Source organism: Sander lucioperca, chromosome 8, assembly GCF_008315115.2.
Source record: "Sander lucioperca isolate FBNREF2018 chromosome 8, SLUC_FBN_1.2, whole genome shotgun sequence".
NCBI classification, from domain to species: Eukaryota; Metazoa; Chordata; class Actinopteri; order Perciformes; family Percidae; genus Sander; species Sander lucioperca.
The window spans coordinates 16,189,422-16,405,976 of NC_050180.1; the positions used below are offsets into that span (position 1 = coordinate 16,189,422).

The 216,555-nt window shown below is 40.0% G+C and overlaps 14 protein-coding genes and 1 long non-coding RNA gene across 49 annotated transcripts; 10 read left to right on the forward strand and 5 right to left on the reverse strand.

Moving 5' to 3' along the window:
• The first annotated feature begins 18,434 nt into the window (after window positions 1-18,434).
• Window positions 18,435-45,860, forward strand: acod1 (aconitate decarboxylase 1). Of its 2 annotated transcripts, none has more exons than XM_031289722.2 (5): window positions 18,435-18,666; window positions 43,105-43,266; window positions 43,738-43,827; window positions 43,932-44,131; window positions 44,854-45,860. In XM_031289722.2, exons 2-5 carry the CDS (start codon window positions 43,189-43,191, stop codon window positions 45,812-45,814), a joined length of 1,329 nt encoding a protein of 442 aa, XP_031145582.1. In that variant the 5' UTR covers window positions 18,435-18,666; window positions 43,105-43,188; the 3' UTR covers window positions 45,815-45,860. The 2 variants fall into 2 exon arrangements, with proteins under 2 accessions (XP_031145582.1, XP_031145503.1); XM_031289643.2 differs by lacking the exon at window positions 18,435-18,666 and adding an exon at window positions 42,838-42,911.
• Window positions 38,082-39,642, reverse strand: kctd12.1 (potassium channel tetramerisation domain containing 12.1). The gene has a single exon (XM_031289841.2). It carries the CDS (start codon window positions 39,519-39,521, stop codon window positions 38,655-38,657), a length of 867 nt encoding a protein of 288 aa, XP_031145701.1. The 5' UTR covers window positions 39,522-39,642; the 3' UTR covers window positions 38,082-38,654.
• Window positions 45,861-45,947: 87 nt separating the features above from the next.
• zgc:162944 (uncharacterized protein LOC569993 homolog) lies at window positions 45,948-48,546 on the reverse strand. Its single transcript, XM_031289962.2, has 4 exons — window positions 48,283-48,546; window positions 47,228-47,399; window positions 46,798-46,996; window positions 45,948-46,469 (listed from the first exon to the last, which is right to left on the reverse strand). Exons 1-4 carry the CDS (start codon window positions 48,475-48,477, stop codon window positions 46,274-46,276), a joined length of 762 nt encoding a protein of 253 aa, XP_031145822.1. The 5' UTR covers window positions 48,478-48,546; the 3' UTR covers window positions 45,948-46,273.
• A 502-nt stretch (window positions 48,547-49,048) lies between these two features.
• Window positions 49,049-54,093, forward strand: cln5 (CLN5 intracellular trafficking protein). Its single transcript, XM_031290072.2, has 4 exons — window positions 49,049-49,279; window positions 49,982-50,156; window positions 50,755-50,980; window positions 53,468-54,093. Exons 1-4 carry the CDS (start codon window positions 49,176-49,178, stop codon window positions 53,953-53,955), a joined length of 993 nt encoding a protein of 330 aa, XP_031145932.1. The 5' UTR covers window positions 49,049-49,175; the 3' UTR covers window positions 53,956-54,093.
• Window positions 54,094-60,334: 6,241 nt separating this feature from the next.
• fbxl3a (F-box and leucine-rich repeat protein 3a) lies at window positions 60,335-65,203 on the reverse strand. Of its 2 annotated transcripts, none has more exons than XM_031290190.2 (5): window positions 65,089-65,203; window positions 63,465-63,846; window positions 63,186-63,308; window positions 62,289-62,460; window positions 60,335-61,356 (listed from the first exon to the last, which is right to left on the reverse strand). In XM_031290190.2, exons 1-5 carry the CDS (start codon window positions 65,166-65,168, stop codon window positions 60,716-60,718), a joined length of 1,398 nt encoding a protein of 465 aa, XP_031146050.1. In that variant the 5' UTR covers window positions 65,169-65,203; the 3' UTR covers window positions 60,335-60,715. The 2 variants fall into 2 exon arrangements, with proteins under 2 accessions (XP_031146050.1, XP_031146137.1); XM_031290277.2 differs by having other exon boundaries at window positions 64,865-65,163.
• Window positions 65,204-65,663: 460 nt separating this feature from the next.
• Window positions 65,664-131,782, reverse strand: mycbp2 (MYC binding protein 2). 21 transcript variants are annotated; one of them, XM_036004590.1, is made up of 85 exons: window positions 131,052-131,782; window positions 128,734-128,809; window positions 123,348-123,563; window positions 121,636-121,789; window positions 121,171-121,367; window positions 119,950-120,192; window positions 119,197-119,268; window positions 118,669-118,765; window positions 118,450-118,523; window positions 115,185-115,323; window positions 114,911-114,987; window positions 113,123-113,327; window positions 112,833-112,997; window positions 112,475-112,633; window positions 112,082-112,286; window positions 111,814-111,959; window positions 110,564-110,650; window positions 110,108-110,212; window positions 107,795-107,914; window positions 107,566-107,647; window positions 107,070-107,187; window positions 106,531-106,889; window positions 106,144-106,316; window positions 105,608-105,733; window positions 104,956-105,083; window positions 104,481-104,572; window positions 104,244-104,378; window positions 104,005-104,088; window positions 103,802-103,898; window positions 103,486-103,678; window positions 102,330-102,613; window positions 101,568-101,789; window positions 101,172-101,363; window positions 98,664-98,870; window positions 98,406-98,543; window positions 98,064-98,242; window positions 97,828-97,970; window positions 97,607-97,707; window positions 97,289-97,507; window positions 96,945-97,167; window positions 95,895-96,013; window positions 95,636-95,723; window positions 95,419-95,468; window positions 95,126-95,298; window positions 94,760-94,904; window positions 94,431-94,637; window positions 93,883-93,938; window positions 93,674-93,789; window positions 93,354-93,451; window positions 92,009-92,125; window positions 91,199-91,339; window positions 89,806-89,883; window positions 86,525-86,749; window positions 85,346-85,478; window positions 85,137-85,262; window positions 81,556-81,753; window positions 79,938-80,042; window positions 77,582-79,216; window positions 77,295-77,464; window positions 76,202-76,449; window positions 75,927-76,094; window positions 75,186-75,343; window positions 74,894-75,093; window positions 74,526-74,675; window positions 74,265-74,425; window positions 73,895-74,051; window positions 73,528-73,752; window positions 73,352-73,417; window positions 72,810-73,049; window positions 72,622-72,711; window positions 72,441-72,521; window positions 72,089-72,355; window positions 71,302-71,585; window positions 71,074-71,170; window positions 70,317-70,436; window positions 70,122-70,223; window positions 69,907-70,035; window positions 69,637-69,769; window positions 69,427-69,530; window positions 68,432-68,620; window positions 68,233-68,340; window positions 67,818-68,027; window positions 67,629-67,736; window positions 67,179-67,344; window positions 65,664-67,053 (listed from the first exon to the last, which is right to left on the reverse strand). In XM_036004590.1, the coding sequence occupies exons 1-85, from the start codon at window positions 131,321-131,323 to the stop codon at window positions 66,938-66,940; spliced, it is 14,361 nt and encodes a 4,786-aa protein (XP_035860483.1). In that variant the 5' UTR covers window positions 131,324-131,782; the 3' UTR covers window positions 65,664-66,937. The 21 variants fall into 21 exon arrangements, with proteins under 21 accessions (XP_035860483.1, XP_035860487.1, XP_035860481.1 ...); XM_036004594.1 differs by having other exon boundaries at window positions 86,633-86,749; window positions 110,564-110,674; XM_036004588.1 differs by having other exon boundaries at window positions 110,564-110,674.
• A 2,805-nt stretch (window positions 131,783-134,587) lies between these two features.
• Window positions 134,588-144,574, forward strand: scel (sciellin). Of its 9 annotated transcripts, none has more exons than XM_031290518.2 (25): window positions 134,588-134,793; window positions 136,094-136,125; window positions 137,007-137,079; window positions 137,402-137,464; window positions 137,610-137,681; window positions 137,773-137,805; window positions 137,965-138,012; window positions 138,309-138,344; window positions 138,531-138,602; window positions 138,688-138,756; window positions 139,559-139,627; window positions 139,734-139,787; window positions 140,549-140,617; window positions 140,720-140,773; window positions 140,864-140,905; window positions 140,997-141,071; window positions 141,162-141,224; window positions 141,321-141,371; window positions 142,260-142,328; window positions 142,418-142,468; window positions 142,565-142,627; window positions 142,723-142,794; window positions 143,155-143,263; window positions 143,746-143,848; window positions 143,974-144,574. In XM_031290518.2, the coding sequence occupies exons 2-25, from the start codon at window positions 136,107-136,109 to the stop codon at window positions 143,988-143,990; spliced, it is 1,446 nt and encodes a 481-aa protein (XP_031146378.1). In that variant the 5' UTR covers window positions 134,588-134,793; window positions 136,094-136,106; the 3' UTR covers window positions 143,991-144,574. The 9 variants fall into 9 exon arrangements, with proteins under 9 accessions (XP_031146378.1, XP_035860463.1, XP_031146457.1 ...); XM_036004570.1 differs by having other exon boundaries at window positions 141,321-141,357; window positions 142,258-142,328; XM_031290597.2 differs by having other exon boundaries at window positions 141,165-141,224.
• A 601-nt stretch (window positions 144,575-145,175) lies between these two features.
• Window positions 145,176-158,028, forward strand: slain1a (SLAIN motif family, member 1a). 3 transcript variants are annotated; one of them, XM_031291073.2, is made up of 9 exons: window positions 145,178-145,795; window positions 147,527-147,663; window positions 150,832-150,939; window positions 152,339-152,449; window positions 152,659-152,808; window positions 154,282-154,626; window positions 155,521-155,709; window positions 155,875-156,208; window positions 157,138-158,028. In XM_031291073.2, exons 1-9 carry the CDS (start codon window positions 145,344-145,346, stop codon window positions 157,211-157,213), a joined length of 1,902 nt encoding a protein of 633 aa, XP_031146933.1. In that variant the 5' UTR covers window positions 145,178-145,343; the 3' UTR covers window positions 157,214-158,028. The 3 variants fall into 3 exon arrangements, with proteins under 3 accessions (XP_031147043.1, XP_031146998.1, XP_031146933.1); XM_031291183.2 differs by lacking the exon at window positions 155,521-155,709 and having other exon boundaries at window positions 145,176-145,795; XM_031291138.2 differs by lacking the exon at window positions 150,832-150,939 and having other exon boundaries at window positions 145,177-145,795.
• An 806-nt stretch (window positions 158,029-158,834) lies between these two features.
• On the forward strand, window positions 158,835-159,676 carry wu:fc50b12 (uncharacterized protein LOC103911624 homolog). Its single transcript, XM_031307193.2, has 3 exons — window positions 158,835-158,855; window positions 158,989-159,152; window positions 159,424-159,676. Exons 1-3 carry the CDS (start codon window positions 158,835-158,837, stop codon window positions 159,656-159,658), a joined length of 420 nt encoding a protein of 139 aa, XP_031163053.1. The 3' UTR covers window positions 159,659-159,676.
• Window positions 159,677-160,944: 1,268 nt separating this feature from the next.
• kbtbd7 (kelch repeat and BTB (POZ) domain containing 7) lies at window positions 160,945-165,431 on the forward strand. The gene has a single exon (XM_031291293.2). The coding sequence runs from the start codon at window positions 161,347-161,349 to the stop codon at window positions 163,216-163,218; it is 1,872 nt and encodes a 623-aa protein (XP_031147153.1). The 5' UTR covers window positions 160,945-161,346; the 3' UTR covers window positions 163,219-165,431.
• A 1,004-nt stretch (window positions 165,432-166,435) lies between these two features.
• Window positions 166,436-169,365, forward strand: zgc:101559 (uncharacterized protein LOC492776 homolog). Of its 2 annotated transcripts, none has more exons than XM_031291702.2 (2): window positions 166,436-166,735; window positions 168,063-169,365. In XM_031291702.2, exons 1-2 carry the CDS (start codon window positions 166,478-166,480, stop codon window positions 168,501-168,503), a joined length of 699 nt encoding a protein of 232 aa, XP_031147562.1. In that variant the 5' UTR covers window positions 166,436-166,477; the 3' UTR covers window positions 168,504-169,365. The 2 variants fall into 2 exon arrangements, with proteins under 2 accessions (XP_031147562.1, XP_031147470.1); XM_031291610.2 differs by having other exon boundaries at window positions 166,438-166,735; window positions 168,057-169,365.
• A 1,785-nt stretch (window positions 169,366-171,150) lies between these two features.
• On the forward strand, window positions 171,151-184,592 carry katnal1 (katanin p60 subunit A-like 1). Of its 2 annotated transcripts, none has more exons than XM_031291424.2 (11): window positions 171,151-171,299; window positions 171,842-172,015; window positions 172,514-172,674; window positions 173,304-173,472; window positions 173,609-173,730; window positions 173,838-173,943; window positions 178,029-178,187; window positions 178,306-178,432; window positions 178,707-178,841; window positions 180,647-180,773; window positions 183,017-184,592. In XM_031291424.2, exons 1-11 carry the CDS (start codon window positions 171,294-171,296, stop codon window positions 183,213-183,215), a joined length of 1,485 nt encoding a protein of 494 aa, XP_031147284.1. In that variant the 5' UTR covers window positions 171,151-171,293; the 3' UTR covers window positions 183,216-184,592. The 2 variants fall into 2 exon arrangements, with proteins under 2 accessions (XP_031147284.1, XP_031147353.1); XM_031291493.2 differs by lacking the exon at window positions 183,017-184,592 and adding an exon at window positions 180,870-181,549.
• Window positions 184,593-187,869: 3,277 nt separating this feature from the next.
• tspan7b (tetraspanin 7b) lies at window positions 187,870-205,675 on the forward strand. Its single transcript, XM_031292346.2, has 8 exons — window positions 187,870-188,096; window positions 194,650-194,838; window positions 195,221-195,295; window positions 195,409-195,504; window positions 195,772-195,927; window positions 196,186-196,269; window positions 200,672-200,757; window positions 202,840-205,675. Exons 1-7 carry the CDS (start codon window positions 188,031-188,033, stop codon window positions 200,738-200,740), a joined length of 735 nt encoding a protein of 244 aa, XP_031148206.1. The 5' UTR covers window positions 187,870-188,030; the 3' UTR covers window positions 200,741-200,757; window positions 202,840-205,675.
• On the reverse strand, window positions 197,410-216,061 carry LOC116044975. Its single transcript, XR_004103830.2, has 3 exons — window positions 216,051-216,061; window positions 215,612-215,614; window positions 197,410-197,682 (listed from the first exon to the last, which is right to left on the reverse strand). It is a non-coding gene; the product is annotated as an uncharacterized LOC116044975 (long non-coding RNA).
• Window positions 212,691-214,461, forward strand: LOC116044883 (mid1-interacting protein 1-B-like). The gene has a single exon (XM_031292443.2). The coding sequence runs from the start codon at window positions 213,101-213,103 to the stop codon at window positions 213,590-213,592; it is 492 nt and encodes a 163-aa protein (XP_031148303.1). The 5' UTR covers window positions 212,691-213,100; the 3' UTR covers window positions 213,593-214,461.
• Window positions 216,062-216,555: the final 494 nt, after the last annotated feature.

Sequence of the window (216,555 nt, forward strand, 5' to 3'; positions counted from 1 at the left end):
CACATATTCACTCAGTTTTGACCTACAAGTAGAGAGTCGATTTTTTGTTTTAAAGACATCCTACACTAGTAGCACCTCCTGCTATTTGCTACTTAGAGGGAATGCTTTTCACACCTTAGAGAAGCCATCAGGCACTAATTCACCTGCAGCTTGAACTGATGCTATAATTAGTCATGTAATTGCAGATGTCTCACTAGACCTGTTGCCATGGCTTGCAGGCACCATGCGTACGTTTTCAAGCACAGTCGAAGTTCAATTAACTACAGGGATTAAAGAAAATGGAGTAAACATAAATTCCCAGCACCTCGAGATGAATCATAGTATTTAATTCTCAATGTAGAATCTTTAACCTGAAAAAGGTGCAGAAATGTTGTAAATGATGACTGCACTGGATTGATTACATTTTGCACATATTGTGACAAACATCTCCACCCTGTCTGCATGTTACTTGATTTGTGTGGCTGCTGTCTTTGCAGGTACTGAAAGTGTGCAAAGCAGAGGGTCATCTGCAAAATGGCTACGCCTGGGCCCTGTGTGCCAGTGCCCCTTAAAAAAAACCTGGGAGCTCAGTTGCTGGCTGTGCTCTGTCTCCTCCCTGAGACGCACATTTTGGTTTTTGGTTGCTGTTTTGGCTCGTGTTGCTGCACCATACAACATTGCACTTACACTTTGTTCCACTCATGCACTGCTTAACTCACTGCTTACACATGCCACTGTTAGTTTAAGTTTTCCTCTTATGCATTTCTTTAAATTAATAAATGATTTGTTAATTGGCTTGGTTGTGTGCATCTCCTTCTTTTGTCATGGCATGTAGCCCGGCTTGTGACAAAATCTGCAGCCCAAATAATAATACAAATGTTATTTTTGCTCAGCAGCATGTAATCTATATGCATTTTCACAGTTTGCACAGGCATTTATTTCAATTCTGTATTTTAGAGCCAATCTTAAAACTAAAAGGTTTTCCATAAAAAAGGTCTCATCTTGCAGGTGTCCTGTTTATGCATGTGCCCTGTGTACTTCAGTGGATGCACAATGACAAAAAAAATCAGGTTGATCTGCTTTATTTCTGTTGGTGCTACCTGTAGTAAATATGTTGAAATAGTAGTGTTCATCACGGTTGGGTGTCCTTCACGGTTGGCACAGGTGGCTAGCAATTGTTGATTATCAACAGATAATCACCTCTCATCCGCAGACATGAAATCTTTTTTTTCAAACTTGTAAAGAGATATTGATCTGCGACCTTTTGTTTAATGAGGAAATGATCAGCCTAGATCCGTACTCATTACGAATGCTGACTCTAATCCCTGACTCACAAAAGGGCAAAGCCCAAGGGATTCAACTTTAGGGCAGAGGTGTGTGTTTTTTTCTTTTATAGGATGAGATTAATTTAATGATTAAAGGTTTAGTGTAGTAGTTCTCTGTAGATGATCATTAAACATGACTCATCATGAACAATGCTGTATTCTACTCGAATGTTACCGTTTTGACAAAGGAAGAATTTTTTTTTTCTGTTTTCAAAAGAGCTGGGTCTGCAGGGAAACAGTCCAACAACCAAGATAATTATTCATCCTAATGCAGAAAAGAAAAGAAACTAAGAAAAGCTTTTCTTTATCTTTCTTTCTTCCTATGCGTGCAAGAAGACTCCATGCAGCCATGTTACAATCAGGAACAAGAACATCTGTGATTTCTCTCCCTGACCTTAAAGAGAACTCCGATTTATTTCCGTTCCTCTACTTAGTGTCTAAGAAAGGAAAAGTATCACTGGCAACAAGATGCATTGGATTTTATTTTCCAGTTGGCAGGAAGAGCAGAGGAGTGTAGAAAGTGTTACATGGCTTTCAGATGATAAGACTGCATGGTCACAGCTGGGACACCCTGATATGCTTGAGACCGCATTATACCAAGGGTGACAGGGGACCACATTTTCTGTCCTCATATTAATTCATCCTGCTTCACTTGTATAGCAGAGCATGAGCTGGAATACTGATTGTCAGTTAAGCATTCTCCACTCTTTATCTGGTGTTGTTGCGTTTCAACCGGTGGAAGATGAATGGAGGAGAGCAGTAATTTGATGAGACTGAATACCATAAAATGTATCAACATGCCTGAAATTATACACTTATTTTCTATTTGCAGCACTACCCATTCATTAACCCATTAACTCATCCCGTGCTGTTTCTTCTGATACTTTCTCAACTGTCAAATGCATATGAATATGAATATTGCATTCTTGCAATATGAAGAATATGCGTCATTATTTAACAACAAAAAAGCCACAATACCCCAATTACTAACTTGACTGCTAACAATTTAGTTTTAGTTTAGTGTATTTGTTTCACAGAACATAAAAAAAAACAAATATTACATTGAAGAAATACAAAAATACATGTGAGGGTGTGGTAGAAACCTGTAACGGCTTATGTAAAAACCACAACCAAAGTACATACACAAATGTAGACATACAAAATCAAAAATACAACTGTGACATACCTCCACCACTGCGTGCTGACAGTCTCAAGCATTTCTCCACTGTAGACTCCAGAGATATCACTGATGCTATAAATCCTTGAACCACTTCCAGCATCCTTTTTTAGATCTGTTCTTCATTTTTTTAACAAATGACATCTTGTTAAAAGTAAACTGTTCTCTCCAGACTGGTTTCTTTCCCTGTTGCATGAAAACTGCTGCTATTAGAACACTTCTGAAAAAGAACAACCTGGACACAAATGCACTTAGCAACTATACGCCAATCTCCAACCTCACTTTCCTGAGTAAGATATTCAATAAGGTTGTGTATCAGGAAATGAACTGCTATCTTACAGATTATAACATTTATGATTAATTCCAGTCTGGTTCCCGCACATCTCATTACACAGAAACTGCTCTTTTAAAAGTTGTTAATGACATGAGGATCCATGATGATGATAAAAAAAAACCTCAGTCCTAGACCTAAGCTATGCATTCGACACAGTGGATTGTGGGATCCTGCTGGGTGGGTCTGTCTGGCATGGTTCTCCAGTGGTTTGAATTCTACCTGCATAATCAAAACTTCATTGTCACACTTGGGGACTTCCACTCCATAATCACAAATTAGTGTGTGGGGTCCTGCAGGACTCCATCCTGGTCCTCTTCTATTTAAAGCTTTAGTGCGTAACTTTTTGATATTAATGAACATCCGTTACATTCAAGCCATTGCCAAATGAGTTGCTACAAAGCTAATTAAGACTATCAGCTCCTCACAACTCTCTCTGTATTTCTCAGTATGGCTATGTTCAGAAGATTGTGTCGTCCGGTGACTTTCCCGTGCAGAAATTCGAGTGAAGATAATTACCTCTTCTGAAGAGTCCATCATTTTTTTTTTAATCCTCCGTGTCCTCCTTGCATACTAGCAACTGCGTGGAGGAGGGGTGGGGGCGCATGCGCGGTCACTGTAGGTTTGTATCATGTAGACGAGAGTGTTGTTGTCATTACTTAGAATTCCTCATGGGGGAGACAAAAACTACGCACTATAGCTTTAACCTAATATATGCTTCCTTGGCTACATTATCAGCAAACGTAACATCAGCTACCATAATTATGCTGATGACACGCAGTTTCTCATCTCACTATCCCCTGATTGGAAGAAATCAATGACAGGATGGCAGCAAACTTCCTTCAGCTGAACAAGGAGAAAACTGAGATTTTGGTTGTGGGTGCTAAAGCCCAGTCTGCAAGTACCAGGAGTCCAGATCACTTAAAACAAGTGACCAGGTCATGAGGTGGAAATCATCTCCATGTGATAGAGCACTCTCAAAGTCCGGTGAGATGGCATTCAGTATTTATGCACCTAAAGAATGGAACAGTTTGCCTGCTGATCTTTGTGTGTGTGTGTGTGTGTGTGTGTGTGTGTGTGTGTGCGCGCATGCGTGTATGCGTGCGTGTGCGTACGTGCGTGCGTGTGTGCATGTATGCATTGATGTTTCTGATTGTTTGCAGATTTTTGCTGTTTTTTTTGTTTTTATGTACAGCACTCTGGACTGCTTTTGTATGACATGGTGCTATACAAATACATTAGAAAGTGAAGGTAAATAGAAACTAAAGCAGCAGTAGCCTACCTCACACTCCATATGCATCTGTTCAAACATCCTGACAGAAGACAGATGTGTGATAGAAGAAAATGCAGTCTATATGGTTTCATGTCACTTCCAGTCCAACTCAATCACACTAAGCAAAGTACAATGTACTTTATGAGTTTCAGCAGCAAGCACACTGTTGGCTTGGAAAGGTAAATTCCAATTCCTCCATTACCCCCGCCTCTTCTCTCAACCCCTTTTTCTCACTCATTACCCAGGATTGAAGTTAATTAGAATTTTATCTAACATTTAAAAGAGAGGGTAACCCTATCTTAAATCTGCCCTTCATTTGATGTCAGGGGATTCACTTTGACGTTTCACTGTCTGTCTTAGAAGCAATGTATGCAGTACATTGCTTCTAAGACAGACAGGGTGGCATAATGGAGGTCCTACTTGTACCTGCCACTCACAACATCCACCGTTGTACTCACATTAGCTGACATTATATAGCTGTCATTTGGCTTTACAAAATTTACACCAGCTGCACTGACAACTTATTGATATCAAGTGACATAACCAAAATCAGATCGCTACCATGCACCCCAACTGTCTCTATTGTACATCACCTCTATTTTTCACCCACCACCTACAGTATATCACAATACCTAATAGTACACTGGTAATTATCTTACAGCACATATAAACCATAAACATAATCTGCCAGAAGTTCTGTTCCAGAATTAAATAGTGACCATCCAGGATTGAAAGACATCCAGGCTTTTCAGAAGATAATTCTCTTTCTAATATATAGTACTATTCACTAAACCGCTCCTCCAAACAGCTTGCTTTGCTTCTATGCTTCCAAGGCCAAATTAGCATTAATTCTAACAACAATGTTGTGTTTCTTTTACAGGTTATGTTTAACTTGTTGAAGAAGTCCCGCACACTGTCCATTACGCATGCAAATATTTAATGAAAAATATTTACATGCGTAATGGACAGTGTGCTCTTAATGCTACGTCATCTTCTCATTGACTTTACATTGGCATTGTGTTCCGTGGTGGCCACACGGAATTTTCACACATTCCGTGCCACCACCATGCACACTGTCCATTACGCATGCAAATATTTTATTTCACCAGAAATAAAATATTTGCATGCGTAATGGACAGTGTTCGGGACTTCTTCAACAAGCGTTATTGGTAACCTTTACCTTTTCCAACGCACATGCCCCAAAAAAGAAGTGTGCAAAAGCGCTTTTGAACAGGTTTTAAAAAAAAAAAAAGGTTTGACAGGTATATGTGAAAATAATACTAGGGCTAACTAGCTCTGCTCTTCAATACACGACCAATGCTGCTCCTTTATTTCTATGTCTTCTACATGGATCATCAATAGGTGAGCATGCTAACATTTTGCCTCCTATTTGGATTTTGCATCACAAAATAAAAATAAATAGAGCAATGGAAACATATGCTGTATTTATTCCAAACATTCTCTAAAACTGCAGATGGAAATTGGAAATGTTCTTCATGAATGAGAAGAGACCTTCAGAGAGCACCCAATTCGCAACGGGTACAGAGAGACCTTGAAATTTTGTGAATTAAATACTTTAACAATGACGACCATGTTGCAGCCAGCAGCCTTTAGAGTTAAGTGTACAGTAACTGTGAACACAGCAAATCGGATGTGCAAATCCCAGCCTGGTCTCACAAACTGTTAACACCGCATTACATGGTGGTGACACGGAATGTGTGAAAATTCCATGTGACCACCACAGAAAACAATGCCAATGTAAAGTCAATGAGAAGATGACGTAGCATTAAGAGCGACTAGCGAATAGTATGAAAGGCCAAAAATCTGCATAGGGAGGTTGGTTGGGGTGGTGGATGGGTCACACAACACAGGACTTTCACCCAGGAGACCGGGGATCGTGTCCCGCATGTCACGTTTCCTAAACCCAACCGTCACTTTCTTCTTTTACTAAACCCAACTGTTCCGTTCTTCTTTTCCTAAACACAACCGTCCCATTGTTCTTTTCCTAAAGCCAACCGTCCTGTTGTTGTTCCACGTGTCATGGAAACGTAAGCCCACCCACGACCTTTTCCTTAACTTAAGGGGCCGTGCTCATTTCACGGAAGTCTTCCGTAGCCCCATCATGGAATTTTCTGCGATACTGTGAAACTACCACAGATTTTGAATTAAGGGGCCATGTTCATTTCACGGAATTCTGTGAGATCAGGGTGCAGCAACGCAAATCCACATTTTCTCTGTTTGGAAATTGTATGTCTTCTTGGTGTATGAGGTGAATTGCAAAACTGTTCGTATTTTTACATTTCTGGTCAAAGTTAGATTACAGAGGGTACCCAGATATCTCAGTTGGTAGAGCGGGCGTCCATATATAGAGGTTTACTCCTCGACGCAGGGGGCCCAAGTTCGACTCCGACCTGCGGCCCTTTGCTGCATGTCATTCCCCCTCTCTCTCCCCTTTCATGTCTTCAGCTGTCCTGTCAATAAATGCCCAAAAATAATCTTTTAAAAAAAAGGTTAGATTATAATGATTATTGAGCTGTGGTTAGTATATACATCATATGTGTGATAGATAGATAGATAGATAGATAGATAGATAGATAGATAGATAGATAGATAGATAGATAGATAGATAGATAGATAGATTTTTTTTATTGATCCCAAAAAAATGGGAAATAACATTGTTGCAGCAGCAACAATTTCAGACACACAGCACACGTACAGAGTAAACATTAAATAATAGGAAAAAAAAATAATAGAATAATACATTAGCAATATTTTAAAATATATACAATTTGGAAATGAAATGTAAAATGTACAACTGTTTTGATATATAGATAAACTTAATGTGCAAGTTGGGGAGTAAAAATGTACAACTGTTTCACTGGTAATGATTGTGCAAGGCTGTGCAAGGTGCATTCAGTGCAGTTGTGATGTATATGAGTCTTATCTATGTGTGTGTGTGGTAATATGCAGAGGAGCAGAGTAGACAAAAGAGAATCAGAGCTGTTAAATTAATCTCTGGCAGGACCGTGTCAGGACTCTATGTGCCTTAGGGAGCTGGAAAGTGTTTGTGACTGTGCATGAGTGCTGCTCATTCACCAGTGGATGTAGTAATGCCAGGACCCAGCTTTGCTCCACTCTCTCTGTCTCTCTCTCTGTCTTTGAGTAGCCATATGGGCAACTCAGTAATCCTCTGGATAGCCTAAAGCCAACCTGAGGATGAAACAGCCTGATTAACACACACTGACAGCAAAACCATTGACTTTGGTTTCAAATGATTATGTAACACATGAGAATGAATCATCACAGAGACTAAAGTGTGTGTATATATATTAGGGCTGTCAATCGATTAAAAAATGTAATCTAATTAATTACATACTCTGATTAATTAATCAAAATTAATCGCATACATAATTAACGGGGCCTGAACCGTTTTTTACTTTTTAAGAAAGTAAAAAAAGACGTCACAAAAGTCGTGACATTAAAGAACGGCTTTAATAATAATGTATAACAATAACAAATTTCACTAGTAAATTGCTGTTGAACGACAAAAACAACCACCAGATGGGAAAAGGACATTTACAATAACTTCAAATGCACCACGAGGCTGTAGTTTACCAGTTTCATTGAACGCACCGTCTGTGTTGTTTTTCCGATGGCAGCTGCAGATTGTTACATACCGGTGTTGAATCCTCTACAGTAAAACACAGTCAAACTTTACACCGTTTAGCGTTAGCTGTCAGCATTTTAACCGTGTTTAATCCATAGACAGTGTGGTATATTAGATCGAGCACTCGGTGCTCGACTATGTTGCACTGTCAATGTTGTTATTTGGTGTTCAGGAAGTGATTACTGCCCCCGGTGGTTGGGATGTGTCTACAAGTAAAAGACGTGCTCATATCGCAGCCTTGCCTCCGTGTGTATTATTAAATAAATTAATAGAAGCCTAACCCACAAACAGTAACACTAAAGTAGTATACATTACACAAAGCTACAACATGGTGTCAGAAGTTGGCATTACGGAGTAAGCCGAGGATGGTACTGTGAGTAAGCTAATTGAAGATTAGCAAGCTAACTGAAGATTAGCTGACAGCCAACAGACGGCGCAAACATGGAGCAATTCAAACCACTGTCACCACTGATAATCACTGGCAACATAGCTGAAAACTGGCGCAGATGGGAGCAACGATTTTGGCTGTATATGGTCGCTTCAGGTGCGTTGACCTCAGAAGAGATGGTCAAAGTAGCCATTCTCCTTCACACTGCTGGCGAAGAGGCACTAGAAGTGTACAACACACTCACAATTACCGCAGCTGGGGACGGTAGAAGAAGAGAGAAGGCAGAGAAGGAAGGTGATAACACCTGTCAATGAGCCAACAGAATGGGTGAACAGTCTTGTTGCTACAAAGAAGAAAAATGGTGCGCTAAGGGTGTGTTTGGACTCTTGCAACCTGAATCAGGCAGTTAAGCGCCAGCACTACACCATCCCTACTCCTGAAGATGTACGCAGCAGACTAGCTGGGAAATCGATCTGCTCCATCCTGGACGAAAAGGATGGATACTGGCAGATCAAACTAGACGAGCCATCGTCAAGGCTATGCACCTTCAACATGCCGTGGGGCCGGTTCCGCTTCCTCAGACTCCCATTTGGGATCAAGTCTGCCAGCGAGGTGTTTTAACAAAAGAACTGAGAGACCTTTGGTGATATCCCTGGTGTGTATGTCATAGCAGATGACATGATAATCGCAGCGTCATCAGAGCAGGAGCATGATGAAATCCTGCAGAAAGTGATGGAGAGAGCAAAGGCGGCAAAGGTGAAGTTTAACAGAGATAAAATCCAGTTCAAAGTCGACACAGTGAGATATATGGGGCACGTCATCACGGCAGCAGGACAGAGGGCTGACGACACAAAGATTAAGGGGATTGTCGACATGCCACCCCCAGAAGACAAACAAAGTCTCCAACGTCTCCTGGGAATGACAAAATTCCTGGCGCAATACATACCAAATGAAGCCTCACTCACGGCACCCCTCAGACAGCTGCTTAAGAAGGATGTAGCATGGCAGTGGTGCTCACACCCCAGCTCAGCGCTACAGACACTGAAATCTACCCTCACACAAGCCCCAGTGCCAAGGTATTATGATCACAAGAAGCCACTAACGTTACAAGCGGACTCCTCAAAAGATTGACTTGGGGCCTGTCTGATGCAGGAAGGTCACCCAGTATGCTATGCTTCACGAGTGCTCACCGACATCGAGAAAAGGTACGCACAAATAGAAAAATAGTTGCTAGCCATAGTGTTTGTCGCCAAGAGATTTCACCAATATGTCTATGGTAGACCAGTAACTGTGCAGTAACAGTCTACACCGCAGCATATCAACGACAGAATACAGGACCTGCAGTCACGCCAAAAGCAACACTACGACCAGCATGCAAAGCCACTGCCGGTGTTGACCTCAGGTGACACATGCAGACCTGGCGCGGTTGGGAGCCTGCAGTTGTTATATGACAGAGAGATGAACCACGCTCCTACACCGTGCAGACACCGGCAGGAAGGATGCTCAGGAGGAACAGACGACATCTGAGGAAGATACACCCCAGTCTCTTCAGGGACACTCGCTTTGATGAACATTTGGACTCAGAGGTACAAACTTCTCAGACACGCGAGTCAGTTGACACACCACCACAAGACCCACCACCGCAAGACCTGCCACCACAAGATCCTTCCCCTGTCGGTGTGGACAGCAGATCTACATGCTACACCGCCAGACCTGCCAGGTACAGAGACTGATCTCATGGACAATTCATGTTGTTATTCCATAACTGTGCTTTGAGGGATTTAAGAAAAAAAAAAAAAGATAAAATATATATATAAAACATAACACACTTTTACATTACATTACATGTCATTTAGCTGACGCTTTTATCCAAAGCGACTTACAATTAAGTGCTTTCAACTGTGAAGGTTCAAACTCCAGACCACAAGTAGTAAGTGCAAATACAGTAGCTTTAAATAGGCAAAGCTACAAAGAGACAAATGAAAGTGCAGGTTCGAAAGTGCAAGAATTTTTTTTTTTTTTTTTTTTTTTAATCCGAGGTGTAGTCGGAAGAGATGCGTTTTTAGCCTTCGGCGGAAGATGTGTCGGCTTTCGGCCATCCTGATATCGATGGGGAGCTCGTTCCACCATTTGGGAGCCAGGACAGTGAACAGTCGGGATTTCTTTGAGTGATTAGTTCTCCCTCGCTGTGAGGGGGCAGCCAGCAGTTTGGCTGATGCAGAACGAAGTGGGCGGGTTGGGGTATATGGTTTGACCATGTTCTGGATGTAAGCGGGTGCTGATCCGTTCGTGGCCCTGTACGTAAGTACTAGTGTCTTGAAGCGGATGCGGGCCACAATTGGTAACCAGTGAAGAGAGCGGAGGAGCGGTGTAGTGTGAGAGAACTTGGGGAGGTTGAAGACAAGTCGAGCCGCTGCATTCTGAATGAGCTGCAGGGGTTGGATGGCACATGCAGGCAGGCCAATCAGGAGGGAGTTGCAGTAGTCTAGACGTGAGATGACTAGAGCCTGAACCAGAACCTGAGCCGCCTTCTGCGTTAGAAGGGGACGTTTTCCTTCTGATGTTATGCAGCATGTATCTACACGATCTGGTGGTTGCAGCAATGTTAGCAGTGAAGGAGAGTTGGTCGTCAAGTGTTACACCCAGGTTTCTAGCAGTCTTGGTGGGGACTACTATAGAGTTGTCAATTGTTATAGTCATGTCTTGGGTAGGAGAGCCCTTCCCTGGAAGGAAAAGGAGCTCAGTCTTGTCGAGGTTGAGTTTCAGATGGTGTGTGGACATCCAAGAAGAGATGTCAGTCAGACAGGCCGAGATACGTGCTGCTACCTGAGTTTCAGACTCAGGAAAGGAGAGAATTAGTTGGGTGTCATCTGCGTAGCTGTGATAAGAAAAGCCGTGCGACTGAATGACAGACCCGAGAGAGTTGGTGTACAGAGAGAAGAGGAGGGGACCCAGGACTGATCCCTGAGGAACCCCAGTTTTAAGTGGGCAAGGTTCTGAGCTAGACCCTCTCCAGGTTACCCGGTAGGTTCGGTCTGCCAGGTAAGATGTGAGTAATGAGAGCGCAGAGCCTGAGACACCCAGATTTCGGAGTGTCGAAATGAGGATCTGGTGGTTCACTGTGTCAAAGGCAGCAGAAAGATCCAGAAGGATGATAATGGAAGAGAGAGAGGTTGTTCTAGCGATGTGAAGCTGCTCAGTGACAGCAAGGAGGGCAGTTTCTGTTGAGTGGCCAGCCTTGAAGCCAGACTGGTGGGGATCAAGAAGGTTGTTCTGGTGGAGATAGGTAGAGAGTTGATTATAAATGGCACGCTCAAGAGTTTTAGATAGAAATGGAAGAAGGGAGACGGGTCTATAGTTATTTACATCAGAGGAGTCGAGTGTTGGTTTTTTGAACAGTGGGGTCACTCTTGCCTCTTTGAGAGCATCGGGGAAACAGCCAGTTGACAAGGAGATGTTAATGAGATGGGTGAGGAAAGGAAGGAGGTCCGGAGCAATGGACTGGAGAAGGTGAGAAGGGATAGGATCCAGGGGGCAGGTGGTTGGGCGGGCAGAGGTAATCAAAGTAAGAATTTGGTTTGGAGATAAAGGGGTGAAAGAGGAAAGAGTACTGGAAGTGATGGATGGTAAGGTGATTTCAGGAGGTGTGGTTGAGAATGAAGAGCGTATGTCATCTATCTTTTTTACAAAGTAGTTGACAAAGTGGGTTGGTAGGAGGGAGGAGGGAGGAGGTGGACTGGGGGAATCTAGGAGGTTAGAGAAGATGGAAAAAAGTTTTTTGGGGTTCGAGAAAGAGGATTCAATTTTGGTTTGATAAAAAGAGCTTTTGGCTACAGAAATAGAGGCAGTGAAGGAGGAAAGAAGAGACTGATAGGTAAGCAGATCATCTGGGTGTTTAGATTTCTGCCATTTCCTTTCCGCTGCCCGTATAGTTGATCTTTCAGCACGTACTGAGTCAGATAACCACGGAGCTGGGGAGGATTTGCGAGCCTGTCGTGAAGTAAGAGGGCAGAGAGAGTCGAGAGAGGAGGATAGAGTAGAGAAGAGAGTGTCTGTGGCATCATTGGGAGACATGAGTAAGAAAGAGTCGGATGGAGGGAGGGTTGATAAAGTACATGCCGCCAGAGAAGAAGGAGAGAGTGAACGAATATTACGGCGGACAGGTATGGTGTCTCTTGAGATATGGTTGTGAGCTTGGGAGAGAGTAAGAGATGAAGAAATGGTCTGAGGTATGGAGTGGAGTAACAGTGAGGTTGGCTGTAGAGCAGTTTCTGGTGAATATGAGATCTAAGTGGTTGCCAGCTTTGTGAGTGGGTGGTGAAGGAGAGAGTGAGAGGGCAAAAGAAGAGAGAAGGTGAGAAAAGGCAGCTAACTTCTCTGTCTGGATGTTGAAGTCGCCCAGAAGTACCAGCAGAGGGCCAGTTTCAGGGATGTTTGAAAGAAGGACATCCAGCTCCTCCAAAAACTCTCCCAGAGGACCTGGTGGGCGGTAGATAACAATGATGACTAGTTGTACCGGATGGGTTATGGTGACAGCATGAAGTTCAAAAGATTGTGGAGTGAACTGTGGCAATGGGTAGAGAGAAAATCTCCACTTGGGGTTAATGAGTAGGCCTGTCCCCCCACCTCTACCAGTGGGTCTTGGTGTGTGGGTGAAAGAGTAGGCAGAAGAAAGGGCAGCAGGGGTGGATGTGTTGGTCGGTGTAATCCAGGTCTCAGTGAGAGCAAGGAAGTCAAGGGATTTCAGGCTGGCAAAGCCAGAGATGAACTCAGTCTTGCGAGTGGCAGACTGGCAGTTCCACAGGCCACCTGCAACAAGGTGTTGAATGTGTGTGGAACGGGTGGGATAGGTAAGAGAGGTGGGGTTGCGGAAATGTTGCGAGCTAATGCGTGGTTTGTAGTATCTCCGAGAGGAAACACAGACAGGAATGGAGAAGCAGCACATTTCCAGATGAAGACACCGAGCAGTTAAGTGAGATAAAGATAAGATAAAGATAAGGTTAAGCCCACTTAGCCTCCCACGAAGACTCCTTTGTCTTTGTCCTCCGAGTCTTCGTCCGATGAGGCTGCCGCTGAGGCTGCCGCTTCACGCAATTGCCAACATTAAATACAAGGAGGTGATTGGTGTTGGCTACAAGTGGGGAGGCCACACCCTGGCTAATCAGTCAAAAGCACCCGAGAGTCGTTAACCTCCACTCCCCAAATTCACACTTTACACTAACTAGTTTCACTTTAAGAAAATCCTCTAAATTATGCCTAACAACACAACCAATCCAGCAAAGAACACACAGCAGCAGTAGAAAGTAGAAAAGTACAAGAAGCAGCAAAAACCCAAATAAAGTCTGTACTTAACTTAATATCTAGCAGTCCAGTAGTCAGTTCCTTCAGAAATCAAATGCACTCTGTCATTTGGTCTGATTCTAGCTTACTTTTGTAGTCAGAATCAACTTAAAGTTGAAAGTAGGGGGTAAAGGAGTGTTTAACTTGAAATGTTTGATGAATGTTCAAAATGTTTGTATGCTTTACCCAACAGGATGCAGAACAGAAAAGTGGTTTGTGGTGATTTATTGGAAGCCATTGGTTCATTGAAAACATGCTTTATCGATCATTGAAATATGCATGTTGAAAAGAGGTATGTTTAATGTTGATAGACCTGAGTTAATGGCTAAAGTTTAGGTAGCTGATTTCATGGACCACTTCTCAGTTGTGGAAAAGAGGGATGTGGTATATTAGATCGAGCACTCGGTGCTCGACTATGTTGCACTGTCAATGTTGTTATTTGGTGTTCAGGAAGTGATTACTGCCCCCGGTGGTTGGGATGTGTCTACAAGTAAAAGACGTGCTCATACCGCAGCCTTGCCTCTGTGTGTATTATTAAATAAATTAATAGGAGCCTAACCCACAAACAGTAATACTAAAGTAATATACATTACACAAAGCTAAAACAGACAGTATATAAGAATGGACCAACAGATCCCGTTGCTCTGGACGGAGACCAGTGAAGGCCATTAGAAGCACTTTTCCGGTGAGCGCTGAGCGTTACTGCGCAGCCTCCAACTGAGAGAGACGACATAGATGTGCCATGAGCAACGTGTCTGAAAGTTGTAAGTCTTCTGGTAGCTGTGCCAAGAGAAATCTCAATCATTCCCAATCTTACAGAGACGGAGAGCGTAGGTATATGTAAGGAGATAACATAGGCACAGGCTAATTATTGCTAACTAAAATGCTAGTTAACATTAGTAATTACACTTAAACAGCTAATGTGAGACGAAACTGCATGCGCGCTTCTCCTGTACTATATGGTAATTCCTCTACTATGCGACAGTAAGTCGCGTGGTTATGACACAATCGTTAGCCTATTTTTACAAAAACATCTGCTACGGAGCCATAACGTGAGGTACAAGGTAATGGAGCCTTTTATACATTTTCGTGTTTCTTTAGAAATAAACAATGGACAAATAGAGTCTTTAAACACTTCAGATGTAAAGTTATTCGCTGTCAAAGTGGCGCCAAAATGAATGGCAGTCAATGGAATGCTAACGGGGGGTGATCGCTTTGTAGCATTAAAATGGCGCCATAGGAGGTTTGCGGTCCGAGGAGAGGCTTACCCCCTTGGTTTAATCCAGCTACTAGCTAGCGGTAGGCTAACGTTAGCTGCTGTCGAGTATAGTGTTAACTAGCGTCACATGCAGCGGTGTCTGTGTTGCCTGTATCGTCTGTTTCAGAGCATCAGAGAGAAGTGCAGACATATCAGTGGCACCAGATTTCGGTAGCCAGGGTTGGCAGGAAGAAGATTTTTACAAGTAAATGTTCCAGTTAATGATCCAGGCAGCACATTCTCGTCTCCCTCCTTCATTTTACAGTCAAATGGTGGCTAGAACGGCTCCGGGTCAAACGTCAATATGGAATGGATTAATCTGCGTTATTTTTTTTAACGCGTTATTTTTTCTCAGATTAATTAATCGAAATTAACGCGTTATTTTGACAGCCCTAATACATATATACAGTTGTGTTCAAAATAATAGCAGTCCAATGTCACTAACCTCATAAATCAAATCTTTTGGTAGAAGTGATATTTCTACATGGCAAATAATTTACTAGTAAGTGTTGTAGAGTCATAGAAAACCAACAGACCGAACAGTCATGACATGCATGCTGCTCATTCTGTGTAAATTGAATCTGTAATTGAAAGGGGCATGTTCAAAATAATAGCAGTGTTGTGTTCAATTAGTGAGTTGATTGATTCTGTGAAGAAAGAGGTGTCAATTATGGCCCATATTTAAGGAAGGAAGGAAGCAAATGTTGTGCATGCTGGTTATAGTGCATTTCACACTGAAATACTCAGCAAAATGGGTCGTTCCAGACGTTGCTCTGAGGAACAGCGGACTTTGATTAAAAAGTTGATTGGAGAGGGGAAAACATATAAAGAAGTGCAGAAAAGTATAGGTTGCTCAGTCAAAATGATTTCAAATGCCTTGAAATGGCATCCAAAGCCTGAACGACGTGGGAAAAAACGGTCAACTACCATTCGAATGGATTGAAGAATAGCCAAAATGGCAAAGGCTCAACCAATGATCAACTCCAGGAAAATCAAAGAAGACTTAAAGTTATCTGTGAGTACTGTTACGATCAGAAGAAGGCTATGTGAAGCAAAGCTGTCAGCTAGAAGCCCCCGCAAAGTCCCATTGCTGAAAAAAAGACATGTACTGAATAGGTTGAAATTTGCCGAAGGACACATTGACTGGCCAAAGGAGAAATGGGGCAACATTCTGTGGACTGATGAGAGCAAAATTGTTCTTTTTGGGTCTAGGGGCCGCAGACAGTTTGTCTGACGACCCCCATGCACTGAATTCAAGCCACAGTACACTGTGAAGAGCGTGGTGGTGCAAAAATCATGTTATGGGGATGTTTCTTATACTGTGGTGTTGGGCCTATTTATCGCATACCAGGGATCATGGATCAGTTTCAATACATCAAAATACTTGAAAAGGTCATGTTGCCTTATGCTGAAGATATATATATATATATATATATATATATATATATGTGTGTTTTGCTAATTTAGGATGTGTTATATGTTTAATGATATGTACTTTTTGAATAACTTCCAAAAAAAAACAAGCTGTTAAAAATGTTCCCTGAACAGTTATTTTGTGGATTCACCTACCTTGTTTTAACCCTAACTTTTATTTGACCTAAAATAGGACCGTGTTGTGGAACCACTTTAGGCAGAACAGTCTGTTACGCGGATCATTTAATGGCAAATGTTGAGTTCAGTGTAACAGACAATTTGGTTGCCAAGTTTTGATAGCCCAGAAAATGCAGTAAGTCATGTTACTGCAACTGACTGCAACTTATGGAAACTGAGAGAGAGTCTGCCTTTAAAGATCCACACCTTAAAGCAGCTACAATTTATATTTTCAGCTTTACACAGCTTTATAGCCAGTTTCAGCTCATTGTTTGGCTGTTGTTTGCCCACAACTTTACTATTTTAGTTTACTCTCCCCACTGTCCTTTTCAGCAGCAGCAGGCAGCTGTTTTCAGCAAAATAAAGCTCTAAAAACTCACAGTACACCTGCTCAGCACCTAACAGCAAACACAGAGACTAGCTTATACCTGTCAACATTTGAAAACAAGGGAAATTTTCCAGCGCCCTGCCACCACTACCACTGTCCACATACCCCTTACATTTACTTTACAAGCATGACTTTAACCAAATATGCTTGTCGTCATATACATATTTGGTGAGATACTTGCTCAAACTTTTAGCATTTTTGGCAGGTACTCCTCCATCCCTCTCATGTTCATCTATCCTTGAATCCTTGCACTTCTTCTTCTTCTTCTTCTTCTTCTTCTTTAATTGGCAGTTGCCATTTGATTGAATGGCTTCTTGTCACTAGATGTTCTACATACTGCCACCTGCTTTACCCAAGGGAATTGTATAAAACTTCAAATGGGAGGGTTGACCAGAATCGACTATAGCTGGTGAACACAGTGGAGCATTTAGCAGCTAAAGAGCCAGATACAGTATTTCCCTCAGGAGTTGGTAGAGACCAAAAACAGAGCTAAAATAGAGAGAATATCGGACTTAGCTAGAAACACAACTCCAAATTAACATAACATTACCATAACATTGCTTCCTAAGTGCTAGATGTGTAAATAACTGTTTGCAAACGAGCCATATCAGCTTAAAATAGTGGCCGAAAAAATCATTTATCGCAGGTTCAATATACAGTAGCCACATTCATTCACACAAGCACAACCCACACTCCTGCCTCACTGTTTCTTTTATACTGCCTTAAAAAATATATTAAATGGAGTTGGCTGCCAATTCCACCTAAGAAGAAAAGTCTCAATAGTGAGTCAGATGCCTTTTTTTGACAGCTCAGTTAGACTAGCTTTCAGGATTATCCCTACAGCTACACTCAGTGAAAGATATTGCAGTACAATAGATGACATAAAACAAAATAGAGAGATTATTTTTTGGGGATTTGCTTTTGAAGTAGGAAATATATCAGATTGTATTTCTTCCTTTCTCTGGCCCAAAAAGCTCTTAAAAAGCAAGTTTCTTTTGCTATTTTTCAAGATTCTGGTTTGTGTGGAACATCCCTTTGATTATGTGGAAAGACCAAACTGATGACATCAGTTTGAAGCTTATTTTTGTCAGTGCATCTTTTCAGAGCTGCAGACACTTAACACAAAGCACCACTTTATGTGCCTGACAATGACTGCTGCCCGAATAGTTGTCTTGCATGTGTGTACATTTTTAGACAGCAGTATGTGTACGTAATTGTGTTCTTCCCCTACACTAGTGTGCAACACAAAGTATGTAAGGTTTTGACTTTGAATGATGTCAGGCATCTGCCCTTTTATCTCAGACATTTGTATGACAGACATTGATGCTTTCAAAGTGTATTTTTCTAACCAATGGTTGGTCATGCTGTATGTCAGTTTTACTTTTTGAAGCTATATCTGCTGCTGCCCCTCGGGGCAAAGACTTTTCTTGCTCTGACAAATAACAGTTTATTTTTTATGCTGGCTGTCTATCTTGTGGGAAGATCCGACCACCAAAACAGGAAGCATGTAAAGCTAAATTCTTGTAAATAGCAATTATGAGTTCCTGTTTATTGTCTGTGTCCTTGTGACGAATGGTCTACTGCCTACACAGTTTATGTGCATGGGAATCAGGGATTTCTGACCTTGTTAATTGTAAGAAATCAAGAGGGAGAAAAAATAATTGCTGTAATAAGTGCTGTGTGACCTACGAACAGTCTGTTATGTCATTATATGAAGAAAACAAGTTGTATTGCCATTTATCAAATTCAGTACAAATTTCACAGTGTAGATAAAAGCACAGATTCTTCTGACGTGCTGAATTTACCTCCCGTTGCCCTGACCATGAAGAAACATGACACTGTGGAGTAAATAGATTCCTGAAAAGGCGGCAGGCCAATCGAAATGGGACTTTATTGTTGCCACTGCAGCGGGCATATTTCATCTGAAAAGCATGACTAGAACGTGAAGCTGTAAGTCCAGTCTTTTGTTTGTGGTCCATTCAACATCATTATCTCCCTTGCAGAGCTGTAATTACTGTATGGTGAATAGCTTTCTAGAACCCATCATTTCCTGCACTGTAAGCTTCTTGTTTTGTTCGTGCTACAACAGAGGAGCTGAGCTATTGTCAATAAAATGATGTTAACAATTTTCATGACAGCAACACTGGAGAAGGTTTTGTCCCTGTGCCATAAAGAATGAAATGGAAATCAATAAGAACTTTGGGGATGTAATAGTCCTGACATTCGCTGATGTATCAGAGAATTGACATCAGCTGCACTTATTGTGAAGGAGAGAGTGTAAAAGAGCATGATCTCATCAGTACGCTGTACACCTATGGGGTTGATGTAAGTCTTAACAGTAAGGAAAACACTTGAAACAACCTATTCTTTAAGGCTGCAAATGGGTGGGTTCAACTTTTGCTCTGAAGTCCCAGGGGTACGGGACATTGATACGCCAGCTGCTATCTTCTTCATACTTGACTGCAGGTCCGGGGGGGGAATAAAGCTGGAGCTGGAACAGGGCGCCCCTCAGGGATTCCTTCCAGAGCCCTTGCTCCTAAATCACTGTTGAACAATTTGTTTTGTTTTGGTTGAATGCTCATCATTTATATTCACATTCTGAAGGCTCTCTGTGGAGATAAAAAAAACATTCAATTTCTTCTCATATCCTTGTTAATTTAATATAAATACAAAACCTTTTCCATTCCTCCAGTGTACGCAAAGCTAAATAAAATACTTTCCACCTTAGGGGCAAAGGTACATTTAGTGCTCTCTGTTGTATTTTATTAACCAAATGTAATTTTTTTTAAAACTATATACTCTAATGAATTCATGTCTCTTAGATTATGTTGTCCTAATTAAACTCTGCAGCAATGCAGACATTGATTAACGTACAAACCTTTCTACCAGGTTTGCTTTACTGTTTATAGACTTGAGCACAAATTCCACGGTTGGGAAACAGTGATATACTCAGACCCCCAGTGGCCCCCTGGCTGTATCCTTGTTTGTTTGCAATCCAGCCATTACCTCTCTTCATCATTAAACACTGTAAGTGCTCCGGAGTCATACACATGGCAAAGAGAAAAGCTGAGCTTATTAGAGTGTTTGGCTTGTTAACTTGCTAATGGCCTGGGTGTTTGCTCTAGGTTGTCATGAAAAACATCACTTGCGCACATTTGTCTTTAAACTCAATTTCATGCTCTCCTGAGCCGATAGTTTATGTCCTTAGGAGAAGATATGAAGCGGTCTGAGCAGAGTGGATCATCCCTGTCTTGTGCACCATACATGTGCCGATCCTGTCTGTTCAGGAAAAACTATTTCAGGAAAAAAAACTAAACGAATGAAAATGTCATTGTCTGGGTTTTAAGATCCTTTAAAACTTATCTAAGAGTTCTGCTGCTGTGGTACAGATTTCTCTTCTTCCACTTGTAACTTGAGCAATTCAAACAGAATATAGTGTACCAGGGGTAGGCTATACGTAGGAAAGATGTCAGAATTGTGCACATCATGTGCTGTACTAACTACCTCTTGCCCACTTAAATGAATGGGCGTTTATGTGGAGATCAATACAAATATGTTTCAGTGACTTTTTATTTCTTTATTTTGTATTCAGTTGAAGCTCTTGTTTAATTACACTATTTGTTGATTTATTAAGCTGATCTCTCTATAAAGGCTCCGATAGATTACATTAGACAATTAATACACAATAATGCCTGCTTGCATTTTGGAACAAATGTCATACATTTTATACAAACATGATGATTGATGTACTGATGCATGTATTGATTTTAACAACCACTGGTGACACATTCTTCATTCTTTTTTTCTTTGACACTTAGTGACCTTAGTGTTCTGCTTTTCTGCTCGTCATTAAATGTATGGTGGTACAAAATAGTTTCCAACCACATTGTTGCCATTACTATAGATGCAATGTTTCAGTCTTGGAAGCCTCATTGATTTTCCATATTTTGTAAGATATTAACAGATCTTTTCTGACTCTTTACAGATAACCATTATCTGTAAAGATGAGTATAGTATAGATGTAATAGATGAGAAAATTGGTTCCACCTTCATATCTGTGGGTGAAAGTCTGACAAAATCTGACTACAAGCACCTCTAAAGCTCACTAATTAACATGTTATATATTGCTTGTTTATTCAGAACAATAAGGTGTAAAAACAAAAATGTGTGGTTTTACAGGAAGGTTGTGTGCCTGACTGTTTTTTGGCTGGGTGCAGTAACTTCCTGAATTATTCAGTGGTTAACTGGAGTAGCAACCTCATGGTGACAACAAGTTCCAGGAATTTACCTCTCCTGGCCATTTATAGTGATTATTAAGCCAAGTAATAACAGTAAAGGGACTTAATTAGGCAGAGCAGGAAACATGTGAGGTGGTTGACTGAAAGATAGTGTATTGTTGTGTGTGTATGCTCATCTCACCACTTTTGTTTGTGCATTTGTTCTCCTGTGCCCTTTTGTAATCTCTCCCAGCCAGCCTGATATTTCTTGACTGAGGAGTGGCAGCTGTTGACCTCTAGTATGGAAATAGATTTAACTTTGATATGAGACAGTAGATTTTTTTTAACTGATAGGCCATGCCAAAGCAGCTATTTGCCGAGGATTCACCAGCTGGAACACAGCTGCTGCAGGCTGTATTTCCTCCAGAAACACCACCCTCTGTCTTCCTGACAAACACTCCCCAATCTAATAAGTAATCAATACCACTAATATGCTATCCCATCTGACCTTATCCTGCCTACTGAATGTCTTGCATTGGGTCAATGGCTACCTAGGTAGGGGGAGATTAGCTGGCTAAGTGAGCAGGATGAGGCAGAAGATCATCCCTGGGTGAATTGTGTTGCTTACCTCAGTCCTGTAAGGAGCTGGTGGGAGGCTGATAGGAAAACGTGCTGCCCTGCTCTTCTTCTAGCCTTGAAGATCAGACCACAGCTGGGGTTTGAATGTACAGACACATCTGCGCTCTGGTTAGAGTGAAAAAGAGGGAATAAAATTCCAGACAGAATAGATATTTTAACCACAAGTAGGTTTTCTTTTATTCAGCTGCACCAGCAAAATGTTTTCTTCTTTCATCTTTTAAAAGGTTTCGTCACTCAATTAAATCCATCAATATCCAGATCATTCATGTTCAAAACAGGCTACATAAATCAATCTACAATATTCAGTATGCATAGATAACACAGTTTGACTGCTCTTAAGCGCTGATTAGAGTGCCAATTTCCTTCCTCATTTGCTGGCACTACCATTAGGCCATTACATAATGTCTTTATTATATAATCGTTCTTTTTCCATAATGGCATCACAGAAGAGGAGCCAAGCTGACAGCCAAGTATCAGTCAGCTCTTATTACCTTTAATTTAAATCAGCATACGTAAATGTCCCCACATCCAATGAAAAGCTCATGAAGCTGTAGCAGGATTTGGTCCTGGATGACCACTTCACTGTAATGAATCTTAAGCCACATCTGCATTTCAAAGTCAAATCTGTGTCTTATCACTGCTGTTTTTAATCAATATTTAATGGCTGAAAGTACGAAGGATCAAGATTTCCTCCAGTTGAAACGATTCCTTGTAACATCCTGTATCCTGGGAGACATGAAAGGGATTTCCCCTCCCATAATACAAGTGCTCTTGCAACTTGCTGAGTTTCATAAAATGACTTACAGATTCACTTACCTATTTTAAGAAGAAAAAAAAGGCATGTGCAGGACTGCTAAACTGACCTTGAATTAACAATGCTAACAAAACATGGCTGTAATATTTGAAATAAAGCTACTAGGACAGCACTCCAATTTGATAGAATGTATTGCCACACAACTGACGTTTCGGGCAGCGCCCTTCCTCAGCGTGTGCACAGGCAATTACAAACAATAGAAGGCCACTAGTAATATTTTAAGACAGAAATATGACTGAATATAGCAATTTGAAAAAGGAGGAAATTCAACATTGCCTAAAACACCCTGAGAGAATTGTACGCGGAAACAGAGGCCGGTAATTAGGTCCCTGTAAATTCAATTGACTTCCTTGCCAATTTAAGCAAGCATTAATAAGGGTGGGTAATAAGCACATGGGTAAGTTAGAAGTGAATATTAATTTGAGTTGAATCACCAACTGTCTCCTGTAGTTGAGCTGTTGTCAGCATTTAAACAGTGCCATGGTGCAGACAGTACCTCGTACTAAGGAGAGCTAATTCCTTTAGGAGCTTCATACACATTCCAGTGCCAATCAGACTGACAACAACAAAAGAGGTTGACAGAGTGCTTAGCATCATCAAAGCAGGTTGGGCTACACAATTCATGGATATACACACAAGTGCACAAAAATGAAAGCCTGAATGCAACACATGTTAGAGGGGACATCACAACAGAATAAATACTTAACCATGAGAGTTTGTCTCTAAACACATTAAAACATCTACTTAAAATGTAATTTCACCTTTTCCTGGAATAAAATATTAATAATTTTATGTACATTATTATTATTATTATTATTATTATTATTGTTGTTGTTGTTGTTGTTGTTGTTGTTATTATTATCATTATTATTATATTTTAAGAAATCCGCTTATCTGCTTTTTTGGCAAGAGTTTGATTTGAGAAGATTGATACCGCCGCTCTCTGCTATGGTCACGTGCGGTATACTAGCCGCAGCCGAGGTGGCGCGCGCCAATGTGACGTCAAAATGACGTAGATCAGAGGTCGCACCATAGACTGTATATAGAATGGACCAACAGATCCCGTTGCTCTGGACGGAGACCAGTGAAGGCCATTAGAAGCACTTCTCCGGTGATCGCCGAGTGTTACTGCGCAGCCTCCAACTGAGAGAGACGACGTAAATGTGCCGTGAGCAACGTGTCTGAAAGTTGTAAGTCTTCTGGTAGCTGTGCCAAGAGAAATCTCAATCATTCCGAATATTGCAGAGACGGAGAGCGTAGGTATATATAAGGAGATAACATAGGCACAGGCTAATTATTGATCACTAAAATGCTAGTTAACATTAGTAATTAAACTTAAACAGCTAATGTAAGTCGAAACTGCCTGCGAGCTTCTCCTGTACTATACAGTAATTCCTCTACTATGCGACAGTAAGTCCCGTGGTTATGACACAATCGTTAGCCTATTTTTACAAAAACGTCTGCTATGGAGCCATAACGTGAGATACAAGGTAATGGAGCCTTTTATACATTGTCGTGTTTCTTTAGAAATAAACAATGGACAAATAAAGTCTTTAAACGCTTCAGATGTAAAGTTATTCGCTGTCAAAGTGACGTCAAAATGAATGGCAGTCAATGGGATGCTAACGGGGGGTGAGTGCTTAGCATCAAAATGGCGCCATAGGAGGTACGCGTTGTGAGGAGAAGCTTACCCCCTTGGGTCGCACACCACTTTATTTTTTTCAGTGGGGCACGACAAAGCGGAAACAGGAAGCCTGAACGAGCTTGAGGGTAACCGGATGTCAGGACTCTCAGAGTGACTGCAAGTCTCTCTTGTAAACTTATTGGGTTAAGATGAGTTATTTTATGGTGAATGAAAGGCTTGATCCGACGAAGTAGGTCATCGAATCAAATCGAAGCATTGATGGCAATGCTGCTGCCAGTTTAGAAGACAGATTCAGCAACTGTATGGCCTATTTCTTGCTTAAAATGTTTTCAGAAACACGTTTCGGTGAACTATTTAAGTAAAATACTAGATCTATTTCTCAACGCACTGCCATGACACTCGGTTGAAATTCTCGAGTAGCCAGACCCACGTCACGCGTTCGTCCAATCAGCTCAAGGGCGTGGAGCATCAACCATGAATGTATGACGTCGCAACACCACGCTTCAGTCGTGTCACACTAATGGATCTGTACCCTAAAAACTGTTTATACTCGCACGTGGTGGTCGCGACAGTAGTCAAGAGAATAGTGGCAGTGCCACACCAGTTACAGAACAACATACATCTCAGTGTCAGTCCAAATTACTCACAATAAGCAGTTTGACCTCACTGATGTAATGCCATTTGCCATGTGTCAGTACGCTCAGTGAAACTGAGTCCAGCGCGAGGGAGATCCAACTCAGAGGAGAGGTTAGTGAGGCCAGCGTCTCCACGGCAGGTGACAGTGCACACGGATCCGCTGCACCACGCATGGATGAAATAATGAATTAGTAAACAGGACTACAGTAACAGAAATATGTGCAGAATTAAGACAGTCAAGACGGCCCAGTGTTTGGTGGACTGGGTACACCTTGTTCACTTAGTAGCCTACAAATCATCCGTGGGATCAATTACGCACAGCGTTTGTTCCTGGGGAGATGGAGCCGTGTGTCCCGCCTCCTGTGCGCCATTGATGTCTGAGCCTCAGCAACTACTAACTATAAAGATACAATTTGCCTGTTCCCAGTATTAGCACAACACTTGCTAATACTTACTTGCTGTACACTTGCTTGATGCCTGATGAAGTTCGACGTTGTTGATCCGGTGCCACACACCTTGCATTTAGCTGTTCGCTTACTGCCACTGTTTACGAAGTTATTGAAAGCAAAACTAATGACAAAAGGCACAACTCTGAGTGCGCGCACATAAGGCATATGCGTTACGTTACACATTATGGCAAAGGGCAGGGGACATGCAGCTCGTCATACGTTTCCCCAACGTGTATATGCGCCAATAAAAGAAAATAGAAAGACATGAATAAATTTAGATTTAAAAAGCAATAATTGCATGAAAACAGGTTGTTGACAAGTCTGAAAGCTCGAGTCCGAGTCAAGTCTGAAGTCTTTTGGGTCGAGTCTTTTTTCTATGATTTTATGGATGTATGGACGTACTGTATATTCACGACGGGGTATCAGAGATAATGATACCATCGGCAAGTGTAAGTCACTCTCTGAATCTAAAAATGTCTGTGTTTAGATTTGAGTTATGAATTTTAATGCAAACTGCGCACACAGGCGCTAGGGTTTATGTCCACAATTTAGGCTACTTGGAGAACAGTGTGTTACTGGATGTATTGGCCCTAAAAATGTATTTCAACAGGTAAAAAGTTCTGGGTGGGCTATAATCTGTCAGATATAAACTTAATGAATGAATTCAAGTCATTTTGAGGCAGAAATAACTTTTCAGTGACAAGGTAGGGGCTACAAAGTCCAATGACTGAACTGAAAAAGTGACTGTTCAGTTCAGAACAATCACTTTTTGGCAAGTGAAAAAAATAAAACTAAAAGGATAGATTGGTTATCTAGGGCACAGGGCGCTTCTTCAGACAGCAATCACTTTTTGGCACAACACAACACCTGACATAGTACAATAAGTAACTTCTGTTGTTCCTGTGTACCTGTCTCCTTTACCCAATGCTCCCCTTAACTCACAGAGCTGTCTGTCTTTCATGAAGGGTAACATGTACAATAGCTCTGTCTGTATCTCTCCCACAGGACAATGATGATGCTTTTCTATGTAAGCAGTCATGGTTCCCAGCTGTCGATGGACCTTTCTGTCCATCGTTGACTAGAACAACAAAGGCAAGACCATAGGCCAGTTGTAAGTAATTAAGAAAAGAACATCCATGGTGATGTCTTATTAGTAATTCATTGTATGGTTGTGTATATTATAAAAACCTGGTCCAGCATTGACCTAATGGACCTGAAAAACAGTGGCAGCTGATAGACACAATCAATACCCAGTAGGGGTTAAAGCACAGAGAGAAGAGCTGGTCTAGGACAGTGGATCCCAATCTTTGTGGCTTAAGTGAGCTTTTAAAGTGAAGATGTACATGTGTCTACTCACAGGTTGCATATTATGGGGCCACGAAACTAACAAAAGGCAATGAGGCACACGTATAACAAATTAATCTAATACAATTGGATAAAGAAGAAAAAAACAAGCACCTGGCATATTCTTGGTATATAATCTCCTGGCACCCTGGTATCATAACCTTTACATTTCCAGAATAAGGTCCCTGAAGGACTGCAGGTCGCTTAAATGTCACCTGTCTCAGTGTGATCTGTGTGTGATCTGTGTAAAAAAGGACTCTTTAGACCATCTGTCGCACTCTCGTCATCTGCAACAGTGTGATCTGTGTGCAGTAGTGAGAGACAATTATTTACAGCTAGGCAACGTCTTCATGGGCCATCTAATGCTCATGCCATTAAACCTGGACTCGAGATAATTGGTGCACTGAGCAAAATAATCTGTACCAAAAAAGGTTTGTCAAAAAGGAAACCCTCGGAAGTATTATCTGAGTGGCAGTGCTTTCTTACAGTTTTAACAGGTAGCACATGACAATTTAACTATTTTCCAAATGCTGTGATTTGCATTCAGTATAATTAGATTTTGGAATACTTACTAATTTAAAAAATAATTCTAAATATTACATGAAGGGATGGCTGAACCCAAAGGTGTTTAATCTCTTTAATTAAAATTATTTAAAAGAATTTGTCTGCTTTTATTTTATTAAGTTAACATTTCAAACAAATATCACACAAGACAACATCTACGGCAACAGTAAATCGTTGTTGAGCAAATAACACAACAAACAGGACCAATCTGGACAATGTCTAAAATCACAAAACCTACTTTATGAGCTCCAGTCTGGCTTTTCTGGCTTTTCTTTCTGCTATATATAAATGACCTAAAGTCTGCTTGTTCATGCAGTCTTTTTTATATGCAGATGATTCTGTGCTGGTTGTTTCTCACAAGGATAAAAATGTTGAAAGCACACTTAGCGCAGAACTTCTAAATGTTAGCATGTGGATGCCTGATAACAGATTATCACTTAATTTAGGGAAAACTGAATCTATATTGTTTGGAACAAAGATAAAGTTTAAGAAAGCCTCATGTTTTAAGGTCCTAGCTGGAGATATTGTAATTACTGCCAAGGAATCAATCAGTTACCTTGGATGTATGTTAGATTGCCTCTTATCTGGAGTAGGTCAGGCCCAAAAGGTAATCACCAAAGTAAATCAGAGAGTCCACTTTATGGCCAGAATATCAAGGTTTTTGGATGAAAAAACAAAGCTAATTCTGGCAGGAGCTTTAATTCAGCCTTATTTTGATTATGCGTGTGGCTCATGGTACAATGGTGTCACAGGGAACCTGAAACATAGGCTTCAGACGTCTCAAAATAAATTAATAAGGCTTATTTTAGACCTCCCCATAAGAACTCATCTGGAATCTTCCCACTTTAAAAGGGTGGGATGGTTGAAAGTTGAGGATCAAGTATCTCAGTTGCAGCTGGGTATGGTACATAAAATTGTTTATGGAAATGTTCCCAAATATTTTAGAAATTATTTTAATAGAGTAAATGACGTTCACAGTTACTCCACTAGGGGTAGCTCAACAGATTTTATACCCCCCAGAGCTAAGACTAATCTGGGTAAACAGTCTTTTCTTTATGCTGGAACTACCCCATAATGACTCCTTGACCTTGACCTTGGAACTGGTTACCTGGTACACTCAAGACAGTCAGAAGCATAGGCAGTTTTAAACAAGGTTTGAAAGTATGGCTTAGGTGCCAATGATAGTCATTATCTATTTGTATTGTTGTTGTTTTTTTGGACATGGATGAATTTGTTTAATGTATGATGAATGATTGATGTGTGACCTGCTGTCACTTGTCCTCTCCACCTGCCCTTATAGGGACCACAATGGAAATAAGTCTTTGGGCTTTATTGTGTCATCCCTGACTATTTATGTATTTTAATGTATGACACAGAGTACTGTTTCATATTTTATATTTAAGTGGTCAAATAAAATCAATCAATCAATCAGTTGGCAAATAAAAAAGGAGCTTATAGATAAAATGTATCAAATATTTAAATAAAAAACATACACATATTAAGAAAATGAGGCAGCACATTCTAATCATGACAGTAGTAGAGACCAAATCTCATATATTTCACAGAAATTCAAACTATAAAATTAGGATCTAAAAATGCCATTGTCTAATCTTAGTGTTTCAGCAACAGCTGGAGGCTTTTTTTGGTCTAAATATAACATATTCAGCAAAATCAGGCTTTGATGGACTGCTGATGCATGTTCATTTGTCTGTTTAATTTATGGGAGATGTCATTCACCGTGTTATACCACAACCAATACTTTTAAACATTTAATGTTGATATAGAAACTGAAAAGGTGGAAATACATGTGCACACACACGCAGGATTGTGGCAGCAGTTACATGTAACATGCCATCCAAATATATTAAAAACAAATTGTTCACTGGTACAATGCCTTCTTGCATCAAAATAACTCCACTGATGCTTGCCAGAACATGCAGTCTAAGCTTTGCCTCGAGGTTGAAGCTCCAGTGGCAGAACATTTGATTTGGATTTTCAAACAGAAACTCGTCTCTCTGCGTCTCTATCAAAAACTACTGTCTGGCTGATGAGTTGATGGATTTGAATTTCTGTTTGAGCGTGTCTATGAAAATGTTTTAAGGCATATGATAAGCTTTTACATCTTCATCAGTATCCTTGGTAACCACTATAAGCTGTGCCATATATGTTAATTGCCCAGACAAAAGAAGACTCTTATGTGCCCTTGCTTGTACGTCATGTGAAAATCAAAAGCTGTCTGCGGTAAAGGAAGTTTATTCGACCTAATTATCCAATCAAGCTGTAACCTGTAAACATGTCCTGCAGAGGAGGCGGACAGCTGTCGGAAAAGAGTCAAGCAGATGTTAGATATTTCGTGTTTACCAAGCCAGTACTTTATAGCTCTCGACACTACATACATGTAATCACTTCACTGTGCTCATTCCTCAACATGGGAACAACAGTCATTGCTGTGATCACACATATTACCCTATGGACTTCCTGCTGCTGACAACATTATTCCCTGTTTGAATGCTGGCTTTGATGGATATCGCCTGCTTGTCTGTCAGACTGTTGGCCTGATTTAGCTCCCTTGAGGAAAGTGTTCTTTCTCTCGTAATATAACTGCAAAAATGAAAGAGAAATACCACCCAAAAGATGCATACTGTAATGCACCTGTATTGGTTCCCTGCCGGGTGGTATTGATTTAGCGTGTGTTACATAATATCTGTAGGGACTTACATCAACTCCTCCGGTGTATATTCTCCTGCTACAAATAGAGGATTGTCAGACAGCCCAGTGTGCAGATGAGCCATGCAGCAAAGCTCAAGCTGGATGAAATCACCTGTAAAATGCTGTGTACAGAATGTTTTTCTTTCTGCCAGTTCTTGCTTTGAATCTAATATGACAGATACAGACATTGTTTTTCTTTTTTATCTGATCACCACAACAGTCTCAGTGGTTGTATCAGCTTTTGAGAGTGCTGTTGTAATTTGTAGCCTTGAGACTCATATCCTCTTAATGTTTTCTTATTTTTATGTAGTTTGCAGAACACACAAAACCAGTGCCTTTTGGTTTAGAGTCTTTACTAATGCAAATTATTGTTGATGTTAGCGCATTATAAGTGAAAGAAATTGATAAGATGTTCTTAATTGGTTTACCCCTTCAACTATACATTTCATGTTTTCTTGTTTTTATTTAGAAGTACAAGGGAGAATGGGCAATTAATAAAAAACAAAAGAGAGAAGAGCACAAAGGTTTGTTCAGAAATGTAAGGGATGCACTGAGAGAAAAGTGCGACAAGTTGTCCCTTTCTGACAGATTTGAATTGTTCACTGGGTTTGGGATGTAACTTCACAATGCATGGTTTTCTATGAATGACAACTCTTTTGCATCTATGTGGTTTCAGTATTTTTATTGGAAAGGTCACTGATCACAGTATTCCTCAAAAGAAAAAAAATTGAACTTCTAGGAAAAATGGAAAAAGTACCTTATAATCTTCTTATAGATAGAGACATGATGGTGTGCTTTTCTTTAAAGGGTAGACATTACATGTGCAAATACAAATATTTCATATGTCCTCAGGGTATTTTAAACTAAATTATTGTTGGACTGCATTCATTTTAGACCGCAAAAAAAACATTTTCAATCTGTTGGCTTTTTAGTAAATTTCCATCCTCCGCATTTTGCCCAAAAGAAATGTGCAAACTCAAACAAAATCAGCAAAATGGTTGTTCTTAATCACTTAATAATAATATGCATGAGAACCAAACCAGCTTTTCAAAGTAAATTGTAGCCTACTATCGGATGAATTCAGAAGACTTTGGCAGCATAACATGACAAAGTATTTGTAATCCATGCCAAAAGAATAACATAACATCAGTGGGTAATTTTTTTGTATTTTCCAGAACACTCCTACTGCATGAAATGATCTCTAAATGTTCTTATATACTGTATATCCTTGGATCCAAGTTATTGTAAAAAACTGCAGTATAGTGTATAAGAGTGTGAGCTCAACATGAATCAAGTGACTAGCGTAGCTACTGTTGGTCTAATTTATTCCAATAACTTTGATTTAAAGGAATTGTTTTTTTTGGAAGAGAGGGATACAGCTCAATCAGCAAAATCCACCTACCAGGATCTCTAAAGCTCACTAATTAACACGTTACATCTTGTTTATTTAATCTGTACTAAAAAATATTCTTGACCAGGAGCAGTTGCCAGGCAACCAGCGGAGTCTCCAGGTTTCAAATTGTTAAGATAAACTAAGCTAAGCTAACTGCTGCTGGCTCCAGATACATATTTACTGTACAGACATACGAGTGGTATTGATCTCATCTAACTCTCGTCAAGAAAAAGAATTAAAAAATAAAAATAAAACTCCTTTAAATAGCAAAAACCCAGTCAACGTTCAGTCCAGTGACATGCAGAGTTGCTTGTGGTTTCATTATAAAGCCATTATTCTGCACTAGAACTGGGAAGTGGTCATTCTAAACGTTTAGCATATAGAATGAACAATGTGAGGGTTCATAAGTTGAGATCACGCCGCTTTAACTAAAGTTCACTTACGTAAGTCCCTGGTGCACTGTGAATGCTGTTTAGCAAGGCAACTTTAATGGCTAAAGAGGAGACTGTAAGGAAAACCCAAGATGCTGGGGTTTATGCACAAGCCTATAATTTACATTATTCCTGACATGTTTCACACAAGTACAGCTGTTCTTTAATTGGGCCCAGAGAATTGTTAAAAGTACATTTGAATGAATCTGTTTAAGGCTACGTTGGACTTCCTGAGGTAAAAAAAAAAAAAAGAACTGTCAGGATGGCCTTTTACCTGGTAGTATAGTAATTACCATGTCTCATATAGAGCTGTTGCTGCAGTTATCCCCAGACCTCCACTTGATTATGCTTCCCACCTCTGTCCAGAGTAATACATCAATACATTAATCAAGCCTCTTTCTAAACTCAGACGTAAGCATCAGACTCCTTTTATCATTTTTGTTACTGCACCCTGTAATTCTCTCTTCTAAACACAGACTGGCTTATTCTCAAAACCAAGCCAGATGTGGAAAACCTGAAACTACAGCAATGGCTACCAAAACCAAATCCTCTGAATTTATGTAAATACCACTTGAATGGGAACCACATTCGTGCAGACGTAACCCTGTCATTGTGGACTAATTCTACTCTCATAGGGTGACTCAGACAACTTCTACAAACTCCCAGAGTTGGTGAGAGAAAAAGAAACATTTCTTACATTATATTATATGACATTATATACATCATTGAAAGTATGTGGTCCAACATATAAGCACTTTTTGTTGTTCCTAAAACAGAGAAAACAACATATGATGCTTCCCCATGAAAAAGAAAAGAGACATTTTAGTCCACGAGTTGTTTTTGGTGCAGGGATCAAATGGAAAAAGCCATCAAGGGTATCTGCAATCATGTACAGACACACAAATTAAAACTCTGCAGAGCATCAAGCAGATAGCAAATCTCTTGCTTGCTTTAAAAGGACACCTGATTTGCAATAACACTGGGAATGCGGAGAAACATTCAAATGAAAGGCCTCCATGTGAGAAGAGTTGCCTCAGTATATAAAGCAGCTGTGGAAAGGGCATTTTCTATTGATGACTGTAATTTTCGAAAGAACTCAGCTGGCATTAAAGGTGGGAGGTTTAATGGCTACATGAATGGATAGAGCAGCATCTTATCTCAGATGATCAAGGTACATTGCATTAGTCTGGAAGCTGCTGACCACAAATGGTGACATTTGCAATCGTCAAGCAGAAGTCTAAAGTAAGCCTGCAATGCACATTAGAAAATTAAACTCTCAAGAACATGGAATGCACTCTCAGCAACATCATTTGCTGTATTTGAGGTGTGTTCAGATTGATGTTACTGGTGTGGTAAAACAATATCCGCAGTGACATCACACTTAAGGCTCAGCAGGACATAGTGTTTTTCTTTCTCATTTCATGTGTGATATTTTGTCTCTGTAATTGAATGCAATGCACATGCACACATAGTGGCTACAGTGACTCAAGCTGCTGCCCCTTTGCTTTCTTTGGCTGTCCCTCTAGTCTGGACCAGATAAATAATGATTGCTTTCACTGATATAATATTTCTGGTGATATTATTGTTGTTCTTGCTGCTGTTATTCTCATGATAGCGAGAAAGCTCCTATTCATGCCAAAGAACAGCATTCATTTCTTCAGTGTTGTTGAGTAAGAACATTTTCTTTTGTGCCCTCTCTTTGCAGTTATTGTATGTTCAACTGAAGCTGAGGTTGTATCTCCATTACATTCTTACTTGGTTCTTCTTTACCTTTTTATGATCCATTCATAAGTTAATTTTTTAGTTAGTTTTTATTAGACTACATTCATTTGCCAAAAACAGTGATTGGGCGACTGCAGAAACTGGTGCTGCTATCTTAACGTGATACCACAATAACTAGGGCTGAACATCAGGGCCAGTGAAACTTAACCCAGCCAAAATAATGAAATTATTTATGCTGACAAATTGCAGGCCACATACCACAGTTATATCATATTCATATTTGGGCTACTTTAGCCTACATTTAAGGGAAACTACGCCCATTTTCAAAATTCATACATGTTATTCCTATTGTCTAAGACAATCCAAAAATGTTAGTAAACATGAACAACTCTTTCCCAAATTAAAAATAGAGTGCCAAAACTCAAATTTGTGATGGCATTAAGCATAAAGACGGGAACTGTGTGGCCGGGTTAGCTCAGTTGGTAGAGCAGGCGCACATATATAGAGGTTTACTCCTCGATGCAGCAGCCGCGTGTTGGACTCCGACCTGCGGCCCTTTGATGCATTGCATGTCATTCCCCCTCTCCCTCCCCGTTCATGTCTTCATCTGTCCTGTGGAAATAAAGGCCTAAAAATGCCCCAAAAAAATCTTTAAAAAAAAAAGATGGGAACTGCTCGATAGACCATGAATTAAGAAAGATGGTATAGATGACACTGAGAGCACCCAGGCGAATGTTCTGAGTATATGGGTACATTTTCTGTTTCAGAACTACACTACAATAGAATGAAGCTCAATTGGGTATAAAAAAGAAAAGAAAACATTCTGTGGTTCCACAAAATCAGTCTCCCATCTCTCTATGGAGCAGGTCCAACTTTATACTTGATGACATCACACATTTGACACTTACTTTTCTGGTTTCTGGCTTTTAGAGAGAGTAGCTTATGTTCACAAATATTGATTGAACTTTACTAGGCCATGGAAATAACATAATGAAATTCTTAATTTAGGTCCCCTTTAAAGCCTGCACATGTTGTATAATATATACTCTATTCTATTATTTGAGCATAAAATGCATCTTCAGTCATACACTGTCAGACGTCAGTTAATTTTTATAAGGTACACAGCATGCCATTTGCAGGGCGTCGTGACTTGGTCGGGGTGCATACGGTGTAACTGCAATGTGAGGGATAAAGGTACAGTGAGTGATGATGAATTAGTTTTGTAATATGATGTCAATGTTCTTTTATTACAAAAATCTAATTTTATTGTAAAAGAAAATTATGGTTAAAACTAAATGGACAATATTTTTGATAGATCCTCTTATACCACCCTCACTGATAGATTTTCTTGTTGCTCCTGGGCTCTGTTAACACCATGAGCCTTTTTACCCCATGAAACACTATGATGTTATGCTTTCACATAATAGCAGGAACTACCCTCATATGAGGACTGACTGGTGCATATCCCCTGTTGTGAAGTCAAGTTTAAAATGTATTTCTGACTCAGAATTTCATTGGAATAATAATGAAGCCTTTGGTCCGGAGTTACTGTTGTGATGTGCTAATGAAAGTGACTTTGATCTAAAATAGGCTGAAACGCATCCTGGACCCATGCGTGGAACTCAAACAGTCCTGATCTGCTGAGGTTCATGTCGGGGAGCTCAACATGGAGCATGTGCACATTAGAGGGGTAAAAGAGAGAAACATTACAATAAGTGATAAGCATATGAGGAAAGAACAGTCACAATCGTTGACAATCAAAAGTATTTTTTTCTCTCAATCTTGCTATTTCCTCCAGTCCTTGACTCACTTTGTCTCACAGCTTCCTTCTTTTGTTCTTTGTTATCCCATCATCACTCGCACTGAAAAACCTGACAACCCATTATTGCATTTCCATTTTACTGAAAGGTTGCAGAGGCATGGGAATTTTAAGTAATTGTCAGTCACTCGTTCGTGTTTACTATATCCCACTGTGTGCTGCATATTGTTATAACAGTTCTCATTAGTTCTCACAATTCAACACCAGCTAGAATCATATCGGTTGTCCTGTTCTGTTTTCTTTCTATTTTTCCGCTCTTTGTATTCGTCAAACAGTACTTCTCAAAACAAATGGTGGCAAGTCAATCAGAAATGATATTCAAATTACAGTCAGATACTGTGACTAGTATATAAATGTCTGTGACTAAACCCAAAAAAGTAGACTGAAGTCTAGCCTAAATGAAGTGTTACCGAAATGTAAAGATACATATAAATCACATTACAGTGAAGGCCATCAAAACAAAATGTCTCTATATCCAAATGGACTAATTTGTGGTTTCTTATCATTTAATTCAAATTACAGATAATAAGCATCCCTGGGGGAGGTATGAAGTCCTGCTCTCTCTTAACTGGCTGTGTTCATTTCTACAAGTGCCCAACAGGATTGCATCTGCATGTGTTGCAACAGCTTGAATGATTTTGTTCAGCAATAAATTACTGCCTTTTCTGCACATGTTTGAGTGAGTTTCCTCCCACAGTCCAGAGGCAAGTGTTGTGGAGACACTCATACTGTACTGAGTGTAAATGTGGGTGTGAGTCAATTATTGTTTGTCGGCTGATGTCTGTGACGGACTGGTGTACGATCCAGGGTATTTCCCTGGATTTGGCCCAATGAAAGCTGGTACAGAGTAATTATTACTGTCTCGTGTTTTTTTTTTCTTCTACATTTACAAAAAAATAAAACATCAAAGAGATTTAATATAAGCTCTTGGGCCTCTTATCAAATTTTAATATTATCAAAGTCTGGAGAGAACTGGACCATGCAAGGTTTGGCATGATGGTTATTCAAATTCAAATCTCAAGATCACTACATGTATTAACTAATTTAAAATCTATTAAAAATCGGGATTTTTTTTTGGACATATTCTATGAGACATCATTGTCTTAGCTGTCTGAGAATAATTTGTTTTCAAGGATCTAACACATTTATTTAAAGCAAAAGATCAGCTTGTTGAAAAAAACACCAGTTTGACAAAGAATAATTAACATATATGTGGGCATGTGACAATATCTTGGTTATTGATTTACAGTGCCAGATACATTTGAGTCTATCACAGTTAATATTACTGCAAATGTGTGTGAAGAATCATGTCAGTTACTGCAGCTGCTACTTCTGCGGTGTGTCATCGATCTGGATTATGTACAGTAAACCTGCGTCATTTAGACTGCCACGTGTTTTTGTGGGAAGCCACCAGTAAATGTAGACCTTTGTTAAAATAATGAAGAAAATGATCGAGCCAATTAAGGTCTTCAAATAAAGCATGCTTCCCCCAACACCTCACGCTTGACTCGAGATGAGTATCAGGAAATCCAAACTAGTATTAGGCAAGTATCAAGACATTACAAAATTGCAGTGCAAAACACATGTTTGTACTAATTGATCTGGATTTTTTTTCTTCTCTGTACACTTTATTATGTTTAAATGAACTTGTCAGAGAGGCTTGCTCTAGCCAAAATGTACAGTGATTTTCCTTGGCTATAATTGGACTATATTTCTAGACTCAAAGCTCTATTGTGTCCATTTTGTATTTACTTGTTGACTTACTGTTAATGTACATGTCAAGGGAGACAAACTGTTCTTCACACTTAATTTGAATGTATTTTTATGGAGTAGAAGCTCACCCTTTAGGCTTTTTTTCCACCAGATATTTGGAATTCACTGTAGGGAAAGCTGTAGGTGTTACTACTGTAATAACATTAATAATGGCTCTGTACAATTTAACTGTCTTAGTAAGCCATGACAGTTTGACAGTGTGACAGTGAGCTAACATGCACAATACCAGGACCCTGAAACTGAGGCAGCTCAATAGATTTCAGCCATCACTGAATTTTTCTTTTTCACTGTTCCCACTGTGACGTGTCAAAATTATCTTCAATGAAAAATACCTATCTAAGATAATTTAGTTACAGCAAACCTATGTTGAGTTGTTTATGTATCCACAATGATCCCTAACAGATCACTATCCCAAAGATATTTGTTGTTCCTCTCCAAACAGAACAGTTCCCCCTTTTTAAGGCCAAATTGAATCAGACCGATGTATTTAGCACATGAACCCGAAGATGTTCACTCTGAGAGGATGTCCCCGGACCCCTACAGGGGTTACATCACTGCCTCTGGCAGGTCTATAAGCCCTTGGTGTTTTGTCATCCCACCCATGGCTCTAAATGTAAGGCCATTTATTTCATGTATGTTTGAATGAAACACATTAATCCAGAGCTGGTTGTACACTGCATAATCCTGCTCTTGCAGCTGAGGTGCACCAGCCCACTCTCCATTCATTCTCCCTGGCAGACTGGACCTTCCTATTTGTGTGCAGCTGGACCCTTTTATTATTTACACTTGAAATGATAATGACATCATGTGTGCGCAGCTGCACTATTTGCATCCACATGGCATGCAGCTGAATTTGTGTGACAAAATGAATAGGTGGACACGAATCATGAGATGTGGAGGTTATCTGCTTGTGTGATTTAATAACAGGGCGATGTTGAATAGAAAATAGATACCATGTGATAGACTAAGTCAGAGCCAACGAAAATTCATGGTCGGAGTTTTGTAGGTAAAACTGTAACCAATTTTGTTGAGCTGGCAGCTTCAGTGCCATGATCGGCTGACATTCCTGGCAAGGACATCTCACTTTGGCTGACCCTTTGTTTCTCCACTGAGTAAAGTTGAAAAGGTTGGAGAGAGATGAATGCCAGTATGTTGTTATTCTGTACACTTTGTGCAGACGTTAAGAAGAAAAGATGATTGGCAAAGGGTCTGAGAATAGCTGAGCATACGATTTTATTTCATCTGAACAGGTTTAACAAATACAGCTATACCAAGCAAGCACATACACTTACAATCATGTCAGTGATTTAACTGCTATGTATAAGAGCCTTTTAGATAATACAAAACTTGGCCAAACATACGATCAAGTTACAATGACACTGAATTCTAATTGCTGCTTGTCTGTTCTTGGATGCCGCTCAATTCACACAGCACTGAGTCAGATATGACTGAAACATTGATATGCAGTTTTATGAGGTGGAGATGATGGCATTTTGTTGGTGTTTTCTACAAAATGGGGCTTTTGATGGGTGCGTCAACTCAAGCGATGCTCTGCTCACTTTAAACCTCTAAATTCCATTTCCACTAATTTGTGTAGAATCTATCTAGAGGCATTTGGTGTCTCTTGTTAATAAGATATAATAGAATAATGGAGCAGTATTTTGCAGTCACTGGCTCTTGACCAAAGTTACCATTCAACACAGCAAATGCAATTCTATTTAAAGACATTCCCCTCTAGATTATGAAATGTCTATTTACATCAACTCGACATGTTTACTGTTAGTTAATCCCGACAAAAGACATATTCAGTGTAGCTTGTCCAGATTTTGTCCTCGTTTGGATCATTGCTGGTGTATGCGCAGGTGCCTGTGGAGCTGCAGGCCACCATGTGGAAGCCCACCTCTGTCAGCTTGTCAAATGCCTGCTCTAGAAAGTTATACTTGAGATAGTACCGGGATGTGTATCTCTCCGGGGGCCTGTCCGGGTCTCTGCTCTCATTCAGCGTGTCCCCAAACACTTCTTTGGCCAGGGCAGTCTTCCCGCAAACCGTGATGCGCGCCACTCTCCTGAATTTGGCATCGGTTTGGATGTCTCTGCCAATGGTGTACGAGCCGCGGTATCCTATTGTGATATAGCCCGACTTTCTGGAGTCCAGGGATGGGGAGCGCATGGCCCCGCTGACCGACATGGCGCGTAAAGTCTCCATACCGCCGGAGGAGCCGCACTGCTGCGCACCTTCCTCCGTGTCACTCTGGCTGATCTCCTCGTTGATTGAATTGTCCTTACTCAACCGGGGGCTGAGGCGTTTGGCAAGGTCCCGCAGCTGGAAAAAGTCAGCCTCTCTCTGCAGGCGACTTTTCTCGGGGAAGTAGTCCGGGAGGACCAAGTTCAGGTCTCGGAGATAATCTAGGATGTAGCGGAACAAGAACCCGTCCCTGTCCAAGAAAAAGCGCCCTTTGCTGTCTCTCGCCAACTCCTTGGGTGACTTCTTGCTGAACATGTTCCACAGCAGCGAGTCTGGGACGGCGATGAGGGTTGTATGTCTGGTAACATAAACCTGTCCGCCGACATTCAGCTCAATAATCTCTGAAAACGGGGAACCCGAGTCGCCGCAGTTGGACACTCCGCGCTCTGTGTCGGCCAGTGCCATCTTCTCTGAGCCTCTGCACTGATGTGGGATCAGTGGAAACACTGACCAACTAAGTAGCAGCGGCTTGTTTATGAAGCCTGGGCTCACCACGTGCGTGGTTGCGCGTGCGTGATGGGGGTAGACTGTAAAATTAACATTTAACTATAACATGACTGTCTTGTCAAAATATAAGCAAGCGGCCCCGTGTGTCAGTGCACGTGCAGCTCTATCTGTGTGTGTGTGTGTGTGTGTGTGTGTGTGTGTGTGTGTGTGTGTGTGTGTGTGTGTGTGTGTGTGAGAGAGAGAGAGAGAGAGTGTGTGTGTGTGTGTGTGTGTGTGTGTGTGTGTGCGCGAGAGAGAGAGAGAGAGAGAGAGAGAGAGAGAGAGAGAGAGAGCATCACTTAAAGCAAGCACCCACATCTGATTGTGTCATTTGTTTTTCCTGCCCTGTCTGGCATAAATATAGGCTAAATGTATCACATCTTCTGATGATTATTTAAGTAATTAAATACATTATTTTTTACAAATCAGTTGGCCCAGTGGTGTAGTGGTCCCCTTTTTTTTTTTTTTTTTTTAAAGTAGTCCAGAAAAAAGCCCTGTTTTAGAAACAGTGACATGTAAGACTATGATTTAGTTTACCCAAAAATCTGTCATTTCTACTTGCTCACTATTATAAAATGATCATGACTTGATTAGGAGCAGTTTGTAGTTACTACTGGTCACACAAGCAGCCTGGATGAATGTAAAATGTATTTATCATGAGGCAAACATGGTGTTATCTCTTCTCCTCTAAATGTGCAGTCATATTGCCACTGGCAATTTGCCAGTAGTTAAAGTAGTAGTAAAATAATAATTAATTTGGAAACCACCTTAAAACTTACCTCAGAATTATGTCTTCCATCAACTGGGGTGGCACACCGCCGCTTGTGTTATTTCTTCAGCTGTTGTTTGGTCTGCTGCCGTTATCGTAGTCAAGTGGCACCGGCACCTGAGGTTTTTTTTTGTTTTTTTTTCACTGGCACCTGAGCATGGATGTATTAGGTATTAGCGATATTTTCCTCGGCATGACCCGCCCTACTCTGCCTCTGATTGGCTCATCAGTCCTCATGCCTAAAGTTAACCAATCTAATCAGTGAAAGCAGCGAGTACCAGCCAATTAGAGGCAGAGGAGGGTGGGTCATGGCTTCACTATCCTTGAGCTCAAAGATATTACTGAATGGTGCGCATCAGGGGGGATTTAGAAGTGGGTATACGCAATGCTGACTGAAAAATAAGTAGGTATACGCCGTATACCAGCGTATACCCTGGACTACACCACTGAGTTGGCCTTAGTTATTACAGCTTTAAAATCAAGAAATGGTTGGACAATAGGGAAAGAGTGACACCCAATGCAAATCTAATGGAAATGCAGCCTTAACCCTCAAACAGCCCTTTGAAGAACTTGCAAAAAATACTACTATCAAGGTTTAACATTCAAATTGGTACGTACAAAAGCAGAAACACTCAGACAAACTCTTTTATGGCTAAGACATTGCATCGACTGATGCATGATATTCATTTCCTGAAGACTTAATTAAGACAAAACATAACCACTACATGCCTAACCCCTACCCTCACCTTTGTCTTCACTTACCTATAACCTTTTGTTGAAGATAGCTTCTCATTATGTGACTGTGTGAACAGATAATTATTCTTGAAAAATGGGACAAAAAACTGAGACAAAAAGTTTTTTTTACAATTTTTTGATTATGTGTATTTACATTTATTTGAAATACACATATCAGTCATTATGTCCCCACACTGTGATTATTACATATTATACACAGACACACCATCTCTGCTATCCAGTGTCATTCATCCAGTGAAATCTTCATTTAAGTGATGGACGTACTGCACATGTATTTGGTTTATCATTGTGTTTCAATACATATTTAATAAACCTTGATAACATGTTCAATTGGCTAAAGGGAAGAAATGTAAAAGTAAAACAATGGGATTGGCACACATGTTTTATGAGTGGCTTGAAGGAGTGAAAATCAACACAAAGACCACTGGACAGGAAGCATAATGACAATATTTACTGAAGCTTCTGACGCACATAAATTAGAAGGAAAAAAATCACAAAAACAAAAGGCATCTGTATTCTTGGAAGGCCTGATTTTCCACTAAATTTGACATGGATAGTGAACAAGAATCAATAAATACTACTTTTAAATAACTTTTTTTTACAATAACTGCCCATAAACTAGTCACAACTGTCACCACATGTTGCCGTTTACAGTGAAATCTAGTTAGCAGCACGCGAGCAGAGAAGAAGAAAGTAATGGATAAATTATTGAAATTGTTGAAGTGATGAAAAACAGTTGAAATACTTTATTTAGAGTAAATGATGATAAAGGTCCAGCAATGGTCACATCAAGTGGTGGTAGTATGAATGCAAACTTGACCAAACCAACCTAAACACTGTTTTCAATTGTATGGAGAAAAAAAATATTGTTACAATACATACTTTTAGTGTTAAGTAACATCCAGTTTATAATCAATTCATAAAAGCATATTTGAACATGACGGGTGGTGTCGATGAAGGGCTACTTGAGTTCATCTGATAGGAATGTGGGGTTACGTCAGACTAAAAAGCTTAGCAGTGGTAGGATGCAACTAAGTACATTTACTCAAGTGCTGTAACTTTATTATTCTACTCCACTACATTTCAGAGGGAAATATTGTACCTTTTACTCCACTTCATTTATTTGACACTTATGGTTACTAATTACTTTAGAAAAACATTTGCGTATATGATATGATGCAGCACTGTACTACTAATCGACCCACTAGTAGTGTCTAAAATTGGCTCCACATTGAAAAACTACAACATTAAAATACGCTTGTATTTGTTAGTGATGAAAAACAGAATATGTTTTATAATAATATAACTCAATGAAAGGTGCCATTCTGCATGTAATTATTATGTCCCCAGCTGTTTGAAATTACACATCAGCTTGTCATGTGCTTGTCTGAGTGTTGGTGGAGATTCATTTCCCTGTTCAAAACTTCCCGTTGTGGAGAGCTGAATTTCCACCGTCTGTCATCTCAAATCTGGTTGTGCAAGACAGCCGATCAGTTATTTGACCCTTCTATACCACTTCTATATTCTCACGGCAAAAATACAGCATGGGTGTGCTGTGATGCTTTTTATTTTAATTATGAGATTTGGCAATACCAAAAAAACAGACAAATCAAAGACGACGTTCACTCATTGTGAAATTTCCAACTTCTCATCATGGTGTGTTTTACCCACTTTAGAAATTTGGAAGACCAACCTTCAGATAGTGTCACTACCTATAAAATGCAGCTGCCCTTAGATGTTTTGTCACTTGAAGACATTGTTGAGCTACAACAATGCTGCGCAAGGTATTGCTGTTTTCTTTTATATTTACATATTTTCAGCGTTTCACTGTATGAGATTAAATTCCGGCACTTTTTGGGAGAGTATGTTTGGGTTAGATGTAGCATATTTTAACTTCTTTAGCCTGAATAGGTCCTCAACAACTGTTCTCTCTCTGGGGAGGTTTTGCATCTGACTGGCCCTGTTTCACCTTTCCAGGGTATTACGGAGAGCTTTGGAGCTGCTATCCATGCCCTCAACACCACCCAGCTGACAGATGGTGTGATTAACAGGAGCAAAAGGATGATGCTGGACACCCTGGGTGTTGGGCTGTTAGGAACTAGGACAGCTGTCTTTAACAAGGCTCTCACATACAGCCAGGTACAATAAACTGCTTAACTGAAGTAGAGGTATACTACTCTTCACCTGCTAAAAAAATATGGCATATAATTACAATCTAAATATTTATTAGTTATATCTGTCAACCCTCTGTATACTATAATTCTGTTTTTATTAGTGTCAACCTGTGATCATCATCAAATCTGTCCTTATTTGGCCTCATCAGAAGTTGTCTTTGTTAATCAGAAACTAAAACACTAAGCTACTGATTGTCAAATACAGCTGACAAATACACTAATTGAACTATTGTGCACTAATTTCCTTTTGGATGAGATGTTGACATTATAAGTCTGCTTCCTGGGCTTCCTTAATCGGCCAATTAGTTGATATAATCCCTTTCATGCTGCTATTTGTTTATAATTTTGTTTGTTGGAAATTAGGAATGTCACTACTGAGCTCAGTTACATCCATATTTAATTGCACGCTTATCCTCATGTTATTGTCTGATTGCAGTTGTTCACGTCTCACGAGAGGAGCAGCGTTTGGGGTAAATCGGAGATAACTCTTCCTCCTCATTTCGCTGCATTTGTCAATGGCATCGCGGTAAGCACAGTCAAATAAATGCATCATATTATGTATAGAAAACATAAACATGGTATGGCAGTTTGAGCTCTGATTATCTTTTGTAACACATTGTTTTGTAACAGGTTCACTCCATGGACTTTGATGACACTTGGCACCCTGCTACTCATCCCTCAGGAGCTGTGCTACCTGCACTGCTGGCCCTCGTAGAGACACTGCCCAGCCAGCCCTCGGGTCTAGACCTGCTGCTGGCCTTCAATGTTGGTATCGAGGTGCAGGGCAGACTCATGAGGTTCTCCAGAGAGGCCTACAACATCCCTGAGAGGTGAGATATTTAATAACATGAACCAACATCAGACTGTTTGAGTCTGCTGTCCACTGGAAATATTTGACTATTTGAGGTTTTAAACGGTTAATTCACCCAAATCACTAAAAGTACAACACCTACCTCTAGTGGTGTCTAGCCATGCAGATAGTTTTAGGTTTATTTATGGTTTTAGTGATGGAGGTGGTGCATGGATTTTAGTTTGTGGTACTCACAGCATTGAAAAATGATAATCAATAGAGACCTCTCTCTTTTCAGAAACTCTCCCCCACCTTGATAATCCATACACCTTGCTGTCTAAAGTTTTCATGAAAAATATTTCTTCAGTAGAAATTACTTCCAAGAAACAGCTAGTTCTGTAGATTATTCACAAAAAGACAAGTTGCTGTCAAGTTTTTCAAATGTTATTTTTTTTAATACGATTATGATGTGAACACCACAAACAGTACCAGCAGAAATCTCAGAGACAAATGTCTCAAAACCTAGGCAAAAAAAACACAAGTAAAAAGTTTATTTATTTATACTTACCAGAATTATCAGATAGGGCTGTACGGTTATTTTCACTGTTTGGTTATTTTCACAATTACTCTGACAATTATTTGTCAACTAATCGACGAATCGACTATATAATATTTAGCTCTAATCGTCAGCTTTTATCTTAATCAATTCATTATTAAATTCAAATAGATCCTAATGTTTTGGTCACCTTTTCCAACACTCAGATTCCACCCTCCCAGTGTTGTCGGGGTGATGGGTAGCGCTGCAGCCTCAGCTAAGCTCCTGGGTCTGTCCCCTGCGCAGTGTGCTAATGCTCTGGCTATCGCAGCCTCCTCTGCTGGGGCTCCTTTGGCCAATGCTGCCACGCAAACCAAACCTCTCCATATTGGAAATGCTGCTCGGAGAGGCCTGGAGGCCGCACAGCTGGCCCAGATGGGACTGGAGGGGAATCCAGCCATCCTGGATATGAACTGCGGGTTTGGGGTTTACTACAAGGACTACAGTCCTTCAGCAATGGCAGTTCCTGCTTCTAGTGACTTTAAATGGATTCTGGAAGATCAGGATGTGGCCTTCAAGCGCATCCCTGCTCACCTGGGGATGCACTGGGTTGTGGATGCAGCCTTGGCAGCCCGCGCAAAGCTTGAAAACACAGTCAGGAACTTTGACCTCAGCCAGATCAGGCACGTCACACTTCGAGTGCCTCCATCCAAGTACGTTGACTGCCCCTTCCCTGCCACAGAGCACCAAGCCAGGCACTCATTTCAGTTCAACGCCTCTTCCGCCCTGCTGGATAACAAAGTGACAGTGTCTTCCTTCAGTGAAGCTCAGATTAACCGGCCTGCTCTGAAGGAGCTCTTGTCCAAAGTCGAGGTGGAGACCCCTAAAGATAACCAACCCAGCTTTGACAAGATGTACTGTGAGGTTGAGATGGAGACAGATCAGGGGCAGAGATATGTAGCCAGATGTGATACCTTTTATGGCCACTGGAGGAAGCCACTGAGTCAGAAGGACCTGGTGGAGAAGTTCAGTGTTAATGCTTCTTCAGTGTTGTGCACAGAGGGAGTGGAGGGTGTGATTGATGTGACAGGAAACATTGAGAGAGTGAGAGAATGCTCAATTTTGGGTTCATATCTGAGAATGACAAGTAGTCAACACGAGCGGTTATACGGCACAAGGCGTTTGTGATTATTCAGGTTTTGATAAAGCCAGTGCAAGGGAGTGTTATATCAGTGTGAAGTCATTTTAACACAAGAATCATAATGTCAAATTTTTATATTCATCTTTTTCTTCCATGAAGTAAGAAATAAAGTGAACTAAAAAAAGTGAACAGTTTCATTTTATCATTTTATTGCATTTTTTTTGTACAATAGTTGCTGTTGATTTTCTAAAATGTGATTAGCATTGCCATCATTATATGGATCCACTGCATTAGAATATAATCCAATAAGATTTAGTCAAAATAAATCAGACCATGTATTACTTTTACAAACGTATATTTTAAGAGTATCTGGAAGTGCTTTTAAATCGAAGAGTTACTGTAACATTATTCTATCTCAGTTCAGCAGGCTGCAGCAACTATTAAGCTCTTTTAAACAACAGCACCCCGTTCTTTTCTTTCCGTTTCCACCATCTTTCTAGTACACTTCAAGCAAGTTTCAACACATCCTGCACCATCGCTCCGATTCCATCAAATATCTCGTGGATTGGAGCTTTGCACATGAACGCAGAGGTGGTGACCAGCTTGTTCTTCTCGTCCACGTGGCTCTCGCTGACGCTCTTACTCACGTGCTTGCAGCCCAACTGGTTGATGGCCGCTGCGGTGTCAGTAGTGTCGGGATACCTGAGAAAGATAAAAGAGGCACCACACAATGTTAAGCTGCTTATAAGGATTCATAGGTTTATTTGTCGTCACATACACAAACAATTTGTGTAGTGAAAAGACACGTGGCATGCTCTTGGACTGTACAAGACTAGTGTGAAAATAACTAAGAATAAAAAAAAAGAAGTAAAGATAAAAATTCAAGGGGAAAAACTTGCAAGGGTTTTTGTTGCTCTCAATGCATTTACACAGAAATGGATATACAGCCAAATTAAGACAAACTTTGATGTATCAAATCAGTGGAGTTCCCCTTTACGACATTTGGGGTGCTCAGGCAAGTTGGACTCACTTGTCATCCTTCTCGATACCAACGGTGACCTCACAGCCAGGAAACACCTTGGCAGCCAGGACAGGTGAGATGCAGCAGAGGCCGATGGGTTTACCCTCGCCGTGGAACGCCTGCAGCGTGGCCTTAACCTCGTCATTAACGGAACAGTCCTTCCCCTGCACAGCCCACGTACAGAGGTTCTTCGCTGCACCAAAACCGCCTGCGAGATGTTGCAAAAATTTGATTATTCAAGTCATTCAAGCACTCGTTGGTAGAGCAAGGTTTAAGGGATATTAATGGTAACAAAATGGACATAATATTTTATCAAACCTAGCGAAGAGTGCCTCAAAAACATGTTTCTGTGTATTTGACTGAATCAACAAATCATGTCACAAGAACAAAGGATGGGATCCTCCCTGTAAAACAGCAGGCTATTGTGTTGTGTGCGAACCTGGGAAGATAACAGCATCATGGTCTTTAACACTGAGTTTAGACAGGTCCTGGATGTCTCCACGGGCCAGTCTTGCGCTCTCCACCAACACATTTCTCTTCTCTTCAGACGGTTCGCCTTTCAGGTGATTCACCACATGCATCTGGTCAATGTTTGGGGCAAACATGTTTACCTGCAGTGGATGAAGCAAAGGTGAGGACTATTAATCACTAATTAATTCTTCAGCCTACAAAATGTGAATAAATATAAGAAAATATCCATCACAAGGTCCTGAACTTTAACATTACGTTAGTCTATTGCTTGTTTTGTCAGACCAACATTTAATTTTCATATAAAAAAAGATTTTCAAATTTACAATCATATAAAACTGAAAAAGCAGCCAGGCCTCTCATTGGGGAAGCTGTAACTAGAGAGTATTTAGCATTTGTGCTTGATAAATGACTTAGTCAGTTTTCAAAAGTGTTGATCATTATTTGATTTACAATAAACTCTCTCCTTATGTTTCCTTGCCGAGCTGTGGCAGAAGGATAGTAACACAGAGAGGTATTTCATACTAAAAAGAACACTTAATTTGTCTAGCCTCATTACTTTTTTCATGTAACAAGGACTGTGGATTTGGTCATCCCATCACTGGAATCATGTAGAAGGGTGCTCTTTACAGGCAGAATGGTCAGTTACTAAGGAGAAACACTTAACAGTGACCAATAACTGATATGGGCATGTTAGTATCAAAAAAAGTGGACCTATCATTTAAAAGTCATGCACAATATGTGTAACTTAGTTTACCAGAGTCAGAGTGCATCAAACAATGTGGATGGCAATTTGGCCTATCTGACCAGACCCCAAAGCCTGCAGCAGTGTATTCAACCTTCCATTGTCACACACACACAATTAAAACAACAATGTAAGAGCAAATTTACCACGTGTTACACTGCATCAGGCCATATTTTAGGCTACTGATACTAAGGTTATGTATGTATGTATGTAATGTATACGTATGTAACTACACGACATACAGCAACACTTGCAGATCAAAGCTGACTTAACAAACTTACACTTGCACCTCCTCTGCTCAGGTGGACCAAAACAGCGGAGGCCTCGTGGATCTCACTGCCATCATAAACTCCGCAGCCTGCCAACACCACAGCCACGCGCTTACCCATCTGTGTCGTGTAGTAACTTCTATGAACTGTCTGAATTGTGCTGAATGTCAAGAAGTTACGACTACAGTGGTGCAGCAGGGTGAGCATGGCGGACTGTCAGCGGAGAGGACGCCCCCTTCTTCTATTTCTTATTCTTCTGCACTAACCGGCGGTTTCTAGGTGCTTCAGCGCCATCTTGTGTCTAAACCTGAGCACTGCTGTCATGAATACTATGCAGCTGCAGTATTTCATCTTTTTTTTTTATTATTATTTTATGTTTCCTCTGAACTTCAATTTAATTTTCTCCTAGGACATCATTTGTAAAACCAAATAGTTTAAATGTAGATTCTTATTTTTATTTTCAGTTGCTATAGTTATCTGGGCCCAAAAGTAGCACAGCAATTAAATAAGTAAATACCGGTAAATGAGCATGATAGGTTAAGAATAGATAAATCAATACTAACTTTGAGGAAAATAAATGTTTTTTCTCATTATTAATTGTATTTCTTTATATATTTCTTTCTATATTAATTATTGTTTTTTCCTTATTATATATAAATCATATCCACATTTATTAATTTATTTCCACGAATTAATAATTGTATTTATTTAATTTGATTTATTTCCAGATTTTGTACAACGTTACTTTCACGAGAATAACTACTGTCATGTGATTTCGTTTCATCAACAAAACCATGTGACCATGAGGAAGTTCGTTATAAGGGGAAGGATCCGGAAGGATCATATCGATCATGGGAACGCTATCGTAACTTCTTCATTTTTTGTCTGCTTTTTGCGTGTTTACCATGACCCACACAGAGGCTGTTCTGTGTTTAAACCTGCTCCTGTTTCTTCAAGTTGTTGCTCAGTTCAGAAATAATGGACAGCAGCAGTGGCCCGTTCCATATAGGTATGAAGACAGTAAACCTTCTTCTGCTGGTACTGCTCCGTAGCAGTAAAGTCACGAGACAGCTAGCTAGAAAATAAAGCATCTGTTCAGAGGAAGTTTAAACGGTAAAGTTTATGAGCTAACTTCCGATTGACTAAGTCTTAAAATACGATTGTTTGTTATTCGGTGTCGGATTTTAGCAGATTTGAAGCCAGTTTACCAATTTACATTTGGTGCGTCCACATGACTTTAAAAACGTTGGATTTTGGAGCACCCCCCTCTATGTGCACGTGATAAATCTAATTTAAGGTATGTGTGATACAACAAGGTTTGAATTTGATCAGAGGTGGAAAGTGGTAGTAACTAAGTTCATTTACTCAAGTACTGTAATTTAGTAAAAAAATGTGAGGTACTTGTAGTTTACCTGAGTACTTCCATTTTATGCTACTTACTTCTACTCCGCTACATCTGAGAGGCAGATATTATACTATATTAGCTACATTTCTTTGATAACTTAACTTGCTAGTTACTTTCCAGATTCAGATTAATAATTTAAAATATAATCAACAAATACATGATATTATGATATCAAAAGAAAATGTTGATCCCCAGGCATAAATAATAAATATATCATATAATATAAATTAAAATTAGCCCCACCCTTTACCAGTTGCAATATTAAAGTGATGTACATATTAATGCATCAATAATCGACATCAACAGGCGGTTTGATCGTCGCCCTGATGTGGACTCCTACTGTGAAGCTCTCTACCCGTTCTGTCCCACTGGGGATCGGGATGGAAGGATTCCCTACATGAGAGACAGCGATGTCATCTCAGTTTATCGACTGCAAACACCTGTGTGGGAATTCAAGTATGGAGATTTGCTGGGGAAAATTGTAAGTACATGAATCGTCTTGTTTTCATGTTACTGATATTTCTTCCTACATCACCACAGTGAGGGTTTACAGAGTTTGTAGAAATGCATCAAACAACATGGTGATGCTGTTGTAGATGCATCATCTTTCTGTTCACTTATAGTTTATTTTGGACTCATTGAGAGTTGGACTCTGTACATTTTTACTGTCTACTTTGATGAAATGTATTGCTATTATTAATTGCTTTGTGGTAGTTTTGATTATACTCCAAAAAATCTAAACAATTAAAATAAAAAAGTGCCACTGTGAGAATTTTTTTGTTTCAATTTGTTACGATTACATACAGTTATTCCTCCTGTGTAGTTAGAATAACTGATTAAAATTTTGATAAAAGTTAGTTTTTTGTGTTGTTGATGATTATATTCTCTGAAATTGAGATGAAGATACTACTGTGGCGCTGTAGATGTTAAAACGGGTTATATCTGACACAGACATGTAATTAAAGATAGCAGGGCTGTTAAAATGGAAGTGCAACTTGTGATATATTTATAGAAACACAACTTTCCCCATGTCTACCCACAAGCGGAGAGCCAATGTAATGTTTCTGTTTGGTTCACAGCATATCATGCATGATGCCATTGGGTTCAGCAGTTCAGATACGGGGGCAAACTACACCATGGAGTGGTATGAGCTGTTTCAGCTTGGTAACTGCACCTTCCCTCACATCAGGCCCGAGGTGTACGCGCCTTTCTGGTGCAACCAGGGAGCTGCCTGCTTCTTCGAAGGCATCGATGACTTACACTGGTCACAAAACGGCACCTTGGAGAAAATAGGAGAACTCACAGGTAAGACTCCACATGTGTAATCTTATACATTTTGATCATAGAAGCCAAAAGAAAAATATGAATACAGTATGAGGGAATTTGTTTAGGAACTTATGCTCAGACATCTAACAACATTAAACTAGAAAATGCATTTCCTTGCTAAAGCTCAATTCGATTGCTGGCATAATTGCGTAAGAAGAAGGTGAAGTAGTGAGAATAGTTGAAATGGTTTTAATTAGTAGGCTTCGAATTTCATTGAAATGCTGAATAATACCAATAATGTATAAACAATAGTGGAATATTTTAAGGTTTTTTTTTTTTTTTAAAAGAAAAGTCATCAGAACAGTCATAGTATAGTATGTTGAAAAAAATTGTAAAAAAAATCATAGTATAGTATGTCTAAAAAGTCATAGTATAGCATATTGGAGAAAAAAAATTAAGTTATAGTATGTCGAAAAGTGATAAAAAACGTCATAGTTTGGTATGTCTAAAAGAAAAGTCAGTATAGCATATCGAAAAAAGTGATAAATTCATTGTATAGTATGTCAAAGAAAGTCTGGAAGAACAAGCAAAATCCACACAAAAAGGCCAAGTCCGGACTGGGAATCAAACCAAGGGTCAGAGTCTGCAATCCCTTATTACTGTTGGAGCAGGGCTAACCACTAAACCACCATGCCACTGAAAAAATAGGTGGAAAACAGTCATATTATTGTTTGTCGAAAAAAAGCCATTAAAAGCTCATAGTATAGTACAGGGGCAATTCTTGAAACACAGCTTTAGGGGTGCCTGGCACCCTATTAATGTATTTCTTTTAAATGTTATTCTACTGTGCTAAATTTTTACATCATTTGGACCATCATGGTAGGGGAAACACTGAATTATGTAACTAGAAAGACAATTCTGAGAAAACTTGCTTTAATGCTGAGCCACATGGCCATTACTACAAAGGTGAGGTGGTATTACATATAAAATGGTATTATGCAAATATTGAATAAATGGAAAAATCTAAAAGTCACAGCATCAAATTAAAATATAAGGTATAAACAATAAATTAATAATATATAGGCTAAATTTGGGCTAAATAAAGATTATTTTTACATACATAAAAAAAATAATGCTGTCAACACATTGAAAATGGTTACAGTGCACATGAATGTAAATGGGCTCTTAGGATCTTTAGTCACATACAATTTCTACAATGCCAAGACTTATAGGTAGGCTACCACAGTAGGCAGAAAAAAGGAAGGGAAAAAGGTGATAATAATATTAACATATTGTCACTATTTCACTTATTGTTTTCTGAACCTAACTTAGCTAGGCTATAGCTAGCTGAGATGTGTCAGACAAGGCTGTAAATGACTCTCACCCAAGCCGAATACAGCTCATTCAGATATCTTGATGTGAGAGTTTAATGGACTTGTTAATAATCAGTTATAATCAGTATAGTATAGTATAGTATGTCGAAAAAAAAGTCATAGGACAGTATGTCGAAAAAAGTCATAAAAAATAAATTTAAAAAAGTTTTTAAAAAGTAATAATATATTATGTCGAATAGTATGCCGTAAAAAAGTCTTAGTATAGTATGCCGTAAAAAAGTCATAGTATAGTATGCCGTAAAAAAGTCATAGTATAGTATGTCGAAAAAAGTCATAGTATAGTATGCCGTAAAAAAGTCATAGTATAGTATGTCGAAAAAAGTCATAGGATAGTATGTTGACAAATGTCATAAAAAAGTCATATTAAAGTACGTCGTAAAAAGGTCATAGTATAGTATGTCGTAAAAAAGTAATAGTATAGTATGTTGAGAAAAGTAATAAAAAGTCAAAGTATAGTATGTCGAAAAAAGTCATAGTATAGTATGTTGAAAAAAGTCATAGTATAGTATGTCGGAAAAAAGTCATAGTATAGTACGTCCTAACAAAGTAATAGTATAGTATGTTGAGAAAAGTAATAAAAAGTCATACTATAGTATGTCATAAAAAGTCGTAGTATAGTATGTCATAAAACAGTCATAGTATAGTATGTTGAAAAAAGTTATCAAAAGTAATAGTATAGTATGTCGTAAAAGTCATAAAAAGTCATACTATAGTATGTCATAAAAAGTCGTAGTATAGTATGTCGGGGAAAAAAGTAATTGGATAGTATGTCGAAAAAAGTGAAAGTATAATATGTCGAAAAAAGTGATAAAAAAGTCATAGTATAGTATGTAAAAAAAAAAAAAAAAAAAGTCATAGTATAGTATGTCGAAAAAGGTCAAAGTATAGCATGTCGTAAAAAATGTCAAAAAAAGTCATAATATAGTGTATAGTGTAGCATTCTGGGAACGACTACAACACCTCTTGAGCCAGAAATAAACTGCATAGATGTAGAAAACTGCTGTATGAAATATCAACATGATTAAAACAGTTTTGTTAAACTATTCAAGCCCCTTTGGTAATATTATTTTACACCCTCCCTTTGTTGGACTTCCTGCTTCCTGACACTTCTGGTTTCTTTTTCTTTGTCCAGGGAGCCAGTTCAATGACATGGCTCAGTGGGTCCAGGACGACAATGAGACTGGGATCTACTATGAGACGTGGACAGTTCGCTCAGACCCCAGCCCCAATGGCACAGTGTGGTTTGAGTCTTACGACTGCTCCCAGTTTGTCCACCGCACGTACAGGAAACTGACTGAGCTCGGAGCCAAACTATCCAGCAGATCACAAACCAACTACACCAAGATCTACCTGTACAGTGGAGAGCCAACCTATCTCGGCAACGACAGCGCTATATTCGGACAGCCTGCTCTGAAGAATCTGGCAGTGGACATCCGTAAATTTTACCACACATTTAGACCACACCAGTCATTTATAGACTTTGCCATAAGTCTGTTGGAGGCTTATAAAAAGGTTGTGTTGGACAAGAGCTTCTACCTCTACTACAACTTTGAGTACTGGCATCTGCCAATGAAGCCTCCTTATGTACAGATTACATATGAAGAGGTGCCTTTGCCTTAACATAAAACTTTTACTAGTGTTTTCATTAAGGGCTGCAAATCATTTTTCATTAATGGTTAATCTGTTAAGATTAAGATTTTCATTGCCAACAATCACTACTGTTATTGCACATGACAAATAAAGAGCCTTGAACCTTAAGAAGAAACAAGCAGCATATTTTTACGTTTAAGAATTTGAAACCAGCTAATGTTTGCCATTTAGGATTGTTTAATGACTTAAAGGTCCAATGTGGAGGAATTTCTCCCATCTAGCATTGAGATCATATATCACAATCAACTCTCTCGCACCACGCAGTTCAAAGTACGTATTACAGCTACGGTAGCCTTCACGCTTTTTTCTGATGACGCCGGTCTCTCTCCTTTTCAATATCCTTTTTTCTTTTGCTGGACGAAGAAGAAGACTCCTGTTCCTGAAATTTGGATTTTTAATAAGTTTGGTCCTCCACGTTTCCTTCTTCAAACTTGCCGGGGCCAGGAAGCTACGATACCCATTAGCAGCATTAGCAGCACCTGTGAGTTTATCATGTGACAGGGAAAACGCGATAGGTGGAGCAGTATGTCCTGTATGTCCCTTACTGGCTAACATATTTCAAGATGGCGCATGAATATGGAGCGTCTATCCCAGTTCATGAAAACGCAAATGTAAAGAATCCCGCATCACTAGAAGACATTGATTGACAGCCGGGGCCCCCTATCGCATTTTCATTACTCACACAATCCCAGCATCCCACGTGCAGCCACTGACCAAGCGGAAGTGAGAACGGGTCAAATTAATTTCCTAGTTTCTGATATGAAGACGAGACGTGTATGTGACTCGAACATCTCACATTTACCAACAAAACGTACAGCGAAAGACCGTGCAAAACATTTCAGACCGTCCTGCCAACATGTAGACATTTTAACATCAATGTACGCTGGAACAATTTTATACTCTAAAGTCAGCGCTGCTGTTTCAAATTGTCGGCTGCAGCGGGCGGGACTGCTCCGTTTCCCCCGCGACTGACGCGCACACACAAACACATACACAGACACACAAACACACGCACGCACAGACACACACACAAACGCACATGGTGGATGCAGGAAAAAACGCAGATGAGACGTAAAGGATGACCTAAATTGAGGACAGCTACGTTATTGTAAGTGCAATGATAAGTTAAAGTCCAATAAGTACTTTATCAAACCATATGAATGTGTGTCCCAGGCCAGGATAGGAAATTAACTAACAATGTAAAGATTAACAAGCCACTGACAATGACAGATATGTTCATATTTGATTCATCCAATAAATTATTTTGTGTCTTAAATCCACCAGCCTTTTTCATATTTTACCAACATTTGCAGCATCCTGAGCCTTTTTGGTAAAGTTCCTAGAAAATCTCAGCCTAGAGTAATTAATTAATAGTAATAAGTATTATTCTCCCCAAAACAAGTTTCCTTTTTATTTATTTTTTTATTTTTAAGAACTATACAAAAAACATTCATGTGTTATGGTGCGCATTCACCAGTGTTTGGTTGTTGTTGTGGTGCGCGTAGGCTACTCCTGATTTTGTCAGTCATCTCATCTCTTATATGCAGTGGCATAACGAGCCAACACCGGGCCCCTATGCAGGATTATCAAGGCGGGCTACCATCAATAGGACAGGACAGGATCATAGAGTCACAGCAATTCCTGTTTTTCACCTTTATGACGCAAAAAAAAAGTGGCTGGTAAAAAGTCCCTGTGGCAGGTGGATTTAAAAATCCACCTGCCACAGTGGCTGGTGGTCAAAAAAGTTAACTTCATGCCCTATATATATATATATATATATATATATATATATATATATATATATATATATATATTGATTACTCTTGTCTGTACTGTTTATCAGGGATGTGATCAGGTTCTATACAGATGTCAGATGTCTCAGAGTAGAACATCTGTACAAAGTTATTCTTTATATGTATGAGATGGAATGAGAGGCACTTTATCATCTGTGTTATAAGTATTTTTTCTCAAATACCTCCTAACCCCTTGCAGGTGCTTATATACTACACAGTAAATATACTACACAGGTTCTGGAAGACGTGGGAATATTTAGCCTAGACACAATAGAGCTTTTAAAAGAAATAATTATTCTGTGAATTGTTCCATACAGTATACTAAAAAAGTATCTTCAACTAAAGGAAAGAAAACTATATCTGTAGTTTCTCTAGATTTTTCACAAGTGCCATAAATACCATAATCATCCCATATCATACACTGAGACCATTTCAAGTTGAACTTTGAGCACATTTCTTAGCAGACTCTGAGATAATACAAAGTATTGCAAAGCACGGGAAGTGATTAGAACCAACATGACAAAGACTGTATTACATACATTTTAATCATTTAGCTTAAACAGATTGTTGCTGTTTTTACACTTTCATTTCAAATGTAAGAGCTTAAATACCTTTTAATAATTGTAAATCTACATTGATGTGCCATATATATATATATATATATATATTTTACCGGTCAAAAGTTTGAGGTCACTTAGAAATTTCCATTCCATTCCATTCCAGACAGAATACCAGCTGAGATCAGTTGCATTGTTTTTTTAATCAGGGCAGCAGTTTTCAGATTACATTATGTGCTTACATAATTGCAAAAGAGTTCTCACTGTTGTAGACAGAAGTGGCTGAAGAAACGCTTGAAATCCATGCTTTTTGGTCTAAACGTCATACCCAAATTAAAAGTGGTACAGCTCCCATATACTTTGACACTCAGGGGTGTCTGATATCATTGGAAAGGTAATTGATGTGGGTGTGTTTGTGTATTTGAGAAGTGTTGTATTTTGTAGTTTTTTGGCTTTTTTCTTTGCACTTTTCAAATGGAAATAAAAACACGCACAGACATATCTGTAGAAAAAAAATCTAAAATCCATTTTTGAGTCTTTTGGCTTTTTTCTGTAGTACGCTGAGACATGTGGCTAATGCCCTGTGTTGTCTGTATCTTACCAGATGTGTTTACAGCAGTGTATTCTAATCATTTTACAGTTGTATGACTTGGACGGAAATAAAAACCCTCCATTCTAGCCTCTGTAACTCTGTCAGTAAGGCCTAGAATCACTCTGACACTTGTAACAAAAACTTGAGTGTTTCCTTTCCAATGATATCAGGCACACCCCAGAGTGTCAAAGTATATGGGAGCTGTACCACTTTTAATTTGGGTATGATGTTTAGACCAAAAAGCATGGATTTCAAGTTTTCTTCAGCCACTTCTGTCTACAACAGTCGAGAACCCTTTTGCAATTATGTAAGCACATAATGTAATCTGAAAACTGCTGCCCTGATTAAAACAACAATGCAACTGATCTCAGCTGGTATTCTGTCTGGAATGGAATGGAAATATATAAGTGACCCCAAACTTTTGACCGGTTGTGTGTGTGTGTGTGTGTATATATATATATATATATTATATACACACACACAACCAGTCAAAAGTTTGGGGTTACTTTATATATATTTTTTTTTTTTTTTTTTTTTTATTTCCTTCTTTTTACTGTTAAATATCTGTTTACCAATTATTTTTGTTTTAATAATTGCTTTTGCTAATTGCAATTTCATGAAGCCTACTTGTGCATTTTTTTTAACTGACTGCCATGACTAGTGTTTAAAAAATAAAATGACAGATGCAAAGAATACATTCATAAATCTTTATTACTGGTATAAGATCACATGTCCAAAACAATTTTAATTTCAAGACAGGTGACCAGTTAAGCAAAGTAGACAAAGCACTTGCCATACAGAAGCAAAACTAAAAAGACAGCATTGTCAACACCAGTATACTCCTAATAAAATGTACTGGATGAGGTTAAAACAATTACTGACATATTAATGATGTATTGTATCTGCATTTAACTGAAACATGTTTTACTCTACTGAAATTCCCAATGAAAGCCAATAAGAACAACAGGAAAATGGTTACGAGACACAGCCGTCACTTTAAAACTGCTGACACGGCAACCCTTTAACGTACTGCACAAATCATTACAAATAAAGAAATCAGGATATGTTACTGTACCATGGAGATGCTAATGCACAAGAGCACAGACAATCAGCACAGGTATCTAACGTCAGTGATAAGAGAGACCAATACTAATCAATAGACTTAGTTCAATCCAAATGTTTGCACTTACTGCAACATGTGTCTCAGTTTTAGTCTACAGCACTGCTTGGTTACATGAAATGTCTAATAGGGCATGAAAAAAAGGAATGAAGTCTGGCAGAAAAAAAAAATATATATATCTGGGTTATCTACAGATCCTATTATCATGCAGTGTTGTCCAAACATTTGTCCACTACTGATAACTTTTTTGAAAACATCTTTTGTCAAATTATATCTCTTCTAATGTCCTATTGTAATAGCACTTTTAATGGTTTGATTGTGACTTTGCTAACAATTTCTTATTATTTGAGTGCCCTCCCCATTTCTGCAGATTTTTTATAATCTAAAGTAAAAGTAAGTGTATTCCGCTGATAAACTAACTTTCACATTTTCCTTTTTTTCATCATGAAGATAAGTAGGATTCAGATCTGGTGACTGTGGTGAGAAAGTAAAGCAAAGCAAGTACTTTCTTTTCCTGAAATTCAAGCAGGTGTAGAGCAACTGTTTTCATCAGGGGTTGATTTACTAACTGAAGTGTAACTTTCAGTTTTGCTTTGGAATAAATTACTTGTTACAATCTCTCCTCTGTGTTCATGAATAATTAAAAGCTTGTGGCAGTGGACCACCGACATGCAACAAAATCATAGTGACAGAGGTGGAAGTGTCAAAACCCCAAAAAAAGAACTAATCTTGCTGCTGGTTGGCTTGCTGGTTATGATGATCGCTTCTTTTGTATGAATGAAAATCACAAATTAATTACAAAAGCAGTATCCATATCAATAGATTACACAGCTCATCTTCTCTAGTGTATGTTCTACAGTATGAAAAAGATCCATCTAGTAAGTGATAACTCGCACTCTGATTTTATAAAAGACACGAGCCGTTGGTTAAGGAAACTCCAAACCCTGACAGAGGGCGAAATAAAGAAATGGGTACATTTCTATTCATAATAAAAACACACAGCGTTTTATATACAGATGCATTCGACTTCCTTCTTAAAGGAAAAAAAAAATTGTTTCACTCATCTGACTTGCCAAATCTCTTTCGACTGAAATGAATGGATGTTTTGGACAGGAGCACTAGCGATATCTGCAGAGACAGTGTTTGTAATAACAAGATGAATACTGCTTCCTCTCCTGTATGTATGATGTGGTAACACGATACAGAGCAAACGTGGGCTAATAGAGGGGCAGATATTCACAACATGTTAAAGTTTAGAGCTTGAACAGGCTAATAGCAGAAGATACAAATGAAACCTATTAATAGAAATATATTCATTAAATGCACCTGAGACACACAATCTGTATTTACATAGAACTATTTCGTGTTTCTTTTTATTAGTAATGATAGCTTTATTACTTCATATACTGTCCTCGGCATCTGATTCAACAGAACCCCAGTACAGTGTTAATAATCATTAGAATCTGGGTCCAACCAATAATAAATAAACTACAATTGGAACATTATAAAGATTGTTTCCTTGCATTCATCAGGGCAAAATGACTTGTTTTGTCCTAGCTATCATTTGGTAGGTGCTTAGGAAATCTATGACTGTACAGAAACCTTCTTTAAAACAAAACGGAGAAATCAATTTGTCAAGCCAATTGATACAGGATGCAGAAAAGAAAGAATCTGCATAATCTGGAGAAAATAAAATGACTAGTATCAATAGACACTGCACACCTTCACGTCACATAGATAGAGACCTACAGTCCATACACATTTCACTTCCTCTCCTGGCCAACTTTTAACATTTTCAACAATCATGTTTGCTTTTTTGATTGAGCTCGGGCGAGAAGGAAAAGCAAGATGTTGTCAACACTACCGCTGCTCTTTATGAATAAATTAGTTTAAAATGGAGGTGTAGGACACAATGACTTCTGCAAAATTAAGTGAGTCCTCCACCTCGACTACCCCTTACACAACACCTTCTGTCACATACTATGTCCAAATAACATTGCAGCCATTTGGAAATCTCCGATGCCATATTCTTTTAGAGTGCAGAGCTGCTATCTCAGGCTGGATTTAAGTAGGTCAAGTGATAGTGTTACAACATGCAATTGTGCACCTAATTGTCCCAAATTACTCATGTTAAAAAACATTAAAACACACACACACACACACACACACACACACACACACACACACACACACACACACACACACACACACACACACACACACACACACACCTCATAATATATAGATTATCATACCAGGCTACAACGTCCGTATAACTCAATTTGCAGTTTCAAAAACATTGTTTGTTTTTTTTAGTAAAATATTTCCACCTGTGCTGAGTGTTTAATTTGTGACGAAGCAGGCTTAGCATGATCTGTCTCCAGACTAGGCAAAGCAGGATTCTACAGTCTACTTTGAAGCTATCAGGCAGAGATTTTTGTGGTGTTTGCATGACCTGGTAACTTTGTGTAGCAGTCAGCCGCCACATTACATCCCTGTCCTGGACTCCACACAGGAGTTCAGCAGGTTCATGCTCCCCATGTTAGCAGCAAACATTTCACTACAGTTGAGCATTTAAAAAGGCTTTTCTATGCAAACATGGAGGCCATGAATATTCCACGCCACAAACTAGACGTACTTAAATTATGTGTGCCTCTTTGGCTTCACTTTACCAAGTCGGCATCATGTCTGGGAACCAGACCCGGCCCAGGTGCTTAGAAACCTCCCAGTGGATCTCATCCAGGGAGTATTTGTGATCTGGAATCAGCACCTCCTCCATGATGGACAGCTGGGAAAGCCTCCGGCCACACATCTTGACAAACTCCACAAATGCGCTGCAGGAAACCTCGCACTCGCCCAGGCCGATGGCCGACAGCTGGGTGCAGTGCTTGGCGATGCGGATCAGCTCCTCATCCAGAGGGCGCAGGCCGTTGGCGCACACCACCAGCTCCACCAGACGAGGGCAGTGGAGGCCAACGCGGCCCAAGACCTCCTTACTGACTGAGCGACCAAAGTAGAGGTGCGTGACCGGGACCTCCTCATTAAAGAAAGGGCCAAACTCGTCCTCATAAAGGAAGAAGTACATGACTAGGTTGAATTTGGGCGAGTGTCGCACCATGGCGTCCCAGCTGCTCTTCTTGATGGTGTGGAAGTGCTGGCCAGGGTTCTCACTCACCACGTCGATCCGTAAGTGTTCCAGGTGGACGTGTTTCTCAGAGGAGAGGGCCAGCAGGAGTTCATCACTCAATAGATGGTAGTTTAGTGCTAGCTCTCTCAGGCCGTGACACTGGTCTGCCACACACAGGATCCCTGCAAACAGAAAATATAAACAAATATATATATTTTTTAATTCAACTCATTAGTTATTAGGGCTGGGTACCAAATTCAATACTTTTTAGGCACTGACCGAATTGCCTTTAAAGAATTGAGGATCGAAAAATGCCTCGTCATTCAATACCCAATTTCAATACCTTAGGAGTAAATTTTATCAGAGTCAGTGAGCCAATAAGCATGCAGCATGCTTCTACCAAGATTAGACAGAGATGGGGCTCAAGTAGTAGGAGCTGAAAAATAAATAAAAAGATTTGTGCCGTAATGTGTAATGTTGTAATTTCTTTTTGTTTTATAAAACTGGTATCAAAAAAGTATCGCTTAGGAACCGGTATCAAAGTCACAATATTGGTATCGGTCCCGATATCAAATTTCTTTTTGAACGATACCCAGCCCTATTAGTTGTTCATTTTCTAAAAAGGATAAAAAATTCCTGAAAACATAGGAATTAACAGGGGTTAAAAATATTGCTCCAAAGCAATACAAAGTCCTAGCACATTTGCCAGACAAGTCATTATCATAGCTGACAATTAAAATCAGGAAAGTGTATGCAACAGGGAGAAACAGAATACAGATCATTAATGATATATCATGCAAAGTCTGCTAGTCTACCAAAAAAAAAGGGCTGACAAGAAAATGACAGTCTTCAAATAAGCCACTGGATTGGAAACAACAGTCTCCTGACTCCAAAAATGAAATCAAAAACATATGACTAAAAGTGTCTATGACATAGACATGGCTAGAAAATATTTTGCTTTATATATATATATATATATATATATATATATATATATATAATCCAACAACCACAATACAAAACAAAACAAAGCAAGCTGACAAAAACATGACGAGGCTGCTTTCTCTCAGCTTATGCACTGAAACAACAACTGGAGTATTTGTGCTCACTATACCTGCTGGGGAGACGTGAGGGCAGCTGCTCATCTTCAGCAGTTTGAGGGTGTCGCTGTTGTTGGCCACCAGCACCTTCAGAGACGGATCGTCCACCGGCGTGTCGTCAATCTTCAGCGAAGACAACGATTTGGAGTTGACAAACACCACAGTCAGAGCTGAGATGAAATGAGACTGTGGAGGGACAAATAATTATAATGAATTATATGTTCAGAGCCTGACAGCACCTTTTATAAAAGAGCAACCAAGGTGGCAGGTCTCAGCTCTTGGTGGGCATATTTGAATCAATTATATTTGGATTGACGGTGGCCCATATGTACTGCGCATATTAAATTTAATTTGTGGTCAGTCACACAGAGACATGCACAGTTTAGTAACATGGATTTTAAAATCAAGTGGCTCAGATTCACTAATAATACAAAGTATAGTTCATAATATACTAACATTAAGTAATTTAGAACATTTCCAAGTTAATATTTAGAGGTTTAGGATACAAAAGGCAAACTATTTTTTTGCTAAAAGGTTTTGTGTCCATTGTGTGAGTGGACCTGCTGTAGCACTCTCTGCCTCCTCAGGCTTTGGGCAACAACTACTAACAGGACAAACATTACAACGTGATACTGTGTCCTAAGGCCTTGAAAGTAATTATGTCCTTGGCCATGCATGAGAACAGACACTGCTTTTCAGCCCTATCCGCAGATGAGAAGAAAAGAAATGCAAAAACTATCCTGTTAACCGACTACTAACACGGCTCAGCCACAGCTTTAAAGATACCACCATGTAAAGGCCTTATCAATGTAGCCTATAATGAAAAGAAATGGTAAACTATAATGACAATAGTTCATTTGATTTTTCTTGTAAATCTGACCCTGACCCCTTGTGTTTATGATGATATATACCTTGGGAACCTCCATGAAACTGGGCCTGGCTGTAGAGATGAGCCCCAAGGTCTTAAGTGAGCAATTCACCAACTGTGAAAGGATGTCACATGCTGCTTCTGCAGATTCTGTACTACTGTCAACCTGGCAAGTACAAACAAAGAGTGAATGTCAGTTCAGGAACATAAAAACTACATTTTTTAAATCAGGCGGTGCTAGCAAATTGTATTGTAAACACTTAAGCCCTGAATCAGGAGGACACATATTTCAACACAGACACAACAGCTTTTTCACCCTTACCTTGAAGCTGACATACTGCAGGTGGTTGGAGTGCCTCTTTATGATCTGCTTGATGAGGTCTGGATGTGTGGCTTTTAGGTAAGAGCTTGCTGGCTGGTTAAGCTCAAACTCAAAGCATCTCCACAACTCAGGCATGTGGAAGGCCTGGTTCCACGTGCGACACACCTGAGAGGCATAAGCCCGATCCAGCAGTGGAAGGTACTGAAAGATGTGTAGCAGGAGCTCCTGAGGCAGTCGTGCCCAGTCACTCTCTGTTGACTCACTGGCCACCACTGCCACTGACTCATCGCTCGTCTGCTTCCGAACCTTCTTGCAAACCTCTGGTGGGCTCTTACTGGAGGAGCTGTTGCTGTCCTCCTCTACTCCTTTGATCCGCTTCATCCTGAAAAATGGAAGTAACAAGCTTGTTATAGTCCAGCATTGAAAAACAGAGACATGTTTAGCTACACAGCAAACATATACAGATTAATAACTAATAAGTCTATTCAGTTAACCCCCAACTGATGTGAAAGCAGACCCAAACAGTCACTTTGTTTTGGGCTGCCAGTTCCAATCACCAATCCTCTGTACACTACATTTATACAATCAATGTGGATATTGCTGAATTTGCAAATGATCTATTCCCACTTTCCACAATGGACACACAAACTCTTATGGCGTAGATCTAGCACTACACCAGTTAAAACGTCTTGTTTACAATGGGTTTCACAGACTTCATGTCGTAAAATGACTATACGGTCGACCACTTCAGATCAAATAATTATATCCAGCTAAACAATAATCTCACTGGTGCACCACTCTTTGGTGGACTACGGTACTTCATCGTTAACAATTGTTTTTATAAATCCCGGAAGGCCTTAATCGGAGCATTTCAAATTTAAAAACATCAAGGTCACCCTTGTAAAAAGAGATTATTGATCTCAAAGGCTCTTACCTGGTTAAATAAAATCTTTATAAAAAGGTTAAATCACTACATTGGATTTTATTATATATCCTATAATCTAGATGTGTGCTTTCACTTGTAAATTTGAATGTAGGAGAATGAATGCTCACTTTCTTAATTATATTATACTACTGTATCAAGTGTATGACAATGCACTAATATGTAGCTACAGTGACACAAGTGTCTGTGTATATATGTTGAGCCTATTAGCCGGAGGCCATGCTTAAAGCAAGTAACGTTAGCCGTCAATATGTTGATATTATATACGCAGGGCAAAACACTTAACTAGCTAAGTATCAAATAGCTGATTGTGCAACTTGCCTAAATGCATCAATGAACTGGTTAAATGTTATACTTTATACTTATACGTTTTAACAGAATGACGTACAGCTCATTTCATAGTGAGTTATTTAACTACAACACAGCTAGCATGCTTCGCCACCCATCATAACGTTACCTTTTTGTTTACACCCAACTAGCTTACTAGCTAGCTAGCTGTTAGCAGGAAAATCCGACAACAGACACTTGACACTTCAGCCCGGGCCCACGCTGGAAAAGCTCATTCGCACCAACCAAATAACATGCATTGGGCCACAATAACCAAGCCGTTTGACGATAGAGAGGAGGTAAGATATGTTGTCAATGAAGGAACGGACACTGTGACACCTAAGCTCGTTTTACCTAAATCCTTCGCGGGAGTTTAGGCCCCCCTGAACCTGAAATGGCGAAATGTTGTTGTTGTGACAGCAGCGGTGCACCATGGGAAATGCAATGCGAAATGGCTGTTGGTAAAGATCGTCTTTGTTCGTACGATGACTCACCCGATAGTCAAAAAATATACACACATATCTTGTCTTGTTTTTCCTAAAATGAAAGAGACTCACTTTTTCACAGATACACAACCAGTTGCTAATTTGTCTGATCAAAACATTTATTTCTGTGATCTGTTTTAATGATTTACGCATATCATTTTGTTATATATATATTTGATATATAGGCTAAGGCTTAAAGTTTCAGATTGTCAATGTAATATTGCAAATGCAAAGAGACCTGACTATGAGTTTTGCAGTTTGGCACCACGAAATAAAGGGTATTCATCTTTATATTTTCCTAGTCTCTGCTTAGTTGCACGAGTTATAGCCTTTTAATTTAGAAAAAAAAAGTATATATGATGTATACATGATCCATTTAAGTCCAGTCTCTAGCTAGATTTTGCACCATTATGTCGTTAATATAAAACAACCAAAGGCCAACAGTGACTGTAGGTCATTTAATGGAAATGTCACCACTCATTAATGACACAGTATATACTTTGCGAAACAGAGAACCTGGTTTATTACCATTCAACTCCATCCACCACAGAGATTACAGAGCAGATTCACAAGTATTAAGCTTTTTTTATATAACAGCAGCTTTTTTTTCCCACACTCTGTTCCCCTGACCCCCGATCCCCCTGCCTCCTACTAGGGAAAAGCATTACAGGTGCACAATTTTATTTGGTGTGAAGACTGGCTCCTCAAATCATTCAGCTGTAATCGGTCTCTCTGTGAGGTGTTTTGTTTGTTTTTGTATTTCTGTAGGATTTTGGTACTTTTTTGTTGACAGAGCTGCAAATAGGATTTATATCCACCATCATTCACTGCAGGCGCCAGGCTTCTTCTTCTCATTTCCAGACAACAGAAAAGATCTGACATTTACAAGAGGGGGAATTACGACTGTCTACTGTATAAAAATGTACAGTGGCTTTATTGACATACATTCCATAGGTTAAACAGCTGCAAAATAGGAGGCACACCCAGTATTGCACTTCATTAAAAGTTCTGGCTCAAAACATAACCCAGAATATCAAACAAAACTGAAGTGAAGAGTAGCAACTTCGGAATACAGCTATTTTGAATAGTATCATTATATACAAGATTAGATAAATCGTACACTATTTTCCTCCCAAACATAATATTCTTAACAGTCTTATCCACCTTCTTTTTTTGTCCGTCAACCCATGATGCACTTGACAGTGGAGAATACTGTACAAGATTACGAAAAAAGTTTACATACAACAATATTTTAAATTTATAGTTAGGAAGCTGGAAATACGGCCTGTTCCTGTTTTGTTTTTTAACCCACGCTGATCCACGGTTTCCTTTAAGCAAATGTATTTCATATTCAATGTTTAATCTTGTATTGTTCCACTTCAGTGATCAGGAGACGTGCAACGTCTATAGAAGCCGAGGGAATACAACGGCCGCATGCAAACACGTCACAAGATATTTCTTTTTTTCTTCTTTTTTTAAAATTCTATTGTTCTTTTTTTCATTCAGGTTACTCAGAATGTGAAGGAGCCCATGGCTTGTGTTGTAGCAGAGCCCGGTACTGATGTTAGTAGAAGAGCAGACCTGAGGACTCTTGGCGTAGAGTAGAAACCTGGTCCAGTGTCCAGGAGACTTGACAATGCAAGAGCCAAGCTTCACGGCTGAGCTTCAGCAGCAGCCAGAAATCACAGTAGACAAACTGGTTTTATTAATAGCCTTGTTTAGAAGGTGTGAGCATTTCTGCACACCCCACAGCCCAGGGCGAACTCCTCCCCCGTTGGTGGGTGAACCACATGCAAAGGGCACTCAGTACCCTCCAACTGCTTGCCTTTGGGACCTGTGATAGAAAGGACAAGGGTGACATCTCACATGGTTTTTCTTATAGTTATTTCTGTCTGGTCTTTGTTGTCTAAATAATTTAACATTTTCCAAAAGAGTGTAGTCAATAAAATCGTTAAGCACCTGCAGGACAATGGGGCAGTTCTTCCTTGGGGACACTGGTCATCCTCTGGAAGTCATCATGGCAGGCGTTGCAGAAGTGGGTGGTGCCAAAGCAGAAGAAAACGGCCACCGAGCAGCAGTACCGGCATTTATACTCCAGAAAGTCTGTGCCATGCTTGGAGCACATCTAGTGACAAGTCAACAAGAATAATCAGGGGAAGAGTACATACATATAAGCATCATTTTGAAAAAGGAACAGTCACACATTTTTGGAAATATGCTTATTTCGCCTTCTTGCTGAAAGTGAGACGCAAAGATTGATAACCGTCTCAGACATAAGAGTGGTATCAATCTTCTCATCTACTGTAACTCTTGGCAAGAAATAGAATTAGCGTATGTCCCAAAATGTCAAGCTATTATTTTAAATTGGCTATTGTAAAGACAGGATGCTCCCAGGCATCATTTACCCACCTGAGCCCGGGAGACATCTGAGCATGCTCCACAGATCAGCTCACTGGGATCGTAGTCATCTCCCTGTCCGGCCTCCGCATCGCAGCGAGCCTCTCCCCCAAAATACGCCTGGAAATAAGGGCAAACATCAATTTTCAAACCCTAAACTATATTTAAATTAAAAATGACTTTAGGTTCTTGCACTTGTACCTTCTTGCACTTGTAGCAGACATAGTATGCATATCTGTTCATGGCAAAGCCTGCAGGGTCATTGTGGAAACGTGCTCCTGGTGTCGTTATAGCCTCACTCTTATGTAGACCCTCATACTCCAGCCTCATCAGAGCCTTTCTCCTCACATCCTCATAGAGCTCCTTAATGGGGTCCAGCAGGTCCTTGATCACAGAGTGATTGATTTTGTTCTGGAGGCGAACAATGAAACAAACCAGCCCACTGTATTAAAAGGTAGTTCTGTAGAGTTTACTGTATGTGTCAACGGCATTTCGAAAGTAAACGATGGCAGTGAACAAAGCAGTCAGACTAACAGAGCTGAATCAACTTCAAGGTGTGGTGAAAAAAGTTTGCAACCTCTTTGTTGCCGAGTTAATCTCTCAGGTAACACCTCACCTTGCAGATGGGACACAACATGAACCCAAACGTGATTCGGGGTCCGAGCCAGCGATTTTCCAGAACACGACGAGTACACTGAAGGTGGAACACGTGAGTGCAGTCCAGCTGAGAACAGAACAAAAAATTTAACATTAAATGAGGAAAATAAATTGAGGTGAAACTCTTCCGCCTAATGGACACTAATATTTAGAGCTACCTGTACTGCAGGAGCAGCAGAGAGGGCCTCTGTGAAGCAGATCATACACATGTCGTCTGCATCCTGTTTCAGACAGCCAGTGTTCTTGTCACAGCCATGCAGACATGGAAGGCAGGCTTCCTCATTCTTGACTCCTCCACAGGGGTGTCCACAAGGATGAGTTTTACTGCAGGCCAATTTAGCGTACTCCTGAGGGAGACAAAATCAGAGAAACTGGTGAGGCTTGGGAACTACAGTACTTAGAAATTATACAATTTACTACATACTGTACATTACTTAATAGGTGTCTTGTGTGTAAATTGGTTCTCTCTGAAGTGGGTGGACAACGCAATAAACATCCATTATTTGTAAGACTCATCACAGACTATTCTTTTTGAGGTAATCAAGGAAGTTTAGGGCCTCAAAGGAGGGGATGCATCAGCTCCCTCAGACTGTGCATGAATCCATACTCATCTTCTCTCTCAGCAAAACCTCAAATTCTTCTCCTCAGGAATTACAATCTAGTCACTCAACACCAAAATCCTTAGGTTCGGGAATAGGATCTGTATTTTGAATTAGGTACGGTGTTTCAGCAAAACTGGTTTAGGTTATTTTTCTGTTTTGATAAAATATATGTATAACTAATTAATATAATTATATTATTTAATATAATTGCATAGAAGGAACAAAGAAAAAGGCACCTTTATTTATACAGGTAATCTCATTGAGACACAGGGTCTCATTCTCAAGAGAGACCTGTTTTTATAGAATGGATAGATGTTGGTTAAAATAACATCATAATAATTTAGGCTTTTTGTTTCTTTTCTTTATACTGCTTTTATTGTTTTTGTATAAATGTGTATACTGTAGTATGTTACACTGTAGTATTTTTAGAGCTTTAACTTCTCTATCAAAACAAAAAGGAGATGGTTATAGTTTTAACAGATGACCAGAAATTACAAGACATCTAGATAATAAATGGTTAAGTTGTCTTGTTAACAGTTGATGTTCAGTACCTGGCAGTCTGGGTCTGAGCAGACACTGCCCACTGCAGAAAGCTCAGTGCCATTCCTCGTACCACAGAACCTGCAGGCATCTGAGCTGCTGGAAGCTGGTTTACCTGCGAAAAAAATTAATTACACAACTTAAGCAGTTTTATCAATTACAAATTTGCAGCAAGTCATACTCAACAAAAAGCACAGAGGTATGCTCTGTTGCTATGTTACCTGTGTGCTCTCTGAACTCCACCATAGCCTTCATAGTCTTGGAGTCGGCCAGAGCCATGAGCCAGAAGAGCTTGGTCCTCCCACAGCCTTCATGAAGGTCCACTTTTATGGCCTCCTCTTCCTCCTTGAACACCTGAAAGCAACCATGAATACAGGATTAAACACCTACTCATTCTGCTCCAAATTCCTTATATAGATTGTTTCATATTATCCAACTAATCAGCAGTTAACACTACTGGAAGAAACATCATGCTAACGACCAACACTAACCTGTCTCTGATGAGAGCGCGTGCGTCGGTGCAGGTGGAGGAAGCGGTCACAGTCGGTGCAGAGGTTGCCGCACACGTTACACAGGATGATGGCTGCTGTCTCACCGTCATCATGATTGTCACACATGGGCTGTGGATAGAAGGAGGAGTAAGTCAATTTGTTACCGTCAATTATTTTCACACAGTGTAGCTCTTGGCCTTTTACATCGTTCTCACCATCTGCTTCTGCTGTCCATCTTTGCCCATCCAGCGACCAGAGGACAGCCTGTCGACATGGTCCTGGTCCAGCACACACAGAGAAGCTAAGGCCAGCCACAGCTATGAGACAGAACAGGATATGATATATGAATAACTAATACCCAGTATTTGTAAACATAGATACATGCTTTGCATATGATGACATATAAGTACCCTTGTGGTGGCGATACAGCGTACGGGAGACCGATGCTCCTCCTCCATTTTGGTCAGGGCTATGATGGTCTCAGCAATCGCATTTTTGGTGACTCTGGACCAACCATCTGAAAGGTGACCCTAAAAACAGCAAGAGGTACTTTTCCAAGTGTAATACAATACATGAAAACATGATATTTATAACAAAGATGGCGAATATGGTTCTACATCAAATTAGGCTTGTGTTGTGGAATTTCCAGCTTATGAACTCATGTTATGTAAATTGAGATGGTGGTACCCCAGGTCTCATTCAGGTCAGTGACCAACATAACCTCACAACCTTTCCAGGCAGAGGAGCAGTTCAACTCTGTGTCTCCATGGAAGATGGGAGACACAGCAGCTGTATGATAAGACAGTGCTGCTCACCCTGCCAAGGCCATAGAGAAAGTAAACACACAACACATTTTGTCTGTGCTGAGATATTTGGGCGCCCGCAATATCATTGTTTACTTAGATGGTTCAGTTAAACTTAACGCTCTGGCACGAGTTTAAATACACCTTCAGGAAGACAGGAACTTCAGAAGTTGGGATGGCACTACACTGTACTGTATAATCCTAAATTCTCCTCAATTGGGAATTCATTAAATGCTCCTGTGTAATTCATCAAAGTCTCCCGAACCTTCTTCACGTATGTGAAATGAGTTGTGCTGCTCCTGAGTTTTTCAGCTTGCAGAGAGTTAAAGGGAACGATTTGCAGATTTAAACAACGAAAACTTACAGCTGCCATGTCTTTAACCAGCTTTATGATGATCTCTGCTATCTGGGGAGGAGTTGAGCCTTTCATCCACCAGTGGCTCTCCCCTCTGCGGATGTAGCTGAGCATGACAGAAAGGGGCAACAAGTATGAAAATTTGCCACAAATGGTATCTAATTAGATTTGAGTTGTTTAAAGTCTCATATAATAACATCTCCAAATTTGTATTAGGCCTAGCAGAAAATAACTTACCTGGAGTTGAAGATCATGGGCAGCGTGACAGTGGTGACTCCTTTGCCTGCAGCCATGCCGGCTGTGCCAGAGATGGTGGTGCCTTTGGCTTTCAGCTGCACAGTGAGGGCTTTTGCGATGCAGCCCAGGAACATGTCGAGGATGCAGAGCTTGTTCCAGTCACCCTTTTCTGTGGAGTGGATGATGTCACTGATGTCTGCTGGTGGCAGAGCCTTCACCCCAATGATGCTGGCAAGTCGCACTGGCGTAACCTCGGGAAGGACGCGTCTAAGCAATGATGTGACCTGAGATGAGGTAAGATCAGATGGCAAACAAGAACATAATTTGCATAGTGTCGCAAGGTATTTACTTTAAAGCAACACTATGTAACTTTTCCCGCTTCAGTCCCCCTACAGGTTGTCTCATTGGAACTACAGCTGCAGCTAAAAGTTACATAGTGTTGCTTTAACATGTATACACAGAAGAAATGCTTATAAAAAACATTATTTTAAAGTATGCGTTACACCTTAACTGAACACTAACTCCAAACCACGTCTTGGTCGGCAATAATGTGGCAAGACACATAGCAATAGGCCAGGAAATGCAGGAAAGAAGGAGACTAACAGCTATCAAACAACCCATGCTTTAAAATATCTTTAGAAAAAAAAAATATGCTTTGCAAATGTTTTACAATGACGGAAATGCACTCAATGTGTTTGTTAGACCTCCAGGATACACACAAGGCATTTTGTTGAGAAACTGTTGCACATGACTAAACCTCTAGTTCAATGTGTGAACACTCGCCCACCTGTCTCTGTACTCTCGGGGAAGCCGTGTGAAGCAGAGAAAAGAGGTCTTGCATGAGTGTTAGTTGCTGAGCTAGGTACTGGCGGCCAACATTGGAGCCACTCAGAGCCAGGACCATGGACAGGAGCTCAAAGCAGTAGGCGTCTGAGGAGGCATCATCGTCACTGGGCTGAGAGTTTGCGTTCTCTTTGCTGGAGATGGCGTGCTCCCACTCCTCCCTTACACGTGTGGCCTCCATACGAATGGCCTGGACGATGTGCGCACACACCTGGGAATGAAAACACACATTAAGTTAGAGGGCTGAGATAATAATAACTCATCCTGTTGAATGGTTTGAAGATCTGACTATTTACCTGTTTCTGGAGGTTGGTAAGTTTGCTCCTGCTGAAAATGATTCCAACCATGTGCTCTTTAAGGTCTGCGTCAGATGTTACCTTTTTATAAAAATGTAAAAAAGTTTAAAAAATGTCAGGTTGAAGGTCACTAAATATTTTAGCAAGTTAAACAGTACAGGTAAACTGTCACAGTGCAGACCTTGTCTTCTCCCTCGGGTGATGAAAGAAGGTTTTTCTCCTCTTGCTCTGGAGTGGGCTCTGCATCTCCACAGATAAGTTTTCCAAAGACCTAAATGTACACAACAAAGTCAACCGTAAAGTTTCCAAGAGAGTCCAGATACTTGTCAGGTGATTTATAAGGCCTGTGGATGAAGAATTTAGACAGACCTGCGAGGTGATGAGGCGAAACACTCGGAGAGTCTCAGCCTCACAGTTCTTTTGCTGGGCCATGCTTGCTGAGATCTGTCCTAAAATCTTGATGCTCTCGCCCTCTTTCCAACCGAGAACCTTCACCTGGCGCACCCTCAGTGTGTTCTCCGGACCTTTCAGTTCCACCTTGATCACATGATGATCCCCTCCAGGAAGCTCACTTGTCACCCAGCCCATGTGACGCGAGTCAAGGTCAACCTGGGATGCAAAGGCATGGGGATGTTCACAGTGTATTGGCACATGTGCATGTACATCTGTAGTCTAATGTAATGCTAGATCAACCAAAGTGTACCTTATAAGAACAACCCACTAATTTCATTCTTTATTGTTTCTGCACTTTAAAAAAGGAGTCATTGTGATTTGAAGAAGAGACAAGGGAATTAATCTACAGCTTTATATAACACACCACAGGTGTTCAGACTCAACATTTAACAGCATTCATATAAGCATATGCTGGTTACACTGTATTCCCACCTTACTACCAAATAAACTGACCATACCTGTTTGATTCTGCAGAGGTCCTCTATTGCTTTCCCACAGAGGAATGTAACTGATGTGACTTTGTTCTGTGGATATGACAGGGGAAAATTCAACCTTTATGAATATATTGTCATCAATTCCACCTTGGTCTTAACTTTGCATTTGTACAATAACAATGCTGCAGTTTCCCCCTTACCCCGATGTCTCTGGAGTTGTCCACATGAACAGTCACATTGGTGGCGTTTATGCCTTTCACACAACTGATGCTAATGCTCTTGGTTTTGTTCTTGTCCTCATCTCCAGATTCCCAGAAGGTCTCTGTGGAGCCGTCTGTTAGGCTGCCAATCATGGCAGGGCGACTGGACGTCTTGATGTCTACTACACTGGTCAGATCCTTCAGACAGGTCACCAGGCAGAGATCCTATTATCACACACAGTGAGGTTGGTGGATGTCATAAACACAGATGCATAACAAACAATAAGACTCTTACTGTTGGTTTAATCCGTATTGACCAACAGAAGACCGATCTGATGTTTAAGTTAGTAAGTGGTTGGTTTCTTGCCTGGTTCATTGCTTCATAGCCTGACTGCACGCTGATGTTGAAGCTCTCCTCGCTGTCTCCATCATCTGACTTGGACAAAATATTGTTGATGTGATGGAAAACGTTGCTCTGGTGGAGGAACTGATGGTCGGACTGCTTGAACTTGAGACTCCAGCACCTGAAGGAAAAACCAATAATAGTTATCACCAGGTCATCTCCTCTCTTACCTCTACGGCAGTTAAATTAAGTACAAAATGTCAAACCTATTTCCTAAAATTACAACAAAAAAAAGCAGAAATCTTGGAACCTGAGTTACCGTAGTGTAATTTGAAATCAATCCATTTAAAAAATGTTGGCTGGTATCATTTTGTAAATCATTCAGAAACTGTACCTAAGCGCCATCTGCTGAAGTGAGCTGCCACTAGGAAGTGACATCATGAGGTCAGAGATGGTCTGAAGGAGGCGGTGGAAGGTGTGGGGGAGAGGATGAGCTGCCTCCCCAGCAATAACAATGTCTGACAGAGGGTGTTCACAGACGCCAAGGTCTCTCTCCTATAGGACGCAGAGTAGAGATGTTCACAGATCACAGCAAAAACAAAGCAAAAGTAATGCTGTTGGCTTTTTGCTTTTTTGACGTTTAATCACTCATTACCTGTTCTATGTTTTCTTTGTTCCCCTTGTTCTCATCATCTTCCTCGTCCTCAGGTTCAAAGGGTGATGGGGTGAGAGATGCTACAAAATGCCAAAGGATGTCGTGAAGGGAGGTGGTTTGGATCACATTGCACAGCAGCCAGTTGAATGCCTGACAGGGACACCAATAGGAAACAATACCAATTAGTCTTCTTACGAAGTACAAACGAGTACAACAAGTCTATGAGCTAATTAAGCATACAAATCTAATTGATTAACTAACAATATCCAGCCAACTAATTGCCTATGACCCTGAGTCACTGCTGGATAAATAGCAACAATTAAAGCAAGACTAAGCTCTGAGATTCAGAGAGATATTGCAGCCTGTACCTCCATGGCAAACACCCTGCAGGCAGACTTTCTCAGTGCATGCCTCATGGCCACTTCCAGGCCCTCCAGGTCATGGTGCTGAATAACAAAAGCCAGAACAGGCCACTGGAAGTTCCTCTCTCCCTTACTGAGGGAGCCATGGGCCGAGATTAGCCTGGATAGCTCAGGAGACGGGTGCCGTAACAGGGAAGATCCCACCTCTGTATGGGGAACAGAGCAGGTTGATGTTACAGATGATGTTGGAGCTCACTAATCCTTAAGTATCACTTCTCAAATGATCACGTGTGATTACCTGCATCGCCACTATGGACCCTGCGTCGGGGCACGGCTTTGACCCGGGCTGGAGAAGGTGAGTGTTGCTTGTCATACTCTGATGCTACGACTGAGTAAGACCTCTGAAACACTGTACGCTTAGCGGTATCGCTGTCTGTGATTGGACTGGTCTCAAGACTAAAAGAGAGCATAAATAGACAGAAACAGACACAGTTAAGCCTATAACACAAAGACCATTAAGACATCAACCCTTCACAGTTTAAATATAGCACTAAAAGGTGCAAAGGAGATATTGTTGACCACTTAGAAAGGCTAATTTCATATCACAATTTCATATCACAGTTTTCACTGCTCCACAAATTAACCAGAGAACAGAGCAGCCAGGCTCTTTTGTACAGTATACGATGAGGCTGGTCATTGTTATGATAAGGAGGCATAATTAAGGCACACATTCTGAACAAAATGCCTTCTGTCAAACTATGTACAGTAGAGTGCAGGGAAAAGAGTGGGAGTCACAGAACTACCTATTTGTACGGTGTACTGTATATCTGCAATGACAAAATGACATTACCTGCTGGTCTGCTCTGAACATGGGAAAAAAAACTTCAATCTCTTAAAAAGTAACAGCAACCTGATCTGCCATGACTTCATTATCATGCATACACAGTAGAAGATGCTGTATGAATAGAGTCTGTAATAATAACTCATTTTGTAAACATGCTAATAAGTGTAAGAAAAACATCGTACTAAGATGTGTTACCTGGGGGGCATTGACTTCATGTTGTTCTCTGGTTCCTCAAATACATTGGGACAGGCATCAGGGGTGACTGAAATGTAAGGTGCAGGAACAGATGTTGAGCGCAAATACCTCATCTCATCTTGGAAAAGGTTATCGTCTTGGTAGGCCCCAAAGTTCTCAGTGTGTTGCCTGAGGGATGAGAGCAGAGTGAAAGAGACTCAAATCATTATGCAAGCACGTGTTACTGTAGGGTTTTCATATCGATATAAAAAACTATTAACTGAGCTGTCAGCTACCTAGCTAGTGTCTGAAGGTAGAGGCAGCCAATTTTATTGGGGAGTTCGTCCGACACGCCCTCCTTGAGGCTGGGAAGCAGCTGGGAGTGCAGGGGCCGGGGAGGGTGGTGGCAAAGCATGCTGGGCTCGGCAGCACTGCTGAGAGACAGCAGGAACAAGGCATTTGCCCGAATCACCTGGTGGGCCTCCATAGTGGGCAGCGCCCTTGGAGTCTTCACCTGCAGGGGTTTCTTCCTGGATTGTTTCACCTGGTAAAAAAAAACGCAGAAAGAATAGCAGATTAGTTTTGATTCAAGTCTAAAAAGTCAGTATGATGTATGGCAGTGGTTCCCAACCTTTTTCCTTGGCGCCCCCCCTACTTATGTCTAAGAAAAGCTGAGCCCCCCCCTCCGAAACCGAAGTTGAGGTAACTCTCGAGATAGAGCCTTATTTTCTTTTTTGATACAGAGGAGGTATCAGCACTTTTACGTTTCTCCGCCATGTTTCATTCATAAAATAGTGATGCCGTGGCGGCAGGAAAAACGAGGATGATAGCAGCTAGCAGCTGACCTGATGACAGCAAGGGTCACAGATTAAGAGGTCCCGGAGGTTTGGCCTACTAAGTAACCTGCCTACAAGTTTAAGCGAGAATAAAAATACATAGTTTTTATAGACTTTTGTATACATTATATATTCTAGTGTATTATAATAATTTGTTTAACATGTGCAAATATTTTTTTTTTTTACCTCAACCTCAAACCAGATAAAGACTTGCGCACCCCCTGTGATCTTTGCCGCCCCCCTGAGGGGTCCCCGGACCCCAGGTTGGGAACCACTGATGTATGGGATGGCGCAGTGGATATGACACATGCCTTTGGTGTGGGAGATCTGGTTTCAATTCCCACTGTGATAAATCAACCAATGTGTCCCTGAGCAAGACACTTAACCCATAGTTGCTCCAGAGGTGTGCGGCCTCTGACATATACAGTATAGCAATTGTAAGTCGCTTTGGATAAAAGCGTCAGCTAATTGACATGTAATGTAAGAAGCTGACCTGGCTTCATTAAAAGACGGAGACACATTTAAGCACTGAAGCCTTGCAAAAGTAGGCTACCTTTTCTCTGGCGGCAGTCTGTTTCTCTCTCAGGTATTTTTCCCGACAGCGATCACACACCAGGTACCAGGTGCTGCCTCCTATGCCTCCATCTCCACAGTTTCCAGCCCAACCACCACAGAAGTGGCCAATGCTGTTGTAGCCCTGGCCTCCAGCATAGCGGCCACAACCTGCCACAGAAATACCAAGTAGTGATGTTTAATATGCACAGAGTACATTACCCAGTAATATACAGTACCCTTATTTAAAATTACAAAACTTCTAACCAGAACTTTCTGAATTCCTACCTGGGTGAGCCTGTCTCATATGGTAGGTGACAGGGTAAGGGTGAGATTCCCCGCACAGCTCACAGATGGTGTCTTTCTCCGGACCACCCATGGCAAGCTGTGCCATCTCTCCAAACAGATTCCCTCTTGGACGCACGTCTGCCTTTTCCCTCTTCTTCTTCTCCTTCTTTGCCTTTTTACCGTCTTTCTCATGTTCCTTCCTTTTCAGGATGGCACTGGACCCCGGGCTGGGGAAGATCATGTTCTGAGTGGCTGCCTTGATGGTGGCCATAGAAATGTCCTCCCAGAATGCCACCAGATGTTGTAACGTTAATGGTAAGATTGACTTTGCCCTCATAGTGGGATGAGAAGTCATCTCATAGGAAGTGGCCTCTCCTTTCCCCTCCTCACATTTCTCTGGCAGTGGAGGCTCTTTCAGCATGGACAGCACCTTATTTTTGTTGATGCTTCCCATTTTAGAGATGTCCGGGCCATGTGGAGCAATATTAAACATGTTCAGTGCAGAGGAAATCTCTAAGGAGTGGCGGTTCTTTAACTTGCTCTCCTTCTCCTCAGCACCCTGTCCTCCCAGGGAGCTGCGGATGGGGGCGTGCTCTTTGGTTAAATCTGGGTTGAACTTGAGAAAGGAGGAGCAGGCCATGGCATCGTGGACAATACCTTCATGCCACAGGAATGCCGCGAAGACTGCTCGTGCACATTCAGCCACAGAAGGTGACATGGCCTGTTTGGCAGGCTCTGTGGCCCTTGATATACTCTCACCTTTAAACAGAGGCCCTGATTTGTCCTTCTTAGGGCGCGTGTGCCGACTGGAGCTTTTGCGGCTGACTTTGGGTGAGGCGCGGCTCTCTAGTTCCTCTTTGACAGGGGCTTTGCCAATACTAAAGTGCACCTTGCATGATCCGTCTTCAGCATTATGAGCCTCCGCGTTCTCATCATTGCCATCCTCGGACAGGAGAGCACTAGAGGTGCACACCTCCACCACTTCACTGTGGAGGTTCTCCTGGGTCACATGTGGAGAAGGAACACGGTTCTCTGCATTACTGATAACTCCTTGATTTGGATCTTTGGGAGACAGTTTAGGTTTGGGAGAGGTAGACCTGCCTCTAAGTGGCTCTGTAAGGGGAACCTTCTTCTTTCTAAGTGTGTCTGGGTCCAGAGTGTATGAATCTGATTTGGACCTCTCTCTGGGAGGGTCCAACTGGGCTTTGGAGGAAGGGCTAACTTTGGGTGGAAGGTTCTTGTCATGGTGGGCTGAAGAGGAGTGCTGAGATGAGGTGCTGGAGGGACTAGACCTGCCTGAAGAGGATACGCCTTTCTGTTTGGGAGAGGAGGAGCGAGAGCCAGGGTTTGGGGACTCAGCCCGAAGTCCCGGGGTTCTACCATCAGCCTTTAGGGCCTGCAGAGTGTTGTGATTGGGCGAGTGGGAGCGGCTATGAGAGTCAGACCTCAGTTTTGCTGTGTCTGACCGCAGGATGAGGGCTTCGCTGGCTGAGAGTCCACCCTCCCCTGTCTTGCTCCTGTTCTGTTCGAATGAGCGGCTTCCCCGACTCTCCTGTTTGGGCGAGCGATTCTCCTGACGGTGTTTGGAGGCTGGGGACATGGGCCGTGCACCAGGCATCAGGTTCCCTCGCTCACCTAAACATTAATTATTCAAACACAGTTACACCAGAAAAAAAGACTTAATCAGTGGTAAGGGTGTAACCATTTAACTCTAAGCATAACACTCAAATCCTGAGTGGAAAAAAATGTAATGTTGAAAATATAAGGGAGAATGCAATGAAGGGCCAAAAGACGTGTAAGTCCAGAAGGTGAAAGATGTTATACCTTGTAAAACACATGACAACAATGAGTGATATATTTTCTACTTACTAGATGGGTGTTTCTCTCACAGCTTTGTCTGTCTATTACTGTACCAGACAAACTCTGATATGGATGAAGATAACTAGTGGACCATGGAAGAACTGATGAAAGATGAATTCCAGCCCAGTCCTGGGACCTCTCATACTAATACAGATCTAGCATTAGTGGAAACTTTATATCCATTAGTCTAGTGATCACAAACATCAGATTCAACTGAATTTAAGGTCCACCTATTTTTAAACAGAACTTTAAATGAAAACTCATGTGTGTTTATTATGCACCTTCAGTTTTTCCTCTTTATTATAGTAGTGTGTTTGGCCACGTCCTACTTTAGGGCCACAGATGTTAAGGTTGGCACTCAAACAAGATGCCCAAAATCATTTTCACACGCTAACATACAAAGCCCTTTGTTCATCACAGAACAGTCTGTTTTTTCTTGGGTTACTACCCACCCTCTGTTCAGTCTGAGGGAGGCATGCATGCTGTGATTACCCACCCTTTTGCCTTAGAGCGAGAGATGAGAGAGCAGTACCATGCCCAGCCACCGACACATTGCTTTTGTGCACACGCTCGCGAGAAGCAAGGCGGCGTGATGAACCATCTACAGCGGAAAACAGTGGAGCAGGTAAACAAACAAGGCATGGAACGCAAGGGGGCCACCACAGAGAGAAAGAAAGAAAGCACAAAGAGGCAATGGGGTCACGTCGAGAAGGTGAAAATAGAAAGAGGCAAAAGGACAAGTTAAAGTGATGGGAAGATCAACAGATAAGTAGAGAAACATGAGGAGAGAAACACATAGAAGAGGAAAAGAGAAATTACAGAGCCCTAGAGGTGTCATGGAAAAAAACTATGCTGTGCACACAATATAGTAATTTGTGCTCTCAATTTAATATCATATATATATATATAGCCCTTTTTTCAGCATTCATTCAGCTGTTAGTTTAAAGAAGACGACAAAGAAAACATTTACGAAGTGCTCCACAACGTTGTAGATGAGTTTCTATGAAGATCCTCAGTAGATCAAGTTTTTACAGCAAAAGAGTCCGTTATCCTATAAAATAGGTTTAAAAAGCCAAGTTCCTACGTTTTTCCACATATCTCCAAGATCAAATTAAAACCATAAATCCACTGAAGTGATCCATAGTGAATGTGAAGGGTAAATGCACCACAAGACTGAGGGCATGAAGGTGATAAGTTACCTGTATGCTAAATTAAGAGCACAATTTATTAATTTATGCACAATGTTTTTCCAAGACACCTCCCGGGCTCCGTGAGAAATGGACAACCAGGTTAAAAAAATTAAATAAAGATTACCACAAGTAGAGAGAAAGTAGCAATACAGAAGAAAGAGAGCTACACAGGCTGAAAAAGTTAAACAGATATCGGACCCTGTTCTAAGATAATCTCAGTTAAATTGTGGTATTGTGGTATGGTATTTGAATTATCCATAGAAAGTACAAGCTACTATATTAGTATGGGTTTTATGTAATATTACTTACTGTGTATTAATAACTTGGCTGTTTTTTTTTGTTGCTGTTTTAGGAGATTATTGTAGACTGTAAACAACTATTAAGACTACGGTTGTTTACATTTGCAGTGAAGCCCTGGGCTGGTTGAAGCAGAAAATGAAACAAGTTGTTAATCAAGGATGAAAGATGCAGATCGGAAATTAAAGCAGCACGGCAAATGATGAGGAAAAGAAGAAAAAGCTGACTTAACAAGAGAGCAAGCAGAAAAATAAGCAACTTGGCCTATTACTTCAGCAAATGGCAAAAATATCCTTTTTAACAAACGTTAGTCCAGTATTTAAGTTTGAAATCTGTTTTCAAAAACAAGTGAAAATACCTGTCAATGCATGAAGGCAGTGTCACCTTATTTGTTTTTTTATAAACAAGATTTAAACATTAAATAATAGACATGTTGGCTTGTTGGGGATATTTCTGCACTGTAGAACATAACTGCACTATTGTGTGTCACACATCACTGCTGCCCTCTCCAGAAAATACATAAAATAGAATGAACGAATCAGGAACAAATCAGGAAAACTAAAAGCTGGGAGGAAAAGGATCAACACCTGTGCAAGCAAGTGCTGTCAGAAAGCAGGACAGACTTACTCAGAAGCTGTGGTTGTGGCTGAGACAGTTGGGAGGGGGATTGTCCAAACACAAATGGGCTGTGGACAAGAGAGGAGGAGGAGGAGGAGGAGGAGGAGGGAGGAGGTTGGGCGGCTTGCTCAAATACGGAGGAGGAGGGAGCTGCTGAGAGGAGGGGCCCAGACTGAATGGAATTCAGTATGCCACTCAACCGGTCACCTGCAAACATGGAGACAGAGGATGGGGAAAAACTACAGCTTATACTATGGTTTGAGGTTTCCAAAGGGGGGTGAGGATCATTCAGAGTTTATATACTATCAGTCATTAAGCCATGTCCCACGACGACGCATGTGCGAAATGGGAGGAGCTGCCAGGGTCCCAGAAGCAAAAAGTCCTATTCGTTTTCTGTAAAGACAATGCAAGAGGATTGGCAGGAGCAATTCCAAGGCTTGGACGGGCATCCAAAAGGTGAGCAACTGGGTCAAGAAGCGTCTGGTCCTACTGTATGATTAAAAAGTCGAAAAGGTACGAGCCCAGGCAGATAAAACATAAGGAGAGAAGTGAACTACAACTCCCAAGAAACATTTGCAAATTACATTTGCAGCCAAGTTCAAATGCTGTTTAATGTGCTGCAGCTGAGCAGCTAATTAGCTATCTAGCCTGAGCAGTGCACTTTTCCGCAGTGAATGTTTGTTTGGTGGCTCGTTCGAGAAGCTAAGGCGCAGAACAAGACGTGTGTTTGTAAATTAGAAAAAAAGGAAAATTTTGCAACTTTAGTCCGTCATACTAACGTTACTGCTTCATGCAAGATTTGATTGGTTGTATTGAAATAAGGTCTCCACTTATGTAGACTAATACTTAATGGTATTTTGTCAAATTAATGTAAATCTAGGGGGCGCAATCATGAAACCAAAAAATATATCTAAATGTCTCCCTTTTTCTCAAATGAGAACGCAGGAGGTGATTCACAGAGCAGATATGTATGCTGTAGCAGCCAAAAAAAGCAATTAACATAAACCTATACTATTGATATTATCCAGAGAACTCTTGTGTTTCTATATTGCAGAGCATTTATGCATTAAGTATATTTATATCATTAACAGAAAACTTTCAAACAGTGTTCTACAAAAACTGCTTCCAGAACCAGCAGCTCCTTCCATTTCGCAACTGTATTTGGGGAAAGGATATATTGAGGGAGGGGCAGAAATGGTTCTCTTCTCATGTATTCATTTCAAGCGTCACTCTTCGAAAAGAAAGCCTGTGTGTCTTCATCAGAAGTTCCAAAAAAAACGTGCTGGGAGAAATTGGACCTTTCTCCATATAATGTATATAGAGCTGACACTGCATCAGTAATCATTCAAAAACTCTTGACACAACTGACTAGTTGTCAACCAGATATAAAACCCAGTCACTGTCTCGTTTTTGAGCATAGACTCTAACAAATACTGACAGAGTCTGAAATGTAGGTTTCTGAAGAGACATTTTGAAGTCTGGAGTTTAAATCCATTGCCATTTCATCAATTGTTGTAGCCAGAAATGAGAAGCTGCCTGGGTGAAGCCAAGATGGTGAAATCTGCCACCATGGCTGAATATTAAAAGCCTGAGAGACCTATCAGTAAGGTTGCTCTCCAACTTGCTCAAAGAGCTTTGCCAGAGGCTGGTCCATCAAGTGGACCAGTCTGAAGGTGATCCATCTATAATGCTGCCTCACAGCATGATGGATCCATCACACAGGTGTCTAGTAATTCAAACCTTCCATCAGATGGTTCAGCAGGAGCGATCACCTTAACCTAGAATTGCAAAGGCCTGCAGCCTCCTAAGGGCTTGCACAAACATTCAACTTGTTGTGGTAGCTCTCTGTTTAGAGGGCGTTCCTATTCAGGATACATGTGCTGGCCCACAAACTTTGTGAGGTTTCAAAATGGCACAGCACTATTTTTGGCTAATTCTGTATTGAGTGTGGGGTTTACACTCAAAAGACAGCTTGTCTCTAAAATGGAATAGAATGGAGTCTATTCCATTTACCTAATATACACTTTGCCAATGTATGCATTCTGGGGCAAATTGGTCACATGGCATCAAAAGCCAAGCGTGAATGCAACCAAGAAGCATTTGATACATATTGCCATCAGATTGCTCAAAACACCTCGGAAAAAAAGGTGATGTTGAATAGAAGAAATGTTGAAAAGGTATAAATGCATCCATCCCTCCATGTAGCCACATTAAGTTGTCACATAGCCAAAGTGACACTGAAATTTGTCATCTTTTGACTTATCATATTAAAGCAACAGATACATTTGCAATCATACAGAAGGCTTAATAGCATGTTAGCATTGTATAGCAAACAGATCCAGGTGCATTTCCATCACCCTCTGGATTGGAGTAAGGCCTACACAGCTTTGTATTTAGCACAGTAAAAGAACATTAGAGGCAATCAGACTTGTGATCTGCCCAACAAAGACACATATGTGGCCAAGTGTAAAATCTGGCTTTTATCCAGACACTTGAAATAACAAGTGTGAATGGAGCCTTTATGCGTTTAAAAATTAAAATAACTTTGTATTAATTGAATAACCATGGTTCTCTGATTGGCATGGCTAAGTGTTTCAACAGGTAAGCCTCCTTTTTCAAGCAGTGAGGAAGAGGTAAGCCGTTTGAAAGACAATTGACACAGCGTCAGCATGATATTCAGGCAGAAAGATACACAGACACGTTTGGGGCCAGCCAATCTTTGATGGTGTAGCAGAATTGATGAGTTCATACAGGTGATGTTTTCAGTATTCAACTATAATTTTAAGAAAACAAGGATTTTATAAATGATCAAATGTTTTCTAAGCGACTAAATTAAGGCGAGAAAGGGTAAAGAGTGAAATCACAGACACGTGTTCAGGGCCAGTTATCTGTGTTGGGCTAGCCCACATTGCCCAACTAAAGAGTGCCCAGAGTAGTCGAAATGAAAATAAGCACACTGACTGGCCCATGCACACAGACAATGACATATGCCCAACATTGCAGAGATGTTAGGCATGAAATTACAACAGTGAACAAAATAAAAACCATGCATAAATAAAAAGAGATGATAGATTAGTGATTGATGGCACCCGTGATTTTAAAGAGATTGACTGACCCATACTGGATCACATATACCTTGTGGATGTGCTGCTATAAACTGTGGAGGTCAAGTGACGTTTAGTTCCCTCTTGTTTTGAATAAAAGAGGAAATCGGACTTGCTGTTATATTGTGATATAACTATATAACTGGTGAAAGTGTCTACATTCCTACAACTAAAATGGAGTAATGTATCAAACAACTTACGAGAAAAAGTCTCAAAGCATAGGGAGAAGTCAGAGAGTATCTTAAAATAAAGCAGGGGAAAATAAAGAAGGGTGCAGAGTGAAGTCAGAGGTGAGGTATACATCAGTAATGACAAAACATCACTCAAAATCTTTTTAATACACCCTGAGGACTCAGAAACGTAACTCCGACGTGAATGATTAGCATAAAGCAAAGTGGATGTTGAAAGCAAAGTGATATGCAGACTAAGGATATGTTCTAGGAAGTTTGTCTATGAAAAACCTACTCTACATCAAGTTGACCTCACCTTTGTTGTTGGAGATGCCATAGTCAAAGCCCTGCGCTCCATTTGAAGTTGTGGCTCTGTTGAAGGCCTGCACAGAGAAGGGGCTGGGTGGTGGGGTCTGGGCCCCGTGCTCAAGCAGTGCTTGTTCTATAAGGCAGATTAAATTATGGTATGTTACAATTGATCACATTTTGAGGTTCAAACGTTTTTCCCCATTGAGTGTGCCTTACCTTCATCGTGGCGAAGGTACTGATTTCCACCACGGTCTCTGGCCAATGACCAGGCCTCTCCTTCATCACTCTCACAGAACTCCACTACACTGTTCTTATCCAGCTGTACCCAGGTCCCCTCTGAGTTGACCACCTGATACACAAACAACACTCTTTATCCATACTCACACACACTGAACACTTTGTCACTCACACAGCACATTCACACACTCTTTATCAACCCTCATCAAAAAAAAAAAAAAAAAAAGTTTTGCCCTTTTCCATGTCAACCCCAGAACATCCATGTTATTACTGCACAGGCAAAACAATGACAGAACCTCTACTACAGTAGATCATTAACATGCAAACATTCAATTTATCTGATTGACACATACAAAATCCACAGCTCACATGAATTTGATTTTGTGTATCAGCAGACACTGCGTGACAAAACTGATAAATAAAAATAAAAAAAACTTACTCTAAGAAAGGGGAAGCTTATTGAAAGGTAAATGCATGAGGTTGTTTTTTCTCAATTCCCTGAAATATTATCATTTTGGAAAAACAGACAGATGGAAGTATTAGTATGTGCAGGCTACACCTCTCAGATCTCAGACAGGGCATTCCAGTACAGGCTCAAAAAGGAAACTATTGAACAGCATGACACACCACAGCAGCCAATGACAGGTCATATCCAAAAGACGGGAGGCTCCACTCATCGCTACACCAAAGAAAATTTAGAGAGTTCAAAGTACCAAAGTTATTGACAGGATTGTTAAAAGTGTAAGAAAGATGCAGGCAAGGCACAGAAAGGCTCCAGCATTTTGTGATCAGACTTCCACTGAGAAGTCTCGAGGCAGCTGAATATGACACCCTGAAACGGCAATGGATTTATAGACAAACTGAAATTAGTAAATCAGTAAGCACGTGGAAATGTTGCAGCCGCAGGAGTTGATAAGACCTCGAGTGGAAAGATACACAACACACACCCAGAAGCACCTGATGTATTCCCCTTAGAAAGAGAGCATTCTTTACATTCAAAATCAATTCAGTTTAGGAAAAAGAGGGAACTCTAATTTCTGAGAATTAAGGCCAAAATCTACCAACATTAGGTATATTACATTACGTGATCTAAACAGACTGATTTATTCACCTCTAGCCACAAAAAAACACATTGCATTATTTGGGGTGAGTGCGTACCTCGCCTATGGCCTTGACCTTGTTGCCAAGAACTAACATTCCAATGGGGATACCCCTAAGGTTTGGGCAGCTTCTGATGTTGTGACCAGAGGGGCCGGTCTTCACTACCTTATAAAGCCCCGGGCCGCCGCCCTGCCCTGCCCTGTTCTGCACCCGAATGGGGGCCTCTTGGGAAGGGCAGCTGCTCACCTCCTTTACGTTCTCCTCCGATTGGCCCCTGACCTCCTGCAAGAGGTAAGAGCATGGATTAGAGCCAAAGTACAGTAACACAACAACAGGCTGCAAAAATGTAAACGTCCAGGACAAGGTTCAGACAACTAAGTCCTGAAATATTATGGTGAAGAGCCACTGTCAGCAGTGTAACAGGGAAAGAGCTGTATGCACAGTTATAAATATGTCACCTGGACATGTGCAAGGCCTTTAAGCAATAGACATTTTGGGAATCATTTGCTTTCATGCTAAAAGTTATATGAGAAGACTTTTCATATCACTCTCATATCTGTCCATTAAATACGTATGAAGCTACAGCTAGCAGTGTAAAAACGACAAGTTGCAGTTTTACAAGGGGGTCATGGTGGGACTTTTTCTTGGCAGGGCGTTCCATAAGTTCCTGGAATCGTCTTGTTCCTTTTCCCAGCAAATAAATAGTCGAGCACATAACCCCCATAAAACCACAACCTTCAGTGTCTGTATGGATTAAACAAACAAAATATACTATATATTAATTAATGAACTTTAGAGGTGCCGATAGGTTTCTGGTCTCTATGCAAAGCTAATCAAACCAGCTGCTAGCTGTAGCTTTATATTTACAGTACTGACATGAGAGCGTTTCTCTATCTTCTCATCCAACTCACTGCAAAAAGCAAATAACCATATTTCCCAAAATGTCAAACTATTTCAAAATGTCGAAACTACTTTGAGGGGTTGCGTCATGCTCAGAAGAGATGCTCTTGTTTTACAATTACTAGATATAACATGACATGGATAACTGCAAACCTAAACTTAGCACAAAAAGTAAGGACATTTGTGTTTGGTAGATTATTTCTCTGTGGTAACAATGCTTTTTGGCAATAAATCTTATACCGTTGAAAAGCCGGTTTCTTTTTCCCTTTCAAATGGTGCCCCAATTGTAAGGGATATGCATTTGTGGGATGAGCAGCATTTTGCCAAATTCTCTGTCATTGCCAAACAGGTTATTTTGCTGTTGCTATTGACACTTGTTTTGAGCTTCTGGTACCCCCAGGTGCTGCCAATCAGGTGCCTGATTGGCACCTGATTGGCAGCACCTGTGAGCATGGGCCCTACTACTGTAAGTACAGCTACAGTAAGTAAGTGTCTGCTCCAACAATCTGCATGCCGCATTTGACTGATCTGGATAGGGCCCTTGCAATAGGGCAACTTCAAGCTGGCGTTCCGCAAAACCAAGTTGCGACATTATTTGGAGTGAGCCCTAGTACCATCTCCAAACTGAAGGCCAAGTTCCATATAACAGGGGATGTCAAAGACAGGCCGTGAAGTGGGCGTCCCAAGAAGATGACGCCCCAAGAAGACCATTTCCTCCCCCTGTCAGCACTTAGGTGCCGTAGGCTGTCTTCTACAGATTTGCAGTCAAGGTTTGCAGGACGATATGGCTGACGGCAGACAATCCGGAACCGACTGCATGCAGCCAATTTCCGGTCTCATAGGGCTGCCAGGAGTCCTGCCATGACGGCCCTTCACCGTCAGGCCCGTTTGCGCTGGTGTCGGCAACACATGCACTGGAACCTGAACACGTGGAGGAACGTTATGTTCAGTGATGAGTCCAGATTCTGCCTACGGCAGTTGGATCATGGGGTCAAAGTGTGGAGAAGACGCGGAGAACGCTATGCTGATTGCTGCACCGATAGAGTAACACCTTTTGGTGGAGGCAGTGTGATGGTGTGGGGCGGCATCTCCCTCACTGGAAAAATGAGGCTTGTCATCATTGGAGGCAATCTCAATGCAGAGAGCTATAGAGATGAGATTCTGCAACCAGTGGCAATCCCATATCTCCACAGTCTAGGACCGAACTCTATCCTCCAAGATGACAACGCTTGCCCCAACAGGGCGGGGTTTATCAGAGACTATCTCCTGAATGTGGGAGTGGAGAGGATGGAATGGCCTGCCAGCAGTCCTGACCTCAACCCCATTGAACACTTGTGGGATCAGCTTGGGTGTGCTGTTTGTGCCAGAGTGACCAACACAACCACATTGGCTGACTTGCGACAAATGCTGGTTAAAGAATGGGATGCCATCCCACAGCAGTGTGTGACCAGGCTGGTGACCAGCATGAGGAGGAGGTGCCAGGATGTTGTGGCTGTGTATGGTTCTTCCACACGCTACTGAGGCTCCTGTTTGTGAAATGAATAAATTGTTCAATTGCCAATATGTCTTGTTTCTTCAAACTTCAATCATCCAATCCACCAAACGAGTCAATGGCAGAATAAGCTGTTTGGCATTGGCAGAGAAGATTTGGCCAATTTTTCATGGGCGCAACCCACATACTCAGCGCTGCTGCTCATCCCACAAATGCATGTTCCTTACAAATGAGGCACCATTTGAAAGGGAACTAAACAGGCTTTCCAACGGTATAAAAACAGTTTATTGCCAAAAAGCATTGTTACCACAGAGAAATAATCTACCAAACACAAATTTCCTTACTTTTTGTGTTAAGTTTATATAGACTTCCATCCTCAACAGCAGAAGTGATATTCCAAAGCTGCATTTATTCCCCCATATTTCAAAAATACATTTCTGTAGATACATTTTAAGCTTCAATATAACTGAAGATCCAAATACTCATATTACATATTATTAATACTAATTCAACACGCCATTCAACATTGTAGTGATGCAGTTAAATGGCCAACAGACAATAAGTAGAATGTTCATTTATTTTTGTACAGTCTAAAGGGTGGCATGCTATGGCACACAAGGGTAAAGGACTATGCCTTTCAAACAAGACCTCATGCAACAGACTGGACATTAGTATCTTCAACCCCATGCAACATACAAGCTTGAACAGTAATAATTAAAAAATCCCAAATCACTGCAGTCTATTGGACAGTAGCCATTGACATATTGTTTCGTCACTGTACTGTCAAAATTCAACAAAACAGACAACCATGCAACTCTGGTTTGACCTCTTATGCCTGATGGGAAGACTACACAGTCACAAGGGGTTCAAGAGGACAAGTAGAGTGACAGATAGATGATAAGCTATGGGGCAGTCAAGCTATGTATCCCTCCTTCATACAACTCACCTGTGGCGGGAATATAGTTAAGGGAGTCCACGACAAAAAGCTGATATCTCTGACTCCTTGGCTAGCGTTAAAGACATTCTGAGCAACACATCGTGAGACAGTCAAGGAACAGTAGATGACCCATGAAAGGAGAGAAAACAGGTTGGGGGAAGGCGCTCATGTATTTTTTTGGAAGAAATAAATAATTTTTCGCCTAGGCTCCTCTGGAGTTCAGCATCAGAGGTTATTTGAGAAGGTGAAAAAGAGACAACAGAATCTGATAGGCCAGTTAGTGAAATCGTGGAGCACTGATAAAAGGGGCCAAGAGGAATTGCCTGTCAAATGTTTGAACACTTTACAATAAGTGTAAGATCAAATGCATTGAAAAAAAAGAAAAATACAAAACCAGTTGCAGGGGCAAAAAAATAATTGAAAAGTTCACTCCAAACACCACAGGGTCATTATTTCCAAATCCATGACCAAATGAAATACATGTATAAAGAAGAAACTTCCAAAAAAATTCCCCACTTGGATGATGTAGTGTGTCATGCTGTTCAGACAGAAACCTTACACGGAAGCATTCTAGCACCTAAAGCATCCCAACGCAAAGGTGGAATTGTAGAGCAGTAGAGGTACCATTTCCTATTGAAACGTTTTTGTGGACCAGTGATTGCTTCATGACAGAAAACCACTTGGATGTTAACATCTTACAGATACTTTCCCTGTTACTGCAATATTTATGTCTTAAATTATATCCAGTCACATTCCTTTTTTTGATTCTGTTGCATATTATGGCGGTGTTTGTGGCATGAAGCAAAATGTGAGAGAAACCCTTAGTATCACATGCTGTGGTGTGCGAGTGTTTATGAATTGTGAGTGAGATACAATGAGGAAAAGAAGACTGGACAGTGCAGAATAACCAACTTCACCACAGGATGAATTTGTTCCTTTACTATCTTTTTCCTTGTCTGTCAATTCCTGCATTGGGGTTCACTTCAATGAACCAAACATATATATACTGCCTAAGCATGTGAGCATTTAAAAGTGTTGTGTCCAACTAAACACGCCATGGTCACTTAATGGTGAACATTCTGCCTTTAAACATGAGTTAATGCATGCACGCTCCCAGCTGCTGTGTCTTTGTACAGTGTGTTAGTGAAAGTTTCATACTCAGTCTTGCTCAAATAAATATTTCATGCAAGAGAACACCGCAAAAGTTATACTCTGATGAAGTTCTCAATTTACCATGCTTCGAGTACATTTGGGGAGAGGGTGCCAAACACTAGAATCCTTGAAAAAACATTATTGCCAAACAATAATGATGATCTCTGAGCTTTCCCCCAAATGAACAGCACAGGAGCCTTTGTCATTATTAAACTGGGACAGACTGCTCAGCAGGCCTTCTTCTACTTACGTCGGCTGGGACCAGAAGGCTCCTACCCAGGTGCTGGTTAAAAGAGAGGCACCAGGCTTCAGTGTACCCATTCATGCTGGGAACATACTTCTTTACTGTTTCATCATTGAGCCTGAGCCAAACACCATCATCATTGTGGATCTACGGGAAAACAAGCAACAGAGCAGAGCCATGCCGTCCTGTTACTATGGAAACAGGATGGGCAGCACAAACACACACACACACACACACACACACACACTCACACTTCTGAGGTTGCAGGAAACTCTCAAGTCAAATTAGAGGACAGTATTGTATTGAGGTTACAGCAGGGTGCATGTAAGACATATAGGACATGTCACTAGTGCTGTAACCAAAGGGTGGGAGTGCAGATATTGTGCAGGACTGGCAAATATAATGAATATGTGTTTCATTACAGTAAAATCATTAAGTAAATGCTTTGAGTGGTACAATTGTAATTTTGGATTAACACCCTTTGGATTTATGGTACAGGCGCTCAAGCATTTCATGAAGCCTCAGAGTGCCTTGAGTGTGAAGCAAATTAAAGTATAGAGCAACAAATTAACAAGCTTTGAAAGAAAGTAGTTATCATTTACAGAGGTAAAAAAAAAAAAAAAGAATACATAAAAGCCACCAAGCAGACTAGCAAAACTAGCAATCTAGACAAAAAAATAGGATTACAATACTTATGATTCGATCCTTACTGATTTAAACAAGAAGAAACAAGGAAATAGAATAAAAGTGGATAGTGCTCCAGCTAGTATAGTTCTATGACATAACTTATATTTTGCCTGGTCTAGAGTCAATTACCTCGTCAATGAAAGTGATGGTGCCATTGACATGCACTATGCCTATCTGTTCACTCTGCAGGGAGGGGTGACTACGCACACGCAGGCCTGCGCTGTCCTTGGACACAAATTTGCGGACCTGAGAGAAGCAGAGGGGAGATGGAGATTGTGAGTGGCAGGAGCAAAGAATAAAAAGACAAAAAGAAAGACAAGTGCAGCAGGAGGAGAAAGAATAGGAAGCGGAACAAGTTGACGGTGGGAGATTGCATCTATTAACCCACACAGAGCTGGCTTCCAAGTATAGACATACAAACAGCCAAAGATAGGCAAAATTTAGGAGCTCAATTTTCAGCAGCACCAGTTGGATGCACTTTGTTTTAATCCACCCATTCATACTGGTGCATTGAAAACCCTGGAACACATGTTATTTTGCTTGTTTCCCCATTGTGGATTGCAAAATCAAAATACCACAAGTTTCACAAAATGATGATGAGCCCAACATGCCTAATATCAGTTTGATGTATCATCTGCATTTGAAGTAATTTCTAATCACTCTTTTGACTACTTTTTAAAATATGAGTAATAATCAACCACTGCAGCTTGAATGGATGACACGGCTGAGATACTGTACAGTGCCAGCAGGCACACTGTAACCTCAGTACTGCGAATAACCATAATAAAATCTGAGATTTTTTGCCACACAGTGACAAAAAGACTCAGCAACAAACTCACAGGGCTCTGCCTTAATGCAGTATATGACTTCATGATATTGTTAGTTGCTTATTCAACAAAGTAAAGCAACATCACACCTCCCTATTATCACCTGATGAAAGCAAAGGAGGTCCAAGTCTGGTAGCCCTAGTTTAGTCTGCCAAGTCCTGGTAAGAATATCTGCCTGTCTTTGCCTCACTAAATGTTTGAATTTGTTTACTAGTGTTTTTTGGATCCCCATCACCTTGCACTGGACAGATAGCTTACAATCAGTTTTTGTGTCTATTGCTTTTTACGGAGCAGAATTTGTTTTAGACCAGCACACCAAAACAACGAGGTAAAACAAAAGCTAAAAGCTGCACAGAGGTGCAAAATAAGATGTTGATTCTCAGTGCGAGTGGGCAGTACTAATAACCCTTTCACATTGAAGGGAGTTCCTTGTTTCACTGCTTATATCAAATTATTGCTTAATGCGGCTTTTAGGGTAAGAGTTAAGTTAAAGTTACAAAATGGTGTTGACAGGTACACAAGACAGGACGAATTGCTTCTGGTCTCTGGTGTATTTGATGGGTGATTGCATGCGTGCATGCATGTTACATGTGTGTTTATGTGCATGTTCATGCCCCCTGGTTGGTTAATCAAAAGATAAAGCTCACCTTGCTAGGCTGAGGTTCAGCCTTTGGTTTGACCATCTGAGTGCCAGGTGGTATCATGCCTTTGGGAGCGTCTTTGACTTCTACCTCCAAACCAGCATCTAAAAGAAAAGATTTACAGCTCAACATAAAAAAGACGGTAATTTACTGTCTATTCGGAAAGGCTTTTTTTCAAAATATGAATTAAACCATATGCATAGCAGCTGCATTAGGTCTCTTGGTGGGGGTTGGTGATGGTCATCAGTGGATACCCTCTATTCACTGTGTGGGAAATACTTCAGAGGACAGACCGGCTGCTCCAACAGACATTTACGTTGACATACCTATTTCAATGCCATCAATGGTGACATGGATTGTATAGAGGCCAACTGCTCCTGGAGTCCAGTTGGCGCTGTAGGTTCCGTCAGTGTTGGCACGAATCAGCATGTTCTCACTGGGTCTGTGTGGGAAATGATCAATCATCAAGATCGTTTCTTAAGAAGATTGTATCTTACTGGAAAATGTGTTTTGTTTCTGCATTAACCTCACTTACCTCTTTGGGGTGGGGGAAGCATACCGCAGCTCTTCAAATGAGTAGTTTTCATATGCCTACAAAAAACAAAGAGCACAAGTATGAAGGTAACAACAAAAACACATTTTTTACAGAATAGGTAACCATTTTGATGTTCCCTAAATCAAAACTATTATTAACAGGCCTATAATATTTATCTCAGTTTTTAGGAACTCTATGAACTATTTATAATTCTGCCAGATTTCATTACTGGTTTTGAAACATTTCTTTCTCAATTACTGTTATTGCACAATTTTTATATTTATGTCTTTATTTTAGTCAGTCAATTTACCCTCATTTTTTATCTTCTCCAATTAAAATACAGTTTATATTTATTATGTTATTTTACCTTAGAAGTGTTCAATGTAAAAAATGCAAACACGAGCAACCAGTAGCTATTAAAAATGCAAGCGGCTCACATGTTAATATTGCAGCTGCCATTGACCAAATAGCTCCCCCTTGTGGAGCACATGCAGCAAGTAAACAAGTGAGGTTGTGAGTGAGTTATGAGCCAGTTACATGAGGCTGACCTTCATCATGGTAATAGCAATGTATCGAGCCTCTTTCACAATCATGGGCTCGTACGTGGCCTCCAGCTTAGGCATTGGCAAACCTCCAAAGGTTAGGTCAGGGCCAGAAGACGAAGGCGAAGAGCTTCCAGGTAGTCGCTGCAGCCTCTTCACATTCTCAGGGTGCATCGACTTCTTTTGGGAAACAGGTACAGCCTTAACCTCCACCTGGACATGTAAGAGATAAGAAACACAAGTCAGAGATTTGCCATTGCAGACAAAATTATTATATTTCAATTCTATAAAATATTAACTCTTGGAAGCAGAAAAGCCAAAGTAAGCATCCTGACCTTCATGTGAGGAACGTGCACCACATCTCCATACTGGTCTTTGGTCTGTACGACCACGGTAGTCGGCCATCCACAGCGTATGTCATCTTTGTTCAGGATCAGAGATGTCTTCTGGGGGTCAGCGTAAGAGTCTGGCTGCAGCCACCTGGATGGAAGAAAAGAACAAATGGAGAGAGGGTAGAACATTACTAATTTGTAATGAGGGAGTCATCAATCAAAACGTAAATTGTAGAGTGAAAGCTAAAATAAAATTTACAACCAACACATATTTCAATATGGGAAATGCACAGGGCATATTTTGCTCTCGTCAGGTAACTAGAATTGACAAGAGGCAGACAAAGCTGTGCAGGCTCCACAAACATTTACCTGGCCAGACGTCCTCCACTTGAGGTCTGTACACAAGTGATGAAGTCCTCAAGGAAAGAGTGCTCATTGGTTTGGAGGTGCAGGGGAAGATTTCCCTCCAGGGCCTCCAGGATGGTGGGGGAGTGAGACAAGGCCAGGCCCTTCCCCAGGATTCCTGAGTGGGCCTTACACACCTGGGTGAGGTCAAAGGAAATAAGAATCAAGGAAGGTAGAGTGCTGAAGAAATATTAACACCTTTTCACAAGACCACAATATGTCTGAAAGAATATATCGGAGTTTAAAAGATGACAGACCTGAAGAGAGGCTTCCTCAAGAATCTCAAGATCCTCCTCCAATTCATTGCCTCAAGTTAAAAAAAAAAAAAAATTAGAACAGATGAATGATTTACTCAAGGTGCTATACAATATTAATTTGCTCCCATCAGTAACATACACACAACTTATTAACTTATCATAGATTAATAGAAAAACAGCCCATCAAATTCACTCATCCCTCCACTGTTTTCCATACCTATAGGGAGGGCCAGGTCTTTCTTCATCAGCGCTGCAGCACACACACTGCCCAGGAAGGCTAACTCTTTCTCTAGCTGGATGATACCCTGAAATGTCCGAAACGCTATAGTCAGGAAGGTTTTGCGACATTTTCTCTACCAATGCACATCACGTCATGAGATCAAACGGTTCTCAGAAACAAACGCCCATTCTACAGAAAGATGGAAGACCAGACCGCTACACAAATATACGACGGAGGAATATACGAGTGTTTGTACCTCATCAGGACCAGGGTTGAATTCATATCCCACAGCCACACACTTGAAGCCATAAAAACAAGCTTTCTCGTCTTTAACATAGTCCGAGGCGGTTTCCAGTGAGAAGAGAACTTCATTTCCTGGAAGTAGAGAGGGCAGAAAAATAGAAGATGAAAAGGCAGACAGGTGGGCAAAATGATGTAGGTAATCACTGGGAAACTAATGGCTGCCTAGTGTGGCAGGTGGCTCAGTGAAGCATTACTAAGGAGATTAAAGCACATATGAGAACAATTAAGATCAATGAACTAGAGCTGGGTTACAAGAATAACTATTTGGAATGGTGTCACTGCTTAATCATATGACACATTTCCTCATAAATATTGGTAGTGCTGTCACAGTTTACAACTGAATGCATTGCCTCAATAAAGATTATGTGTTTGCCTGTTTTACTTGCTAGGTATAGATTTTGCCTTTCTTTCCTTTTTGGTCAAATGCAACTTTTGAAATGTTCTACCCTCAGTTTCCTCATTAAGGTATGTAGCACATCATCCCAGACTCTGCTGCTGATTTAAAGGCTGACTTCAGGGCAAGAAAGTTGGTTGGGCAGTACATGCTAGCTTAGCATGTTATGATCCTGTCCAGAATGTAATAAAATAAAAAAGAGAAACTATTTATCCTCATTGCAGTTGTTTTGGACAAATTCACTGAAATGCAGGCTTTTCCTGATCTTTTTAATTAATGTTTGGGATGACCGATTTCAATTTCAAGTCTGACAAGCACTTCAAATAACAAAAGTACTGTTACATGCAATCTTAGTGCTGATGATGATGTTAATATCAGAGAAATGCAAACTATTTAGCTTATCACTTAATAACCAATGATGATGTTAAAAAGCAGTAATATTGGGAAGCAGCAGTTGTCAAATGTAATTAAGTGGTAAAGGCTAATGTCTTGATTTTAAAATGAAGAATGTATCCATTATTTTATGTGGTAAACTTTTATTATTCTACCCAACTGTATTTTAAATCGACTTAGTCTCACACAGTCGTAACGTTTGTTGGCCTCTCCTACCTGGCAGCACTAGGACCGTGGTTGGCCAGCCTGTGGAGCCTGAGAACTTCTTGAGCTCAGTCCAGGTGTTGATGGTGTCATGGATCAAAGGTTTGCCCCCCAGGCTGGACAGGTGGAGGGTACGGCTGGGGATGAGCAGGCGTAGGACATCCTCTGGCTGTGCAGTGCCACACTGTTGATCAAACTCGATGGTGGTCCAGCGGACACAGTCTGGGAATGATACCTGAGGCAAGGTGAGACAGAGCAACATTAGTTAAGACCTGATATGAAATGATATGTGTGTCCCTTACTTTTTCAGATGTACTTTGCTTGCTAAGCAGTTAGCATGCCAAAGGATACCTTACCCTGTATTGTGTGACGCCAGCTTGTTTGTAAGGGTGGTCACTCTCAATTACTGAGTAGTGGTTTGAGGTGGTACAAGCTGACAGGCCCTGCTCAGGCTGGTTGCCAGTAGTGCTGTCTGTTGACTGGTTGGGATTGAAGGTGGGTGGGGCATACTTTTGGTTGAGGGCAGAGACAGCAGGTAACAGCTCCTGCACAAGTCCAAAGACTTCAACAGCAGCCTGGATGAGGAAGAGGAGGCATTTCACCACAATGCCACATCAGAGAGAGACAATTTAAAATCAAGATGAAGACTTTGCCATCCTGGTTTGACGTCTTACCTTAGGTACAGACGCAGCCACAGGGCCGATGTAGGCCAGGATAAGGGGCAGGAGCATGGAGAACAGGCTGGAGGAACTTAGTAGCTCAGGAATATCATCCACTGGAGATAATAAATGACAGAGATTAAACTGAAGAGAGGCTGAACAGATAATCCCAAATTCAATACAAGTGGCTCTATAGCAATGCTTCTGTTATACAGGTGCACGTTTGTTGCGCTTACCATCGACCGCAAAAGCTCTGTGAAGCAGGTCCTTTGCAGCTCTGACCACAGCACTGACCACAGATAGAGCTCTGCTACAGTTCTTGTCCTCCTCATTGGCTTTGCTCAGCAGCTGAGACTGGAGATCCCCATCATACTCACTCCTTTGGCCACGAGAAAAAAAATCAAGTCAGAACAAAAATTATCAACAAATACTTCAGAGATGAGATATTACAAAATGCTGGCTTTGTGTTTACCTGTAGTAGAGAATCTGTGGGATCTGTCCTCTCGTCTGGTTGGTCCCATTGCTACTCAAGCTGCAGGTGCTGAAGGTGAAGGACATACCATCAGAGCACTGCACTGTGGTCATACCTCCATCCCCATTAGCTGTCCGGCTGCCGTAGTTCCGCAATCGGACAGCATACTTCACCCCCTCCTGCAACAGACAAAATTCATAAGTGAGACTATATGCATTTTAACCAAAACCAGCACACCATTGTATAAAGTTAGAAAAGAGTTACAGCATGTCGCATCTTAACATTTAATTCTCAACAGCAAATCATATGCATGCATGAATTATTTTCTTGAGAACAATGTACCTTGAGTGGCACAGCCTTGTCCAAGCGAATCTCTGCAATATCACTGGGAGAATCATCAGTGCTGTAGGTGCCCTTTACCAGCTCCAGGGACGTCCACCTGTGAGAATGTGCCGAGTCCCCTGGGTGCTCCGTCTGCGCCTAAAAGGTAAAGAAACAAAAGTTGTAAAAAGATGCTAAGGTTGAAAACTAGTCAAGCAACACCAGAAAATGCATAACATATAGTAAAATATAAGTGGGAAATGATTTCTAATCACTTACATCATCAGCCAGCACCTCTAGTTCATACTCATGGATTCCCCCTCCTCCGTAGACGCAGACACCCACCAGCACAACGCCTGGCTTGTCCACTGTCATACAGATCGCATCTGGAGAGCCATTGCCCGTGTTCCAACTCCGGCCCTGGCTCGTTTTGGTGAAACGGTTAGGGGATGCTTTCACGGAGTGGAGCGAGTTCAGCCCATCAACCTAATAAGCAAGGACACAATGAGAGATGTAGCCAAACATATGAAACCAATTACCTCACCACACAGGGCTGATTAACACATTTGAGGAGGAATACCTAAGGTTTACTGCAAACATGGGCAAACAATGAAATCCTGAATAAAAAGCATGTTCTATGTCCTCTGTATAAAGACAAAAAGCAGCACTCAAAAGCAGTAAGCATACTACCAGGTACTCTGTGTGTGTGTGTGTGTGTGTGTGTATGTATGTGTGTGTATATATATATATATATATATATATATATATATATATATATATATATATATATATATATATATATATATATATATATACACTTGTACAGCAATATTTGTGATGATGAGAGAGATATATATATATATATATATATATATATATATCTCATCATCACAAATATTGCTGTACAAGTAATGGATGCCATCTAAATGTAAGGTCAGCAATGTATTTTATTTAAAAACAAAAACAGTGAGAGAGAAAATGGATGGTTTCTAAAAGATACATTGTCTGAAATAAATAAAGAAAGAAATGTCTGAAATATAAACATCTCATGTTTGGCGCGCGTGTTAAGTAATCCAGTACAAACGATTACTATTTATATCAGCCTGCTGACAAGAGAGAGCCAGACATAACTGCAGAGGGACCCAATCTACATTACATTTTATGTCATTTAGCTGATGCTTTTATCCAAAGCTACTTACAATTGATATATATGTATCAGAGGTTGCACGCCTCTGGAGCAATTAGGGGTTAAGTGTCTTGCTCAGGGACACGTTGATGTATCACAGTGGGATTCAAACCCGGGTCGCCCACACCAAAGGCTTGTGTCATATCCACTGCGCCATCACCACCCATCTAGGTGCTCAGTGTGTTTCTAAGTGCTCAGGGGAGGGAAAGTTGTTTCCCTGACAACAGACTGGGGGGGAGAACAGTGGTATCGGGGGCTTCCGTCGAGTGGTGGTTACTATGGCAATGAGAGCGCAAAAATTCCTGAATGCAGTACAAGGGTATGTGTGTGATGATAATTGAATGAAGAGTGTGAGAGAGGGAGGGCGGCAGACATCTGTCCCAGCCACTTAATGACTTAGCATACTGTAAAAACAATTACTGTTTCTTGGCAACAGTAAAAACATCACCTTGTTCCAATAAAAAGCTGTCACTATAAAAAGTTAGTTCAATTCCAATAGAGCTTTAAATAAAAGAATATGGCACGAGGAAGGAGGAAATAAAGAAAGAAAAAGAATGAGGGAATACAGATGATGACAGATCTTATCTATAACTTATAAAGCTGGACTGTGACAATTTTGAGTTAAACAGAATTAGGAGCAGAGAGTGAACCCAGTTGTTTAAAAAAACAAAAACAAATGCGAGAGAGGTCAATGATTACAATGTAAACAAAAAAGCTCCACAAGAGCACGCTGAGAGCAAATCAGGATGAACAGGGTTCATACGCATTTTAACTAAGGATGTCCCGATCAGGTTTTTTTGCCCTCGAGTCCGAGTCCGAGTCATTTGATTTTGAGTATCTACCGATACCGAGTCCCGATCCGATACTTCTATAATATATAAAAAAAGAATAAAGAAGAGCGAAAAAACAGATCCAGGATGTTCCTTATTTTTTATTTAATTCACCTTATTTTAACATTCAACAACTCTGTTAACAAACAGAGCACTTCTGTTACATATCTCACAGTTTGCTATGGCAATGTTGTTGTCATCAACTTTATAATACCTCCAGACCGCAGACATACTCGCGCTTTCCGCTTCAAGCTGCTTCCGTGTTCTACTTTGCCAGCATTTAACCAATAGCGTCTCTGCAACAAAGTGATGTCGTGCTACACGCGTTGCTGTTTCTGTGTGGAGTCAAAAGGGTCTAACTGTGTGCCACCGCATAACTATAGATGTGTTAAAAAATAATGAGAACATATATATACATATATATCCGAGTCCTGATCGGGAGGTAACGTCCGATTCCGATCAAGTCTGAAACCACGTGATCGGGGCCGATTTCCGATCACGTGATCGGATCTGGCCATCCCTAATTTTAACCAATACTTTTCCAAAACTTTCTGGGTCTTTTAATGTTTCCAAAACCTTTCCAGGCCTGGGATTTGCATTTTTCAAATTCCAAAACTTTTCCAGGTTTTTTCAAAACGTATGAACCCTGGATTAAATATCGATAAAGAAACTAGACTTCGGTACATGTTTGCCAAGCCCTGTGGCCCTACATAAATGCTTAATGTGTGCATTTGTGAGGGTGCATGTGAGCATTGGTGTGAGTTAAGTCACCTCGGAGCCAAGGGCAGAGGCGGTAAGCTCAGAGACGATGGAGGCCAGCAGACCACAGGTGTTGGAGACCAGGTGTGGAGAGAAGAGCTCCACCTCCTTCCTCAAACTCTTTCTGACCGGCAGCACCACAATCACCAGCATCTTCTCTAGTACCTCCCGGAAACTGGTCATGCCCATCAGGTTCTCCTCAGTCTAATGGAGAAAAATATGATATTACTGTTTTGATAAAGAGTGAGGTATTTCGATGAAAATGGGATGTGGTAATGATCAAATGCCACTGTGTTCTCCATCTACCAAACATTTTCTGGGTCACCGACCACACTCATAAGCAGCCATGTCCACCATTATGATGTGAAAATACCTGATATACTGTATATATGACGTGCAAAAACTTACATGGCTTAGTTTCTCCATGTGGGCCACCAGAAGGGGGAAGCGGTGAGCAAGGGCAGAATCATTCTCGGTGCTGACTTGTTTGACCAGTGAGCGCAACAGCACTTCCCCATCATATGCAATGGGGAGGATGGATGTCAACTTGACTGAGGTGTTGCACAGAGCTGACATTACAGCCGCCAGCAGACGGCTGCTGGATGTGCGAAAGTTGGCCTCAGCAATGTCCTAAAAAAAAAAACAGGGAGCACAAGAATGAATCTTTGATTTTATCATCTTTTTTAAATGTTTCTACAATGTCCATTTAACAACCTAAGACAATATTGTAATGGAGTTATGGTTTTGATACGCTGGTGAGTTGTCTTGATAAGAGTATCACCTCAGTATCTAAAGATGTAAAAGTACACCTGCTGAATTTAAAAAAAAAAAAAAACACTCTTGACCATCTGTATAGCTTAAATAATTGGGCGGTAACTATTTTGGAAATCATTGCTCAAGTCAATCATCAGGAAAAAATGCCAAACACAGTGGTTTCAGGTTCTCAAATTTGCAGCTTTTCTTTGTTTTCTGTTATTGAAATTGAATATCTTTGTGTTTAGGACTGTTGGTTGGACAAAACAAGCAATTTGAAGACGTCACCATAGACTTTGGGAACTTGGTGCATTGACATTTTATGCACTAAAATACACTACTTATAAATCAGGGAAAAAATTCAATAGATTAATTGCTAATGAGAATAATACTGTAACTGATTTCAGTCCCATTTACATTATTGACCTGGTCTAGGCAGTTGAGCAGGTCACAGAGGCAGGCCCACTGCAGAGCTGGGGTTGGGTAGAAAGAGTGGAAGCAGGCAGTGAAGGTGTTGTGGCACTCCTGCAGCACAGCTTCCAGCAGGGTCAAAGGTTGAGACAAGTACCCCTGGGGGTCGTTGTCCAGCTTGGTCAGGCAGTTGTCCATGCCTTCTGATAGGATCTTCTTCAGCAGGCTGCGCGTCTTTCCCACGCACTCTGCCAGCTTGCTCGACTCCTCCACCACAGCTTTGGTGCTGGCTAGAAATCAAACATCAGACAGAAAAAGGAAACATTGTGAGAGATCAGAAGCTACACTCTAAATAGAGTTCATTTGAAATGTACTTTTTGAAATATAAACACAATCTCAATTCAACAACCTTATTAATCCCACAAGGGGCAATTACTTAAGAGCAGCTACAGACAACACACACATACATAACAGCACACAAGCCTACATATAGGCCTACACCCTAGAGAGTAGATAAATAATAATCAAAAAGTAGATTTTTTTTGCATTTAAAAGTGGAACTGCAGAAAGGATCAAAGAATTAGAGTGGCAATTAGTTTTAAAAGCAGGTAAAATCTAACGACGTCTCGATGGCAACAGCGAAAATTCACTCTGAAGAACATGATCTGAAGAAGACAAAATGCTTTGTTGATTACAAAGATAATTTAAATCTCTTTGTTTCACACCAACAATTTTAGAGCAGGTTTTGACTGTATCGTTCAGGCTGTTTCTGTCTTTCATTGTGAGTCTGTGAAACCAACAGATAAAAGAAAAAGTCATAAGGCTTTCGATAAAAGATTAATAAAAACGACATGGCCTGACAGCAAAGGAGTTTAGTTTCCTAAGTAAGTGTATTTTCTGTTGCCCCTTTGTCTAGTCTGTAAAGATCTGAATGTATTATAGGCCACAGACATAGAAGTATTGGCAAAGTAGAGAGAGTATTTTATTCTAAAATTAATAAGGATGAATATTGTCAATTGCTTTTCATTCAGAAAGGTATTCATAAGGAAAAAGCATTGTGACTAATAGCTTAAAAGCAGCGGCACTGTGGTTTTCTTGTTTGCAAAGAGTGAGACATTATATTGCTGAGGATAAAGTGCTGTTAGGTTCTCTGTACTCCTACCAGCAATGGGGAAGATCTCACAGATGTAGACCCTGAGCAAGCGGAGGCAGCACGTGCCAACAAAGCGCAGTCTCTCGAGGTCCAGCAGGGTGGCAGTGTACTGGAAGCCCTTCAGCCCTCGCAGCTCCTCCACACCCAAAACCAAGGTGGTCCAGCTCCAGTGAAGCACACTCAGCAGAGACTCAAAACACTCCTACACAAAGAAAGAGTTAGACAGTCCCACACGGTGCTGTAACAAATTACCTGTCAAGACATTTAAGTAGTTAGAAATATAGAGGAGCCAAAACACTATTCAAAACATAGGGACAGTACTCACCACTGAGACGGTACGAGCGAATGAGCGTTTAAGGATATGAACTGGTTCACTGGTCTGCTGCTTCCCTTTAGAAGCATTGCCATCATTTGAAGGAAGCCTGATGTTGAAATATAAAGAAGCAATTAAAACCATTTACTTTACTTAAGCCTAGAGATAAAATAAGCTTGAACCACTATTAACAAAATGAAAGGAATTTTACTTGCCTGTAAAGCAGCTGAGGTATTTGACCCGCATTAACATCTGTACCGTTGTTTGACTTCTTAGAGCTTTTGAACTGAAAGACCACACTTCAGAGAAAAACAAAAAAATGACGAATTAAAAAGGGCTGTGACCAATATTCACATTCAAACATTATATAACCAAATGATACATATGGAAAATGTGTAAGACATATTACTTTATAAATGCAGAAGCATTATTTATATTGTGAAATCATTTTTACCCATCATCAGTAGTAATGGTGGCCTGTCCATGGGATCCACAGTCACTGCTGGGTCCAGACACTCGAGCCCACGCCACATACCACCAGCCCAGCTGCAGCAGCACCGGCTCATCAAACATCATGGCATATTTCTCCCTAAAGATAAAATAAGAGACCAACATTAATTCCATAACTTTTTTCTTTACAAGAAATTGTTGTGAGAACCGAAGGGAAATGTAAGGAATCCATTAACTTTACCTGGCAGCACAGTCATAGGCCAGCACGTCAGTCTCAGCCAGCAGATCACCGTCTGTCTCATGGTCACCCCCGTCAGGTCCCAACTCAAAAAGCTGTACAACAACAGGACTGGTTTAATATAATGTAAACGCCTTTCATTTAAGGCCAGGATTCTACATAATCCATTGAGTTTATTCCTCCAGTGGTACCAGCTCTGTAATTCATTGTTTGAAATATTTTGTAAGATTTGAAGCAGAAAACTTACTAACAGTGTAACTTTAATTTGGTACATTTGAGCTACGGGTATAGACAATTTGCAGCAGCACACACTATGGATAAAATGTCAGTCCTGGCACAAAGCAAGTGAATTGTCCAATTACAGCCATGATGAAAAAATGCCTGAAATGAACATTGAATAAATGGCAAAAAATAAAATGTATTTGTTTTATATAAAAAAAAAAAAAAAAAAAAAAAAAAGTGTCACACAACGGTTCACCTTGATCTTGGCAGTGTACTCCCCTCGTCCCCCGAAAAGTCCCAGCCCACCAAGCAGGATGTCTGCATCAGCACAGAAGCGGATGGCCTCCACAGAGTGGGCTGAGTAGCCCCAGCCACCACCATGACCTACAACATCACACATGGAATCAATAAGGCTATGCAAGGTACACACGTTGTTTATCCACTTTTAACCACTTTGGTTTTTTACTAAGGTGGATGATGGAAAGGTGAACTGCAACATTTTAGACTACTAATGTTATCCTATTTTATCATAATCTTAGTTTATATTTAATTGGTGCTTTTTTAGCGTAATCTTGGTTTATTTATTAAGTGTTTTTATTTATGAGCCTAGAATTTATAAAGTCCTTTGTCTTGCACTGAATTATTTATTGACAAGTGGATGTGGAAACACAATTTTGTTTTTATGTGGTGCATAAAAACGACAAATAAAAGGAATCTTGAATGACAAACTGATCTAAACTAAATATTTATGTTTTACAAATTCAGCAGCTTTGACTTAAAAGGTTAAAGGTTAGTCAAGCTTGATATAATCACAACATCATACCAAAACATATACAAGCCAAATGCATCCCCCAGTATGTTTTATCCTACATCATTTACCATGAATCCTGTATAATGAGCCCACTTACTCTCAAAGCGGTTCACCACACTGTAGTCCTCCTTGGAGTAGACCTTCATCACTGCCTGGGTTTCTTCCTCTGCGCTGGCTACACCCATCTTCAACTCTTGCATGGCTGCCAGTGTATCCAGGCAACCTAAGTGGACAACCCAGTATACCTCCTCTTAGCATTGATGATGATGATAAACATAAGCAAAACCTAAGCATTCCTGCAAACACTCATACGTTTGGCTACAATCTAGAAGTAAATCTGGCTCTTAAATCAATGTTCCCAAGAATTGAAAGAGAACTGATGGGAGAACAGAAAGCATCAGTCATTCAATGAAAGGTCCATTACATTACACTACGCTACACTGACTACACAGCCTGATCAAAGGAGTGGGGTTTAGACACTGATAACATTGGCTTAAAGAACCACAGATGTCCAAATTGTCCATCATCATTTGTGTCATAGCATTCATGTACATATTCATAGGACACCAAGACATTCATAAAAGATTCATATGACCAAAGACACTTTGCTGAATGGCTAGGGCAGAGGATTACCAAGAATGTGTAGGGCTCCGTGAGAGCGAGTAGTGGTAGCATGTGATCCTGAGGGCAACGCAAGCTCTGGACTAAGGATGCTACAACGAGCCTGTAGATCTGTAGCAGAGGGCATCCTGGCATCAGCTATTACTGCATTGTAGCACAACATCTCTTTTGCAGCTGGCAGGAACCTAAAAGCCCACAGAGGGCAACAAAGAGGGATCACACATAACACATTGAAAAAAAGGACGTTAATCTTATCTGTAGGGTGTCTCAACTGAATCTTAAAACTTGGGATAAAAAGTAAACAATTGGAAATAACACAATATGGTACATATAGGTTAACCAAAATAACTTAAACCGAAATGTTTTCATTTTATTGCTCTGTATAGTCCTTGGACTGACCTCCATATGACATCATACACAGGGTCCAGACATAGGCCAAATCCCTGCAGGTCCTCCTGCTCAGAGTCATTGAAGGTCCTGCAGCTTCCATCCATTTTGTTGATTAGCAAGCATTTAAATGGAGGCGGCTCAGACGCAGAGGAGGGCACAAGGCCAATAATGTGTTTGCTGGCAAATATCTCTGAAGTAGCTAAGACATGAGAGTTGATAAGAGCCTCATCGATCCGAAGAAATGTCTGGTCTCCGCTGGCACCAATCCAGGTAGCCTTTCGTCCATACTTGGCACCAATGTTGGGCATGGGAGATGGCTTGGCATTCCAGTAGGGCATGTCCAGGATGGGCCGGCCCAGCTGTCCTTTCTGAAAAACAGTGCATATATATTTACTCTCTAGAGCAGTTTATGGTCAACTATATCAAAACAGGTGTAAAGCAATGAACATTTAAAATACTGCCATCATTACTGTATGGGTAAAAAACATTTTGCACCCTCTAAAAAAGCAGTTGATTACACATTGTATCAGGGATGATGTTTTTCTCACCGAAAAGCTGCCAAATGTAAAGACCTGCCCATCCATGAGGAGAACAGCTGTGTGGTTACTGCCTGCTGTCACCTGTACACTGGGACCTGGAAGGGCCTGCACCAGGGTTGGAGAACCCCTGGCAGGTAGAAACATCTAGTTTTAGGTTGTGTGTCCACATGCGTGCAGTTTGTCTATTTATATTTGTAATGCAATTCAAAATGACAAGGCGAGACTGTGGACTTATATCTTCAATCTTTACTAGAACAATTGGGCTAATTTAACAAATGTATGCCTGTAATAACCACTTAGCTTTCCTAAACTTCCTGGTCAGTAGAAATATGGGCAATGTAGTATTTAATGTAGTCTGCCATTACCATTACTTAATGTGTAAATGACAATAAAATACTGTATTTTATTGTCCCATTAACTATTTTTTATATATTACAAATAATTTCTCTTTACTTGAACATGTATCACATTCAATTCAAAACATGTAAAGCAACAGAAGCAATACCTGGAGTTTACATCTCCATGTCCAAGCTGCCCATGTTGGCCGTAACCAAACGTGTAGACATCTCCATTCTCCATCAGCACAACTGCAAAGCAACCATGACATATCATATACCCACTTTCTTTAATTCAAGGTCAGCCACTCTAGTTGAGGTTTTAAAAATGATTGTCTTAAAATAATGTTTTCTACCCTGGTGCCTGACCAGAAGAAGCCATGAGGGAAATTAACCTACCTGAGTGGTGAAAACCGCAGCTGACCTGCACAGCTCGCAGCTCACAGTCAAATCTCACTGCCCCTGGGGGGTAGGTGGTGATTTTGCTGGCATCCTTTTCTCCACGCTCACTGCTACCATCTATAAGGCAAACACTCCAAGTCAGCATATTTGAGTAGAGAACGGGGAGAGAGTGAGGTTCAGTAGCAACTTCAGACCACAGAGGTGGATGTCTCTGCATAGTCCTGGAAAACTGAGCTGGAGGGAAAAAAAGGTTTCAAAAGAAAACAGGGAGAAAAGGGAGAAGCATGCCGAAATAGAAAGGAGGTAACAACACCTCTATAACAGAAAGGCTTTTGGCAACCAGTCCCATTACAGATGGACAGATTGTTTGTTTAGCAAATAATTTGATTTTCTTAATGTCTGTCTGTGTTCAATGAGAGGGAATCTGGTTAACCCTGAGCCCTGCATAGAGGTCACAGTTGTTGTGTGTGAGGGGGGAAAACGTTAGATAGAGACCTGTGCATTACAGTAAATACAATGACAGTCAATGCCAGCTCATTGTGGTTTCTCCTGTATCTGAGGCCAGCCACATGAGATAACGGCTTTAGGTTACTACTTCACAATAAATGTGAAATACGTATTGACTGGTTCAATGCCCCAAACATTTAAAAGGTAGGGTTGAAAATTTAACTCATAGCGACAACTGTCAATGTAAGTTAAAAAACAAAAAAACAGCTGTGTTCTTAATTACATCTAAAGCACAACTAGAGCTTACTGGGAAGTCCCAATCTGAAACACCAGTATTGTCGGTGGGGGGGATTTGGAACGCACATTCCTCTTCATAAGTGTAAAACCATGAAGAAGGATGCTCAGGGGAGGTACCCCAAGTAACCTAGCCTTACAAAAGTCAACTGTGCATCAACCACAATGAATGGTTCTGCAAAAGGAAAGTGATTCAGCAGAGTAGAACAGCCTCAATTTCTTTACTGACATTAAGAAGGAAACCACTACTGCTCTGAAATAGAATACACTGTGGCATTATTGTTTCCACACATAACAGTGGGACAATAAAACAATGAGTTTCTATTGTGAAGGCCTTCAAATTGTACATGGTAAATGAATGCTTTACATCAACAAGGGCACAATGCTCAGCACCCAAAATCAAGCCTAGCCAATATCATCAACCATCAGTTCCACTCCAACCTGCACCACCTATTGGCAAGGAAAGCAACAGCAGCTTAGAGAGGCAGATGTAGACCTACCGACATGCCCAATCTACAGACAGATATATAAGCTGTTGTTTTATATTTGTGCAGGCAATGAGTGATAGTTTGATATTTTATATTTTAAGTTTCTGTTAACAAAAGTATATTTTGACCTGAATACTATAAATAGTACAGAGAGCGTTTAAGTGTCATTGTGTGTCCTCTGTCCTCCTTGTGGTTACTATAGAAAAGGAAAGTAAGATGGTTTGTTACAACCAGATTTTGTTTTTGATTTTTGTTTTTCCAAAGAAAAAACCCTAGGAGGCTGAGATTCAGAGGACAAAACCCACAAAACACAAGCTACTACAGATACAGGTATATAAATGTGGGTCTTACTGAAATAATTTACATATAAGTTGTTGGTTGATTTGTCCAGACAATGAACACGTACACTCACTTGTCTGATGGTCAAGTGCCTGAAAAGCTTTTGCCATGTTCATAGATTTTTAGCTGTTTGTGAGTGATTTCCAAGCCATTTCCCTGAGACGCTTCAAATCTAAAAACATGTTTGCTTCCTTGCTTCCTTCCTCTGTGTCATATTTACAGCTGGTCATTTATTAAAGCTTGCTCTCCCCAGTGCTCGCTGTTTCATCTGCTTGTAATGCTGCAGTTGTACCCACAAAGTGACAAATCAGCTGCTCTGAGAGTGATGGCAAATCCAGTTAGGCAAGGACATTGATTTCTATTTAGGTCAAACAGCAGCAGTGGGCAGAGCACGCATCCTACTCTGAGAGTTAGAACTGTTAAAACAGAAAATGAATTAGCATAACAGACCATTTTGTACTTTTAGCCCTTTTATAATGTTAGGGTTAGATAAAACTATTCAAATTCCAAAATGGACCAGCCTGCTGATATGGGTCTTAAGGCTTCACAGTCATTTATCCACTGAGTCACAGCGAGTCCTTCTCGCCAACAGGCTACATTGTTTGTTACCATGAGACCTGGTGGAGACATAAAAGTCTCTGCCCTCAGAGAGTGAGAGAGAGGAGGTGGGCGGGACAGCCAGATTGGGAGAGGAGTCAAAAGGGTGTCTCTGCACCCCTTGAGTTAGTGAAGACCGTAGTACCTTTGTGCTTGTCCCGTTTATGCCTTAGTGCCTGAAGGGGTCTTATTCTGGCTAGGGCCTGCTCACGCTGGTTCATAAAAATGGGACCAGGAAAAACAAGGGGGCCTGGGGGAGAAAGAAACTTTCACATGCATGCATAATGCTCACAAACGGGAAAGAACACATGATAATACTTTACCACAACAATAAAGACACTAAAAAATTATAAAGACACAAGCAAGGGGAAAGTCACCAAGCACAAGACCCAAGCTCACACAGCACCTGGAAGTTATTCAAAACTTAAAGGTATGGACGTAATGTTTGTAGCTTCACCCTATTTGGTAACCTCCGCTTCCACCTTCTAACTCTCCCTGTGCCTATGATTAATTGCCTATCATAGAAAGCATATCATAAAGCAAAAAAAACACACAACCCTTCCCTAAACATAGTCCCATTCTGTTTAGCCCCGATTCATACCTCTGCCCTCCTCCAGCCTGTGCCGGCGATTGATCCTCTGCCGTTTCTCCTCCTGACGGATCTGGATGTGCTCCTCGATGTTCACTCCTGGAGGGGGAGGGACAGGCACAGCTGAAAACAAAAAAGGCCCCAGGTATAGACAGCCCAGAAAGGATGCAGGAGAAGGAGGAAGAGGGAAGACGGAGCAGAGCAGAACAAAACGAGACACACATCAATGAATGATGGAAAGACGTAATGGAGAAGCAATGACTCTGCACAACACAAGAATAAAACAAAGAATGAGTGACGACAAGTGTGCAAAATACTGCATTCAAGCAAATGCAACAGACAGTGTGCGATGTATATGGCATTAGCAGCACGCTGGCATAGCTCAGAAGGATATATAGCCTGCACACAACCCCGCTCAAGACAGTCATTTATTCTGATTAATTAATATACCGTAAACCACTGAAAATTGGAATATCACATCACATTTCTGGGTCTTTTTGTACCCGAGTCAAACTTTCGTTTAAAAGCATAATTAGGACTGAAACGCCACTTTTAAGATTTACCGTATTCTCGTTTTCGGTCAAATGGCCTTTTGAATGAGAGAGCTAGGGGAACTACTATGATAGCATCAAAATCACTATTTTTAAAACACTAAGAAGGCTCGACACAACATGAAACTTTGCTCGAAGTATCACCAGGGGCTCTACACATAAACTCGAGCATTGAGAACATTGTTTGTGTACACAGAGTTTACTAAAAAGAAAGGTTTTGAACGACTCACTTTAGCAGTTGTTGTTTACGCTATCCGCCATCTTGTCAGTCAAAAAGTGTCGATCTCCGAATGCGAATGAACGGACTCCATAGGAGGAAATGTCATTCTTATATCAGGCTCCTTTTTCAACTACAAGGTCAATATTGTTTTTCACTAACGACAAAACAACAAATTATCCGTAGTATTTATGTTTATATATATGGAACTAAGCTTTAGGAGCTTTCCATCTTTACTCTCCTCCCTGTTACGTTGCATTCAGAGATTGACTCTTTTTGACTGGCGAGATGGACAGCGACCGGATGTCTCATGTACTACGGTCAGGATATAGTGACAGTTTCAACAAATATGAGAAAACTTATTTTTATAAAATTTACCAACTGTAGTTTTCAGCAAAATGTAAACAATGTGAAGGGTGATACAGGTGAGATGTTATTATTGTATTAATGAGCAAAACAGGGGGGACATGAAGTCATGATATCAGTTGGCATACCTAGCAGCAGGTCCAGTGGAATCATCTCCTTCACAGCGTCAAAGATGCCTCTCTGCCTGGCCTCTTGACCATCCAGCTCCCTGGCACAGGCTTTGCAACAGCCACACGCTGAGCAGCCAGATTCTCCAGACCCACAGCCACAAATACTGGTTGACAGACACAGAAAGAACAACAGTAACTTCAACAGTACTTACTCATTGATAAACACAAGTGCTGTACAGATACTGTAATGACCACCTTCCCCCTTCCAGTTATTGTGCCCTCTTACCCTCCTGGTACTCTATCTGGTCGTCCACTGCTGACACAGCTGGCGCCGTAGCCAGTGCAGTCTCCACACACTGTGCAGACCATGCACTGGTCCAACTTCCACTTGTGCATGCCTGGCTGGCACATCATGCTCTTCTCTTCTTTCTCTTCTAGCTCGTCCTCCAGGTCTTCATCCATGGCTGTGGCCATGCTCTCTACACCAAACGCTACAACACACACACACACACACACACACACACACACACACACACACACACACACACACACACACACACACACACACACACACACACACACAAAAGAAAGCCATTAGTTTGAGTGTAATACAAAGGCAAAGTAAGACAATATACAATTTGTTGTCATGTGTATTGTCTGTGTTTGTCCATCTGCTCACCTTTCCCTGCCTGGCTCATGGATCCAGTGTCTCTGCCACATTGGCCCTTGTTATTCACCCCAAATGTCCACACTTCCCCGCTCTTGGTCAGAACACATGTATGGGCCTTACCCATGGCAACCTGAGTTACAGACTGACCTTTGAGGTCTGTCACCTGGCCTGAGGACAAGAAAGTAACGATAATAAAGAGCATGAATAACATGGTTTCCAACAGAGAAATATTTATGGATGTATATAGCTAGTCTTTAATCTGTCTTTATCAAAGCAATGTAGATAATAACAAGAACAAAAACTGATACATCTCATAGAAATTCCCTCAAGTTGAGAATTTGAAATAGCCTTATCCTTGTCAACTCACAAGTGCTGTCGCTGTAAATAGCATCTTTGCCAAACATGTAGAGCTCTCCATCCTTGGTGACAATGCTGCTGCTGCCATTGTTACACGCTGTATACACTGCTGTCTTGGTCTCTAATTTGATCATCTTCTTGGGCTTGTACGGCTTGGGCTGTCTGCGACTTTTAGCTGCAAAGAAAAACAACAAACATCACCTTTAGGACTTCAACTGAGATGGCTTTGATTCTGCTTTTAATAAAAAGTTGAATAGATTAAATTGTTGAATGTTTGCCGATAGTTTGAGATTGTCTTACTGGACTCGCCATCCTCTCCCTTGCTGGCAGAGCCTGTAAAGAACACACTTCCATCTTCGGCCACTAGCAGTGCATGAGAGCCATCGTGGCCGACTGAGAACTGAACAATCTTGGGAGACTTTGTAACGGGTAATTCCACCCATTTCCCTGCAGACGGGCCACCCTGCTTTATACCCAGGCTCTGGTACTTTCCTGTGTAGTAAATCTGTGAGGGGAAGATGAGAAAAGAAGATCAAACAAAATTTGAAATAGGATCAGGAATAAGAAACTGTTTTCTTAGTAGTCATTTATGAGGAGTCGAGGATCTACAGTATATCCATTTTGTTGGACTACACTGTGTCAAAAGTTTAGCCAGGGTTACTTTTTCGGCAGACAGCCCAAAATCTTTTGCTGAAGCCCACTGTGACAGCCAACATCTCTACTGCACCATCACAGTGTTCTTGGTGAAATGGATGAACCTGTGTTTTTAAAAGCATAGCTTTTATTAAGCAGTTATTTTCAGGCCTTAGTCCATGTCTACAGTATTTTAACAATTCAAATAGCATGGGTAAATTGTGATAATACATGTACAAGGCTGCTGTTTATAACTCAAATCATCTGACATTCACTTTGCAAATTACATAATCACAACAGCATTGCATACAGGACAAACAGTAACTTATTGACTATAAACACTGGACCTTTGACTCTTTTCTCTACAGCACAATGTCTAGCATATTGTCCAGCCAAAGTGATGAGTGAACTTTGAGCCAAGATACAGGTCAGCTCCCCTATTTTTACCCATCCAGCCAGTCTGGGTTAGGGTAATCTGCAGATAAAGTGTGCTGTGAGATTAGGCCTTTACACAGGCACAAAAATGTGCCACAGGCAACTGCCCTGGGCTGCTATCTACAAAAGAGGCACGCTGCACCACACCTACAGTACAGACACACACAACCACACCCTCCACACACACCCAAAAACTACATAGTTAGCATTCTCATTTTACGAAGACAGTCTGCTTAAAAATGTGTCATATCTTCTTCAGTAAGGCACTGCTTCCCTACAGTGATTGGACCTACTTTGCTCGATTACAGACCCTGCAATTGAACACTGAGTCAAGTAGTATTCTGAGTTGATTCGTCTGTACACAGACACAAACAAAATATCTATGCCGTTTACTCTACCTACATTAAAATGTGTTCATACTTGTTATTTCATGTTTGTGTCTCTAGTCTTATATAAGTTCACAAACACAGAAAGCTTTACTTGCAGTGGGTCCTGGTGAAAGTGGACATTATACTTTAGGTCAGACCTACTGCTTAGCTGGGTGAAATATACTATTCCAGTTATTTAAGCAGAGATATCACTGTATCAGCTCAGTGTGCATAAGACCATTAACAAGAGTTGGGTTCAGAGCACAATAAACAGTGCAAGGACCATGAGACATCCAAAAACACCATTCAAACACAGCTCACTCATTCTCTTTTATTTAAAGGCAATTTAGCCTAGAGGGCCACCAAATATATCCCAAACTAAAATACATGTCGTATTGGTAAGCTTTAGTACAGCCTGATCCTAGGACAATCTGACTATAGCTAACTACATACAGATGTTATGAACAAAGGGAATGTTAATTTTGTACAATAGGCTTCATGTGGCCAGTGTGACAAAGAAGGAAGAAAAGGCATCACCTGGGCTGTCATTAGCAAGACAAAATCTGTTTAAGCTCAGCGGTTGGATCTGTTCCAACTTTAATTTTTGTTAAACATTTTAGGCACAACACCAGAGAAGATTTTTCACTCTCACCTTTCCTGAAGCAGTTTTCATCAAAGCAAACTCCCTGCCTGCTCCAAGCAATGCTGCCTCTTCATCAAAGCCTGTGCCTAAGAGAACAACATACTATTTAGAGCCAAATACACAATACAAGGTTGTTCCTTGTGTTCCGTGTTTTTAATAAAAGATTTTGTGACACATTTACAACCTGGTAGACACACACATAGTATGGAATGCCTGTCGTAGGTGTATGTATGCATACTACCCACAGCCTCATACAGATATGAGTACATTTTTTGTCACTTACTTATGATGTGCAGATCCTTCTCGAGGTCAAATAGAGAGATGCCGCAGGCGTGCAGACATTTCCTTGCCAGCTTCAGCTGCAGTTCCTGCTGCAGGGCCGGGTCTGAGCTCATAGTATAGATCCGCACCACAAAACCATCCTGCGGGAGTCAGGGGCCAACAGGAGGAAACAAGGTTTAGTTTTTCAACTTAACACTGCTACAGTGGCACTTTGGGTCCATCCAACAATAAAAAAACATCCGCGCATCACCTGACTGAACGTGACAATCAGAATCAAATATACTGATTTGTTTTCTTGCAGAGAGTGACAAGATAAGATTTATCAATCTACAGAGGGTGTGGCTTGGCGTGTATACACAAACAAAATCTGTGCATACATTTTTTTAATATTACTGGCAACTAAACCTCAGCCGTGTCAGTGTTAATAGCATATACCTCTATCATATATAACATACACCATGAAGGGTGTGACATCTATCCACAACTCACACACTTTTACTCAATACAGGGGCACATATGGCAACTGCCAGAGATGTGGGTTAGTCAGACTGCAGGGGATGTGGCTGAAAAGGGCAATTTACAGGGGAGGAACAGAGTAAAGAGAAGAACACAACAAGGAAATAATTGGGAGACAACAGGAATATAAAAAGGATGAAGGGTAGCATGGGGATGGTCTGGTTTCCACTGTGTGGTAATGATGACACACTCATCCATTGTGCTTTGATTCCTGCAGAGCAGAGCCACTCAAATCATTAAATAAGCACCTCTATGCTGTGGCCAGTACTACCCCCACCCCTTGACTTTTCCTCCCTACATGTTACCTTCTTATTCTGACTATCCCCTTGACCTCCTACAGTTTACCCACATCATCCTCTGCCTCATCTTCCCAGCATCTGAAACCCCCTCATTGTGTGTCTCCCATGGTTTTCCTCAACCGTTAAGTGTTCTGCGCTGTGGTTGCATTTGCTGGCTTCTCACTAAAAATGCATGCAGCTTCTGAGGACTCTCCCATCCACCCCCCATAAAGTATCCCGCCCCCTTGATTAGCCTAGAAACTGCTATCAGGCTTGCTGCAACGGCAGATATATGGATTTCACATCTTCCCCTCCCCCCACTCGCATTACACAGTGCTTATGCAGTTAACTGCTTGAGAGACTAAGCTCTCTGGAGAATACCCACATCTGGTGCCACTGCCCTCACTGCCACACCCACATATACAAAAACACACACATATATATATAAATACTTATATATACTCTCTGTGTGTGTGTGTGTGTGTGTGTGTGTGTGTGTGTGTGTGTGTGTGTGTGTGTGTGTATTAGGGCTGTCAAAATAACGCGTTAAAAAAAATAACGCAGATTAATCTATTCCATATTGACGTTTGACCCGGAGCCGTTCTAGCCACCATTGGACTGTAAAATGGAGGGAGACGAGAATGTGCTGCCTGGATCATTCATTGGAACATTTACTTGTAAAAATCTTCTTCTTCCTGCCAACCCTGGCTACTGAAATCTGGTGCCACTGATATGTCTGTGCTTCTCTCTGATGCTCTGAAACAGGCAACACAAACACCGCTGCACGTGACGCTAGTTAACACTATACTCGACAGCAGCTAACGTTAGCCTACCGCTAGCTAGTAGCTGGATTAAAAACGGTTAAAATGCTGACAGCTAACGCTAAACGGTGTAAAGTTTGACTGTGTTTTACTGTAGAGGATTCAACCGTATGTAACAATCTGCAGCTGCCATCGGAAAAACAACACAGACGGTGCGTTCAATGAAACTGGTAAACTACAGCCTCGTGGTGCATTTGAAGTTATTGTAAATGTCCTTTTCCCATCTGGTGGTTGTTTTTGTCGTTCAACAGCAATTTACTAGTGAAATAAGTTATTGTTATAGTGATTACATTATTATTAAATCATTTAATTTGGACCATATGGCCTTAGCAATAAACAAGCCATTCTTTAATGTCACCGACTGTTGTTTAGTACCCTTTTTTTTTTTTTTTTTTTTTAACTTTCTTAAAAAGTATCGGTTCAGGCACCTTTAATTATGTATGCGATTAATTTCGATTAATTAATCACAGAGTATGTAATTAATTAGATACAATTTTTTAATCGATTGACAGCCCTAATATGTATATATATTAGAGGTGTGAATCTTCCGATTCGATTATGATTATCATGTCAGCGATTCAATTCGATTCGATATCTCGATGCGTCAAATACATTTTTCTATTAAAGCCATATAGGATATTCAATTCATAGGTTTTCAAGCTTCAAAAACAAAACATTCTGCAGTGCTCTAATACTAAATAAATTGGATACATAAAACTACAGCACTTCCTGAATGTGCAAAACATAACAGAATATGTAAACTGAAATGTTGTTAGGCCTACTAAATTGTAAACAGAAATAATCGATTATGGCCCAATCGATGCAGCATCGTCCATGTCCACGATTCGATGCATCGATTATTTGATTAATTTAAACACCTCTAAATAAATAAAAATATATATATATATATATATATATATATATATATATACATATACATATACATACACACTCAGACACAGCTATATCCCCCTCTGTGGCACAGCTGGTGATCAGCTGAGAGTCCTCCAAAGTGAGGCTGGGACCTCTACAGCAGGGGAAGTGACAGATGCTTCCCAGGGCAGTGCAAGAGGAACAATTACCTTTATTTCTACTGACAAAATATTAGTTTTTCATGAGGGAAACAACACAAGAGAGCTTACCCAGTTGCACAATATGAAGAAGATGACAAATGATGAGCAGGAAAGGGTTCAAATGCACTAGTGTGTGTGTGTTAACAACGAAGAGCCACGTACAAACATCGTCTCAAACATGGACTACAAAAGCTGACAAACACCTCTCTGTGAGATTGAGATTAACTCTATCAGCCCATGACCTGGTGTGGTTCAGGATGACTAAGTCAATGACTATTCAAGTATTTTAAACACTTGCTTGACTGCCTGCAGGAAGTTTATAAGACAATAAATGCACAGAAGTGTATAATAAACTGATCTCCTTCCACCGTGCTACCAGCAGACATGGGCAGTACAGGTGAGTTTCATTTCTAAGTTCTTTCAAAGACTTCTGAAAACACTGAGGATTTTCCCAACTGACACTGATTCAATTTTACATTTAAAAAGAAATGTTCTTCCCATATCAAGAAGAGCCTATGAAAGACAGTGCATGTTATATTCATGGTGATGAGGAGTTTTAGCAGGAAAATTAAACTTACATCTTTGCAGGCTGCGATCTGGTTGATGTACTCTCCGTCTGTGAAAATTATGTTTTGTCCATCTGAATTTTGACCTACAAGAGAAGCAAAGTGACAGTGAATATACGCAATACTTTCTTAGTTAGAACTGTGATAACTTAACTCGAAGGAGATGTTTTTTAAACAAGCCAAAAAGAGTAAAAAAAATGAATTAAAAAAAAAAGAGTATTATCTTGGCACCTGGCATGGTGACAGTCCCCTCATGCTCCAGAGTCTCAGGGTTGATCTTGATGGCCGACATTGTGTGGTTACTTGTGTCCCGATACAACAAGTAGCCCTGAAGACACAAAACAAACACTGCTGCTGATCGACCATCAGTAAGGACTATCCCTAACTGAAGCCTTAGCTTAGCTTACTTAGACATATTGTTGATAATGATAAAGATGATACTGTATTTAAACAAGTTACAGTATTAGTACTTTGAAATGTACTCCCTGTCACAGTCATGAAGAACAACACATCAGCATTTTCAAAAACAAAGTTTACAGCTGTTAAGATTCATGAGTCCAACACCAAAGTAAGCACTGACTAAAATTATATAATTATATAATATTAATAATACTATAATATAAATAACATAACTGAAGTCACAGTCAATTCTTAGTTTAAAGGGGCCTGAATTATTCACGAACTCAAAGCCTTTTCAAAGCCACTTCACTCAAATGTACAGTATGTGAGAAGCATCTTGATGAAAGCGCCACTACATACCTGAGCAAAGCCCAGCCATGATCTCTTCTCCTTTCGATTCCTGGTACGAGACGTGGAGTTGTACACGTGGCCCTGTGTGGCATTGATAACACATGAGCAGACAACCACAAACACTGAAAACCCTTAAGGTAATTTTGGCAAATGAAACATCGGCGGACAATTACAAACACTGGCATTTAATGTGGGCAGAAACACACACAAAAAAAGGTTTTATTTAAGTACTATCTAAGTGATCAAACTATTTAAAGCAAGAGCATTTTGTTTTAAAGCAGTATTATGGCTGTCTAGTAGCATTGTTTTCTACTCTAACACAAAACTACTGCTGCTGGAGGTATTTCAGGTTATTTAGCCTACCCTCGTTGATATAAATGGGTTGAGAAAAGAATACAAACACCTGTTTAAACACAGTTGAACAGCACCACAAACTACATCCTCCAAAAATGTCCATGAAGTTGAATCAACACATCTCTAAAACTTTTATTTCAACAAATACCTCACATTATAATCTTCATGAAAGGAAGGATTTATTGCAGGACTGTATTAGACTGCATTAGGTTTAGCTAGGTGTACCTAATAAACTGGCAACAGAGTATACAGATACTGTCCTGTGAAAACCCATGTATCTCTAAAACCTCACCTTTTGCTGAGCCATTTTCTCAACCCATAAACCCATCTAAATCACCAAATGTACATATCACCAGATATGGGGTTATTACTTGACAGTCACAGCATGCAACTTAGAGTGTTACATACCCTGACAGTGCCACTGTATCCAGAGCCCACTTTGTAGAGTCCATCCTTGCAGAGCAAATACAGGAAGGAGCCATCAGTCTGTAGAAGACAGCGCTCATCCTCGTCAATGGCCACCTCTTTAAGGGTCCACTTGTTCATCAGGGCTGCGCGTTTGATGCCATTCCCAAACCAATCCTGGATTTGAATCTTTCCCACCAGGACAGCCTGTACACTCCTTTGTAGGGCGTTCAGTATGGTGGGCACCTGGTGAGATTTAGGAGGACATGGAAGGTGATGAAAATTAGCAGAACTGCAAACCTTTAATGTGACAAAGTGGGGTTACATTTTGTGAAGTAGACCACGCACCAGGTGGGAACTGGCTTTACCGCTGATTAAGACAAATGTTCATATTAGTGACGGAGACAGTGGTTACTGTACCTGCATATTTGCCCTCTTCTCATTCTGCCTGAATGCATTTTTTAACACACATTCCTCACTTTTGCCTCCTTTATGACACACACCGTTGATCTCACCGTTCACACACACATGCAAACAAACACAAATCACATTGTGATGATTCACAGTCCAGTCAATGCCTAAAAGATGAAGAACCGGGGAAAAAAAACAAAAAAAAAAAACACACAGGCCTACGTCTGTAGGGGATAAATGTGTGAGGCTGAACAGTCTCTCTGCAGCCTTGGCCAAGTGTAGTAATTTTACTCTAAATCTGTATGCAGGTAAAGGTGAAATATTTTTATAGTCACAAAGCCTTCCCACACAATAACATACATTTGGATATAAAGCAGAAGCAATAACAAAATCTGAGAGAAAGAAACAGAGAGAGGACAAGCTTAACATCAAAGCCAACAGAAGACTGGCTAATTGGCGTAACAATGCAGGCAGGGTAGAGTCAGAGAGGCTTGACATTTTCCAAAACTCAATTTGTGCTGTCCAGACTCTGCCTGAGTCTCTCTGCTCAGGGAAGGAAATGCATGGGAGAGCCAGAGGTTACTTTATCCTTCTACAATGATTCACTCTGGTGATTTAAAGCATTTCTTCTAATCTGAAATGAAAAAAAAGTATACAAGCACCTGGAATTCCTCTTCCAAGATAAAGATGTCTGTTCAACATAAGCTAGTGATCTGAACAGGTGGTCAGTACAAAAATAAGATGAAGAAAACACAGGCAATTGCATAGACAAATTGCCAAATGCAGTCTAATTTGTTTAAATTGGTTAATTACCTGTATCGTCTGGCAGGCATGGCTGCCGTTGTTGGTGAGGATGGCAGAGACAGCCTGCAAGATTTTGCCAGTATCTCCCCAGGCCACCACCAGACTGAAGAGGCAGGCGCAGGACAGAGCAGTGATGGCCTGTCCCGTCGGGTCGTTGGGCCCTGTGCTCCGGACCGTGGTCTCTAACAACAACTGGAAAAGAGACTCTAAAGAAGCATACAAGTGGTGGGCAGATTAGAAATTTGTGAAAATTGGAACATGAGAGTGCTGTGTGTAAATCAGGCTGAACAAAACAAATTGAAATATAATGCAGGCCAATACAACACAGCAACTAACTACTACAGCCTAAAAATGATCATTAGGTTGCAACAACATATCTTTGACAGGGGAAAATAAAACGGAACATTTTAAGCTTCACAAACAAAGACTTATTATTGCATTGGATTGTACACATGCATGCATTTTCAGCCTTACCCAGCACATCGGGAGGCTCAGTCTGAAAGCCCTCAGGCTGTTGTCCCTGCAGCATGTCCAACAAGGCCTGCAGGCTACGCAGGCACAGTGAGGGGTGAGAGAACCGAGTCTCTTTTATCAGCTCAAATACCCCACACAGGCCAATGCCAATGATCTGCGCACACACAGAAAGAAGCACATTTCTATGAGGTAATGAACACCATGCTTTCATACCACAGCCTAAGTCTAGCTAGACAAGCTGTGATGCCACTTTATACAGCAAATAAAGATGAAACATATTGACATTGTGATAAATTTTGTTTTACAAATAACCATCACTTTCCAGTTTTACACTTGTTAATATTCATGATAAAAAAGCTCTTCTTTTTTTAAAAATAAGTATTTTAAATAAAATTGATAAAATAGGCTTGGACTGGATGTTTTCTTGTAATAGTAAGGCATCATCTTCCAACAGTAAAACAACCTACATTTAGCTGGGGGCTTACAGCATGTACAGTTCCTACCGCTGACTTCAACATCCACTATTAACATTTTGTATAATGACAGACCAGACCCACAGGAGAAGAGAGGCTGGCAAAGGAGTTTGGCCTAGAAAAGGATGCAGTTCTCCTACTCTCAGTATGGCTTGTTAGTGAATCAAATTATGCTCCAATGCTCCCTCCTATCTCAGAGTAGAACTTGTTTTGAAACAGTAAAATGAAAGCATCAGCGTATACAGAGAAACAGTTAATAAGATAATGCCAATTGGAAAAGACACACACACAGACACACACACATGCACACACACACACACGCACGCACGCGCACACACACACGCGGCTTGAAATTAAAACTAAATCATCCCCAACATAAATCAACAGTAGTCCTGTTTAATTTGTCTGAAAGAGAATAAAATGGAAAGTTTACGATAATAGTAAGTAAGTAAAATTTATTTATAAAGCGCTTTTCACAGATAAAATCACAAAGTGCTGTACAAAAGAATAGGTAAAACAAACAATATAAAATATAATGACAAAAAAAAAGTTAAACCTATCCACCTGTGACATTCATTCCTGTATATACCTGCTAGCCAATATGTACAGCTAGCACACAAGACAGGTTGAAATCAATGCACAATTCTCTGAACAGACATGTACATGCTGTGCTGTCAAACTGTAGGAAGGTTTGTCCTGTTGGAGTGAGCAATTTAAAAAGGAATGGGTTTGAGTGCATGAGAGATAAAGAAAAGTGGGGCACAATTTAGTTAATTTGAAGGCATCTCTATAGCCTAATCCTAAACTACATTGTACAATTGCTCATTTACAGTGCCCCTGCTGCCTGACTTGAATGTCAAGCTAACAAGTGACTCCTTAGATTTGTTACCTTGAGAAAGTGAGCGAACACCCATTATCCCTTAATTCTGCCATTATGGCATAGAAACCCAAATCCTTTGACACGCTGCCTCTTAGATGCTTTGGTGTTATCTGTTCAGCCTGGCTTGCTACTACTTTCTTCAACAGAGCAGAGGTTGTAATCCTCACAGGAAGGGGGTATCAAACCTCTGGTAAAGTGACTCAAATTATCACAACAATAAAATAGATGAGCCGTACACATATGCCCAGGGAGATGAAGGATTGTTGCATCCCTTAGATAAAGGGCACAGGCTGGCTCTCGCCTTGATACCAAGCGCTGCCAGCACCACATCAGCAGCCAATAACACTCCCTGTTCATACCTTTGGCAGCTTCACGGCTGGCTCGCGGTACTCTTCCTCCTCCTCACTGTCTGAGTCGCCACTCTGCACTGAGCTCCTGGAGGCCAGCACAAGGGAGGCCTCTCTTTGCTGCCAGTCCAGCACACAGTGCCGCACGTTGCAGTAGACATTGAATGCAGATGGGTTGCTGTGCAGCTTGATGTCCGGCACGCAGAGGGCTCCATCTAGACTCTCGGCCTGTGGAAAAACAGAGAGTGGAGCTGGTCAGCAAGTATGATATCATTGGGTGCAATGATAAGCTATTTAGCACACCCTATAGACCTTTTCAATGGAATTCCACTGCTAGGCAACAGCCTGGCCCCTTGTTAACTTCCTGTCAGTTGATGCCATTCACATACACTGCAACAGGAAATCAACTTGAGTCCATTTAGAATGTTTATGTTTACATCTGTGAAAAGGTCGTCGTTTATGAACATCAATGCCAATTCTTTAGGAGCAGGGATGGACTGATCCAATACTGATATCGGGAAGATACTGACTCAAAAACCTGGATCTGTTATCGCAACAGGGGCTGAGCTATTTTATTACATTCTTAAATTCTTTATACACTATATACTTTGTATCCTGGAATTTTAATTCCTGTTTTTTTTGAAGATTTCTTTTTTTTTTGGGCATTTTAGGCCTTTATTTTTCATTGGACAGCTGAAGACATGAAAGGGGAGAGAGAAAGGGATTGACATGCAGCTAAGGGCCGCAGGTCAGAGTCGAGGAGTAAACCTCTATATATGGGCGCCCGCTCTACCAAATGAGCTAACCAGGCACCCAATTTTGAAGATTTTTTACCAAGTTGCTGGTGCAATTTATTATTTAAAAATAATAATAATAATAATTTAATAAATGTATATCTCTGTATTTATTTCTTACATTTTCCTGGCTTTACGAGGAAAGTCAGTAGTCATATCTTAGAATATCTAAAAGGCATAGGTTCCTAAACCATAGGGACGTTGGGCAAATGTTAGCCTTTCCATTTCACTTAAAGTAATATAACTGCAATAGGTTGGGAGTGTAAGACCTCTGTTGAGCACAGTTAGTGTTTACACAGTTGGTTGCATCCTCATATCTAGTCAGTGACTAGTTTGTGGCATTCAAATTACTCCTCATTTTGCTTGGACTCCTAAGAAAGCTCACTTTTGTACACAATGGCAAGTGTTTACCCATTTCAAGATCAGCTCAACACAGCTTTCACGGTTACAAAATGGCTTACCCGACATTTAACATAACTAATGCTGAAAAAAAATAGTTGTGTTCAATTTATACTTGAAGGGATACTTTGCCAATTTATAACCAGCTTTGTATCATAACAATGTGGTTGTGTATGAGAAAATAAACTATGGTAAACCTCCCCCATCTTGCCAGCACCCAGCTCTCCGTTCTTATCTGCCAGCAAAACGCCACCGGATGACGCGAGGGCTGTTGCTCGAACTACAGATTGTACTTTTACATTACAACACAACGAGTAGCCTATAAAAGCAGAGACGCCCCTGTCTTTCTCTCTCTCTCAAACCGAACTCTGAATGAACAGTAAAACTAGAAAGTGCTGATCAAATATAAACCAATATTCTGTTACTGTATTGCCTACTTCTCATCTAAAATGTTTTCAGAAACATATTTTAGTCTACCATTAAACTGTAATACAGGATTGTTTGTTACCAGCCGGCCACCGTATTGCTTTCTTTGACGCGCTCACATTATGTCACCCACCAGCGGGAGCGTTTGTTGGTCCGTAGGTTTTCCACCTTTTGAGCGAAAGGTGGAAAAGCGATATCACAGCTTCTTTTCTCAGTTTTCTCTGGCCATGTAGCACCAATTAAAAAAAAAAAGTTTGCCCCATTGTACTGTATAGACTGCCTAGTTTTATGGGAAAAAAAACTGTCCAGTGGTAAAATACTTATTTAAGAGAAATCTAAATTGTACCAAAGATTTACTATAAAACAAGCAATGAGATGAAAATGAAACTGTTGATTTTGTTTTAGTAGATAAGAAGGCAGGTGAATGACAACTGATAACCAGCATGGCAAATTTGAGCTAATCTTTAGCTATCTATGGAGATTTTTTCCCCTAATAATGGTTTTCTGTGGGGTTGTTCCTTATCCGAATTGAGGGTCTAAAGACAGGCACAGACTGTAAACGAATAGGACAAACGCTAGTTTTGGGCTAATTCAAATTTGGGATCTAAAGGTTCATCACTACAAGCAACCCCTTGCACATTGTGAGTCTACCCTCATTTAAATATAAATGATGTAGAACAAGGAATTGATTTACAATAAAATCATTACAGCAAAGCTTAAGTGCTTAAATCCAAACAGTCATTATGATCAGAGAAACTTGATAAAGTAACTAATTTATAAGCTCTCTCCATCCCACCAAGCAAGGCCTTTTTTTTTAACTACATACAGTCCTGAGGCAACCTCTAGAGAATCATATTGATCGATTGTGCCTCTCTTGCAGTGTTGCGCTTTTGGCATCACAATCTTAGAGGGTGATGTCATCTATTTGGGGAGAAAGGTCATTCATTCTCAGCTCAAACCAGTGGGGAGGGTATTAGCTCTCGTCTAAAAAGTACTGTCTACTGCTCTCTGCCTTGCTGCTAGAGTAGCATTTGGGACCAAGTGACTGGACAGCATTCACAAAGGAGCACTTTTCCTGGAAACACAATTTTAAACCTAGAGATGCTATAATAACCTAAACCCATAAAGAAAGCAAGAGAAAATGAGTTTCTTGGGACATGACAGCAAAACAAAAGGGTGGAGTAGAGACCAAAATACTGCATGATCAAGCTTAGCATTTGATTTGACAGATTTCACTAGAGCGGACAGTTCCCAATTTAAAACTGAACACATCAGAAACTTGTCATTGAAAGGGACACTTTCAAGCTATGTCATGATACACATTAGCAAAGGCAGACACAAATATGCAAAGCCCAAAGATGTGCTGAGGTTTTATGGTTTTTTTATCACTTTGTAATAGCACCAAGCCATAACCCACACATGCTGCTCATCTGATGGTTTTCTTTTGTGTTATTGTCTGTAGTTCACTGATGATTTAATGGCCATCTAAAAGCTTTACAGAAGGCTGGTATAGAGTCCCTGACCGCAGACAGCTACACATTTTAGACTGCTGGCGTTATGGAAAAATAAGGAAAAAAAGAAGAAAAGTGCTGTCTTCCAAAGCAGAGGCTCAAGCTGAGTGATTGTTAGTTTTCACCACCATATCAGATGGGTAAATCACTGTATATTTATCTTTCAGATGAACTGATGCTTAGCCCTGTGACTCGAGTGAAACACTAATGCTAATACCTGAGAGGCACAAACTGGGGCTACTATCACTCATACTTAACAACGGCAATTCATTTAAATTCTACAATCAATGCTTTTTCATTTGTAGTTATTCTCTCCATTTTAATTATTTTTTTAAAAAGTGAAATGCCGTACAATTTTACTCGATTGACACATTTATTTTGCTATCTAATCCACTAATACACAACGTCATTGTTCTCTGTCATATCCGTTTCAGTTTACCCAGGCATGGCTTTTCGTGTACCATAGGTTATGAGTACATCACATTCAATGTCTCTGAAACATATTATGTTCATATGCAGGAGAGAGAGAGAGAGAGAGAGAGAGAGAGAGAGAGAGAGAGAGAGAGAGAGAGAGAGAGAGAGAGAGAGAGAGAGAGAGAGAGAGAGAGAGAGAGAAAGAGAGAGAGAGAGAGAGAGATTCTATAGTAGAATTAAAGTAATGCAGATCAGGGTGGTGGATGGGCATACAAGTACGTCCTGTCAACACTGCTGTCCCAGCTTTGAATCTCCTTACATACTAGTTGCCAGTTTGGACATGGGTAATTTTTTTAATCATGACCACAATCTTTTTCTAACTGTTTTAGCTGCTAGGTAGGTTTTAGATTAGATTATATAGAGATTATATAGTTTTCTGATATTATTCTATTGAATGTATCATTTTGGACCATTAAGTAGTTATTATAATTACAGTTAAAAAGACACATTACACATCTGCTCGTACACAAGATGTTACATCACCATCTTCATTAGGATGATAAGTGTTTATGCTCCGTCTTTTGTTCTGACTCCACTTTTACATGCTATTAAGCACAGAAGCAGACAAACGGGGAGAAGAGGCTCTTTCAAACCACACTCTTGTTGTCTGATGCCGGTGTGAGAGGCATGACAGAGCAAGAGTGAGCACAACACATACAAATACAACATCACAGCCTGTGTAACTACCCACGTTTTTATGCCTGCCTGCCTGCCTTTTCCATTCTCTGTCACTATAGAAGATCTTCTGCTGATCCAGGAGAACATTAACTCACCGAACAAGTCAACCTGAAGAGAACTTAGCTGACGAGCACACTCTACTTTGTATTTCCTGTCTGGAATAGTTTTGAGGTAAAAGATGACAAGCAGTAGAGCCTCTGTCCTTCTATGGTACCATCACATTAATCTCTCTTGCCTTTGCCTGCCAAGTAACTGTAAAAAAATTAAACCCAAACACTGGCTAATAATATTACAGACCAACCACAGAGAAGGCTACTCTCTCTTTCTTCGAGAAAAATAGCAAGAAAATGAGTCACTATAACCTGAGTGGATTGCTTTGTTATCAGTATATAGATTTTTTTTTTGAAGACAACTAGTAAATGTATGTTGTCCAGGCAAACTCTACAGCAGAAACAAAAACACAACAGCATCCACTGATACAGACTAGGTTCCCTTTTTTGACGAAGGAGGTAGGCAACTGTTGCCGTGGAGATGTGGAACACATTAGGTCGCTCGGCAACAGGCCATCATGCACTAGCCAGAACCACTCCCATGTGTCTCGCTTTCTGCCTATCCACCTCTCCAGCTTTGTGTGTGGATGGGCTTTTTGGCACCGGACCAGCCACAGCCAATGACAATAATGATTCTGCCAAACACCTTCAGGATTTCAAAGACTCTTACCTTATCTTGAAATCTTATTCTCCATCTTTTAATTTAATTCAGTAGAGAGTAAAAACCAGCTGCAAGGATTTATCAGTGCATACCTGAGGCTGTGACAGTTGCAAATGAAGTCAGTCATGTTGTTCTTGTTAATATAAAGAGAAAACGCAAAATACTACATGTAGATATTTAATTAAAATTTCGTAAGCAGTACTGAGAATGTTAGACATGACTATGCCCCACTAATAAATATTGGACCTATTTGTGATTTAACACTTTTTAACACACGCCTTGGTTTTATAAACCCTCTGAACATATGTATTAAACATATCCAAATATAAATACAGCAATTAGTAGCATCACATAGAAGAACAAGTGTAATATTGTGTAACAATTGTCAGACAATGCATATCTTACCTTTGTTCTTGATTTGACTTTTGACTTGACCCTCTGTCGCCTTTTCAGTTTCTTCTTACTTAAAGCCTTCTTTCCCCTGAAAGCATATAGTGATCGCTCAGTATTGCAAAATACTGTATCGTGTTTTTAGGCAATGGTTACATTCAAACACATAGCATAACATTTAAAACATTTGGGTTTATCTTATCAAAATCTTTATTACAAACATGATGATGAGAGGAGAATGGGATGTAAAGCTCCTTGTCTTCAACACATTATTCAAGCCAGAAAATTAGAAAAGTTTAGAATAGCCGGTAAAACCTTGAATCTATTCCAGGTGTCTTTAATGGTAATCTCACTTTTACTTTCAGCCTACATCTTATGCAGCTGGCAAGGTGTATGTCCTTTGAAGTGCAGTATACCATTCAGATGTGTGTACCAGGTGTCACCAGATTCAGTGTCACTCGTCTTGACATTTTGATGCTTTTGAACTCTCTATGAAATCCGTGTTTTGCTTTGGCTTTTTATGATAAATTTCAAATCAGGCGGCACATGAAAAGTGCTAGGAACCAAAAATAGAATTACTACTACTATAAAAAATAAAGTCAATGCATGAATTAGTAAAAACGTATTACTCACTACTAAATGCAGAAAAGCAATACATCTTAAATTGGCTGTTTTAAAAGGGTTGATAGTAGTTATTCTGCACACTTCTTGCTTGAAAATATTCAACTATACATACTATATGTTTTGTTTCACTATGCAGTTCTGTACAGTACTGTCAGTGCACAGTCAAGCCTGGAATTTGAGGGGGAAAAAGTACACCTTAATTCTATTACTCTAGAGTGCAGCTCAATATTGATTTCTAATAGCTTGTCATCATACAGAGTAGCTTCAAAGTCTGCAACCCTTTGAGCACAGTGACATGCTGGGTATTATTAGGCTACTCATCAAAATACTAAACTGAAATCAGGCTGACAAAAATGTCTATCTGATGTTTTCAAGGTTATGTAAATATCAGCAAATCCACAAGAGAGAAAATACTAACTGGTTCTAGCTTTAAGGAGCTAAAACAGTTGTGTATCGCTCGAGTACAATCTGCACCTTACATACAAGCAACATATTCCACTATAAGATAAACAAATAAAGATTAGCATCAGATAAGATGGTAGTTCAAAATAACAACATGGATAGGTTGAAACACTAATTGTTGTTTTTTTTGTTTTCGATTTATTGTTCATTTGTATAGACATATAAATTCAGGAGTTGGTTATAAAAACAGCATAATGTTAAGACACTTCAACAGAATATTGCCCCATGCTTAAAGCAGGTATTGTGCATTGAGAGGGGGTGAAAATAACAATTCAGTTTGTGAGGAAGGATGCTGCAATGATCCAGCTACTCAGTCTACAATCTGACTGATTGACTGACTGAATGACGTAACTGTATTACTCGCTTATGCCATAAAAGCAAATGAGTTCATCCAATTCCCAACACATCCTCACCCATACATATCTAGCTAACGTTAACGCTTTAGGCCATTTTGTGTAAGAGAGAAATAAGCTCTATTTATTTTGTGTTTAAATGTGGTGATTATCAGCTCCAGGTTTCTTGAGAAATAAATCGCCGGGTTTACGTTACGTTAAAAGATAACCTGGGGAAGGGCTGATGCTCCAACGTTAGTAAACGTTAGCTAGCAATCGAAACAGTGACGCCATTGGGCCTAGCTAGATACACACAGCTCACTACATCAAATTATATTAAATGACTAACGTTAGGTAAAGTAGAATATGCTGACAACGCAAGCAGTGACTCATCAATAATGTTTAACAAAATTTAAGTATTACACGAGCAGTGCGTTTGTTTACATATAGCTAGCTGGCTATTGCTCAAACAAATTGATTTAGGATATAAGCCGATAGGGCATCGTTTCGAGTCGTTATGGCCCTGGTGGGTAGTGATTTAATTCAGTGACAATGTGTCAATGTTTAGCGAAAACATGTCCTGAGCACCCGGGATGCAAACAACTCGAGCAAGGGTGAACTAACGTTAGCTTAGCTGGCTCCAAGCTAGGGAAGTCGAACCCAAAATGCTACCTAGCAAGCTGACCCCTTCAAGAGGGTACACCCACATTATGGAGTTCCTGGCACATTTTTTGTAGTTAAACAACTTGTATGGCAAATTTCGACTACCTCAATATCCATATATAACAATTAACCTAGATGTAGCTGATGTTAACCGATGTAACGTTACCGCTAGGCAAGGGATAACGTTAGCCTACTGTCGTTAGCTCAGTTAGCCCCACAAATGACAGACCAGCCTCTGCGATATTCACTCACCTTCCTTGATTTATCCCTTGCTCTTTATCATTGATAGCGGTGGTATAGATCCGTCTGTATCTCTCGGCCAGAGCTCGCCCTGAGAGTAAAAGCTGGTACCGAGTCCGACAATCCGACTGGGCTCCAGGTGTCGGAGAAGAACCCATTCCCGAACCGATGGTGGAGAGATCGGCTCCTGCTCCAGAAATGACCCTGACACCCAGCCCCATCGACGGCGATGAGGAGGGCAGAATCCCTCCACCGGCGGCCGCTGCCGCAGCAGCACACATCATCGTTTAGGAGAACAATGCATATATCACACAAAAGATACCACAGCTAGACAATATCTATCCATCAGATGCAATCCGCTTGTCGTAAAATCCGGCACATGTCACATTATTTGTCCATTCCAGGTTGCAGAAATACCACAATTAGCATCCACGGTCCCCAGTTATTATAAGCGCAAATTGTAGCCTATCTGGTGGTGCAACTACAACGTAGCTACGGTCTTCCGATCCCCGGCCACAGCGTCAACACGGTGCTTGTCTCCTGAAAATATATATTCTCAAGCCATTACAAATGTTCTTGTAAAATAGCAAAAACGGCAACGTTAATTTCCAAAAACCGCTTTTTCGTGTTTCGGTTTCATACGTTCCTTGAATATTTCTTGACCCCAGAGAGGCAGCAACCTCAGTTGGGCTGCCATCTTATCTCCATCATCCCTCCCCTCCCTGGCTGAGTGTTGCGTCGCTAGCATGCCGGGATATTTTCATACGACTAAAACCGGGCGATGCTATCATTGATTACCAATTACCGCCATATACATATTCTAATGTATAGTTAATTTCTAAACACATATCAACAATCGTGGAAGGGAAATAACGCGTGATTGGTAGGAGATAAAACCATAGGCTTTAATGCACAGTGTGCACAGTTGGAAGCTGTACATTTAATTTGAAGAGGTAAATCCAGGGACCCTCCCAGTTTGATCTAAAATTGGCACACTGAGATACTTTTAAAAGCGATTAAATGCTGTGTTGCCCGCAGAAAGAAACACTGAAGCTCCAGGTTGACCTTTAAAAACAGTGTTGCATTTTGTTGGAGACTATTTTGACTTTATAGCTCATAATTTCTTCGCTGTTATTATCATTTACAATCCACTTACTACTGTTCCATAAATAGCTCAATGTTAGTATTGCACTTCCCTCTCCAGTGACCACTGCGAAACTGTGAAATGTTGCCATTTGATCTCTCAGACATGCCTTCTTAAACAACTCATGATGTCTTGACTCAAGTCAAGTTTTGCACAATGATTGCAGCCATCCTTTGATTAGATCAGTGGTACAGTGGTCTTCTTCACTGATCAGGCCCCAGCTGATACCTAACATAGCTTAATCTGTAGCATAAGATGCTCCTTTTTATGAATATGCATGATGTCGTTCACAGTTGGCAAGATAGCAGATGCACTCTGTCTTTATCGATGCCTAAAAATCCAATTGCATGGTTAGTAAATTTCTATTATACTGAATCGCCCTAATGTCGAAGTTAAATTTAATGGATTTTTTTTTAAATGTATAAATGTATGTATGTGTGGATGTGCATGCACATTTATGGAGAGAGAGGTAGAGAGAAATAGAGAAATATATTTACACAGGTCCTAGTGGTGCTTTATTGGCTGCCAGGCATTGCAAGGGCCCAATGACAAGAGAGGGGATGGTCTAAGGTCTCTTCTCATAGCAACCCAGGAAGCATTCAGAGATTATCATGCACAGTAACAGAGTGCCAGCATGTATCAGTGTTGACAAATTACTCTTAAGAATAAGAGAAGAATTTACTATCATAAAACGGGATTTCAGTATGAAATATTGGAAGTGAAAAGCAGCTCAGTTGAAGTGTATTGTTAAAGGTCCATTGTTGACACAGGAACACAAACTGCTGACATTTGTTGGCCCTCCTTTCCTAGTGATTTTTAGGTAGAAGGTTATGAAAAGATTTGGCATTGATTTGTGTAGCCTGAAGATGCAGCCACATTCAGGGGCTGCTCATTTAACCCCTGGTTGTCTCAGCTCTGTCCTGTTACAAATAGAGGGAGGAGGGATGGGATATCTAGGCCAAGATGTTGCCATAGGTCAGGCAAGAGTGTCACAAGCATGAGCTGAGATGGCAGAGATGAAATCCAGTTGGTATACACACATCCAGGAAGTCCAGATAGGTTTTTGGAATGATATGAAAGTGTGCCAATGTCATCAGTTATCCTGACACAATACCTCTCAATGTGTTTCAGTTCAGAAATATCAGAGTGATGATGTTCATAAATAAGGGTAGAATTATTGCATCAGTTTGTTTTCTGTTGTGACTTTCTCACAATTACCATAATACATCAGGTTTCACTAATTTCTGCTGCTTTGACTAACTAAGTGTAAAATGATCAGGACGTGTATTGCCTTGGGCAACTTGTTATATGTATTATAATAGAGTTGCACAACCAGTATTGTCATTTCCATCATTATAGCTCTAGCACCACCCAATGGCAGTCATTCCCACTTGACTTTATGCATCCATAAAGAGGGCAAGAGATTAGAATTTGATTGTAGTTATTTTGTTACTTAAAGTTAATGTTATATGCCTTAAATTTACTGAGCATGTTGCTAGCTCAGTTAGAGTGAACATGGTTGATTTTATTGTGAATCCTTTAAAATGTGATATTCAGCCGTGTTTGTTCATGTTTATACAGATATGTCTTTCTATTAAAAAATTGCCTCAGCCTGTTGACATTTAGCCTAGTAGTTTGATCAGTGCGGAGTAGTCTGCATTCCTTTCGTGCTGTCATCGTGACTAGGAGTTTACCTCAGTATCATGTTGTCACACCCCTGCATGCTATGCACCTTTTATAGTTTTGATCATACAAAACACGGCACTCCCAATGAGGAAGCTCACAGTCACAGACGATATGACATTTCAAGTCTGATTGTCACTTACATTTTATGGGTACTCCTGATGATTTTGAACTTCTTTGTGTCAGGGAACTCTAACTCTCCCATAACTGTCACAAAGTCACGAAGTCTTAATCGATACAATTATACATACATTATATGAAATTCCATTTAGTCTATTTATAGTTTCGGTGCTTACTACTGTGGTGAGACCTGTTTAGGCATCAGTAGCCACTTGTGTGATATGTGCCCAGCTATACCTTTGTGACAGGACTGTGAAGGTGTAAATTCTTTATTTATCAGACCTGAGTGAGTGATAATCAATCACATAACCTGAGACTGAAAATCAAGTTGAAACCCCCTTTCCTTTCAGTACTTTTATTAGCATACATGTGTAAAAAGCTAAGGCCACTGTCAGCCAAGTATTGTATTAAAGTAAAATCATATAAAAATACAATTTCAGTGAAATTTAATCTGTCAGTTCCTTTAATTTATGCATTAAAAACAGTGATAATTCCATTTATTTCAAGGCTATAAGGTCAAAGAAGCATAACTCCCACACACCCACATTGCAGTTCTGCTTCCTTGACAGCTGAAGTTGAATTGCAGGTCCTTCAGCACTCCACCCAATTCCTCCACCCAGAGAGAGAGAGTATTCTTTGATTGTTGTCTGAAGCCACACCCCTGGGTGGCGTTGGAATCTCCTCCCTTAAGGTTAAAAGTAGAAGGAATGGCAAGGGTGTGATTGCAAACTGTAATAGGTGTAAAGACCTGAGCTATTGTAAGAGTTTACTTAAACTGTCAAACAAGTTGCAGAGCCGTCTGTAAAGGTACGTACTCCTTCTCTTTCCGAATACTTTGTCAGTTTCCAGATTACCCTTATATTTTTGTATAATGATATTTTAGTTGAAAGACAGTGTGCTTGGAAAAAAAACTGTAATGATTTTAAGTGTGATACAGAGTTTTTTAAGATGGTGCAATGGTCCTGGATAAATAGAAACACAATCATATTGTAAATTATGTAATGATGTACTATTACTTACTTTTTGAGTGACTTTACTTTGAGGAAGGAAATGCATGTCTTACTGATATTAGGGATACATCAAACACACATACGCACACAGGATTTCATGTCTAAGCTTGCTGTTAACTCTTATGCTTAACATTAACCTTTTACCTGAATACTGATGGTGCTTAGCAAACATAAATGATAAGCATTGTTTGATGTGTTTAGTTGAAACAACATGCCTTGATTGAGTTTTCTCTAAACTACATTAAGATCATGATATTACTGTATGTAATTAAAAAAAATCTGTAGAAATACAAATGATAACTGATTTCAGAACCAGTGTGTTATTGGACAGTACATTTGGATTATGACTGTGTAATCCTCAAATTTAGTTTTAGAGTTTATTTTTCTTTTTAGTTTATAAATCTCAACAGTTCAGAAAGTTTAAAGACACATTCTGTTTTAGCACTTTACCTCAAGACATCTGTTACTTCCAACTACTTCACACAAGCCAAAATAATATAGACAAACCCAACACTAAACACAGTGTTTTTGGATTAATGGCACCCATCACACAGTAGATTGTGCGACAAATGTTCCAATTCACGTTACAGTATAACTACCCTCACAGCTGTAGATATCTGCCTTAAGGTTCCTGATATGGAAGGCTTGTGCTGGAGCGTGCATGTAGTCGAAAGGGCAAGGTCTTTATAATAAATAGCTAATGGCATGTCACCGGTACACCCCTCTGTTTTGCTGACACTATTGTGTTTGCAGAAGGTGTGTTATGGAGGGTGGGTGTGACTTCATGTGCAGATCAAGACAAACCAGTTTAGGGCTTGATGATTGTGTCTAGGGTTGAGCCGAACTTTAGTTGATTTGTGTTAGACACAGTGACAAACTTAGCATGACATGCTCACAAAAGCAACCTGATGAGAAAGTGTCTAAGAGGAGAAAAATGACAGAAATATACTGTAGATTAAAGCATTGATTCATAAATTCATGTAGTGATCTCAGATGAAATGTCATGCACTGTATATGAAAGGTCTCACAGTACCACCTAGTGGCTATGTGTCGTTTCATTATGTAATGATTTTCTTCTTGCTCTTTCAAACTTACAGGTGAAGTAACAAAATGAGCAAGTATTCTTCCAGTAAGTATTGAGAAATATCACATTCACATTTTTATCTTTAATTCTTATTTCACATTTTATTCTAATCATTATTATTTATTGCACATTAGTCTTTTAGCACAGCCTAAAAAGAATGCCACCTTGCATTTCACTGTACATATTGTTTGGGCATGTGACAAATAAAATCTTTTGATTTTTGAAAATGTGCAACAGTTACATGATGTCATATCAATCAGTCATTTAAACTTTTATAGCAGCTTTCATACAGGTTAGTGCAAGTCAAAGTGCCTTACAGATGACTGAACACGCTGATAATAAGACACAATCTAAACAGTAAAACAATTTGAGACTAATGTACAGGAGAAATAGAAATGATGAAAAATGAAATAACAAAACAAATAAAATTAATTAAAAAACAACAAATTTTTGAGACTGTGCTGAAAAGGTCTGTGTACAATGAAGACCAAAACATTAAAATAAGAGTATACATTTGAATTAGAAAAAGAAATGTAAAGGAATAAAATTCAAGGAAAAAAATATATGGAATAAAATGATTAAAATCCTGAAATGTATTTTTGGCCATGCGATTGTTCAGTACATAGTCTAAAATGTAAAATGTACGTGTCACAGTAACAGTAACATTTTGTAGACGCTCAGGCACAAATATACAAATGAACAATTATAAAACAGTATTAAATCATAACTGTTCACAAATGCATTCATTCAGCTATTCTCATTTTACACAAACATTGAGCTAATTATTGTAGCAAAGTCAGTGAGTCATATCTAATAGGCTCTATTGTGTTCAATTAAGTCAAGTCTTTACCAGGCTCAAAATGTGTCTAACTGCTTTGAAAATGTGAGCTGGAGACACTCAAGTTTTCCTTGTCTTGTGTATACAGCGGTCAAGAGCACCTCTCTCCTGAAAGACAACAGCTGGATCAAAAAATTGGATGATGAGGATGAAAACATTGAGTAAGTTGTGCAAACATAATAGCTGAAACACAGATGCAATGTTCCACACTGGAAACACACACATACACTTAGGAACTACATTTCGTTGCTATGTACTTGTGACATGTGCAATGACAATAAAGTTGAATTGAATTGAATTGAATTGAATTGAATTGAATTGAAATTTTAGAAGTGCTGGGTGTGAATTGTAGTTCATATCTTAGTTTACCTTCATCTTTAAAAAAAAAAAAGGGTCCTTCTACATTCCTTTTGCAGGATACAGTGTTGAGTCATCATTGGTAGTATGAGTGAATTCATTTGTGATCCTTTTTTCCTCCTTCAGCCGTGACCCAAACTTTGGCAAATCTGTTCTAGGCCAGCACCAAACTGATGGAACTCCTGCAGGGTAAAATAAACATTTAAACTTTTACTCAAATAAAGGACAAATAATGGGAAACTATAATTTACAGTGGCGACTCGGAGTAATGTAAATTATAGTTTGAGTCATTAATCAAATTAACCTAATATAACTGATTGTCCTTTGCTCATAGTTCAGAGGGTGAAGAAATAAAAACCACCAGAACTACAAGCAGTTCAACATCTGTGCAGGCTCTCTCCAAGAGGTCTCATTTTATAAACATCATGTTAGCAGTTATTTATTTTTTTAAATACTTGAATGAGCAGAAGCTTTTATTGTGATTTCTGTCATTGCAGATTCAGCGGAAGTCAGGATGAGCTGAGGAGCAGGTTGGTACAGTATTTACAGTATTTTTCCTGTGCAGAGGAAAAATACACAATGCAGCACTGTAGCACTGTTAACTTGTGCTCCAGTCCTTCATCCAAGTCAAGGCACTTTCAGCAGGCTGCTTTAACCAGAACTGTGGCTAAATAATGCTTCTCTTTTTGTAGCAGCACCCTCCCTTCCAGCAAGACTTCATCCTCTTACACCAAAAGGTAGATTTTTGCCTTACCTTTCACCTTACAGTTTACCTTAAACTGTAAATTTACCAAAGTATTTAAACAGTATTTTTGCTGTGCAGACACATTGTGCAGCATTGTAACACTGTTCATTTGTGCTCCTTTGTCCAAGTCAAGTCAAGGCTTTCAGTAACTTTAACCAGAACTGTAGCTAAGTAATGCTTCTCTTTTAGCAGCAAGCTCCCTTCCAGCAAGACTTCATCCTTTATCATTTTTAACCTTTAACTATTTTTTAAACTAAATCATCTGAATAATCTGCCTCTTTGTTGCAGCGCATACTCAACCCTGAAGTCAGATTCTCCCAGCAGGTATGTAAATGCAAAAATCAATAGAGAACAATAAATATAATGTGTCATTTTGTATTTATTTATCGTCAAAACAGCACCACAACCACAACAAATAGATGCAACAAAACAAAAAGGAAAAATACAACTCCTGAGCATTTTTGTAAATTTGTTCTTAATGTTATTAAAAACAAAATTCTTCTCCTTTAGCACCAGAACCACCTCTGTCTCCAAGGACGGCACAACCACTGAGACCACCACCACCACCACCACCAGTCTTAGGTAGAGAACATTAGAGCATTAATATGTATCACCTTATCACACATTGAGTCTGTGTCAGTTTAAAGACAACTGAGTTCTCTTGCAGATCCCCTGTGATAAAAGGTTCCACCAAGACTGAGACGTTCACTGAGCGGGTCAAGTCTTCAAGCAAGGGGTAAAAAAATATACTATATTAATCAGTGGTGGAAGAAGAACAGTATACCCATACTTTATTTAAGTAAAAGTACCAGTAGGCAACAATGGAAAAATACTCCATTACAAAAATCAAGTCCTGCATTCAAAATTTTACGTATCATCAGCAAAATCCTATTGTAAGTATTTAAAGTACCCGTTCTGCAGGAAAATAGCCCTGCGTGTTATATTATTATATTATAGGCTATCACAGTGCCAGTGGTGAAAAGTGACATTCAAGTACTAAACAATTTTGAGGCACTTGTACTTTACTTAAATATTTTCATTTTATGTTACTTTATACTTCTACTCCACTACATGTTTGATTAGCTTATAAAATGTAATGCACGGTTATTGGTAAACTACCCAACTGTACACAAATGTGAAAAAAATGATAGTGAAATATAGGATAATTTTTATTTTATAAATTCTGGGAACCACTGGTTTAATCTTCAACATTATATTGTGTTTTGTTAACTAATCCAATGTTTTCATGTAATCTGAGAAGTAACTAAAGCTGTCAGATCAATGTAATGGAGTAAAAAGTACAATATTTTTTACACTGAAATGTAGAGGAGTTGAAGTATAAAGTAGTAGTACTTGAGTGAATGTACCTGAACAACTTTTTTACATGGGCCACTACTCACCTACCAGAACAACCAAAGTGACTGAGAATGTTACCAGCAATGAAGAGTAGATATCCAACATTATAAAAAAAAAGTATTGAATCACAGTACAATTTAAATATATACATCACTTACAACTTAACCTGTATTTCTGTGCAGTGCGGAGGACAAACTTTACAACACACTCATCCCCTCGTCGATCAAGGGTGATTTGTCATCCACAGACAGGTGATATTTTTATTCATTAAACCTAGAAAATAAATTACATTGATCATGTTGCCATGCAATCAGTAATTATATACTGTAATAAGGTATGTTTTCTTCTTTACATCAGAAAAACTGTCTCCACGACTGAGATTGTGACAGTAAAAAGCAGCACTGACACTAGGTGAGTTTCATCCCATAGTGTGTACAATGCAGGGGAGGCTGCGTAATATCTTGGTGAAATTATATTCAAGATAGCCAGATGAAAATACTCAAATGTGTATTAGTTTGCTGCTGAAAATAAACCCCAACAAATGCAATATTTACTACTGTTTGAGTAATGATTACAATGCCCAACTGATTAAGGAAATGATTGCGCTTTTTTTTTTTTTTAAACAAATTAAATTATATCAATATTTACATTTTCAATAGGAAGCAATGGGCTTGGGGCTAAGTGCCACAGACAGGGTAGAGAAGTCACAAAGTACTTGGTTTCATGGGATTTGTTGAAAAGTGAAATATAGACTAATGTTGGTCTTATCCTTTAAAACTTTGACTTCAATAAGGTTTTAATCCTCTACTGTAATATCACTGAGCTCTTAATGAATTTTCATCTCTATCTCTAGAGACATGTAGGCTAATTAGAGGTGTGTGACTGGTGTGTGAGTGTATAATGTGGTTTTGCAAAGCTTGCATGGTGCCCCCTACAGTGTGTCTCTGTGCCTTAGAGCCAGGATAACAATAGATATAACAATCACTTTTTTTAGTAATATTATATTATATATATTATTTATTTTTTCCACTAAAGGGAGACTATGTAACTTTTGAAAGAACAGATAACAGACTATTCGTCTTAGAAAAGTTGAATTCATAAGCAATAAAAAGTACCCTTACAATTAATCAACACAAATCTACACTTGCAATTTACACTGTATTTCTGTGCAGTGCGGAGGACAAACTTTACGACACACTCATCCCCTCATCGATCAAGGGTGATTTCTCACCCACAGACAGGTGATATTTTCATTCATCAAACCTAAAAATGAATTATATTCATAATAATGCCAAGAAATCAATAATTATATACTGCAATAAGGTATATTTTCTTCTTCACAGCAAAACAACTGTCTCCAGTACTAAGACTGTGACAGTCAAAAGCAGCACTGATGGGTAAGTTACTGCAGACTTTTACACAGTAACCCTGACATTAATTACCAGACAGATAAAAAATATTTTCTCTTGTTCTTTTTGTTTTTCCAGAAATGGTGTTAAAACTACAACCACGACAAATACTTCCTCTGCGTAAGATAAACCTTCATCAATCTTTTTTTGTTGAATAAATATACTTTGCACTCATAATCGCCATATATTTACAATATTTTCATCTTTACAGGGCTGAGGATGACCTGTATGACACCCTCCTGCCAAAATCCATTACATCTGCATCTAATCTGTCTTCTTCTGTCAGGTGAGACGTCTCAGTCAGTGAATAACCTTTCGAAAAACACAACCTTTTTATCATCCCGTCATTGAAATAATCACATTATCATTGTGTCAGCAGCAGCAACAATAGCAGCAGCATCACAAAGAGAGAGATCATCACAGTGGAGAGTAGCAAAGGGTGAGTGCTGGATTTGAATAACTGAGATGGTGCAACGGTTCTTTGTATAATATAGTTATCCCAGTTTCTTCTGACATTGTCTTTTGTGTCATTTAGAGGAGAAACTCCAACTCTCTCATCTCCATCCTCCAAAAGCAAAACCACCAGGTAAACATGCTGACTAGTAGGGATGATGCCATCTGAAGAACATTGTCTATTTACAGAGACTAACAGTATGATTGTCTATAAACCAATCCAGATTAGGTGATAATGTGTTGTCAATGTCATATCCAAAATATAAATTATTTAGATTTTAGCTACAGATTTTATAATGTACATAAAAATACTATTTAATCAAGATCTTTTTTTTTTCATTTACAGTGACTGAAATAAAATCTTCCTTAAAGGCCAAGTTCAGTTAAATAGGCTACTTTAATCAAGTTTAGCTTAAAAAAGTATATGGAGACAAACAAAACCAAACAACAAACAATATTTCAATTATGTTGAACACAATTACATTTTAAAGGTCTATGGGAGGTTTATAGGAGAGGTTGAAAACTACAGGTTATAGTTAGGGTTAGGGTTAGGGCTATATTTTGTTTAATCTAAATGCTAAATGTAGTTAGCATTAAGGTTTTTCTGTGAGCAAATAAGCTAGCAGCATTCTGATGCGTTGCTTTCCGGTTCTTTATGAAAAATGACATAATGTTTTCATGTGTGTCAGATATCATGATATTTGTATCTTTTACTCGTTTTTACACATCAACAACCATGACGCATGAGTCTAAAGCCATTCTAGCAGCTCTGTGACACTGTACTTTGGCACAATTTACTTTGAGCTAAATGCTAACTTCAGCATGCTAACAATAACATGCTCAGAATCACAAAGCTAACGTGCTGATGTTAAGCAGGTATAATGTTTGGCTTGTTCACTACCAAAATTTACTGTTAGCATGCTAACATTCGCTAATTAGTACAAAATACACCTGAGGCTGATGGGAATGTCGTACATTTTACAAGTATTTATAACATTGTGTCTGCCTCTTCGACACACAGCTACAGCTCGTACACTAATGATCTTCCCTCCACCCGCACCACCTCCTACACCATTAGCACCAAGCCCAGGTAATGATTTGACTATTATCAACATCTTGAAAATGTGTCTGCAGTCTTGCTTTATTATCCCTAATCTGTTCTTGTATTTGCACACACAGTGACGACTACAGCGACCGTCAAAGCTACTCTTACTCCAGACCAGACTCCAGGTCATTATTTTTCTTCTTATTCTCTCTGTGTGTACAGACAGTAAGTAACATTCTAAATCTCACATGTCATATGTGGTTCATTTTGTCTTTGTATAGTTATGAGTACAGCAGTATCACCAGTCCCACTGTCTACACCTCACAATCATACAGGAGCAGCAGGTATTCAATTATATTAAATATGGCTGGGTTTGATATTGGTGGACATTATATGAGAGCAAAGAAAGACTCAAAACTGATCTGTGTTACTCTCACAGCAGGTCAGATGACATGGGAGATTCAATCTACCGTGAATCCTCGATGAAGAGTGTGTATGCAGCTCCTAAGAGGTAGGAATTGTCATGACAATCCATCCAACAGTTGTTAAGACATTTAAATTAAAACCACAAATGTGCCTAAACTGCTCGTGGCGCCAGAAGTAAAGTCAGGAGATCACCACAGTTATTAGGATTCCTCATCTGGGGACCATGAATGTTTGTACTGAATTTTGTGCCATTCCATTCAATAGTTATCAAATATAAACCTGCTGGTGGTGCTAAAAGAAAAAAAAAAGGCTTTTTCCTAGAGGTTTCAACCCACATATACATTATGAAGCATGGGCTAAGATTAGTTTATATATTAGTTAAATATATGATACAATACTTTTAAACATACTGTTAAAACATGTTATCAACTTCTGTCCCATACAGGGCTGTGCTTGAAAAAGACCTGTGCAGTTACTGCCGAAAACCCTTCTCTGGTGATGCAAAAATGGTCCTGGATGACATGAAGATCAACTGCCACGCTTCCTGCTTTAAAGTTAGTTTTCGATAAAAGTCAGCAACAAGCACTAGTTGAAGACAAAGTATTTAAATGCTTTATATAAGTAAAAAGTAGCAATATCACACTGTAAAAATACTCCATTACTATATACTCTACCATCATTCATTTGAATATTTTCACCTGGGCTTTTCCTACGTTTTCTGTGAAATTCTTTATTAGTATGTAGAGTTTGGGGTAATTCCCTGCATTGTTCCTTCCAACTTACACCTGACATAGAAGCCTAATCAATTAGACTAATTGAAAACACCTGTGTGGGTTTAATTTGCAAAGTAACAAGTTGTCAGATGTATTGGAGTACAGTATTTTCCTGCTAAAATAGGGAATTTTAAATCAGCAAAGAAAGGAAATACTTAGGTGAATAGTCATTGAGTAAATGTACTTTACATTTAACACTGGCAACATGATGTGAACTGTGTGTATCTCTTTCCTCTGTCCTCATTTTGTTTATGTTTTGGCAGTGCGAGGTGTGTAACAGCAATCTCGGTAATATGAAAGCTGGGGACAGCATGTGGATCTACAAACGCATGGTGCACTGTGAGAACTGCTTTGAGGTCACCAGAGGTAAAAAATAAAAAATAAAAGAATGAACAAGAATGAGAAAGGTTTATATATATATTTCTTTTCTGAAAATAGATTTTAAAAAACACCTTGAATAAACAGGTAATATTCTTATTTTTATTCCACAGAAAAATGGCGACGCTGAGTTTCTCCTACGCCTTCACTGGAGATCCACGTTATTACAGATAAAATGGAGATTGCTGTTTATCAATATGTTTTGGGTGACATGGGTTCTCCTGTACTTTTATTTTTTACAAGCTGACAAATCTTTATCTAGGTGTTTTGACAAATGGCAGATTATAAATATAAAGTTTTTAGTATCATGCACACATCATTGCAGCTAGCTGTAACTGTGTTGTTGACATCATGATATTTCTGTCTCTGTATTTACCCCTTTTTCAGAAATGTGAGATAGCTCTTCTGATATTGTCTTTTAGTCTGTAGCCTTTAGGGGGACTCTTGTGTGTAACATAAAAGGAGATATTGCTATATTTAGGGCCGGGGGCATTTTCTGTGTGCAATAAATGCAATGAATATATCTTTATCTTAATGTGTCAGTTCTTTTAGTTGCCCTGTTCTTTGTTCATGTCATTGTTTACTCTTTCATTATTTATACGTATGATGAATGGTGATCTGAGGTATGTTTTATTTCTCTTTGTTGTCATGAAATGTACAATTTAAACTGCAGTGTAATTAAATGGAATAAAGTAAATATAACAAACCATAAAATATTAAATATTTCTCAAATTGTACTAACTGAATTGAAATTCTACAGCATTGAATTGGTAATTACTTTATATTAATCAAATAATGTATACTTATTGATATTTTAATAGATTGTTTTTAATTTAAGAGAATACATTTTTAATATTGTAAAAACTAGCTCCTGGGAGAAATTTACATTCTACAATTTAAAAAAAAAACCTACATGATAGGTGTTTAATAGTCTTATTCCAGTATTTTTAAGCAATATGTAAGTTATCTTTTGGAATTGGATGAATATATATTTTTTTAAAGTCCAACTAGACTTTCTCGTTGGTGGTGTGGGGGATGTTAGTGGGAAATAATGATTTAGGTGTGTCTGGCTATTTCATGTTAATAGCTTTTCAAATTATTATTTTTCATTATTGTAAAAAAAGAAATGATTGCATACACTGTGATTCAGACTGTAGAGATACATAAATACAACGTGGAAAAGTAAAAAAAAAAAAAAAAAAAGGTACATATACTCCTAATTGCACTGTGTCCATAAGGCATACTTCCTCAGTGGTGTGATGGGAGAACTCCAAGCTGCGGACCAATGAGATTAAGGCTGTGGAAATCATCCCAGCAGCAGCAGCATCTGTGTGTGTGTGTGTGTGTGTGTGTGTGTGTGTGTGTGTGTGTGTGTGTGTAGTAGCTTTAGACGGGGGGGAATCTGGACACCCTCTCTGAATTGAATAGGACCATCTGCAGGCAGGCCGTGCTTTTCTTCCTCTCTCAATGTGCTTTTTACCAAATGGAAGCAGAGGTGTTGAACCCCCAGATGATGGCAGACGTCAATGGCAACAATAAAATCACCAACGCGGAGCTGGAGGTGATAAAGCTTCAGGAATTAGTCCGAAAATTGGAGAAGCAAAACGAACAATTGAGGACTAGAGCGAACGCTGTAAACAATTGCTCAATCGGCCCTCATCTCCAGACCTCGTTGTCGTGTCTGTACGGGGGAACAGCGTGTCCGAGTGACAATTTATCCAGTAAATATGGTATTTCAAGTCCGACACAGATGCATCCGTGTGCCCCCGCAGCCCAATGTTCAACGGAGGAGCCGTTCGCGTATTTTCAGCCGAGCTCGGTGTCTCCTGACGCCGCTGGGGAGGACAGCGTGGCCGCTGGAGCCACAACTGTTTTGGATGAGGTTGATATTTTGGACCTCAACACCGTGCTCCCATTTGGAAAGCCTGATAGCTGGTAACTACTCTGTTTATATCCACCACTGCAGCCATAGCCTGTGAATTTGCAGTGAAGGATCAGTTGTTGTGTTTCTCTGTCATAGATATCATCTTCTTCACAGGTCACAATAACAAATAGCCATATGATTTTGTGACATAAGTATAATGCTACCCTGCCATGTATCCTCTTATTGATTACATTATTGATTCCTCTCATCTCCCAGGCTTGCGGACACCGGCAAACAGAGACTTTTTTCAGGAGGAAAAATAACAAAAACAGATTTGACACAGAGCTGTGGGTATCCCAGAATGCAGTGTATGCAGCATAGATGTCTTTTCGGGAAGACAGCACTGGGATGAAATTAAAAACAATGACCCCCTTTAGTCGGTGATCAAACAGCTCGGCTTTGTGTGTGTGGTTAGCCCCAGGCTGAACTACTTTGCTGTATCTGCTGTCTTAGGTAGCTCACACACATACATGCTGACTACTGAACCATTTCCAGCTTAATGTACTGTAGGCCTATCTGATGTGATGATGTGGAAAATGTAGCACACAGCTGAATGTAGCACCAGCATATATCCTCACTTCATTTAACATAACTAATTGACCCTCAAGTCTGTGTAACACCATGGCCTAGTTGCCGAATAAAAATACAGTTATGCTTGGTGTGTAGGCGACACATCAATTTTTTTTTACAACCCAGTTTATTTATTGTTAAGAATCTATCATACCAGTGTAGTATATTCACACGCACACACACACACACACACACACACACACACACACACACACACACACTCACCCACCTATATATTTAATAGTATTGATGAATTTTACCATCTTGTCATTATAAGCAAAATTCAGAAGCAACTAGCTTGTTTTACCCTCTTTATTAAGTGGTCAGAAGCAGCTGCAAATGGAGATCCAGTTTCCAGGTTATAACTCAATTTCTTTAGTTTTTTGTCTGGCTGAGGTACCTAGGTATCTATAGGGCTGCAATGAACAGTTATTTTCAGTAGATTATTTTCTCAATTAATTGTTTGGTGTATAAATATCAGGAAATTGTCTATTATAATGCCAAGGTGGTATCCTCAAATATTTCATCATTTTTTCATTTTTTCATCCAGGACTACACAATTGTCAATTCACTGTCATTTATAACAAAGAAAAGCAGCAAATCCTTAATTTTTTGAAGCTGAAAGCAGAGAATATTTGGTATTTTTAGTTAATAAATAACTAAAATCCAAATCGCTGATTAATCCTGCCTTGATTGTCTAATGTATTAATTGACTGATCGTTACAGTGCTTCAAGTACCCACCCACAATGAGGAGAGATACTATCGCTCTGTGTCTCACTGTAACAGTCACGTACTCACATGCTATACAGCACTGCACCGAATGAAGCTGTCACTTGAATTTTTTATTATACACTGTTGGTTTAATGGGTTACTGTTGTTGCCAGTAAAATGGCAATTGCTCTTTTTGGAAAGGTTTACGGTGTATTGGCATTTGGATTTTATGAAAATCACTCCCTTTACACAGCCATGGGTTTACCTTTGCAACATAATGTTTTTTTTCAGCTGAGAAATACAGTATTGCCACTGTAAAACTCCTGTCCCTCCAGATCTCTAAGATATACAGTAAAGCTGCCTCCAGCTTATTTAACTTCAGTTCTTTCTGTACAGTAACACTGTGGGCTATGCTGTAAAGGTTTCAGGACTAAATTGTGGGTTGTGCTGTGTTTTGCAGGCTGTATGTGAGTCCCAAAGCCAAACTGCAGGTTGAGAGTGTCCTCAGCCCTCTAAAGTGGTGCAGGCAGGTACTGGACCACCCAGGGCCCGAGGTGGAACTGGCTAAGATGACCCTCTGTCACAGACTGGACCAAGGTACCGTGCATTTACCACTCAGATTAACAGCCTTCATCTGCGGCCACATCTGAACATCTGTCTCTCTGGCTGCTGACATGTGATCATAAGCTGTGACACACTTCACCCACAAAATGTCTCCACGTGCAGAAGGATTTCAGCAGCAGTTTTTGAGCCGTGGGAGCGTTTCTCTGCACCCAGCTCACTCGTTTCTAACCATTTGACCATTTAAATCACTCTCTTTAAATTCATGGGTTTTTAAGTACCTCAGCCAACTTCCCACAGGGTGATTATTTTCTGTGGTAGTTGGAAGGACTCCCATTTACACATACCAGTATCTCCAGAGAACAATTAAGATCTGTTAAAGGGATTTGCTAGTCTGCTGATATAAAACACACAATTCCATTTGTAGGAACTCATGCTGTGCTGTTGCATCGCATTACACCATGTTAAGTGGCAAACAGTGTAGAGGGGATTATAAAGCTGTAGTCAATCACCGGTACCATTACACTGCACCACCAACAAGTGGTTCAACATATACATATTCTCCATCATCAACTTTTTAAAGGAATGTTGAAGTAATAATAAAAAAAATCTATTTTAAATTCAAATTCATGTTTTTTTAAATATTAAAGGAATGTATTTTAGGAAAAATGCTTATTCACTTTCTTGCCGAGAGTTCGATGAGAAGATTGATACACCTGTCATGTTGGTTATCTTAGCTTAGCATAAAGACTGGAAACAGGGAGACAGCTAGCCTGGCAGGTAATCCATGGAGCGTGCAGGAAGTCACTGCTTCCAGCCAATAAATAGTCCACATAACCCCCCCTCACAGCCAGAAATTGAGATATTAAAAAATATTACACTGACCTCTCTTTAGGAAATGGCTCCTGCAAACATGTACACTAGTGTGCTGGTTTTCAGTCTTGTCCTGGTTTTGATTATATTTAGAATATACTGGAACATTTACATGGAACATAGTAAAACCTGGTTATTTAGCTCTTTGTATACATGATTATAATATTACCCAGGGTGCTGATGCTTTGACTCATCCATCTGATCTGTCATTTTAGCTGGATTTTTCTTCTACATTGAATCATCAGTAATGGAGGACGAGAGTAAAGATACCGTATTGCCACTTTAATTTCCATTTCAGTATGTAGAATACTGTTACATAATTTATCACCATATTTTGATGTTTTTCTGACTTAAAACGACATAACTCAAGCTGAGGATGCACCTACGCTCACAGCAGACCTGGACACGGTGTTTGCATGCCACAATACCCCGGTTTAATCATAATTATAGTAATTTATACTTTATTAATGTATAAATGTGAGCTGTCTGCTCACTTTAAGATAAACTGCCTCTGTTATTAATGATTTTTTTTATTTAATTTTTTTTTATATCTACTGTTTATACCTAATGTTTATATTTGACTGTAGTTAGATATTCACTCATACTCTACTGTTTACTTATTTACTTACTATTGGCCTTCTAGGCCTTTTGGTGGTTGTAATGTATTGATGAACATATGCAGGTGTTGGTGTTGTTGTTTGTTTTTGTTTTGTTTGTTTTTTGTTTTGTTAAGACTTTTTACTTCTCTGTTGTTATGTAATTATTGTGTTATATGTGGGACCCTCTTGAAAACGAGATGGTACATCTCAAGGGGTTTATCCTAATAAACAAATTTGAAATAAAATATAATATTAATCCTGCAAGGGAAATTACAATACAATTCTCAGCATATTGGGGTTTTCTACAACAAGGATATGATGTTCATGATGTGCACTAACACATAAACAGGAATACGTCAAAAACCCTTCATAACCAGGATACTAGTGTGCTTCTAAATAACATTTACTGCTTGACACAGTTTTTGAGATTTGGTGCTTTACAGTTTCTACAATCATGTATGGTCGGGGATATGGTTGCCATAGAAACCATGCTTACATTAACTGGGTTTTTGAAGCAGATTTGCTCAGCACTCGCCGCTCAAACAGCCTGTACAAGAGACTCTTGTACTGTTGGGTATATACAGTGTGTACATGCCTGTGTGTATGCTTTGATTTTAACATTTAAAAATGAGATCAATTATCCTCATATTGTGGATTTGTTATGTCCAAACTGTGATTCAGTAATGCAGATTTGTTAGTGTTAGTTTGGATGTTCAGTGTGTGTGTGTGTGTGTGTGTGTGTGTGTGTGTGTGTGTGTGGTTCAAGGTCCTCTTCTTTCTCTAAAAGCTGTATTCAGTGAAGGTTGGCTCTGCTCCTTTGGGTCATGAATACATCCTTGTCTCTAAGCTCCTAGCTGTTGTGTGTGTAACTTGCTGTGAATGCTAGTTTTATCTAGTAGTAGTTGAACCTAATTGTGTCAGGAATGCCAAATGCTCCAATCTCTCAGGTGTGTGCCTCTCTGACTCCCAATCAGTTGGGGGTGGACTCAGTGTTTAGACATTGAACACACATTACATATCAGTCATGTCATTCCAAGCCAAATTTACCCATTGCTAGCAAGCATTGATTAGTGAAAAAGAAGAGAACCACTTTCTAATGAGGCATACTTTATTAAGAGTTGTAACTAATTGTTATTTATTAAGGCTTAATATATTATTATTAAGCCATTCATAAGGACAATATTTGAGCTGACAGACAAAGCATGGCAACCTAAAATCAATGGGTGTCAAGCTTTCCATGTCAATGGTTTACTACTACTATCTATAAACTTAATTATTTATGTTTTAACTATTATTAAAGCCATAAGTTACACCTAATAAACCCTTAATTAAGTATATGTTATGACAGTGTTGTACCATGAAAATACAGCAGTACTGTATAAATGTAACCTCCACAACCCAAGGTAGACCATAGTAGATCTAGTTCTGATTTTGGGAATGGGATGTAGCCTACATGCACAATCCCTGCTTATCCTAAAATCCCTCCAAAAATCTGTAGTTTAGCCCATTAAGCTGCGGTGGTAAGCTAAACCTCGTCTTACTGTATCAGCCTCTTCTGTCCAAGCCGTGACCTAATCATTTAAAACATCAATACTGATCTGTAAAAAGCAGATGAACATTTGGCCAGAGTTATAATTGATGTACTCTATGTGTGTGGGGTTGTTTGTGTATGGGTGTGTTACATGGTAAAGCAATCAGACTAACATGTCCTTCGCTACAATCTTGTGTCCAGCTAAGCGATGGCGAGGAGTCCGTCCATACAGCTGTATAGAAGGGCTCTCCACCCTGAGCTGCCCCGTCCTGCCTTACACTAAACCTGCTGCACTAACCGAGTCCCCAGGTAACACAAATATATACTGCACATGCATATAACTCCTGCTAACCACAAAAGAGTCATTCTAACACTCTATGAATTGATTAGTTGATTGACAGTGAACTGGTCAGTAACAATTTCATTCAGATCAATTGATCATTTGTCAAATGCCAAACATTATTATTTGTTGGTTTAATATTACTCGGACAGTAGTATTAAACTGTTATGTTTTGTTATGTTTCTTATCAACTTACTTGTAGCTCTGCTAGCATTGTGGCTCTAGGGATAGCAGTGTCCATCTGTTGGTTGGTCCACCACAATAGTCTTGACTGAAATATCTCCAAAATTATTAGACTTATTGCCATGAAGTTTTGTACAGACAAACATTGTTTTTTTCTTCCTCTGGAGCCACCAGCAGGCTGAACATGTAAAGTATTCTGTAAAATATCTCAACATCTACAGGATGGATTGGTACAAAATTTGGTACAGACAAACTAACATCATTCCCATCAGCCTCAGCTGTCCTTTGTGTTTAGTGCTAATTCACAAATGTTATGCTAAGATGCTTGCTAAAATGGTGAGAATAGTAAACATTACTTGTTAAATATCAGCATTTTACCTTGTCATTGTGAGCATGTTAGCATGCTGACATCAGCATTTAGCTCAAAGCACTGCTGTGGCTAAATACAGCCTCACAGGGTGGCTAGTATGGCTGTTGACTCTTGTTAATTTTTATTTAATCAGGGTAGTTTCACTGAGTGCTGTCTTTTTTTGTAATGCCCTTCTCCACATTCACTCAGTTACACATTGAAACTGCTCAGTAAAACCAGAGTCTGATCTGTTGGCCTCTGAACAGCACTGTTTTTGTATTTTCCCCACCCAGTTTTATCCTGCCACAGTGAGGATTCAAGCATGCTTTTCAAACCTCCAGGCCACTGCTTTCCGAAAATCTAACAACATAACAAAATAGCAAATAAAAAAATAACAGAAATGTTCACAGAGAGTGCAAATGAAGGCTAATTCCCTTCTATTTTGGCCTAAAATAATGATTTTCATTGCTCAAATTAAAATGACTCTTTCATTTAACCTCATAGTCATCGCTACATTTCAAATCCAAAGTAATAAGAACATAGAGCCAAAAGCATGTGTTGCTTCCAAAATACTTTTTCGAGGTTCACTGTATAAACATAACCCAGATTCTTAAACAACCTGTTACTTGCAGTTTACAATCAGATTACAGCAGATTCCATGGAAAAGATTATCAGGTCATAGCCTTGGACAGGCAAACTCCAGAAAAAAAAACTTCTTCCTGTGCTACATAATTTATAATAACACAAATGTGAGTGAGTTCAGGTTGAGCTTTGATTTGCGTGCTAAGGCTCAGTGATTGAATCTCTCTCTTTTTCTGTGTTTCTCTCCTTCCAAGCTCCATTGCCATCATCTGCTCAGCCTTTTCTCCAGCCGACTCTCCCACTCAGGGCCAGCTGCAGCCGCAGTGACCGAATGGCCACCTTCCTCTCAAACACTACTCTCCACAGTAAGACCTCACTGACAATATGTCTTCTCTGTTCTGTCATTCATGTCTGCAGTTTCATCTGTTGTGATGATTACAAACACGTAAACGTCTGTATGTAATCTGTTATGGAAACATCTTCTCTTTGTGTTGTTAAGTGCCTGTATCACATGCATGTCCTTGAAACTAATCGAGTGAAATTTATAGATGTGGCTCTCCTGTGCGTGTTCTAGACATGGGTCGCCGACATGCAGCAATCAGCCCCCAGTCTTCCGTGGACAGTGAGGTTGGTGTGTCAGAGCTGGAGGATGACTCCATCTCTATGGGCTACAAACTGCAGGACATGACAGACGTGGAGGTCATGGCACGACTTCAGGAGGAGAGTGAGTCGACTCTTAATGTCTTGCAGGCGATACAGGGGGTAAACTACAGCTACAGAAAACAAAATATACCCTTGATTGAAAAAGGACCTGAAGTTTGAAGTATGAATGTTGCTTTGAAAACGAATATATCAAAGTGCTGAGCGCCAGCCCTCTTTTATAGTTGGCATTCCTAATATTAACCACCTCCATAACAGTGTTTGTAATTGTCAGTGTTGTGACCAAGTCATCAAGTTATTTGGTCCAAGTCTCAAGCAAGTCTTAAGTTATTTTTTTAGGGGCAAGTCAAGTTATGTCAAGTCAAGTTGAGTCCTTAGTTAAGGCAAGTCAAGTTCCAAATCAAGTTACCTTTTTTACACCCAAGATAAAGCACTCTTAACTGTACTATCTGGTCTTTATAAAGAGAAAAGACAAGGTAGGGGTAAGGGGTCTTTTTTGCTGCTACGTGTTGCCATAGCAAGGAGATTTACTGACAGCCATCAAATCATGACAAGCACATACCGGGGAGCTTTTGTGAGTCGTCCAATCATGATTCACCGTTTGCGCTGCTGCCGCTGCATTGCATACTTGATAGTTAGAGAGAAACGTGACAACATGTGGCCGGGTTGGATCAGTGAGTAGAGCAGGTGCACATATACATGGAGGTTTATGCCTCGACGCAGAGGCCAGGGTACGAATCCGACCTGTGATGATTTCCTGCATGTCTTCCCCCTCTCTCTCTTTCCCCTTTCTCACCTAGCTGTCCTGTCAAATAAAGGCGGAAAAGCCCAAAAAATAATCTTTACATAAATTATATTATTTTATATTTAACAGCTAACATTCAAACTTATGAATACATGCAAGTCATCCGAGTCATCTTGACTCAAGTCGAGTCAACTCTTGAGCCATTAACTTACAAGTCCAAGTCGAGTCTCAAGTCATTTATTTTTTTGTTAAGTCAAGTCGTAAGTCATCAAAACAGTGACTCAAGTCATCTCGAGTCCAAGTCACCAAGTCTCAAGTCCACATCTCTGGTAATTGGGATTTAGAACTTCAGACTTTAAGTCCTTTTCCAGGAGGTGTTTATTAAATGATTGCCTCTTGGTGGAAATTACTGTATTATTTTGTACTTCTTTTGTGTATTTATACTTTTCTCTATACGTTTTTGTGTCCTAAGTCCTAAGATAATACAAGTGAATGGCATATTATAAAACACTGATGCAAAGCCTTCTGGAGAGACTAAAAAATAGATTTCTATGTTACGTTACTGTTGTATTGCTGAAACTAAGATACATGTTTGACCTCTGAACAGGTGAACTTGAGTTGACAGTATTATCTTGATGTGTGTTGTCGAATTATGGAGATTTCAGAAGAAACGTATCCGTCTGGTCTACCGATTCATTAACTGAATAATGGATGAGGGAATGTATCACCATATGAGTTTCAGGTTCATGTTTTCCACAGATAAAAGCTTTAAATGAATCCGTCACCCTGTAGGTCTCCGACAGGACTACGCCTCTACCTCACACACCGCAACAGCCAGCCGTCGCAGCTCCAGCTTCTCCTTGAACTCCCTCAGGCGCAGTGACATGGATCTGGAGGAGGAGGATGAGGATGAGGATGAGGACGAGGGGTACGACCAGCTCCCTCCTCCCCAGCCTCGACTGTTCCGCACAGGGTCTATGCAGCGGGGCGGCCTGCCCCATTCTCACACCTTCTCCAGTATCAGAGACTGCAGACGCAGCTCAATCACACCTCAATTTTCACTCAGTGGACTCTCCCAGTACTCTGGACCCTCCAGCCTGACCACAGAAACCCACACAGGATACAGGAATAGCACAGGTGAGTGTTGAATCACTTCCTTGTCCACTTGCAGTTATACGATCACTAAATATCCTAAATGATGATGTGACTTCATGGGTTTAGATTTTTTTTTTTTTTTTCAGTGAAATTAATATAAATGTCCAATTCAGACTGAAAGCATTTTGACAGAATGACCCGCTTTCCAGACGTCCCTAATTTCTGACCAGACAATTTCTGTGTGTGCCAAGAAGGATTTAAAGAGTGCTCTTGGTTACAGGATTTATTTAAGCATCCTCAATTAGGGTCAGTGTGTCAGTGTACTATGTTCTATCAATTGCATGACTGACTGATGTAGTCTAAAACAGACATTTGACTGTCATAATGAAGAGCATATATTTGAAATCTTCTCCCTATTAGGACTTTCACATGCTATGTATTTTTAATGTAATTAAGGCAAATGGAATAGGACAAATAGTTTTGAAAAATTAGGGAAATATGGTTTGCTTTCTTGCAGAGAGTTAGATGACAAGATTGATACCACTCTCATGTCTGTACAGTAAATATGAAGCTACCGCAAGCAGCCAGTTAGCTTAGCTTGTCTTAGCTTAAAGACTGGAAACAGAGGGAAACAGCTAGTCTGGCGATGTCCAAAGGTAACTCAATCCGCATACCAGCACCTCCAAATCTCACTAATGAACACGTTATATCTTTGTTTAATTGGTACAAAAACCAAATTGTAAAAAAAAAAGGCAAGTTGTTGTTTCACATGAGGTTACGTGCAGAATTGTTTCATGGCCGGCAGCAGTGACTTGTGTACTTCCCAAAATGTCTATTATTCCTTTAATGTTGAAAATGTGAGTGAAAAACTTTCAAAGCTCCAAATGGAGTCGACACCTATAATACCTGATCTGGTTTGTTGATATGGTTGCATAGACAAGCTACGGAGAAGCATGCCCAACCTAATCCGAGCTCCCAGCATGCCCAGTGTTCCCAGCATTCCATGCCTGGCTTCCCCTGTCAACCCACCCTCCCATGGCCCCTCCTCTTTGCCAACAATATCCTCCCTCCGGGGCAGCCAGAGCTTTGACTCCTCCAGTGGGCTTGCACGACTCCAGTCCGCCAGTAAGACTCTTTTCTTCTAGGCTATGAATAAATCAGCCGTACACAGCTCATTTTTATTCATGAGTGAATGTTGAGCACTGTTTTCTGAAGGCATGGCAATTTCAAATGCCGTAATTGCAATTCTGTCACTTACTTTCAACTAACTGCGCTCTTGCTGTGTTTCAGTTCCCTCCCCAGGCCAGCTCACTCAGCGAGTCCAGAGCGTGGGAAACTTCCCTACCACTCCCCGACACCCACTAAAAGCCACAGCCTACGTTAGCCCCACAGTGCAGCAGGGCCCCACCTCCAGCTCCCTGTCGACCTCCATCAGTCTACACTCCATCCCCAGCAGTGCCGCACTGCCTCAGCCCCTCAAACCGAGTAGCAGTTTGGTACCGCAGCCCCTAAAAGCCAGCGCCAACCAACCGGCTGTCACTCGCAGCTCCCTTCCTCGCCCAGCCTCCTTTGTAGGAACAAGTGGAGTTCCACGTGCAAGCAAAATCGCCCAACCCACACGCAGGTAAGGGCAGATATACTAACTTACTAACTAGTAAGTGAGTTTAATGTGACTGTGTCCATGTGTTTGACATCTCATCTCAGTCTATGCTGTAAAACTTGTAAAGCATTATATGTTTTGAAACTGGGTTCAGAGCTGTGTCCCAAATCCATATATAAAGTGACAAGTGTTCTCAAAATAGTCAGTATGAGTACTAAAAAAAACTTGATTTCTGCATGTACTGTTCTCCCACAATGCAATGCACAAAATAATTGGAGCAGCTACTCACAGCTGATGTTGTTGTGAAACAGCTCCAGGAACACCTTATGGGGGAAAAAATGAATAAAACTAAAACAATAATAGTTGTTAGAATATAATTTTGCTGTGTCTTTGTTAATTTTAAGTTACATTCTAAAGTTGCAGTTTGATTTATGTCTGACTGTTCTGCATATTGAATGAAAAGGGTTAAATATGTTCAATGATAATTTAATGTATACTAACAGCAAAAACAGTATACTATAACAATTAATATATTGTATATTCTGTATTATTAGTAAATTAATCAATGAATTGATTGAACGAAAACTAATCAGCAATCTGCTTTTGTTGGTCTTACATTATAGTAAATTTAATATTTTGGGGCTTTGAGCTGTTGGTCTTTACCAACAAGACATTTAATGATGTCATCTTGTGCTCTAGGATATTGAGATGGACCTTTTTCATTGTTTTCTAATGTTTTATAGACCAAACTTTATATATGTAGTATGGAATTGGGACACAGCGCAGGTGTTTATACATTTACACTGATTGTCCTGAAGGGAGGTGCTATAGTTAAATTTTGAAAGGCATGCTAAATCAGTTTGTTTATGATCCATGAGGGGTTGATGCATCTTTTTATTCAATTAATTAATTATTTATATGTATTTAATCAACTTGTTTCTTTCTGTCTACAGTTTGCTGACTCCTCCAAAGAGTGTAGCTGCCCTGAGTGCCCTGAGGGATGGCAGCTGGAAAGATGGCTGCTACTGAACCCAAATGAAGTTAAAGAGGTTCACAGGGTAAGGCTGCATGGGACCCAACTGACTTAAATGTTGCTGTCAGGAGGGCCCAGTCTTGGGCTGTGACCCAAGAGAGAGTGACTGTTAACATTTCTAAAGTGCACTACTCTTCACTGAAGAACAAAGTAGAGACTGAGAACAGTATGGGTCCAGCAGGCTGGATCTTCACATTACTACCTGCTGAAACACAGACTGACACACTATGAAACAACCTGGCAATATTCAGATAATCAGTTGTTAAATGTGAACTGGATCTTCTTTGATATGTGTTTTTATTTTATTTGTCATTGTAGATAGCTAAGGCTTTCATTCAAGAGAATGAAAATGTCTCTCCAGTTGAAAGCTTAGGAAAAGAAATAGTCCACGCTTTTGCACATGCTTTTAATGATTTGACTAATTTTGCAATTATTGATTTTCGTCAGACTGGTGGTGTCAGATATGAAGTTGAACCTGGATTTTTACGTCCTGTGCCTGTTAAAAAGTAGTGTAATCCATGTAATATTTATTGGCTGGACCTTGCAGCACTTTTACTATCAGAATTATGATTAACACATTAAAGTAAATTATTTGCTTTGTTTCTTAAGTAAAGTATGACATTCGTTAAAGTAAGAGCACACACGACTACCTTTTCTTTTCCTTATTGTTTAGATAAGAGCTGAGATTTGTAATGTTCTTTGATAAACATAATCGCTGCAATGATATTGCACAAAGAGCCCTAATGCTTTTTATGGATGACAAGACTTTAAAAAGGAAGTGAATTTTTAAAGTGAATAAAAGCCTTTCAAACTATTTGTGTCTGTCTTGAATATAGTTAGTTCACATGGTAGTTTAAATGATCAACTGCAGATGGCATTTGTTACTCCAATAATAGTAATTTGTCAGTAATGTGCTTTTTGAGTAAGGGAGTTACTTATGTATTTGCTTATTAAAAGGAACAATTGATGGTTAAAAAAGAATTGCTGTAAATTTGCAGCAAATAAGATAAACTTGAACATTGGTCACCCGTTTCTCTTAACAGTAACTTAATGAGGCAAGATGCTCAATTGAAAACACATATATCCTAAGGCAACTAACTTTTAGCCCCACATGCAATTTAGAAGTTAAAGACCATTCACTCTAATTGTCCAAGGTTGTAAAATATTTAAGGTAGTGGTGAAGCGCCTTGAGCAAACAGCATTTCAATTACTGATAAGCCATATTGAGTTCTCTAAAATCTAATGATGAGGATTCTAATTGTAGCACTTTACACTTGTTTACCTGGTAGCAGGTGAGAGTGGTTTAACGTGACAATTGTTAGCTCCACAAGGGACCCTAGAGCTAAAGTGACTAATGTTTAACAGAGTAGTGTGTTGTTGATGATGAATCTCCCCAGTAACAGTGCAGCCACACTCATTTTGGCATACTGTACCTTAGGGTGAGAGAATAAAATCTCTGCTGCTATTTAGAATTTGGGACAGTAAATGTATGTTTATTATATAGCAATCGATACTTGTGCATAAAAATTTTGTTAAATTATAACTTTGTTAAATTCTGTTTATGAAGACAATTACTTAGAGTGTGACTGCACTACTGATCTTTTGGAATTTGAGATAATGCCAAACAAAGCCCAAGAGGTATGTGTAATCTGTTTTTATTTTCACTTTCATGTGTCTTATATTAGCATAGATATTTCATTGACACCTTAATTTAAATACATTTACTGTATCTTTAGGTTATTTTGCATGTTTTGTTTTCTGTTTTTTTTAGGATGCTGTAATTAACTTGAAGACACTGCAGGAGATTTCCAGTCAGCTTGGTTTTGAGTGGACAGTTTTGGCATATGAACTTGGCTTCAACAGAACCGAGATAAGGCGGTTCCACACCAAATCTACAGAGAAGAGTGTCCAGGCTAGGACCATGTTGGAAAGCTGGTACAGTGTCCATGTGCAAGACTGTATATTTATGTGTCATTCTACCTACGTAGTATTTCCACATGGTGGATACAGGGGTGTTTCCTGAGTTAACATCATATAAGGATATCATGTACCTGTTTCAAATCAACAATAATTGATCATTTGAAACAATTGCATTCTTTATAGTTAGTTAGTAGTTATAGTTTCAGTACATCCCACGCATCTTTGACTTTTTTCTTTTCCCTTCCTTAATCTCAATTATTTTTCAGATGTCCATCTTTATTCACAGGTATGAGAAGTCATGGGACAAGCCCAATAAGACTAAGGTGCTGCAGGATGGACTGGAGCGAGTAGGCAGACGGGATCTGGCTGAGAGACTACGCTGCCTCCACTGGGGCCACCAGAAGCTGAGCCAAAGGGTTGAGCTGCCTTCTGCCTTTCCTTACCTCATCACAGTCCACAAGACCATCCACAACCAAGACGCATTACGCAGGATCAACGACCTCAACCGTCGATACAAATAAAAGCTGGGAGAAAATGCACATGTGGTTACGTCCAGATTTCTTGTTTTACGAGCATATAGTAGGATATACTGCACACTGTAAGTAATCTAAAATAAATTTACTGAAATAATCAAAATTATCGTTGATTAAATTAATCAACTATTCACTTAAATAACAGGGCACATACGGTTGTGGTCAGCTGGGTTCAAGAAGTCCACATTACAGAATCTGAATGTGCCATGAACATGTATACAGAAAGAAATATATACATAGGGCAACAATAAACAAAAAAAAAAGATAGATAAATAAATAAATAAACATACAGCTTTATGAAAAAAGATAAGTAGATATTAACAGCAGTGGACAACAAACAATATCTATATGCAAGTCAACTGTTACTGTAAACTATAGGCTATAAGGTTGTGGTATGGTTGCCAAGTTTTGGTATTACAGGGTTTTTTGCAGGAATTGTGTTCAGACATCAGAGCATGATGGCATGTGTCCTTGTGTTTGGTGTTTCGGTGTACAGTGCTCTGTAATGTCTACCAGAGGGGAGAAGCTGAAATAGGTTTTGGCTACAGAAAATAATGAATAGAAATAGCCTATTGCAGGTGTGGTGGTGGTATCGGACTTGGATATTAATTGCAAATGAGTTTAACTCATCTTTTTAGTCACAGGAATAATAGGCATTAAAAGGACATGATGCAGGGTTATGTATTGGACTATTTCTTGACCGGGAAAATTAACTTCCTGGGACTCGCAAATACACAGTGTGTCTTTCTACACATCCCTTACAGATGAAACAAACAAGATATACCATGTTAATTAGTGAGCATTATAATAATAATAACCAATTTGAAATTTGTAATACATCCTATGCTTACAAAATTAAAATAAATGCATTTCATTTGGACTAAATTGTTCAAAGTTAATATTGGCATTCATGGTCCTTCATACATCATTTTGAATCAATCATGGATGATGTATAATGGAATCAATCCCGATCAATCACACATAACTTGACCCACTTGACACAAACCAATCAGAGAGGCGAAGCCTTTCCTAGCAAGGTTGTGTGAGCCAGAACGGAAGCCAGGTAAAATTGCCTTCAAAGTAAGAGATTTCATATTTTCCACTTTGGGTTAAAAATACTGTTATGTAGTGAAAGGTGGTAAACGTGAGGTCTGGTATCAGAACCATTCGGTAACATACAGAATTGTATATGGATTAAAAACAAAGAAAATTCGCTCAACACTTGAACATCAAATGGGGTTTTATTTTGGCAACTTCTCCCGGAAAATGTAGTTCCGACCCCCGAACATGGATGTATTAAGAGAACCGTTTGACATTTTTAGAGAGCCCTGACACTCAAAACAGATATCAGCATTGAACTGAAAAATGTAAGAAAAATTTACACTACTGTCACAGCGACTCTCGGGGTATAATTTGTGGGTTTAAACGCGACATTATGATCAGTTGGAGGCCGAGAACTGTTGGCTTTGAGACACACGGCCGACCGTTCAGCTGGTAATGCAACGTAACGTTATTTTTCACAGCAGGTTTGTATTTTCTTTTTTTATAAACGGATGTGTCATTATCAGCGCACAGACTCTTTTGCGTTATTGACTATGCCAACCGCATGACAGCGTGTTTAATTGATACCCTCGCCGACCTAAAATAGCATATTTTAGCTCACTGAGTTTGCAGCAATGGCTTCGGCGCTGAGTTGCTTCAGTGGTCCCGAGGTGTTGGAGGACGTGAATCACGCTCGGGGTTTGATGGACGAGTTGAAATTACTGTACAACTGCCGGCTGCTCGGTGACGTAACTATCGGAGTTGAGTGGGAAGAGGAGTCACTGGAGCACAGCGGGGAGTCAGCCAGAGGTGACATTGACCAACTTTTCCTGTGTAGCCGCAACGTCCTCGCCGCTGCCAGCCCTTACTTCAAAAGCATGTTCACCGGGGGGTTAAATGAGAGCATGCAGCAGAGAGTGGTCATCCGCGGGGTGGACTTTGAGTCCATGTCTGTTATCATCGACTATTGTTACACTGGCAGGGTGACCATCACGGAGAGCAACGTCCAGAGGCTGTACGCAGCGGCCAATATGCTCCAGCTTGAGTACATCAGGAAAGCATGCTCCAGTTTCATGACAAGGAGGCTGGACCTCTCAAACTGTGTGGGGATACTGAAATTTGCAGACACATATGACAACCCTGAATTGAAGGAGAATGCTCAAGCTTTCATAGCCAGGAACTTCAGCCAGGTGTGTATTGGAGAGGAGCTTTGTGAGCTGGATTTGATGCAGCTGAAGGAGATGTTGTCTCTGGACACTTTGGATGTGGACTGTGAAAGGAAGGTATGCTCAGCTGCTTTGCAGTGGATAGAGGCGAATGCACCACAGAAAAGGGAAGATGCACTACAGGCACTGAAGTGTGTGCGCTGGAACTTGTTTACAGAGAAGGACAAGTGTTACCTGGAGGGCCTTATGGCAAGGCCTTTAATTGAGAAGTACCTTGCATCTTTTTTTAACAGGTCTGCAGAGGATGGCTGTGGAATGTCTGCAACTCTGGACATACCGAAACACAGAATAGGTGTAAGTGCAAAAGAAATGATTCTCTTCTTTGGCCTACCTAATGACAACATAATGTGCTGTGACCCTTACTCAGAGGACCTGTATTTCATGGCTCCTCCTTTAGAAGACCTCAGCAGTCAGGATTACAAACGTTCCACCATGGAGTCTTTAATCGCCTGTGCCACACCTGAAAACAACTTGTACCTAGCCTCCCACCTCTCTAAACATTTCTGGCTGTACAACCCTGTGCTCAACAGCTGGCAGGAGTTGGCAGAGAGACCACTGGGGAGGATGCACTCTGGAATGGGCTACCTCAACGGTCATGTGTACCTTTTGGGAGGAAGAAATCCAGTGACTGATGCCAGACTTAAGGAGGTGGAGTGTTACAGTGTCCAGAGGAACCAGTGGACATTTGTGGCTCCTTTGCCTCATTCTTTGGGTAAAATGCAGGTGGTGGCACTAAATGACCACCTGTATGTGGTGAACAAAAGGAGAATGCTTTGCTATGATCCCAAGAGGAACCGCTGGCGCCACTGTGGCTCACTGAGAAGGGACAAGCTTCACAAGGCCTGCGTGTATCAGGACCAGATCATCTGTGTGTGTGACATCCCTGTGGTGAAAGCCTACAGCCCCACCAGGGGAGAGTGGAAGAGGTTGGGTGACATTCCCATTGACAGCCGTGCTCTAAATTACCAGGTGATCCAGCACAACAACAAGCTGCTCCTCCTCACTCAGACTTTATTGCAGCACAACAAAAACAGGGTCCTCATCCATGAATACGACCCAGCCAGGGACACATGGAAGAACATCATGGCAGTGTATGTGTCCACCCTGGGGCCCGTGTGTGTTTCAACACGCGTGTACCCGGCATGCCTTGGCTCTGCCCACAGCTTCTCTACAGAGGAGGACGACGACAGTGGCTCCAGTGCCGACTGGGACTTTGATGGGTTGACAGACGCAGACTCTGACTCGGGCAGCTCTAGCTCTTTCTCAGACGAGAACTGGTAGTGAAATGTGTTACTGTGTCAAAGAAAGGTTTAACTTATTTATAATTGAGTGGATTTTTAGTACATGGTTCTGTGTGTCAGGAGAGATCACAGTTCCATTTAGTATTTAAGCCAGCCATTTACAGTGGAAGCACGAGCCCATCAAAATATTTACATGGACGTCTTTCTTTTCACCCATCTGGCTAATTTACTGAAGGAGAGAAGAAACTAAGCAGATTTGGTTTCAGAAATGCCAAAAGATAAGGGCTTTGCTGCATAGTTTGTATCATGTGCTGCCAGCATGAAGGACAGTATGATGTAGAGTCTTGTTTACACAAAAACAAGACATACATGATAGAAATATAGCTGTTCAACAACAATTTCATACTTTAAAGTCATACTTTAGCCCTTTAATAAGGGCAGCTAAATGAAGGTTACTCCAGAGTTACAGTATTACACTTTTTTTTTTTTTAAATATAAAATTTGGGGAACTGGCAACACAGATTAAAACAAAAAACTGTCAAAGTGAAGCAGCAGAGGCTATAACTAATTGCTGGAAGGTCGTTCCAGCAATTAGTGCTCTGATGCTGCCAAGGCTCATTAAGCAAACACATCAGTCAAATACAAAAGCCAAATATCTTGCTCTTGAGTTCACTGTCAATAAAGCAAGAGTGTCTTTTTCGTGTGTAACACCCCTGTTAGCTACTTTCTTTTCAGTTTCTTAAGGGGTGTATGGCAAAAAGCGTTTGGGGACCGCTGCCATATTGCAAATTGTTAATTTCTTTATACTTGGTAATTTTCTTCCAGAACTATGAACACTATAAATAACTAAATATTACCCCCCATGACTAGTAAATTGGCTTTGATGTGTTAAATCGGCGGAGGGCCCTTTTTAATGCTCTTGGCTTTTGTTGTTATATAAAGACACGTTTGTGACAGAAATATAACTTTTATTTGGCTTGAATAAATGAGCACACCTCCTCTACTATGAGCAGCAACTATGATTGATGTAAAATCATGACTGTGATTTTTGGGACATCGGGCAGCTCAAGTGCCTCATGTTTATGACTTCAAACACAACTGGGCATTTACAGGGCTTTAACATTTGCTGTACTGTTTATGTTGTTGAATGCACATCAAGACGTCACACACACACACACACACACACACACCTGGTGTTGTGAAAACTACTGTATGAAATGTAGAAGCCAATGTACTGTACGCTCACTCAGGTTTAGGCTTCAGCGAAAGCCTGTATGCCATGATTAACTTTTTTTCTGAGATGCAGTAAAATTGATTGATGATTTTGGTGACAAATTATACATCTTATCAAATTGATTTGAAACTATTGTATGGCGTTAATGTATGTGTTTTCTTATCTAGGATTTTTAACTTAAGATATATGTCACAATCACGGATCAAAATGTTTTTACAATGTTTTGAACTGGGCTGCCCGATATGAGGAAAATATACAACATGCGATAATGTTGAATATCGTGATAACAATATTACTCGTGATACATAAACAGATGTTAAAATGTACTCAGTTCTGCTGCTTTCAGTATTTTTCTACAATACAACAAATTGCTTTGTTGTATTTAAAACAAATACAAGGAAATCCTTTTTCAACATTCTTTTATGGACAAATTGAACATTATATTGAATATAAAAGGCACCACTAAAAAAGAGTGACAGTTACATTTTAAAGTGCAGTTTTCTACTGATATTTTCTTTCAACTAACACTATTGCGATATGTTGCAGTCTTTCACGATGTGTATATTGCGCCAGTTGATATTGCGATGACGATTTAAAAAAAAAAAAAAAGCTATATTGTGCAGCCCTAGTTTTGAATATTGTTTGGTCCTGATGAGTTGTTGTAATTTGAGGAGTTTCTGTCTACATGTAGTGAAACTGTTGCAAAGCCATCGTCCTCCCCAACCACCCCACTGTTACCAGTTTGTTAGCTGTGAACACAGAAGGGTCTACTCTCATTGATACAAATGCTGTAGACACCTCTCAGTATATAGGCGAATGCAATACCACAAGTTACAGCCTCCAAAATGAACATACAGTTGAATCAACACCTCTGTAACACTGAACATTATATCCTTCATGAAGGTAGGATTAATTACAGGGCTGTTGTTTGAGGCTGTATTAGCTTCCACTAGTTGTTGGTCTGATTTATAAAGCTGTTTTGGTGTATGTGTCAAATAAATGTGTCTGATGCAGAAGAGCATTTGTGTGTATTTTTTTCTCTCCAAAACTTTATTCAACAAGTGTAACACATGACGTACAAACTTACACAATACAAGTATTGTAAACAAGTATTTATGTTGCTGCTTCATCTTGAAACTGAAGGTTACAGTGGGATTAGTCTGGCACTGTCAGACCTATCTCCACAGGGTTTTGGAGTAAGGTCTGGCTCATAGACTGTCTGGCTACAACACAGATACATTCTAGGATAGGAGAAAAAAACCACTCTGGGTTGTTTGCATTTCGTTAAACCAATCGCAATCATCGGCGCTAAGCTCTGGACGCAGCGACGGTGGCTCTGCAAAATAGTCTCGGGAAGGAACTTGTCTTGGTGGAACATTTGCACCACGCTAATGAAAACACCACATATAATAATAAATGAAGTTAACTGTTGAATAAATACAGTAACGTGATCTATTTAAAATTACTATATACATGGCTAAACGTAATTTGCTCTTACCAGTGTATCACCGTTTGTACTTCGTCCGCAAAAATCCCTGCCCTTCATTTCAGTTAGATCCTAGTTAGGTAGTAAATGCTGTGAACATATTCTTTGTAAATCTTTACAATCCTTCCCTGAAAGAACCAAGCAGTCCTGCCTTATAACACGATCCAAATTGTCTTCAAAAGTTGCCATTTCCAGCATGTAGTTTGTCATGTAAATGGCCAGACAAGAAAATAAAACTTCATTCATTATTTTAAAATAAATAAAATAACAATTAAATGAAATAAATAAATATTACAATTAAATTTGAAATTAATTAAATTTAAAAAAAATTGCAGATAAGGAAACACATAAGAAGGCAATTCATTTGTTGGATATCTATATTGTTTTAAGAACCTGTTACTTTTTCATTGTTTTGGAAAAGAGGTGTGGAAACGAAGAGCTTCCTCAATAAAATAGAAAAATGACCACCACCATATCCTAGAGATTTGGCTCAAGTGAGGGATAGCGTTTATCTATTGATTCATCGCGATCTCGCGATGTTTCAGTGCCGTTCACATCCAGATCGCGAGAAGATGAGCGATGGCAACAGAAAACAAACCTGGGGACGAATTTGACACTGTTTTCGGTCAAAATGATTCCTTAGAGCTGTCTTCGCACCACGATTATGAGACTGTACACGCTCGGATTTTCAAGATAATAGTCATAGGAGATTCAAATGTGGGAAAGACCTGTTTGACTTACAGATTCTGCGGGGGCACTTTCCTGAAAAACCCGGAGGCAACGATCGGGGTCGATTTCAGAGAGAGGACGCTGGAGCTTGATGGGGAGGCTATCAAGGTGAGAGGACCCACAAACACACACCTACACTTCATACACACACACACACACACACACACACACACACACACAGACACACACGCCTTCATTTCCGATAAGATTAACGGATCTGTCTGATCTAGCTACGGTTCATACAGGACACAGCCTGACCTGGAGTCTGTTATCAGACATTCAAAGGCTGTGCATGGGGATGGCACCACTACAAAACATAGGCCTAACTCTTTAAAATGGACAGCTGGTGGCCTACAATCTTCCAATAAAATAGATAAACACTTATAGATGACGTCATAACACTTGACGAAAATATGTACAGCAAAAGTGGAGCAAGTCTACATCTCTGTGGACTTTTTGGCAACGCCTACAAATTAGATTTAACCTTTTAATCTGCCAGTCAGATAAACCTTTTTCCAACATGTTCCCTAATTTTACTACAGCATTTCATAATGCTATAAAGTATAAGGCTGGTGTGTAATGTCTTCTCTCTACCTGCAGGATTTCCCCCCTTTTCAGGAGCCTGCAGGCAGAGTTAAGGGTCATTACCGTAGTGTTACCTATTTAAGATATTAAATAGGTAACTTTCCCAATTGGCATTTTTTTCACAGCACTTGTCATGGCAGGAAAAGCACAAGCGTTCCTAATAACATTAACTAGGGGCTCTGTCTATTCGTGTCCTAGTAAGCCATGATGATTGTGTGACTGTGCTTTTCCAACTGTGACACGGCCAATCTCTTTCAGAGGCTCCCCATTTTTTCTAATAAAACATGCATTGCCACCCTCTTGTCACACCCATTGAGCCAGTTTGTGACAGGTGATATTCTATATTCTCTCATTGTCAACAAATCCCATGAAAAGACTAAAACCAACAATGAATTGGTCCCACTAACAAGTGTTGTCTGTGTATAGCATATTCCTCTGTGTTGTCCAAAAACTAATGAAAACACATCATTGAGCCACATTGTTGCACTGGGTGCCATTTTCCTTCACTACTACACACAGTACCTTATTTTGAGTCAATTGCCACCTAGTAATGTAGAATAGACTCAACAAATGCACCATTTACTCCTGCTTTAGTAATATTTGCTCAAAACTACAGTGCCCAGCTTAGGACATTACTGAGCCTTTAAAAAAATGAAACTATATATCTCTGACTAATTGTTGAGTGCCAGAGACAGGGTAGGGAAGTCACAAAGAAAGTATTGAGAGACGGACTAACGCATTGTAGCATTTTCTTGGGATTGCTTGACAATAATAAAAATATAGAATTGCACTAACCTTTAAATATTATTTAGTCACATCAAATTATTTGTTTCTGCTGTGCCAGTTGCAGATCTGGGACACGGCAGGTCAGGAGCGTTTCAGGAAGAGCATGGTGGAGCACTACTACCGCAGCGTCCATGCCGTCATCTTCGTGTATGACGTGACCAGCCTCTCCTCCTTTGAAAGCATACCTGAGTGGATTGAAGAGTGCAGCCGACACTGTGTGGGCCCCCTCGTGCCCCGTGTGGTGGTGGGAAACAAGTGCGACCTGAGGGACCGCCGGGAGGTCCCCACCACGGCTGCCCAGTGTCTTGCCGACAGCTACAACTTCCCACTCTTTGAGACTTCAGCCAAAGAACCTGCTGAGAAGGAACATGTTGATGCCATCTTTCTAACTTTGGCTTATAGACTGAAGAGCCACAAACCCCTGAGACTGAAGCAGCCAAGTGAGAGTAATGTCAGTTATCTGTGGAACCAGAGAGAGCAGGAAGCAGCAACTTGCCAATGCTGATATCACCTCCATCCTGTATGGATCAATAATGGTGCTGAGGAAATCAGCATTTCTTGCTAACGCTGAGACTGAATTCAGAAAGGCCTCTTATGATCATGAGATAGAAAAATGAAGAAACATACTATGGTTTTACACTTTTCCCTGCCTGATGCAAGGCACAGCTTGTGACACTATGATCCTATATGTTTTTCACAATATTAAATCAACATTTCAATGAAATGCATGAATGGAAATGGAGGTATGCCAGACATTTGTAGCTCAAACTGCACATAAAATCACTTTGAGTCAAAGAACAGAGCATTGCAGAGTGCACTTTAATTCGTAGACAAATTATATGCAATCAGCCGTCTATAGTACACAACTTATCTACAGTATTCAATGCAGACAGTAAAGGGACAAAATAGAAGTAAGTAAAGGGACCAATAAGGTAAATTGAAACTGTGAAAAAAAAACTGTGCAATCATTTTCTTTAAGTTATGTTTTTTAAAGTGATATTTCAGTTCTTAAAAAATAAAATGCAGCAATGGTGATGTTGCTGAATGTGTATTTCTCAGATATAAATATGAACATAACCAGCTTTGTGTTCACTCATTCACCTACACAGTTCTTTGGAGAGAGTTCACAAATGACAAAATGTAGCGGTCTTTTGGGACAAAATGCAAATCCACATAGTTCACTTGAAAAGCATGAGTGAACACATGCTCAGCTGTCTTTGAAAAATGTTATGCTGTAATGTATTTAATGGTATGAGATAAAATCACAACTGACTTTTTTGCATGTGTATAATAATGCAAATACTTTCCAGATATTTGTGAATATGTTAAGTTGCAAATGAATAAAAGTGGTTTTATCAGTAAAATTTGGATTTTAAAAGTTTCTGTTGTGTTGTCTATGATAAAACACACACACATGCACACACACAATGAAGGATAAATACATATTTTGGTTGGTTGGTGAAAAACAGTAACTTAATCCATCCAAGAAGTGTTAAGAAAAACATGGATATTTGAATATCTGCAATTCCATTATAACCAGGCTAACTCCATCTGCTTATGAAGATCATGCGATATGAGTGAAAGCTCCAAAACGGCTATTACAGTTTTTCTCAATTGCTAAAACACAATTTTTGAAAATGGCTCCATTTTCTGAAAACATTAAACACAAAACCTCATCTTTAAGCCCTATTTACAAAACCTCTCACTCCTCTTGCGAAATGAAACTTTTGCCTCAAAACAGTTTTACCTGTGTTCAAAATCAAACACTGCTCTCAAATCATAAACAAAGTGATCAAATTTTTTTTTACACTATCAAGCAGTCAGTAAACAATACACCAAAAAATAGAAAACACATTGTTCAAAACATATAGTTATCAGGGAGAAGTACATTTTTTATCTCAAAACAAATTTCATATATTTCCGTCATTGTCTTTAGATGAACGAAAACATGTTCTATCATAGTAGCTCAAAATTGATCAGAAATTACTACTCTGCTTTGCTCTTTGCAATTGTTTTTGTTCTTCCTCCTCCTTGTACCCCTAGTTTTACAGTACTGTACCCTGCATCTCACAAACTTGTCCTTTGTCTCTGTGATACTGTAATTCTTGTATTTTGTTGATATGCAACCAGTCAAGATCTATTGAGCAGTCAGTACTGTTGGAAAGCACAATGTTCAGGGCCTTACAATTTGTTTATTGTACAGTATACAGCCTACAATGCACTGTACTACAGTATACAATACCAAAAGGGACAAAAATCAAAGGAGTAAATATGTGATCAATGTGCTTCTTCTTGTCTTTGGGCTGGGTCAGGCCAGAGTACTCCGTTGACATCACAAGCAATATTGTCCCTCCTGAGGCAACGGCCTCTTGTGTACCGTATCCAGCCCTGACACTTCGCATACGCACTTGTTTCTTCTATCCATTTTCAGACTTTCTCCTTCCCACCTTCAACAACCTGTTTGCTATCTGAACTGGCTTATATTGGTTGTGTCACATCATTTGAAACAAGTGAAATCAATTTTGAGTGGTTGTGTTCAATCAATGACATGTGTTCTCTATTTGTATTTGATTGTTGCCACTTGTGTTTACCAGTATGGATGACATGTGAATTAGAGTGCAGAATGTGTTTTGAGAATGAGAATGTGTTTAGAGTTTTGCTGAAAAGTCTAAGTAAGATCTGCAAATTGTGTTTTACCATGTGAAATGGTTTAAGATATTGACAACAGACTGCACAATTAGCTAAATGAGTTCAGGCAACTGAGAACCTTGTTCAGCCAATGGGTTTTAGCGTTTTAGCAATTGAGAAAAACTGTAAATGCACCCCGTGTGATGAGATTGTTTCCCTCATCCTTCATACTAGTTCGCTATATTTGACTGGATTTTAGCGACGCTTAGCGGCCAACGTTTACATAGCTATAGCTCGGATGATGTGTTCAATAAATCCTGTAAACTAGCAAATTATCTAGTTCAATGTATGTGTCGCCAACTTTTAATATTATTGTGAAATATACATTGAAATGCAATTTCCGAAACGAGAATTTTCAACTGCGACAATAAAACAAAATTGATAGCGAGATTTTGCTAGAGTAATGCCAGCTCTCCAACGGCTCTATTTGGTGTTCGAAGATAACTTAACACGGTTGCCATATTTAACAAATTGCAACAAGTCCATGAATGCAGCACAGTAATCGAGCCGCCTGTATTCTTCACACGGCGTCTCTCTGCGGCCATGGTAACACTTTCCTCAACACTGGACCTCTGATTCAAAAATACAACACAAACAAGTGCTTTTCATGCAGGTATGATAATTATTTCCATGTTCCAAATGTAGTTGAAGAATAAAATTTAGGTTGTTTTTGCCCACATGCATGATCAACACATAACGTTACTGAGAGGAGGATTAAGTGGCGTTTATGCTATTTATTGCCACACGATTCGTTTTGTTTTCTGTCTGTGGCCTAGCAGCAAGCTAGCAAAAGCTAACGTCGGCAAGATGACAGGGTGTGGACAAGAAAAGATCATTTGAATAGTGGCTTGATTTAACCGTTTACGATTTAAAAACAAAATGCATTTAAAATCACAGACTGGGACAGCAGCTAGCGTTAGCTTAACTGGCATGCTTTGCCGGGTGTCTCTCAGTATTATTATATCTAGCTAAAAGGCAACTGACTTTAGAGCCGCAGCATTATGTCAAAGTAACGTTAGGATTTAGAGGACACCGAGCTCGTTGATGAAAATGTGGGTTTGACCTAACTTAAAATGTTGTCATTAGCCAAAGCATTGATTCAATTCTCAGTCGAAGTACTTAGCTAACTTGTTTGTTTCCCCTCTCACCATATAGCTGTTATTCAGCATGAATTTGGCAGAGATATGTGACAACGCCAAGAAGGGACGTGAGTATGCTTTGCTGGGGAACTATGACTCCTCCATTGTGTACTACCAGGGCGTCATTCAGCAGATCCACAAGCACTGTCAGTCCCTCAGAGACCCTGCAATTAAAGTCAAATGGCAACAGGTGAGTTCCCCAAAATCCCTGGACATGCCATTCTTACACCAGCTATTCAAACACCAATACCTGTGCTCTGATTGCCGAAGTATTCGAAAACCATTCTGGCACCACAGATAGTCCATGGGTAGCACTAACATATATAACATATTTTATTCCATCAGCTATTGACTTTTGAGCAAAATCTTATTTGACCTGTCAGTAGCTGTGGGTGTGACAGGGTGGTGCTCTGGTGCCTGGCTTCGTTAGATGTTTTTGATGAAGATTATTTTTTTTTTATTGATCGTTTTTTTTTTTTTTTTTTTTTTTTATGAACTGCTGGACTTTTTGAATTGTTTATCCATTGACTCCTGTCTGTGAGCCATATAGCCCTTCTGGAGGATTAAAGCTTTACTCTAAACCCTGTGTTGTTTTACAGACATCCATATCAACTGCTGTATTTTTTTCAGTAGGATGTTCTGTGATGCAATGCTGATACAATACTGTCTTTCTTCTGTCTGTGACCAGGTCAGGCAGGAACTGACTGAGGAGTATGAGCAGGTGAAAGGCATCATGGGAACGCTCGAAAGCTTTAAGTCAGAGAGGCCAGTTGACATTCTTGCCCCTCAATCTGAGGAGAGACCTGAGGATCCAGCAGTATGGCCCCCTCCTACCCCTGCAGAACACAGGTGTGTGTGTGTGTGTGTGTGTGTGTGTGTGTGTGCGTGTGCGTGTGCGTGTGCGTGTGCGTGTGCGTGTGCGCGTGCGTGCTCGTGCGTGTGGTCTGTCCACAACAAAATAAAACTTCATGGATCTTTTTTTCAACTACTATCAGTTGAAACATATACAGTAGGTTAAGTTTTTAATGTGCGCTTGCAAAAACAAAAATTGGCTGAGGTATTAGTGTAAAGAAATACATAGTGCGTTCTTGAAGAGATTGGGTTATATTTTGAAATCTACCAGCCTGTCTGTACTCCAAACTCATAAATTTTAAAATAAATGCCTAATCTCTGGGGATGATTTCAATCAATCTCCAGGAAGCGCATCCATTAATTCTATATAATAATATGCACGGATAGCTAAAACAATTAATTACACGTGGAGTAAAAGAACTAGGGAACAAGACTGCAGTGTGTGGCTATTTTTGGTTTCTTTATTTCAGCCACCTGCTTAGGCGCTGGTCCAGGGAACTTCTTCACTTTCTGGCAGAACTGATTATTAAAACTTAAACTTGAAACAAAATGCCTCTATAAGGAAATACTTTGAAGTACAAAGAGACATATTTTGTGTATAGTTTTATTCCTGTGTGTCTCTGTAGGAATCTAATTGCAGTGAAGCGCCCCAACAGTGCTGCGAGGCAGCATAGGAAGGACTCCCCTGGTCTGCAGCATCGAGGGGCAGGGCCAGGAGGCCGCGGTCAGGCCAACCCTAAACCAGACCGGCCGGGTTTGAGAGACGCCCGAGGCACAAAGGCCAAAGACGATAAGGTTAGACCACTGCAGTTAAGTGGACTGAAAGATGGATCTGTGACGTTCTTAAGAAAAGAGTCAGTCTCTCTTTGAAAAACACCTGTTTTTTTTTTGGGATTTATTCATCTGTTTTCCTTCTTTTTTTCTTCATCAGGGGAAGAAAGGGGGTGGAGAAGGGGATGTAGAGCAGAGGAAGTTTGATGGCACGGGATATGACAGCGACCTCGTGGACTCACTGGAGAGAGATATCGTGTCCCGCAACCCTAATGTGCACTGGTATGGTAGCATGCACAGATTCTTACATACCTACTCTTTTATACGTTTTGCTGTCGGGAAGTTTCTTTTGTTAGCACTGCTGACTGAGTTCTCTGGATGAACTGTAGGGACGACATTGCTGATCTGGAAGATGCTAAGAAGCTGCTGAGAGAAGCGGTGGTGTTGCCCATGTGGATGCCTGACTTCTTTAAGGGCATTCGTCGCCCCTGGAAGGTACGCACGCACGCACGCACGCACGCACGCACGCACGCACGCACACACACACACACACACACACACACACACACACACACACACACACCATCTTTACAGTCCTGCAGCCTGTTGCACCAGCTGAAAGAAAGTTAAATACAAAGTTAAAGTGTACAGTCAACACTAATGGCAACACTGTAAAAAAAAAATACAAAGAACAGTCTTTTTAAAACACAAAACAAAAAGAATGTAAGACACCTACAAGATATTGTTTAATTAAAAAGGGAAAGTAATGTATGTAACCACATGTAAACTAGCTAATAGAGTATATTGCATGAGGCTACGCGTGTTTGTTCATTACCTCATTAATTATTCAGCGATCATTTGCTGATCTGGGGCCCGTTTCAAGTAGGAGGTTTAACAAACTCTGAGTCTAACCCTGAACTATGAGTTGATTTACCCTGAGATGGGAAACTCTGAGGGCCAGATATACCAACGCTTACACTTCAGGCGTATTTGTTTAGCAACGTGCGCGTAAAAGCATGGCGAGGTATGTACAAACAGGCCGCACTGAGGTAAAAGCGCAGACTGCCTGTCGTAGGGACTGAAAATGGCAAACTGCGCTTTTCCGTGTCATGCATATTGTTAGGGGAAAATTATGATACATATTTTTTCTCTGATTATTATTAAAACTGTTTGCATTATAACAAGACAAAACACTGTTGGTGCTGTCACCATCTGGTATCTGGGAGCCACTGTTTTGTCCTTGTTTAAGCACGGTGTGTTCCTGAGGGCATACATGCCCTCCCAGATCAGATAGTGGAGACGTCATCGACTCTGACAAGATAACAATTGACGACGTCTACTCTGTATCGTGATTTATTACATTTCACTTGGTATTATAAAAAGCAGCTGTAGAGAGCTTTTCATTAGGTCATTGTCTGTACTTTTCTGTAGTGCGGAGACTGCCTCCTTGTTGGGTTCTCAAGTAAAATGAACTTTAATATTTCTTCAGTGGTCTCTGTCTATTATTTGATAATGAAATTATTCTAACACATATGCATTCATGGGATGGTGAAGGGGAAAGTGGGAGTTTCCCATAAAGAGATGGGAGGAGAAGCGTAAAGTGCGCCTAATTATGTATTCTGCAGTATGTACAAAAAAACGTCTGTGAAAGCGCGCCTCTATTTTGCGGTGAAAATTTTCTGCCTCTTAAAAGCAGGTGTAAACCAGCCGCAAGCGGGTTTCCTCGCATATGCCTCCTGGTGAAATGGCAGCAGTAATCCAAGCAAGACGAAGAGGCCAAGGAGATGAGCTAAAAAGATTTTTGCCACAAGGATCACACTTTTTCAGTTGAGTGAACACGAAATCATTAAGCGTTACAGATTTTGGAAGAAATCAAAGATGACATTGAATCTCCAACTCAGCGTTCACATTCCATTCCAGCAGTTGTTAAACTCCTCGGTACATTACAAATCAGGATCATTTCAAACAGTCATAGCATCAGCAGTGGGAATATCGCAGTCTGCACTCAGCCATATCATAGCACAAGTACTTAACGCTTTGCTACAGCGCACTAGTCAATACATATATTTCCCCACCACCAATGCCGAAATAACACGCATCAAGCTGTTACCTCATGAACAAGCAGATCAACTTTGTTATCGCTAAATCTTTGTTTTCCCTGTTTTGACTGACTTGGTGGCTGATCCATGATAGAAAGATGCACGCAATTTACGGTATAGTGGATGGAGAAATGCGCTGATAACCCGATGAACTGCAGGTTTAGTAAATACGACATGAGCTGAAGTATCACAGCGTGCGCGTTCTCAGGTGGGCCATGGCGCTGATAGCGCTACATTCACAAATGTACGTACATCTGGCCCTGAGTTTTCGGTTCCAGAACAGCTGATTTGAGTTGGTTCAATCAACTCAGAGTAGGTTGACTCAGAGTTAAGCGCGTGTACCACAACAATAAAAAGGCAGCATGAATGGAGCCATGATACTACGATTCACCATGGCAACAACCACACACAAGTCTGTCGGCTTACTTTACCCCTCTGGAACTGGAAAGACTCATGCGCACATACAGCGAGTTTGAAACAGGTTTGAACATATATTTTGTTTAAAAAAGCAACACGGCTGCTGCTGCAAAATAGCGAGAATTGGTGTGGGAGGAAATTGCAGCTCGAGTCAATGCATAAGCTCTGAAAACTGGAATGGTATTACACCTATAATTTCATTTAGGTGCAATCCTGCGGGCGAAAAAGGAAGCTACTACTAATCCCATTCTGAGGTTGCAACAGAATTATAATTTATAATCATTAATTTCTTTTTAATGGCTCTCACTGGTTTGTGTCCAGGGAACACTACAAAAACGTTTAAAAAAAAACGTTTCCGAGCAAGGAACACTTTTCTGACGGCTCTGCATACAGTGGCTTTACTAATATGCTCCGCATCACCAATGTAAAGAAAACTGACATTTGCAAAAAACCATAGTAACTGACTCTGAGGTTAAGTTCCCTCTCTTTCTGAAACGGGCTGGAGTTACCCCTCTCCCTCAGGTTTGATTAACCTCCGTTTCTGAAACAGAAAACCCAGAGTTCCCCTCATCTCAGGGTTAACAAACTCAGAGTTTTCACTAAACCTGCTTTCTGAAACGGACCCCTGCTCAGGGAGGTGTACATATGAAGACCATTCTTTACTCTACGGTGTAACTAACTTGTAGGGTTTAACTCCCACACTGCACTCAAACTAAGCTACGTTACCTATGAACCTGGAACAACAAGCTGCTGTTCCTTTGCTCAAATATGAAGAGAACATTAATGTGAATGCTTACATATGTATCACTAACATCTTTCATTAACGGGCCCGCTCAGTCATGCTGCCTCTCAGTATCTACATGACTCTTCATATCAGCCTCTGTTGAACTTCATCATGTGAGGCCCCTTCCCCCTCAGGCCCGCCATGTGAAGGTCAATACTTTTTTTTTTTTACAGCAGCACAGTGCCTTTCCTTTTGTCTGATACATGCATGCATATTTGAACTCTTTACTTATTTAGAGCTCTTTTTTAGAAAACTGAAAGTGCAGTAAAATTACTGATTAATAAGTTAGTCTAATTTGAGATGAAGTTCATGATTGTTTTATCGGCACACAGGTAAGCTGAAGGTATTTGGTATTTGTTTGGCATTCAGTATAGAGGTCTGTGCAGTTTTGTTTTGTCAACCCTCTACTGCAGGATTTCTAACTAACACTCCACGCTTACTGCTGAATGAGCCATCCCACTCCCACCTGCTCCTGCTGAGATTCTGATCAATCCTGCCTGCAGCAGTGTTCTATATACAGTCCCTCCAGAAAAACGCGATTATGCGATCGCATAATTCAATGCATAATCAGCCAAAGTCCGCATATTTATGCGGGGGACCGCATTTTTTCAAATACCCGCACTTTGGCCGCATAAATTGCCGATTTCCGCGCAAAATATGCAGGGCTTGCATGATTTCATAATCCCCGCATTTTCGTTGCAAAAAAGTCACATATATCTTAGCAGAAAGTTGAAAAATGTTGCGTTTACTTCACACAAGAGCAGTCATTTTCCCCTGTTACCATGGGAACGTTATGAAGTGACGTTATGAAGTGACGTAATTACGCGACGTGAACATCATCGAAAAGCTGCAAACCCAGCGATGAAGCCATGATGAAACTGCAGTTTTTGCAAGGTCCCGCAATTTCATCGCATAAAATTGCATAAATATCCTGCATATTCCATCGCATTTTTTAAGAAAATGTGCCGCAATAATCAAGGATTTTTGCCCGCAACAATCACAAAAAAACTAATTTTTCTGGAAGGACTGTATATAACACACATTAGCCCGTATGGATTCTAAGGCAGCAGGGACTACAAATGCATAAAAATGTTATGGATTGTGTCACTGGTTCTTTTGTGGTTTATGTAATCTCCATAGTAACAGACTCAAACCAGATAGAGAAATGTCAGACATCAGAGCGGCAGTGATGGTCCTTGATGTTTACTGAAGAGATTTGCGTCAGTGTACTGTCTGTGTACGTGAGTTTATGTGTCTTAAGTTTTTAACGTTTTTTTTAGGGCGTGTTAATGGTCGGCCCTCCCGGGACAGGGAAGACCATGTTAGCCAAAGCTGTGGCCACAGAATGTGGGACTACTTTCTTCAATGTGTCCTCCTCCACCCTCACCTCCAAATACAGGGGCGAGTCCGAAAAACTTGTTCGTCTGCTGTTCGAAATGGTACGATTATCTACATGTGTATTTGGTCTGTTTAGCAAAAACCTCACAATACCAAACTAAAGATCAAAACCTTTTGTTATCTGGCACAGAAAAAGTCTCTTGAACTATCTTTACTTAGGCTCGCTTTTATGCACCAACAACCATCTTCATAGACGAGATTGACTCCATCTGTGGCAGAAGAGGAACATCTGATGAACACGAAGCCAGCCGCAGGGTCAAATCAGAACTTCTGGTTCAGATGGATGGTGAGTGGAATAGAGTGCATCATTCAAGGATTTTTTATTTAATGTTAACAGAAATACAATCAAAATCATAAATTGTACAGTGCAGACCTGCTTTTCTTATGGCATTTGATATCAAAAGTCTTGTTTGGGATACTTTGTTACAGAATGCCCATCATTAAAATGAAAGAATTCAGTAAGGTATCCTAGATCGATTCCAAGATCACATGTCACATGAATGATATGGCAATGTGTATGTTTTATTCAATTGTGTTGTTTGTGTGTGTTTTGTGACCAGGTGTCGGGGGGGCTCTGGATAGTGATGACCCCTCTAAGATGGTGATGGTCCTCGCCGCCACCAACTTCCCCTGGGACATTGACGAGGCGTTACGACGACGGCTAGAAAAGCGGATCTACATATCCCTGCCCACAGGTGACCTCTTCACATAGCCTAGAACTCTAGAGGGTTAGGATCCTAGTTAGGATCCTTAAGATCCTTAGCACCCTAGCGGCAGCAAATGTAATTTGCAGCCAGGGTCGTCTAGAAACTCTCCATTGGCTTGTGAGCTGGAAAAACCAAACTCTAGTCAGGCCAATCACATCGTGTATAGAGTCGGTAGGCGGGCTTAACATAATGACGGTTCCGCGTGAATTCCCTGCTTCTTGAAAACAAAGAAGATGGCTGCTGCTGCTACTGCTGTTACTGCTGCTGCTGCTGCTGCTGGCGAACAGCGGTCTTTCGAATTGGCTTTGGCAGCGAAGACAACCGTTTATCCTGCCACCCCGGATTGAGCCCTGCAAGTGGTGTGTTCCCAGACCCAATATCTTGATGTGGGTCTGGCTTGTCAGGCTACTCTTCACACACTGTAGTAGCCTAACCTATAGGCGGCGCTAGCCAGGGGTTTGGGGGTTTATCTGTGTTTTTTGCCCCCAACGGCGCCTTCCAGGCAGCGCTGCACTAGGATAAGGCACTGGTTATTAGGGTTAGAGTTAAGGTTAAGGTAAGGTGCCTTGAAGGCAGCGGTCGCAACCCTGCCTGGAAGGAGCAGTTGCTGTGGTTTCTAAAAACATATTTTTGTTATTATGTAAATACAATAATTTATATTTGAAAAATGAATAAATACATTAATAAAACAAACCGATTATTTTTAGAATAAAAACATAAAGCCAACATAGGTGATCGTATTCGGCCAATGGGCGCAGCACACATCAACTTTTGACATTACTTCTGCAGTAAGGTATTTACACAGAAGAAGAATAGAGTGTGTGTGTGTGTGTGTGTGTGTGTGTGTGTGTGTGTGTGTGTGTGTGTGTGTGTGTGTGTGTGTGTGTGTGTGTGTGTGTGTGTGTGTGTTTGTGTGTGTATGTATGTAAAGTGGGCAGGAAGAGAGATAGAGAAAGAGGAAGCAGACATGTAGATGCGACCGGAGCAGAGTTGGTGGAATAAGTTTAAGTTTTGTACACAGTGTGCACGGTGTCCAAAATAAACCCCAGACTGAAAGCCAAGTTCATTCATTTGCTCACCAGAAACGGGATTTTTACCCCGACGTTATTCATTTTATAACGTCGGCCCTGGAGGTAACGAGTCTCCCCTAGTTTTCTGACCAAGGTCGGAAACGAAGCAAGGAAAGGTTAACACATTGAACATTTGAAATTAAACAGCTTATTAACGTGCGCTTGTTGCCCCGTGTGCGCTGATGCGCTCATCTGTTGACATTTCCGAAAGCCTTCCTACAGTTGCTTAATAAAAGCGGGCTTTCCACACAAACAAACGTACATGTGTCATTAGTATGAGGGTTCGGACATAAATATCTTAATGCCTGTCGGATGCGGGATGGGCTCGGACAGAAAAATGCGTCTCGATCCGCACTCTAAAGAAGAAGAGCGCAATATTTAAAATTTCTTGGCTGGTATTTGAAATATGTGCGGTGGGCTAAACAGAGTTTTATGGTGCTGTTGTATCGGCAACTTTTGTGCATAAAAAACATAAATTAATCTCTCTCTCTCGCTCGCTCGCTTAGCCTAAACCGCAGAGGAGGTGGGTGCGTATCAGCGCGCCCGTGTCTGTAGGCTATGGGTGTCAAAGGGAACTCTAAGTTTCAGAGCACCCTAACTGAAACATCGAGCAACCCCATAGCACCAGCAAAAGAAAATCTCTGGTGCCGCTACTAGCCTAACCGAGGCTGCACAAAACAGTCCTAATATCTGATCAATGCTGGTTTTTTTTTGTGTGTGTAGCGATTGGTCGTGTAGAACTTCTAAAGATCAACCTGAGGGAGGTGGAATTGGCTGATGATGTGGACCTGGACTTCATTGCTGAGAAGATCGAAGGCTACTCTGGAGCGGACATCACCAACGTCTGCAGGTGTGTGTGGTAGTGTGAGCACTCGTGCGAAATGACAAAAATCGAGAAATTGATAATCAGTTCATCCTTCATTCCCTTCACCTCCTAATACAATAGCACTCATAAAGACAGGCTAAGGACAGACAAGGGAGAGGCAGAGACCTGAAGAGAAGTGTCTCAGCCCCTCTGACTCGTATAAATTTAACTCTTGGGAACAACAAGGACATAAAAGTGCTTTATTTTCTAACTGGATTTTTGTAAATAAAAACTACTCAGCTACAGATTGTCCTCCAAACGATGGTTGTTATATATCAGCAATCATGAGTGCATATGTTTCAGGGAAACGTTTCTGTATTCTTTTATTGTGATGTTCATGTTGGGATACATTAAATGGCAGCATTGAAGGCACAGAAATTGCAATTTTGCACACACTGCTGTTGGATTTTGTAAATCAGATATGGAAATACTACAGCCGATAATATACTGTAGATGCAATGTAAAGAGATGAAGTGTGACTACAGAGGCTACACAGACAGTGTGTACAGCCATTTCACTCATTTTGACATTACAAGAGCAACCATAGACAGTGTTTTGTGCGCGCGTGAGAGAGGGAGACAGATTGCAATCTTTTAAGTATTTGCATATGGCCCTGAACCTGAATCACTAACAATGTGAAGTTCGCAGGCATCACTAGCCCTATTGTCTATTACTTACCGGCTCTAACTGTGTATGTATTAGGGGTGTGAATATTCACCGGTCTCACGATTTGATTCGATTACGATTATCCTGTCAACGATTCAATCCAAATCGATATCATGATGCGTCACCTCCTCAATATTATCATTTATTGCGACACATGGTTTTCATCAACAAATTCATGCAGTCAGATATATTATGAACTCCCCTTTTTATTGTATCTGCTCTTAAAAAAAGAGACAACAGACAAAAGGCAAAAACAAAAAAAAAGCAACAAGTAACATCAGTAGGCAATAATCGATTATGGTCTGTCACTGCATCGATGCAGAATCGTCCACGTCCGCATCGCGATGCATCAATGATTCATTTCAACACCCCTAGTATGTATGTTTATTGATTTTATCATTGCACTTGCAAACTCACAAAAATGGCTATTAAAACAATCATAAAATGACACAAGCGCAGATACACATTCAGATCTTTAAAACAGTGAGATGATGGTGATTGATACATATGTAGCATCCTCATTACCATGTGACACACACCTAAATATTGACGGATAATACCAGTGATTATTTAATAGTATGCAAAGATTATTGCAATATGTTTATATGCTGAACATTATTTCTAACAGTTGCTTTAGCTGAACACTTCTCCTCACCACCGTGTCCTTGGTCTGGTCCTTTCTACTGTAGTTATGCTGGGAATGGCAGATATTTTATGTTGCCCAAGTTGTCTCTGCTTATCTTGGGCTTGCATTGTTTCATTGACCGTGTGTGTGTGTGTGTGTGTGTGTGTGTGTGTGTGTGTGTGTGTGTGTGTGTGTGTGTGTGTGTGTGATCGATCCACACACAGCCTGTAGCCTGCAGGATTTCAGCCCGACTCTAACTAAACAACTATGTTTTAGGGATCAGTGTTATGTATAAGTGTGTTTTGAATGCCCATGCCCCTCTTTGCTAGTCTGGCTATCACCAGACCAAGCTCAATCTTTTAAGATTGACCATTAGTCTGGGGAGTCTGCTCTGTATTTTCTACTGCAGAGGCGTGATCAACGGGCATAGTTCAAATGACTCTGTACGCAATTGGATAGTCCTTCAACCAATCAGACCAACGATCCGGGTGACGTACTGTGCTCCATTCTTTTGGCCACCAGCGGGGCAAGCTGGTAAATTAGGCTTTTACCAAAGCCGGTCGGTAGTAAGGCAAACACATCCTTCTTTTGTAGGAATTGTTCCAGGGCAAGTTTCTGTTCCGTTTTCAGAGAAAACTTGCCTTTGAAATCTTTTAAAACAGCAGCGACAGCGGCATCAACGGGTTGCTGCGCTTCGGTGGTGAATGTAAACAAAAAGCTGCTTGCCGTCGCTTCTATCGTCATCGTGTTAAACCCGCCAATAGCGCGGCAGGTGGATATGCCAGTTTGTGATTGGTCCCCGCAGATTTGTAACGGAAGCAGGATTTAAAAATGTACAGGTTTCCAGCCTGAGCTGCAGGGCGAAATCAAATCACCGGCAGATCGGGCTGAGTTTACCCAGTCTACCTCTTTGCATCTGTCTTTACATGTACATCAGGGATGCGTCCATGATGGCAATGCGTCGTCGAATCCAAGGCCTAAGCCCAGAGGAGATCCGAGCTCTGTCCAAAGACGAACTGCAGATGCCTGTGACCATGGAGGACTTCACCCTGACACTCAAGAAGATCTCAAAGTCTGTCTCTTCTGCAGACCTGGAGAAATACGTAGCCTGGATGGCTGAGTTTGGGTCAGTATAGAGAACAGTACCGTTTAGACCCAGAGGGACCAGGACTTTAAAAATGATGAAAGCCTTGAAAACGAGGGACTCGGGAGTGTGTGTCATGGAGTGGAGTGAACTCTAGGCAGCACATCAGGGATCAAGATTTTATAGGGGCTCAAGTTTACATCAGAAGACTGGTGCCTTTTGAGAAAGCACTCCTGCCCTTTCACATACTCTCCTCTCGTTGTTGCTTCGGCACAATTGTCGGTGTAGAGACTATCAATTGCCCAGCTGCTGACTGACTTAAGTGACCTGAGAAAGAAAGGGGGAACTTTTAATGTAAAAAGTAGCCTAATAGATACAGGTAGACCAGGAAATGCACTCTAGTTTTATTACATGTTAGCTTGTTATACGAGTGTTCCACATCCACTTCACCAAACAAACTTTGCTCGTAAATTATCCGTTTCAACCTGATGAATGCCAACTGTTTACAAGTAGGTTAGCGTTCGTGAGATTTGATCATTTGGATAATCAATGCCCCTAAAATTGCTATAAAAGAGTCCCGGTTCCCGGCAAGTTTCATTGAAAAAAAGAAAATCCAAAGATTAAAAAGAATTTCACACCGCCGAGCTTCATATCCTGCTGTCAGAAATCAGCAGTCAAAAACATAACAAGTTTAGCAGTCAAAGTCGTAGTAAGAGACCTGAAATAATAAAAAAAATCAAAATACAGCTGCAACAACAGAGGATGTTCACAGGGAAAGCATCCTGCTTAAAAACCTTGAGGCAGATGTCGCCAAACAGATGCTGAATCGTTAGGCTGACATGTCAGTATATGCCAGTAAAACCTGCAGTCGAACCTCTGAAGTACATTGGCAAACCATGATGATGGTGATGATCATTCAGATTAATGTATTCTAATTTAGATTTCTGGCAAATGCAACAAGTTTTCTTAAATCACTTGTACGTGCCACAGAACAAATCTGTCAGTACTTTGGATTCTTGCACGAGGCAATTTCTCTTAAAGAACTGTATGTTTGAGCACTTTTAATGTTTTTCCTTCAGGATGTACTTACTACTGACTGAACACACTTGAAGAACCACAATGTCTTGTGTTTTATGTAGCGACTAATTATGTGTTTGTATTTTGTTTGTTGGTTTTAATATTTGTTTTTAATTTTAGTTCAGTTGAGACAAACAAATGTAGGCAAGCTAAAAGAACATGGCTGCTGGACCCATGAATATTTTATTAAAGCATACCGTCAAAAACATCTTGCCTACTTAATGGTTCCTTTTATGTAATAAAATGACTAAATTGATCACCCAAAAGTGAGTCAGGTTCTTAACTATCTTGTTAATCGCATTTTCAAAGCAAACAAAAAATGATTCCATGATGCTGAAGCTATTGAGATATATATATATATATAGTATGGAAGTAAATTCTTGGAAATAGTTGCTTGACCAAAAATAATCCCAACTGAAGGCCCAGCTTTTTCCAGAGTTTAAAAACCGGGTCACGTCGTCTTCGTCCGCAGATTGAGTTTGCTCTGTTGTCATGGAGATGGATCTGTTGACATTTGAGTTTAGAATGAACTCAGCAGTGTGGACAAGAAATCTTAAAGGTCAAATCAAATCAAATGTATTAGTCACATACAATTATACAGAGTATATGTAGTGAAATGCTTTGTCCACTGTCTCCATATGGCTGTGCAATGTGTAAATAATAAGGAAATAAATAGAAAAAGAAGAGAAGAAGAAGAAGAAATGTCTAAAGTGCATGAGGTGTTTCCAACATGCTTGTGCTCCTGCTACAGTCCTCATTCAGTATCCGGTTAGCTTGGGGATACAAACTTTTCCGTATTCTCTCTGTGTTGGCCCTCAGGCAGCGATAGCATTTCCCAGAGCGTAGGGCAGAGAAGAAAGTTGTTGGGGTGACTGGGATCTCTGGTGATTTTCTTTACTCTGGACTTTACTCTCCTGATGTATATTCCCTCTAGGTTGGGTAGTGCACTGGTGGTACGTTCAGCTGATCTCACTACTCTCTTTAAGGCTTTACGGTCTTGCTGAGTGCTGTTTCCATACCAAGCTGTTATATTCCCAGTAATAATACTTTCAATGGTGGCTCTGTAAAAGTTCTTAAGTAATTGCTGAGGTAGCCTAAAGTAAAAATTTTACAATTTAAAACGTTGGAAAAAGCAAAAACAAACTGTGAAAAAAAGGCGTCAAAAACATTGTTTTTTTCAAGGTTGACGGGAAGACAACACAAGGGTTAAGATTTTGTGAGATGCACTCTTATGTGGCTTTATTGTTTTCGTTTCTTCAGTAGCACTCAAACACTTTCTAGGTCAACAGAAGTGCTTTTCACCTGCTCATTACTTTTCAAATGCAGGACAAATTGTACAGAGCACTCTTCTATGTGCTGGTTCTCAAATTATTAACCCCTCTTGATGATTTGTCCTTTTGATGAATCTAAAACGGATTTTACTGCAGGACAAGCGGTCCTATGTATCCACTAATTGCACTGCATTGTATTGTAAGGCTGTTATAACATATTGGTTTTACTGTTTTGAAAGCTAAACATGTTCCAAAACCCCTAAATGAAGATGGATTTGTCCCCATAATATAACACACCTTAAGTTGAGCTCTTCAGTCTGTTATCAGAATCACCATAAAGCCTTTAATCAGTTTGCAGTGTGATTAAACATGTTTGCTTAGAAACAAAAAAAATATTCAAGTATTTTGAAATACATTTGCAGCACAGGACCTGACCCATGGTAACACAAATGGTTTTATCCTGTGTACAATGTATCCTGGTGACTTCAGGCTACTAATGAAGGAGTTTGTAGAATGTAACGATACACTTTTCCATTGTTGTTAGACCTGTTTTTCTTCATCGAAATATATATATCCTCCATTTATGAGGGTTATGTTTTTGTTGAAAGGAGGTGTTGATTTAACTTCATGCTCATTTTGGAGACTGTGGCTCTGTTAAACTGTATTCCATAATACGGAGAGGTGTTTCTGTTATCTTCTATCATCTGTTAGCCTACCTTCATTGATATAAATAGATAGAAACACCTGTCAGTATGAGGTTATATTTCCCAGAAACCAACTGTAACCATGTCAGCCACTCCTGGAGTTCTCAAGACCTCATTTCAGCTGTCCATGTAATATATGATCTCACTTCAGCATGGGCTCCAAGACCGTGGTGAGGAGGAAGGTCCTCCAGATTCTGGAGGGCTTGAAGATAATGGAGAAGGACCCTCAACGGGTATGAGAGGTGAACACTGGGTTTGAGTCTGTGTTGTCGTGATTTTGATAAGTGATGTTTTTTTTAATCGTGCAGTGGACGGAGACTTACCCTTCAGGGCCACGAGACCTGAATAGGAAAGGTAAGGACTAATAAGAATTAGTTCAGTTCAGTCACTTTATTATCCCAAATGGGAAACTTGATATGCAGTCAGGAGTAAAAGATAAAAAAGAAACACATTCAAGCAACATACAAATAGACAAGGCAACAATACAAAGACATGAGTACAAAAAGGTTTCCTGTATGTAATACACAACACAATTTATCACTACTGGAGTTAGGCCTCTTTTGTGGGTAGACTATTATTTTCATAGAAATGTCCCAACATATGTTACACTTAAGGTATCCAACTTTAAATGTATACAAAGATTCCTCTGTTATTGTGCTAGGTACTTGTACTTTGAGTATTTCGATGTGAGAAGACCTGGTAATACTGCATACTAAGTAATTAGAATTAGTATTAGTACTTTGGAGGCCAATAGTGGTCCTGTATCAGTGGTGAAGATTAACTAAATACAGTTACTAAAGCGCAACACTTGATACAGTTGAAAGGTACATGTACTTTACTAGTATTTCCATTATATGCAACTTTATTTAAGAGGGAAATATTGTAGTTTTTACTTAACTACATTTATCAGACATCTGCAGTTACTGGTTACTTTGCAGATTAAAATTGTACATACAAACCTATAACCGGTTTATAAAATATCATGTATTAAAATATCCAAATTCATGTCAATTTTAAAGTGCAACATACTTAGATATTTTACTAAAGTAGCAATACAACAGTGTAGATATATTCTGTTACAATTTTACTGCATTCAAATTGTTACTTAAGTAAAAGTACAAAAGTATTAGAATCAATATGTACTTGAAGTATCCAATGTAAATTACTATTATACAGAATATTTCAGAATAATAATTTCATTATAATTATTGATGCATTCATGTGTGCATCACTGTAATGTTGCAGCTGGTAAAGGTGGGGCTAATTTTGACAAATGTATAGCCTACTTCTATACTACATTATAATTCATGTGCTAATTATATTTTGTATTAATAATCTCAATCTTCAAAGTAACTATAGTAATTTATAGCCTAGCCTACTGTCAGATAAGTGTCGTGGAGTAAAAGACGCGTAGGCCTGTAGCCTCCATAATGTAGTGGAGATGAACTATCAAGTAGCATAAAATAGAAATACTCAAGTAAAGTACCTCAAATTCTACTTAAATGCAGTAGCCTACTTGAGTCAATGTACTTTCCACCACTGCTACTCTTAGGCCTACACACAAAAACCTTGATGAACCTTTATCATGCTTTTGGGGGACAACATAATGGGCACATCATTGATTTGTCTCTAAAATAATCGATACTATCATTTGATACGACATAAATTTATGATAATGTAACGCTCTGGCTGAGTGGTGCGTGTCTCCAGTGACGCGCTGTGTGGCTGCATCAGCGCACGGTTGCAACGCGACAGTTCGCAGAGACGTTTTTTCTCCCGTTATTATCGCACAGTGGCTCTAACGTACGTTCCAGAATGGAGACTAAACCGGTCATCACCTGCCTTAAAACCCTCCTCATCGTATACTCCTTCGTGTTTTGGGTACGTATCCTTTCGGTTTCTGTTTTTTTATATTGCACCATAATGTGTTTTTTTATTGTTGTGCGTGATGAAGGGGTGGACAGTGGCAGCATCATCGACGGAATCATGCTGTTGTGTGACTATAACGCTAAATAAAAATCGCATTCTTAATTTAACGCTTAAAATGTGGATTCTATCGTCTTATATTCTATTAATTGTGTAAAGCTTAAAGTTACACATATGTATGGCTGCCGTGCGGTCAGTGGTGTGACTACATAGCACACATAGCATCATGGTTGTTGTCCGTCAACAGAAGAGGAAAAGGATGGGAACATCACCGCAACGATTTAACTCTTTCTGACGTTAAAGGCCTAGTCTGTTTGATACGGCCCGTTTTAAGCCAATTTTCTCACCACATAATGTAACGTTACATTTTGGGATCGTTGCTATAAATTCTTAAAGGGACCTTGCACCCTTATATATACTCCCGTACATATACAATGCCAATACCCCAGCACACCTATTGATTCGAACACTATAGAAAATGCTTAAAAGTGCCTTAAACTGAGTGTCCAGAAAAACAGAAACACTTGAACGGTGATGAAAGAAGTAGCCTACTCAGGTGTTTTACTTAAGTAAAAATAGCAATACCACAGTGTAAAAATACTCCATTACAAATGAAAGTCCTGCATTCAAAATCTTACTTAAGTAAAAGTAGTATTATTAGTTAGTGTTATCAGCAAAAGCAAAAGTACCTTTTTTGCAGCATAATGATCTCTGTGAGTACATATTATATTTGATGATTATTTAGATGTAAGCAGCATTTTTATGTTGTAGCTGCTCGAGAGTAGCAATACCACAGTGTAAAAATAAAATACAATACTCTGTTAAAAGTAAAAGTCCTGCATTCAAAATCTTACTTAGGTAAAAGTAGGCTATATTAGCATCAACATATGTATACTTAAGTAAAAGTACTCATTATGCCCATTTCCGAAGAATATTTATATCACTAGATTATAATTATTGCTACATTAATGAGTAAGCGTCACTTTTTCAGATAAATGTAGAGGACTAAATAGTAACCTACAATATAGGCTTCCAAAATGTAATGGAGTAGAAATTTAAGTAACATAGAAATACTCAAGTACTTCAAAGAGACTACTACTATTGTAGTTGTATGTTTGCTGACACAAAATGTTGAGGTTGTACTTTGTGGTTGTGTTGTATTCAATATGTGTTATTGATTGATCTTTCAAAGGTTTTCTCGGTTTTAGATTAAAAATAATCTTAAAAAATGCCTTTCACGATCTTAAAGCCTAAAATGATGTCTACAAATTTTCTCTGACCAACTGTCCACAACCCAATGATATTTAATTTACTATAATGTAAGACAAGGCAAAGAAGCAAATCCTCACATTAGAGAAGCTGGATCAATACAATTGTGAGCATTTATGCTTGATAAATGTCTTAAATGATTATCAAAATAGTTGCCAGTGTTTCTAATATTCTGTCTACAAAGGAAAAGCTCCCAGTAATTTTTAGGGTTTTTTTAGTGTACAACATCCATGTGAACAAAAAGCGGGCAACATGTTTTGTGGATCTTGCAATTATCAGTGTGTGTGTGTGTGTGTGTGGACTACTTGATTTGAAATTCATAAAAATGCTGTGTTCACAATGCTGAGCATGCAGTAGCTTATATAAATAATAATATTTGAAGAATAGATTCTGCTCATATTTTCACTGTAATAAAGGCTCCTTTTAGTAAGTGTCCTCAATATTTGAGCCAGCAGATCACTTCAGAAAGCCTCTCTCAAACCAAATAAATCTGCTTCCAATTTTGGGTTAAATTACTTTTGAGATTAACTTGAGACGTGAAATAGTATTTTCATATTCACTGTTTGATTTTGGCTGCTTTGGATATGTCTTTGTTTACCTTTTGATTAGCCTACCAGCTGAGTCTTCACATATGATCTAGCATTTGGTCAAGCAACAATATGAATACGTAAGACAACATATAACCACAATACTGTGTGACTGACAAGCATGTTGATTAATTTAGTGCGGTTTTGACCATGCAGTAATTCTGGGATATAGGCCGATTTCTGATAGCAATCAGGCATAGCCAGAGTGGGATGATCTTATAAGAGAACATGTGAAAGAGATTTATCTGTCCATAATGTGTTTAGAATCTGAAGAGTACCTTCTCTGCTTTCCTAAACTAACCCCTAACATTGCAGAAGAAAGTCTGGGTGGAAACACAGAAGCTGAAATCAGCCTTTCAGTTCTGTGTTTACAAAGGTTTAAAAAGCAGAGCTGTGCTGTGTATCTCCCTGCATTGCAGACATGTGCCAGTGTCACTGATATGCACTTTTATATTTAGTCAGGATTGGAGTGTCTCTTTGCGCTCCCTTACATCTACAGCATCAGGTTTCAGATGTCTAAAGTGCAGAAGGGTCTCACAGCTCTGTGGCTCCATTCAACCCTGAGAGGTGAAGCAATGGAGCGGTTCGCTGGCAGTGGGAGAGCTGCCTTTAATGTCGGGCCATGGTTTCACTGTCATCAGCTTGTCGTGGCGAATAATGTCTTAAGTGTGAATAGCTACGTCGCCATACTTTGTACACTAGACGGTCATATGCAGAGCAGGTGGTAGAGTCTGTGTGGTGTCCTCGCCAGCATATTTTGTCATCGCACCTTCTGTTGCTTTATTAGGCCTGGGGAGGAAGAAGAGGAGGAGGAGGAGGAGGAGGGAAGAGGGGTGACCTGTTTTAAACTCTCAGCGCGGCCGGCCTAGCATTGAATTTCAAACAAAACATGCATGAGGGTGGGGGGTTCTCTGCTCCAGGGAGGAGAAAGGAGGCCTGAAGCTGTTTGGGATTCAGCAGCACACATGAAGTCTAGATGACTTGCCCCTACTCCTTGGACTTCATTTCCTCGTTGGCTTCAAAATGAACACTTTACTACTTTAATTTTCTGACGTTTTATAGACAAAACGCTCAACTGATTACTTTACATTACATTCATTTGGCAGACACTTTGGTCCAAAGTATGGTTGGGCGATATGACAATACCGATATAGATTAGTCTATCGTCAGAGATTTTGACGTACCATTTAAATACCTCAATATCCATCCCTTTAATATCTCTGCGTCTTAGGCCAACCTCTCGTCACAGGTTGCAATAAAATGTCTACATAATGGTGTCTATGCATGGTGGCCTGTTCAATCAAATTTTCAAATTGTGTTATATTAATACTTTTTAGTGGCATGAAGATGTAAAACTAACCAGTAATTCACAAGCAAAAAGCAAAGATTAGTAAAAAGTCAGAAAAATTAACATTTTGTGTAGCAGAAATTGAGTTGTTGTTGTTGCTTCTCTGTTTTTCATTTTTTTGACCCCTCAGATTTATTTTACGATTGCTTGGGGGCTCCAAGCCTCAGCTTGAGAACCACTGTATTAGCAAATTGTACCTTTAAAAAGTACCTTTATTTGTCAGGTATTTAATTTACTGCATTAGCCATAAACAGACATTCCTGTCTTTATTTGTTATCCATTAACAATTTGTCAATAAAATCTTACCTTGTCACAATATATACATATTGGGATACAAAAAATACAATTAATGTGCTGTGATAGATAATTTCATCCATGCCTCTCATCCCTAGTCTAAAGAAACTTACAATAACAACTAAAGGTGCAGCCCTTTCAAACAAAGTTGTTCAGTTTCACTATTAAATGTGTTTATTCATTGGAGGAATATTTTTAAATTAATATTTTGTATAATTGAATTTGCTAAGGATAAGTAGGTCTATATTGCCCTTGTAAAATATGTAATAAAGGCCAAGAACAACCTAAGATAGTCCCTGACTAATCTGACTAGTTAAAGCAGCACTAATCAATGTTTTCAATAGTAGTGGAGCATTTAGTAGCTAAAGAGCCAGATATTTCCCTCAGGAGTTGGTTGAGACCAAAACAGAGCTAGAAGAAAGTGAAAATTGGACTTATATCAGGTGACCAGAAACACGACTCCAAGTCAATGCTAATATTGCTGTTTTACTGCTGCCACCAAGTGGCCACAAAGTTAAGCAAATTGCATCTGTGCTTGTCGGTTTAGATGAACCTGTGGAGCCAGGAGAGTACCTTAGTCTTTGACCATGTTTACCACGTTGTTACCATATTTCATTTAATATTTTTTAAGATAATTTCTTTTAGTAAGTATGCTTGGACTCTAGCATTTGTAATCAGTAGACAGAGCCTCACTAGTCTTGCTTTGCCAGACCTTCCTTCACAGCGGATGATGGTCTGGCTAGTCCACACAGCATCCTGGGATGGAAGAAAAACGTGCTCTGGTTTATTGGCATTTCTTTAAACCAATCACAATCGTCATGGGCGGCGCTAAGCACCAGGCAGAGCCACGGTGCTTCTGCAAAATAGCCTCAGGAAAGAACTTGTTTTGGTGGAACGTGTGTACGTTCAAAGGTGGTTTTAGTCGTGCAACAGAAAACTCAGATTGGACAGATAGTCATAAATCAAACAGAGTGTAGAATTCCAACACAAAGAAAGCGTAAGGTAACGGACATCCGGCAGAGAAGAGAAAGAAATTTGGCAGAATTTCCAGCGGCAACAGAACAATCCTGGAAGTGGAACGTCATGGATATAGACTAGAGCCTCACTAATAGCTACAGCACTAGTGCGTAGAGTTTTTACACTGCTGAACAAACAAAAGACACATAGAAAATGTAATCCGTGTACACAGCAGCTACAGTAGTAGAGGGAACAACAGGATGAGGATTCAGATAAAGAGATTACAAAAACAAACAGACAACTCTTGAGACAATTTTAAATAGAAAATCTACTCTACTCGGGTCCCTGGGTAGCTCACATGGTAGAGTGTGCATCCATATACAGAGGCTCGGTCCTCAACGCAGCGGCCGCGGGTTCAGTTCCGACCTGCGGCCCTTTGCTGCATGTCATTCCCCCTCTCTCTCCTCTTTCGTGTCTAAGCTGTCATGTTAAAAAATAAAGGCCAAAAATAATCCCAAAAAAAACTACTCTACTTTTAGTTCTCACTATGTGGTTTAGCTCTATCAAATGTCGTGCCACTATGGATTTATCTACCTCGCATCTAACTGCCCACAGCTCGTCAATAATACCCGTGTTTACAGGTTTTGCTTACGTAATAGAAACCACAGCTACATGTTTATGTTATAAATACATAATTTCAAGACATAAAAAAGATTAATCAATACTAAAAATAATCGTTAGTTGCGGCCTTAAACCCATGTAATGTAATTTCAAAACATAGTTACTTTTAGCTTATGGTTTCCTCAGGAGCTGCCAGTGTTTATGTGTGTTTTTTCTCAAGGTAACCCTTTTTATCATTTCACCCTCAGCTGAAACTCATCGTCCTTGTGTGTCTTAGTGTTGATATGGAAATTCATGTGTGGATGTTTGCATAATCAATTTACACAGCTAGTAGTAGTAATTCTCAAACCTCTCTCACTGTGGTAAAGTCTAAAAGGCTACTTATGCCTGTGGTTAAACACGACCAAATCCAGAACAATACAGCAAAGGACAGACTGGTGATTTGTCATGGTCAGAAACCTTTGCCCAGTCATTATGTGCACTCTCTGCCAATGGGGCAAAGTGCAAATGTTGTTAACACAGTCATTAATCTGCAGAGACCTGTTTACAGTAAGCTATAGTCAGAGCTTAAACGAGGCATGGCAGCCTAAGTTTATACAAATACAGTATATAATGTGTTGTTTTTTTTGTATTGTTGTTAATCATACATTATTGTCATTTTTTCCTAACGTGACATTAAGCCTCAGGACATTGTAGACTAATTGTTAAGAGGGAACATTTATTCAAAGAGCAAAACTGATGGAGTCATTGCTGTTTCAGTCATACTGGCTCATTTTCTGCTAAGAGCTGAGAGCATTCTTGTCATCAGTTTTCGAGGTTCCAGGGTGCACAGAGACATTTTGTACAGACGGCTCCCTCTCTAGTCAGAAGGGCTGCCAGCAGGACGGCGAACAGCCTCCTCTTGGAAAGGAGGGAGGTTAGGATGATGAGTTGGCCCTCGCTAGAGTCAGATCATCAGCAGCCGTTCCACACCCCGCTCTCTTTCCAATGTCAGTAAGACATACCCAGCTGAGACACATGCCGCTTCAGCTGCCTCGTACAACACCCTCTTTTATCCGCAGCCTTCATTTGAAATGCTAAGATAGGCGCAACAGGAGGAAGCGTTTCGCCTCTGATCAAAGAGCTTCTTTGATATGCCCCCTTTTTTTTCTCTCTCTCTTCTGTCTGTGTGTTTGTGCAGGCATATTCATAAAGGGGATAGCAGGTGATTGCTATCCCAAACGGCAGATACATTTGTGTCTCCTGTCTGCCGTCTCCTCCTCCTTACTGTAATTGCTCTGCTTTTTTGTTCCACCTTGATCCACTTTCTTCTCCTCCCCCTCGCCACAGCTGCTAAAACACAGCTATTGTAATCTCGCAGAAGTGCAGAGATAAAGGCCTGTTCCCTGCTTTCATTCTTGTTACATCCATCTCTCCAACTCCCGCCCTCTAGATAACAGGAGCCATCCTGCTGGCAGTGGGAATATGGGGGAAGGTGATGCTGGGCCCGTACATCTCTCTGATAGCCGACAACTCCACCAACTCTCCGTACGTCCTCATCGGAACCGGGACCGTCATCATCGTTTTTGGCCTGTTTGGATGCTTTGCCACCTGCAGAGGAAGCCCATGGATGCTGAAGCTGGTGAGAGGCTGTAGGGGGAAGGGTGAGGTGCATTGTTGCTTGGCGAGATGCTGCTTAATTAGCCTCAAGCCACATTATAAAGGGAATAATGGTTGACCTCTATCCTGTGGAGAGGGATCAGAAATCCAATAGATGCTACAGGGCACTTGTTCTTGTTACAGTTAATTGTGTGTGTGTGTGTGTGTGTGTGTGTGTGTGTGTGTGTGTGTGTGTGTGTGTGTGTGGGTGTGTGTGTGTGTGTGTGTGTGTGTGTGTGTGTGTGTGTGTGTGTGTGTGTGTGTGTGCGTGTGTGTGTGAGAGAGCACAGGCAAATGATGCACTAAGGCAGAGGGTTTTCATGCAAACTATGCAAATCTCCCTCTTCCTTCTCCTCTCTCTGTAGTATGCCATGTTTCTGTCGCTCGTCTTCCTCGCTGAGTTAGTGGCTGGGATCTCTGGATTTGTGTTTCGCCATGAGGTCAGCATGCATGCAACACACCACGTGACAACAAGTCTCACACTAAAGCTGTGTAAAGCACTCTTATGCTGTTAATGTGTGGGATTCTGTGCGTATGTGTTTGCATTCTGCAGATAAAGGGAACCTTTCACAGGACATACACTGACGCCGTTCTGAATTACAACGCTGAGGATGAGGCGAGCCGTGCTGTTGATTACTTGCAGCATACGGTAAGTCCCCCGTGACACAAAATCATCAAGGTGAAACAGTTAATACATGCATCAGCAGCACACCAAAAAACAACCCTGAACACTAAAGGTTCGATTTTTCTAAAGGATAGCAAATATTTTTCTTATTGTCAACAAATCTCATGAAGACCAAAAACTAAAATGTATTTATTCTTTAAAAAAACATATAAAAATACTACCAGCCTTCTCTTTTAATCCTCATTTCCTCATTTAAATTTCTATGCTCTCTCTTTTTCTGTGCATTTCAAGCTGCGTTGCTGTGGAGTGTATAACTACACTAGTTGGTTTGGCAGTGTGTATTACCCATCCAACGGCATTCCTGCCAGCTGCTGCTTTAACTCCTCTGACTGCAAACCAGAAGACCTCCGCAATGCAACTCTAGCCTTGAACAAGGTCTACCACCAGGTCAGTATGCCATTGTATTTTCTGCTATGTACTTTATGTAGTTTATGAATCTCACCATTCAGAACATAACTGTATTTACATCTGACAGAAGGAACTCATTCACCTTTTAAAAACCTTTTAAACCATCTCCCTTCTCCATACACTAACAACTGCCTCAGATAGTCTCCCAGATATTCATCTTGCCCCTAATTTGCACATATACCATATAACACGTCCCTGTACCTTCCTCTGCAAACTAACATGCCCCCTGTGTTTCAGGGCTGCTACGAGCGGGTCACTTCATTCATGGAGACCAACATGGCCATTATTGCAGGAGTGACGTTTGGGATTGCCTTCTCACAGGTAAGAAAAGTTTATGTTGATGTTTTTTAGCATTAAATTATTAACAATATAGAGACATGATTACTGAAAACAAGCCAGACAATTGCTAATAAGATGAACAGACACATCTTCTAATCCCTTTAACATTGTGTGCTGTCAGCTTTGGCGCTACAGGAAATCTGATGGATTGCTTTATAGAAAAAAAAGAAGAGATATTATTTAAATTGCCTTTTTTGTGAAAGAAATTTTGACCTGAAGGAAAAGCACAAGTTTAAAAAATAAAATTAATGATGGCTGAATTCCATTTAGCTGCTTTAGTTTCAGGGTCCTAGTGCTGGCTCACTGTCACACTGTCATGGCTTACTTGCACTTTTGAACAAAACAAAGCCATCGTTAATGTTATTAGTAACACCTGCGTTTTTATAACTATGACCGATCAAAACCTCTGCTGCTAAAAAAGGCCAATTGCATGAAACAAGTACCTGTCTAAATTGCCAGAAATAGACAACAATAGTTCCTTTTTTGAAATTCAACTCTAGTCAAAATGCACAGGCTCATATGCTTTTTTTTGTTCTTCTCAACAAATACATGTACAACAATAATAATGTTTTTTTATACAGTACTTTTTACAGAACATGTCACAAAGTGCTTCATACGGGTAAAAGTGTTGAAAATAAGACAAAAAACAACAAACAGAACAAGAAGTTAAAAAATGAGTAAAATAAAAATAATATTTATTAATTGTATAAAATGATTGTTCTTCTCAACAAATCAAACAAGTTCTTTTAATATAGCACCTTTTACAGAACATGTCACAAAGTGCTTCATATGGGTGAAAGTGTTGAAAATAAGACCAAAAAGAACAAGAATTTAAAAAATGAATAAAATAAAAATAATTATATATATATATATATATATATATATATATATTATATTATATTTTATAGCTGCTTTTTAAAAGTGTCAACAGAGACCCGGAACGTATAACAATAGGAAGGGCGTTCCACAGTGTCAGAGCCATCACTCCAAAGGCACAGTCACCTTTTGGTTTTAGTCGAGCGTGACGGACAACCAGTAAGCCCTGGTCAGAAGACCTAAGTGACCTACTGGTATTATAAGGATGAAGAGGGTCAGAGATGCACACAGGTGCCTGACCTTGCAAGGCTCTATATGTCAGAACAAGAAACATTAAATGAATCCTGAACTTGATACTTGAAGCCAATGTAAAGAGGATAAGATGGGAATGATGTGAGTCACTGCAGATAAGACGGAGGTCCTTATCATTTTCCCTATTTGTATCATTCACTGCATCTTATCCCTTTCTAAGTTTTTCATCTTGCCTTCAAGTGTGGCCGTATCAAACAGCTATAAACACTTCTGCCTTTAGACGACACCTCATAGGAACTACGTGGTTTGAAGCATGCAAAATTCAGTCTGCAATTCCCTTTTCACCTGTCTCAGCAAGTTGTCCCTGGACCGTCTACAACTGGTTAAGAATGCTGCTGCAAGGCTGTTGACCAGGACCAGCAGGACTTCTTAACCAGTTGTAGACAGTCCAGGGACAACTTGCTTAGACAGGTGAAAAGGGAATTGCAGACTGCCCAGGATTATACAAAAGCGTGAATGATCATCTCTAGCTCAAATTGTGAGACAACAGACCTGAGTTTGGCACTGTTTCTTAAAATGTTTCTTCTTTCTTGGAAGAAACATTTGCAGGTCAATGATTTCATATGTTGATCAAAATCCATAGCATGATCAAATGTAACACTGAGATTTCTGAGATTAGACTACAGTTGAAGAAAGGGACCCCAAACAATGAGCAAATGTGTTATCTGAAGCAACGATAAATTAAATTAGCTTGTCAAAGCTCAGCAAAATTGAACTCAATGCAGATTTACTTTGTCTAATTTAGTCTAGATTTCATTTAATATAATTCACCATTATTTCGCCACAAAATCCAGGTTCAAATGCTGGTGTCACCCTGCCATTTCAGGCTCTAAATCAAGCCTAACACTCAATAAACTGAATTTTGCATGCTTCAAACCACGTAGTTCCTATGAGGTGTCGTCTAAAGGCAGAAGTGTTTATAGCTGTTTGATACGGCCACACTTGAAGGCAAGATGAAAAACTTAGAAAGGGATAAGATGCAGTGAATGATACAAATAGGGAAAATGATAAGGACCTCTGTCTTATCTGCAGTGAACTGTAAAAAGTTGTTCTTTTGGTCCTTAATTTGAAGTCAGACAATTGTACCAAACAGTCAGTTTGTCAGTCTCAGGCTTAAAAGAGACATAGAACTGGATATCATCAGCGTAACAGGTCCGTGTACTTGGTGGCCAACGGATTTTCGTTTTGAAAGGAAAAAAACAAAAACGAAAAACGGCCAGTTTCCCAATTACCATTAGTAAATAGGAAAACAAAAAACGGAAAACAACCCATTATTCGTTTTTTGTTTTGATATTAAAAAACGGAAAACGAAAAACAATCTCGTTATCCGATTTTCTTTGATGTATTTGTAGATGGAACTCGGAAATTAAAATGTGTGTATAAATCTTATTCCTTTGTCAGTACCCGATCCGTACCGCCTGTAAAATCCGTTCTGTGCACTGCCTGATCAGTTCTACGCTTGCGCGAACACCGGCAAACTTCACAGCTCTATGCATGCATTGGCGTTAAGGATGTTTGGACATTCCCGGTTACCGGAAGAAAACATTAGACAGTGATAGTAGACCGTTATGATGGCAAAGATGAAGTTTACAAGGTGTTTGCTGGAGTTGCCTAAAGTATCTGCTAATGATATACGGAGCGTCGTCTGGCCATCCAGTACAACACCATGTAGCAAATTAAATAAAGGCTTCAAATTTTACATTTCGTCATTTCTTTGCAACTTTGAAGGTAATTTGCTAACGCTAGCTAGCCTGAGCTAGAAGCCTTGCTTTGGTGTTTTAAGTCATGACTCCGTCCTGCTTCAGGTTAACCATGTTTTAAATAAAGTTTAAGCATGTGTATACCTCTCACTTCATGTGTTTGTACTTTTATGAAAGTATCAGGTAAAAACAGGGCTACAAATGAGATCTCTGTGAGAGACCAGCTAACTCCTAGCAAACTATTATGTAGCTCAATGCTGGACATTTCACCCCTAATTCCGGTCACTTTACTGTATTTGTATTTGTTTAGTATTTGGTTTAGAAGCCTTTATTGGTGATTTTTACGGTACAAAGTCCTGCTACATACGTACATAGCTAGCTATATATGCTCCGCTATGTCGCGTTAGCATGCAGCTACAATAGTTAGCTATGAGTATGCTAACGTTAGATTGTAGTGGAACGAAGCAGCACTTTCTAACGTCAAAAATCGCAGACCAAACACTACACAATCGGACATGTTTCAGCAGGAATGTGTCCCGGAATTGGGGAGAATTTAACAACATTGCCAGCTAAGATGACCGTTAGCATGTAGCTACTATAGTGTTTACTGCCGTTAGCATAGTGGTATACAGCAGTGGTGGCTAGGAGAGCTGTCATCCCATCTTCAAAAGGACACTTATGTACGTTTACACTTCATCGCATTAATAATAGACAGTCTATGGTTATTAGTCAAGACGAAGTATTAGGTAAAAACATTAACGTAAACAACACAACAACGATGTCGCTACACGGTTTTGGATCAGTGACAAGTTTCGAATGTTTGTAGCTATGACTATTGTATAATAAAGATTTAATAAAGAAGTTGTAATGTTTGGTCGTAAAGTGTTGACACATGTTACTTATATACAGTCTATCGTGCAGGCAGAACGGATCGTGTACCAACAGTTACAAATCGCACAGGGACATTGTTAGTTTTCTACTACGTAATTATGCGCATGCACAGAACGGATCTTACAGGCGGTACTGGCCAATAAATGCTATTGAAGGGCGGGTCTTGGCGTGGCGGGAGTAACTTCCGGGTCACGAAAAAAATACCAATGCAAAATTAAGGAATACGACTTATACACATGTATTTTAATTTCCGAGTTCCATCTACAAATACATCAAAGACAATCGGATAACGAGATTGTTTTTCGTTTTCCGTTTTTTAATATCAAAACAAAAAACGAATAATGGGTTGTTTTCCGTTTTTTTGTTTTCCTATTTACTAATGGTAATTGGGAAACTGGCCGTTTTTCGTTTTTGTTTTTTTCCTTTCAAAACGAAAATCCGTTGGCCACCAAGTACACGGACCTACACGGACCGTAACAGTGATATGAAATACCAAATAACAATGCTAGAGGGAGGAAAGAGATACTAGTAGCACCATCATTCTTACAACAGGAATGCGAAGTAGTCAAAGGAAATTATGTCTTCATTTTGAGAAAATGTTAATGCGTATATTTTTGAATCCCAAACATGAAATAAACCAAAAGCCTTCTCTGTCTATCTTTCAGCTGATTGGCATGTTGCTGGCCTGCTGTCTGTCCAGGATCATCACAGCCAATCAGTATGAGATGGTTTAGCTGATGTGACGTGGCAGGTGAGACATTTAAATATATGCACAACACACACACATACACACACACACACACACACACACACATTTAGAGTAACAGCTGCAATAATCAATATTTGTTATATTTATGAATACAATTGCTAAGATAATGTAAAAGGTGTTACTCTACAGTTTGTATAGCCTGGTTGACACCAGACCCTTCTCAGTTGTAACTGAGAGTGGGTCTGGGGAACGTTCATTCACAGCTCATTTCCAAAGGGGCGTCACCAACAGACGCTGCTCAAATGCCTCTGGGTGCAATTGGATAGTTCTTCAACCAATCAGACCAACGATCCAGGTGACGTAGCAGCGACAGCGGCATCAACGGGTTGCTGCGCTTCGATGTTGAATGTAAACAAAAAGCTGCTTGCTGTCGCTGCGCTATCATCATCGTGTAAAGCCTGCCTCAGCGGTGCCTCGATTTGGAAAAATTGGAAATGGGCTTGAATGGGCTCTTCATCATGGTTTTCCCAGGCTAGAGTTTTTAGCCTTTCAGCACAGTTTTCTAAGGTGATAGTAGTAGTAGTAGTGGTAGTGTTTTTGCTGCTCCCAAGTGGCCTTAAAATTAATTAATTCTGGTTTAATTAAAGGTACAATATGTCATGCTGACAGCTAGCGTTTAAAATGGTTAATGCAGACCAAATTCAAAATACCGGAGAGAGTTGTCTCCCCCGGCCCCTCCTCCCCAGGCTCGAAGTTCACGGGTGTTGCCAGGTGGAGAACGCTGAACACAATGTCCCACAATGTCAATGTTAGCTAGATGCTAGTCTCGCATTACCAGACATTACTTCACAGTGCAGCGGAGTAGCTAGATGCTGCTATGTTGACGGCCATGAAAGCCCATGCTCTCGCGGAGCTCTGTACACGGCTGACAGCCACCCTTTCTCGGCCAAACATAACAACAACAACCGCTAAAAAGACAGCGACCTCGCGGTTGTCTGTACCCAGATCACAGTCACTATTTGTTGGCTACGGCCTCTGAACAGAAGCGGGGAAAGAATTTAGGCAGGGGGGAGATTTTCGTTTCTATTACTTTCCAGGCCCCGTTATGTAAAACATGAAATAAACATATAGCCTTTCTACACTGTTTGTCTATACACTGTACATTACACATTATGGTCGCAATTCAGTTTGTAACAAAGTGGGAATCATCTTACTGTCCAACATATCATAACCGTGAAGCTGGCGATAGTAACGCTAGCCACAAGAATATTCCATAACGTAACGTGTGTCCCAATTCAACAATTCAGGCTACACGGTTGTTATGCCAAAGTTAAACTGCATGTTTCCATTATGAGGAAGTCCAACTTGCGGTTTCTGTATTATGTCTGGCAAAGTGGTTGTAAACAGCTTGCCTGGTCCTCTGGTAATGGTAGCAGTTAGCGTGTTAGCATAGCGGTGTTAGCCTGCACCAGTCAGGATCACTTCACCGGCTGTGTCTCAATTTTTTGCGAGTAACTCACTCGAGTACTGTATATTATTTATTGCAAGCACACAAATGTTGAAATTAATGAAATTGCCCATCCCGGCTACGAGTAACGTTAACCGTGATAAATTAGCTTAAAACTCAGCGCTTACCTGTTCAGGAGAAAATTAGTCAACTCTGCGTCCTTTTGGGCTGTAAGCTGTCTCCATCTTTTAAATGCATCTCCAATATTTACCTGTGTTTTACCACATCTCTGGTCATGCAACTGTTTAGAAAGATGCAGAGTTCTTTTCAGTTCGGGTAGAATGAATCTTTCTCCGTCAATCCACGGCTGCAGCATGTTGTTTTTGCGTGTTTGCGTTTCATGTCTGGCAACCCGGGTGTCAAAATGGGCAGTTGACAACAACACAGAGGCCAAAATAAAAACTGACATTCCATCCCGGAAAGGAAATTTCAAAGAACAAAATACTGGCTTTAGCATTGTTGTCAGAGAAGATAGTATTTCAACTTAGTATGTTTCCTTAATATCTGCCTGGTGACATATTGTGGTAGTTTTTTGATTTAATACAGTAAATATATTATATATTGGACCTTTAATACACAAGTAACTCTTTCTTTCTGTTGTGATTTTGTCTTTTAAGGAGAAGAAGAGACAAAGAGCCTTGACACATGACGAGAGTAAATTCCCAAAACACTATCACACGTCTGAATTGGAATTGACCTCCCTCCGTCTCTCTTCCTGTGATCTTCATGTAATATCTTAATGTATCTTACTGTAAAGCACCATTCCTCAACTCACTGCTGTTGCATCAAAGCGTTCTATACCACACATCCCACCGCTGCTTGATGTATAAGTTCATTAGCACATATCTCGGATCAATACAGCCTACAACAAGCAGGTAGACCAGAGTTGTTTGAGTTGACGGCGGTGTTGGTCTCAGATAGGCGTTTGGGTGAAACTTGGCTTCTCTGTTGGCTGCAGCATGCTCCACCGACCGTCATCAGAAGACCACTGCACATCTTTGTACAGAATGACGTTACTAAAGCTTGAAAGTTTTGAAAAATGTAATAGATAGGTTTAGTTTTGCATTTGACTTTGCTATTGCTCACCATTGTATATTCCTATGGTTGTGACATTTTTTTAACTGATCTTGTGTACTGAGGTGGATAGTTTAAGTTTATATGAAAAATAAGGAAACTGACAAAGGAGAGAAAAGGAAGGATTGTATTAGTGCATTTTTACCTGTAAACGAGGCACGCTATTTCTTTGACTGGATATTTTATCCCAAAAGCAGATTATGATGTACATTATGTGTTAAAATTATAATTCAATATCAATTAATGGGATAAATACACAAGAATACAGATTCTGAATGAACTGTCAAACACCCTCAGTAACTTAAAATAACGCTCAACTTTGCACTAATTTACAGCTCCTACATACACTTATGATACTTAATGTAACTTAATCTCTTGTTGGAGATTTTTTATTCCTCAAGAAAAACAAACACATAATGTCAGTTGAGACACAAATCTGTTAAAATATAGACTGAAGGTCGGGTCACACCAGAAAGTAATGTTACAGTATCTCTGACTCTAAAGACATGATAAGTTCAAACCGTTTATTCAAAAGACGGAGTTGTACCATCGACTCCTGTCTCATAACTGTTTGCGAGCCCATTTCATGGAGAAGTTTATACTCTGACAGAGAAGGGTAAATAAAGATGGATCATGCAACACACAGCTAAAATGCTACAATAACTTCCTCAGTGTTGGCACTCACTTGTTCCCCTAAAGGTCAGTTCTGGTAATACATCTGTCAAGATGACTTGTTATTGGTCAACAGCGCAAATTAGCTTGTCATAGCTCAGCAACATTAAACTCAATGCAGATTTACTTTGTCTAATTTGGTCTAGATTTCATTTAATATAATTTGCCATTATTTCACCACAAAATCCAGGTTCAAATGCTGGTGTGACCCTGCCATTTCAGGCTCTAAATCAAGCCTAACACTCAATACAAACTTTAACTGAATTTTGCATGCTTCAAACCACGTAGTTCCTATGAGGTGTCGTCTAAAGGCAGAAGTGTTTATAGCTGTTTGGAACGGCCACACTTGAAGGCAAGATGAAAAACTTAGAAAGGGATAAGATGCAATGAATCATACAAATAGGGACAACAGCTCACAGTCTCTCTTCTCAAAGGCATTCATAATGTTACACCCGTTGTTAGATGAAATTGGACAGATTCTTCTATGTGACTAAGTGTGCTGCTTGATGATCCAACAAGCACGTCATTTTAAGCATACTGACACCGTAGTAATGTTTCAGTTATGGTTTCAGTACTTGTCTTTCTGGTTTATGAAAAAGTAACTGACTAAATAAAAAATTAAGATTAAGTTTTAAAAAGCAACAGCTGAGAATCTTGTTTTTGTCGATCTCCAATGGTTAAAGTTCTCACCTTGTTGCAGTGATGTACAGGTGTACCTGACATCACTGTTGGGCATGGTTACAGGTGCAACAAAACAAGGACTCTGGGTGTTAATAACAAGCTTTTCAACCAGAAGGGGTCAGTGAAACACAGATTTCAGTCTGTTAGGGTGATATCAAATCATATCAATTGTTTTCTCCTGGAATATAATGCCAGCTGGGTGTTGACAGTGACAGAAGTCGATGTGAGAGATACGCAGGACTCCAACAGTGTTCATCTAGTATTTACAGTATTCTATGTAGTGCATCAACATGCCATCATCACCCTCATCATCACTTGTAGATATTTATGGGAAATGTAATTTATATAATGTAATGGTTCTCATTCTAATAAGCTAATCGGTAAAAAAATGTTGTGTCACAGTTTTGATTCCGCACCTTGTGCTGTTAATCTGTATTTGTTATAGTTTATAGGACTCGCACTGGAAAAATAATTGTGGCCAACGTTTTGTTGAAAATAACATGCACATGTAGATGTTTCAATTTAGCTGTATATTTATTATGGTTTGGTTGGCATTAAGTTTACTGTTTTACCAAGTGATTTTCTCTCTCTCTTTCAGTGTGAGTGTGTGGGGTTTTTGTGTGTCTTTATTTGACTGTGTCCTTAACCTTGAGTGTGTATTTTCTGTGTGTGTGTGTGTGTGTGTGTGTGTGTGTGTGTGTGTGTCTGTCTGCGTGTGTGCGCATGCGTGAGAGAGTCTAGATTTTGTGGATCATGTTATATTCAATTTTGGTCTGTGTTTGGTTGTGGCTTTTCAAACCTTTTTGCTTTTAAAGCTGAACATTTATTTAGTGAATGTATGTTTTCCAACACTGAAATGTATTTTTTCCTTCCCCAAACTGATGTTGTCCTGTAAATACTAAATTGTAATATCATCCTGCTTACACATGGGGTCACCAGACACTCAAAAAGAATTGCACCATGCTGTCTACTATTGACTAAGTCACCATCAGTGGTCTTATTATCAATAAATATACAGAATAACAATTGTGTTTAGCGTTTGCTCATTTTGCTATGATGGAGACAGCTCTGTACATTTTAAACGGAGAGTTAAACAGGTGTTGTATTATATGTATTTATCTAATCTACACTGGTATTGGTCACTTCAAGTGTTCTCCTAGTTTAGTCCCCTACTAAATTATGAGACTACTACAAAGAGCTGATGTATTAGTCTTTTTTTGTAATTTGAACAATATATTTTACTGATTTATTAACTGTTTTATCAATGTGAGAATGTAAAAAATAAGTTACTGGGCTGATCCCACACATTAATCTGGACAAATTATATTTTTAGCTGCAGGATTAGTGTTAGAAGAGGTTGGGTTAAAAGTTAAGTCATGTTAAGAGTAGGCTAAGTGTGGATAAACATATGTGTTGGTGTACTCTTTATCAGTTTGGTGTGGGATAATAACAACATGGGACTTAAGAAATAGACTGCTAGGTTTGCATACGAGTTGTCAGGTAACAGAGCACCACATACAGCGAGGCCAATATGCTTGGGCTTGATTTCCCTCTGCTCAATGCAGGAGACAAAAATTCAAATGAAGATTCCCTTTTGAAACAAAAGTCACTTTGAGTTGTTGATATAGCCAATTTGCCCTAACTATAATTATAAATATTTAGGACTAAAAAAAATAAGGTCTACAGACAATTTCAACTTGTCTTTGATTGACAAAGGAAGATAATATACATACTTTAATCAAACTAACAAACTAACTAACAATTAAACCACCGCTATTATACAGTAGCAAACTCCCAGTTTAAATGCTTGTAAGAGAAGAACATTCACAAAGTCAACAGAAACACAACAAACAATTGATGCTATAAATGATATAGGATTCATGAAAGAGCTAAATAACTGAGCAGCTCTTGCACAATGATGACCAGCCAAATAATACATAATCTGCACATCATATGACACCCTCTATCCTGGACAAGACGGGGAAAACAGGAAGAAACCTCAAGGAGGGATCCCTTTTCAAGGACGGACTGTCGTGCAATAGATGTTGTGGCGAATTATCTTGGTTACCATGTGCAACCTAAAAGACTGAGAAAGACAGATTGACACCATAATACAGACTGTGTAGGCCTACATACGCATACAAACTGATACTGAGTCACAGTATCAGAGAAAACAGTCAGTTCTGCCAACAAGAAGTGAAGACAAAGCAACGCCTTCTGCAGCCTGTGTGAAGACATAGGAACCACATTTTTCTTTTACCAAAATAAAATAGATAGCCTACTTTTGACAAAGTTTCAGGCCAAAACAAATGTCACTTTTTACTTTAGATAAATTGATTTTGCATTCTCTTATCTGTGGTTTTCGTTATGCCATTATGTTTAATCTCATCGTATCAAATATAGGCCTAGGCATATTTATTTATTTTTGAATTATTTGTTTGCAACAGTTAATTTTTTTTAAATATAATAATAATATAATAATAATTTTTATAATATATTTAATCATAATAGAAGAAGAAAAAAGTAAGAACATCCAACATTTTTTAAGAACATCCTCTGAACTTCCCGAGGCTGTTTTACTTTATGACATCACTAAGTGCCATCCTTTTCCACATGATGGCGCTTGGGTATCAGCGGAAAACGGAGCTGTGGAGAAGGGAGGGAAAAAAAGGGAAAGCCGCGTATAGGGGGGATAGAGCACCCCACACACACACACACACACACACACACACACACACACATTCTCTGTCTTTCTCTGTCCGCTTGTTCTCCTGCGATGCTGCGGGCTGCATCGAAAACAAGGCCGGAAAAGCGGTGAGAAGAGAGAGGCGGACTCGGGGAGATCGCGCTAACCGACTCGCTCCAATCTCGTCACTCAAATTACCGGCAGAGCGGCGCGGCAGTGGGTCCGCTAATGGAGCGTGCGTGCCACTGGCTTCCGCCCCCCCCCCCTGCGCCTCCGCCTCCCGAATACACTTAATCGGTTATAGGCTAGAGGGAGGCATCCAACTGGGAAGCGCTATTACTCACACAGACACACACGAACCTGGACTCAAGAGCGCACGGACACGTTCAGCTGCAGCCTGTCTTATCATGAAAAAGTCTGGTTGCAAACACATTTTTAACAATACAATTTAGCTTCATTTCTGACTTCAGGCATGTGTTTTTGCAAGAAATGCCTATAAAGAAAGACTCACTAAGATTTAAATGTGTCCCATATACCATAAATTAATAGGTGGCTCCATCACTTATCGTGGTGGAGAGGTTTTGTGTCCCTATGAACTTCAGGGCTGGCTCGTCTGGAGCCAATTTTAAAGTAAGGTCGTACTAAAATGAATCTAGGCCTACTTAAAATATCTAGAAACCTTGAAAAAAAGCAAAGGTGGGCAAAATGGAGGTATTATGTGTATGTTCACATCTTTTTGTTGAGCTAGTTAAAAGAAAATGGTATTTACTTAATTTTAAACATAAAAGTGGCAGGTAAATGTAACTAAAGTCACAGCAACTTAAAAGGGTACTCCACAGATTTAACAATGCACTATAACATTCAGGGGCGTAGCACAAAATTCTGGGCCCTGGAGAAAGTAATTCTCTATGGGCCCCAACCCACATCCACAGCTATTCATTCTAGCATCTTTTTGGGCCCTCATCACATGAGGGCCCTGGGTACTCAGTTCCCTTTACACCCCAGTCCGACACCCCTGATAACGTTGTCGGGCTCCCCCAATGGACAATATAAAAAACAAAAACTTTTTATTTCATGCATTCATCTTCCTCCCTGTCACCTTTACCATTACCCACATTGCAACTTAATCGCTGAAAGTTTAGTTAGAGATTCAGGCTTATACATAGTAGCTGTAAATGTAGCCTTGAGCTGCTAGCCTCAAGAAGATATGAGGAGCTGGTTACAGAGCTCTGGGAATGTAGCTAACCTATTTCAACGTTCATATGGGCACCTGAGGCTGACTAGTGTTATAAGCTAGACTTAAAAAATGTCAACCTGCTTAAAGTGGTCAAATTGTGTATTGAAAAACAGTGGAATTAACCAATTCAATACTCAAACAATATAAATTTCTCAGCAGGTTGCTAAAATCTCCGAAACTCCCAGAAAAAAAGTACCCAGAAGATGAGATGAACCAATAACTAATCTGAACCATGATGTTGTTTGTTTAAAGGGAAAGGGCCATTTCAGTGCCACATTTAATCACGCTGTGCTACATCGACTGCTGCTCATCAAGAAGATGTTTTAGTGAAGATTAGTGGCTTCAAATAATAGCATTAAGTGACTTATGTGGCTCAGTGTAAATAAATGTGTTTCCAAATGGTAATTTGATCAGACTAGAAATCTTATACATGAATTATTTTACTGCTTTAATATGATCTCATTATAAATTGCATTTTCAAAAACTTGCAGGAGTACTTAAGCTTTCTCTCTTTCAAACACACACACACACACACACACACACACACACACACACACACACACACACACACACACACAACAACGACAACAACAACTCTCTTATAATGCACAGTGATAACCCCTCATTTACTTCCTAATATATCAAAATATAGCAGGCCTGCTATATTACTTTATTAGGAAGTAAACTCCATCCGTCTGTTTGTGATGTGAGGGTTGCTGTTGTTGTTCTAATTGCTGTTGCTGCTTTGCCTCCAGCGTCCCTGCTGAACTCACACATGCCTCACACTTCTTAGTAACATGCAGTCGTGATGACAAGTACTAGAGTTCCCACTCTAGCTGCCTGTTCATGTAATGCAGCCCCCCACCCCACCCCACCACCACCACCTCCTCCACTTCCTCCTCTCTCTCTTTGAAGCCTTGTGGGATGATGATGACACCCGCCGTAATCGGTGGATGCTCGCTTCTGACATGACACACAATCGAGAAACCCTTCCGAACTGATCCGGGTTTCATTGTTGCTTTCAGGCACAGTGCGTCCTCTGACAAGTGGAAAGGCCTTTCACGGGAGAATAGAGTGGAAGCCATTGAGGTGGGGCCATGATTGACAGCCCTGTTGAGAAAGCAAAAACCTGCTCCTGTTCCTATCTGATCTCTACTCAGCAGCGGTGCACATTTGCTCTGCTGACCTGCTTTTTTTTCTTCCTCTAACTGGATCTGGGATCAGTTTATTTTCAGAGGGGGAATAAGATTAGTCAGTTTGTGTTTGTGTATAGCTTTGCTTCCAAGGCAGATTTTGAATAAAGGGGATGTGTGAAGAGTGGGTAATTACATTATAGCATTAACCTAACCACTTTATTTAAGTACAACTCCATGGTACTTTACTTTAGTATTTAAATTTTGTGCTGTTATATTACACTCCTCGACAGTTGAGAGTAAAATATTGTACTTTTTACATCTATCTGACAGCTGTAGTTACTTTGCAGAGTATTTTAGATACAAAACTAAGTAATTATAATATATGATGAATTGTTGAAGATTATACTAACCCAACAGTATAAAAAATAGTAGTTACAGTAAACTCAGCACCATATGTGTGTAAAAAATGCTGAGTACATGTTTACATATCAGTAATAATAATCCAATGAAATCAGTTATAATAATGTAACTCTAACAGGCACCATTCTGCTGCATGTTAAGTACTTTTACTTTTGATACTTTGAGTGCATTTTGCTGCTAATACTTCTGTAATTTCACTTGAGTAAAATTTAAGATGGACTTTTACTTGTAATGGAGTATTTTCACTACTTTTACCTTAGCTGCTTTGACTTCAGTAAAGGATTTGACTACTTCTTCCACCACTGTAACTAATTACATTTAAGAACTGTACTTAAGTACAACTCTGAAGCACTTCTATCCTTTAGTTGGGTATTTCAATTTGACCCACTTCATATTTTAACTCCACTACATACAGAACAGAGATATTGTACGTTTTACTTTGACTACATTTATTTGACAGCTATGATTCGAGTTACTTAGATAAAGACGCTAAAAATCTAAACATATCAAATACAATAGATTACTCTACCTAACACTATAAAACATATTCAAAAGTATAGCCTCACATCAACCAGCTACAGTACTGCTTACATGTTAATCCATTAGTGGTAATATAAATATATATCTATATATTAGGTACATTTCGCTGATAACGCTCACACAATATTATCTGTAAAGGAGGGATTTTAATGGAGCATTTTCACAGTGTGGTATTACTACTTTACTAGCAGAGGTAGAATAAAGAAAAAGAGAACAGAGAGGAGTCGGAAGTAGGATGGGACAGAAACTGTGAGACAGAAACTCAACCAGCAGGTTTTGCCGTCCATGTTCACATTCTCTCCATTCTTGCTGAGCAACAATTCTTAAAGAGTGATTCATTTGCTTGTATCTAGAACAAACTGGAGCATGGACTATCAATCAGGTCACCCTCCCCTCCCTGCTTTATATCATTCCTGTAAGCCTATCCTTTAAAGTATGTGGATCCATTTTAAATTACATTCAATGAATCAGTCAGACATGTTTTGTTGATGGCCACACAGTAAAAAACATGTTTTTATAGTTTCAATCTGACAAGAAGTGTTTACCAAAGCTCCAATTTCAAAGTGAGCACTTCATGAGTGCACATTCATGCAATGCTTATGGTGGGTTATTTCTGTTGCAGGGACTGTGTGTGAGTCCCCCCTGTTTACCAGCAGTTAGGCCTATAGTTAGAAAGGTACAGGGGGAAATTAGCTGTCCAGCATCACTGCTTGAAACTGGCTGGTGCAACAGTTTGGTTGAAAGTGTAATCTGAAAAGCTTGCCAGTACTGTAACTGGCTTAGACTAAAGTTACCCTTAGGGGAAATACTGGCCTGTAATATTCCTGCAGGGACTGATAGTGTGGACGTGGTACTCAGTAAAGTGTAAACTTGTACTTTTATGACATTTTTATTTCCCATTGTATCACTGTAATTGCGTTAAAATTGGACAGTTGCAATAAGGATATCATTTTTGGGCATGCCCATGATGTGGCACCAATTACTTCACTTATATTACACGATTTAGGACATGCTGGATTCTTGCTATGTTTTCATAGTTAGTTTAATATGTTGAATATAATGTGCTAAACAAAGGAAACACTAAACTCAGTTTTAGGTGTGACCAGTGGTGGAAAATATATAAATTTTCTAACTGCTGTATTTAAGTACAGTTTTCAGATATAAAATAGTTTTTTCTTCATCCTACCCAGTATCATGTTTTGATCCCTCAGATTTATCCTGTGACCCTTTGGAGTGGTCTGACCCTGAGGTTGGAAACCACTGTGGTCAAAACTCCACTTGAACCATTTATGCCAGTAAAAAGTCTGCTTAAAAATATGGGCATTTACAATCTAATAATGTCATATTTAATAATATATAAGTTAGGTCACTTAATATAGCAGGGGCTATTCTGTCTGCCAGAAGGAATACGTTTACTTTTTTTAGCCTAGATAGGCTATATTTTGCTTATAGGTTATGCTACGTTTGTACTTTTATAAGTTCAATAAGTAATGGAGTATTTTTACATTCATTCATTTATTGGTAAATTTACTTAAAGAATACTTCTTCAACTATTGTAGGCGACACACTGAAATTCAGTCTAGGAATGAAATCAATAATTACTTAAAAGCTTTGGTGCTCGACCACGTGGCGCCTGTTTTCTATATGTGAGCGAGTCAACACTGGCTCTCGTCATTGGTCCAACATCTACTTGTCCCGTCTCCGAGGAAACCCAAACGGCCATCTGATTGGCTGTACTGTAGGCCCGAGCAGTGGGCTGATGGCTTGGTTATGAATATTCATACCACCGGTCCTGCTCGGTCAGGCCCGGCCTCACCCTGCATGTCATCGGAACAGAATGTGGGATGTGTTGATGTAGCCTAATATGAGTCATTTCGAAAGACAACTCATAGCAAAGATTCATAGGACAGCAGTAAGTTTGGGATGAGACTGTGTTAAAAAGTGAGTTGACAGCATACGCGCGATAAAGCATAGCCGTATAGCCATATATATATTTTTTTAGATCTGCACTCTGTGGAGTTGGATTCACCACTCGCTGTCAATTTGAAGCCACTCCTCTTTTAGAAACAGTGTCAAACCTCTGTCTGCTGCGTGCTATTTCAGGTCGCCTGTCTGGTTAACTGGAGTGGGAGAACCTGACAAACCGGTTGTGGGGCCGCCTTTAAATTACGAAACCACCTGGATGTGTATAAAAGCGAATCCTTCCTCCCGCAAACTAGAAACTACGACAAGGGCTCAAACACTCATCAAGGGGGGACCTGAACTCGCCTGATTTACAGGACAGCCAATCCCCTCTGCAGCATTACAGACACGCAGACGCTCCTGTAAGCTCGGAATTAAAGCGGGACACTCCCAGAGCAGGAGAGAAACAAACAAGAACAGAAACTCGCATCTTCGCTTTTATTTCTGTTACAGAAAAAAAAAAAAGGAAGATGATGATGCAGCCCCCAGAAACCCGCGCCCAGAAAAACTCCCTCTTCAACGCCATGAACCGCTTCATCGGTGCCGTCAACAACATGGACCAGACCGTCATGGTGCCCAGCCTGCTGCGGGACGTCCCGCTGGAAGAGGACAGGGGGTTGAGCTCCCTGAAATCAGTCGAGGACGAGGGGGACATGTACAGCTACTATCAGCTGCTCAAGTCCATCCGCAGGGACATCGAGTGGGGGGTCAGGTGCGCAGCAGCCGATGAGAGGCGCAAGGAGGGCATGAAGATCACCCGCATGAACTCGTCCGCATCCACCTCCTCGTCCTCCTCCACCGCATCATTATCATCCGAGGAGGAAGAGGAAGAGGACGACGATCTGCAGAAACAGTTCCAGTACCACCTGACCGGGCTGCAAGGGGTGCTGTCCAAGCTCACACTGCAGGCCAACTCTCTCACCAAGCGCTACAACCAGGAGATTGGAGGATGGGGCCATTAAGATCGGAGCCTACAGAAACTGAAAGCCCTGATTTTTTTTTATTGAACTGGCTGAACTGACATCTCTCAACTGGTCTTTTTTTTTTGCTGCTGCTGTTACTACTGATGAAATTTGTGGACAAACATTTGAATGATAGAGAAAAAAACGTTGCTTATTTCTCTCTTTAGGCCTGCACGGTGTTGGTCTACTCTGTGGTATTACTGACTGTAGATGTGTTGATTATGATGAATGCATTTGTGTACTTAAAACCAAACATGTTTTGCACTCCAAAGTTTTGTACACATCATGCATTCAGCTCCTGTGATACGCAGATGAAACATATTTAAAACCTTTATTTAATGTATAATTTATTACCTCGCACTGTATTGTTTAAGAGCCAAATGTTAAATATTTCAAAGTCGGAGAAAAAGTGGACTGCATGAACTACAGGACCTGTCGTCTGAACCGCCCCTCTGAGGGGGATACTGACAAAAGATTTAGCTTCCTGTTTGTGTTGCTGATGATGTCAGTGTGTTCAGATGCATTTGTCTGTGTATGACCAGTGTTCCTTCAAATCTGATGTGTCTGTGTCTTTAAATTGTGCTTGCATGGAAGGAGGCAGATGCGCACTGTATAGTTGCCTGTGATCTCCCAATGCCCTACATGACCAATGAACCAGAATCAACTGCTATAATGCTTCTGCATAGAGAATAATGAGGGTTTCCACAAGATGCATTGTTGTTACTGTATTGTCATGTATTTGCTACTATCATTGGATTATTGGACATGCCAATCTGTCAAAAATAAGCAAATGCTTTTATGCTTTTGTATGCACCTTCTGCACCATTTTTACTGATATGTTTCTAAAATAAACTTTTATATGAACTGACTTTATTTGTTTGTGTAAGTTTTTCATGAATGTAGTTATGACATTAAGAACATTACAGAACAGACAACACAACTACACAAACTGAATTTGGCCTATTCAGACAACAAAAACTTCTTAATAAGCAGGCCAAGACCAATTTATAAGATTCTGCATATATCCCTAATCTCCAATGTGCAGTGTTAGTACAGGGAATACCTGACATATTCCGTGCTTTGTCAAAAAGCATGTTTTGTAAAGTCTGTGTGGTATAGAACATCTTCTGAGTATAAAGCATACACATATTATTGAAAATGAACTATGTTTTCTTCAGCACCAAGGACGTTTTACTTTTAAATGCTGAAAAAATCTGAGACTTGGCCAGCAATTCAGAAATTTGAAAGGGCAGAGGTAAATAGTATAAACTGACCAAAGTTAGACAAAGCATAAAGTATCAGGACAGAAACGCTATTTTCTGCATATCTTCTTGAGAGTGTCTTCAGTTCTTTCCCCTCAGATTAGAAAGCAGATGTTCAGAAACAGCATGTAAACACTGCAAAGTCTCAACTGTTGTCCTCCTCTTGTAAAGTGGATGCTGTTCAAGAGTTTTATTGTTTAATCACTGCACCTAAAACATCCAGACATTCTTTCAGAATTGGATGTTCATTTTTTTATCATTTGTGTTTGAACGAGAACAACAGCTTATGACACTGCGGTATTATTGGTATCCGTAGTAATACACCTCATAGGGTGAAACAAAAATCAGTTTTGTTTCAGATTCAGTTTCTCCTTGGCCACCAGCAATGTTAAATGTGTTAAAAGGGAGAAGTGCATTCAAAATTACCTGCAGGTTGAGGAATGTTGCTGCAAGCTTCAAGTGACAACACCTTGCACTGTTGTTTGTTCAATAATGTAACATGTATGAGGCAATTTAATTGAGGCATATTTTTTGTGCCAAGTAAATATGTCCCAGAATACACTGCAGTAGCTGTCATCATAGAAAGAAACAGTAAAAACGTTAACTGTAAATTATGTTGCAGTCTGGGGATGGCAATTACAAGTATGTACTGGAATCAGTTAAGTTTGCTTTTTATTTTGAAATATATTTTGAAGAAAGATGTGTTGTTTTATCTTGCCATAAGAAAAAACTAACATTTCTCCCTATGTTGTTTGACTAACTGCCAGCGACAGCCTCAAAGGCCACTGAGGGAAATGGGTGCAGCTGGGGTTTCAGTGTCACAATAGGTCAATAGGCTGCAACACACCCACTTTCCAGTTGCAATCTCTCACTTTCTCATACACACCCAGACCCACACCCACAAATTGTGCATTAAACCCCATACAATAAGAAGAGCACATGCAAAAATGTCTAATTGATACTGTTAATTTGCCTCTTTTTAGTTGAAAGACAATAGCAGAGGTTACTTTAATAGATCTCAATATGCATGCCATAGTGGACACATAACACTACAGCGAATAGATGACATTAAATGGTCTAATGTCATTCAGCTATACTTCAAAATACCAATTTTTGGGGTACAACTGTATTATATAAAAACAGCTTTGTTCCAGTGGCAATCACACTGATGAACAAGCTGTAAGAAAAAATTGCACAGTCTGTATTGTGTAGGCCTATATGTTAGTTATTGATTCATTGGTTTTTAGATTTTATGGTCAGTTTTAAGTGTTTTCATTGATATTTATATTCTAGCATCTTGATTAGCACTGGAGCATTAAGCGTTTAATTCATTGTCCCATTGTATTGTTATTTACTGTTCCATTATATGTTGTCTGTGGTGTCTTAAGCTCTATGGCATGGATGCCCTGCACTTTTTAACTGCGCAACAAATGTACCTATACGGTTAACCCGACCTGATATTTTATTATGTAAGATGTATTCATAATAGATGCTAGCAAACAATATTGCTATGTCGAAAATGTATGATCCATTCTAACATTTTTTTAATTTTCTGATTTTTATTCAGTCAATAGGCCTACGTAAAATGACCAAAAACCTAATAAAAATGACTATTGGTTTTAATATTGTCCTGTCTGTCTCTTTTCAGAGAAACTTGAAACTTACAAACTCTGTTATCCAGATAAAGTCTAATAAAGAGAG

What these genes read in the sequence shown, in the direction of transcription:
- wu:fc50b12 (XM_031307193.2), top strand. Translation starts at nt 158,835, where the DNA reads ATGCCAAACAAAGCCCAAGAG. An exon ending in TGCCAAACAAAGCCCAAGAG is followed by an intron (nt 158,856 to 158,988) that starts GTATGTGTAATC and finishes TGTTTTTTTTAG; the next exon opens with GATGCTGTAATTAACTTGAA. An exon ending in AGGACCATGTTGGAAAGCTG is followed by an intron (nt 159,153 to 159,423) that starts GTACAGTGTCCA and finishes CTTTATTCACAG; the next exon opens with GTATGAGAAGTCATGGGACA.
- cln5 (XM_031290072.2), top strand. Translation starts at nt 49,176, where the DNA reads ATGACCCACACAGAGGCTGTTCTGTGTTTAAACCTGCTCCTGTTTCTT. An exon ending in CAGTGGCCCGTTCCATATAG is followed by an intron (nt 49,280 to 49,981) that starts GTATGAAGACAG and finishes CGACATCAACAG; the next exon opens with GCGGTTTGATCGTCGCCCTG. An exon ending in GAAAATAGGAGAACTCACAG is followed by an intron (nt 50,981 to 53,467) that starts GTAAGACTCCAC and finishes TTCTTTGTCCAG; the next exon opens with GGAGCCAGTTCAATGACATG.
- scel (XM_031290518.2), top strand. An exon ending in GTCAAGTCTTCAAGCAAGGG is followed by an intron (nt 138,757 to 139,558) that starts GTAAAAAAATAT and finishes ATTTCTGTGCAG; the next exon opens with TGCGGAGGACAAACTTTACA. An exon ending in GTGTATGCAGCTCCTAAGAG is followed by an intron (nt 142,795 to 143,154) that starts GTAGGAATTGTC and finishes TGTCCCATACAG; the next exon opens with GGCTGTGCTTGAAAAAGACC.
- zgc:101559 (XM_031291610.2), top strand. Translation starts at nt 166,478, where the DNA reads ATGGCAACAGAAAACAAACCTGGGGACGAATTTGACACTGTTTTCGGT. An exon ending in TTGATGGGGAGGCTATCAAG is followed by an intron (nt 166,736 to 168,056) that starts GTGAGAGGACCC and finishes CTGCTGTGCCAG; the next exon opens with TTGCAGATCTGGGACACGGC.
- LOC116044883 (XM_031292443.2), top strand. Translation starts at nt 213,101, where the DNA reads ATGATGATGCAGCCCCCAGAAACCCGCGCCCAGAAAAACTCCCTCTTC.
- kbtbd7 (XM_031291293.2), top strand. Translation starts at nt 161,347, where the DNA reads ATGGCTTCGGCGCTGAGTTGCTTCAGTGGTCCCGAGGTGTTGGAGGAC.
- tspan7b (XM_031292346.2), top strand. Translation starts at nt 188,031, where the DNA reads ATGGAGACTAAACCGGTCATCACCTGCCTTAAAACCCTCCTCATCGTA. An exon ending in GATTTGTGTTTCGCCATGAG is followed by an intron (nt 195,296 to 195,408) that starts GTCAGCATGCAT and finishes TGCATTCTGCAG; the next exon opens with ATAAAGGGAACCTTTCACAG. An exon ending in TTGGGATTGCCTTCTCACAG is followed by an intron (nt 196,270 to 200,671) that starts GTAAGAAAAGTT and finishes TCTATCTTTCAG; the next exon opens with CTGATTGGCATGTTGCTGGC.
- kctd12.1 (XM_031289841.2), bottom strand. Translation starts at nt 39,521, where the DNA reads ATGGCACTGGCCGACACAGAGCGCGGAGTGTCCAACTGCGGCGACTCG.
- acod1 (XM_031289643.2), top strand. An exon ending in AGGCTCTCACATACAGCCAG is followed by an intron (nt 43,267 to 43,737) that starts GTACAATAAACT and finishes GTCTGATTGCAG; the next exon opens with TTGTTCACGTCTCACGAGAG. An exon ending in GCCTACAACATCCCTGAGAG is followed by an intron (nt 44,132 to 44,853) that starts GTGAGATATTTA and finishes TCCAACACTCAG; the next exon opens with ATTCCACCCTCCCAGTGTTG.
- mycbp2 (XM_036004588.1), bottom strand. Translation starts at nt 131,323, where the DNA reads ATGATGTGTGCTGCTGCGGCAGCGGCCGCCGGTGGAGGGATTCTGCCC. An exon ending in GGGAGAGGATGGCGAGTCCA is followed by an intron (nt 112,998 to 113,122) that starts GTAAGACAATCT and finishes TTTTCTTTGCAG; the next exon opens with CTAAAAGTCGCAGACAGCCC. An exon ending in ACAAGGCTGTGCCACTCAAG is followed by an intron (nt 98,243 to 98,405) that starts GTACATTGTTCT and finishes TGTCTGTTGCAG; the next exon opens with GAGGGGGTGAAGTATGCTGT.
- zgc:162944 (XM_031289962.2), bottom strand. Translation starts at nt 48,477, where the DNA reads ATGCTCACCCTGCTGCACCACTGTAGTCGTAACTTCTTGACATTCAGC. An exon ending in TGATGCTGTTATCTTCCCAG is followed by an intron (nt 46,997 to 47,227) that starts GTTCGCACACAA and finishes AACATCTCGCAG; the next exon opens with GCGGTTTTGGTGCAGCGAAG. An exon ending in GGTATCGAGAAGGATGACAA is followed by an intron (nt 46,470 to 46,797) that starts GTGAGTCCAACT and finishes TATCTTTCTCAG; the next exon opens with GTATCCCGACACTACTGACA.
- fbxl3a (XM_031290190.2), bottom strand. Translation starts at nt 65,168, where the DNA reads ATGGTGCACCGCTGCTGTCACAACAACAACATTTCGCCATTTCAGGTT. An exon ending in AACTCCCGCGAAGGATTTAG is followed by an intron (nt 63,847 to 65,088) that starts GTAAAACGAGCT and finishes TCCATTTTTCAG; the next exon opens with GATGAAGCGGATCAAAGGAG. An exon ending in GTTTCATGGAGGTTCCCAAG is followed by an intron (nt 62,461 to 63,185) that starts GTATATATCATC and finishes GTCCCTCCACAG; the next exon opens with TCTCATTTCATCTCAGCTCT.
- slain1a (XM_031291073.2), top strand. Translation starts at nt 145,344, where the DNA reads ATGGAAGCAGAGGTGTTGAACCCCCAGATGATGGCAGACGTCAATGGC. An exon ending in GGCACGACTTCAGGAGGAGA is followed by an intron (nt 152,809 to 154,281) that starts GTGAGTCGACTC and finishes GTCACCCTGTAG; the next exon opens with GTCTCCGACAGGACTACGCC. An exon ending in TGCACGACTCCAGTCCGCCA is followed by an intron (nt 155,710 to 155,874) that starts GTAAGACTCTTT and finishes GCTGTGTTTCAG; the next exon opens with TTCCCTCCCCAGGCCAGCTC.
- katnal1 (XM_031291424.2), top strand. An exon ending in TTAAAGTCAAATGGCAACAG is followed by an intron (nt 172,016 to 172,513) that starts GTGAGTTCCCCA and finishes GTCTGTGACCAG; the next exon opens with GTCAGGCAGGAACTGACTGA. An exon ending in ACTTCTGGTTCAGATGGATG is followed by an intron (nt 178,433 to 178,706) that starts GTGAGTGGAATA and finishes TTTTGTGACCAG; the next exon opens with GTGTCGGGGGGGCTCTGGAT.